Raw genomic sequence first — 288,358 nt, 5'->3', positions numbered from 1 at the left:
AAGAAAGCTGTCTCTGGTGTGGACCAATCAGTTTCAAAGACAATGCATATATTATCAGAGTATGTTTTTTGTTTGCATTCTGACCACAAGCATTGTGGTTAATGCAGACATACTACCTTGTAAAAGGTTTCCGTTTGATGTTTTAACATCTCAACACCTGTTTTGTTGCCATGAAACACCTATTCTCGTTATCAAAATAAATATAATTTCATCGTTGGCAAGCATGTTCTGCAACTGCCGACAGTTGTGTTTGTGAGTATTTAATATGTAATGCTCTTACTCTTTGGGTCTCTCGCTAAAGAAGGTCCCATCATGTAACATATTAAAGCATTAATATGAGTAGAAACATGGATAAATAATGAATAGAGCATGAAAAGGTGCATAATAGAGCATAAAATAAAAATGATTACTTTAGGCTAAGAAGATGTATGGCTTAAGGGGTCGCTGATTGACTGAAGTTCACTGAGTGCACTTGGGAGCACTCCACATGGCCGAAATTTGCGGTCGCGAGATATCTTAAACATATCGAAAATGTATCGTTAATAGAAACAATGTGGATCATATGGGAGACGGATCATTAATCTAAATATCGTTAATTGATGGCATTGTTAAACCGAGGGACCACTGTAATAATAATTATACTGCTTATCCCATATGATTAAATGCCTACAATCTTTTTTTACGAATTTTAATCTTTGTAACATTATATCACGGTCCATGGTGCCAAATGTGTTAAATAGTGAGGTGATGTCATCACTGTGCACCTTACTCTATTCAAGACTGGAAACAGAAAGACTTCACATTTCTCTCAATCGCCTGATGATGCTGGTTGTTGTAATCACCAGCGAAACGTCGTTAACTCAAATTGTAAATGTGTCGTAGGTTTGCTGTCATAACTAATTGGCACGGTTTGTTCACGTGACAAACCTTACTAATTGGCTGTGTCGGGTGAAGGTGGGTGGACAACACATTTACATGGATGTCGTATGACTGAAAGAGATTAAGTGGACAGGCAGGAATTGTTTTTTATAGATTGCCACATGTTGATACAATCGGGCACTGAAAAACAAGAATCGATATGCTGGCCACTTCGGCTGAGGAGGGAAGTCGGCCGCGCAGTTATTGTGTGCATTAGACAGCATGTGTTTAGAATATTTAAAATGTTTTGCTGCTTTAAATTTCAGTATGATAAGCCACTTCGTTGAGCTATTTTTTGTGGTCAGGTCGCTTCTGAAAAATAAGCTAATAGTTTGGGCTTTATCTGGTTAGATAATAATATGAGAATAGGGTTTCCCCTTTTTTCTCGCAACAAAACAGGTGTTAAGATGTTAAAACACCAAACTGAAACCTTTTGCAAAGAATCATGTCTGCATTAACCACAATACTTGTGGTCAGGATAGAAACAAAAAACATACTCTGATAGTATATGCATTGCCTTTGAAACTGGTGTGGACCAATCAGGCAAAGAAGTTTGAGACGTCTCCAAATGGAAAATGTGGTATAGGATGAGGATGTAAGAGCTGAGTGGACTTGTCGATGACCGGTACCAGTGGTGGCAAGATCGACCTCTGTGGAGGAGGCTCGTGGAGGACGCTACTGGGCAGTTGGAGGCAGTCGCCCTCCAACAACAACGCAGGGCTCACAACAACGAGCAGATCAACAGGCTGCAGCAAATTGGCACAGGTTGTGCATCTGCCAGTCAACCCATAACACCTGGGTCTGTCCCATGACCTACCAGCGAGCCATCGACATTTCACCTGACCTCAAAGTGCACCTGGCCTGGCACAAGCGCCACGGTTATGTTACCGTCACTTAGTGCTGAACGGCGGTTGTTGTTGTTGGCTGGATGGTGGGGAGTGGTGGTGCACACTGCACTATGAACCCAGCTACTCAAGTTGAGTTCAACTCACGGCCAAGATGAGTGACGAATATCTGAACAGTCTATTAACCTGTAACACCTTGGTCTGTCCCGTGACTTCCTATCGGCGAGCCCTCAACATTTCACGTGACCTCAAAGTGCATCTAACCTGGCACAAACACCGTGGTGACGTCCCCACCTTTCAGTAGCAAATGGAGGCTGGCAATGTTCTTATACAGATAGTCCCCGAGTTACGATGGTCCGACTTACGATATTTCGATCTTACGATGGCGATAGCGATACGACAAAATTGTAAAATATTTTACATTTCGCGCAGTTCAATTAGGTAGGCTAAGAATTGACTTTGTTTTTTTTACTTCACATTTTACTGTGAAATACAGTATTGTAATTAATAAATACATACAGTATATAGTTTATACAGTACGGTACTATAAATACCTCTGTTTTGCTAAATTATCACCATTCTTTAAAACTCCTGGGTAGGCTAGGCCATCTTCGACTCACGATATTTTCGACTTACGATGGGGTCGTCGTAACGCATCTCCATCGTAAGTAGAGGACTACCTGTATTATTATCATCAGCTCAGTGCGGTTCGTGATCGAGGACACCCAATAAGAGGACTGCTTCAGATACTACTCGCCATTCATTTTAGCATTAATTCATCGCGTGCAGGCAGCGAAGGACCCTTTGCGCCGCACATGTGACCTCTTGCGACAGTATTCGCATGAACTGCTCTTGGCTGCAATACACCGGTGTCTCGAGTGATTTGTTTGATCCACACATGACGTGGACAATGCCATTCCTTTGAGGGTCGCAGTCCACTTCGAACGTCGACCGCCAACCGATCTGAGAGCACAATTTTCTGCAGGAGTGCGCATCAAGACGGGGCGACGTTGTCCACAAAGTGGCACCACGGCCGTCTCCCTCGAACTGAGCTCTCGGTCGCTAGGATGACCGGTCGCAGATGCTAACGGTGACATTTCTGACGGAGTCAAACCATCGTGGCTGGAAATCAAACCCAGTTAGCGATGTTGCCGGTGCAGCATGGTGGCGTAAAGGTGGCGTGGGTATCTTACCTGATTAGCAGAAATGCTGTGCTCGAAGCACTGAGCAATCGTCTTTGACGTTTCCTTTATACACCCCGACCTGAAAAAACGAGTAACATCGTAGCGAGTTGGGACTGTTCGGTTCATCTTGCCCCCACTGTTATCTCGCTTCTCTCGTTTCTCACCACTCTGTCCCATTCCGTCTTCTCTGCTCCTTGTCTCTACCACCCCTCTCTGTGCTTCCCTCGCCCTGCGCCCTTCTTGCTCCCCTCCACTGGAACCAACTCCCCCTGCAGCACACAGAGCGCCCATCTTCACTATAACAACAACACCGACTTGTAGCTTATATTCCTCCATCAGAACAACCTCCTTTTCTTCTCCCCTAGCCCATCCTGCTATTGCTACTGCCTAATCTCCAGCTACCCCTATCCCAATCTCTATCCCGAACTCTTTCACTACCCCTATCACTTTAACTTACCCTGTCACTATAACTACCCCAACCCCTATCACTACCCCTATCCCAAACTCTTTAACTATCCCTATCACTTTAACTACCCCTGTCACTATAACTACCCCAACCCCTATCACTATAACTACCCCTATGACTACCCCTGTAACAAGCCCAACCCCTTTTTTAACCTCTGCGACCTCTTCTCCTGTCACCATAACTACACTACCACTTTGAATTATCGCCCTACTTTTTAAAATCTCAACCACTATCATTTTGTGTACAATGGTTTTAAATGTTGTAAAGTGCTTTGGAATAAGGCACTGCGATATGAATCTAGATAACACCATTGGAACCTTCTTTATGCTTAAATGCTTACCCCGAGCTCTCATACTCTGATGGTGCATTGTCTTTGAGTTGTGCGCCTTTTGGCGTCATCTGGTCCAAAACCATGTGAGACTAGGCTCTAAGAAAAGCTGTCTCGGGTGTGGACCAATCAATTTCAAGGACAGTGTTTTTTGTTTGCATTCCGACCGCAGGTACTGTGGTCAATGCAAACATGACTCTTTGTGAAAAGGTGTGAGCTTTGTTGCCAGATAAAAGGGTAAAAAAGCAATTATAGAATCTAGATAAGTTTAAAAAGATTAAATCTCACAGCCACCTGTTTGCATGTTGGCCTTCTTTCTCAACGTATTTAGCCATCCGTGCTAATCGGAGGTGCGGGGGAAGGATGAACATTGCGTTATGAACACTGCTGCCTAACACAAAGTATTCTACCACCCACCATTCTCTCATACCGCTGGAACTTACCGTCCTCCTACAGGAGCCCTACTTATATCTCAACATCATTCAGTTTGCCCAAGGAAAGCTCGGACCTTCAGATCCCAGTGGCCAGCCTCAGTGCATAAGACTGTCAACAGCCGCATGGCTCAAGCCAACGTCCTAGCCAGAAAACCTGCATCATCTGCATCTACTCTAAACATGAACCCAATGCGTGCATTACTATTATCTGTGTTGATTCCTGGCTTTTCTACTCTGCGAATCCCATTCATATTCTGCGAACCGCATTCATTTTAAACCACCATGCAAACTCGGGTCATCCTCGCAGCAGCAGTGGCTTTTGGCTCGCCATCGAACAAAGACGGTTACTGTATCGCGCACTTTCACATGTGCTTCTGCGGCCGTCTGGAACGCTCTTCCTTCAGATATTAGGAAAACACTGAAGCTTTGCACTCTTAAATGTAGATTGAAAACTCATTTATTTGGATCTGCTTTTTGTATTTAGTGTGTTGGTCTTCCGCCGCACCTCTGATTAGCACGGTTAGCTATGTACGATGTGGAGAAGTTCAACATACATACATACACGGTGTTAGTGAATTTATAATCAAGCACAACATTGAGTCAAAATACAACCTGGACGAATGCCTGTCCTGACATCGTACCGTTCTGATGCCTCGCCTATTTGTACTAATGCCTGAGTCATCACGTACATACGTGTGGAAACTTAGCAATACTCAATATATACTTTTGTTCAAAATATGTCCACTATATATAAAGCTACACCTATATAAACACATATGTATGCACGCATTCCTGGGGAGCAATACTTACCTCGTAAAAACACGATTTGTTAATGCGGACGATAGTTTTTGTTAAATATGATAACTTTGTTGTTGTTGCTTGGCAATGAATAAATAATGAAACGCGATGTGTGGGTCTTAAGCGATGTTCTCTAGTTGTGTATGTCACTCGGCATTGGACGCCGCTTGCTACAACGAATCGCCGCGTCTGCGTCTCTTCGACACGAGATGTGACAGCCGAGTCGTTGAGGGGTCGTCTTTTAAAAACACGAGAGAGGTGCGAAACCAAAGCTTAGCAACCTGCGGCCAAACCGATTCTCGTGGGGATAGGAGGAAGGCGTGTATAGTCGGCCCAAAATTATCCCTTGTTTTTCCCTTCCCTTGTTGGTGACGCAAGTTATCTCACCTTTGCTTGAAGAGAAAAGGGGGGGGGGATTAATGAAAGAAGGGGGAAAAATATGAAAAGGCAAGAAAGAAAAAAGAAAGAATAAAACAAATAGATGAAAAGAAGAAAGGGAAAAAGAAGTACGAAAACTAAAAGGAAAAATATAAAGGTGCAGCCCTGCAATTGTATTATTTAGCGAATGGAAAGTCCATAAGCCAAGCGTTTGCTATGTTGAGTAGGCCCTCTCTGAGTTTGTGGATTTGGTAGACTTCTAGGATGTGGTGTAAGGTTTGCTTCACCCCACAGGCACATGGGGGCGGGGGGGGGGCTTTGCTCTCATGCCCCTTCGGCGAAGTTTGGCGAGGCTTGGACCGTGACCAGTTCTGAAGCTGTTGAGGGTGGACCACTCCTTCCTGGGGAGGTTGAAACCAGGGGGCTGCTGTTGTGTGGGGGTAGTAATGAGGTACCTATACTCTTTGGTTCTTTCGGTAAAGTCACGTAGGTAGAAAATAAAATAAATCACGACGTTTCGGGCGCAACACAAGCGTCCATCATCACCTAATCACCTGGTCACCTGATGATGGACGCTTGTGTTGCGCCCGAAACGTCGTGATTTATTTTATTTTCTACCGACGTGACTTTACCGAAAAAACCAAAGAGTATGGATTCCTGCAGTCACGAAAGCTTCAAATCAAGAATGAGGTACCTATTTGCCAGCTCCCGTTCTTGTGTCCAGGTGAGATTTGTGTTGAAGTCGTGAGTGGCTCTCTCCAAGTCGGCTTTCTTGAGGGGAGGCGTCATCTTTGGTGAGTTGAAGAGGTCCTTTTGGAGCGGCAGTTGCGGGAAGTTTGCGGACTTTGTCAATCACTTTGGGTTATTGTGGGTGTGATGTTTTCCAGGACAGGGAGCCAGGGAAGCAGAGTGGATCGTAGTGCGCCAGTGACCATGCACATGGTGATGTTTAGCTGTGTGTCGACTATGTTTGTGTGTGTGTGTTTGACGACCTTGACCCGACAGGAGCACAGTATTCTGCTGCTGAGAATGAGAGTGCCAGTGCTCAGGTATGGAGGGTGGTGGTCGCGGTGCCCCCATTTTGAGCCAACTAGTTTGGAGAGGAAGTTGTTCCTGGTTTTGACCTTGGCTGCTGTTGTTCTCAGGTGCTCCCAGAAGGGGAGTAACCTGTCCAGCGTCACCCCGAGGTATGTGGGGGGTGAGGCGGTGCTGTAGCTTGTAGTTGTTCATCTGGATGTTAAGCTCTTCATTGGCCTTTTCGTTGTAGAGGTGAACTGCACTGGACACAGTTTTTGCCGAGCTTAGTTTGAATCGCCATGTGTTGCGGTATTGTTCGAGTTTGGCTGTATCCTCGTTTAGGGTCTGATCCAGGGTGTCGAAGTTGGGAGCTTGCGTTATCAAGCAGATGTCGTCAGGGTATATTCATTTTCTGGAGGTGGTTTCTGAGAGGTCAATTGTGTAGAGATTGCACAGGGTGGGGGTCAGCATTGAGCCTTGAGGGAGACCGTTGGATTTGTCTCTTCCATGTGCTTCGTTGTCTCTCCGAGGTTAACTCTGAAACGTCTCTTGCTCTGTAGTGTGGTGATGATTTTGGTTGCCCAGTCGGGGAGGGACCGTGACAGCTTTGGGAGGAGGCCAGTGTGCCAGACGGTGTCACAGACAGCCGTTAGGTCGAGGAAGACACCTGTTTTCAGGTTTTTTTGGAAGCCATTTTCGATGTAAGTGGTGAGGGCCAGAACAGCCCCTTGCGGAAACCAGCCTTTTCCACGCTGAGTAGAGCTTGCAGACAGATGATATCAGCAGAGCGTTGGGCAGCAAGGACTTCAATGAGACTGCGCTTGGCTGCCGACAGGCCTTCGACATTGAGTTGGAGGATTCGAAGGGCTGGTCCGACTGCAATGTGATCTTCGGGCTGTTCATTCTCGGCTTTGGGACTTTGACTCGGATTCTTTGAGGGTCTTCTCACGAAGCTTCTCTGAGAATTTATTCTGCGTATAGGATCATTCGTTTCCCCAGGTGGACCTGGGTAAAGACGGGTGGCGCGACATGAATGCTGATCTATTGCTCCCCGCCTGCAATCGCTTGCTCACGACACTGCTGGCAGAAGTTCCTCCACTAGACGGAGCTCTCTCGAGAGAGCAACCTCGAGTATGGAGTAATTTGTTATTATCCGACTCTTCCACGCTGGGTCACAACGTCCTTCGTTAGCGGCTGGGAGCTGACTCGCTCAATTGTTTTGTTCCGACTTCCTGCACCTTCTCTGCCCGTTGACGTTTAGCGAAGTCTCAAACATGGTACATTACTCGTTGCATATACCCGGTAACAAATACCCACAGTGGATATGATAAAAAAAAAATGTTTTTGTATCTCACCAGATCGCTTCAATGGGCAAGGGACTGCAATGTAGTCACGCACAGTTCACCTGTGTGCCCGTCTCTTCGCAACACCAACACCAAACAATGATATTTTAAGAAAGACTCTTGAGCATCGCAAGCTGTACAATTTCCCGGGGGATATCACGCCGTGATGTCTTGCCCAGCAATGATATGCTGAAGAAGAAAAAAAAAACAACTTTATTAACCTCTTACCTTGACTCTGTTTGCAATGCTGCCGTATTGGAATAGTTTTTTTGCTCAATCCGAGCAATACATGCTTTGATATTTGCATTGCCCTTGTGCTGTCCGCCTTTTGCCATTGTTCTATGGTCTGAAACCAGGTGAGACAGAATTATGAAGAAGGCTGTCTCTGGTGTAGGCCAATCAATTTCAAGTACAATGCACAACATTATACCACACGCATGATGTGTGGTGAATGCAAACATGATGATGCCTTGCAATAGTCGGTGTATATTTGGTGTTTTAACATCTTAACTCCTGTAAATTTTTACTCTAAACTTTTGTGACTGCAGGAATTCATATTCTTTGGTTATTCCGATAAAGTCACAGATAGAAAAATAAAGTGAATAAAAAGAAAAATAATAAAAAAAAACAAAAAACACTAATGTAGACTGTAGCCTGGTTCTTAAGTTTGGTGAGTGTACTGGCAGTCTATAATGTAGACTTATTCTTGGTACTTTCGGTAATAAAAATAAAATTAAAAATAAAACCACAACGTTTCGATCACAACACAAGCGATCGTCTACAGGAGGAAAGAGGGAGAAGGTTACCAAAGGCAACCATTTATAAAGTTTTCAAAAATGGGCGTGGCACAAGCGCAACGAAGTGGGCGGGGCATATATGCCCTGGGGTCAGGGAGCACCAATGTGAAACACGGAATATGCAGTGCCACAAAACGTCTCGGTGTCAGAACGAAGTGGGCGGGGCATATGTGCCCTGGGGTAAGATAACAAGAAAACGACACAAATCAAGTCATGACATGACCTGTGCTCCCTTGACAAGAAAACACAAATCAAGTCATGACCCAAAGTGGTTGATGATATCTTTCCAATGATTGCTGAGTTTATAACCATCCTCTCAGTTGAAATTGTCTGTGTCTGTATATATAGATGGCTTCATGAACAAATCTTTGTTGATAGCCAGTGGGCTTGCAAAGTACCATCGTCTTAGAGAAATCAATTTCGTGTGAGCCAGCCGCATTAAAATAATGATCAGCCACGGCAGAAGTATTGGTCCTACCGTGTTTTAAATCTGCCTTATGCTCACGAACACGGTCCGAGGCATGTCGCTTCGTTTCCCCAATGTAACTGCTAGTACAAAACTTTGCATGCTGCCAGTCTTTAACAAGAACTAAGAACATACGTAAATCTTACCCAGGCTTTATGTGCAGCACTTGCCTTCAGTTCACAATTGAGTTTAATGCCTTGCGTCTGACATATATAGCTCTACATAAGAATAAATATTAATTGAAATTGGTCAAGTGGTGCATTTCATCCTTAGATCTCACCAATGCGTGCCGTGTATGGGAAGTCGGAAATAAACGGAACCTGCAGGGGAAACGGCCATAACTGAGGGATAACGGCCAGATAACGATTCTGATTGTCTTAATAGATCACCCCAGGAACATTGCCTTGTATGTATATTGAACTTCTTTCGCACAGTACGTAGCCAACCGTGCTCATCGGAGGTGCGGGGGAAGGACAACAAACTAAACACAAAAAGCAGTTCTAGCCAAATTAGTTTTAAATCGAAATGACGTAAAAGTGCATTACTCCATTGGCTTCCTAATATCGGAACATAAGCGCATTTCAAACGGGCGCAGAAGCGCATCTGAACGCGAGTGATGCGATGACCGTCTTTGTGCGATGGCCAGCCAAAAGCCGCCGCTGCTTCGAGGATGTCCGGGGAACCGCTGACGCCATACGCTCCTCGTGGGTTTCTTACGTCACAGGAGTGGAAAGACGGCAACTTTCACGCGTGTTCTCCCCGTGATCGCGTGGATTTATCTCTGAGTCCTCTGGTTAGTTTTCTTCCCTCCACATTTAGAAACGTGCGCTTAGAATATATGGCTGATTTACATTTACACGTGATAAGCCACTTCATTGGCATCTCATTTGTGGCCAGGTCGCTTCAGAAAAACATATAAATAGCCCCAGTGGGCCTTACCTGGTAAAATAAAATAGCAGTTAAATAGTACTGGTAGGAACCACCTGGTTCCACCAGCCCACAGGGGATTATTGTGTCGTCCGTAGTGCATCCAAAAATGGGAGGAGTGGGGCTGGGTGGAGAGGGGAGGGTGGGGAGGGGCTGGGTGGGGAGGGTGGGGAGGGGCTGGGTGGGGAGGGGAGGGTGGGGAGCGGCTGGGTGGGGAGGGTGGGGCTGGGTGGGGGGTGAGGGGGGGTTCGGCTGGGTGGGGAGGGGCTGGTCACGCCGTGGTGCCCTTATAAAACTCAACGTTTAACCTACTCACGCCGGCTTGTACCCGCCCTCACAGTCGGCCATATTTGCGGAATACACCATGCCGCCGTTGACCCTGGCCATTGACCGAGCAACCCAACGTTCCTACCAGCTCCCTCTGCAGGAATGTGCTTAAAATAGTTTTCACGATATAAAAAAATTGGTAAAAAATACGTTTTTCAATGCACACTTTATTTGCACTCAAAAGGAGAAAATACACTCTTTTGACGCCAGAATTAATCAAATTTGACGTGCTGAATAGTGGGTGGTTTCCTTTCGATATTCTTTTTACATTTATGCAAGCCACCCACTTTTATTGAGCACATCATATTTGATTCATTTCTGAGGTGAAAATAATGCATTTTCTACTTTTGAGTGCAAATACAAGTGTTTGCATTGAAAAACTTGTTTTTGACAAATTTTTTTATATTTTAATTAATAAAATATTAAAATATTTCATTAACTCTTTTTTATTTTATCAGGTAAAGGCCCACTGAGCTGTTTTTCAGAAGTGACCTGGCTATCACAAATTATAGCTCAACGAAGTGGCTTATCAGGTGGACATTTAGAGGTTGTTATGGTCTGCCGGAGAGTTTTAAATGTTTACATTTGATGGAGTCGTGATGTGGGCATTGTGAACTATTTATCTTATCTGTTATGGTTTATTATTGATTTATTTTACTTGTGACTTGTTGCGTTTGTTGGAGAAGCGGCATTGTTTTTTGTTGATGTAACCCAATTTATGAGCTTCTTGGCTCACGGGGTACTTCAAAATAAATTATCCAACATGCATGTTTTTAAATCCTTTTAAAAAAGTTACGTCTTGAGGCGCGATTTGAATAAAACGAGGTGTGGGGGAGCAGAGAGAACTTCAGTGGATGGGAATAACCGTGACGTCGCCTCGGGACACGTAAATTGAGGCGTCTTGTTGCTGCATCTTGTCGCTTGCTGGGTGAGAATGGGAGGGGGGTAATGGAAGGGGGGGTGAGTAACGAGGGGGGTGGTGGTGGTGAGTACCGTCTTGTCGCTCCATCTTGTCGCTTGCTGGGTGGTCAACGGCAGAGGAGGGGGACGCGAGGGTGGAGGTGGCCACAGACGGACCGCGCACGGACGCTGTTGACACAGAGGGGGGGATACGGCAGCGAGACAGAGACGCCGAGACGCAAGGAGGAGACACGGAGAGGAAGGGAAGAGAGAAAAACGAGGACGCAAGAGAGACGCGGTAAAGAGATAGAGAGAGAGCGGGAGAAATCGAATGTCAGGGCGGCGCTTGCCAGCTGCCTTCGTGAGCAGCAGCTGCTGGTGCGGCAGCTACATTTAGGAGCGGTCACGCAGCCCCCTCGATCTCGTCTCGGACTCCTCGTTCGGGCGCCGCGGTGGCTAGGAGATGTTGACGACCTCGCCTGGTATGCAGGAGGTCGTGGGTTCAATCTCAACCCTGACACTCCCTGCTGCTGTGTATTTGGAGCCTGTGTCTCTCTTTCTCAGCATCATCACGGTGGCTAGGAGATGTTAACTACCTCGCCTGGTATGCAGGAGGTCATGGGTTCAATCCCAACCCTGACACTCCCTGCTGCTGTGTATTTGGAGCCTGTGTCTCTCTTTCTCAGCATCATCACGGTGGCTAGGAGATGTTAACTACCTCGCCTGGTGTGCAGGAGGTCGTGGGTTCAGTCCCAACCCTGACACTCCCTGCTGCAATATATTTGGAGCCTGTGTCTCTCTTATCATCACGGTGGCTATGAGATTTTGACGACCTCGCCTGGTATGGAGGAGGTCGTGGGTTCAATCTCAACCCTGACACTCCCTGCTGCTGTATATTTTGAGCCTGTGTCTCTCTTATCATCACGGTGGCTATGAGATTTTGACGACCTCGCCTGATATGGAGGAGGTCGTGGGTTCGATCCCAACCCTGACACTCCCTGCTCCTGTATATTTGGAGTCTGCGTCTCTCTTTCTCATCATCATCACGGTAGCTAGGAGATGTTCACTACCTCGCCTGGTATGGAGGAAGTTGTGGGTTCGAGCCCAACCCTTACGCCTGCCGCTGTATATTTGGAGTCTGCGTCTCTCTCCTCGTGGTCGCTTGTATTTTTCTCCGGGTCTTCCGGTTTTCCCCTCCAGATGTATAAACACGCGTTTAGAGTATTTGAATCTTATGGTGGGACCCCGGGGTCCCATAAGTCCCCCGGTTCTCACATAAACTGCGTTGTGACGTCATTTTATGTCTGTTGATGGCGAACGATACGACAATCTATTCCTCTTGACGAGCTCTACACGATGCGCTAATCAAAGTTTCAAAGTTTTGTTTCTTCTGCGCATTCGTCCTCGCTGCGCTTGGACGACATGACAACAGAATTATACATATCCTGGATTCCAGCCGTGAACGGCAGTAAATCGTGGATGAAGCGGCACAGCCATGCTGCATTTCCTTTTGCTCCTCCAGATGGCTTCGAACTTTGAATTGCCCTTCATCAAACAAGAGAGTGAAGAGGAGCCAAGCCCGGCGATGTGTCCCGGCACAACGGTGAAGCATGAAGACGTCGGTGAGTCGGCATGAAATCATCAGCTGCCATCACGTTACTCAGATAACTTAATTGCAGCACTGATTGACACCGCAGCATAGCATGCTTAAATCCCCAGCTTGCTTCGTCTGAAACATTCCGCATTGTCACCAGAACTCTGATCCCCAAGCCCCGCGTGCAAGCAGCGACGTTTTAGTTGATCGCAAAAGACAACGCACATTGTTGATTTGGTCTCGGGACATTCAACTCAGGATTCTTGGTTCTTCTATTTACGTGACTTTACCAAAAGAACCAAAAATATGAATTCCTGCAGTCACGAAAGTTTTAAGTCTAAATTCAACTCAGATTTTACCTGAGAGGCCGGTTCAGTTGCAGGAATTGAGCAGTGGCGATTAGCTCGGTATCTCCAAGCCATGGTGTTAGTCCCCTCGCGAACCCACCCAAATCCACCTGCTCACCTTTTGGCTCTGCCACTGTGTAGTGAGTCCAAGGACGAGGGGGAGCCGGTAGTTGAGGCGACACTTTTATTTAACAACACTAGTGTACAGGGTCTCTAACACAAAGGGGTAACGACCCCTTACACCCGCTACCTGGGGAGGTATGGCCTCCGGGCTATCATACCTCCTCACACTCACACTGGGGACTACTCTGCACTCAGCCCTCCGGCTAGGGGCCCTAGGGGAGGCTATCCTGACCCGACCCAGCCAAGGTCCTCGGGTCCCGGCCACTGGCCCACTCAGTCCCAGCCCTTACAAGGATGTCGGGTCTGGGGGTACCCAAGATCCGACCACTGTCCCACCTCAGTCCCGGCCCTTAGAAAGACAGCGGATCTGGGGGTCTCTGGGTCCTACTCTAAGCCCGGTCTTCAGTCTTCGGCTTGAGGAACACTGCCAAACCCGGGTCAGGGATCCGGCTTTGATGCACCTGCCAGGGTCCCCATGCCCCTGGCCACGCCTCCCTTCCAGAGAGTTCCAGAGAGACCTGGAATCTTCCCCCAGCCCTCCTCTTGGGGTCTGGGGAACCTTGATGGCCCACACATCACACCCTACTGGTGGATGTTTGCTAGTGCAGGTAAGTACCCCGTTTATCGCGTGACATCTGCAATGATCGTAGGTGACTTAACCTCCTGTCCAATGACTTATCAATGAGAATTCAGAAGTTGATTTTCCACCGAGTAAAGCCCGTAGAGCTAAGAAGCTCTTTTTTTTAAAGGGCGACTTAACTGGCAGAAAGCATCACAGCATTCCACAATTATAGATTACAAAAATAAATAGCAATTACGTTGTAAAATTACATTCACACTTTTTAAACTTTCGTGATTTTAAAAACAGAGTCAGTTTAAATGAGGACAGAGATGGCAGAATGGAGATACGCTGATTGTAATGGAGCAGATTTGAATTGAAACAGGTTTCCGACTTGTAAGTATTGTATGTTTAATCTTTTAAACAAAAATCATTTTGCAACTGTGCAACTTTACGTGGCCGAACACGTGGTGTGATTCAAATCTTACAATTGTGCCCATTCTTCTGTGCAGCATCTTGAGAAACTTGCATTGCATTTTAACTGTGTGGAGTGTCAATTGCACCATGCATGTGCAGGGACAGTCGTGAAGCAAGAAGATGACTGGAGGCTGGGCGATAAGAAATGGAGGATTGTGGTGAAAACTGAAGTGGAGGAGAACGGTAAGAGTCCTGTCTCATCGGTAGGAGGAGCGAAGCAATGAGAAGATTGTGCCAAAGACACCCACGTAGCCCCCGAAGCCTTTAAGATTAACACCGTTGATTACGTACGGTGCGAAATAAGTTTTACATACAGACGGTTAATGTTGTCTTTACGTATATATATGTTAAATTTTTTTCGCACCTTACGTATTCAACCGTGCTAATCGGAGTATCAGTACGGTTAAAAAAATATGACTATGAAGGATCAATTGATAGTGGGGGAGCGTTTGTCAGCCACGTGGGTGGCTGCCCACTTTACCGTGGTTCCTCCTCACGCCTCTAGAGTCGTTCTCTCCCTTGGACAGCGAGGAGCGAACTCCGTGCAGCGTGTTATAAAACTTAAATGATAATAAGAGTTTTAAGAAGAAACATCTCTGGCTGACCAGTTTTGAGTGCCTTGTGTTTTATGCATTCGATCTCCTGTTCCATCACAGACCACGATGCGCGTTTTTTTTCCTTGATTACAGCTCTCGATCTGAAGATCATTAAAGATGAAGGAGCCGGTGGGCCACCAGAGACGATGGGGGATTCCCGTGGATATTTTTACACTCCAGACCAGAACTTCATTGAGGTGGAGTTGTCGGAGGAGGACATTGGGGAGGAAGGTGAGTTGCCTTTGATCGCATCGCAGAGATTATGTCATGGTTTCCTTGCAGTCATATTCCAGATGTTCTTCGACTGGAATCTATGGAAAGAGGTGAATAAACGACCTCATGGAATTCACCCTTCGTACGGCTGATACTAACGTAGAGCAACGGCTATTTACATTAAGGTGGTTAACGAGCCAGATAATTGCATCAAGGGGGTAGCAGAACACTGGGATGATGCTTACTTCGCATTTGTGAATCGGGCATTGACCTGTTTGACATCCCATTGTTTTTCCAAATCGGTATGACGTACCACATCATGTCAGATAACGGGATCATGGGGTGTCTTTATTCAGTGGGCCGGGCTTATCGCCATGCCCAGTTATGCCCCAGACACAGCTCCACACAACACCGGTGGTGGTGGGTATCTGAATACACCGGTGTGTGTCCTAAACTCCCCGTGTCTTAATACACCAACCAGGGAAGTACCACCAACCTCAGTGAGCCTTACCAGGCATTGATCAAAGGTGTACACAACAGCAGCAACAACAACAGCAGCAACAACAACAATAGCAGCAACAACAACAATAGCAACAGCAGCAACTACAACAGGAGCAACAATAGCAACTGCAACAACAACAATAGCAACAACATCTTGCGATGGCGATGCTGCGACTTCTGCTGCTGTTGCCTGGCTGTTTGCGGCTGAGCCCGGTTCTCCCGGTACTCCAGATGAGCAAGCCGAGCGGTCTGGTCAAGCAATTCCTCTTCTCTGGAGAATGGGGGGCGGGGGGGTTATAACAGATACTTCTCTTGGCTTGGATCGACAAACCCAATTCTATCTCCCCCAAACTTTACTGATACTGCTGTGGGACTCACCAGCAGACTCGGCCCAGCAATGTGCTGAAGAAGGGGGGTGCTGGTCGACGACTCATCAGTTCAAACTACTCGAATTTCGCACCCCATTGTGCTACGATCTGCTGTGGAAATGCTGACCCCTACCCTGACCATGTGCATCACTTGTTGCAATTCCTCGCACGTGGTTGTGCTCCAGATCTGGGTCAATTCTTCTTCCGCCCTAGCATCCACACGATCGCGGAAGAACGCCCTCACTGCTGCACTGCTGCTGATGTTGGGTATCGAGCCAAAACCATGGACCAGGGCTCCTCAGCTTTGGATTAGTCAACGCACGCTCCATAGTCAACAAGACAAAGACGGCCACTGCATCGCGTGCATTCAGATGTGCTTCTGTGGCCGTCTGGAACGCTCTTCCTTCCGATATTAGGAAGTCACTGGAGCAATGCACTTTTAAATCATCATCTAGATTGAAAACTCATTTCTTTAGAACTGCTTTTTCGTGTTTAGTTTCTTGTCCTTACCCCGCACCTCCGATTAGCACGGTTGGCCACGTATGGGTGCGGAAGAAGTTAAACATACGTAAATATATACTATCAGTATTTTGGTTGACGTTACCGGCCAGTACTTGATCCAGTATTTTACTATTTCTGCTATATCTGTCTGTTCTTCTCGTGTCAATTAATGTGACTATGCATTTGCGTTTTTAAACTGTGCAGCAGATGAAGCGAACAAGTGGGAACCCCTGTGCGAGGAGTGTGGGGAAGGCAGACGCTTCAAAGCAAAACGCGCCAGCAGCAAGACCCCTCAAGCCTGCACGCGGTGCGGGAAGACACTCGAAGGCGCCGCACTTTGCACAACAGTGACTACCGATGGGAGGAAGCATATATGCAAGGAGTGCGGGAAGGGATTTGCGCATCGTTCCAACTTGGAGAAGCACACGAGGACGCACACCGGCGAGAAGCCGTACGCGTGCAGCGAGTGCGGGAAGGCTTTCGCGCAACGTTCTCAATTAACCCTGCACTCTGCGACGCACACCGGCGAAAAGCCACACGTGTGCAAGGAGTGCGGGAAGGGGTTCGCGCACCGTTCCAACCTGGAAAAACACACGAGGACGCACACCGGCGAGAAGCCGTACGTGTGCCATGAGTGCGGGAAGGCCTTCGCGCAACGTTCTCAGTTAAACCTGCACTCTGCGACGCACACTGGCGAGAAGCCGCACGTGTGCAAGGAGTGCGGCCAGGGGTTTGCGCATCGGTCCAACTTGGAGAAGCACACGAGGACGCACACCGGCGAGAAGCCGTACGTGTGTGACGAGTGCGGGAAGGGATTTACACGGCGAGAGCACTTAAAGGTGCATTGTATCACGCACACTGCCGAGTGGCCGCATGTGTGCAGCGAGTGTGGCAAGGGCTTCGCACAACGCTCCCAGTTAGTCTTGCACTCCGCAACGCACGCCGGCGAGAAGCCGCACGCATGCCAGGAGTGCGGGAGGGGGTTTTCACGAATCTCCTCGTTAAGGAAACATTCTCTGACGCACATTCCGGAGTGAGAGCCCCGAATCACGGTTTTGTCTCGATTCAAAGTTATGGTGAACGTTACTTTATATATAACGCCAAACCAGGGACATCCAGTTGCTATTGTCTCACCGTGTACTCTCAACTAAATGTATTCGATAAGCAGCAATGCACCTTCTCGAAATGTTTGAATGAAATTGGGATTACAATTTCATTCACGTATGAATGTGTTTTGTTCTTGTGGTAGTCTATGATGATTGAAATCTCGTGGCATATATAATGGAGAATAAGCTGTAATGCTGCAGGTTCAGCAGGAGTCTCCAACTTATCAAGAGCGAGCACCAATTACCAGGTCATAAGTATTACATAACATGGTTGACCAATCAGAGCCATCCCTTGACCGCACCCAGGCATCGATCAGTCTGCCATTGAATCCGTACCAGATGCAACATTCCTCTGGTACGGCCATGGAGAGCTCAAACAAACTGGTCAAAAATATGTTCAAGAATGTGGGAGCTCTGGCCGATGGCTGATGGTATCATGGTTCTTGATTAGGTCAATAAAGCAGAGATATTGCACACCGTCATGGATATCATCCTGAAAATTGGTGAGCTAGGCTATGTTCATATGGACTAGCGGAGCAACAACTGGTTACAGTTTACTCAGGGTACATAGGAGAGGCTAGTTGATGGTGTCTAAAGCATTCGTGAGGGGGGAAAAAAACACGAAGAATCCATGGCCTGATAGAGATATTGGTCTTTGACAATGCAGGTCAGTCTCTGTAATGGAATTTGTATCGATTGGATTAGAGGGTTGAGCTTATCGTGTGTGATTCCACATTAAATACTTCCGGAGTTATTTGAAATGGTATTGAGGGAGAGACGTTTGGAGAGGTGGGAGAAGATAACTAAATGAACGGGAAGTTCTATGTAGGATGATCTTTGCTGGGATGTTGGGTTCCAGTGTACATTTTTTTAAGCCTGCATCGCTATCAATACACTTGTGGAAGAGTCGTAGTTGAATTAGGCATTCTTGAACACACTGCTGAGCAGAAATCTGTAAGATATTTTTTTTCCATTTGGATTAAATTGTGAATGGTTTTAGCTTTTAGTTATTTTATATTTTACCCATGTATTTATAAGATGTGGCAAATGAATGGGAAACAAATCCAAGTCTGGTCTTCCAGTTTAGCCCAGGTGTTGAGCGTATCCTCTCTCAAACCTTTGCCGAGTTCGCCTGCGGGGATATTCCGGAGTTGAAGTGAATTCTTGGACATACCCAACGAAAACAACCAGTCAGAAAACACGACAGCATGTAATCTGGCGGAGACCCAGTGAGATATCTCACTTCAATTAGTTAAGATGCCCGAGAGCTGTGCATAGGAAAAGCTTGAGAGAAGATCTCCTCGACACGTGGCTTAACCCCAAGACCACAACTGGATTCTGAAAAATCTATGTATTAAATAAAACATTTAAAAAAATATCCATTTCTGTCCATTAAAAAAATATGTATGCATATAATGGTTTTAGTGTCCAGCCAATGGACCATCCAGAGCAACACCTCGTACCACCCAGAATATACTTTAACCAATGTAACAGCTCAAACACCAATCCCCTACATGCCTTACCTCATGATAAGACACGCCGTCCTATAGATCGCGCACGCAAACAAGAGGCCACATCACAGCACCATTGCAAATCGGTCCAGGCATGAGGGATGGAAACCAAAGAAGATGACATCACCCGACGTATCAGACATCCTACATTCCAAGGAAAAACAAATCAGATCCCATACATCGTGACTGGTCAGCTACACTTGTGGATTCTTGCTTTTCGATACCCAAGGCATTCGCTTGTCACAGAATTCCAGTCCCTTCTCTCGACTCACGCCAGCCACTTTTAATCAGATTCCTTGCACGTGTTTCCACTCCACCGTCCCTTCTCAAGACGAACTCGAGGTATTTAAACTGGTTTCTGTTAGGCCTTTGCCACCAATTTTCAATGGCAAAAGCATCTATTTTGGTTGGCCAATGTTAATTGCATACATTTCATTTACAATGTTCTGTTTCCATGAGTGCTATGGCAATGTGGTTGAGAAGCGTGGACACAGACGAAAAACAAAATATATCAACGTAATTCCAAACAATGGATGTTTGGAATTACGTTATGAGACCAGAGAGAGGAACACGGAAGATTGCGGAACAGATGCAAGGCATAGGCACCGTTATTGAGGTCTTTGTATGAAGGTGTAGTGAGCATTCTCTTAACCAACAGCCAGAGCAGGTAAGGGTCTCAGCCCTTTTTCCATCACACCCAGCTCTCTCCTTCATCCACAGCTCTCTCTCTCTCCACAGCTCTCTCTCTCTCCACAGCTCTCTCTCTCCACAGCTCTCTCCCCAACACCCGGAGACAGGTAAGGGTCCCAACCTTTTCTCCATCACACGCAGCTCCCTCCTTCATCCACAGCTTTCTCCGTATTACTCCTGCCGACGTTCCCTCATTTTATCTCAACGGCCCCCTCTCCCATTCCCTCCCTCTTCCGTAATCGCTGTCTTCCCATTCCCAGCTACCAATCCCCTTCATTCTTTTCCCTCCCATCGCCCCTCCACTCCTTCCCGTCCCTCCCTTACCCGCTCGTGATCCTTAAGTGGGTGCCGCGGTGGATAGGAGATGTTAACTACCTCGTCTGGTATAAGGGAGGTCGTGGGTTCGATCCAGACCCTGACACTGCCTACTGCTGTCTATTTTCCAGAGGTGTGGACTCGAGTCATGTGACTTGGACTCGAGTCAGACTCGAGTCATGAATTTGATGACTTGCGACTCGACTTGGACTTGCATAACAATGACTTTGTCCCACCTATGAGATGTGGACTCGAGTCATGTGACTTGGACTCGAGTCAGACTCGAGTCATGAATTTGATGACTTGCGACTCGACTTGGACTTGCATAACAATGACTTTGTCCCACCTCTGCTATTTTCAGTCTGCGTTTCATCATCATCACGGTGGCTAGGAAATGTTAACTACCTCGTCTGGTATACAGGAGGTCGTGGGTTCGATCCCGACCCTGACCCCTGTTGTATGTTTTGAGTTGGCATGTTATTTCCGTGATCACGTGGATTTTGTTTTAGGCCTCCGGTTTTTCCCCTCCAAATTTCAAATCGGCATCGCACGTTTCGAGTATTTGTCGGCTGATATAAATGCCCACACAATGATACTTTGGCCACTTCGTTGAGCTATAATTTGTGATAGGTGGCTCCTGAAAAAGAGCTTCATAGCTAAGGTGGGGGGGGGGGCTTCATAAAACTAAAAAAAATACTTTAGTTTCACAGTTTAAAATAAATGACGTCACGCGATTTTGGACGATTTATGACCCCCCCCCCCCATCGTCACGCGGCGTCACAAAAAGTCAGACCCCCCCCACCTCAAATATTACGTCACAAAGATCTGCCCCCCCCCCCCAGGTGCGTGACGTCATTTATGGACGGCCCCTAATTGCATATTTGGGGGGGGGGGCAGAGCTTTGTGACGTCATATTTGAGGGGGGGTCTGACTTTTTGTGACGAAGGGGGGGGGGGTCAAAAATCGTCCAAAATCGCGTGACGTCATTTATGGACGGCCCCTTAGATTCGCTAAAACCTAGACTTGGAACACACAACTTGCTGGGTGTTGTGGCTGCATCTTGTCTCTCTCGATGGGATTCAAAAGATTGGCAGCCGCCGTCACTTCCGCGTCTTGTCCCGCATCTCCTCCGTCTTGTTCCGCATCTCGTCGCTTTGCTGCGTGGTCGCCGCCGCTGCTGCTGCTGCGTTGGGAGCGACCCGCAGGTTGGTGGTGAAATTCACTCAAGACGAGAGGTGAATTCACACTCACACCACCATTCACTCTCTCTCTGTCTCTCTTGCACCCTGTTCTGTTGCCACGAGAGGCGAATTCACACTCACACCGCCATTCACTCTCTTGCACCGTGCTCACTGCTGTTACACAAGAGGTGAATCCACATTCACATTGCCTCTTAATTCTCTGCTAAATAGCTTGTTCTGAGATCGGAATCAGAATCCTGTATTTATAGTGGAGGAATCTGATGAGCGAAAAAGCTCTTTTTCCCACCACAGACGTCCAGTCGATAAAAGTTGGCCAGGTTCGGTACTATCCACGCTGGCTTTAATAGGAGCTCGCAAACAACGATTTTCCCCAAGGGGCCGTCCATAAATGACGTCACGCGATTTTGGACGATTTTTGGCTCCCCCTCCTCTCTCTAGTCACACGGCGTCACAAAAAGTCAGACCCCCCCCTCAAATATGACGTCACAAAGCTCTGCCCCCCCCCCCCCCCCAAAATATATAAAACATGCTTCAAATCGCTTTAAACTATTGTCATTGCAGTGCGTATTTAATGTGCCGCTGCACTCTGATGTTGTAGGAGAAAACATTTATTAAAAAGTATATTTAATAAAGTAGAACGTGTTGTCTATATTTATTTAAAGTTGCGCATTTTGATGTGACGTCACATTTCTCAAACCCCGCCCCCCCTCGTCACACATCGTCACAAATGTCTGACCCCCCCCCCCCCAGGTGCGTGACGTCATTTATGGACGGCCCCCAACAAGCTATTTAGGATCTTTGACCTTGGCGTTATGCGTTAGGCATCCACTTGGGTGTCTGCATAGTCCTTGTTTTTTTGTTTTTCTCCCCAGCACGATGGCTTCTCGGATTGAAATGACGTCCATCAAACAAGAGAATGAGGACAACGCGAGCCACGCGGCCTGTCCGGACGTGGCGGTGGTGGTGAAACGTGAGGATGCTGGTGAGACCGATCGGGAGTCGGTGACAGCGTCTCCTCCATAACTCTCTGACACCTGCTTTCCACGAACTAATTAAAACGTATTTATATTTCTTATTGTACCAAGTGCAAGTCCCCACTGAGCTGCTATGTCGCTTTTTTTTCATAAGCGACATTGGCCATCACGAATGATAGCTCAACGAAGTGAGGTTTTTCATCATCGTCGTCATCATGTGGACATTTGAAACTTATGGCGGTACCCCGGGGTACCAAATAATACAAAATGGCCGAGGCAATTAAATATTTTATTTCTGGGACATTATTTTTTTGCCAGGGGTTGTACTTAACTCTGCGACTGGAGTACCAATCCGAAATCAGTGCCACTCCGCGATATTGAAATGACATACAGCATAAAAAATATGTTATCGAAAAGTTCAACAGTGAATAGTGCATCGTGTTCAGCTTGTCGAGATGAGTCCATTGCCGCATCGCCTACCATCAACAGACTAAAAATGACTGCATCACGGACATTATGCGAGAGCCGGGGTACTATGGTACCCCGGGGTACCGCCATAAGGTTCAGTTATAGTAGCAGCCAAATAATCGGGAATGCGTGAATGTTGAATCTACATGTGGAGGGGAAAAACCGGAGAACCCCGGAGAAAAATCCACGCGACCAAGGGGAGTGAGAGAGAGAGAGACGCGAAAACTTCAAATATACAGCAGCAGACGTCAGGGTCGGCATCGAACCCACCACCTCCTGTATACCAGGCAAGGAAGTTAACGTCTCCTCGCCACCGTGGCACTCAATTACTGGGAACCAATGGTTGGCAGTCTAGAGGCAGCCCAGTTCAACAAAGACTTAAGGTTCTGGTCCTCAGGAGTTTATTCCGTGTTTAGCCCCCTCAGTTAATTGCCGAACACTTCATAGAGTGGATGGCTTGTTTTGGTTGTTTTTTTGTATTGCTATCCTGGATCTGTATTATTATTTTATAACATATCAGGTAAGCCCCCAATAAAGATCCAGGTTAGTAATAAAAGACAACCAAGCGATCAATATTATTCAACTCTGCCACCAAGAGAGCATTGGTCCATATCAATGTGGCAGTTCAAATCCACTGCTGTAAATAAATAACTGCTGATTAGTTCAGCATCTGAATATTTATTTATACTGGAGGAATCTGATGAGCTATAAAGCTCTTTTGTTTACAGATATCCAGTGGGGGGCACGGGGTAAGAATATTACAACAACAAACAGTGCAAAACCACGGCAAAGGTGCAAAGTTCAAGAAAGGTAAACAAATCACCCAAACTTCATACAAATACAACACTAAACCATCCCCATCCTACCAGGCAAAGCCCCACTGAAGTGAACACCCTAGACTACATTGTGTAGAAGTTTGGAGGCTGAACTCCTCGTGTGCCCTGTTCTTATAGCTGCGAGACAACCACATCGTGAACGATTGTGCTTCTTTTCTCTCTCTAAACTGCAGCTCAGGATTTGAGGATTGTTAAACCCGAGCGAGAGCGAGGCGGCGAGAAGCCAGAGCAGATGGGCGCCTCCCGTGGACTTGTGGACGACGCTCGTGACAGGAACGTTGTCGAGGTCGAGCTATCAGAGGAGGAGGAAGACATCGGTGAAAGTGAGTTCCCTTTGATCTCAACTTCTCCTTCTTCTGCAAGACGGTCAACCGTATTTATTTCAAATTTAAATGTAATATCACCTCCACTCAAGGGGGTATCAAAACATTTTACACTAAAAAATATTTGCAAAGACAATAAAATAATGGTCAAGTAAAAGCCATGATAAAATAGTGAGCCTTGCACTCCCTCCTAAAAAGCACTGAGGCTCGTAGCGTGCCGGATCACCGCCAGCAAGGCATTCCAGATTCTTGGGCCAACACTTGAGAAGGCCTGCCCCCCCCCCAGCATTGAGCGCAAGAGCCGAGACTGGGAGAGTAGTAGCAGGTCCTGCTCTGAAGAGTGTAGTGTATAAACCCCAGATGTATGACAGATCAGCCAGGCCTGCAGGTACATTGGTCCAAGACCATGCAGAGCTTTATAGACCAGAATGGCTAACTTATACTGAATGCAAATGCATTCAGTATAAGTTCGATCCCGCACTGATAATGTCGAGGCGTTATGATGTCACACCCCTATGTGATGTCATAATACCTCCTGTACACGTGACGCTATGACATGAAGACATCAGGTGACACGTGATCTCACGTGGCCTGCCAGTAATATCCAAGTTATATTATGCAGCCGATCGGATAAATAAAGTTGAAGAGCCCTGCCCTAGAGTATGGGACAAAGTATGTGGGTGATGTTGATTTAACAATGCTGAAACCATGCCACAAATGACTTTTTTTTAATATACATTGAGCCTACGTGTTTTTTTTCTCTTTCCATTTTGGAAAACTGCGGGCGATGAAGGACGTGCAAAGGGACTGCTTTGCGAAGAGTGCGACGAGGACTTTGGAGGACGATTCGGAGCACGGCTGGATAGAGAGAAAAGCACCGGCCAGCAGACACCGCCAGGCTGCATGCGGTGTGGCAGGAAGCCTAAAGGCTCTGCAGCGTCCGTGAATCGGAAGGAATGTACTGTAAAGAAGCTGTGCCTGAGGGTAAGGCTTAAGAAGATTTCTGTACCAGCGGATAAAATGGGAGGGCATAGAGTGCCGAAGGCGGCGGGCGAGAAGCCACACAAGTGCACTGAGTGCGCGAAGACGTTCTCCAAGCGGTCCAATTTAGAGATACACTGCAGGACGCACACGGGTGAGAGGCCGCACGTGTGCGAGGAGTGCGGCAAGGGGTTCACACAGCGCTCCAACCTGGACACTCACTCTCGGACGCACACGGGCGAGAAGCCGCACGCGTGCGGTGAGTGCGGGAAACGATTCACGCGTCACTCCAATTTGGAGATACACTGCAGGACGCACACCGGCGAGAGGCCGCACGTGTGCCCCGAGTGTGGGAAGGGGTTTACGGCTCACGGTGATTTAAATAAGCATTCTCGAACGCACACGGGCGAGAAGCCGTTCGTGTGCGAGGAGTGCGGGAAGAAGTTCTCGAAGCGTTACAACTTAGAGGCCCACTATCGACTGCACAGTGGGGAGAAGCCGCACATCTGCAAGGAGTGCGGGGAGAGGTTTTCGAAGCGCTCCACCTTGGAGAAACACTCGAGGACGCACACGGGCGAGAGGCCGTACATGTGCGAGGAGTGCGGCAAGAGGTTCACGCAGCGCTACAATTTAGAGATGCACTCCAGGACGCACACGGGCGAGAAGCCGCACCTGTGCAACGAGTGCGGCAAGGGGTTCTCGCAGCGCTCCACTTTAAAGAAACATTCTATAACGCACACGGGTGAGAGGCCGCACATGTGCCAAAGGTGCGGAAAGGGTTTTACGACGCGCACTTACTTGAATAAGCATTCTGGAACGCATGCAAGTGAGACGCTAACATCTTGAAAGGAGTGTCGCAAGGGAATAAAATCGCACAACGTTGCAATTTCAATGTTTCCTGACCGTGGACACCATAGTGGTATGAAGCTATATGGTCACTTGTATAAAAACAAAAACCCACGCGTTTAAATAGTTAAAAATAAATGCATGGATCAGAAGCGTAATAATTAAATACCTGAAATAGTTTTACGTCTAATCTACTATATCTCCGATGTTTGTCCTTAATTGATAGCTGCTTATGACCAAACCACCAGCTCTAATGAGTTGAATGTGCGGATGCATTATCTTTTAGACCACAAACTGCACAGTTGACCACACCAACTGATGGAATGGTCAAATTTTTAACTCCTATCTGTCATCTGTTATTTGAATGGTCCGATTTGTATATATGTATTTGAATTGATGCATTATTTTAAAATCTAAAAATCACACGATCATATATATATCTGCAAACGTAACTTAGCATTTGTGTACTCAAGACCTGTTTTGTGAATTGCAGAATTTCAAATAAAGATAATACAAAACCTCGTTTAAAAAAATCTATTTCCGTCACTGGGTGGGGGATGGTAGCCTTCATGCGGTGCACCTGTTAAGATGCTCATCGCATAACTAATACTATCACTTTGGCCTTTGTATCGTTTATGAAATTTCAAATACCGATCTATGAATGTCCGCACTTACGAATTAATTGATATTATGGATTTTTTTTTACTGTCCGATTTGCGAACATCGCTCGTATCTGCGAACCGAACCTCGGAACTATTTTGTTCGGTGGAGCGATATTTCACGAGATGTAATGAGTCCCAGCGTCCTGCTGGGAATGTGTTTGTGTGCGCGCCCTCGCGCGTGTGTAGTGAGTGTTATCGTAATGTGTGTTGCCCAAACAGCAGAGGTCGCAAACGAGTTTTGATTCCTTACCCGTACCCGGCCGCACCAGGGTACGGGTAGCCGGGTATCGGGTAGGGTACGGGTATCGGGTACCCGGTTGCGACCTCTGCCAAGCAGCTTCTGTTTGACCGGATAGATGGACTGATGTGCTACAGAAGGATTCGGAGCTGATTGGACTTGCTGATGACTGTTCGCAGCACTGTTAAGATCAGCCTCTGTGGAGGTTCGTGAAGGACGCTGCTGGGGAGTTGGAGGCAGTCGTCCTCCAGCAACAACAGAGGGCAAGAGGGAAGATTCTCACAAGCTCAGCGCGTTGTTGAGCACGGTGGGTGAATCTGTCGGCCATCTCAGTCAGCCCATGGCACTTAGGTCTGTTCCCGTGACCTGCCAGCGAGCCTTCGATAATTCACGTGGCCTCAAAGTGCACATCGCATGGCACAGGCGCCGTGGTGACGACATCGCCATAATGGCAAACGGTGGTTGCCATGTGGTATAGTGTATAATATACTGTTGTGTGTACTGCGGCGTGATAGCATAGTGTGCGGGGTTACTGTATTACATACTAGCGGGAAGTACCCGGCTTTGCCCGGGCGAAAAATATATTTCAAAACTTCTCTTAAAAACCTTATATATACAGACACAGATACTAAGGTATTGTGAAAGCCTGGTGAGCCGTTTGTCCATTTTTCCACCAAAAAAAATATAATAGGCTTGCACAAGTCCAAAAAGTTATAGAAAGTGGGGGGTAAATAGTTGATATAAAAGGTTTCCGAATATTGTTGACACCCCCCCTCCGTCAAAAAATAGCTTTACCCTCCGTGGGTATATATACCTATACATACCCTACCTACAATAGAGTAAGTAGTATCTATTGACTGCAGTTGTATCTACTGACTGTATAGTAGTATCTACTGAGCCAAAAGTAGCTACTGACTGTTTAGTAGTATTTACTGACTAGCAGTAACGACTGACTGTAGTAATATTTACTGGCCCTACAGTAGTATCTACCAACTATATAGTAGTAACGACTAACTGTATAGTAGCATCTGCTGACTCTATAGTAGTATCCACTGACTATAATAGTAACTACTAACTCTATAGTAGTATCTACCCACTCTATAGCAGTATCTACTGACTCTAGCAGCTACTCAACGTAGTAGTATCTACTGAGTGTATAGTAGTATTTACTGGCTGTAGCAGTATTTACTGACTGAGGTGGTATATACTGACTGTTTTAGTATCTACCAACTCGATAGCAGTATCTACTATCACTACAGCAGTGCATACCGACTGTGGTGGTACCTGCTTAAAATACAGCAGTGCATACCGACTGTGGTGGTGCCTGCTATGATTACAGCAGTGCATACCGACTGTGGTGGTGCCTGCTATGATTACAGCAGTGCATACTGACTGGTGGTACTTGCTATGATTACAGCAGTGCATACTGTTGTACAGGCTCTCGTTGATGTCATGGTCGAGATTCTGCTGGGATCCCAAATGCTTGTGCCGTTGCGTTATCGTAAGGGGACTGCATGCGTTGATTCGACAGCTGGGGTCCTTTTAACCCCATCTAATACTGCGACCTGGGGTCTGGCGCTTGTTGGCGCACAGATGCTCCGAGCAAGTCCAGTTCTTGCAGGTGCTTAACGGGGGCCCGGACGTGGTTGTTGTTCCTGCTGGTACGGTATTGGCTCATGCCACCACCGCGTTTTCGGACCACGACGAGGTTGAGCCACGGTGATTGGTGGGAGCGGCTCATCCCTGTCATGTTGCAGATGATCGATGGGCTGCCACACTGTGCGGGGAAAATGCGTCCTTGTCTTCCGAGCAACGGAACAAATGGCGTTCTCTTCTATGCAAATTTTTGGACGTATTTAGTAAGAATGAATTCGACCTAGGTCATACATCCCTGTTGTGAGGCCAGCCCTATTCGTGAAAATTCGCATTGGTTGAGCCCGGTGGAAAAGGAACGTGTGCAACGGGCGGTCAACGACATGCTGACCACTGATATTATTTCTCCGTCTAATAGTCCTTGAGGCGCGCCCGTCGTGCTTGTCAAAAAGAAGGACGGTAACCTCAGATTCTGCGTCGATTTCCACCCGTCGATTTCCGCAAGTTGAACAAAGTTTCGGTGGCCGACGCGTATCCGCTCCCGCGCATGGACGACTCGCTTAAACGCCTTGTCCAGGGCAAGGCTGCAGTAAAGGTTAAGAACCACTATATTATTAGACCTTCCATCTTTCATGAATGATTGTGCTTATTATTATTACAGGGCTGGACTTTAATCACTTAAAATTTGAGGGAGGAGCCATTGAGAGACCGGCGGTGACGGGGAGTTCCCGTGGGTGCCCGGCCACTACAGACCAAAACTTTGTCGAGGTGAAGTTGGATGAGGAGGACGTTGGTGAAGGAGAGGTCGCCGAGAGAGAGGAAAGAAAAAAACGCTTTCTCAGGAGGATTTATACACAGTTCTGGCGAATCGCCTGATGAGGCTAGTTGTTGTCGTAATTACCGGCGAAAACGTCGCGGTACTCAAATTTGTAAATGTTGCTGTGGGTTTTGCTCTCCAACACACAACCGGTTAGTGGTGAAGTAGTAACTAATTGGCACATTTTGTTTACGTGACAAACCTTATTACTTATTAATTGGCTGTGTCGAGTGGTGGCGGGTTTACCTAAACGTTTATATTTATGCAATCTAACCCCAAAAAAACTATTATAGTTTTCTTGTTTTATGTACGTATGTATGTTGAATTTCTTTCACACCGTACATAGTCAACCGTGATAATCGGAGGTGCGGAGGGGGACAACATATTAAGCACAAAAAGCATTTTTTAAAAATGAGTTTGCCAATCTAGATGATGATTTTAAAGTACATAGCTTCTAATGGCCTACTAATATCGGAAGGAAGAGCTGTTCCAGACGGCCGCAGAAGCACATCTGAAAGCGCGCAATGCTGTGACCATCTTTGTTCGATGGCCAGCCAAAAGCCACTGCGAGGATGACAGGAGTTTACGTGATGGTTTATGCTACTTATCACCCACATTATCTCGGTCACGCTACAATAAATGAGATGGACACCTGATGTCACCTCGGTGGCGAGATGGTATACAGGAGGTCGTGGGTTCGATCCTGACCCTGACGCCTCTTGTATATTTGGAGTTTGTGCTTCTCTTTCGCCGTGGTTACGTGGATTTTTCTCTGGGTCCTACGGTTTCCCCACCACATTTTGCAGCATGCGTTTAAAGTATTTGGTTGCTAAAAATTTCCATGTGATAAGCCACTTCTACTATCCTAATATGTTGTCATATTCTTTTCCTAAAGTAATATTTTTATATACTGATAATTGTTACGTCCAGTTTTACCTTTGTTAGGCTCGTTAAGTTTGTTACAGATCAATTTGTTAAATGGAGGATATATTAAAAAAAAATACAGTTTAAATATTAACTTAACGCTTTGATGACCGCAGGAATTCATTTTATTTGGGTCTCTCGGTAAAGTCACGTAGATAGGTTCAAAGAAAATAACAAAAACCTACGACGTTTCGATCGCAACACAAGCGGTCGTCATCAGGAAAAGGGGGTTAGCCTTTAAAGGCAAACTGTTTCTAAAGGTTTAAAATGGGCATAGCCCAAGTGTCAGCAGCATGGGCGGGGCAGCTAATGTTAATGTAAGAGATGGGCAGCGACGGAGCTGGTGGTGGGTTTCCACCAATTAAAAGACTGCCAGGTAAAAATTTGCATGTTAATGTAAGATCGGGGAGCGGCCTCCAAGGCGAGCAGCACTTGACCCTCCAGCCCGTGTGGGCTACACGGGGGACCTTTGTGTTGTGTATGTGTTCACAGCACTTGCCCCTACAGCCCGTGTGGGCTACACGGGGGACCTTTGTGAGTGTGTGCTCACAGCACTTGCCCCTACAGTCCGTGTGGGCTACTCAGGGGACCTTTGTCTGTCTGTGTGTGCTCACAGCACTTGCCCCGACAGTCCGTGTGATCTACACGGGGGACCTTTATCTGTGTGTGTGCTCACAGCACTTGGCCCTACAGCTCGTGTAATCTACACGAGGGACCTTTGTCGGTGTGTGCTCATAGCACTTGCCCCTACAGTCCGTGTGGGCTACACGGGGGACCTTTGTCTGTGTGTGTGTGCTCACAGCCCTTGCCCCTACAGCCCGTGTGATCTACACGGGGGACCTTTGTATGTGTGCGTGTGTTCACAGCACTTGCCCCTACAGCCCGTGTGATCTACACGGGGGACCTTTGTGTGTGTGTGGGCGTTCACAGCACTTGCCCCTATAACCCGTGTGGACTACACGGGGGACTTTTGTCATTGCACTGAGGCAGCAGGCAGCAAGGAGTGGAAAGGGAATTTGTATTAATTTGTAATCTCTGTGTGTGTGGCGTTTGAATGCGATCGCTGCATTGCTTGTGATGTTAATCCTCTAAATAATTTAACCATTTATTTTATATATATATTTTAAAGTGCTAAATAAAACCACGCAGGCACAACATCCCTCGTGTCCTGGCGGGCCCCGGGCCCAAGCGCAAGCTCAGGGCCTGCCTTGCCTGATTACGCTGCCGGAACAAATCTCTCGAATCCCGGCGGCTAAAGTGGGTCCGCGCCAGGGCCTGCCTTGCCTGATTTTGCTGCCGGAACAAATCCCTCGTATCCCGGTGGGCCCGCGCCAGGGCCTCCCTTGCCTGATTTCGCTGCCGGAACAAATCCCTCGTATCCCGGCGGGCACGGTGGGCCCGCGCCAGGGCCTGCCTTGCCTGATTTCGCTACCGGAGATCTCGCGCGCCTCGCCGGAGTCCGCCGGGTGAGACCGTGGTAGGTCCAATACGGTTACGTGGCCGATGTGATTTGCTTGTGGGTTGATAAAATCCACACGTGTTCGTCATTCTGCCGCTTAAGTTTAAATTGTACCCCGTCTCTCAATGCAATCGTAAGCGCGCGCATTGATTGAAATTGTTCTGATGCTCTGATCCACTGCTTCGTGAATGTTGACACGTATCGAACGTGCATGGTACACACAGCGCTGTACTGTATTATTATTATACATAGATATTACAATACGTAGCGTGGACACAATACATTATTGCTACGGTTTTACTATTTTTTAAACTATGTTCAGTTTACCAGGTGTAAGCCCCCCCCCACCTAGCTGCTATGTCGCTCTGTTTTAAAGGCGACCTGATCATCACAAATTATATTTCGACCAAAGTGGCTTCTCGTCTTCATCATCAATCTTGATTTGAAGCTTTCGTGACTGCAGGAAACCGTAGTCTTTGGTTCTTTCGGTAAAGTCACGTAGGTATAAAAGAAAGTAAATATACCTACGTGACTTTACCGAAAGAACCAAAGAGTATCTTCATCATCATCGCGTGGAAATGTATAGCAGCGGTCTAATAATCAATAGCAGGGACTGGTGGAATGGACAATTATTGCATACCGTGATCATAAACAGGACCCTGCGGGGTGGGCTGGTAGGAATAATACTAATACCGGTACAGGGATATCGACCGCACACACACACACACGCACACGCGCACACACGCGCATAAACGTACGCACGCACACACACCGCACGCACACACACCGCACGCACACACACCGCACGCACACACACCGCACGCACACACACCGCACGCACACACACCGCACGCACACACACCGCAGGCGCACGCACACGTAATGAAGTTGTGTTGCTACGCTTCCAGTTCGCCGTGAATAACGATCCGAAGCCCAATAGCGCCCATTCATCACGACGCTCGAGTGGGCCGGACACGCACACACGCACACACACGCACACAGTCACACATATACACACACGCACGCACACACAGACACGCACACACACGCACACACACGCGCATACACACGCACACACACGCACGCAAACACACACGCACACACGCGCAGGGGGAGCGGGCGGCCATCTTGTCGGACGGACAAACGGACGCGGACGGACGGACAAACGGTCGGACGATATAATCTATTGGTGGTCTGGTCCACTTCGTTCCTACCAGTATAATCTATTGGTGGTCTGGTCCACTTCGTTCCTACCAGTATAATCTATTGGTGGTCTGGTCCACTTCGTTCCTACCAGTATAATCTATTGGTGGTCTGGTCCACTTCGTTCCTACCAGTATAATCTATTGGTGGTCTGGTCCACTTCGTTCCTACCAGTATAATCTATTGGTGGTCTGGTCCACTTCGTTCCTACCAGTATAATATTAACTTGACCGGGCATGGTCAAATTAAAACTATAATACTACCGTATAAATTTGGTTTTATTATTATTACTACACACTGTTATTGAACTTGCCGTGTTATCTGTTTATATTCTTTGGAATATTTGAATGCTTTCATATCTTCGGATCTACACAGCCCTACAAAGCTGACATTTTCCACGCAGACTGACCGCCTGGCGTGACAATTCAAGATTTAATTTTAAAAAACCTCGGTCGAGGTCACACCCATCGCGGTCATATTCGTGTTTTTAACTAAATGTTAATATTCTTGGTTCTTTCGGTAAAGTCACGTAGAAGGGACATAATAAAATAATACAAATATATTGTTTTATATATTTGAAATAGATTTTTTTGACTTTACCGAAAGAACCAAGAATATGAATCCCTGCAGTCACGAAAGCTTAAAATCAAAATAAATGTTAATAATTAATAATGTTACATTTTACCTATCCCACCTCCCCCTTTTTGAAATCGTGAATAGTTGTGCCCTAGCCACGAGGGCAAACATCCGGTGCAATCACAGCGGCTGTTGCTGGGCCAGCCTTTGACCAATGAATGGGGCGCTTCTGTCTCTGCTCGTCATGGCGCCGGAGCGGCCGCTGTGCATCTCTCATCCTTCTGAGCTCTTCTTTGTCACGTCTCCTGTCCAACCTATATAGTCCTTTCCCAGTATTATGCACAGGCCACCGCTTCTGGTGTTGGCATTGTCAAATCTTGAGGAGTGCATTGTGATGTTGCAGGGGCATCTCGGGAGATGATCCATGCATGTGGTTTGCTTCTCCTAAAGCTGCCCCATGATTTCATGAGAGAGTTGCATCTGACGAAATCCACTCTCAGTCTGTTTCGGCTCCGCCATGTGAGCCATTTGGAATTGGAGCCAGATGCGAGCTCCTCGCTGGGAATGATTCCTTCCCGGCTCCATCCAGCAGTTTTGTCACTTGATTTTTCCCATTCTTTTTGCCAGAGGGAAGTTCTAGCAGATTCCAGTGATGTGGTCAGTGGTGCAGAAGATTACAATAAGCAATTTCTCGATGGCGGACGACGATGTGCTGGCTGATGGCCATGTAGTGGATGACGGACGTCCCACTCTCACGACTTGCCGGTCGTGGTCACCTGCTACCCTCGCCCTAATGTTAGGGGGCGCTATGCCAGATACTGTGTATAGCCAGGGAACAGGGGTGGCTCTCGGGCACCATGTTATGATTCTACACGTGTCATTTAGGACGGTGTCGACATGGTTACTGTGGGTTGAGCATCCCCAGTTAGAGCATGCATATTCAGCCACAGAGAAACAAAGTGCTTCCTGAGCGATATGTGACAGCATAAAATGAATCTGCGACACCTTCATAAAATTAAACATCGAAATTAAGCCACCCACTTTTTAGATTTGAAGCTTTCGTGACTGCAAGGATTCATACTCTTTGGTTTTTTCGGTAAAGTCACGTAGGTAAAACATAGAATAAATGAAAACAACTAAATTAAATCACGACGTTTCGATTGCAACACAAGCAATCATCATCAGGTGTGACAACCACAGCAAGAAAATGTATTTCTGAAGTGGGAGAGATGCCGGAGTTAGGAAGGTTATATAAGGCAGAGAGCGCGATAGAGGGGTGGAGACAGGTGGGCGGGGCTAGAATTTAAAGGCTGTGATTTCTAGAGGTGCACGGTGGGGGAAGAGGAGGGAGGGAGAGAACAAGGAGTAGGCGAGCGTTGCGTGACTTTACCGAAAAAAAACAAAGAGAATAAATCCTTGCAGTCACGAAAGCTTCAAATCTAGAATTAATGCCCTCTACGGGGAGGATTTTCACACGCAACGCTCACTCACTCCTTGTTCTCTCCCCCACTCTTCCCCCACCGCTCACCTCTAGGAATCACAGCCTTTAACTTCTAGCCCCGTCTACCTGTCTCCACCCCTCGATCGCCCTCTCTGCCTTATATAACCTTCCTAAATCCGGCATCTCTCCCACTTCAGTAATATATTTTCTTGCTGTGGTTGTCGCACCTGATGATGATTGCTTGTGTTGCAATCGAAACGTCGTGGTTTAATTTAGTTGTTTTCATTTATTTTATTTTTTACCTACGTGACTTTACCGAAAAAACCAAAGAGTACCACCCACTTTTATTCAGTTCATTACGTTTTGTTCATTTATGGGGTGATAATTTATTTTCCTACTTTTTAGTGCAAATTAAAGTGTGTACATTGAAAATCTAGTTTTTACCAAATTTATTTTACCAGGTAAGGCCCCACTGAGCTATGTTTTTTTTCAGAAGTGACCATCACAAATGATAGCTCAACGAAAGTGGCTTGTCGCCACGTGCAAATTTATAGCAGTAGCCAAATACTCTAAATGTGTGATGTTGATTCTGATGAACTTAATCAAATGTAGTTAATTAATTATTTGACAACGAGCATTTAAGTATTTGAAGGAGACTTAACTGCTGCTATTCGCTTATCTGCCACACCACACCCGACTTCCTTTGGGTGAGACAAAGGTGGCCAGGTGTGGTGTTAGCCAAACCACCACCACCTTGTACACCGTGGTGGCCATAACAGATGCTTGTGCACAGCACTTCTCCCACAATAGGCTATATAGGGTTAATTGTAGGATGTTTGATTTATATGTGTGTAGTCTTCACCACATAGGAGTTTTTATTTCCTCAGGCGGGTTTTCAAGGATTCCCTTCACTTCAGGCATCTAGAAGTATCTCGTTTTCCCTTTATATATCCCTCAAGCCTCTTTCCTAAAAGTTCCTTAAACTTCTGAAATGCCTCCAGCCAATCGCCTTCCACTTTCTCTAATGCATTCCCACCGTCCTTCTTGTCAATCTTCCTCCGTTTCACGCTCTTTCCATGTTATATTTCTCCTCCAATCCCCTTAAATTTCCCTGCCTCGAACCAATCCCCTTTCAGGCCCGTGAAGTACAAATCAGGGGGGCTTTTTTTTATTTTCATGACTCTCCGTGTCATGCACGCCGTGTCCATAAAGTCGGGTGGGTATTTTCGTTTGTGATCGAATCACTACACATGTGCATGTCTGATTGTTGTTGGTTTTATTTTTTCTCCTCAGATGGCTTCGTGGATTGATTTTGCATCCATCAAACAAGAATGTGAAGACAATACGAGTCTTGGGACCTGGCCGGATTTGGTGATGAAAAGCGCAGACATTGATGGCGGTGAGATCAGCAGCGCTTATTCTTGTCTCCGACACATACAGTAGACTCTCAATTATCTGCACTAATGACGGGGAGGACAGCCGTGGATAATCCAAAAATATCCATTTCCCACGGATCTCGATGCCAAAAACCACTAATCTAGGTATAAATTACGTTTTAGTTAAGAAAATGTAGTTTTTTTAATAAAAGAAACATTTTTGAGTGAAGAATGTATTGATAGTTTTATTACAACTGACGATTTTGATTGTTCGTCTTTCGATTTCGAACAAATACTAACATTGACCGATCGATGCGTGTACTTCGTGATAACATTTTCCTGCTCCCGTGCAGAAGACTCCACCCGCTAAGTGGACAGCAGAGCCACGCCAATAAAAATCAATAAAACTCCGCCCACTGTTGTAAATATATGCAACTACTGTACTGTAGAGGCGATCACATGGATTTCAGATTATCCAGAGCACATATTTTTTTAGGTTTAAGCATGTGACTTGTAAAAAACATTTCCAAGAATAACAAGAAATAACAATTTTTAGATTATTACTTTTGGCTAAAGGGAAAATCCACGAGTTATTAATTTATGTCAAAATCTCAGATGCGCGGTTAAGCCACAAATGGGATAAACCGCACACGCAGATAATCGAGAGTCTACTGCATAACAATTTCAATGTAACAGTCACAAACTAACGAACCGCATCAACGTTGAGTGTGAGAAACGTCCATATTCGGGCCGTTTAAATCTCTTATTCTTGTATGCATTACACCTCCCATCTATGGAATAGATCAACAAACCTCAACCCACTTATCAATAACACTGGCCTTCAAGGGAAAAGAGTATATAGTTTGTGATGTTTCAGGAAATTAGCATGGTTGGCTACGTACGGTGCGAAAGCAGTTGAACATAATAATGGTTGGTTACATACAATGCGAAAGAAGTTCAACACATCCCCATGGAGCAATGATCTTTCCTTACAGTACATATGAAAATCCACGCCTTATTAATTGCAACGCAACTTCCAAAGAATGTTAAGATTGAGGGAGGCAGTGAGAGGCCAGAGGAGATGGCGGATTCCCGTGCGTGTGTAGCCACTCCAGACCAGGACTACGTCAAGGTGGAATTGGAGAAGTACGTGGTGAGTTGTCCCGTTTTGGTCACGGAGAAGGCATTGTTGTTGTTGCTTTGGAGACGAGGAGACTGGGAGATCGATGATCTCTGTTCGGTTGATGGCATTCGTCGTGATGTCTCACTTTACAGAGTGGGCCTTGTAAAGGCTGCCATCTTCCACACAGTGGCGAGATATTAACTACCTTGCCAGGTATACAGGAGGTCGTGAGTTTTATCCTGATTTTGATGCCTGCTGTATATTTGTAGTTTGCATCTCTCTCCCTATAGTCACATGGATTTTTCTCCGGGTCCTCTGATTTTTCCCTCCACAGATCAACATGCATTTCGAATATTTGGTTACTGATATAAACTTTCACGTGATAATCCATTTCGTTAAGCGATCATTTATGGCCAGGTCATTCCTGAAAAAGAGCTTATATAGCTCAGTGGGCGTTACCTGGTAAAATAAAAATAGTTTATTTTAAAATACTATATACTCATGCAGAATAATAACACTGTGGTCTTAAAAATTAATCTACAGCTATCTTCTATATAAATAAAGACCTTTAAGACACAAACAACAGAAAAAAAATCTGAAAATCGGAGATTTTTTATTTTAAGGCCCCCAAAACTCGATTTTAAGTGCCCCATAAACATGTTTGTGCTTGTCATTCAGAAATCGTTCAAAATATAAGATTGCGGGGTTTTCATTTGATGGAGCGTTTTACAGCAAATACATTTAAAGCGAGAATCATTGTTCTATCTTTTATTGTTTTTGAGATATTTCAGATTTAAAGTGGTTTTGAACGAAAAAAATACACATTTTATGATGTTCAAATCTGAATAATTCAAAACTGATAAAATATAGGAGCTTCACCTCATAAAATATTAAGTTCATACATTTTTGTTCTTTCTAATAAAACAAGTAATATTTAAAAATACTTTTTTTTTTAAACACGCTTTAATGGAATGTACCGTACGAGTAATGGCAGAACTCCACGACTCCAGGAAGTGGCCCGAAGCTTGCCATAACGTAAGGGACTGTGGTGATTTACAGCCAACGTTAGTTGAGCGTGGACAATTAGACCCAAGCCGAAACATAACATGTAAAAAAAATTAACCCGTAAAAACAAAGTTTTTCACTATAAATCCTTTATATGCGTGGCGGCTAGAGTCCTCTCGTCCTCTGGCTTGAGATGGCTGCCACCTATGGGTCAGATGATTGCCTGCCACCATTAAGCAATTGGTAATTAAATATAAAAAAACATTCCTAAAAAGTGTAAAATTTTTGAAAAAAATTTTCACGAAAATTAATTGTCACGCACAACTAGTCTGTGTGCAAAATGTCAGCTTGATTGGATCACGGGAAGTGGGTAAAAAAACGACCGAAAGATTTGCACGGTCGTAAGCGCGCAAGCAAGCAAGTGAACTTAATATAAAGGATTTAACAAGTAAACCCGTAAAAACAAAGTTTTTCACTATAAATCCTTTATATGCATGGCGGCTAGAGTCTTCTCGTCCTCTGGCTTGAGATGGCTGCCACCTATGGGTCAGATGATTGTCTGCCAGTATTAAGCAATTGGTAATTAAATATTTAATTTGTTTTCCCTAAACAGTGTAAAATTTTGGGAATTTTTTTTCACGAATGTTAATTGTCTCGCACAACGAGTCTGTGTGGAAAATGTCAGCTCGATTGGATCACGGGAAGTGGGTTAAAAAACAACCGAAAGATTTGCACGGTCGTAAGCAAGCAAGCACGCAAGCACGCAAGCAAGCGAACTTAATATAAAGGATTTAAAAAGGATTGTTTAAATGTTCTTATTTTTAATTTGTAATGATAGAATATAGTATTGTCATCAGTATAACATACGTATACCAAGTTTACAGTCAATACGACATTGGGAAGTGGGTTAAAATTGAGTTACAAGATTTGAGGATACGACAACAGACTGAGTTTATAAAAAGCGTGAAAAAAAACGGATTATTTAAATTGAGCAGTTTCCGATGGGTACGTCTTTAAATATAAAAAGTTGAATCAAGTCAACATTTTCAGTTTTTTGTGGAAAAGTACAAATTTTTGGAGTAGTTGTTTGTGTCTGATTGTAGATGAAAATTGTAAAAAAAACACATCAGGTTAATTCTTATATTTGTTTAAAATTTTGCCTGGCGAAGACGGGCTTCATGAACTAGTATATATATCAACTAGCATAAGTACCCGGCGTTGCCCGGGTGAAAAATATATTTCTTAATAACCTTACATATATACACAGATGGGCTGCTACCCCTGCCCCCCCCCCCCCAGCCACGATCTCCTGGGCCGCTGTGCAGTAATATGTACGGCCTATAGTGTGGTGGGGTGTCCAGGCCTAGTACCGTGCAGAGCCTCCGGCCTCGCCTAAATTGCCCACTCGGCTGAGGCTGGGTACGGGTGCCGTTCCCCCCCCCCCCCCCCGCGCTACAATAATACTGTCTAATCGCTATAATTTTATTATCTACCGACCCTATAATAGTAATTGCACACATTGGGGTGGGAGGGGAGTGAAGAGGACGTGAAACTTTGATGAATTTACCTCAGAGTCGCGTGTTAATGCGTGCGCATATTTTTTACTGAAATTAAAAATGGCGTCCACCCCGCAGCGAATGCGTCGCTACCCGTTGCCAGGGGCAACCGCCGTGGAAAACCAAACGGACCAATCGTGTCTCGCAAATCCCTCACATTTCGTCCAATGAAACTGCGTATGGTCCGGCGACACACAGACAGACAGACATACACACAGACACACACACAGACAGACAGATTTGCGATTTTATATATATAGATGGTGACATTTTAGGCAGCCAATGGCCCTTCTTCAAAGCACAGGTGAAAAGCTATGCTGCGTTTTCTTCATTCCAGCTGAACTTCTGAAGAATGTGAAGATTGAGGGAGCCAGTGAGAGGCCAGAGGAGGTGGAAGATTCCCATGGATTCCTGCCCACTGCAGGCCGGAACTTCATCAAGGTGGAATTGGACGAGGAGGACCTTGGGAAAGGTGAGTTCCATTTTGGTCACACCTTGTGAAAGACCCAAGGCAGAAGATCCTTGGGTTTTGATCTTCCACAAAGCTCATGGTCCGCCATAAAATGCATCCGCTGCACAAACCATGGCAGATGCGGTTACCTGATACACAAATGGAGAATGTAAAACTCTCCAATAGTGGTGCGACTGTGGTCACTTAATAGACCGTACACAACGTATAACGACACAATTCCCCCAATCCACAAATACGAAGGAGACATCATCACAGCGATGATGATTCGCTATTCCGCTTCTGCGGTTGTCTGGGCTTGACAACCTGAATGTGATATTGTAGTTGCTCTGCATCTGCATCAGCCATACGAAAGAAGAAGAAGACAGAAAATAATATTTTTAGTTTTTAACAGTAATCATATCTCAGTCATGCTACAGTTGATCATCGATTACCCGGCGCGAGATTATCCAGCTTCCAACATTATCCGGCGGTCCTAGGCCGATCCGGGAAAACCACTCCAAAGGCTGTAACCCAGTCTGGCGATCGTCAAACACATGGTTGTTGAAATGAGAGCCTAGTACTACTACGTACATCACCCCATGCAGAGTCTTCGAGATTAGAGTGGTAAGTACAGTACAGTAAATACGGTAACTTTATACAGGAGGTAATATTTGTATGCTTATCTATGCCAATTTCACATAGTAAACATTTAAAACACAAAATAATAATAGCAACTTAATAACGCGCACGGTATTCGCTCACTCTTGAGGAGAGCGGATGACTCGGAGGCGCGAGGAACCACAGACAAGCGGAAACGCGTCCTCGCGCTGAGCCGGTGCCAACAATTCCCCAAGCTCTGTAGTCCCCTATGTAATTAAGGTGTAGTTGGGTAATTCACCCTTTCACGTTCCGATGATGTACGTGGAAGTGTACGTAATCGGATTGGATTCGGCAGAAAAACTAAGTTAAAATAACATTTTTGGTCTGGAGGCTCCCCCACAAGGCCAATGCGGGGAGGGCCGTGTGGCACAGTTTTGGTGCCCAGCTATTGTAAAATGGCGGCGGTCGTGTCGCTACGGTTCTCTGCGGTGACTAACAACGTCCTTTATAAAAACAACGGCACGACTACTACATACGCCTCTCAGATGTCAGTAGACGCTGTATGGGTTGCAGCGACACACTGCCGGGATGTTCATGGAATGGCGAAATTGTCGATGACACGTTGGACGGCTTGAACTTTACCACAGTTGTAGTTTGGTGATTGTTTGATCTACCATTTATGTTTTTGTTTGACATGTCCATAGCCGTCCACTATTCGGACGAGTGAGTGCCAGTGTCTTGATTTTTGGCTGCTAGAGTTTATATGTAAGGAACATAACTCGCCAAGAACAGAACTGGTAATCTTTTGCGTCATCATCAAACGAACAATGCCCACATCCTTTGGATATGCACATCCATCCATCCGTCCCTCTAGCCAGCCAGACAGCAAAAAAAAAAAATGCACATGGTATTTTTGTATCAATGTTAATGTGGCAGTTTATATTTAATGACTTAAAATAATACATTTTAGTTCAATGGGATTGAAAGCTGAAGATGCGGCGAGCAACACTTAAGTAAACACGTCAAGATTTCAAAAGTGTATTTGATATATCCATAAATGCCTATGCAACACTTGTTTTTTTAAACATCTAATAGACCAGTGGTTACTAACCTGAGGCGCACACACCCTCTTGGGGTGCGAGATGCCCTTTCTGGGTGCTGTGAGACATGGCCATATTTTTTTTCAGGCATATTGTCGAAACACAAATTAAGCACGGGCACGTAAGTAACAAGTACTTTGTTTCATCAAACCCTATGTGTTTATTAACATTATACTTTTTTACGATTGAGAACCAAAGGGGTGCAAGGCTGCAGTAAAGGTTAAGAAACACTGTATTATTAGACCTTCCATCTGTCATGAATTAAAGTGCTTATTATTATTACAGGCCTGGATTTTAATCGCTTCAAATTTGAGGGAAGAGCCAATGAGAGACCGGCGGTGACGGGGAGTTCCCGTGGGTGCCCGGCCACTGCAGACCAGAACTTTGTCGAGGTGGAGTTGGATGAGGAAGACGTTGGCGAAGGTGAGGTCGCGGAGAGAGAGAGGAAAGAGAAAAAACGCTTTCTCGTTTGGTTTAACGCGTTAAGTAGGCTTTCGCCACAAACAGGAGGAGGATTTCTCCACATTTCTGGCAAATCACCTGACGAGGCTGGTTGTTGTTGTAATTACCGGTGAAAACGTAGCGGTACTCAAATGTGTAAATATTGCTGTGGGTTTTGCTCTCCAAGACACAACCGGTTACTGGTCAAGTAGTAACTAATTGGCACCCGCCACCGCTCGATAGAGCGGTGGCGGGTTTAACGACACATTTATATTTATTCAATCTGACCCAAAAAAACACATTTTCCTGTTTTATGCACGTATATACAGTGAGGGAAAAAAGTATTTGATCCCCTGCTAATTTTGTACGTTTGCCCACTGACAAAGAAATGATCAGTCAATAATTTTAATGGTAGGTTTATTTGAACAGTGAGAGACAGAATAACAACAAAAAAAATCCAGAAAAACGCATGTCAAAAATGTTATAAATTGATTTGCATTTTATTGAGGGAAATAAGTATTTGACCCCTCTGCAAAACATGACTTAGTACTTGGTGGCAAAACCCTTGTTGGCAATCACAGAGGTCAGACGTTTCTTGTAGTTGGCCACCAGGGATTTTGTCCCACTCCTCTTTGCAGATCTTCTCCAAGTCATTAAGGTTTCGAGGCTGACGTTTGGCAACTCGAACCTTCAGCTCCCTCCACAGATTTTCTATGGAATTAAGGTCTGGAGACTAGCTAGGCCACTCCAGGACCTTAATGTGCTTCTTCTTGAGCCACTCCTTTGTTGCCTTGGTCGTGTGTTTTGGGTCATTGTCATGCTGGAATACCCATCCACGACCCATTTTCAATGCCCTGGCTGAGGGAAGGAGGTTCTCACCCAAGATTTGACGGTACATGGCCCCGTCCATTGTCCCTTTGATGCGGTCAAGTTGTCCTGTCCCTTTAGCAGAAAAACACCCCCAAAGCATAATGTTTCCACCTCCATGCTTGACGGTGGGGATGGTGTTCCTGGGGTCATAGGCAGAATTCCTCCTCCTCCAAACACGGCGAGTTGAGTTGATGCCAAAGAGCTCCATTTTGGTCTCGTCTGACCACAACACTTTCACCCAGTTGTCATCTGAATCATTCAGATGTTCATTGGCAAACTTCAGACGGGCATGTATATGTGCTTTCTTGAGCAGGGGGACCTTGCGGGAGCTGCAGGATTTCAGTCCTTCACGGCGTAGTGTGTTACCAAATGTTTTCTTGGTGACTATGGTCCCAGCTGCCTTGAGATCATTGACAAGATTCTCCCATGTAGTTCTGGACTGATTCCTCACCATTCTCATGATCATTGCAGCTCCACGAGGTGAGATATTGCATGGAGCCCCAGGCCTAGGGAGATTGATAGTTCTTTTGTGTTTCTTCCATTTGCGAATAATCGCACCAACTGTTGTCACCTTCTCACCAAGCTGCTTGGCGATGGTCTTGTAGCCCATTCCAGCCATGTGTAGGAATACAATCTTGTCCCTGACATCCTTGGAGAGCTCTTTGGTCTTGGCCATGGTGGAGAGTTTGGAATCTGATTGATTGATTGCTTCTGTGAACAGGTGTCTTTTATACAGGTAACAAGCTGAGATCACTTTAAGAGTGTGCTCCTAATCTCAGCTCGTTACCTGTATAAAGGACACCTGGGAGCCATAAATCTTTCTGATTGAGAGGGGGTCAAATACTTATTTCCCTCATTAAAATGCAAATCAATTTATAACATTTTTGACATGTTTTTCTGGATTTATTTGTTGTTGTTCTGTCTCTCACTGTTCAAATAAACCTACCATTAAAATTATAGACTGATCATTTCTTTGTCAGTGGGCAAACGTACAAAATCAGCAGGGGATCAAATACTTTTTTCCCTCACTGTATGTTGACCTTCTTTCGCACCGTACGTAGCCAACCGTGCTAATCAGAGGTGCGGGCGGGGGCAAGGACAACATAGTAAGCACACAAAGCATTTTAAAAAATTAGTTTGCCAATATAGATTATTTAAAAGTACATAGTTCTTAGTGGCCTACTAATATCGTAAGGAAGAACTGTTCCAGATGGCCGCAGATGCACATCTGAAAGCGCGCGATGCGGTGACCATCTTTGTTCAATTGCCAGCCAATAGCCGCTGCGAGGATGATAGGAGTTGGCATGATGGTTTATGCTCCTAATCACCCACATTATCTCGGTCATGCTACAATAAAGGAGATGGACACCTGATGTCATCTCGGTGGTGAGATGTTAACTACCTCGCCTGGTATACAGGAGGTCGTGGGTTCGATCCTGACCCTGACGCCTGTTGTATATTTGAAGTTTGTGCGTCTCTTTCACCGTGGTCACGTGGATTTTTCTCTGGGTCCTACGGTTTTCCCCCCCACATATTGCAGCATGCGTTTAAAATATTTGGTTGCTATAAATGTCCTTGTGATACGCCACTTCTAATTTCCTAATCTGTTGTCATATTCCTTTCCTAAAGTAATATTTTCGTGTACTGATCATTGTTACGCCCAGTTTTACTTTTTATAGGCTCGTTAAGTTTGTTCCATACTAATTTGTTGTTAAATGGAGGATATATTTGCAAAAAAAACTGTTGAAATATTTTTCTTAATTTGTTCTCGACGTATTTCGTGATACGTCCCAACGAGTCTACTTCATCATCTCATCACTCATATAACTAGCTTGTTAGCCCATCCTAGGACGGAAGCTGTAAAATAAAAGATTTATTGTGTGATTGTTAATTTTATGAGGAAATGTAGCACATAAAGACATTTTTATTAACTTATTAAATGAAATTAAGTACTTTAGAAGATTTCTCGGTATTCCATATTTAGCCGCTCGACCTTCTGCGTAAGTCTGCAAATCCAGGCACATTAATAATAATGAGGGGGGGGCGCACATGTGGAGTGACGTCACGCGCGGGACACACACACAGCCTTTTTTGGCTCGTTATATTAGCTGCTGCATTGATTTCTTTATTAGCCTTCCTTTTCCATAAAGAAAGGTCAAAATGAAAGCTAATTTGCGTAAACAAATTCGCGTTTTCCGCTACATCTTCTTCATGCGGAGTGACGTCACCCGTTTATGATGATTACACTGGTCAACAGGAAAAAAATTCTGGCCTGGACTTTTGCAGTTGTTTTAGACTAATTTCAGGGTGCTGATTCCAAATCTGATCTCAGATTTGCTCTATCACATCTCATTTTTATGCTATTGGCATACTCCATTTTCATAGATTTTTACCCGAAATTAACTCTGTCACTTATGATTGCAAGTTGTTGCGAGTCAGTGACTGGTTTAGTGTTAAAATATGGTGCTGTATTTTTAGGATAGTGTGTTTATAATATCATTTTATGTAGATATCCACATTTATTTAATATTTTTCTTCTGCAGGGCGTGATCTAACAATGGCTACAACATCCAAAAGAAGGAAATGCAGTAATTACCCAGATATCTTCTGCTACATCTGTGGCAGCTTCACTTTGCAGGATCAAAGGCGCAACATTAATACCTTTGTCAAGAAGGTTTTTCTTGCCTACTTTAAAATACGACTTGGAGACCAAGACAAAAATTGGGCTCCTCACAAAGTGTGTAAAACCTGTGTTGAAACTTTGCGATCATGGTCTAAAGGAAAGAATGCTAAGCTGAAGTTTGGTGTGCCAATGGTTTGGAGAGAACCTACAAACCATTTGGATAACTGCTACTTCTGCCTTGTCAATGTAAAAGGTTTCAATAAGAAAAACAAACAACACTTACAATACCCAGATATCCCATCTGCCAGACGACCAGTTGAGCACTGTGAGGAAATACCTGTGCCTGTATTTACTGAGCTACCAGAGATTGATGTTGAATCCCTCAGTTTACCTGCTTCTACAGATGATGATGCTCCGATCGAATATACGCCATCTGATGCACATTGTGATAAAAATGTCTCTGTTTAGTCAGCCTGAATTGAATGATCTTGTAAAAGATTTGTATTTGCCAAAGCAGTCTGCTGAATTGTTCGCTTCCAGGCTGCAAGAGAAAGGACTACTCAGACCTGGCACGAGTGTCTCCTTTTATCGTAACAGAGAAGCAGCACTGCGAAAGTACTTCCATTCAGATGGTCAACTTGTTTATTGTAATGATGTTGAAGGGCTTCTTCTCAATATGGGACTGCCCGCATATGATTCAAGTGAATAGAGACTTTTTATTGACAGTAGTAAAAGGAGTTTGAAATGTGTGTTACTTCACAACAGAAATATATATGGTTCAATCCCAATAGGACACTCTGTAAAAATGAATGAAGAGTATGCCAACATCAAGATTGTTCTGGATAGATTGGAATACCATGTTCATGGATGGCTAATTTGTGTTGATTTGAAAATGGAAAATTTTCTGCTGGGTCAGCAAAGAGGTCACACCAAATACCCTTGTTTCCTGTGCTACTGGGACAGTAGGGCTACATTAGAATACTGGGTTAAAAAGAACTGGCCACCAAGAATCCGTTTGACGCCTGGTGACAAGAACATCAAGAATGAGCCTCTGGTTGATAGGAATAAAATTGTATTTCCCCCACTGCACATAAAACTTGGGTTAATGAAGCAATTCGTCAAAGCTCTTGATCACACTGGAGACTGCTTCAGCTATATATATTCAACCTTTTCAAGTCTCAGTGCTGAGAAGAAAAAGGCAGGAATATTTGATGGCCCTCAAATAAGAACACTCATCAGGGATCCACACTTTGTTACAACAATGACTTCGGCAGAGGCTAGAGCTTTGAATGCATTATCTGATGTGGTGCGGAATTTCCTTGGGAACAGGAAAGCGGACAACTATCGAGAGATTGTGGAGGAGCTGCTCTTGAGTTTCCAAGCACTTGGATGTAAAATGAGCATCAAGGTTCACTACTTACATAGTCACTTGGCCCAGTTTCCAGAGAACATGGGTCACGTGAGCGAAGAGCAAGGTGAACGCTTTCATCAAGACATTAAAGTTATGGAAGAACGTTACCAAGGCTGATGGGACTCAAACATGATGGCAGATTACTGCTGGTCCTTGATGAGAGACATTCCACAAGCTGTACATCGGAGATTGTCAAAGAAGAGGTCGTTTATGCAGATGTAAAATCACTATTGTGAATGACCTTTTTGTACATATTTGTCTTATCTTCACAATTCAATTATTACATGGTAATGTGCATTCACTCACATTGATATGCAGTCACTCTCACAACTTTGTGCTACGGCTCATTAAATGTTTGTCTCATTATTATTGTATATTGTATCTTATCTTATTCTTGTATGGATGTCTGTTTAGCTATTCGTATATGAGCATAAATTTGCTGTTTTTATTGAAAATGCAATATTTGATATCTCAAAAACCTGATGTGATAGACAAAAACTGATACCAGATTTGGAATCAGCACCCCAAAATTACCTTAAAACCGTTGGAATACCTTATGTCAGAAAAAGTGTGTTGACCAGTGTTATTATTGACGGGGCGGGGGGGGGTCCATGTGGAGAACCCCACCTGTTAATGATTATTAATGAGGGGGGCTGGTCGACGTGGAGTGACGTCACGCACGTTACAGACAGACAATCTTGGCTCATATTAGTGATGTGCCAAGAATGTATGTGTGGTGCGACTGTGGTCACTTAGAACAGACCATACACAACGTATAATGACACAATGCCCCCAATCCACAAATACGAAGGAGACATCATCACAGCGATGATGATTCGCCACTCGGCTTCTGCGGTTGTCTGCGCTTGACAACCTGAATGTGACATTGTAGTTGTTGCTCTGCATCTACATCAGCCATACGAACGAAGAAGACAGAGCAAATTCTATGTTTAGTTTTTAACACTAATCATATCTCAGTCATGCTACAGTTCATCATCGATTACCCGGCGCGAGATTATCCAGCTTTCAACATTGTCCGGCGGTCCCGGGCTGATCCGGCCAAACCGCTCCAAAGGCTGTAACCCAGTCTGGCGATCGTCAAACACATGGTTGTCGAAACAAGAGCCTAGTAGCACTACGTACATCACCCCTTGCAGAGCCTTCGAGATTAGAGTGGTAAGTACGGTACAGTAAATACGGTAAATTTTCACAGTAGGTAATATTTGCATGCTTATTTATGCCAATTTCGCATAGTAAACATTTAAAACACAAAATAATATCAACTTAACGCGCACGGTATTCGCTGACTCTTGAGGAGAGTGGATGACTCGGAGGGAAGAGGAACCACAGACAAGCGTAAACGCATCCAAGCCTTGAGCCGGTGCCAACAATTTCGCAAGCTCTGTAGTCCCCTACGTAATTAAGGTGTGGTTGGGAAATTAACCCATTCCCGTTCCGATAGACGTACGTGTAAGTGTACGTAATCGGAATGGATTCGGCAGAAAAACTAAATTAAATTAACTTTTTTGGTCCGGAGGCTCCCCCATGAGGCCAATGCGGGGAAGGGCGTGTGGCACAGTTTTGGTGCCCAGCTATCAGAATGGCGGCGGTCGTGGCGCTATGGTTCTCTGCGGTGACCAATGACGTCCTTTATAAAAACAACAGCACAACTACTATTACACCTCTCAGATGTCAGTAGAGGCTGTATGAATTGCAGCGACCCACTGCTGGGATGTTCATGGAATGGCAAAATCGTCTGACACATTTGACAGCTTGAAATTTACCACAGTTGTAGTTGGGTGATTGTTTGATCTACCATTTATGGAGGATTGTCGTGAGCGAGAGAAGCCCGATACTGCCACACTCCTGGTTCCTCAATTATCTTTTTGTTTGCCATGTCCATAGCCGTCCACTATTCGGACGAGTGAGTGCCAGTGTCTTGATTTTTGGCTGCTAGAGCTTATATGTAAGGAACATAACTCGGCAAAAACAGAACTGGTAATCTTTTGTGTCATCATCAAATGAACAATGCCCACATCCTTTGGACATGCGCATCCATCCATCCGTTCCTCCTGCCAGACAGCAATATTTAACAAAAATATGTACATGATATTATATGTGTAGTGTTCTTCACGGAGGCACACACTTGACATGGAGGCAACACGTTTATTACACACGCCAACAGGGTAACTACATAACCGTGTCAGTCGGCAACATCCTGACTGACCCACGATGCCGAGCGGAGACGTAGTGTCGAGGGTTGATTCCAGAGAACAGCCTCGAATCTTCCCGGGACTGCCTCTTTATGCTCCTGAGCGTGGCCTCGCTCCGCCCTCGGCCATGCGTCCTTCGGGATCTTTCCCGAAGGATCCCGATCGAGCATCACGTGTCCCTCAAGCCCCCTTTGCTACCCTGCCCTGGTCACATGTCCTCTTGGGTTCACCCAGACTACCCCGTCCTCACTTGCCCGCTCTCAGGTCGTCACCAGGACTATGCCCCCTAGGGCCTGCCCACATGCCGTACTTACTCTGGCCCCCGAGAGAGGTTCCAGACGCACAGTAGCACTCTTGTGACAGTGGCTGGTGCTAATGTAGTGTTTTTATTTCACGCAGACACCTTTCTTTTTCTCCTGTTTCACTTTTATTCAACAGAACTCCTCGCGTTCAACACCACGTAACTCCGTCGCAACTCTCCCACTTACGCTGGTCGCCTGCCACGCTTCGCTCGCTCCGCTCTCTCACTCTGCTAGCCCATCGCTACACACTGGTAGCTTCCCACCGTACACTCTGCTAGCCTCCCTGCTGCTAGGCTGTTACCGTACACTCTGCTAGCTTCTCCACTGCTAGCCTCTCACTATATCTTCTGCTAGCTTCTCTACTGCTAGCTTCTCTACTGTTAAACTCTCGTTATATACTCTGCTTTCTTCTCTACTGCTAGCCTCTCGCTATATACTCTGCTAGCTTCTCTACTGCTAGCCTCTCGCTATGCACTCTGCTCGCTTCTCTCCTGCTAGTTTCTCGCTACATACTGTGCTAGCTTCTCTACTGCTAGCCTGTCTACCCTCGCTCCTCCATCCTCTCCCTTGCCTCCAGCGGTGGACCAGGCATCCCCGCTGGAGAGGACAAGGTGCGGAGAGCGGGGCCCTGGACTTGTCTTCACTCCATCCAACTCAACTCACAACTCCCCTGCGTGTCTCCGCACATTGCCTTATATCCCCTCACTCATTAACTCCTCATTAATTAAGCTGGCGACCTCCCGTCGCCTCACACCCGTGGCTTCCGCCACTATGCTTCAATCTCCAGACCCAGAGACGCCTACACCGTGTCTGTATTTGCAGCCAGACAATCACCATCATGCATCTTAATTGGTCACCTTCTCTGGTTGCTGTCTCTCTCCACACCTGTGTGCCCTGACGTGACTTCACTGTCCACAACTCACATGCGTGCACACCGCTTGCAAACCCCGCGCGCGTTACTCCACTACACTAATACCATAGTGACACCCTTAACTTCACTACATAGGTATCAATGTTAACGTGGCAGTTTAGATTTAATGACTTAAAATAATAACTTTTAGTTCAGTGGAATTGAAAGCTGAAGATGCGTAGAGCAAAACTTAAGTAAACATGTCAATAATTTAAAAGTGTATTTGATATACCCATAACCTGCCTATGCAACAGTGGTTACTAACCTGAGGCGCACGCACCCACTGGAGGTGCGAGATGACCTTTCTGGGGGCTGTGAGACATGGCCATATTTTTTTATAAGGCAAATCGTCAAAACACAAATTAAGCACGGCACGTTAGTAACGAGTACTTTGTTTCATCAAACCCTATGTGTTTATTAACATAAAAAAATTACGATTGAGAACCAAAGGGGTGCAAGGCTGCAGTACAGGTTAAGAATCACTGTATTATTTGACCTTCCATCTGTCATGAATTAAAGTGCTTATTATTATTACAGGCCTGGATTTTAATCGCTTCAAATTTGAGGGAAGAGCCAATGAGAGACCGGCAGTGACGGGGAATTCCCGTCGGTGCCCGGCCACTGCAGACCAGAACTTTGTCGAGGTGGAGTTGGATGAGGAGGACGTTGGCGAAGGTGAGGTCGCGGAGAGAGAGAGGAAAGAAAAAAAACGCTTTTTCGTTTGGTTTAACATGTTAGTTAGGCTTTCGCCACAAACAGAGGATTTCTCCACAGTTCTGACGAATCGCCTGACGAGGCTGGTTGTTGTAATTACCGGTGAAAACCTCGCGGTACTCAAATGTGTAAATGTTGCTGTCGGTTTTGCTCTACAACACAACCGATTAGTGCTAAAGTATAACTAATTGGCACATTTTGTTTACATGACAAACCTTATTAATTGGCTTTATCGAGTGGTGGCAGGTTTAACAACACCTTTATATTCATGCAATCTAACCCGAAAAAAACATTATAGTTTTCTCGTTTTATGTACATATATATGTTGAACTTCTTTCGGACCGTACGTAGCCAATCGGAGGTGCGGGGGGAAGGACAACATACTAAGCACAAAAAGCATTAAAAAAAATTAGTTTGCCAATCTAGATGATGATTTCAAAGTATATAGCTCCTAGTGGCTTATTAATATCGGAAGGAAGAGCTGTTCCAGACGGCCGCAGCAGTACATCTGAAAGGGCGCAATGCGGTGACCATCTTTGTTCGATGGCCAGCCAATAGCCGCTACGAGGATGACAGGAGTTTGTGTGATGGTTTATACTCATCACCCACATTAATTTGGTCATGCTACAATAAATGAGATGGACACCTGATGTCACCTCGGTGGCGAGATGTTAACTACCTCGCATGGTATACAGGAGGGTCGTGGGTTCGATCCTGACCCTGACGCCTGTTGTATATTTTAAGTTTGTGCGTCTCTTTCACCGTGGTCACATGGATTTTTCTTTGGGTCCTACGGTTTTCTTCTCCACATTTTGCAGCATGCGTTTAAAGTACTTGGGTTCCTAAATGTGCATGTGATAAGCCACTTCGACTATCCTAATATGTTGTCATATTATTTTCCTAAAGTAATATTTTTGTATACTGATAATTGTTACGCCCGGTTTTACCTTTTTTAGGCTCGTTAAGTTTGTTACGTATTCATTTATTGTTAAATGGATATAGTTGGAAAAAAAATACAGTTTAAATATTAACTTTAAACTTTTGTGACTAGAAGAATTCATATTCCTTGGGTCTTTCAGTAAAGTCAAGTAGATAGGTTCAAAGAAAATAACAAACTACGATGTTTCGATCGCATTACAAGCGGTCGTCATCAGGAAAAGGGGGTTAGCCTCTAAAGGCAAACTGGTTATCAAGGTTTAAAATGGGCGTAGCCCAAGTGTCAGCAGCATGGACGGGGCAGCTAATGTTAATGAGATGGGCAGCGACGGCGCTGGTGGTGGGTTTTCACCAATTAAAAGGCTGCCAGGTTAAAATTAGCATGTTAATGTAAGATCAGAGAGCGGCCTCCAAGGCGAGCGCGCTGAGGTGGCTATGTTAATGTGAGAGAAGAGCATGTTAATGTAAGATCGCAGAGCCGAAAATAAAAACTAACATCGGAAGGTGGCAGGATGGGAACATCACAGCCAGTTATGACTTAAACTGGTTGATAATGTCCTTCCAGTGATTGCTAAGTTTGTACCCATCTTCTCTGTGGAAATATTGTCTGTATATATGGATGGCTTCATGAACAAATCTTTGTTGATAGCCAGTGGGTTTCCAAAGTACCTTAGTCTTAGAGAAATACATTTAGTGTGAGCCCACCGCATTAAAACAATGATCAGCTACGGCTGAGGTGTTGGTCCTACCGTGTTTTAGATCTGTCTTATGTTCACGAACACGTCACGTCTCCTAATGCTAACGGATCTCGTTCATGGCAGGCTTAGCCCTGATCTCAGAGAGAATAAGATTCCTTATTCTTTCTGTATTGCGATCGAAACGTCGTAGTTTTTGTTATTTTCTTTGAACCTATCTACGTGACTTTACCGAAAGACCCAAAGAATAGTTAAAATATTGTGTTCTTAATTTATTTTCGACGTAACCCAGGGTCACCTTTGCAAAAAGGCGATGATATTTCGTGACGCGTCCCAACAGATCTACTTCATCGTCTCATTAATGAAATAAGACGCGAGGTAAAGATGAGCTATCGATAAGAGAGCTTCTACACACCACTTGACTGTTTCTCTCTCTCTCTCTCACCGGCCGCCTTTTCGCGTTCCGTTTTTGTTTTATGTGCGTGACAGGCGACGCAACCCCGGCGGACCTGCTGTGCACCGAGTGCGGGGACGACGACGGCGTCGGCAGACCGATCCGAACGAAGGTGAATGAAGCGAAGGGCGTCGTCGGCCAGACCCCGCGAGGCTGTGCGCAGTGCGGCAAGATTCTTGGCGGCCTCGAGTCTCACGCGAAGCCGCATGTGTGCGTCGAGTGCGGGAAGAGGTTCTCAAAGCGGTCGAATTTAGAGATACACTCGAGAAGACACACCGGCGAGAAACTGCACGTGTGCCCCGAGTGCGGCAAGAGCTTCACGCAGCATTCCCACCTGGTGATGCATTCGCGAACGCACACCGGCGAAAAGCCGCACGTGTGCAACGAGTGCGGGAAGGGCTTTTCGCAGCGCTCCACCTTGAACATGCATTGTAGAACTCACACTGGCGAGAAGCCGCACATTTGCGTAGAGTGTGGGAAGGGGTTCACGACTCGTACCGATTTGAAAAAGCATTCTAGGACGCACACCGGCGAGAAGCCAAACGTCTGCAAGGAGTGCGGTAAGTGCTTTGCGCAGCTCTCCATTTTAAAGACCCATTATAGAATACACACGGGCGAGAAGCCGTACGTGTGCAAGGAGTGCGGTAAGGGCTTCGCACAGCTCTTCAATTTGAAGATGCATTCCAGGACGCACACCGGCGAGAAGCCGTACATGTGCAAGGAGTGCGGGAACACTTTTTCGAAGCGTTCCCATATGGAGACGCACTCCAGAACTCACACTGGCGAGAAGCCGTACGTGTGCGTGGAGTGCGGGAAGAGGTTCACGCAGCGCTACAATTTGGAGATGCACTCCAGAACGCACACGGGCGAGAAGCCGCACGTGTGCAAGGAGTGCGGTAAGGGTTTCGCCACGCATACCGATTTGAATAAGCACTGTAGAATACACACTGGCGAGAAGCCGCACGTGTGCGGGGAGTGCGGTAAGGGATTCACAAGGCACACCGATTTAAATAAGCATCGTAGAATACACACGGGTGAGAAGCCGCACGTGTGCATGGAGTGTGGGATGGGATTTTCACGGCGTTTCCATTTGGAGAGACACTCACGGACACACACGGGCGAAAAGCCGTACGTGTGCAAGGAGTGCGGGAAGAGTTTCACGCAGCGCTACAATTTGGAGATGCACTCCAGAACGCACACCGGTGAGAAGCCGCACGTGTGCAAGGAGTGCGGCAAAGAGTTTTCAACGCACACCGATTTAAATAAGCATTCTAGAACCCACACTGGCATAAAGCCACACGTGTGTATCGAGTGTGGCAAGGGATTTACAACACTTACTTATTTAAACAAGCATGCTAGGACACACTGGTGATGAGTCGCTCATAATAGTTGTTTTTTTTTGGTAGATCGCTTAAATATAAATGTGTCGTTAAACCCGCCACCAGCCGACAGTCAATTAGTATGGTTTGTCACGTAAACAAAACGTGGCCAATTCGTTTCTAGTTCAGCACACTGGTGTGTTGCAAAGTAAACCCACATAACATTGATAATTCGAGTACCATGACGTTTCGCCAGTAATTACAACCAGCATCATCAGGGAAAGACATTTAACATTGCCCTTACATGAAGGATAAAAGCACCACATTTTCAGTTTGGGTCTTTTCAGTGCTTAGAATAAAAATGAGGCAAGGAGCCCTTCCGAATGTGTCTTAGTATCCAAATTGTGGCCAACAATCATTGTGGAAAGAAAGCCCATGCTATGTTTGAAGTTAGTCAGTATGTCTAAACCAGAAAATAGATTCTGACATTCGATCAGGACAGTTGGCTACGTATGGTGCAAAAGAATTTCAACATACATACAGAGATGTGTAATCTACCATAAACCGTTTATATGTACAGTCATATTTTACAGTTTCCTTACATTTGTATTTTAAGAGTGGTGCAACACTCACCGTTTCTCAGTCCTTTTTTTCCCCACGGACTCCGTACGTTTTCAAAGCGGCAAGCCATCTAGGGTTGGCTTTCCCACATGGTTTAAAACCGTTTCCTTTTGCAGGAACACTTGCTCAGAGCTCTCCTCCACACGCTTAAAACAACCTCGGGAAAATTTGAAAATCCAAATCGGCACCAAACTATTTATCTGTTAATCAAACCAAAACGAAGCCTTTCTGAAGAAGGAGACCGTTGCTCCCGATGTGGTGCTCGTGACCAAAATTCCAGCCTGGTAGGTGGCGGGGCCTGTCGAGCGTTTTGAAGTAGGATCCCGAGTGGGTGGGAATGTGTCCATGGCTCGATCCTTCCAACGGAAGAGATCCACTGCGGCCTCTCACATATCAGATTTGAGAGGGCTTGTGTTGTCGTACGTGATGGCAAGACAATCTTTGGAGCTTTTTAGAAGCGACAAGAGAGTGTAAAGTGTTAGCCGTTCAAAGGCGGCGACAGCTGCATGTGCACAAATGTCTCTGGAACCTGTCTAACACGTAGTAGTAGGAGGCTTTTGCAACCAATAGCCATAATAGAGTTTTTTTTGGGTTAGATTGCGTAAATATGAATGCGTCGTGAAACCCGCCAACACCACCTGACATGACCAATTCGTAAGATTTGTTACGTAAACAAAACATGGCAATTAGCTACAAGTTCAGTACTAACTGGTTTTGGGTTGCAGAGTAAACCCACAACATTTACAATTTGAGTACCTACCATGATGTTTCGCCGGTAATTACAACAACCAGCCTCATCAGGCAACAGCCAGGGTTGTTGAGAAATCCTTCTGGTTCGGTCTTAAATAGATGGAGGTATAAATGTGATGTCACCACTTGTGAGCCAATCAGGGTGGGTTAATGTATTTGAATATATTACAATGGATATCTATTATTGGTTTGCTTATTCACAGTTTATCAACATAATGTGTGTACATAATGCATGTTCTTCGCATGCCTGCCAGGCTGACCTTTTGCCCTTGCACATGAAGGGGGAAGCACTTTTATCCTCTGACCTTGGTTTGACCTTTCCTTTAGTTTTCTTCCTAAAACCACCAAGTTGAGTTCATCTGGATAGTATCGTGGATAATGGTTTTGGGTGCAATTTTCAGTGGCATTCTGGAAATCCTGGTACAGATTTTTTTGGCCTAAATATTCCAGTTTGCGAAGTAACAAGAAATACATTTTCCTAATCTTTCATTGGTCTGAGATAGGTTTCTGACTTGGCTTGGAAAGTTTTTGTTTTTTAGCTGCGTTGTTTCTTTTTGTGATTTGTGACGTTTATGGTTATGTCTGGGTTGCACCATCCTTTTAGCAATTCTAATGGGAAGTCACCATCGACGATTTAAGGATTCATGCTAAAATATGTATTTTTCTTATGATTAATGCAGCTTTAGCGCGAATAAGAGCATCTTCGGTAAAGTCTAGTTTATTCAGGGATTCTCTCGGTGTGCATTTTCATTCCCTTGAAAATGAGGATTTTCACTGCCATAATTTCATTCCTGAACCTCTTGGAGAGCATTCCAGCAGTCTGATCTTGTTTACGAGTTTCGTGAAGCCCAAGTCTCGGAGGCGAGTCACATACAGATAGCTTGAAGAGGAGAATTCCAGATTTCACACAATTTATCAATGTAGCTGGTGAGCTGTCATCAAATTTGCATTGATTCTTGACGGGCCTTTTGTTTAACTTTCTATTGAGCCTTCGATTCCATTTTCTCAATTTTAACAGGCATTTCAAAAACATAATTTGATCTCTTCTGGCAATTCGAGGTTGAAGCTGAGGGTGTTGTAGTTCTGTGGCCGTGCCTCTCCCATTTATTTTTTGTCGGCATCAAATAAAGATAACTCATTGGAGGTTACCTTCACTTTTTCCTTGTTCACAGAAGATGAACTCTTGAATGAATACACCCAATGCTTGCTTGGCACCCTTCTCTCATGAGGTTGATCTCTTACTTTGCTTTCAGTAGTTTGGAGAATGATTGCATTCTTTTTTTATGCCATGATTGTGTCAGGATGCACGATGAGTGGAATCATTGCCTGTACTACCCCCCCACCCCAAAAAAAGCCTAAATTGTTGGCCAGAGGTATGCTACGTTTGTTGTCTACTAAACTCGACAGTATTTATTACAGTCTTGATTTGAAGCTTTCGTGACTGCAGGAATCCATACTCTTTGGTTCTTTCGGTAAAGTCACGTAGATATAAAATAAAATAAATCACGACGTTTCGGGCGCAACATAAGCGTCCGTCATCATGCTTTCCCATCCAAGACAAATGGGTCAGTCAAGACGAAATGACACGAACCTGATTGGAAGAAGGGGAATTGCATCATCCTCAACCAGTTATCGATGGGTCTAAGTGAGATTGAGATCATGTCTCTATTCAAAGTTGGATCCAGCAGAGTTCAGTGGCTCCGAACTTTTGATCCCGAGAAGAGTCGGGAGCAACAAAAGCCTTCTCATGCGTTCAACGAGGTCAGGGTTGAGTTTTTTAAGAAGCAGTGTGATCAGTGAAACCTGGAAGATGGATTTCCTTGTCCCCATAGGTGAGCCCGGTTGTACTTCACTGATGAAGGGTTGACATGGCTCAAGGTCTACAAAGACTGAGGCCGCATGGAAGGCATTGCCCCAAGATCAGAAGTAGTCCATTTGCAAAATGGCGACTTGTACATTAATCCAGTACGTTAACTTCGAGTATCCCGCGGTTGACCCGATGAATGCAGGATGTCTGTTATTTGTGCATACGATTGAAGTGGATACTCAACAACCCATCCGCAAGTGAGGCTTCGAAGGGTGCAGTCCAGACCAGGCTTGACATGCATATTGGCGCTGCCAGACATCAGCGTCAAGCAGTATCGGCATTCATAAAGGCCTATCTCGAAGGGCTTTCTGCTCACTCTTGAAGGTTTTGAGGACCTCCACATACCGCTCCTTGGTGACTGTCACTGCTGCGCCAGATTCTTCGATGAAGATTGGTCCGATGATGCCTCTGGCCGAGATTGCAGCCCACACCGTGCACTTAGGAGAGTGCAAGGGCTTGGTGGCTACTTCATTGGGTCTGGAGGACCCCCAGAAGACATTTGTCTTGGAGTTCGCCTTTCCGTCAAGATGGAAGTGGGCTTCATCTGAGGTCCAAAGGAGGTTAAGGAAACTTGGTGTCTCCTCGATCTTCTCGAGCATCTTGACTGCCATAGCGCTCCTCTGCTTCTTGTCTGAGGCTGTAAGGGTCTGCAGCGTCTGTATTTTGTATGGGTAAGCCCTGATATCGTTCACCAGCACTCTCCTGCAAGTCTCACGGGACATACCGAGGGACTGACTTCGCTTACGCACAGAGCGTTTCGGACTCTGCTGGAGAGACTCTCTCACACTTTCGACCAGCTCGGCTGTTCGCTTCTTGGGACGTCCCGAGTGGCTTGGACGGTTCTCACTGGCAGCGTTGAGGTTCTCCACGGTCCCATACTTCTCGAAGTGGGCCACCCAGTTCTGAATTCTGCTTTTGGATGGAGCCTTTTCACATTCGAACTGACGCATGAAACTGTCCTGGGTTTTCTTGAACGAGCCTGTCTTGTAGTAAAATTTAACACAGTGTATTCTTTGTCCCAGCTCCCACTGGGGTCTTGGTGTACTCACGGTCGTTGATTCTGCCATGTCCTGTAAAATAAGGGCAATCGGTGAATAAATAAAGGAGATATCACATAAAGTGTACACGGGGCCCGTTTTTTTTGGGTCACCCTGTACTGTCTTAATGACGATGTTGACGAAGCAGATCGAGAACTACATGAGCCATTGTCAGTTCTCCTTCTCGCCAAGGACTTTGGCCAAACAATTGCCATTCCAAGTTTTGGCTATCGTTGACCAGGATCGGACTGCTTCACTTCGAATTTCACGTTGCACCTGGACGTGATGGCGGATATCTCTCAGAACGAGCACAATGTCTTCCTGTACGATGAGCGATGTCAGGGCCAGAACGTCGACACGCTGTGCTCACTGCGAATGGCTTTTCACATTGAGCAGCGCAATCGTCACATTGAGGAAGGCAGGACTCCTCCCGATACGCTCGTCGCCATTCGGGACAACTGTCATACAGAACAAGAACAACGGCACGATCAAGTTGGACTATTACCTCTCAATGGCATTCTAAGCACTTCATGATTGTCTGCATGATCCCGGGCCACAGCCACATGACTGTGGACCGTGTTGTTTCCTGGGTGAAGCAATGCTGATGGCCCAGAACTTGTACCATCCTGATGACATTATCTCATGCATGAACATGGTCAGGGGCGCCACGTGCGTTGATCATCGGGAAGCTCGCAGGTCTGTCTTCACCATTTGGAAGTCTTTTCTCGACAAGTTCATCGACAATGTGCTGGCTGGTTTCACCGACAATTACGTGTTGAAGTTGTATGATGGCAAGGTCCAGATGCAGCACTTGATCTCGACGCCTATCGAGGAAACTGTCGAGATCACTCTTTGCCAGAATTCATCCAGATATTTTGGGTAATGAATGTGGAGCTGTTTGGTAGTGACGTTGTACCTGTGGGTTTCAATCCAAGAGACATTCTCCTACCGCGTGCACCAGCAATCACATTGGATACAAGCAAGGTGAAATTCAGAAGTACGACACGATCCCAGCACTCTACTTGCCGTACTATCCATCGGCAGTTCAAGACGACAAAGATGATGTTCCAGTCCCAACTCAGGCACGTAAGAAAGCTGCTGCTGCTATTGCTCCAGGCACTCACTCACTTTCTTGGTCGGCCCCAAAAAATTGCGTGTCCCCCGGACTGAAATCAATGGTCAATATTGACCCTTAGCGAATCTCAGTAGGCTGAATAAACCTTCGAATTGCGTCAAACTCGGCGACAGGGTCAATTAAAAACTGATAAAACAGATTTGCCAATACAAGTTTCGATTTCAGACTTATGAGGACTGATGTGTTATTGTGCACCGGTATACCGCCAATACTTCAATTTGGTGGTATTATCCATACGGTAGTAGTAATTCTGCAAAGCCACCTGGCTACACATCCAGAAATAAAATTTGGAAGGTGTTCTAAATGTACACACAAGAAGCCACGTTTGCAACAAATGGAATTAGTCTTTAAAAAAAAAGAATAATTCACATTTACCATAACACACTGGCGAGTAGCTACAACACTGCAAGAAGATTACGCGCAAGAAGAGTATCTCTTGATTGTTTCCGTCTCATATAGCATAGATGGTGGCATATGGCAGGCGGGATAATGTAGGGGCAGCATGGGAGTGGGCCTGACATAAGTCGTCGTGGAAGCGTTTAAACTATGTTGAGCTGTGCTGCTTCAACAGTGCTGTCATCAGCATAGACCTAAGGTTTGGCGAAGGGCACGTCTGCTGTGTAAAAGTTGAGAAGGGCTCTTGCGAGCACCAATCCTGATTGGCAGCCAGCCCATTGTTGAATGTCCGCTTTCGGACGCTGGTCTTGTCACCGAGGTAGATGGAGAACCTGTGGTTGCTCGTTAAGGTGTAGATTACTCTTGAGAGTCTTGTGGCATAAGATGGTTTTTGAAAGTTTCAGTAGCATGGATAGACTTCACACTCTGAGACCCAACAGGAGATAGTCAAATCAAACTTTACTTATGTAGTGTATGACAACAGAGGCGCACACACTGTTATAGGACGCAACGTGTTTATTAACCCAATTCACTGTACATTGGGTTCTGTTGTTACGCGTGGCTTCCTTGATCTAGGCTGCTCGCTATGTGTGTTAGCTAGCGAACAGGTCTGTAGAACTTCACTAACTGACCACACTTCCCAGCTAAACTACACGCTAACGATGAGCGGTCCAAGCCCAGCTCCCCTTCCTCTTGAACCCCGAAAACCAGCCCCTGAATCCCCCTCGCGCTCCCCCTTTATCCCTTGGCCCCAGCCCCGCTCCTTGCTGTATCAAGGACGGCGCCCATTCTTCCGGCCACGTGTCCTTAGCTCCTCTAATCGGGGGAGCTTCCGGTCACGTGCCCTCAATTCCTCCAATCGAGGCATGACACCCAGAGACCTCTGTGTCTCTCCACATATAGCACAATTCGTGCAAAAAATGCTATACAAAGTTATTTACAGGACAAAATAAAAGCGAATGACACAACGTAAACAACGATAAGAATTATACGTAAAAATTGACGTAACATAAAATAAAAGTATAATAAAAAGCATAAACACTAAGAGCACCCTAATTAAAAGCCATTATAAAAAGGCATGATTTTAGATTTTTTTTAAAACATTAACTGATTCTGATGCCCTCAGATCCTCGGGCAAGGCCGTTCCAAGGCGAGGGCCATAGAAGCTAAAGACCGCTTCCTCATAAGTTTTGGTCCTGGCCTTTGGCACAACCCAGAGACCAGTGCCAGAGGACCTGAGGGATCTACTAGGTTCATACCTTAAAAACGTGTCAGACATTTAGTGACTTAAAAACCAATAAAATAATTTTGAAATCAATTCTAAAGCTGACTTTAAAACAGGTATAATGTATGGCTCTCCTTCTGGTCTTGGTCAGCACTCTTGCTGCAGCATTCTTAATGAGCTCAAATTTACTTATTGCTTTCTTAGGAAGACCAGACAGGAGAGAATTGCAGTCTTCGAGCCTGCTAGTGATAAAAACATGCACCAGTCAGTAATGACCTGAGCGAAAGGGCTGCACTTTAGCAATATTTCTGAGGTGATAAAAATCGATTTTGGTGACATTTCTACATTGGGCTTCGAAGTTCAAATCTGGATCTAAAACACACACCTACGTTTTTAACCTGGTATTTGGCGTTTTGTGGCAGCGAGCTTAAATTTGCGAGTAGTTTCTCTCTGGGTTTTTGTTGCAATAACCAGTGCCTCTGTTTTGTCTTTGTTCAGCTGCAGAAAATTATGTGACATCCACATGTTAATATCCTCAATACACATAATTAGGTTATCGAATTTTTCAAACATACAGAATGTCATAGTGGGCGTGTCATTTAGTCTTTCTCCATTTCTGTTCAGTCTTTCTACAGTTTATCTTAAGGTTAAAGATATCCTAATTTCTCTATTGAGGTTTGTTTTTGGCTATAATCGTATCTAGTTTGGCTGGTGCTGTAGCATCAATGATAGCATTAAATTTGGTATTGATGTTACTAACTAAATCATCATAGAAAGATAGAATAGGTGGGGGTGTATCATTAATACATTTAATGAAATTTTCAACTACTTCAGAAGACGTTTCTTAACGACATGCACAATATTACACCATGTCGTGGGCACCAATGCAGAGAAAAACAAGAGTAATGGTCTGAAAAAGCCACATCAATAATGGAGGATACTTCAATTATTAGACCCCAGGTAATAACTAGATTCAGAGTATGGCCATGATTGTGAGTCGGCCCACTAACATGTTGAATAAAATCCATGGATCTCAAAAGCTTCATGAACTCCTGGGCTTTGGAGTTGGCCACATTGTCTACTTGCAGATTGAAATCACCTACAATGATAATGTTATCATAGTTTGTACTCACAATCGACAGCAATTCTTAAAATGAATCTAAGAAAGTGGGGCATTTAGGAGGTCTATTTGGGGTTATAACAAGCACAGGGGAATGACATTTTAATAAAATAGCGTGATGTTCAAAAAAGCAGAATTCACCAATACGGTTCTCCCTGTAATGGAGAGTGTTAGCAAAAATTGCAGCTGTACCACCACCTTTTTTACCCTGCCTAATAGAATGTGAGAAACTATAGCATGTGGGGGAAGCTTTAATCAGCACAGTGGGCCCATCATTATTTAACTAGGTTTCTTTTAAAAGCATGCAATCTAGCTTACGTTCCGTAATGAGGTAATTTATGACGAATTATTTTTTGCTGAGTGAACATTCGTGATCCCTGCCACTGTTTGCCATGTGGCTCGATTTTTTTTTTAAGACCGGGGATTTGGTGGCATTCAGACAGTCACCTTGTTCTACCAGAGATGCACAGTTGAACATTTTTCAGAGTTCTTGGCAGGCCCTCACGATGACCGTAGTGGCTTGTGAAACATGCCCACCATACATCACCCTGCCAAGCAGCCTCTTACTTTGATCCAATTTGCTTTACCAGCAGACAAGGCAATCTGAGCTGGACTTGGACCTGCCCTTTCGTCCCTCTGCTGTCTGTTAAATCTGGCAACAGAGGGTGGGGTCAATCGTACCAGGACCCTCACCGGTTTCACCCATCTACTGGTGCCCCAACCAGTCGTCCCTCCTTTGCCGAGCACCATTGACAGAGTGAGGTCAATCATACCAGGACCCTCACCCAGGACATAGGTCAGACACTTCTATGACTATTCATAGACAGCACTGTTCCCACAGAACATCCTCAATACAGGGTGCTTAAAACATTTTTTAATGCTTCCGAGAATTTTTCTTTCCCTTGCAGTTGACTGAAATGGCAACGAGATTGACTTTGGAGCAAAAAAGAAAGGTTGCTGCATGGATGGACGTCTTTCAGTCACACAGTGGTTCGCAACAAATACAGCAAAGTAATATATCCCCAACAAGGGAAAGACTGAACAGAGGCAGGGAAGGAGCCCTCCGATCCCGTAGGAAATGCTCGTCCTGACTTGAATCCCTTTCAAACATATTTGGGCAGTGTCCAGCGGTCCAGAAATGCACGCCACAATAAAATATGCGACATCTTGGCAGTAGACGGGGCGGAAATAGGTTGGTCAATCTACAAGGAGCCGTGATATGGTTGTTCCGAGAGGTAACAACGCACTCATCGTTGACGTAACTGTCCGGTTCGAGCTGTTCTCTAGCTCTTTGACTGAAGCCGCATCTGAGAAAGGTACATATTATTGGTCTCTTCGAGAGCAGGTCATGGAGCTTGCCAAAACCAAGAGCATCCATTTTTATTGATTTCCAGTGGGGGCAAGAGGGAAGTGGCCTCTTGGGAATAATAAAGTTCACACCTCCATTGGATTAACTGGCTCGCGAATGACAACTGTGGAAAAGTTAATTTCTCGCAGAACTCTACTTTATTCCCTCTATATATATTGTGCTTTAAACAAATGTTAACACTTATGAGACCATCCTTTTTATGACAAAAGAACGGATTATAAACTGTAACATGTTAACAAATGTATGTCAACAACTTCAAAAAGTCAAAGAGTCTCCACTTCATCGCCATCATTGTTAACGCATGCCTGGAATCTTCTCCAGGTGGTCTCCAGAGCTCAGAGGCACATTTCTTGTGGTATTGTTGCAATCACATTTTCAATTTTCTGTCGGAGGTCTCGCACATCACGTGGCTTGGTAGCATAAACACGTTCCATTACCATACCCCACAGCCAGAAATCACAAGGCGTAAGATCTGGCGAATGTGCTGGCCAGTTCACAGGCCCTCCTCTGCCAATCCATCTCCACTCAAATTTTCAGTTAAGATGAGCGAGAACATTCGAAGCAAAGTGGAGTGCAGCACCATCCAACTGAAAGTATCCGGTAAGCCGTATTTGTAGTGGCAGGTTGACCTCTTTGTAGTGCCGTAGATGGGCCACACTTGCTGGCAGTGGTAGGCAGGGCCCATCTGCAAGGGTACCTCGTACCCCCAGGGGAGGGGCCGCTGTGCCAGCCCAAGAGGGGAGGGGCTGCCGGGGCCTCAGGATCCCATACAGCCAAGCCCCTTGGCGCCACCAACGGGGGGCTACGGGGGGATCTGCGATCCAACACAACCCCACCCCTCAATGGGCAAGGGGGATAAAAGGGCACCTCCCCAGCCGATCGGGACCAGTCGCAGCTGAAGACCCAAGACCAGCCAGCTTAGGACCCTGGACCCCCTCGTCCCGTTGTCCTTGTAAGGGCCAGTGCGCTGTGCGGGCCAGTGGTGGGACTCTGGGACTCCCGAGGTCCGAGGAAGCCAGAGTCGAGACCCGCACCTTGGCTGGGTCGGGTCAGGTAGCCTAGCCCTAGAGTAATCATAGCCGGAGGACCCAAGAGCATAGCCAGTGTCAGGCAGGCTAGAAGTAGGCTGTGTCCCTAGGCTGTATTAGTACTGTTGGAGTGGTGCATTGCAATAAAGAAGTTGCCTATGAAAAGTGTCTCCGGAACCCATTACATGTGTAATTCTCCATCAGGTGCAAGAAGTCACCACCGTTGATTGTGGTGTTATCAAAAAAGTATGGCCCTACCACTCCTGTCCCAGTGACTGCACACCAGACATTAACCTTGGGACTGTCTAGTTAATGCTCACGCACAACACGAGGATTCTCAGTACCCCAGAAGACACAGTTGTGTTTGTTCACGGGTCCACTTATGTGAAAGGTTGCCACCTCGCTGAATGCCACAAGCCTGTGAATGTCAGGTTCCAAATTCTTAATGTCTAAGAAAATTTTGCAAGCCTCAACACAAGCGACTTTATTTGCAGGGCTTAAGGCTTGCACAGTCTGCAAATGATATGGCCGCATTCCCAGGTCCCTTGTTAAAGATTCTTCACACCGTTGCCCGGGTAAGACCACATTCTGCGCTGAATCTTCTGTTTGAATTCCCTGGGCTACGCAAGAAAGCTTCTTGTGTAACAGCTGTGTTTGCAGGGGATCGGCCTGTTCGTGGTCGACCGCTGTTTCCTTTGTAATTATCAGTTGTAATGCAGCGATGTAGTAGCATTCTCTGAAGTTGCATTGCTGATTTTGTCCTCTGCAAAGTTCACAAAACCCGTACCTTGGACTGGTCTTTCACACCATCTTCGCAACTCACGCTGCCTGAAAGAGGTAAACACATTTAATGGGGACATATGACTGAATTTTCATTTCGAAACTCAATGCTATAGTAACAGTACAATGGGATATGGTACAAAATATGCCAGCACCGCTTTTGGTGAAAGCCAAGTGCGCCCTCTGTTTTTGTATTTTATGTGTTCGTTTTGCACACCATTACAATAATCTATTCAGTTAATTTGTGTCTGACAAACCAGGCGGTCCCCAGGTTATGGAATGGTTAGGTTCCCGAGAACGATCCATGACCCGAATTTTCCTTCTGTTGGAAACTGAACAATTTTCTCCCAAAATCAACAAAAATCCATAGGCGGAAATAGTTGTGCCTCCGCTGTTTTTCTCTCTTTAATGTATCGCGCTATCGTCCATTTTCTATTGCTACCTGTATCGTATTGCTGTACATATGCTATGATTCTTTCATTTAATCGAATATCTACCCTAACACTACCCATTATTAAACTAATGAAACATACTGTATCCAATTGTTTGTGAATATAACGATTTTGTATTAATTGTTAACAGAAAGCAGTCACTTCCGAATGTTTGTTTACCGTGCATTAGGTGAGGTCTAGACTTAACATACGCACGCGTCGACAAAGGTGAAGTCGGCTCGTCTACACACAGTACATACAGTAAATAACTCATGACATAAACTTAAAATGAAGAAAGTTCTGATCATAGAAAACAAACAATTACTTAATTCTGTCCTTGAAGTTGATTGGTCCACACCCGAAACAGTTGACCAATCAACTTCAAAGACAGTGCATACATTATCAGAGTTATGTTTTTTGTTTGCATTATGACTGCAGGTATTGTGGTCTATGCAAACATGACTCCTTGTAAAAAAGGTGTCAGTTTTGTTGCCAGATAGAAGGGTAAAAAAACAATTAGCATGTTTTACTGGCAAATGAGGTTCCAATGGTGTAAATGCTCACCCTGCACTATTTGCGCTTACGTAACTAAAGCAAACATATCCGCATATTGATTTTTTTTACATGATTCATGGGGAAGATTTCCATAAGTGTCGGGTCTTCTGCAACTCGGGGACTGCCTGTAGTTTTTTTTAGAAATAGATTAGAAATTGAAATAAAGCAGAATCGCGTTTAATTTTAACTCAGTGCGGTTTCACTTTGATGACTCGCACTTATAGTGAAAATTAGTGAACATCAACCTCTCCCCTTCTAATCAATAAATAGTAACTTGTTTAAAATTCACATCAATTCAGACGTTAATAAGTTATTGTAACTTAGCGACCTCCTGCTCACATTTTTTGCGAAAATTAGTGAACACCAACCCTATCCTGGTTTAAAAATGATAAAAAAAAATTATTCACATCAATACAGAATCCAGTAAGTCGATACTTAGAATAATTAAATCATCCCTACAACAATTGCACATTTGCACAAATATAAGTGGAGAACCAGTGTTTATATATTTTTGATTCACTCTCACATGGTTAAAATACACTTAAGGAATTTCTAAATAAACTCAATTCACAAAGCCCGGTCATCCAATTCACCATGGATCTTTTGCTCGGACACGGCTCAAACGGTAAAATAACACGGAGCGTTTACCGAAAGGAAATGCACACTGACGCCTATCTGAATGAGGATCCACATCATCACCCCGCGCAGAAATACTCTCTTCATTTCTACGAGAATTCACTATCACTAGCAAAGTAAATTTTAGACCCATTTCTTTTCTTCCCAAACGAGCAAAATGTTCACGTGCCGAGCGGAGACCGATCGATAATGCCGTCCAGAGGCAGCCCGCAACCGTTTTGTTTACCAGCTGTGCCATTTCGTTTACCAGCTGTGCTGTGCAGTGTGCCCCATGTGCTTTGTCTAGTGGAAAAAAACTACTTTTGTTTGCATTTCCTTCGCTGCTTATCGCTCCACCCCCCTCCCCCATCCACCATGAATTCCAAGAGGCCAGCAAGTCGACCGAGTAGCAGTGGTGCTCCAAAAGCGAAGAGGAAGGCCATTACACTCCATCTTCAAAACTCACGCTGCCTCCAGTCGCATGGTATGGAACAAATGGTTTTATTTTGGTGCCTTGAATTTCCACCCCTGTTAGCTCAAATTTGGGCATGGCAATTGTGTCTCCTGCCTGCACTCACATGGTCTGGAATTCTTCCTCCTCACCTTGAGTGGATACTATTGCGGGTTACTTCATCCGAGGAATCTGAAACATGGTGCAGCCTCCTCACCGGAACCAATGGTGGAATGCTTCGCGAGCATGGGTTCCTTTTACTGAAAGGTCACAGAGAGGTTAATCATCACTGCTGCCATCATCATTTGGAGGAGCAGTCTAATTCAAATAGACTACTTATATGCATAAGTCCATTGTAATCTGCACCACTTTCCTTCCTCAATGCAGAGTTATGGAAGGGATTGATTCTCTCAGAGGACCATCTCACACGACGTTTTGTAGATAATAGGAAAAGCAACTTCCGATGCCCCAAGGGCATCTTCATTCGTCATCTGGGTACCAACCAAGACAAGGCAGAGCTTACGTATCTTGAGACTTTCTGTGGGTCTATTCATAATGGGTGGACATCCGACCCAAGCGCCACTCATAGCACGTTGTTTAGCCAGGCCTCGTGCCAACTGGCTTGCTAAATGTGATGCTTTGTTTTGCATGTGTATTTACTTTCTTGATCATTAAGGTGTTTATCAGTCTTGAGAGTCTTGTGGTATAAGACGGTTTTTGAAAGTTTCAGTAGCAGTTTCTTTTCAGAGAGGGCTTAAAGCAGCTTTCTCACTCTATGTTGTGGTTTTCGGCAACAGTCGGGACCTTTGAGTTGGCTTGGAGGCAGGCCACAGTGTCATCGGCACTGATATTTGGTGTTTCAGGTAGTGAGAGTGGGCAGTGAGTCATTTTAGACCAGTGGATGGGTTCCAAGGTTATCCTTTTGGGAGTTTGAGAAGTCCAGGAGGATGATTTTTTTCCGAACCCAACAAAAGTCAGGAAATCAAGAGCTTAAAAAAATCTTGCATTCACTGCATGGAAGGCTGTCGCACGTTCTTGGCGATGGCAGCAATGAAGCTATTGACACATATCATGGGAGTTCATAGGTGTCAAGAAGGAAGCATCTGTCTAACATAACCAGTAATATCACGATCTCAGTTGTGACCTTGGGGAGATCGGGTGTTTACTTTGGTGGCCTCCAATATCTGTAACTCCCGACTATTGGAGATCAGGCTCTCGGAGAGTGTTAATATATTTAAATCCCAACAAAAAAACTCATTTTTTAAGGAAAAGCTTTCTTTGAATTTGTTTTGTTCACTCTGGCTCTTATTCTGCCACGTGGTTCCTTGTTTATTCTTTTCCCCTTTTCATGCAACAGAAGTTGTTGCATAAACCAATAATCATACAAAAAATAACTCAAAGTGAATACAACTAATGTTAAGACACTGAAGTTAGGTCTATGCATAACATTACAACAATGTTGCCTAATTCATACATGATCATACATGATCGTATGTTCATGAAGCTTAACACAAATGGATATACCTCATGGCAGCGTAGTCGTGAGATACATCAGGCTCTCCGATCTGACATTTACATGCAAATTCCATCTCTAGCCCCGCCCACTTACCCTTGGGTTGTACCCATCTCAAACCTCTATAACCTCTTGCTGCAGCAGCTCTCCCGCTATATTTCTCCTGCCTCAGCAGTTCTCCTGCTGTATTTTTTCACCTGAAGACGATTGCTTGTGTTGCGATCAAAACGTCGTGATTTTTTATTATTATTTTTCTATCTAAGTGACTTTAGCGAAAGACCCAAAGATTAAGAACATTACATATTTAATACAAACACAACTGTCGGCAGTTGCAGAACATGCTTGCCAACGATGACATTTAATTTATTTTGATAACGAGAATAGTTTTTCCCCTTTTATCTAGCAACAAAACAGGTGTTAAGTTCTTAAAACACCAAACTGAAACCTTTTACAAAGAATCATGTCTGCATTAATCACAATACTTGTGGTCAACATGCAAACAAAAAACACTGATAATATATGCATTGTCTTTGAAACTGATTAGTCCACACCAGAGATAGCTTTCTGTTGAGCCTCACCTCAAACGGTGTTAGACCAGAGGACGCCAAAAGGCGTACAGCACAAAGATAACGTTGAAGTGTTGTGTAAAACTAATTATTCCTGGCCCGAGACTAATTCGAGAATCTATTGAAATACAGATAACTTTAACTGCTTTGACAGCTACAGGCTTATTGCATACTGGAAGCGTGTTAAATAATACACCGTACAATCGTATGCCCTGTAAAGGCATCGCATACTAATTAATAAAACCCCCCCTCTGATCTTCACACCTGTTTGACTTACGGTAATGATGTCATCCTGCTCTATTTAAGACCAGAAGCAGGTGGATAGCTTCACTATTTTGGAAAATCGACGAATGATGCTGGATGTAATTACCAGCGAAAAGTTGTACTCTAATTGTAAATGTTGTGGATTTACTCTCCAACACACTGGTGGGCTGAAGTAGCAACTAATTGGCAGGTTTTTTTTTACGTGACAAACCTTACTGGGAGGCTGTGTCGGGTGGTGGTGGGGGGTTACGACACATTTATACTCACGCCACATTTATACTTACGCGATATAACCTAAAAAAATTAATTCTGAATAATATTGGTCATAAAAGCCTACGTGTCAAACTACGTTCATTCTATCACAGATTTCATTTCGATGAATTCAGAAGAGTCTGCAGACGAAAGAAGACGTCGATTAAACAGAGAAAGTAAGCAGAGATGGCGTAATCGACAAAGTCAAGAAACACTGGATCGTTTACGACGTGAAAACACTGAAAGAAAGTCCCAGCAACGAGCTCGGGAAACTGCTGAAATGTCACAAGCAAGACGAGCGACTGCTGCAGAAGCACGTCGTGAAGCTCGCAAAAGGCAGAGTCAAGCTATCCTTGAAGCCACACGTTTAGATGAATTGACAATCAACGTAGTCGATTAAACAGAGAAAGACAACAGAGATGGCGTAATCGACAAAGTCAAGAAACACTGGATCGTTTACGACATGAACATACTGAATGGCACACGTCTGGTGATTCGTGAAATGCACCGTAATTTTGTTGTGGCTGAAATAATTTCAGAATCCAATCGGTGGGAATGTTGTCTTTATTCCCAGCAATTGATCTGGCAACGTCTGATCTGAATTTACCAGTTATTTTGAAGCGAAGACGGCTTCCCATCATCCCTGCATTTGCTATCACTGAATAAAACTTTATCTCAACGAACCTGTTTTTTTCCTACAGACAACTTCATGTTGTTGCTTTGTCAAGATGCAAAAATCCAACCAAGGTCAAAGTGCTGATTCAACAAAATTCATCTCAAGGAAAACTTTTCCTAAGTCTTTTTCATTAAATGTATTTTTATGGACCCATCATATGACGGGCAATTACACTAGTTATTCACATAAAGCACAATGGTAATACCATGGTACGTAAGAAAAAACATTTAAATGATATAAAGTGATATATTTCTTGATAATGTGTGCATAACAAAATGAGCACGTCAGTGGCAATGATGGCTGTTCAATTCTCTTTGTGCATATGGCAATATATTCAGGAGCTATAATGCTAATGTTGAGGTCTGTTAGCCCATGATGAGAGGACTTCAGGAGAGAGTGTGCGTGTGGAGTTTTTGCTATTCCTCCGTTGAAGAGTCCAGACTACAGTGGTTTACTCATGTTCCATAGTTCGTGGAAAACTACTGTAGACTGCGGCGCTCCTTCGACGGACGAAGAGCATTATGGTCGCATCACAGGAGGCGCGCGCAATTCCTGGCGTATTTATTCAATTTGTACATTTGTGGAGACTGTTAACAAAAAAATATTACAGTGTTAAAACCATGCGTGTTTTGCACGAAAAAAATCAACTTGGTGCACGACATTGTAAACTAAAGGCTAGTCTCGTTTAACAGGTGTCGTTTCTATGAGAAATCGCTATCAGAAGCAAAGTTAATTTGAGACCCATTTTTTTTATTTCCAAAACGTGCAAAATGTTCACTTGGCGAGCGGAGACCGACCAAAAATGCCGTCCAGCGGCGGTCTGCAGCTATTTTGTTTACCAGCTGTGCCGTTTCATTTACTAGCTGTGCTGTGCAGTGTGCCCCATGTGCTTTGTCCAGTGAAAGAAAAAACTATGGTTTGCATTTACTTCGCTGCTTATCGCTCCACCCCCCTCCCCCATCCACCATGAATTCCAAGAGGCCAGCAAGTCGACAGAGTAGCAGTGGTGCTCCAAAAGCGAAGAGAAAGGCCATTACACTCGAGATGAAGAAATACATAATAAGGCGATACGAAGGTGGAGAAACGGTCCGCGACATCAGCAAATCTCTGGGCCTGGCCACATCAACTGTTTGTGGTATACACAAGGCCTCCGAGAACATTAAGGCCAGGGCGCAGAGGATGACGCCACTCGTTGCCGCGAAACTCACGAGGAAGCGCAGCCCACTGATGGAAAATATGGAGGAGTCGCTGGGCATGTGGATAAAGCACCAGAATGAGCACCGCATGCCGCTCAGCACGGCGCTCATCCAGGCGAAGGCGCTCCGGTTGTTCAACGATTTCAAGAAGAGAGCCGGCGAAAGCGCGGCGAGTGAAACATTCGGCGCCAGCACCGGGTGGTATGCGAAATTTAAGGGGCGTTACAACTTGCGCCACCTCAAGATGACTGGCGAGACAGCGGGCGCCGACGTCGAAGCAGCCGAGGCGTTCAAGGGTACCCTGAAGGAGATTATCGACGGGGGTGGCTACTCCCCCGAGCAGGTGTTCAACGTGAATGAGACCGGGCTGTTTTGGAAGAGGATGCCGGCAAGCACGTTCCTATCCAGGGAGGAAAAGACGGCGCCTGGCTTCAAGGCTTCTAGGGATCGGCTCGCCCTGCTCGTGGGCGCCAATGCGGCTGGCGACTGCAAGCTCAAGCCACTGCTGGTGTACCATTCCAAAACGCCAAGGGCTTTGAAGGGCTGCGTCAAGGCCGACCTTCCCATCATCTGGCGCTCCAACAAGAAGGGTTGGATCACCGCGAGCGTGTTTCTCGACTGGCTGAAGAATCACTTCTGCCCAGCTATCGAAAAATACTGCAGAAAGAAGAACCTGGATCACAAGGCACTGTTACTGCTGAATAATGCCCCCGGTCATCCACCCACGCTCTCTGAACTTTCGGAACATGTCAGGGTGGAATTCCTTCCAAAAAACACCACACCGTTGATACAGCCCATGGACCAAGGTGTCATTCGCACCTTTAACGCGTACTACATGCGTCGAACGATGGAGCAGATCGTCGCAAACACGGATAAAGACGTGCAAACAATACGAGAGTTTTGGCGCTCTTACAACATCATGGACGCCATTGACAACATCAATGAGGCGTGGAATCAAGTGGCACAGACAACATTGAATGCATGCTGGGGAAAACTGTGGAAGGAATGCAAGCGTGACCTAACCGGTCTTCAGGAGCCAGTTAATGATATCCATAGGATCGTCGAACTTGCCAGGGATGCTGGATTTCACGAAGTGGAGCAGGCTGATGTGGTGGAAGTGTTGGAGTCTCATGGTGAAGAACTAACAAATGAGGAATTTATTAAACTGAGGAAAGGATTAGTTTCAGTCGAGAAGGATGATGGCGCTGAAGCTACCAAGTCACCCACCCCAACGTTTACCCTGCGAAACTTGGCTGAAGCTAACAGAAGAATTGAAGAAGGACTCGCCATCTATGCCCGTAATGATCCGAACCAAGAACGCAGCAGTGAAGTGAATCGTGTGATACGCAAGGCGATGTCATGCTATACCGAGCTGTATCTTGAGAAACAGAGGCAAGCTTCAGAGTTGAAGATCAATAGGTTTTTCACCACTTCGACCTCCGTAAGATCAACTCTAACTGTAACCTCTCTAACACCATCCCCTAGTGGCGTGTCATTGTCCAAACGACAAGATTCGTCAGAAGAATATTCGGAAGAGGCTGACGATCCTGCCTCTCCTGCCACCCACTAACATCCTTCTCATCAACTCATGTCATCTCATAGCACTATTCTGCTGTACAAATTGCTAATTCTTTGTTCAGGGCCTTGGTTAAGGCGCTATGTAAATTAAAACCAGATAGGAACATCTACCCTTAACATAAAAAATTCCAGGTTCCTTGCGAGAGCTGTTGTTCTTAATGCATTGTGTTATGCTGATGTTGTACTACCTTGTTATGACGTTTAAGTGTATTTCTCGCGTAAAAAAACAGTTGTTCAAGAGTGTGGAACATTTTTGGAGGCCAGAACATACATCTCGGCTTTTAACGCGGGAGGAGTCGATGGGAAAATGACGGTCGTTTAAATCAAGAATTCTGTTACCAAACAATTTTCATGGAACGTATCTCCCGCTCGTCAATCGAGACATGGCTTGCGTTGAATTGTATTGAGTGTGGTGTTTATGCTGTTAAAAAAACACAATGGTATCCTTATAGATGAGCTGCTAAACAACCCACAGATAATATTAACCTCGTGGGAAAATTGAGAAAACGATAACAGTGTGATTTTTTTTTGGTTTCGTGTTATCATTGGGGACTGTTTTCAAGTTTCCATTCATGAATATGCCGTGATGATGTTGTAACGTGTAAACTTTGGTCGTTTAAATGTTTGTTGCAGAAAACTTATTTTGGTTTAAAAATAAGCACCACCTGGAATGGATATATCATACTGTGTTGTAATTATGTGTAGTCTTTATATCTAGAAAAGCTTGGTCCCTCAACTAATTAAATAGGGTTCTGCTTTAACCTGAGATATTGACGACGTGGCTTGCCCAGAAAGCTCCTGAATGCCTGTCACGTGTTTGCAACCCACCTTGAATTTTGATGAACTTCACTCATTGGTTCGTCAATTAATTTATTTCCAACTTGACTGTTTGTCAATTGATTCATTTGTTGACGTGCGTGCAAGTCTCAGCTTCTTCAGAATGCAGTCAGATTGTTTTCAGATGTGAAGTTTATCGCAATGCTCTTCCACAAGTTACATTGGCTCCCAGTCTCAGCCTTCGCTGATCTCAAGATTAGTATTATTATTGATTGAGGTTCTGTCAACATCATTAAAAAATATGTCACCTATTTGCTCATATCCAGGAGCAAACTGTTGAAAGCTGCTTAATCTATCGAAGGGCACGTCACAGACTTGAAAGCTCCATTCGGAACTGGCAGAGTGATGATAATGATTCACGTTGGAGAACAATCTGCAGAAGAGAGCATCATGGAACCATTGAGATCCCTTCACTTTTATCACACTAGGGGCAGCATTTTCCCAGATACCTTGCCAATAGACCAAAATATGTTGTATCACGTGATAGTCAAAAACCATCACGAGTTGAGAACAGAACATTTTTCAGGCTCAGGGCAAAAACTAATTTGGCATGATGCATTTTCACACAATCATCAGTCACCAGACGGAAACCATCGTCAACTCACTATACTTGAGAGCATGGCTCAATCACACGTAGCTGTAGGGATTCAAATCCAAAATGTAAGCAGCGCTCTGATGCTTTAAGCCACATGGCTATCTCAAACTACAATATTTTTATGACGGAGTTATTTTCTACATTAAGATTTTGATATACGGTTATTTGTTTTTTTGTCTCTCGTCTTGTTCGATTGACTCATCTTGTGTTTAAATATAATGCAATTTTTGTTATAAATTAGTCTTGCTGGATGATTCGACGTGCTCGCAGGTTCCTTGTTCAAGCAATGTGCTCCAGAACTCGCCATCATGATCAGGAACATCGCAAATGCCTCCTTCTCTTCGGGGTGTTTTCCGTCCAACCTCAAACCTGGCCTGGTTTCTCCCTTGTTAAAGAAACCAAGTCTAGATCCGGATGACCCATCTAGTTATCGTCCCATCACTAACCTCTCGAACCTCTCTAAACTCCTTGAACGACTAGCCCTCGCCCAGCTAAAACCACACATCACCTCCTCCGCAAACTACTGCTGCTTTCAGTCAGCTTACCGTCAAAACTATTCCACAGAAACAGCACTCACTAGAGTGCTCGATGACATTTTAACGATCATTGATTCCGGCTCAACAGTTGCACTTGTAAGTCTGGACATTTCGTCAGCCTTCGACATCATCAACCATTCGCTCCTTCCCTCCTGAAATCCGACTTCGGTATATGCGGCTCAGCACTCAAGTGGATAGTTTCGTACCTTTCTGACCGGCAATCTTCAGTCAGGGTGGACATGTCCACATCGCCTGAAACAATAGCATTATGCGGGGTTCCCCAGGGCTCTTCTCGGTCCCCTGCTCTTCACAGCCTACACTTCCCCGATCGGCCGGCTCATTGCAAGCTTCGGTGTTAAGCATCACTCATACGTGGATGACACGATTCTATTCACCGCCATCGATTCTAGCAATGCATCTGGATTCGAGAGGCTCTCGGAATGTACCACCGCCGTGCAACAATGGTTCACTGCACACAACCTAGCCCTTAATCCGAAAAAGTCAGTGGCCATCATGTTAGGTACCAAGCAACGTCTCAATTCAGCAGCACTCCCCACACACATACACATCTTCGGTCACAGCATCAAGTTCACCGACCACTTCAGCTACCTCGGTGTCATCCTAGATTCAACATTATCCTTCAACCGTCAAACCAACCATATCATCAGCTCATGTAACTTTCACCTGAAGGCTCTTAGACACATACGTCCTCTCATCTCTACTGAAATTGCCAACACATTGCATTGTTGCATAGTTGGGTCTCGCCTTGACTATTGTAACTCCGTCCTAGTCCGGACCTCCGCTGGCAACCTAAAGAAACTTTAAAGACTACAAAACAACCTGGCACGCGTCGTCATTGCCCACACTCATCCCCGTCTCGACTCACTAGCTTGTCTCCGTGCTCTCAACTGGCTACCCATCGCCAGTAGGGTCACATACAAGACCGCCTGCCTCTGCCACAATGCCTTCATATCCGCTTGCCCGCCGTACCTTTCTTCATTATTGACAACTTGCAGCTCAGCACACGGCAGATGCCTGCGCAGCGCGACTCACGACCTCCTCTTGATACCAAGATCCAGGATGGTCATGTCTATGCGCTGCTTCTCGGTGGCAGCCCCAACAGTCTGGAACGATATCCCTCTGCACATTCGCAGCATCACCTCAATCGCCTCCTTCAAGAGACAATTAAAAACTCACCTCTACAATCATGCTTTTGAGCGACTCTGAGCTTGGCTCCGCACCTCTGAGTTGCGGCCACTACGTCTGCAAATTTGCGCGCGTTACAAATTGAACTATTATTATTATATCTACACCTGTGAATGTGACATATCGGATGTTTTGAATTGAGCATTGAAAATAAAGACCGTTCCTGTGACGACGCAGAACAAAAAAACAGCTGATCACAACCACATTTCAGGGTTTTTTGTTTGTTTTATTTCATGACTGACCTCACGGGAGGGGAGTTCCAGGCATGCGTAGCAGTGGAAGATACGGAGGGGGACACATCATGGAGAGCCGGCTGGCCTCTCTTCTTGAGCCCGGACCTCGTTTTACTGGAGCCAGAACCAGTCCACTGGACCTGTATTCCAGACGTCCAGGTGGTACCAGTCCATCTCCTCCCAATTGGTGATGGGGCACTTGTCGAGAGAGTGGAGAGTTTCCCATACCTTGGCAGTGTGCTAATGACCAGCTCCGGTTTAACAGCAAAGGTCTCACTCCGAATCAGTCGTGCCGCATTATCTTTTCATCGGTTGCGTAATGCTGTGTGGCTACCTGGTCTATCACTCCACACGCAGCTTCAGGTCTTCTCAGCCACGGTCATTCCCTCCCTTCTCTACGCTTGCGAAACTTGGACCCCCCCCCCCCTAATGGAACATCTTCGCCGGTTAGAAACATTTAGGATGGCCTGCCTACGATCCATCTTGGGTTTAACCAGCCTGGATTGTGTGAGGAAATCACAAATCCTTGAAAGATGTGGACAAAGTCCCATCGGTGAGCTCCTCCGCCAGGCAAGGTTGTATTGGCTGAGTCATGTAGCCCGCATGCCCAGCCACCGCATGCCTAAACAGCTTTTGTTCGGCCGGATCGAGGGGGTTAAACGGGCACGGCACGGGTTAGAGAAGAGATGGAGTGATGTGGTACAGGAGGACGTGGAGCTGAGTGGACTTGCCGATGACTGGTACCAGCAGTGTCAAGATCGGCCTCTGTGGAGGCAGCTCGTGAAGGACGCTACTGGACAGTTGGAGGCAGTCGCCCTCCAACAACGGAGGGTGGAGGAGCGACGCTCACAACAACGAGCGGAGTGCCGGGTGGCTAAAGCACAGCAAGTTGCCACAGTAGGGGGCACAGGTGGTGCATCAGCCAGTCATCTCAGTCAGTCGACCTGTGCCATCTGGATCTGCCCTGTGACCTGCCAGCAGGCGTTCGACACTTCACGTGGCTTCAAGGTGCACATAGCCTGGCACAAGCGTTGTGGTGACGTCACCGCCACTTAGTGGTGAATGGCGGTTGTTGTTGTTCAGTCTATGTATGTGCGAGTCGATACGTGTGTGTAAGTCTGTGTGTGTGCGAGTCGATTTGTGTGTGTAACTACATGTGTGTGTCTAAAGTCGATGTCTGTGTGTGCGAGTCCATATGTGTGCGTGTAAGTCTATGTGTTTCTACGTGTGTGGGTCAATGTCTGTGTGTAAGTCCATGTGTGCGTCTGCCTTTTCACCCGGGCAACGCCGGGTACTTACCACTAGTGAGATCATTGATATCTCGATGATGATGCATTCAATGTGTCGTATATATTTGGTCTTGAAAAATTGAAAAATGTGTAATTCTCCGAAAGTATCCAAATTGATATAATTATGCCAATTATGCATTATGGTAATTGTGAATATATAATTGTATTGCGTTATGCAATTGTATGTAATTATGCTAATTATGGATTTTTATAATTGGGCTTGGCTTCGTTGTCTTATCATATTCTTAGGTTTTTTCGGTAAAGTCACGTAGGTAAAAACATTAAAAAGTAAAATAAAATAAAAAATAAAAATCACGACGTTTCGGAGGCAACACAAGCTTCCGTCTTCAGGTGGTACCGTCACAGCCACGACAGCTGTATCAAGTAAATGAGAGATTGCAGGAGTTACCACTGCGTTTATATAATGGTTGGAGAAGGTGGTGGGGCAAGGGCCGCATACTTATTATTAATATGGTAAGGTGAGGCTTGAGACTAAGAATAGACTACATAACAAAGGCTGAGCCTTTGTTATGGAGAGGTGCGGTTTGTGACTCAACCTGTAACAAGAAGACCACCACTAAACATGGTAAAACAGTAATGGTTGTCTGTCAAATAAGATTGGCAAATAAGTGTAGTTACATCTTTTTTGCATGGTTAATCACATCTTTCCAATGATTACTCAGTTTGTAACCGTCATCACGGTTGAAATTATGTCTGTGTTTGTATATTTGTATGGCTTCGTGTACAAACCTTTGATGGTAGCCAGGAGGTTTGCAGAGAACCTTGGTCTCGGAAAATACAATTTCATGAGAGCCCACCGAGTTGTAGCAATGATCGGCAACGGCCGAAGAATCAGTTCTGCCGTGTTTCAGATCTGACTTGTGCTCGCGGACACGATCAGAAACATGACGTTTCGTTTCTCCAATGTAGCAATCACCACAAATGCAACTCAATTTGTAGACTCCAGGATACTGTAAGTCAGGAACGACATCCTTCACAGATGGAATCAAATCAGATGGAATCTGTGAAGGATGTCGTTCCTGACTTACAGTATCCTGGAGTCTACAAATTGAGTTGCATTTGTGGTGATTGCTACATTGGAGAAACGAAACGTCATGTTTCTGATCGTGTCCGCGAGCACAAGTCAGATCTGAAACACGGCAGAACTGATTATTCGGCCGTTGCCGATCATTGCTACAACTCGGTGGGCTCTCATGAAATTGTATTTTCCGAGACCAAGGTTCTCTGCAAACCTCCTGGCTACCATCAAAGGTTTGTACACGAAGCCATACAAATATACAAACACAGACATAATTTCAACCGTGATGACGGTTACAAACTGAGTAATCATTGGAAAGATGTGATTAACCATGCAAAAAAGATTTAACTACACTTATTTGCCAATCTTATTTGACAGACAACCATTACTGTTTTACCATGTTTAGTGGTGGTCTTCTTGTTACAGGTTGAGTCACGAACCGCACCTCTCCATAACAAAGGCTCAGCCTTTGTTATGCAGTCTATTCTTAGTCTCAAGCCTCACCTTACCATATTAATAATAAGTATGCGGCCCTTGCCCCACCACCTTCTCCAACCATTATATAAACGCAGTGGTAACTCCTGCATCTCTCATTTACTTGATACAGCTGTCGTGGCTGTGACGGTACCACCTGAAGACGGAAGTTTGTGTTGCCTCCGAAACGTCGTGATTTTTATTTTACTTTTTAATGTTTTTACCTACGTGACTTTACCGAAAAAACCTAAGAATATGAATCATTGCAGTCACGAAAGCTTCAAATCTAGTTGTCTTATCAATCGGGATAATACAATGGTTCTCGCTTTAACTTTTACTGATTATGTTTTACTGTATTTGTCAAGTCTCAAAATTCAGATCTCTCCGCAGGATACAGTTCTTATAATTAAGATTATTAAGCATGCACTTAGGAAGGCACCAGTCAGACTCTGTGTTAAGCAACTTTAATCTAAGAAAAACATAACATTCAAATATGCAAACTCTTGTGCTAGGAATTGCAACACAGTACTCTTGGAGATGTCCTCCTCATTGATCCGTACATTTAACCCTCAAGTTACATTTGGTAACTGGGTAATAGAACAATCTGCTAATTCCTCAGAGTAAGGTGATCATACACGGCGACAGGAAAAAGCACTAATGAAACATGTGCCTAAGCAAAAGTAGACCTCAATGAATTCATTGGTAAGATTATGTGATTAACAAAATGTCTTGGAACAATGGGGTACGGCAGTGTTCCTGCTTGTCTAGCAAATGCTCATCAATTGGCTAAGGCTTCAATAAATTAGCAGGCAAGATTTTGTGATCAAAAGAAAATTTTCAACCCGACTGTCCCTGTGAGTGTGTAGATTCGTAACGTAGATGTTGAGAAAATGTTTAGTTTCATCAATCACATTGGTATAGTTATGAAATTAACAAAAAATGACAAATACTTCCAACGACCGTATCTACGTAACTCAATGGGCAGCAATAATTTTCAAGATCAGCTAATAGTTAACGCGCTACCTTAGGATGGCCACCCTTTTTGAAACGCAAAGATAACTTTGGAGTAATCTTATAAGTCCCGATATGTGCGTTATGTGTGTGTGTTGGTGTATTGTATCCTTGCTCAACTCTTTGCGTTAAGCAGACGCCGAGGTGGGGCGTTTCTTGTACCAAAAATTCCTTGGTTCCCTGCTGAGAAATGAGTCGTGTGTGTGGGCGTGTCATACTGCAGGCCTCTCTGCTGCTGGATGAGCTGAGTCGGCACGACGCTTGTCTTTGAAGATGCCCGATTGCGCTCGCAGCTCGTCCGCCGGTCGCCGGTGCCGACACTATTTCTAAGTTGCGCCGGTCACGCTCTCTCCCTTGCACCAGGCACGGTTGGTCCTTGTAGACTTGACCTTTGCAGGAGAGTGCTCAGCTTCCGAGTCTGCACGCTCGTGGGTAATCCTTAGCCGCTGGTCCTGTGCGATGCTCGCTTGGTCGATGCTTGGCGCTTTTCCGCCCTTTCTCCAGGTCGATTGCTCGTCGTTGCTCGTCACTCTTTCTCTCTCTTTTTCTCTTGCTGCAGCTGCTAGTGGGAGCTGGCACTCAATGTAGAATAAAACTTTTAGCGATGCTTCGTCTGTCAGCGCCGAACTCATACTCCGTGACACATCGCTACTCTGCAAGCCTCGCCATCCTTGGTCGATTGTGGGGCCCACCCCCGGAGCTTGTCGCAGCAAGACTCCGTTGCATGATCAGTCGTGAAATTCTCCCCTCTCTGCGCGTCTCTTGCGAGAGAAAAAAAAAACATGCCCTCTGTCTCGTTCTCCTCCCGTGGCCGCAGCTGCCTGGCTGCCCCCAGCTGTCTGGTTGCCCCCCCCCCCTCCCTTTGACCTTTGACTGGCTGCTTTCCATACTCGGTTTATGTTTTGGTCCCCCCCCCCCCTCTCTGCCTTCGTGGTGTTTGCTATCTCAAGGGGAGTCACCCTCCATACGTATTTTATTGCTACCATGTGTTGTGTCAAATTGTGGGAAGACAGATGTGGTTTGGAGGCTCTGGTCCTATGGAATAAATATTATCTTGGTCGTGTGCGATTGACCTATTTCGCCTTGTATCTTTTTTGAATTACCTTAGGTCTAATACTTCATAATTATTATTTGGTTTATGTTTAACCAAGATTGGTGATGTACCATGGTTGTTACCTCAGGTATTCTGAGGGTGTATTAAGCTTTGTTCTCCGTCCGTCTCGCAGGCATCTGTGCTTTATTCGAGTTATATTTTGATATCCTGAGGTTGGAGATATAGCTAAGTTTTGACTTAAGCTTTCGTGACTGCTGGAATTCATATTCTTTGGTTCTTTAGGTAAAGTCACGTAGATAGAAAGATAGAATAAGAAAAACATATATAAGGTGAATACGAGTAATTTAAGTAATAATAAAAGCCACTAATGTAGACTGCAGTCTGGTTCTTAATCTGAGAGTGTACTGGGTCTATAACGTCGATTTCTTCTGGTTGCAAAGTTTAGAACTTTTACCGTTGGAGGAGAGAAAAACCGCCAGTTGTAATGTCCGTTTGCCCTGTGGCTCTCGCTTTTGTGGAAAGCCGATTGGAGTGATGTAAAGGCTATGTCAGCAAGTTTTGATTTGAAACCAGGCTGTTCCTGCTGGAGAATTGTTTGTGAACTGTCCAAAACGTCCAAGGAGGTCGTGACTCATGGTCCCCTGCCCCGTGGAGATTTTCCAGATTGTCATTAACCTCCCTTTGCCCCGGGGTTTTATTATTTAATGGCCTCCAGATACTTGGTGTGGCTTGTGGGAGGTAGCGGGGTGAGAGTGTTTGTTTCAACTTTTTTTTCGATTGATATATTTAAAAATATTGGCAGATTTATTCTTAACATCAATTTTGGAAAAAGGCCTATATATACAACAAATGTTCTTCCATTGTAGTCGCATGGTTCTTAAGTAATGTCCGGTTAATGGTGACATTGTAGCGCTTCAATCATCTCTTTGAACAGGCAATTTCAATGTGGAATGAATAGTTGATCCACCGATAAGGCGTGCAGCGACTCCAGTTAATGCATAGACTATTACAGCTTTCTTTGCAAAGCAACGATTGATTTGATTTTTCAACAATTTCAGTAGGAATGTTTGCCCACTCCAGCTCCACCAGTGATGAAGACTCTTAAGCGTTCAAGAGAGTGTTCACTCTCAGGCTCTTCATGCAATTGCTTGTTAATGCTGTGACCATTCTAAACATTTCCTGTTGTCCTACATTCATTGCTCTACGTGCCGATTTTAATTGTTCTTCATCCATTTCCACATCTGGCACCTCTTCTTCTTCATCTTCCATTTCAACAGGTACAGCTTCTTCGAGAATGTTGAGTGCATGAACTTGATTTCATGCATTCTCCAGTTGTCTGTCACGTTCACGATGCACTTCCATATGGTCACTCATCTGTTTGAGCTGTTGTTCATTTCCCAGAAATGCTTCCTTTGCAGTATCAGATCCTTGCAATAGTTCTTGTTCACTTCTGTATGGTTTGTATTGAACCAGAAGGCTAGAATAGTAGTTTTCAGGATCTGTTACAACCACAAAGTATGTCACTCTAACAACTGCTGGAACATTTCTTTTCAGCATTTTTGTTCTATCAGTGAACGTGATCATCTATCTTCCTCTTGCAGAGTTTTCTACTTCTTCAGATGCATATTCATCGATATTTGAAGCAGCATGCTATTGATGAGTCCTCATCATTCTTCTTGCATGTATTTGTATGATGGTGGATCTGACACTTTTTCACAAGCTCATAGAGCTCAGAACTCTTGTTCGGCTTTTTTGCTGTGCACACTTGATCAATTCGATTGATTTCCTCAGGTGTATTGAATGAAGGATGATCTTTTATCCACACCAGGATGTGTAGATGTGGACTTCCACGATTTTGGAACTTGATTCGCCACCAGTAATCCTTCAATCGACCACCAAACACTTCATGATTGTCAAGAATTTCATAAGTGCGTTCAATCGAATCATGAAGTGTCGAGTGACTATGACAGGATACAGTTTGATCAATCGTTGTGTGGCATATATGTTGAGTTCATTTGGATCTTCATCGGGTCTTTCATCAGCTATTAAGAGTGCCTTGCGCATATCAAGCCAATTCAAATAATTGCAACTGAATGTCCCGAAGTATGTTGGTGGTCCTATTGAATGTATTTGTCCGATCAATTCATTCAGCACTGTTTCCCAATATGCAGCTGATCCTCCTTATTTCATGAGTATTATCAGAGACTTCGTATTCATCCTCCATATTTGGCTGATCACAATCTATCAAAGCCATAACTGATGTTTGTACATGTGTAATGCGAGCAAGGATTGAGGGGGGCGGAGTCTGGGTCATGTGAGGAGAGGGAGGAGTTAGGGTCACGTGGGGGAGAGGATTTAGGGAGAGAACCGGAAGGGATCAGGGAGTTAAGACGGAGTGAAAACGGGAGGAGGCCACGCTGGGCAGTACTGGGAGGGTGGCGCGATCGCCACGTGTTGGGAGACCTCGGCACCGTCGGCCATCGGTGTCCGGGCGCAGGGGGGCTAGCGGGCTGTGGGAAGGCTGGCCGTGAGCGAGGAGGAGCGGAGCAGCAGTGTGGCTGCAGAGCGGAGCAGCAGGGTGGCTGCAGAGCGGAGCAGCAGTGTGGCTGCAGGGCGGAGCAGCAGTGTGGCTGCAGAGCGGAGCAGCAGGGTGGCTGCAGGGCGGAGCAGCAGTGTGGCTGTGGAGTGCTCGACTGAGGAGACGCGGGCCTGAGCGAGGACGCCGTGGGAGCGAGATTTACACGAACCCAAATAAAGGACAATGGAGATCGACACTGTGGAAGAGTCCTTTATTACACATGCATCGTTTCAACTTGTGCTGCCATATGTATTTGCATTGCCTCTCGCAGATGTGGTGATGAATCTTCTTCTTCTCGCATTCTTGGATCGGCAATGTCATTTTTCGGATGAACATCTATGAAGTTGATGGTGAATTCAAAATGTCTTGATCCTGTTGATCGTCTGCAGATTCGTTCAAGTTCTTCAAATGTGTCACACTCAATAATGCATGCTCTGCCATTGCCTGCCGGTGCACCTTTCTGACCCCATGAATGTGAATCAGTGAAGTAGTATTTGTCATCATAATGCACAATTGCTAGTGATTTGTATCCTGTTATTAGTACGCCAGCCTGATGATTTGTGAACAAATCATGAAATGCATCGCCCAAAGTGATTTCTTGTGAATCGCCTTCATTGACTCAGTCTTGTAGACTTCCAACGAGTAGTGTTTCCTCATCATAGGCTATTGAGAATTAGTTGTTGAATGTAATGAAGTCGTTTCTTATGACATGGAAATGTTTGACTTGCAGATATCCATTTGCTGTCATTGGATATCCTAGATTCTCAAGTTTGGCCAATCGAATGGTTTCATACATTTCATCACCCGCAATCAAGTTCACGTTCAATGTGTTTGTGGTCCATATGCTTGGTGGCAGTATAGCAGCTCTTACAATATTTGCCAACACCATTGCCCCATGTAAACATCTTCATTTGCTTGATGCCATGCAGCGCGAACAATTCTAGATCTTTCATTGATTGGCATATAAGCATTTGCAGGTTCTTGCGGCTGATTTTGCTCCACTGGTTGTTGCGCAGGAATAGCAACTGAATGTAGATCAGCGATGTTTGCTTCTTCATTGATTGTTACATCCGGATAAAGTGGATTAATTCGAATTCGCCAGTTGAGTGCAATGTAAACTTGTTCACGATTTATAGAGAATTCACGTGTGATGTTGAGATTCTCAACATGTTTTGTGATGACAATCATTCCAGTATTATCCATTGCTCGTGGAAGTGTGTCACTAACTTCAAAGATGTCCATAGCAAAAAGCACTGCCTGTCCACGGAAGCCATATTGACCGAAGACTCCAGTGAATTTGATGATCTTCACAAATGGTATAACTCTTGATAATAGACATTGTTCTGGCTGTGTTAAGACTCGAATCACATCTGGAATTTCAGCAGGATCCAAGTGATTCCAGTGAGCTTTTGGTGGTGCAGCTTTTTTGTTACTGCTGATGTGTGTCTTGCAACGTGAACACATTTGCAATGTTTTCTTTGATGACAATTCGGTCATGATGCTCGATTGCATTTTCATTACGTCGTACTCTGTAAATCTGATTTGGATAGCAGCATTTGGTGCAGACTTCACAGATTTGACTGCAGAATGTATCGATTGCATTGTCAAATGTTGTCATGTCAGCATTGAGTGCTTCAAGACGTTGCGATTGATATTCACGATTTTGCTTTAATATGACATCACGTGCTTCAAGTGTTTCTGCAACTCTGAATTGTGACGTGTTCACGCACAGATTGCAATCGAGCATCATGATCATCTGGTGTTTCTTGATTTCTTGATTGTATGTGATGTTCATTCAAACGATCACGTCGTTCCTCAAGTCTGGCATGCTTGCCTCTTCATCTTCATTAGCACGCTTTTCTTGGTACTTTTGCCGAGCCTTTTGTAACCGTCGCTTTCGTTGCTTTGCATCTGAATTGTGACATGTGTTTACGCATAGATTGCAATCGAGCATCACGAGCTTCTGGTGTTTCTTGATTTCTTGATTGTTTGTGATATTCACGGTCTCGTTGCAATCGGACGTCACGTGCTTCTGGTGTTTTATCATTCAAACGATCACGTCGTTTCTGAAGTCTGGCGCGCCTTGCCTCTTCGTCCTCATTAGCACGCTTTTCTTTGTACTTTTGCCGAGCCTTTGCTAACCGTCGCTTTCGTTGCGTTGAAGTTTCATTTGGATTTCTCTTCACACGATCCCTTTTTTGTTTACCATTTGTCGTTACCGATGTTCCTGTTGGCACGAGTATAGGACAAATAACATTGGGTGAAAGAGTGGTTGGCAATTTTTGATAAGTCGGGGCTTGAACTCATGACCTGAGAGTTGAATTTTTTTACATAAAACCACATTTCCAAACCTCAACCAACTTATCAACGACAGACAACTCACTTTAAATGCTACAATTTAAAGCTCTATATGAAGTACCAAAAATCTTAGTTAAAAAAAAATACTAATTTCATACCAGATAATTGATCTTTTGACCTTTAGATCGAACTCAACCTATTTGTCCACCACATGTAAATGGATAAAACATCAATATGAATGTTAAAAGTTCACTTTAAATGGGGTTAGTGCAAAAATGATGTCACTGACCCTATCCATGCATTGTCCCATTGATGCACTACATCATAATAAACAACTTTTGTAAAGACACCAAAGCATTTAATGTTACGAGTTTCGAACTCTGGACTCCTACGTTGGTATTAATTTTTATTTTTCACAAAACCTGTTCGCAAAGCACTCGTCGAGTAAGGCTTCCATACAAAATATGAATTGCTTTAAACAAGCCAATGGATTAATTTATGCCGATTTTGATACAGGTATGCATTGTCTCCGGATCCGAGTACGTGTGCTAAATTTTGAATTGATTGGACAACAGGAATTAGACTAAATTTTGATTACAAGATTTGACCACGACAAACATAGGAGTCAAGTTAAATAAAACGGTTGAAAAACTACGACGCTTCGATCGCAACACAAACAGTCGTCATCAGGATGATGATGACCGCATCCTGATGATGACCGCTTGTGTTGCCATCGAAACGTCGTAGTTTTGAGTTATTTTTTTTACCTATCTACGTGACTTTACGGAAAGACCCAAAGAATACACGAAAATATTCCTTGAGGAAAGGAATAAGCACAAAAAGCATAAAAAATGAGTTTGCTAATCTAGAAAGGAATATGACAACAGATTAGGATCGTAGAAGTGGCTTATCACATGGACATTTATAGGAACCCAAACACTTAAAACACATGCCGCAAAATGTGGAGGGGAAAACCATAGGACCGAGAGAAAAATCCACGTGACCACGGTGAAAGACACGCACAAACTCCAAATATACAACAGGTGTCAGGGTCAGGATCGAACCCACGACCTCAGGTGTCCATCTCATTTATTGCAGCATGACCGAGATAATGTGGGTGATTAGGAGCATAAATCATCATGCGAACTCCTATCATCCTCGCAGCCGCAGCGGCTTTTTGCTAGATCATCGAACAAAGATGGTCACCGCATCGCACGCTTTCAGACGGAAGAGCTCTGCCAATATAAGTAAGCCACTAGGAGCTATGTACTTTTAAATAATAATTTAGTTTGGCAAACTAATTTTTTAAAATGCATTTTGTGCTTGGTATGTTGTCCTTCCCCCCCCCCCCGCACCTCAGATTAGCACGGTTGGCTATGTACGGTGCGAAAGAAATTCAACATAGAAATGTACGTGAAGCAAGAAAACTACAATAGTTTTTTTTTGGGTTAGATTGCATGAATATAAACGTTTCGATCGCAACACAAGCAATCGTCATCCCCTGATGACGATTTCTTGTGTTGCTGTAAAAACGTCATGATATTGTTATTATTTTTTCTATCTACGTGGCTTTACCGAAAGACCCAAAGAATATGAATTCCTGCAAACACAAAAGCTTTAAGTCAATTAGTTACTACTTTAGCACTAATCGGTTGTGTTGGAGAGCAAAAACCCAAAGCGTTTTTTTTCTTTCCTCTCTCTCCAAGACCTTACCTTCGCCAACGTCCTCCTCATCCAACACCACCTCGACAAAGTTTTGATCTGCAGTGGCCGGGCACCCACGGAAACTCCCCGTCACCGCCGGTCTCTCATTGGCTCCTCCCCCAAATTTGAAGTGATTAAAATCCAGGCCTGTAATAATAATAAGCACTTTCATTCATGACAAATGGAAGGTCTAATAATACAGTGGTTCTTAACCTTTACTGCAGCCTTGCACCCGTTTGGTTCCCAATCGTAATTCTTTTTATAATGTTAATAAACACAGAGGGTTTGATGAAACAAAATATTTGTTACTTACGTGCCCGTGCTTAATTTGTGTTTCAACGATTTGCCTTAAAAAAAATATGGCCATGTCTCACAGCCCCCAGAAAGGGCATCTCGCACCCCCAGAAGGTGCGTGCGCCTCAGGTTAGTAACCACTGGTCTATTAGATGCAAAAAAAAACAACCACTGGTCTATTAGATGTGTAATGACAGGGTGACCCCTGCCGGCCTGCAAGGGTAATTAGTTATAGCTGCATTGCATAATGCCTTATTATGAAGGGGTGTATCTGGGGTAAAGGTCAAGGGCGAAGTCAGTCGAGAAGCTCCGGGAACCATCCCGAAGGGTCTGGAAGGTTCTAGAAAGGGGGCGTGGCCAGAGGTGGAGCTTGGCCACCCCGGCAGATATAAGGAGCACCGAACCAGAGCTTCGGGGCTGTTAGTGTGGGGTCTGGGTCCTGGTTGCATCGCTACCATCGTCATCTCTTTGACCACGTGGCTGTTCTTTTGCAAGACCAGCTCCGTCGCCACCGCTACGCTTGTCAACCCACATGCTTAGCACAGGACGGAGATGGGCTGCGTGTTTGGACAGCCTAGGTGTAGCCACGTTACCAAGTGTATCGCCCTGTGTGCTCTTAATAAATAAGAAGCCTTCTACTAGACGTGTGCTGGAAGTCGCTCACTACAGATGTAAAAAAAACAGTTTTGCATAGGCAGGTTATGGATATATCAAATACACTTTTGAGTTCTTGACATGTTTACTTAAGTTTTATCTTCGCATCTTCAGCTTTTAAACTAAAAGTTATTATTTCAAGTCATTAAACCTAAACTGACACATTGTGGGTGTGTGTGCCTCAGGTTAGTAACCAATTGTCTATTAGATGTGTAGTCACGTTCAGGGTGTCACTATGGTGTTAGCACCAGCCACTGTCACAAGAGTGCTACTGTGCGTCTGGAACCTCTCTCGGGGGCCAGAGTAAGTACGGCATGCGAGCAGGCCCTAGGGGGCATAGTCCTGGTGACGACCTGAGAGAGGGCAAGTGAGGACGGGGTAGTCTGGGTAAACCCGAGAGGACATGTGACCAGGGCAGGGTAACAAAGGGGGCTTGAGGGACACGTGATGCTCGGTCGGGATCCTTCGGGAAAGATCCCGAAGGACGTGTGGCCGAGGGCGGAGCGAGGCCACGCTCAGGAGCATAAAGGGGCAGTCCCGGGAACATTTGCAGGAGCAAAAGAAAGGGGGAGTAGGGCAGAGGTGAGCTTGTGCAGTACAAACAAAAAAAATGTCAACAATTTTTTTTTACAAATAGATCCTCCATTTAACAATTAATTAACATGGAACAAACTTAACGAGCCCAAAAAAGGTAAAACTGGACGTAACATTTATCAGCACACGATAATATTACTTTAGGAAAGGAATGACAACAGATTAGGATAGTAGAAGTGGCTTATCACATGGACATTTATAGGAACCCAAATACTTTAAACGCATGCTGCAAAATGTGGAGGGGAAAACCGTAGGTCCCAGAGAAAAATCCACATGACCACGATGAAAGAGACTCACAAACTCCAAATATACCACATCCTCGCAGCGGTTTTTGGCTGGCCATCGAACAAAGATGGTCACCGCATCGCGTGCTTTCAGATGCGCTTCTGCGGCCGTCTGGAACAGCTCTTCCTTCCGATATTAGTAAGCTACTAGGAGCTATGTACTTTAAAATCATCATCTAGATTGGCAAACTCATTTAAAAAAATTATTTTTGTGCTTAGTATGTTGTCCTTTCCCCCCCCCCTCGCATCTCCGATTAGCACAGGTGGCTATGTATGGTGCGAAATGCATAAATATAAATGTGTCGTTAAACCCGCCACCACTCGATACAGCCAATTAATAAGGTTTGTCACGTAACGAAAATGTGCCAATTAGTTAATACTATAGCACTAATCGGTTGTGTGTTGGAGAGCAAAACCCACAGCGACATTTACACATTTGAGTACCGCGACGTTTTCGCCAGTAATTACAACAACAACAACCAGCCTCGTCAGGCGATTCGCCAGAACTGTGAAGAAATCCTCCTCCTGTTTGTGGCGAAAGCCTACTTAATGCATTAAACAAAACGAGAAAGCGTTTTTTTTCTTTCCTCTCTCTCTCCGCAACCTCACCTTCGCCAACGTCCTCCTCATCCAACTCCACCTCGACAAAGTTCTGGTCTGCAGTGGCCGGGCACCCACGGGAACTCCCCGTCAACGCCGGTCTCTCATTGGCTCCTCCCTCAAATTTTAAGCGATTAAAATCCAGGCCTGTAATAATAACAATAAGCACCATCATTCATGACAGATAGAAGGTCTAATAATACAGTGGTTCTTAACCTTTACTGCAGACTTGCACCCCTTTGGTTCTCAATCGTAAAAAAAATGTATAATGTTAATAAACGCATATGGTTTGATGAAACAAAGTATTTGTTACTTACGTGCCGTGCTTAATTTGTGTTTCGAAGATGTGCCTTATAAAAAAAAAATATGGCCATGTCTCACAGCACCCAGCAAGGGCATCTCGCACCCCCAGTTTGTGCGTGCGCCTCAGGTTAGTAACCACTGGTCTATTAGATGTGTAGTGACGTTAAGAGCGTCACTATGGTATTAGCGCCATCCACTGTCACAAGAGTGCTACTGTGCATCTGGAACCTTTCCCGGGGGCCAGAGTAAGTACGGCATGCGAGCAGGCCCTAGGGGGCATAGTCCTGGTGACTACCTGAGAGAGGGCAAGTGAGGACGGGGTAGTCTGGGTGAACCCGAGAGGGCACGTGACCGGGACAGGGTAGCAAACGGGGCTTGAGGGACACGTGATGCACGGTCGGGATCCTTCGGGAAAGATCCCGAAGGGGGCATAGCCGAGGGCGGAGCGAGGCCACGCTCAGGAGCATAATGGGGCAATCTTGATTTGAAGCTTTCATGACTGCAGAAATCCATACTCTTTCGGTAAAGTCACATATTTTATACCTACGTGACTTTACCGAAAGAACCAAAGAGCATAAAGGGGCAGTTCAAGACTGTTCCCTGCAATCAACCCTAGGCGCTACGTCTATCCGATCTTCGGTCTCCGCTCAGCATCGTAGGTCAGTCAGGATGTTACTGACAGGATGTTACCGACTGACACGGTTATGTAGTTACCCTGTTGGGGTCTAGTTAACGTGTGTACGTTTATATAATTAGCCCTGTTGGGGCTGTGTAATAAACGTGTTGCCTCCAAGTCAAGTGTGTGCCTCCGTGAAGAACACTACAGATGTAAAAAAAACAACCACTAGTCTATGAGATGTTAAAAAAACAAGTGTTTCATGGGCAGGTTATGGATATATCAAATACAATTTTGAATTCTTGATGTGTTTACTTAAGTTTTCCTCTACGCATCTTCAACTTTCACTTCCACTGAACTAAAAGTTATTATTTTAAGTCATTAAATCAAAACTGCCACATTAACATTGAAACATATAATACCATGTACATATTTATTTTTTATATTGCTGTTGGGCTGGCTGGAGGGACGGATGGAAGGATGTGCATGTCCAAAGGATGTGGGCATTGTTCGTTTGATGATGACGCAAAAGATTACTAGTTCCGTTTTTAGCGAGTTATGTTCCTTAAATATAAGCTCTAGCAGCCAAAAATCAAGACACTGGCCCTCACTCATCTGAATCGTGGACGGCTACGGACATGGCAAACAAAAATATAATTGAGGAACCAGGAGTGTGGCAGTATCAGGCTTCTCTCGCTCACGACAATCCTCCATAAATGGTAGATCAAACAATCATCCAACGACAACTGTGGTAAAGTTCAAGCCGTCAAACGTGTCATCGACGATTTCGCCATTCCATGAACATCCCCGGCAGTGTGTCGCTGCAATACATACAGCGTATACTGACATCTGAGAGGTGTAGTAGTAGTTGTGCTGTTGTTTTTATAAAGGACGTCGTTGGTCACCGCAGAGAACCGTAGCGACACGACCACCGCCATTCTACGATAGCTGGGCACCAAAACTGTGCCACACGCCCTTCCCCGCATTGGCCTCATGGGGGAGCCTCCGGACCAAAAAAGTTTATTTTATTTAGTTTTTCTGCCGAATCAATTCCAATTACGTATTTACGTACGTTATCGGAATGTGAAAGGGTTAATTGCCCAACCACACCTTAATTACGTACCTTCGTCTTGGAAAAATCTATTTCGTGTGTGCCCACAGTGTGTGCCCGCAGTGTGTGCCCGCAGTGTGTGCCCGCAGTGTGTGCCCGCAGTGTGTGCCCGCAGTGTGTGCCCGCAGTGTGTGCCCGCAGTGTGTGCCCGCAGTGTGTGCCCGCAGTGTGTGCCCGCAGTGTGTGCCCGCAGTGTGTGCCCGCAGTGTGTGCCCGCAGCGTTAAAACAATGATACAGGAAAGCCACCCACACGGATGCCTATCTAAAGCCTGACTCCCACCATCATCCAGCCCAGAAGAATTCCCTCATCAAAACACTACACCATAGGGCCCGTTGCATCTCCGACAAGGAACACCTAGCCAGTGAGCTGGAGCACGTACACCAAGCCCTCAGGATGAATGGATATTCTGACCGTAAAATCTGCAAAGCTGTCTCCCCAGCCATGGGGAGACAACCATCTGAGGACCCAATCAAAACCATCACCTTGCCATACATAGCAGTTATTACCAAAAAGATTTCCAAAATCTTAAACAAACACAAAATCCAGATTCGTCTCAACACAGTACATAAAATCCGTGATTTGATCCCATCTGTAAAGGATGTTATTCCTGACATGCAATATCCTGATGTCTACAAATTAAGTTGTGGCTGCGGCAGCAGTTACATTGGGGAAACGAAATGTCTCGGACCATTTTCGTGAACACAAGGCAGATCTGAAGCACGGTAGGACCAATACCTCTGCCATTGCGGATAATTATTTTAATGCTGTGGACACACACAAAATAGATTTTTCCAAGACGAAGGTACTCTGCAAACCCACTGGCTATCATCAGAGATTTGGTCATGAAGCCATCCAGATATTTTAGCAGACACAACTTCAACCGAGAAGATGGGTACAAATTGAGCAATCATTGGAAGAACGTGATTAACCAGGTAAAGTCTTAACCTGATGTGATGTTTTCATCCTTCCTGCAATTTTAGCTGACTGAGTTGCATTATGAGGTTGGATGTCTTTGTATTGACGGGCTGGAAGTCCTTCTCGCTCAGTCACCGATGCTGCAACATACTAGGCAAGTCCCCAATGCTGCGGCATACTAAGCTCGTGCATTGATATGCTAATCTCACACAATACATTAGCCACTTCCACAGCCTCAAGCAGACCATTTCTCGCCCTGCCCTCTTACCCTGAGGCTGCACCCATCTCAGGCCTATATAAGACCTTGTTTCAGTAGCTTTCTCTCTCTCACCTGAAGATGGTCGCTTGGTTGCGAGTATAGAATTTTCTGTCTTCTTCTTCTTTCGTATGGCTGATGCAGATGCAGAGCAACAACCAGAACGTCACATTCAGGTGGTCAAGCCAAACAACCGCAGAAGCAGAGTAGCGAATCATCATTGCTGTGATGATGTCTCGTTCATATTTGTGGATTGGGAGCATTGCGTCGTTATACGTTGTGTATGGTCTGTTCTAAGTGACCACAGTCGCACCACTACTGGAGAATTTTCCATTTGTGCATCAGGTAACCGCATCTGCCATGGTTTGTGCAGCGGATGCATTTTAGGGCAGACCATGAGCTTCGTGGAAGATCAAAACCCAAGGGTATTCTGCCTTGGGTCTTTCACAACAAGGTGTGACCAAAATTAAACTCACTTTTTCGACGGTCCTCCTCGTCAAATTCCACCTTGATGAAGTTCCGGCCTGCAGTGGGCAGGAATCCATGGGAATCTTCCACCTCCTGTGGCCTCTCACTGGCTCCCTCAATCTTCACATTCTTCAGAAGTTCAGCTAGAATGAAGAAAACGCAGCATGGGGTTTCCACCTGTGCTTTGAAGAAGGGCCATTGGTTGCCTAAAATGTCACCATTGATATATATACTAGTTCATAAAGCCTATCTTCGCCTGGCAAAAGTTTAAACAAATATAAGAATTAACCTGATGTGTTTTTTTACAATTTTTATCTACGATTAGACACAAACTACTCCAAAAATTAGCACTTTTCCACAAAAAAACTAAAATTGTTGACTTTATTCAACTTTTTTATATTTAAAGCCGTACCCATCGGAAACCGCTCAATTTAAAGAATCCGTTCTTTTTTTATTAGCCCCAGCCTGCCAAGGTGCCACCTCGGCCGGCTGGACAATCTAGGCGAGGCCGGGGGCTCTGCATGGGACTAGGCCTCACCACGCCACTGTCAGGTGAGTACTTTGTGCTATACAGTCGATAAATACTGCTATAGAGTCAGCATGTATTACTGTAGTGATACAGGTACCACCACAGTCGGTATGCACTGCTGTAATCATAGCAGGTACCACCACAGTCAATACACACTGCTGTTAGATTTTTAAGAGTAGTTTTGACATGTTTTTTTGGCCCGGGCAACGCCAGGTATATAAGCAAGTTGCATATATTTGCAACAGTGGGCAGAGTTTTATTGATTTTTATTGGCGTGGCTCTGCTGTCCACTTAGTGGGCAGAGTCTTCTGCACGGGAGCAGCAAATGTTATCACGAAGCACACGCATCGATCGGTCGATGTTAGTATTTGTTCTAAATCGAAAGAGTAACAATCGGATTCGTCAGTTGTAATAAAACTATCAATACATTCTTTACTCCAAATATTTTTCTGTTCATTAAAAAAACTAAATTTTATTAGCTGAAACGTAATTTATACCTAGATTAGTGGTTTTTGACATCAAGATCCGCGGGAAATTGATATTTTTGTATTATCCATGGCCGTCCTCCCCGTCATTAGCGCAGATAATTGAGAGTCTATTGTACATGTCGGAGACAAGAATAAGCACTGCTGATCTCACCGCCATAAATGTCTGCGCTTTTCTTCACCAAATCCGGCCAGGTCTCAAGACTCGTATCGTCTTCACATTCTTGTTTGATGGATGCAAAGTCAATCCAAGAAGCCATCTGAGGATTAAAAACAAAACCAACAACAATCAGACATGCACACGTGTAGTGATTCGATCACAGCCAAAAATACCCAGCCGACTTCATGGACACGGCGTGCATGATACGGACAGTCATGAAAATAAAAACAAGCCCCTCTGATTGGTACTTTACGGGCCTGAAAGGGGATTGGTTCGAGGCAGGAAAATTTAAGGGGATTGGAGGAGAAATATAACATGGAAAAAGCGTGAAACGGAGGAAGATTGACAGGAAGGACTGTTGGAATGCATTAGAGAAAGTGGAAGACGATTGGCTGGAGGCATTTCAGAAGTTTAAGGAACCTTTGGGAAAGAAGCTTGAGGGATATATAAAGGGAAAGCGAGATAGTTTGAGATGCCTAAAGTGAAGGGACTCCTTGAAAACCCACATGTGTCCCGTGCCTGAGGAAATAAAGACTCCTATTGGTTGGAGACTACACACGTATAAATCAAACATCCTACAAATAACCCTATATAGCCTATTGTGGGAGAAGTGCTGTGCGCAAGCATCTGTTATGGCCACCACGGTGTACAAGATGGTGGTGGTTTGGCTAACACCACACCTGGCCACCTTTGTCTCACCCAAAGAAAGTCGGGTGTGGTGTGGCAGATAAGTGAATAACAGCAGTTAAGTCTCCTTCAAATACTTAAATGCTCGTGGTCAAATCATTAATTAACTACATTTGATTTAGTTCATCAGAATCAACATCACGCGTTTAAAGTATTTGGCTACTGCTATAAATTTGCACGTGATGACAAGCCACTTTCGTTGAGCTATCATTTGTGATGGTCACTTCTGAAAGAAAACAGCTCAGTGGGGCCTTACTTGGTAAAATCGTCTTCTTGGTTCTTTCGGTAAAAGGGAAATAATAAAATAATAAAAATTTAACATAATAAAATACAATTCTCACGACGTTTCGGCCACAACGCAAGCAGCCGTACTCAGGTGAAGAACAGGGCTGTTGGAAAGACAGCGTCTGAATAAACACCACCAAGCTTGACAAAGTAATTTGCATATCAAAAGAGGAATTTAGCATAGTTATAGAAATGCAGATATGGGATTAGTCACTACTTGTGGAATGTGTGGGGGGGGGTCTCAAAGTCATATTATACTCGTGTATTATGTAGGATTAGCAGTAATAAAGGGAGGAAATAGAATTAGCAGTAATAAAGGGAAGGAATTTTAATAGTAAGGAGCTGCAGCAGCCAAACCACCACGTAAAAAACTAAAATAGAAACTACATCAATATCATCAATATACTCTCCAATAAGCTGAGCTACTAACAGTAAGTAATACATTACAATTCTATGTCGCAAAAAATATAATATGCCTCCAGCTAAACTTTTTTCTTACATCACATGAATCTACCCCGTACTATATAATGCCATAGACAAACCCAACATTAAATTATACACTGCATCACTATACATTGTAATATTACACTATGTATTATTCTACCCACCCTACTGTATACCACACTGCTGTATATTAATTATACAATTACGATACTATATATTACCTTATACATTATAGTATACATTATTATAGACGCTCAACCCACAGTAGCTGCCCTGCCCATCTCTAAACCTTTATAAACAGGCTGCAGATTCCCCCTCTTTTTAAATCCTTTATATTAAGTTCACTTGCTTACTTGCTTAGGACCGTGCAAATCTTTTGGTCGTTTTTTAACCCACTTCCCGTGATCCAATCGAGCTGACATTTTGCACACAGACTCGTTGTGCTTGACAATTCATTTTCGTGAAAAAATTTTTCCTAAATTTTACACTGTTTAGGGAATTTTTTTAAAATATTTAATTACCAATTGCTTGTGGCAGACAATCTGACCCATAAGTGGCAGCCATCTCAAGCCAGAGGACGAGAGGACTGTAGCCGCCCGTTTCATGATGACGCAAATGTTGACTAACCACATGGCATGAAATCCCTGCCCCCACGCTGTACAATGGAGACTATTTATAGAGCAGTTAAATTGAAGCCGCCAGGTTCTTGAAAGTGGTAAAACAGGTCAACGCTAGTGCCCTCGGGAATATACGGGGCATGTCAAGAGGTGATCTTTCATTTTTAAATCCTTTATATTAACTTCACTTGCTTGCTTACTCAAGAAAAACAGAAATGAATAATAAAATGAAACCGATGCCACGCATATAAAGGATTTATAGTGAAAAACTTTGTTTTTACGGATTAATTTTTTACACGCGTTTATTTAGCTCACTGTTGTTGTTGTCGTTTTTGTTGTTATCGTATCCTCAAATTTTGTAACTCAATTTTAACCCACTTCCCAATGTGGTATCGACTGCAAACTTGGTATACTTAAGTCATACTGATGACAATACTATATTCTATCATAAAAATATCAATTTTTAAACAAATATTTTGTATATGTTATGTTTCAGCTTGGGTCTAATTGTCCACGGTCCCTAACGTTATGGCAAGCTTCGGGGTCACTTACTGGAGTCGTGGCGTTCTTCCATGACTATTACATTTCATAGCAGCGTGTTTAAAAAAAAAAGTTGTTTTTAAATATTACTTATTCACCTGAAGACGGTTGCTTGTGTTGCGATCGAAACGTCGTGATCTATTATTTTTTCTACCTACGTTACTTTACCGAAAGAACCAAAAACTATGGATTCCTGCAGTCACGAAAGCTTCAAATCAAGATTGATGATGAAAATGAGAAGCCACTTTGGTCGAAATATTATTTGTGATGATCAGGGCCTTACACCTGGTAAACTGAACATAATACAAAAAAAATAGTAATACCGTAGCAATAATATGTATTGTGTCCACGCTACGTATTGTAATATCTATGTAAAATAATAATACAGTACAGCGCTGTGTGCCATGCACGTTCGAGACGCGTCAACCTTCACGAAGCAGTGGATTAGAGCATTACAACAATTTTAATCAACGCGCGCGCTTACGATTGCAATGAGAGACGAGGTACAATTTTTTTTACTTAAGTGGCAGAATGACGAACACGCGTGGATTTTATCAGCCCACAAACAAATCACATCGGTCACGTAATCGTATTGGACCTACCTCGGTCTCACCCGGACTCCGTCGCCCGGCGAGGCGCGCGAGATCTCCGGCAGCGAAATCAGGCAAGGCAGGCCCTGGCGCGGGCCCGGGGCGTGCCGGGACAACGAGGGCTTTTGTCCGGCAGCGAAATCAGGCAAGGCAGGCTCTGGGCTTGCGCTTGGGCCTGGAGCCCGCCACGACACGAGGAATGTTGTGCCTGCGTGTTTTATTTCGCACTTAAAAAAATATATAAAATAAATAAATAAACGGTTCAATTATGGAGAGGATTAACATCACACACAATGCAGCAATCACATTCAAGCGCCACACACACAGAGAGATTACAAATGAAAAAAAAGTTCCCTTTCCACTCGGTGCTTCCTGTTGGCTCAGTGCAATGACAAAGGCCCCCCGTGTAGACCACACGGGCTGTAGGGGCAAGTGCTGTGAGCAGACACACAGACAAAGGTCCCTCGAGTAGCCCACAGACTGGTGGGGCAAGTGCTGTGAGCACGCACACAAAGGTCCACGTGTAGCCTACAGAGGCTATAGGTGCAAGTGCTGTGGGAATACACAGACAAAGGTCCCCCGAGTAGCCCACACGGGCTATAGGGGCAAGTGATGTGGGAACACACAAAGGTCCCCCGAGTAGCCCACACGGGATGTAGGGACAAGTACTGTGGGAACACACAAAGGTCCCCCGTGTAGCCCACACGGGCCGTAGGGGCAAGTGCTGTGAGCACACACACACAAAGGTCCCCCGTGTGGCGCACACGGGCTGCATGTCTCTCAGATCAATGGCAGGGACGATGGCGTAAGTCCAGGAGGTGCCAGTGCTTGGAACTTGGGGTTGCTTCTGCGTGGTGGTTTGTTGGTCCCTCTGGCGACCGACTGCGTTTGGGGCCGTCCATAAATGACGTCACGCGAATTTGGACGATTTTTGACCCCCCCCTCGTCACACGGCATCACAAAAAGTCAGACCCCCCCCCTCGAATATGACGCCACAAAGCTCTGCCCCCCCCACCCCAAAACCATATTTTCATTTTGAAAATAAAACATGCTTCAAATCGCTTTGAACGATTGTCATTTTAGTGCGTATTTAATGTGGCGCTGCACTCTGATGTTGTAGGAGTGTTGTTATAACAATTAGTGTTGTTATAACAACACTCCTACAACAATTAGTGTTGTTGTAACAACACTCCTACAACATCAAAGTGCAGCTACATGACTTTACCGAAAAAAACAAAGAGTATGAATCCTTGCAGCCACGCACGAAACCTTCAAATCTAGAATCAGGGTGTAGGCCAGGGCCGTTATTATCCAATCGGCCACAGTAGGCACTGTGCCGAGGGCCTACTCACCCAGCCACCTACTCACTCACACAGCCACCCACTCATTCACTCACCCACTCATTCACTTGCCCACCAGGGCCGTATTATCCAATAGGCCACAGTAAGCAGTGTCAAGGGCCTTCTCACTCAGCCACCCACTCATGCACCCACCCAACAGGGCCGTGTTATCCAATACGCCACATTAGGCACTGTTTCTAGAGCCTACGAAAACTAAAAGGGCCTTCAACAAAATTTTACTGCGTTATTTTCATTTGTTTGTATGTTTGTTAAAACATTTAAGTAACAAAGATATATTCTTGAATCAATATATTTATGTCGCAAGGATAGGCACAGTACAGGGTGCTTAATTATTTTTATAACACTTCTGAGAATTTGCAGCAATACCACAAGAAATGTGCTTCCGGGCTCTGGAGACCACCTAGATAAAATTCCAGGCATGTGTTGACAAAATGGCGAACAAGTAGAGACTCTGACTTTTTGAAGCTATGTGTTGACAAAATGGCGAACAAGTGGAGACACGTAGAAAGTAAAATAAAATAAAAACAAAAATCACGACGTTTCGGAGGCAACACAAGTCTCCGTCATCAGGTGGGACCGTCACAGCCAGATTAGCTGTATCTCTGGCTGTGACGGTCCCACCTGATGACGGAGACTTGTGTTGCCTCCGAAACGTCGTGATTTTTGTTTTTATTTTATTTTACTTTCTACGTGACTTTACCGAAAAAACCTAAGAAGATGATTCCTTGCAGTCACGAAAGCTTCAAATCTAGAAACAAGTGGAGACTTTGACTTTTTGAAGCTATGTGTTGACAAAATGGCGAAGTGGAGACGCTTTGACTTTTTGAAGCTATTAATGTACATTTGTTAACATGTTACAGTGTATAATCCGTTCTTTTGCCATTAAAAATGATAGTATCATATAAATGTTAGCATTTTTTCAAGCACCCTGTATAAATAAAGAGGAACAGTCATGTAAATCGTTTTTGTTTTCATAAGGTTGTTGTTGTTTGACTTCCATCCTACTGGGAGATTTTTGCACACAGCGTTGGTGTACGGTGTTTTTTCTGCAATATTTTGCTGTCTTTTCTTGGATTTTCTGTTTGCACTTAGTCACATATTCACTTTAAGATGTTTTCTTGTTCATGTTTTTGTTTTTAAATCCTTATATTAAGTTCGCTTGCTTGCTTGCTTACGACCGTGTAAATCTTTCGGTCGTTTTTAACCTCCACAGCCCTTGGCTGAGTAACGCAGTTGGTAGCGCCCTCGCTTCCCATGCCAAAGGTCGCGGGATCGATCCCCGCGTCCTCCACAGGCGAATATATTTTTAAATCCTTTATTAAATCCTTTATATTAAGTTCACTTGCTTGCTTGCGCGCTTACGACCGTGCAAATCTTTCGGTCGTTTTTTAACCCACTTCCCGTGATCCAATCGAGCTGACATTTTGTTAAATCCTTTATATTAAGTTCGCTTGCTTGCTTACGACCGTGTAAATCTTTCGGTCGTTTTTTAACCCACTTCCCGTGATCCAATCGAGCTGACATTTTCCACACAGACTCGTTTTGCGATACAATTAATGTTCGTGACATTTCCCCCCCAAAATTTTACACTTTTTAGGCAAAAAAATTTAATTTTACATTTATTAAAATATAACTCATTCATGGCTTTGGCTGAAGGTCACGGTGTAGGAGCCCAGAGCATGACACCTCCACAGGCCCTGGTGGAGTAACGCAGTTGGTAGCGCCCTCGCTTCCCATGCCAAAGGTCGCGGGATCGATCCCCGCGTCCTCCACAGGCAAATATATTTTTAAATCCTTTATATTAAGTTCGCTTGCTTGCTTGCTTGCGCGCTTACGACCGTGCAAATCTTTCGGTCGTTTTTTAACCCACTTCCCGTGATCCAATCGAGCTGACATTTTGTTAAATCCTTTAAATTAAGTTCGCTTGCTTGCTTGCTTACGACCGTGTAAATCTTTCGGTCGTTTTTTAACCCACTTCCCGTGATCCAATCGAGCTGACATTTTGCACAGACTCGTTGTGCGTGACAATTAATGTTCGTGAAAATTTTTTTCCAAAATGTTACACTTTTTAGGACAAAAATATTATATTTAATTACCAATTGCTTAATGGTGGCATGCAATCATCTGACCCATAGGTGGCAGCCATCTCAAGCCAGAGGACGAGAGGACTCTAGCCGCCACGCATATAAAGGATTTATAGTGAAAAACTTTGTTTTTACGGGTTATACTTGTTTGTTTGTTGCGGTTGCACCCGATTCAAGAGCCGAATGGCTCACATGGCTATACCTAATAAATGAACTTGAAGGTGACATAAATTAACACCGGCGATGATTTTTTCCAAATTCTTTTTCAAATTAAATCTGCTAATCTGCGGCACACAGCGCGCTTCCGTCGAATTAGGGCAGACTAAATAGTGAACGTATCAGCAGTAACAACATCTGTCCAGCGGCTGGACCAAGTACGCTTGAAACAAGCGGAGTTACGGCAGCAACTGTATGTTATCACTGAAGGCCCATAAAACAGATGTGCCTAGAGCTTGACAAGAACCTTAATCTGGCCCTGTGCGGAGGCTCATCGACCTTTTCGTTGATACCCTGGTGAGGAGTTCCTGGAGTACATGAGCTATCTTGTTATTGATCTGCGAAGCCGACTCCGTGGATCAGATGTTCAGTCCAACTTCCCCTTCCAGACGAAGGTAGACCACCCTGCTTGTTTTTATTGGGTGCAATTGTGAACAATAGCCATATCAGACATTGGTACATCTGTAGTGTGTTATTACAGAGGCGCACACACTGTTGTTTGAGGCAACGCGTTTAATAAACAACCTCACTCATCATCTTCTTGGTTCTTTCGGTAAAGTCACGTAGAATGGAAATAAAAAAAGAATAAAAAATAAAACATAATAAAAGTTCTCACGACGTTTCGGCCACAACGCAAGCAGCCGTCCTCAGGTGGAGTCATTCAGAAACGTCGTGAGAACTATTTTATTATGTTTTATTTTTTATTATTTCCCTTCTACGTGACTTTACCGAAAGAACCAAGAAGATGAATCCCTGCAGTCACGAAAGCTTTAAATCGAAATTTAACCTCACTCATCACTGAGTTCTACAGTTAAGTGTGGCTATACTGTTCCTAGACTGTTCGCTATGTGTGTGTGTGTGTGAGTTAGCTGAACGAACGGGCCAGCCAGCACATACGCTGCCTGACCCACGATCCCCAGCTAAGACTCTACGGCGAACGAGGAGCAAAGACCCCTTGAGTTGATCTCCACAAACGAGCCCCGAATCCCCGAACGCGCTCTCCCCTTTGCTGCATCAAGGACGGGCGCCTCCGCTTCCGGTCACGTGTCCTTAACTCCTCCTGCAATCGAGGGCCACTTCCGGTCACGTGCCCTTAGCTCATCCAATCGGGGCACCGGACGCTCCAGCAATGGCTGACGTGACCCACAGAGACATCTGTGTCTCTACAGACTATTATTTGGTTCTTTCGGTTAAGTCACGTCTAAAGATAAAATAATAAATTAAATTAAATAATAGAATACGACGTTTCGATTGCAACACAAGCAATCATCATCAGGTATAATGAAATAGCGACATAATATCTAACCAGAAAACTATAGACAGACATATTAGCAGACAGATATCACAAGATACATACATAGCGAGAACAACACAGGTGACAGAGAGGGGTGATCGTCTCTGTGGGGTGGCCTTAAATAGACAGAGGGGGGGCGGAGGCAGAGAGAGGGAGGGGGGTTAGAAAAAATTAGCATATCAATGAGTGGTCCAAAAGAAAACGTGGTGCTGCGAGTACGATGGCACAGCAAGCAAGCCTGAAAATCAGGAGAAAGACACACTAAAATTAAATAACCTAGTAAAATATCGAAATGTAATGTAATACAACACAGAGGGTCGGTCAACACACAATTAACGCATAGCCTGGTTGATTACGTATTTCAAAGATTGCTAAGTTAGAATTTAAGTGTGAACATTCTAAAGAGGACACAGGCAGAGAAAACAAGTCGCCAGAGAGAGAGAAAAAAGATAAGCTTAAAACTTCCCCGTAGAAGTGGTTCAATCTTAATTTTAGAACTTTCGTGACTGCAGGAATTATTATTTGGTTCTTTCGGTTAAGTCACGTCTAAAGATAAAATAATAAATTAAATTAAATAATAGAATACGACGTTTCGATTGCAACACAAGCAATCATCATCAGGTATAATGAAATAGCGACATAATATCTAACCAGAAAACTATAGACAGACATATTAGCAGACAGATATCACAAGATACATACATAGCGAGAGCAACACAGGTGACAGAGAGGGGTGATCGTCTCTGTGGGGTGGCCTTAAATAGACAGAGGGGGGGCGGAGGCAGAGAGAGGGAGGGGGGTTAGAAAAAATTAGCATATCAATGAGTGGTCCAAAAGAAAACGTGGTGCTGCGAGTACGATGGCACAGCAAGCAAGCCTGAAAATCAGGAGAAAGACACACTAAAATTAAATAACCTAGTAAAATATCGAAATGTAATGTAATACAACACAGAGGGTCGGTCAACACACAATTAACGCATAGCCTGGTTGATTACGTATTTCAAAGATTGCTAAGTTAGAATTTAAGTGTGAACATTCTAAAGAGGACACGGGCAGAGAAAACAAGTCGCCAGAGAGAGAGAAAAAAGATAAGCTTAAAACTTCCCCGTAGAAGTGGTTCAATCTTAATTTTAGAACTTTCGTGACTGCAGGAATTATTATTTGGTTCTTTCGGTTAAGTCACGTCTAAAGATAAAATAATAAATTAAATTAAATAATAGAATACGACGTTTCGATTGCAACACAAGCAATCATCATCAGGTATAATGAAATAGCGACATAATATCTAACCAGAAAACTATAGACAGACATATTAGCAGACAGATATCACAAGATACATACATAGCGAGAGCAACACAGGTGACAGAGAGGGGTGATCGTCTCTGTGGGGTGGCCTTAAATAGACAGAGGGGGGGCGGAGGCAGAGAGAGGGAGGGGGGTTAGAAAAAATTAGCATATCAATGAGTGGTCCAAAAGAAAACGTGGTGCTGCGAGTACGATGGCACAGCAAGCAAGCCTGAAAATCAGGAGAAAGACACACTAAAATTAAATAACCTAGTAAAATATCGAAATGTAATGTAATACAACACAGAGGGTCGGTCAACACACAATTAACGCATAGCCTGGTTGATTACGTATTTCAAAGATTGCTAAGTTAGAATTTAAGTGTGAACATTCTAAAGAGGACACAGGCAGAGAAAACAAGTCGCCAGAGAGAGAGAGAAAAGATAAGCTTAAAACTTCCCCGTAGAAGTGGTTCAATCGTGACTTAACCGAAAGAACCAAATAATAATTCCTGCAGTCACGAAAGTTCTAAAATTAAGATTGAACCACTTCTACGGGGAAGTTTTAAGCTTATCTTTTTTCTCTCTCTCTGGCGACTTGTTTTCTCTGCCTGTGTCCTCTTTAGAATGTTCACACTTAAATTCTAACTTAGCAATCTTTGAAATACGTAATCAACCAGGCTATGCGTTAATTGTGTGTTGACCGACCATCTGTGTTGTATTACATTACATTTCGATATTTTACTAGGTTATTTAATTTTAGTGTGTCTTTCTCCTGATTTTCAGGCTTGCTTGCTGTGCCATCGTACTCGCAGCACCACGTTTTCTTTTGGACCACTCATTGATATGCTAATTTTTTCTAACCCCCCTCCCTCTCTCTGCCTCCGCCCCCCCTCTGTCTATTTAAGGCCACCCCACAGAGACGATCACCCCTCTCTGTCACATGTGTTGCTCTCGCTATGTATGTATCTTGTGATATCTGTCTGCTAATATGTCTGTCTATAGTTTTCTGGTTAGATATTATGTCGCTATTTCATTATACCTGATGATGATTGCTTGTGTTGTAATCGAAACGTCGTATTCTATTATTTAATTTAATTTATTATTTTATCTTTAGACGTGACTTAACCGAAAGAACCAAATAATAATTCCTGCAGTCACGAAAGTTCTAAAATTAAGATTGAACCACTTCTACGGGGAAGTTTTAAGCTTATCTTTTTTCTCTCTCTCTGGCGACTTGTTTTCTCTGCCTGTGTCCTCTTTAGAATGTTCACACTTAAATTCTAACTTAGCAATCTTTGAAATACGTAATCAACCAGGCTATGCGTTAATTGTGTGTTGACCGACCCTCTGTGTTGTATTACATTACATTTCGATATTTTACTAGGTTATTTAATTTTAGTGTGTCTTTCTCCTGATTTTCAGGCTTGCTTGCTGTGCCATCGTACTCGCAGCACCACGTTTTCTTTTGGACCACTCATTGATATGCTAATTTTTTCTAACCCCCCTCCCTCTCTCTGCCTCCGCCCCCCCTCTGTCTATTTAAGGCCACCCCACAGAGACGATCACCCCTCTCTGTCACCTGTGTTGCTCTCGCTATGTATCTTGTGATATCTGTCTGCTAATATGTCTGTCTATAGTTTTCTGGTTAGATATTATGTCGCTATTTCATTATACCTGATGATGATTGCTTGTGTTGCAATCGAAACGTCGTATTCTATTATTTAATTTAATTTATTATTTTATCTTTAGACGTGACTTAACCGAAAGAACCAAATAATAATTCCTGCAGTCACGAAAGTTCTAAAATTAAGATCTCTACAGACTCTTTGGTTCTTTCGATAAAGTCAGGTGGAAAGAAAATAAATTAAATAATAGAATACAACGTTTCGATTGCAACACAAGCAACCGTCATCCGGTAGAACTACATTTGAGAGAGAGAGAGAGAGAAAACACAGACACGGAGACACAGACACACAAGTAGAGAGAGACACAGAGAGAGAGACACAACATAAACACACGGAGAGTCACACACAGAGAGACAACACAGAGACACACAGACACACAAGTAGAGAGAGACAACACAGAGACACAGACAGCCACACAAGCAGAGAGAGACAACACAGAGACACACAACATAGACACAGACACACAGAGAGAGACACTGACAAGCATCGTCGTGGAAATCTTTTATTACATAAGTAACAATCAGGAAGGGACAACTTCCGTCATGTCCAGCATGCATGTTATTTGATCTCCACATTTAAAGTGCAATGCTCTCGGCTTTATCCGGGACCACCAGCTCTTATGAGTTGAATTTGTGGACGCGTTATCTTTTAGACCACAAACTTCAGAGTTGACCACACCAACTGATGGAATGGTCACATTTTAATTCCTATCTATCCGTTATTTGAATGGTCCGATTTGTATATATGTATTTGAATTGTTGCATTCTTTTAAAATATAAAAATCACACGATCATATATATCTGCAAACGTAACTTAGCATTTGTGTACTCAAGACCTGTTTTGTGAATTGCAGAATTTCAAATAAAGATAATACAAAACCTCGTTAAAAAAATATAGATTTCCGTCACTGGGTGGGGGATGGTAGCCTTCACGCGGTGCACATGTTAAGATGCTCATCGCATATCTAATACCAGAGGTGTGGACTCGAGTCATGTGACTTGGACTCGAGTCAGACTCGAGTCATGAATTTGATGACTTGCGACTCGACTTGGACTTGCATAACAATGACTTTGTCCCACCTATGAGATGTGGACTCGAGTCATGTGACTTGGACTCGAGTCAGACTCGAGTCATGAATTTGATGACTTGCGACTCGACTTGGACTTGCATAACAATGACTTTGTCCCACCTCTGTCTAATACTATCACTTTGGCCTTGTATATCGTTTATTAAATTTCAAATACCGACCTACGAACGTCCGCACTTACGAACAAACCGATAAGGATTTGTTTTAACTGTCCGATTTGCGAACATCGCTCGTACCTGCAAACCGAACCTCGGAACTATTTTGTTCGGTGGAGCGATATTTCACGAGATGTAATGAGTCCCAGAGTCTTGCTGGGAATGTGTTTGTGTGCGCGCCTTCGCGCGTGTGTAGTGAGTGCTATCGTAATGTGTTGCCCAAGTAGCTTCTGTTTGACCGGATAGATGGACTGATGTGGGGCTGATTGGACTTGCTGATGACTGTTCGCAGCACTGTTAAGATCAGCATCTGTGGAGGTTCGTGAAGGACGCTGCTGGGGAGTTGGAGGCAGTCGCACTCCAGCAACAACAGAGGACAAGAGGGAAGATGCTCACAAGCTCTGCTCGTTGTTGAGCACGGTGGGTGAATCTGTCGGCCATCTCAGTCAGCTCATGGCACTTAGGCCTGTTGCCGTGACCTGCCAGCAGGCCTTCGACACTTCACGTGGCCTCAAAGTGCACAGGCGCCGTGGTGACATCACCACCACTTAATGGCAAACGGCGGTACCGTTGTGTGTACAGCAGCGTGTAGAGCGTAGTGTGTGGGTTACTGTATTACATATATTGCGGTGCAGGCTGTGGGTGTGTGTAGGCCTTGATACTTGGTGGTATAGGCTGTGTGTGTGGGCCGTCGTGGCGAGTGGGGGTGTGTATGTAGTTAGTGTGTGCGAGGGGCTGGTAACCCCGCCACCTGACACTTCTAACAAGCACCATGGTGGAAACACCAAAGTAAGCTCGTGCTGGAGGCCCCAGGGGAAAGGTGTTCATGGCGCCTTCTGCCCAAATCCCATTTGGCGGAGCAAGACTGAACCTGGCCACGTGCAATGTTTGACCTCTTGCTGCGGAGGAGAGGCTACCATTCCTCTGTCGGGAGATGGACCGGTACCGCCTGGACCTCTGTGGAATATAGGTCCAGTAGACTGGTTCTGGCTCCAGTAAAACGAGGTCCAGGCTCAAGAAGAGAGGCCAGCCGGCTCTCCATGATGTGTCCCCCTCCGTATCTTCCACTGCTACGCATGCCTGGAACTCCCCTCCTCCCGTGAAGTCCGTAAAAAAAAAACCTGAAATGTGCTTGTGATCAGCTGTTTTTTTGTTCCGCATTTTCACAGTAACCGTCTTCATTTTCAACGCTCAATTCAAAACAACCTACATGTCACATTCACGGATGTAGAGATGCGTTCATCCAGCAAGACTGATTTTCTAACAAAAAATGCATTATATTTAAACACAAGATGAGTAATTCGCATAAGACAAGAGAAAAAAGAAACCAACAATAATAACCGTATATCAAAATCTTAATGTAGAAAATAACTCACTCATACAAATATTGTAGTTAGAGACAGCCACGTGGCTTAAAGGATAAGAGCGATGCTTACATTTTGGATTTGAATCCCTCCAGCTACTTATGATTGAGCCATGGTCTCAAGTGTAGTGATTTGATGATGGTTTTCGTCTGGTGACTGATGATTGTGTGAAAATGCATCAAGCCTGAAGCATTTTATTTTTTCAACTCGTGATGGTTTTTGACTGTCACGTGATACAACATATTGGTCTATTGGCAAGGTAGCTGGGAAAATGCTGCCCCTAGTGAAATAAAAGTGAAGGGATCTCAGTGGTTCCATGATGCTCTCTTCTGCAGATTGTTCTCCAACGTGAATCATCACCAATCTGCCAGTTCCGAATGGAGCTTTCAAGTCTGTGACGTGCCCTTGCACAGATTCAGAAGCTTCTCAACAGAGTTTGTGCCTGGATATGAGCAAATAGGTAACATATATCTTGTAATGATGTTTACAGAACCTCAATAATAATGCTCATCTTGAGATAAGCGAGGGCTGAGACTGGGAGCCAATGTAACTTGTGGAAGAGCATTGCGATAAACTTCACATCTGAAAACAATCTGACTGCATTCTGAAGAAGAAGCTGAGACTTGCATGCACGTCAACAAATGAATCAATTGACAGTCAAGTTGGAAATAAATTAAGTGACGAACCAATAAGTGAAGTTCATCAAAATTCAAGGTGGGTTGCAAACAAGTGACAGGCATACAGGAGCTTTCTGGGCAAGCCACGTCGCCAATATCTCACGTTTAAGCACAACCGTATTGAATCATATGAGGAACCAAGCTTTTCTAGATATAAAGACGAAACATAATTACAACACGGTATGATATATCCATTCCAGTGGTGCTATAGGGTGACCAGAGATTTTAATACAAAAACGTATTTTTAAACCAAAATAAGCTTTCTGCAACAAACATTGGAACCACCAAAGTTTACACATTACAACGTCATCACCACGGCGTATTCATGAATGGAAACTTGGAAACAGTTACTGTCCCCAATGATAACACGAAACCAATCAAAAAATCACCACACTTATCGTTTTCTCCATTTTCCCACGAGGTTAACATTGTGTGTGGGTTGTTTTTTGTTAAGCAGCCCATCTATGAGGATGCAATTGTGTGTTTTTTTAACAGCTAAAACACCACAGTCAATATAATTCAACGCAAGCCATGTCTCGATTGACGAGCGGGAGATACGTTCCAGGAAAATTGTTTGGTAACAGAAATCTCGGTTGAAACGACCGTCATTTTCTCATTGACTCTTCCCGCGTTAAAAGCAGAGATGTATGTTCTGGCCTCCAAAATACTCCACACTGTTGAACAACTATTTTTTTTAACGCGAGAAATACACTTAAACGTCATAACAGGGTAGTATAACATCAGCATAACACAATGCATTAAGAACCACAGCTCTTGCAAGGGACCTGGAATTTTTTTTTATTTTAAGGGTAGATGTTCCTATCTTGTTTTAATTTACATAGCGCCTTAACCAAGTTACTGAACAAAGAATTAGCAATTTGTACAGCAGAATAGTAATGCTATGAGATGGGATGGGTTGATGAGAAGGATGTTAGTGGGTGGCAGGAGATGCAGGATCGTCAGCCTCTTCCTCCGAAGATTCTTCTGACGAATCTTATCGTTTGGACAATGGCATGCCACTCGGGGATGGTGTTAGTGAGGTTACAGTTAGAGTTGATCTTACGGAGGTCGAAGTGGTGAAAAACCTATTAATCTTCGACTCTGAAGCTTGCCTCTGTTTCTCAAGATACAGCTGGGTGTAACATGACATCGCCTCGTGTATCACGCGATTCACTTTATTGCTTTCTTGTTTCGGATCGTTCCGGGCATAGATGACGAGTCCTTCAATACTTATGTTAGCTTCGGCCAACTTTCGTAGGATAAACGTTGGGGTGGGTGTTTGTGTAGCTTGAGCGCCATCATCCTTCTGGACTGAAACTAATCCTTTCCTCAGCTGAATAAATTCCTCATTTGTTTTTTCTTCACCATGAGACTCTAACACTTCCACCACATCAGCAGCCTACTCCACTTCGTGAAATCCAGCATCCCTGGCAAGTTCGACGATCCTATGGATATAATTAACTGGCTCCTGAAGACCGGTTAGATCACGCTTGCATTCCTTCCAGTTTTCCCCAGCATGCATTCAATGTTGTCTGTGCCACTTCATTCCATGCCTCATTGATGTTGTCAATGGCTTCCATGATGTAAGAGCGCCAGAACTCTCGTATTGTTTGCACATCCTTATGCGTGATTGTGAAGATCTGCTACATCGTTTGACGCATGTACCACAAACAGTTGACGTGGCCAGGTCCAGAGATTTGCTGATGCCGCGGACCGATTCTCCACTTTCGTATCGCCTTATGTATTTCTTCATCTCGAGTGTAATGGCCTTTCTCTTCGCTTTTCGAGCGCCAATGCTACTCTGTCGACTTGCTGTCCTCTTGGAATTCATGGTGGATGGGTTGGAGCGATAAGCAGCGAAGGAAATGCAAAGAAAAGTATTTTTTTTCACTGGACAAAGCACATGGGGCACACTGCACAGCACAGCTGGTAAACGAAACGGCACAGCTGGTAAACAAAACAGCTGCGGGCCGCCGATTGGACAGCATTATCGGTCGGTCTCCGCTCGTCAATCGAACATTTTGCTCGTTTTGGGAAGAAAAGAATGGGTCTAAAATTTACTTTGCTTGTGATAGCGAATTATCGTAGAATGAACACACGTTAAACGAGACAAGCCTTTAGTTTACAATGTAGTGCACCAAGTAGATTTTTTTCGTCCAAAACACGCATGGTGTTAACACCACAATATATATTTTTTAATGGTCTCCACAAACGTACAAAGTGAATAAATACGCCAGGAATTGCGCACGCCTCCTGTAATGTGACCATAATGCTATTCGTCCGTCGAAGGAGCGCCGCAGACTCCAGTGGTTTACCACGAACTATGGAACACGAGCAAACCACTGTAGTCCACTCTTCAACGGAGGAGGAATAGAAAAAACTGCACACGCACACACTCTCTCCTGAAGTTCTCTCATCATGGACTAACAGACCTCAAAATGGGCATTATAGTTCCTGAACATATTGCCATATGCATGCTGAGAATTGAACAGCCATCATTGCCACTGATGTGCTCATTTTGTTACGCACGCATTATCAAGAAATGTATCAATTGATATCATTTACATGTTTTTTCTTACGTACCATGGTATTACTATTGTGCATTATGTGAATAACTAGTGTAATTGCCCGTCATATGACGGATTCATAAAATTACATTTCATGAAAAAGACAAAAATTTAATTTCAAGGAAAAGTTTTCCTTGAGATAAATTTTGTTGAATCAGCACTGTGACATTGGTTGGATTTTTGCATCTTTACAAAGCAACAACATAAAGTTGTCCATGGGAAAAAAACAGGTTCGTTGAGTTAAAGTTTGTCCTTGTGACTTATTGAGAGTGATAGCAAATGCAGGGTTGATGGGAAGCCGTCTTCGCTTCAAAATAACTGGTAAATTCACATCAGACGTGCCAATACAATTGCTGGGAATGAACACAACATTCCCACGATTGGATTCTGAAATGATTTCAGCCACAACAAAACTACGGTGCATTTCACGAATCACCAGACGTGTGCCATTCGTTATGGTCACGTCGTAAACAATCCAGTGTTTCTTGACTTTGTCGATTACGCCATCTCTGCTATCTTTCTTTGTTTAATCGACTACATTGATTGTCAATTCATCTAAACTTTTGGCTTCATCAAGGATAGCTTGACTCTGCCTTTTGCGAGCTTCACGACGTGCTTCTGCAGCAGTCGCTCGTCTTGCTTGTGACATTTCAGCAGTTTGCAGAGCTCGTCGCTGGGACATTCTTTCAGTGTTTTCACGTCGTAAACGATCCAATGTCTCTTGACTTTGTCGATTACGCCATCTCTGCTTTCTTTCTCTGTTTAATCGACGTCTTCTTTCGTCTGCAGACTCTTCTGGATTCATCCAAATGAAATCTGTGATGGAATGAACGTAGTTTGACACGTAGGCTTTTGTGACCAATATTATTCAGAATGAAAGTTTTTAGGTTAGATCGCATAAGTATAAATGTGGCATAAGTATAAATGCGGCGTGATTATAAATGTGTCGTAACCCGCCGCCACCACCCGACACAGCCAACCAGTAAGGTTTGCCACGTAAAAAACCTGCCAATTAGTTGCTACTTCAGCCCACCAGTGTGTTCGGAGAGTAAATCCACAACATTGTGTTTTTTTAGCCTTACGCTAAGATTTTGTACCGTCTGTGCAACGTAGCATTTACCACATGAGCAATTAATTCGGTACACACCTTATCTTTAGTACAGGATACTTTTATTTGTACCGTGCCAAATCTCACTGACTTTTTGGGTTTTTCCAAAACTCTAGCTAGTTTGTCAGTTACTCCCGCAATGTATAGTATTTTCATTGTTTTAATATCATGATTGGTTTGAGAATTGCTTTTCGATCTGGGTTTGGCATTCAATGCTGTTAATTTGAGCATTATTGTAATCATTTAATTGTAGAGCTTCTTTAACATGTTTAATCTTGCTCCTCAGACTTTCACCATCTGACACGGTTTTAGCCTGATGTATGAGCGTCTTGATGAGAAAGGATTTCTGTGCGGGGTGATGATGTGAATCTGCATTCAGATAGGCGTCAGTGTGCATTTCCTTTCGGTAAAAGCTCCATGTTATTTTTTCGTGTGGGCCGTGTCCGAGCAAAAGATCCAGGAATGGGACGGTGTTATCCACTTCCATGGTGAATTGGATGGCCGGGCTTTGCGAATTGAGTTTATTTAGAAATTCCTTAAGTATATTTTTACAATGTGAGAGTGAAGTAAAACAATATATAAACACTGGTTCTCCACTTATATTTGTGCAAATGTGCAATTGTTGTAGGGATGATTTAATTATTCTAAGTATCGACTTACTGGATCCTGTATTGATGTGAAGACAATTTTTGTTACCATTTTCAAACCGGAAGGACAGGGTTGGTGTTCAATAATTTTCGCAAAAAATGTGAGAAGGCCGCTTTTACCAGTAGTTCGCTAAGTTACAACTTACTTAAGTCTTAATTGATTAGAATTTTAAACAAGTTACTATTTATTGATTGGCAGGGGAGAGGTTGGTGTTCACTAATTTTCACTACAAGTGCGAGTCAAAGTCATCAAAGTGAAACCGCACTGAGTTCAAATTAAACGGGATTTTTGCTTTATTTCAATTTCTATATTCTATCTCTAAAAAAACTACAGGCAGTCCCCAGGTTACGGAAGATCCGACGCTTATGGAAATCCGAATTTAGGGAAATGCTCCCCATGAATCACGTAAAAAAGAAATCAATATGCGGAAATGTTTGCTTTAGTTACGTAAGCGCAAATAGTGCAGGGTGGTGAGGTTGCAGATGAATACCGATAAGCGAGCCGTAAGGAAGCCCCTCCTTATGCCTCGCTTCACAAAAACGCCACCTTCACCGAGCTTTACACGTAGGCTTCCGCAACCAATATTCATAATAAAAGTTTTTGGGATAGATCTCGTTAATTATAAATGTGTCGCAACCCTCTACCGCCCGACATGGCAAATCAGTAAAAAATGTGTCACGTTGACAAAAGACAAATAGTTCACTACTTTAGCCCATCGGTGTGTTGGAGAGTGAATCCACAACGTTTTCAATTTTTGAGGACGATTGGGTTAAATGATGTTACCCTGCTACTCTATTTAAGTCCGGGAGCAGGTGTAGGTCTTCACTCTTCTGGCAAATTGCCCAATGATGCTGGATGTAATTACAAGCGAAACGTCATACTCAAAAACTGTAAATGTTGTGGATTCACTCTTCAACACACTGGTGGGCTAAAGTAGTGAACTATTTGTCTTTTGTCAACGTGACACATTTTTTACTGATTGGCCGTGTTGGGTGGTGGAGGGTTGTGACACATTTATAAATAACGCGATCTAACCCAACAAACTTTATTATGAGCTTCACTAGGATTAAGGTAAATGGATTGTTTGTACCATTACGTAATTATTTTCCTCTTGTAGAATTACGTAATTGTTTGTTTCTATGCTTAGAACTATCTTTTCCCCATTTTTATGTTGCAAATTTTCTTCATTTTAAGTTTATGTCATGAGTTATTTCCTGTAAAAACTGTGTGTATGTAGACGAGCCGACTCCATATTTGTCTTTGTGTGCGTGTGTGTATGTGAAGTCTAGACCTAGCCTAATGCACGGTAAATGAACATTCAAAAGTGACTGCTTTCTGTTAAAAATTAATGTAAAAATGTTTCGTTGCATTTACAAACAATTGGATACAGTATATGTTTCATTTGTTTAATGAGTAGTGTTAGGGTAGATATTCGATTAAATGAAAGAAGCATAGCATATGTACAGCAATATGATACAGGAGCAATAGAAAACGGGAGAAAATTGTTCAGTTTCTAACATATGGAAAATTCGGGTTATGGATCGTTCTCGGGAACCCAACCCGTCCATAACCTGGGGACTGCCTGTAATGTCACACAAATTAAATGAATAGATTATTTATTATTCTGCAATGGTGTGCAAAACGAACACAATAGAAAAACAGAGGGCGCACTTGGCTTTCACCAAAAGAAGCGCTGGCATATTTTTGAAGAAAATGTATTATTCTTGTACCATATCCCATGTGTTTACCTCTTTCTTTGTGACACAAATAATATTTTTAACTTGAAACCCATCTGTGTTAAGCTTCATGAACATACGATCATGTATAGATTATATAACGTTTTTGTTGTAATGTTTTGCATAGACCTAACTTCAGTGTATTAACATTATTTGTATTCACTTTTAGTTACTTTTTGTATGATTATTGGATTATCCAACAACTTCTGTTGCATGAAAAGGGGCAAAGATAATAACAAAGAACAACGTGGCAGAAGAAGAGCCAGTGAACAAAGCAAATTCAAAGAAAGGATTTAAATATATTAACACTCTCCGAGAGCCTGATCTCCAATAGCCGGAAGTTCCAGAAATTTGAGGCCACCAAAGTAAACACCCGATCGCCCCAAGGTCACAACTGAGATCGTGATTACCGGTCATGATAGACAGATGCTTCCTTCTTGACACCTTTAAAATCCTATGATATCTGTCTCAATAGCTCAATTGCTGCTATCGCCAAGAACATCGTGCAGTATATGTAAGATTTTTTAAAAGTTCTTGATTTCCTGACTTTTGTTGGGTTCGGAAATAAATCATCCTCCTGGACTTCTCAAACTCCCAAAGGGACAACCTTGGAACCCATCCACTGGTCTAAAATGACTCACTGCCCACTCCCACTACCTGAAACACCAAATATCAGTGCCGACGCCACTGTGGCCTGCCTCCAAGCCAACTCAAAGGTCCCGACTGCTGCCGAAAACCACAACGTAGAGTGAAAAAGCTGCTCAAGCCCTCTCTGAAAAGAAACTGCCGCGCTCAACACCTTTACAGTAGCCTCCTCAGAAGGAATCGGCTACTCTGACCAGGTACTTGCACTTGCCACCAACATTAAGAGGCTTCCAGAAGCAGCTGAAGACTGAAGCTGCCTTCACAAGACTGGATATCAGCACGTGGCCAATGTTTTGCGCCAAGGTCCGCTACTGAAACTTTCAGAAACCGTCTGATACCACAAGACTCTCAAGACTGATAAACACCTTAATGATCAAAAAAGTAAATACACATGCAAAACAAAGCATCAAATTTAGCAAGCCAGTTGGCACGAGGCCTGGCTAAACAACGAGCTATGAGTGGCGCTTGGGTCGGATGTCCACCCATTATGAATAGACCCACAAAAAGTCTCAAGATACGTAAGCTCTGCCTTGTCTTGGTTGGTACCCAGATGACGAATGAAGATGCCCTTGGGGCATCGGAAGTTGCTTTTCCTATTATCTGCAAAACGTCGTGTGAGATGGTCCTCTGAGAGAATCAATCCCTTCCATAACTCTGCATTGAGGAAGGAAAGTGGTGCAGATTACAATGGACTTATGCATATAAGTAGTCTATTTGAATTAAACTGCTCCTCCAAATGATTACAGCAGCAGTGATGATTAACCTCTCCGTGACCTTTCAGTAAAAGGAACCCATGCTCGCGAAGCATTCCACCATTGGTTCCGGTGAGGAGGCTGCACCGTGTTTCAGATTCCTCTGACGAAGTAACCCGCAATAGTATCCACTCAAGGTGAGGAGGAAGAATTCCAGACCATGTGAGTACAGGCAGGAGACACAATTGCCATGCCCAAATTTGAGCTAACAGGGGTGGAAATTCAAGGCACCAAAATAAAACCATTTGTTCCATACCATGCGACTGGAGGCAGCGTGAGTTTTGAAGATGGAGTGTAATGGCCTTCCTCTTCGCTTTTGGAGCACCACTGCTACTCGGTCGACTTGCTGGCCTCTTGGAATTCATGGTGGAGGGGTGGAGCGATAAGCAGTGAAGGAAATGCAAACAAAAGTTTTTCTTTTCACTGGACAAAGCACATGGGGCACACTGCACAGCAAAGCTGGCAAACGAAATGGCACAGCTGGTAAACAAAACAGCTGCGGGTCGCCGCTGCACGGCATTATCGGTCGGTCTCCGCTCGCCAATCGAACATTTTGCTCGTTTTGGGAAGAAAGAATGGGTCTAAAATTACCTTTGCTTGTGATAGTGAATTCTCGTACAAATGAACACCCATTACACGAGACAAGCCTTAAGTTTACAATTTAGTGCACCAAAGTTGAATTTTTTCGTGCAAAATATGCATGGTGTTAACACTGCAATATTTTTTTTGTTAACGGTCTCCACAAACGTACAAATTTAATAAATACGCCAGGAATTGCGCGTGCCTCCTCTGACGCGACAATAATGCTATTCGTCCGTCAAAGGAGCGCCGCAGACTCCAGTGCCACGAACTATGGAGCACAAGCAAACCACTGTAGTCTCCACTCTTCAACGGAGGAGGAATAGCAAAAACTACACACGCACACTCTCCAGAAGTCCTCTCATCATGGACTAACAGACCTCAACATTGGCATTATAGCTCCTGAACATAATGGCATTTGCACGAAGAGAATTGAACAGCCATCATTTCCACTGACGTGCTCATTTTATTATGCACGCATTATCAATAAATATACCACTGGATATCATTTGCATGTATTTTCTTACGTATCATGGTATTACCATTGTGCATTATGTGAATAACTAGTGTAATTGCCCGTCATATGTAGGTTCATGAAATTACATTTAATGAAAAACATTTAAATTGCATCTCAAGGAAAAGTTTTCCTTGAGATAAATTTTGTTGAATGGGAACTTTGACGTTGGTTGGATTTTTGCATCTTGACAAAGCAACAACATAAAGTTGTCCATGGGAAAAAAACAGGTTCGTTGAGATAAAGTTTGTTCTTGTGACTTATTGAGAGTTATAGCAAATGCAGGGATGATGGGAAGCCGTCTTCGCTTCAAAAGAACTGGTAAATTCACATCAGACAGTGCCAGATCAATTGCTGGGAATGAAAACAACATTCCCACGATTGGATTCTGAAATGATTTCAGCCACAACAAAACTACGGTGTATTTCACGAATCACCAGACGTGTGCCATTCGGTATGGTCACGTCGTAAACAATCCAGTGTTTCTTGACTTTGTCGATTACGCCATCTCTGCTATCTTTCTCTGTTTAATCGACTACATTGATTGTCAATTCATCTAAACTTTTGGCTTCATCAAGGATAGCTTGACTCTGCCTTTCGCTTGTCATGTGATATTTCAGCAGTTTCAGAGCTCGTTGCTGGGACATTCTTTCAGCCTTTTCACGTCGTAAACGATCCAATTTCTCTTGACTTTGTCGATCACGCCATCTCTGCTGTCTTTCTCTGTTTAATCGACGTCTTCTTTCGTCTGCAGACTCTTCTGGATTCATCCAAATGAAATCTGTGATGGAATGAACGTAGTTTGACACGTAGGCTTTTGTGACCATTATTATAAAAGTGGCGTAAGTATAAATGTGTCGTAACCCGCCGCCACCACCCGACACAGCCAACCAGTAAGGTTTGTTACGTAAACAAAACGTGCCAATTAGTATACTACTTCAGCCCACCAGTGTTTTGGAAAGTAAATCCACAACATTTACAATTAGAGTACGAGTTTTCGCTGGTAATTACATCCAGCATCATTCGTCGATTTGCCAGAAAAGTGAAGCTATCTACCTGCTTCTGGTCTTAAACAGAGCAGGATGACGTCATTACCGTGCGTCAAACAGGTGCGGAGAGCATATAACAAGTTTGTTAATCACCGTTAATTAGAATGCGATGCCTTTACAAGGCATACAATTGTAAGGTGTAGCTGTCAGAGCGGTTAAAGTTATTTGTATTTCTCTCAATTTCAATAGATTCCCGAATTAGTCTCGGGCCAGGAATAATTAGTTTTACACAACACTTCTACGTTATCAAAATAAATTAAATTTCATCGTTGGCAAGCACGTTCTGCAACTGCTGACTGTTGTGTTTCTGAGTATTTAATATTTAGTGTTCTTTTAGTCTGACGCAAAGGTTTCGTATCTTCTGTGCAACCTAGCATCTGTGCAACGTAGCATTTACCACATGAGCAATTAATCCGGTACACACCTATTTAGTACAAGATACTATTTTTATTGTGTACCGTGCCAAATCTCACAGATTTTTTGGGTTTTTCCAAGACTCTAGCTAGTTTGTCAGTTACTCCCGCAATGTATGGTATTTTCATTGTTTTAATATCATGATCGCTTTCAGTATTATTGCTGTTCGAACTGGGTTTGGTATTCAATGCTGTTAATTTGAGCATTATTGTAATAATTTAATTGTAGAGCTTTTTTAACATGTTTAATCTTGCTCCTCAGACTTTCACCATTTGACACTGTTTTAGCCTGACTTATAAGCGTCTTGATGAGAGAGGATTTCTGTATGGGGTGATGATGTGAATCTGCATTCAGACAGGTGTCAGTGTGCGTTTGCTTTCGGTAAACGCTCCGCGTTATTTTACCGTTTGGGCCGTGTCCGAGCAAAAGATCCAGGAAGGGGAGAGTGTTATCCACTTCCATGGTGAATTGGATGGCCGGGCTTTGTGAATTGAGTTTATTTAGAAATTCCTTAAGTGTATTTTTACCATGTGAGAGTGAATGAAAAATATATAAACACAGGTTCTCCACTTATATTTGTGCAAATGTGCAATTGTTGTAGGGATGATTTAATTATCCTAAGTATCGACTTACTGGATTCTGTATTGATATGATTACATCTTCTTTTTACCATTTTTAAATCGGAAGGACAGGGTCGGTGTTCACTAATTTTCGCAGAAAATGTGAGCAGGTCGCTTTTACCAGAAGTTCGCTAAGTTACAACTTACTTAAGTCTTAATTGACATGAATTTTAAACAAGTTACTATTTATTGATTGGAAGGGTAGCGGTTGGTGTTCACTAATTTTCACTATAATTGGGAAGAAAAGTCATCAAAGTGAAACCGCACTGAGTTAAAATTAAACGCGATTCTGCTTTTTTATTTCAATTTCTATTCTATTTAAATAAAAAACTACGGGCAGTCCCCAGGTTACGGAAGACCCGACACTTATGTAAATCCGAATTTATGGAAATCCGAATTTAGGGAAATGTTCCCCATGAATCATGTAAAAAAAAGTAAATATACGGAAATGTCTGCTTTAGTTACGTAAGCGCAAATAGTGCAACGCGGTAAGGTTGCGGATGAATACCGCGAAGCGCAAGGGACCCCACCTTTCGCCTCGCTTCACAAAAAACGCCGCTTTCACCGAGCTTCACTATTACGTAATTATTTTCCTGATGTAGAATTACGTAATTGTTTGTTTTCGATGCTTAGAAATATCTTTTCGCCATTTTTCTGTTGCTAGTTTTCTTAATTTTAAGTTTGTCATGAGTTATTTACTGCCCGTACTGTGTGTGTGTAGACGAGCCGACTCCATCTTTGCCTTTGTGTGCATGTGTTGAGGAGTAGAGTGATGACGTGATGTCACACTCGCCTCAGGGGTAGTGACGTCAGAGGAAGTGACGTGAGGGGAGCTTCGGGGAAGGTGACGTCATGTCCCCCCGGGGTATTTGAGGGGGGACCGGTGACGTAGACGGGGCCTTCGCTCGGAGCCGGGAAGGTGAGCGGTGGGGAAGTAGGAACCCAGGGTAAGGGGGAAATAGCACCAGGCTAGGGGGCTACTTCACCCGGCTGGCCGAGTTGGCTGAACCATCGGTCAGCACTGTGTGGTGAAGAGCCCGTTAGCCTGGGAGGCGTAGGGAATTCCCAGTACCTTTTCCCCTGGGGAGATTTAGCTTAGCTGGCAACTTGTGTTAGCCCTTTCCAAAGCTAGGCGAAAGCCCATAATAAACCGTTGGCGATAGCCCCTACAACGTCTGCCTTCGTGTCGTTCTTCACACCTCAACAACTGGTGTTGGAAGTGACTTCTGTGCTCGCGACCATGTCAAAGTCCGGTGCGAGACGGAAGACCGCGCCTGGTATACAGACGAACGAAGAGGACGACGCTGCCGCATGCCTGTCGGAGATCCCGGGGCCCCGGAAACTTGCCCGTTGGAGGTGGCCCGGCTGGAGCCGGAGGAGGCGGCAGCTGGGAGAGCTGCGGCGCCGCCATCCGACATGTGGCGCGACGTAGCTGCCCAGCTGGAGCTGCTCCAGCGGTCGGTGACGCAGCTCGCCGTCGCGCTATCTGAGGTGGGCGTGCGCACACACGCGGCGGGCGATGGGGTGCGCGACCGTCGAGACCTGTCATGGCGGCGCCCATGCGCCGCCGCTCCACACCGCCGCTCCGCACATCGCCACTGATGTCGCCGCGGGCTCGCTGCGAGCCGGGGTGGCGGAGGATGTTGCAGCCATGGACGCGGATCAGGGAGTGGTGTCCCTGTGGCCGGGGCCACAGGGACACACAGGCGTGGCGGCTGCGGTCGTGCTGACGCCGGCGGCCGCCGCTGTGGGCGAGTCCAGGCCAGGGGATGGGTCGGCTCACTTGCGGCTGCGCCGGCTGTCCCCTGTCGGCCCGTTCGTTGCGAAGGGGGGGAACTGGCTGTTTTTCCAGGCCCGATTTGATGCGGCCTATCAGTCAGTGCGCTGGCCGGAGAAGGAGGAGGCGCTGTGCGCGCTGCCCACATGCTTGGACGCTAGGGCTTTGCAAGCCTTTTTGAGCATCCCACCGGCGGACAAGTCGACGCTGCAATCGGCCTATCATCAGATGGCCGAGGTATTCGAGCCGCCATCCGCGGCGTGCCTTAAGTTTACTGCACGCCGGCGGGAGGAGGGGGAATCGCCTCTCGCGTTCTGCTGCTCCCTCCTTGCATTGGCTCGGGCCGCGTATCCCGTCGTGGAAGGGGGTGCGCTGGACTCCCTGGCCCTGGAGAGGCTACTGGTCCTCGCGGGGGAGTTGGGCATCGCGCTGTCCATCGCTGCAGAATGCAAAATAACTTCACTGGCCGTCGTGCAGAATATTCAAGCTACTCTTGCGCTGCGGCGGCCTCCGGCGATGGTGGCATGCGCGGGTGCTCCAACGCCGGCAGAGGTGGCGGCGCCCCGGGAGGAGGACTACGACCGCCGCGGGGACGGTAGGTCTGTCCGCCGGCCAGGAGGGTCGGGGCGAGCGGGTCCTCCCCGTTCGCAGGTCCGGGGGTGGGTCACCTGTTTTCGTTGTGGCCAGCTGGGCCACTTTGAGAGGGGGTACAACAACGGCCCCAGGGCCTTCGCCAAGGCAAGTCGCGACGCATCCATCGCACGGCCGCTCCCTTCACCTCAGGCATCTCGCAGGGTTAGGGTCCATCTTCACGGGCCCATCTCTGGGGGGTCTGACTTGGGGCCCACGCGAGTGCGGTCGTTGGTTGGGTGGCCCAGGCAGACTCGCCAGTGGCGGGCCCTCACGCATCGCGTGGTGGCTGCTGCTGCCGGGTCCTCGGCAGTGGTGTGGCGCGTGCAGGGGGTCGAGATAAGGATCCTGGTGGAGACGGGGGCTTCCGCCACCATGGTATCCGAGGCCGTTTTCCGGTCGCTGCCGCACAGTGTGGGGCCGTTGCGGCCGGTTCTCGGGGCATGCGTGGCTGCCAACGGGAGTAGCCTCAGTATTTTGGGCCATGTCGTCACGTCTGTGGCGATCGGGGAGATCGCGTTGCGGGGCCCCGTGTTGGTCTCTAAGGCTTTAGCCGTACGATGTTTATTGGGCACCGATTTTTTGGCCAGGATGCCCGTTCGGATCCTGGTCGACCAGGGGTGCGTCGAAATGCCGTCGGGGGGCGGCTGCATTTTCTGCAGTCCCCCTCTGTGGTAGCTCCTTTGGCCGCTAGTGTTTTGGCTCTGACCACAAAATGTGACGGTCCCACCCGGGTTGCAGATCCTGCTTCCCCTCAGGCTGCGCGGGCCGTTGACGTTGGAGTCCCCGGAGACAGGCATCCTCCTGTCTCCCTCCAATTATTTTTCGAGGTTCGACGGGTTGGTGGGCGCTTTCACAGCCTTGGTGGCGGGCCAGGAACTTTTTTTGCAAGTCCTAAATTCGGGGCCCACGCCGATCGCAGTCCCTCTTGGTGCTGTGTTGGAACACGCCACCCCAGGCCCTCCTCCTGATGTCCCTGGGCCGCTGGGAGGGGTGGTGGCGGGCGTGCTGCCCACGGGGAGGGCCGACGCATAATGGATTGATGCGTTGTGCACCGAGAACGCATCGTTGTCTTCCAAGGAGCGCCAGCGGCTCCGCGATCTCATCGTCAGGTTTGCCAATGTGTTCAGCCAGGGAAAATTCAATTTGGGTCGTACCACTCTCCTTGAACATCACATTGACATGGACGACTCGGCCCCTATTCGATTGATTTCACACCACTTTAGCCCAGCGGAAACGGATCATGTCCGCTCTGCAGTTGATGACATGTTGGCGGCGGACATTATCTCCCCTTCCACTAGCCCTTGGGGAGCCCCCATCGTGCTAGTCAAGAAACGGGACGGGAGCCTCCGCTTCTGCGTCGACTTTCATAAAATTAAACAAGATTTCAGTGGCCTATGCATATCCTTTGCCTCGCATGGATGATTCCCTCGACGCTCTCTCGGGTGCGCGGTTCTTTTCGACCCTCGATTTGCTTTCGGGCTTCTGGCAGTTGCCACTGGATGAGGCCTCCAGACCCAAGACCGCGTTCCACACATCCCAGGGGATGTTCCAATTCAATCGGCTTCCTATGGGTCTTCATTCGGCACCGGCCACCTTCCAGCGCCTCATGGAATTTGTCTTGGTGGGGCTGCAATGGGAGTCTTGTTTGATTTACTTGGACGACGTGATCGTAATTTGGACGTTCGTTTGACGAACACTTGCAGCGGTTGGAGGCAGTGTTCGCCAAAGTGCGCGCCGCAGGCTTGAAATTCAAACCACAGAAATGCTATCTGCTGCAACCATCGGTGAAGCATTTGGGCCACATTGTTAGCGCGTAAGGTGTGGCCACGGATCCGGAAAAGACTGCTTGTGTCTGGACGTGGCCGACTTCTACATCTGTCGCTGAGGTGCATAGCTTTGTGGGCTTCGCATCGTACTATCGCCGGTTCGTCCGCAATTTTGCGACCATTGCGAAGCCACTACACGCAATCTCTGCCAAAGGTCAGAAATTTCGCTGGGGGGAGGAGGAAGCTGCTTTTGTGGCGCTTGATATGGCCTTGGCGGACGCGCCGCCCTTGGGGTCCTCCTCGACACCGACGCCAGTGACACGGGCATTGGGGCTGTCCTAGCTCAGGTCGTCGACGGGGTGGAGCAGGTGGTGGCCTATGGTAGCCGCGTTTTGTCCCCCACCGAGCAGCGGTACTGTGTGACCAGGAGAGAGCTGCTGGCCATTGTTTTCTTTGTTCAATTGTACAGGCCATATCTGTATGGTCGCCGGTTCACCATCCAGACCGACCATGCAGCCCTGCAATATTCCCTTCGAATTGACCAGCCCTTGGGTCAGCTGTCCCGCTGGCTCGAGGTGATCCAGGAGTACCCCTTCGATGTCATCCACAGGAAGGGGACTCTGCATGGGAATGCGGATGGCCTTTCCAGGCAGCCCCCGGAGGGCGAGTGCGCCTGTGCCCTGGGTTCCAGCCACTGTAAGGCCCCAGTGGATACCGCGGCCCAGTTGGTCGCATCGGCCGAAGCGGCGCCCTCTCCGGGTGTGGCGTTGCCTGTGGATTTTGGCCTGGGACTCCCCCGGGAGGTATGGTCCCAGATGCAGATGGAGAATTCCTCTCTGCTAAGGCTGCGATGCCGTGTTGGATCTAAGGCCCGGAGCTCGGCTCCGTCGGCTGCCCCGGTGATCGCCGTGGTGGTGCCCATTGGCTTGCGAGGTAAGTTGACCCGAGCCATTCACGAGAAACTTATGCACCTCGGCTACCACAAGACCCTGTTGACCCTTAAACGGGACTACTATTGGCCGGGCGTGGAGGATGATGTGGGGCTGATTTTGAAGGGTTGCCACGACTGCGAGGAAGAAGGCCCCAGTTGGTCAGGATCGAGCCCCGCTGTAGTCCATCCAGGTTTCTCGTGTAAATGAGCTCGTGGCGCTTGATATTTTGGGGCCATTCCCTGCATCCCAACAGGGACACAAATACCTCTTGGTGGGGGTGGAATACCTCACACGTTGGCCTATGGCGTGGCCTCTGGTGGACCAATCGGCCTCGTCCATCACGGAGGCGTTTGTACAGGGGTATGTTCTCGATAAGGGGGTGCCAGAACAGCTCTTAACTGATCAAGGGCGGAATTTTTCTTCCCGTTTGCTTGGGGGGGGGGGGGGGGGGGGGCCGCTCACGGAGTAGTTGCAGCCGGGTCAGCTGAGATTTTTTTTTTACGGGGGGGTGATGTTGAGGAGTAGAGTGATGACGTGATGTCACACTCGCCTCAGGGGTAGTGACGTCAGAGGAAGTGACGTGAGGGGAGCTTCGGGGAAGGTGACATCATGTCCCCCCGGGGTATTTGAGGGGGGGCCGGTGACGTAGACGGGGTCTTCGCCGGGAGCCGGGAACGTGAGCGGTGGGGAAGTAGGAACCCAGGGTAAGGGGGAAATAGCACCAGGCTAGGGGGCTACTTCACCCGGCTGGCCGAGTTGGCTGAACCATCGGTCAGCGCTGTGGGAAGAGCCCGTTAGCCTGGGAGGCGTAGGGAATTCCCAGTACCTTTTCCCCTGGGGAGATTTAGCTTAGCTGGCAACTTGTGTTAGCCCTTTCCAAAGCTAGGCGAAAGCCCATAATAAACCGTTGGCGTTAGCCCCTACAACGTCTGCCTTCGTGTCGTTCTTCACACCTCAACACATGTAAGTGTGTATATGTGAAGTCTAGACCTAGCCTAATGCACGGTAAATTAACATTCAGAAGTGACTGCTTTCTGTTAACAATTAATGTAATAAGGTTTCGTTGCATGTACAGACAATTGGATACAGTATATGTTTCATTAGTTTAATGAGTAGTGTTAGGGTAGATATTCGATTAAAAGAATCATAGCATATTTACAATACGATACAGGTAGCAATAGAAAATGGACGATAGCGCGATACAGTAAAGAGAAAACAGTATCGGAGGCACAACTATTTCCGCCTATGGATTTTTATCTTGATTGTGAGAAAATTGTTCAGTTTCCAACATATGGAAAATTCGGGTTATGGATCGTTCTCGGGAACCTAACTCTTCCGTAACCTCGGGACTGCCTGTTTTGTCAGACACAAATTGATGGAATAGAGTATTATTCTCTGGGGTATGCAAAACAAACACATAAAATACTAAAACAGAGGGCGCACTTGGCTTTCACCAAAAGCGGTGCGGGCATATCCCATTGAACTGTTTATATAGCATTTAGTTTCGAAATGAAAATTCTGTCATATGTACCGATTAAATGTGTTTATCTCTTTCTTTGTGACACAAATAATGTTTTTAACTTGAAACCCATCTGTGTTAAGCTTCATGAACACGATCCTGTATGGATTAAGCAACGTTTTTGTTGTAATATTTTGCATCGACCTAACTTCAGTGTATTCACATCATTTGTATTCACTTTGAGTTAATTTTTGTTTGATTATTGGATCATGCAACAACTTATGTCGCGTGAAAAGGGGCAAAGATAATAAACAAGGAACCACGTGGCAGAATAAGAGGCAGTGAGCAAAGCAAATTCAAAGAAAGCTTTTCTTAAAAAAATTGTTTTTTTAGTTGAAATTTAAATATATTAACACTCTACGAGAGCCTGATCTCCAATAGTCAGGAGTTCAAGAAATTGGAGGCCACCAAAGTAAACACCCGATCACCCCAAGGTCACAACTGAGATCGTGATTACCGGTCATGATAGACAGATGCTTCCTTCTTGACACCTATAAACTCCTATGATATCTGTGTCAATAGCTTAATTGCTGCCATCGCCAAAAACGCCGTGCAACAGCCTTCCATGCAGTGAATGCCAGATTTCAAACTCCCAAAAGGACAACCTTGGAACCCATCCACTACCTGAAACACCAAATATCAGTGCCGATGCCACTGTGGCCTGCCTCCTCGCCAACTCAAAGGTCCTGACTGCTGCCGAAAACCACAAGGTAGAGTGAGAAAGCTGCTCAAGCCCCCTCTGAAAAGAAACTGCCGCAATCAACACCTTTACAGCAGCCTCCTGTGAGGGAATAGGCTACTCTGACCAGGTGCTTGAACTTGCCACCAACATTAAGAGGCTTCCAGAAGCAGCTGAAGACAAGCTGCCTTCATAAGACTGGATATCAGCACGTGGCCACTGTTTGTCACCAAGGTCCCCTACTGAAACTTTCAAAAACCGTCTGATACAACAAGACTCTCAAAAATGATCAACACGTGCTAGTGGCGCTTGGGTCGGATGTCCACCAATTATGAATAGACCTGCAGAAAGTCTCAAGATAAGTAAGCTCTGCCTTGTCTTGGTTGGTACCCAGACGACTAATGAAGATGCCATTTGGGCATCGGAAGTTGCCTTCCCTATTATGTACAAAACGTCATGTGAGATGGTCCTCTGAGAGAATCAATCCCTTTCCATAACTCTGCATTGAGGAAGCAAAGTGGTGCAGATTACGATGGACTTATGCATATAAGTAGTCTATTTGAATTAGACTGCTCCTCCAAATGATGATGGCAGCAGTGATGATGAACCTCTGTGACCGTTCAGTAAAAGGAACCCATGCTCGTGAAGCATTCCACCATTGGTTCAGGTGAGGAGGCTGCACCGTGTTGCAAATTCCTCGGACGAAGTAACCCGCAATAGTATCCACTAAAGGTGAGGAGGAAGAATTCCAGACCATGTGAGTACAGGCAGGAGACACAATTGCCATGCCCAAATTTGAGCTAACGGGTGGAAATTCAAGGCACCAAAAATAAAACCATTTGCTCCATACCATGCGACTGGAGGCAGCGTGAGTTTTGAAGATGGAGTGTAATGGCCTTCCTCTTCGCGTTTGGAGCACCACTGCTACTCGGTCGACTTGCTGGCCTCTTGGAATTCATGGTGGATGGGGGAGGGGGGGGTGGAGTGATAAGCAGCGAAGGAAATGCGAACAAAAGTTTTTTTTCACTGGACATAGCACATGGGGCACACTGCACAGCACAGCTGGTAAACGAAATGGCATAGCTGGTAAACAAAATAGCTGCGGGCTGCCGCTGCACGGCATTATCGGTCAGTCTCCGCTCGCCAATCGAACATTTTGCTCGTTTTAGCAAGAAAAATAATGGGTCTAAAATTAACTTTGCTTATGATAGCGAATTCTTGTAGAAATGAACACCCATTAAACGAAATGAGCCTTTAGTTTACCATGTCGTGCACCAAGTAGATTTTTTTCGTGCAAAACACGCATGGTGTTAACACCGCAATATTTTTTTTGTTAATGGCCTCCACAAATGTACAAATTGAATAAATACGCCAGGAATTTCACGCACCTCCGGTGACGTGACCATAATGCTATTTGTCCGTCGAAGGAGCGCCGCAGACTCCAGTGGTTTACTACGAACTATGGAGCACGAGCAAACCACTGTAGTCTCCACTCTTCAACGGAGGAGGAATAGCAATAACTACACACGCACTCTCTCCTGAAGTCCTCTCATCATGGACTAACAGACCTCAACATTGGCATTATAGTTCCTGAACATATTGCCATATGCACGAAGAGAATTGAACAGCCATCATTGCCACTGATGTGCTCATTTTGTTACTCACGCATTATTAATAAATATACCACTTGATATAATTTACATTGTTTTTCTTACGTACCGTGGTATTACAATTGTGCATTATGTGAATAACTAGTGTAATTGCCCGTCATATGACGGGATCAAAGAATTTACATTTAATGAAAAAGACTAAAATTTAATCTCAAGGAAAAGTTTTCCTTGAGATAAATTTTGTTGAATCAGCACTTTGACGTTGGTAGGATTTTTGCATCTTGACAAAGCAACAACATAAAGTTGTCTATGAGAAAAAAAACTGGTTCGTTGAGATAAAGTTTGTCCTTGTGACTTATTGAGAGTGATAGCAAATGCAGGGATGATGGGAAGCCGTCTTCGCTTCAAAATAACTGGTAAATTCACATCAGACGGTGCCAGATCAATTGCTGGGAATGAAGACAACATTCCCACGATTGGATTCCGAAATAATTTCAGCCACAACAAAATTACGGTGGGTTCAGGTTTGCCTCCCGTGCCGCGTCTATCATCTCACTTACAATAGGAGTACGTTGGCGTGCACCCATTGATCTCCCCGCCCTCTCCCTCCCCCCTTCCCCTCCCCCTCCTCTCTATATTTAAGGGACCGTCACAGAAACGACCATCTCTTTGTGCCGATTTGTGTCCTCTCTCTGTGTGCCGTTGTGATGTCTGTCTGCTTGTATGTCTGTCTATAGTTTTCTAGTTAGATTTTTGTTGCTCACACAGCCGATTTGTGTCCTCTCTCTGTGTGCCGTTGTGATGTCTGTCTGCTTGTATGTCTGTCTATAGTTTTCTAGTTAGATATTTGTTGCTCACACTTAAAATTCTAACTTAGCAAATTTTGAAACACGTAGTCAACCAGGCCATGCGTTAATTGTGTGTTAACCGACTCTGTGTTGTATTACATCACATTTCAATATTTTACTAGGTTATTTAATTTTCGTGTGCCTGTATACTCCTCTCTATGTGTGCCGTTGTGATGTCTGTCTGCTTGTATGTCGGTCTATAGTTTTCTAGTTAGATTTTTGTTGCTATTTCTTTTATGCCTGATGATGATTGCTTGTGTTGCAATCGAAACGTCGTAATGTGTTGTTTTATTTTGATTTATTATTTTATTTTTAGACGTGACTTAACCGAAAAGAACCAAAGAAAAATTACGGTGCATTTCACGAATCACCAGAAATGTGCCATTCAGTATATTCACGTCGTAAATGATCCAGTGTTTCTTGACTTTGTCGATTACGCCATCTATGTTGTCTTTCTCTGTTTATGTTCTTTGGGTCTTTCGGTAAAGTCACGTAAATAGAAATAAAAATATCACAACGTTTCGATCGCAACGCAAGCAATCATCAGGCATTAGAGGGGAGCTGCTGATGCAGGCTGCTTTTAAATGGTAGAAATGGGCGTAGCCCAAGAGGCAAAAGAAGTGGGTGGGGCTAGCAATGTTAAAGTGAGAAATTTGCATGTAAATATACTGTGTAAATGTGATTAGCATGTCAATGGAAGCTCGCCGTCACATCGAGGACCGAGAGCCTACATTGACATGCTAATCATATTTACACAGTGCATTTACATGCAAATGTATCACTTTAACATCACTAGCCCCGCCCACTTCATTTCTAACTCTTGTGCTACGCCCATTTCTACCCTTTAAAAGCAACCTGCATCAGCAGGTTCCCTCTTCTGCCTGATGACGATTGCTTGCATTGCGATCGAAACATCGTTCTTTTTCTATCTACGTGACTTTACTGAAAGACCCAAAAAATATGAATTCCTGCAGTCATGAAAGCTTTGTCAAGATTTTTCTCTGTTTAATCGACTACGTTGATTGTAAATTCTTCGAAACTGTTGCCTTTCGCGAGCTTCACGATGTGCTTCTGTATCAGTCGCTCGTCTTGCTTGTGACATTTCAGCAGTTTCCAGAGCTCGTTGCTGGGACATTCTTTCAGCCTTTTCACGTCGTAAACGATCCAGTGTCTCTTGACTTTGTCGATTACGCCATCACTGCTGTCTTTCTCTGTTTAATCGACGTCTTCTTTCGTCTGCAGACTCTTCTGGATTCATCCAAATGAAATCTCATTTCCAGAATGTGATGGAATGAATGTAGTTTGACACGTAGGCTTTTGTGACCAATATTATTCAGAATGAAGGTTTTTAGGTTAGATCATGTAAGTATAAATGTGGCGGAAGTATAAATGTGTCGTAACCCACCACCACCACCCAACAGCCAACCAGTAAGGTTTGTCACGTAAACAAAACGTGCCAATTAGTATACTACTTCAGCCCACCAGTGTGTTGGAGAGTAAATCCACAACATTTACAATTAGAGTACCACTTTTCGCTAGTAATTACATCTAGCATCATGCGTCGATTTGCCAGAATAAAGAAGATATCCACCTGCTTCCGGTCTTAAACAGAGCAGGATGACGTCATTACAGTAAGTCAAACAGGAGTAGATGGGAGGTTTTGTTGTAATTAAAAAACAATGGTTAATCACAGTTAATTAGTATGCGATGCCTTTACAAGGCATGCAATTGTCAGGTGTATTACTTAATAATACGCTTTCAGTCCGCAATAAGCCTGTAGCTGTCAGAGTGGTTAAAGTTATTTGTATTTCTCTCAATTTCAATAGATTCGCGAATTAGTCTCGGGCCAAAAATAATTCGTCTTACACAACACTTCAACGTTAAATTAAATTTCATCGCTGGTAAGCATGTTCTGCAACTGCCGACAGTTGTGTTTGTATTTAATATTTAGTGTTCTTTTAGCCTTACGCTTAGGTTTCGTACCGTCTGTGCAACGTAGCATTTACCACATGAGCAATTAATCCGGTACACACCTTCTCTTTAGTACAAGATACAATTTTTCTTATGTACCGTGCCAAATCTCACCGATTTTTTGGGTTTTTCAAAAACTCTAGCTAGTTTGTCAGTTACTCCCGCAATGTATGGTATTTTTTTTAATAACATGATCGCTTTCAGCATTATTGCTGTTCGATCTAGGTTTGGCATTCAATGCTGTTAATTTGAGCATTATTGTAACCATTTAATTGTAGAGCTTCTTTAACATGTTTAATCTTGCTCTTCAGACTTTCACCATCTGACACGGTTTTAGCCTGATGTATGTGCGTCTTGATGAGAAAGGGGTGATGATGTGAATCTGCATTCAGATAGGAGTCAGTATGCGTTTCCATTCGTTAAACGCCCCGTGTTATTTTACCGTTTGGGTCGTGTCTGAGCAAAATATCCAGGAATGGAAGTGTTATCCACTTCCATGGTGAGTTGGATGGCCAAGCTTTGAGAATTAAGTTTATTTAGAAATTCCTTAAGTGTCATTTTTACCATGTGTGAATGAATACAAAATATAAACACTGGTTCTCCACTTATATTTGTGAAAATGTACAATTGTTGTAGGGGTGATTTAATTATTCTAAGTATCGACTTACTGGATTCTGTATTGATGTAAATACAATTTTTCAAACCATTTTTAAACCCGAAGGACAGGGTCGTTGTTCACTAATTTTTGCAAAAAATGTGAGCAGGTCGCTTTTATTAGAAGGTCGCTATGTTACAAGAACTTACTAAAGTCTGAATTGATGTTAATTTTAAACAAGTTACTATTTATCGATTGGAAGGGGAGAGCTTGATGTTCACTAATTTTCACTATAAGTGCAAGCAAAAGTCATCAAAGTGAAACCGCACTGAGTTAAAATTAAACACGATTCTGCTTCTTTATTTCAATTTCTATTCTATCTTTTAGAAAAACTACAGACAGTCCCCGGATTATGGAAGACCCGACACTTATGGAAATCCGAATTTAGGGAAATTTTCCTCATAAATCACGTTAAAAAATCAATATGCGAAAATGTCTGCTTTAGTTACGTAAGCGCAAATAGTGCAGCGTGCTGAGATTGCAGATGAATACCGATTGCAGATGAATATCACTTCGTAAAAACGCCACCTTCACCGAGCTTCACGGATTCAAGTAAATGTATTTTTTTGTATCATTACGTAATTATTTTCCTCTTGTAGAATTAAGTAATTGTTTGTTTTCTATGCTTAGATATATCTTTTCCCATTTTTCTATTGCTAGTTTTCTTCATTTTAAGTTGAAGTCATGAGTTATTTACCGTCTGTACTGTGTGTGTGTAGACGAGCCGACTCCACGTTTATCTTTGTGTGCATGTATGTGTGTGTATGTGAAGTCAAGACGTAGCCGAATACACGGTAAAAAATCATTCAGAAGTGACTGCTTTCTGTTAACAATTAATGTAAAAATGTTTCGTTGTATTCACAAACAATTGGATACAATATGTTTAATTAGTTTAATGAGTAGTGTAAGGATATATATTCGATTAAATGAAAGAAGCATAGCATATGTACAGCAATACGATACAGGAGCAATAGAAAACGGACGATAGCGCGATACAGTAAAGAGAGAAAACAGTAGTGGAGGCACAACTATTTCCGCCTATGGATTTTTGTCCTGATTTTGGGGAGAAAATTGTTCAGTTTCCAACATATGGAAAATTCGGGTTATGGATCGTTCTCGGGAACCTAACCCGTCCATAACCTGGGGACTGTCTGTTTTGTCAGACACAAATTAACTGAATAGATTATTTATTATTCTGTAACGGTGTGCAAAACGAACACAAAATACAAAAACCGAGGGCGCACTTGGCTTTCATCAAAAGCTGTGCTGGCATATTTTGTACCATATCCCACTGAACTGTTAATATAGCATTGAGTTTCGAAATGAAAATTCAGTCATATGTACATATTAAATGTGTTTACCTATTTCTTTGTGACACAAATCATGTTTTTAACTTGAAACCCATCTGTGTTAAGCTTCATGAACATACGATAATGTATGCATTAAGCAACGTTTTGCATGGACCTAACATCAGTGTATTAACATTATTTGTATTCACTTTGAGTTACTTTTTGTATGATTATTGGATTATCCAACAACTTCTGTTGCATGAAAAGGGGCAAAGATAATAAACAAGGAACCACGTGGCAGAATAAGAGCCAGAGTGAGCAAAGCAAATTCAAAGAAAGATTTTCTTTAAAAAATTTGTTTTTTAGTTGGGATTTAAATATATTAACACTCTCCGAGAGCCTGATCTCCAATAGTCGGGAGTTCAAGAAATTGGAGGCCACCAAAGTAAACACCCGATCACCCCAAGGTCACAACCGAGATCGTGATTACCGGTCATGATAGACAGATGCTTCCTTCTTGACACCTTTAAAATCCTATGATATCTCTGTCAATAGCTTAATTGCTGCCATCGCCAAGAACGTCGTCTTCCATGCAGTGAATGCAAGATTTCAACCTCCCAAAAGGACAACCTTGGAACCCATTCACTGATCTAAAATGACTCACTGCCCACTCCCACTACCTGAAACACCAAATATCAGTGCCGACGCCAGTGTGGCCTGCCTCCAAGCCAACTCAAAGGTCCCGACTGCTGCTGAAAACGACAACAGAGTGAGAAAGCTGCTCAAGCCCTCTCTGAAAATAAACTGCCGTGCTCAACACCTTTACAGCAGCCTCCTGAGAGAGGGAATGGGCTATTCTGACCAGGTGCTTGCACTTGCCACCAACATTAAGAGAGGCTTCCAGAAGCAGCTTAAGACTGGAGCTGCCGTCATAAGACTTGACATCGGCACGTGGCCACTGTTTGGCGCCAAGGTCCGCGACTGAAACTTTCAAAAACCGTCTGATACCACAAGACTCTGAAGACTGATCAACATCTTCATGAGCAAAAAAGCAAAAACATGCAAAACAAAGCATCAAATGTATCAAGCCAGTTGGCACGAGGCCTGGCTAAACAACGTGCTATGAGTGGCGCTTGGGTCGGATGTCCACCCATTATGAATAGACCCACAGAAAGTCTCAAGGTAAGTAAGCTCTGCCTTGTCTTGGTTGGTACCCAGACAACTAATGAAGATGCCCTTGGGGCGTCGGAAGTTGCCTTCCCTATTATGTACAAAACGTCGTGTGAGATGGTCCTCTGAGAGAATCAATCCCTTTCCATAAATCTGCATTGAGGAAGAAAAGTGGTGCAGATTACAATGGACTTATGCATATAAGTAGTCTATTTGAATTAGACGGCTCCTTCAAATGATGATGGCAGCAGTGATGATGAACCTCCCTGTGACCTTTTAGTAAAGGAAGCCATGCTCGCGAAGCATTCCACCATTGGTTCCGGTGAGGAGGCTGCACCGTGTTTCAGATTCCTCTGACGAAGTAACCCGCAATAGTATCCACTCAAGGTGAGGAGGAAGAATTCCAGACCATGTGAGTACAGGCAGGAGACACAATTGCCATGCCCAAATTTTAGGCAACAGGAGTGGAAATTCAAGGCACCAAAAATAAAACCATTTGCTCCATACCATGCGACTGGAGGCAGCGCGAGTCTTGAAGATGGTGTGAAAGACCAGTCCAAGGTATGCGTTTTGTGAACTTTGCAGAGGACAAAATCAGCAATGCGGCTTCAGAGAGTGCTACTCCATCGCTGCATTACAACTGCAAAGTAATAAAACCCAACAAGGGAAAGACTGAACAGAGGCAGGGAAGAAGCCCTCCGATCCTGTAGGAAATGCTCGTCCCGACTTAAATCCCTTTCACACATACTTGGGCACCGTAAAGCGGTCCAGAAAGCCAAGAATGCACACCACGATAAAATATGCAACATCTTGGCAGTAGATGCGGCGGAAATGGGTTGGTTAATCTACAAACCGCCCTGATCTGGTTTTTGCGAGAGGTGACAATGACCGTCCGGTTCGGGATCTTCTCTCGCTCCTTGGCTGAAGCTGCATCTGCATATTATTATCCTCTTCGAGAGCAGGTCATGGAGCTTGCCAAAACCAAGAGCATCCATTTTTATGGATTTCCAATGGGGGCAAGACGAAAGTGGCCTCTTGGGAATAATAAAGTTCTCACCTCCATTGGATTGACTGGCTCGCGAATAACAACTGTGGCAAAGCTAATTTCTCGCAGAACTCTAATTTATTCCCTTGATATACAGGGTGCCTTAAAAAATGTTAACACTTATGAGACTATCCTTTTTTATGGAAAAAGAACGGATTATACACTGTAACATGTTAACAAATGTACGTTAATAGCTTCAAAAAGTCAGAGTCTCCACTTGATCGCCATCATTGTCAACGCATGCCTGGAATCTTCTCCAGGTGGTCTCCAGAGCCCGGAGGCACATTTCTTGTGGTATTGTTGCAATCACATTTTCAATTTTCTGTCGGAGGTCTCGCACATCACGTGGCTTTGTAGCATAAACACGTTCCATTACCATACCCCACAGCCAGAAATCACAAGGCGTAAGATCTGGCGAATGTGCTGGCCAGTTTACAGGCCCTCCTCTGCCAATCCATCTCCGCTCAAATTTTCTGTTAAGATGAGCACGAACATTCGAAGCCAAGTGGGGTGCAGCACCATCCAACTGAAAGTATCCAGTAAGCCGGATTTGTAGTGGCAGGTTGTCCTCTGCATAATTCTCCATCATGTGCAAGAAGTCACCACCGTTGATTGTGGTGTTTTCAAAAAAATAAGGCCCTACCACTCCTGTTCCAGTGACTGCACACCAGACATTAACCTTGGGACTGTCTAGTTCATGCTCACGCACAACACGAGGATTCTCAGTACCCCAGAAGACACAGTTGTGCTTGTTCACGTGTCCGCTTATGTGAAAGGTTGCCTCGTCGCTGAATGCCACAAACCTGTGAATGTCAGGTTCCAAATTCTTCATTTCTAAGAAAATTTTGCAAGCCTCAACACGAGCAACTTTATTTGCAGGGCTTAAGGCTTGCACATTCTGCAAATGATATGGCCGCATTCCCAGGTCCTTGTTCAAGATTCTCCACACAGTTGCCCGGGGAAGACCACATTCTACGCTGAATCTTCTGTTTGATTTCCCTGGGCTACGCAAGAAAGCTTCTTGTGTAACAGCTATGTTTGCAGGGGATCGGCCTGTTCTTGGTCGACCGCTGTTTCCTTTGTAATTATCATCGACGGAGCCGGTTTCGACAAACTTTTTGTAAACGCGATAAATGGTCAATCTCGAGGGTGGATTGCAGTTGAAATGCTCTCTGTATTTGTTGCGAACCACTGTGGGTGAATGAAAGACGTCCATCCATGCAGCAACCTTTCTTCTTTGCTCCAAAGTCAATCTCGTTGCCATTTCAGTCAACTGCAAGGGAAAGAAAAAAAATTCTCAGAAGTGTTCACATTTTTTTGAAGCACCCTGTATTGGGGATGTTCTGTGGCAACAGTGCTGTCTATGAATAGTCATAGACAGCGTCTGACCTATGTCCTGGGTGAGGGTCCTGATATGATTGACCTCACTCTGTCAATGGTGCTCGGCAACGGAGGGACGACTGGTTGGGGCACCTAGTAGATGGGTGAAACCGGTGAGGGTCCTGGTACGATTGACCCCACCCTCTGTTGCCAGATGTATCAGACAGCAGAGGGACGAAAGGGCAGGTCCAAGTCCAGCTCAGATTGCCTTGTCTGCTGGTAAAGCAAATTGGATCAAAGTAAGAGGCTGCTTGGCAGGGTGATGTACAGTGGGCATGTTTCACGAGCCACTACGGTAGTAGTGAGGGCCTGCCAAGAACTCTGAAAAATGGTCAACTGTGCATCTCTGGCAGAACAAGGTGACTGTCTGAATGCCAACAAATCCCTGGTCTTAAAAAAATCGAGCCACGTGGCAAACAGTGGCAGGGATCACCAATGTTCGTTCACTCAGCAAAAAATAATTCGTCATAAATGACCTCATTACGGAACGTAAGCTAGATTGCATGCTTCTAACAGAAACCTGGTTAAATAATGATGGGCCCACTGTGCTGATTAAAGCTTCCCCCCCATGCTATAGTTTCTCACATTCTATTAGGCAGGTTAAAAAAGGTGCTGGTACAGCTGACATTTTTGCTAACACTCTCCATTTACAGGGCGATCTGTTTTGGTGAATTCTTCTTCTTTGAACATCACGCTATTTTATAAAAAATGTCATTCCCCTGTGCTTGCTATAACCCCAAATAGACCTCCTAAACAATGCCCCGCTTTCTTAGATTCATTTTTAGAATTGCTGTCGATTGCGAGTACAAACTATGATAACATTATCATCGTAGGTGATTTCAATCTGCAAGTAGACAATGTGGCCAACTTCAAAGCCCAGGAGTTCATGAAGCTTTTGAGATCCATGGATTTTATTCAACATGTTAGTGGGCCGATTCACAATCATGGCCATACTCTGATTGTAGTTATTACTCGGGGTCTAATAATTGAAGTATCCTCCATTGCTGATGTGGCTCTTTCAGACCATTACTCTTATTTTTCTCTGCATTGGTGTCCACGACATGGTATAATATTGTGCATGTCGTTAAGAAACATTGTCTTCTGAAGTAGCTGAAAATTCCATTAAATGTATTAATGATACACCCCCACCTATTTTACCTTTCTCCTATGATGATTTAGTTAATAACCTCAATACCAAATTTAAGGCTATCATTGATGCCACATCACCAGCCAAACTAAATATGATTATAGCCAAAAACAAACCTCAATAGAAAAATTAGGATATCCTTAACCTTAAGAGAAACTGTAGAAAGACTGAACAGAAATGGAGAAAGACTAAATTACATGTCCACAATGACATTCTAAGGGAGCATCTCACTACATTTAATAATGCACTTAGAAATGCCGGATTGATTAATATTTATAAATTATTTGATGATAATCAGAAGAAATCGAGTGCTTTTCTCAACTATTAACAGCCTCATTAATTCAGTCCCTAAAAGCCACTCTGACCTTATTTTCACATCTAAATTTTAATAGAATTCAGCATACAAACACCAGTGGGAATAAACCAAATTATACATTACATGTGTGAATTCATTCCCCAGTGCCCCCTCCCTCTACATGAAACCACTATCAGCTCCTTTTCTCCAAGAAACTCAGAGATGCTCAGGAAATAAGTTATGCAGCTTAAGCATTCTACCTGCTCACTTGATTCTATTCCTACCTCCTTTTTTCAACGTTTTTAATTGTGGCAGAGCAAGTGCTAACTATTGTGAATCATTCCCTGCTTACAGGCATATTTTCAACATCACTTAAAACCGACATGGTGAAACCTCTCAAAAAAAGTAACCTGGATCCCCTGATGCGTGACAATTTCAGGCCCGTTTTTATTATTTTTATTCATTAAAATTCTTGAGAAACTGTTATTTAAACAGTTAAATGCTTACCTAAATGCCAACTGTATGTTTGAAAATTTCCAGTTTGGTGTTCGTGCCCTCCATAGCACTGAGACGGTTCTAGTTACAGTTGTTAATGATCTAAGAATGAACACTGATGATAAAACGCTTTCTGCCCCTGTATACTTAGACCTGAGTGCAGCGTTTGATATAGTTGACCACACCATTCTCATTGACAGACTGCACAAGTGGGTTGTGCCTCTCCGGTACAGAAAGTTAATTTGGTTTAGGACCTATCTGACTGGTCGAGATGATTTTGTTTCCGTTGGTGATCTTCCCTACTCAAAGATACCGCATGTGGTGTTTCACAAGGCTCTAATCTGGGCCGTTTTATTCAGTCTTTATATGCTGCCACTGGGCAATGTTTTCAGGAGGCATGGGATAAAAGTTCAAAGCTATGCTGATGATACACAACTGTACATTTCTGTATCACCTCATGACGTCAGCCCAATCGATAACCTTATTGTATATTGAGGATATTAACATGTGGATGTCGAGTAATTTTCTGCAACTGAACAAAGACAAAACAGAAGCACTGGTTATTGCAACAAAAACCCAGAGAAAACCTACTCACAAATTTAAGCTCGCTGGCACAAAACGCCAAACACCAGGTTAAAAACGTAGGTGTGTGTTTTAGATCCGGATTTGAACTTCGAAGCCCAAATGAAAAATGTCAGGCTTTTAATTAGGGTGAACTGAAGCATGTACACCAAGCCCTCAAGAAGAATAGATATTCAGACTACACAATCCGTAAAGCTATCACCCCAACCGTTGGGAAAGAACCATCTGAGGGCCCAATCAAAACCATCACCTTGCCATACACGTAGCAGGGGTCACCAAAAATATTTCCAAAATCATGAGCAAACACAAGATCCAGGTATGACTCAACACAGTATTTAAATTCGTGATTTGATCCCATCTGTGAGGGATGTGATCCCTGACATGCAATACCCCGGTGTCTACAAACTAAGCTGTGTCTGCAGCAGAAGTTACATTGGGGAAACTAAGCGACATGTCTCGAACTGGGTTCGTGGACATAAGGCAGATCTGAAACACGGTAGGACCAATACCTCAGCCATGGCTGATCATTGTTTTAACGCTGTGGGCACACACAACATTTATTTTGCCAAGACGAGGGTATTCTGCAAGGCGGCTTTGCCTTCCTTTTCCACCTCCATGTGGCGATGGCTCTTTCAGCGCTCTCTCCAAGCTTACATTTACAGCAAATTTCTTACAATGACATGCTAATCTCTCACAATACAATGGCCACCCCCACAGCTTAGTTTGTCCAGATTTCTCCGATCTTACATTCACATGCAAATTTCATCTCTAACCCCGCCCACTGATCCTTGGGCTACACCCATCTCAAACCTTTATAACTCCCTGCCTTAGCCACGCTGCCAGCATATATTCTCAACAGCTCTTCCCGCTATATTTTTCACCTGATGACGATTACTTGTGTTACGATCGAAACGTGAAATTATTATTTGTTCTATCTACGTGGCTTTACCGAAAGACCGAAATAATATGAATTCCTGCAGTCACGAAAGCTTTAAGTCAAGATTTAGGGTGCTCTTATTGTGTTTATTATGCTTATGATACTTTTACTTTGTTACATACTTTTTATATCATTCTTATTGTTGTTTACATTGTGTCATTCGCTTTTATTTTGTCCTGTAAAGAACTTTGTATAGCATTCTTTGCAAAAATTTTGCTCAAGAAGTAAAGTTTTATTTGACTCTCCTGGTGCGTCTCAGAGTGTGAAGTCTATCCATGCTACTGAAACTATTAAAAACAAGACTCTCAAGAGTGAGCAAGACCTTAACGAGCAACCACAGGTTCTCCATCTACCTCGGTGACAAGACCAGCGTCCGAAAGCGGACAATCAACAACGGGCTGGCTGCCATCGGGATTGCTGCTTGCAAGAGCCCTTCTCAACTTTTAAATAGCATTGTGATCGCTGGCGCATGCGGTAGGAGAATGTCTCTTGGATTGAAACCCACAGGTACAACGTCACTACCAAACAGCTCCACATTCATTACCCAAAAGATCTGGATGAATTCTGGCAAGAGTGATCGACAGTTTCCTCGATATGCGTAGAGATCAAGTGCTGCATCTGGACCTTGCCATCATACAACTTCAACACGTAATTGTCGGTAAAACCAGCCAGCAGATTGTCGATTAACTTGTCGAGAAAAGACTTCCAAATGGCGAAGACAGGCCTGCGATGATCAACGAACTTGGAATTGACGCCCCTGACCATGTTCATGCGTGAGAATGTTATCAGGATGGTACGAGTTCTGGGCCATCAGCGTTTGCTTGACCCAGGACACAATACGGTCCACAATCATGTGGCTGTGGCCCGGGATCATGTAGACAATCATGACGTGCTTGTAGAATGCCATTGAGAGGTAACAGTCCAACTTGATCGTGCCGTTATTCTTGTTCTGTGTGACATCGTTGTCCTGAATGGCGACGAACGTATCAGGGAGGAGTCCTGCCTTCCTCAATGTGACGATTACGCTGCTCAATGCGAAAAGCCATTCGCAGCGAGCACAGCGCGTCGACGTTCTGGCCCTGACATCGCTCATTGTACAGGAAGACATTGTGCTCCTTCTGAGAGATATCCGCCATCACGTCCAGGTGCAACGTGAGGTTCGAAGTTAAGCAGTCCATCCCCGGACGACGATAGCCAAGACTTGGGATGGCAATTGCTTGGCCCAAGTCCTCGGCGAGAAGGAGAACTGACAATAATTCATATGGTTCTCAATCGGCTTCGTCAACATCGTCATTAATGTAATCAGACAGTAGAGTCGATCGTCCCTGTGCTTGTCAAAAAACCCTTCGAGATAGGCCTTTGTGAATGCCGATACTGCTTGACGATGTCTGGCAGCGCCAATATGCATGTCGAGCCTGGTCTGGACTGCACCCTTCGAAGCCTCACTTGCGGATGGGTCGTTGAGAATCCACTTTAATCGTATGCACAAATCACAGACATCCTGCATTCATCGGGTCAACCGCAGGCGGGGATACTCGAAGTTAACGTACTGGATTAATGTACAAGACGCCATTTTGCTAATGGACTGCTTCTGATCTTGGGGCAATGCCTTCCATGCGGCCTCAGTCTTTGTAGACCTTGAGCCATATCAACCCTTCATCAGTGAAGTACTACCCGGCTCGCCTATGGGGACAAGGAAATCCATCTTCCAGGTTCCACTGATCACACTGCTTCTTCAAAAACTCAACCCTGACCTCGTTGAACGCATGAGAAGGCTTTTGTTGCTCCCGACTCTTCTCGGGATCAAAAGTTCGTAGCCACTGAACTCTGCTGGATCCAACTTTGAACAGAGACATGATCTCAATCTCACTTAGACCCATCGATAACAAGTTGAGGATGATGTCATTCCCCTTCTCCCAATCAGGTTCGTGTCGATTTGTCTTGACTGACCCATTTGTCTCGGATGTATTTGACCTTTTCTAGTCCGTATCGCTCTGATCCTGCCAAAGGCCTTGGCCTTGCTCTCCGCTTTCGTTAGTCGCGGCTGACAAACGCGATGAGCACGGAGTGCCACTGAGCCTCCAGTTGACGATGAAGGATACGTAGACGCAGTTGCCGTTGCAGACAATCGAACCACTGACTCTCCAGCTGACGATGAAGCACGTGCAGATGCTGTAGCCAGCGCCGACGCTCCACCAGATTAAAATTGCTGTGCCGTCGCTGTTACTGTTGCCGCTGACTGAGCTGCTGCTGTAGACCCATGAGGTAACAATGAGGCCCAAACGGACAATGTCGCTGTTGCCCTTGAGTGAGCTGCAGATTCTCCATCATGATTTACCTGAGATTCAGCAGCTGCTTCCCCATTCGAATGTGTGGTGACAACAAGAGTCAATCTTTTGATGCCACAATCCACCAAGAAATGATTCTGGAAATGAATCGAGAAACCGTCCCGACCAAGTCTAGGGCATGAGGAGTCTAATCTGTCTAGGGCACGTGTAAAAATAAGTAGCCAATCGTCATCAGGCTGGGTGCTGCTATACGGCAACAGACTGTGAAGCTTCGTGTTAAGTCGCTCATAAACATTCGTCTTTCTGACTGCTTCAACATCACGAGAACTGATTTTGATGTACCACCACCCCGTAAAATTTTCTGAGCTGGGTTTTACCGTACATGTTTCGTATAGTGAGGCTAAACCTCGCTGCCTCATCCTCGCTAGAGGCTGGGAACAACTCCACGTGGCCTGGGAACCGCAATGAGACGTACGGGAGACAAGACGGAGGCAAGATGGCGCCGCATCTGTTCTTCCGTGGCAGCAGCAGCGTCACCGCGAGCAGTGCGGTTGCGACGCTGTACTGGAAGAATTTCGCGGTCGACCGTGAATGGTCAAGCCATAGAGATGGGCGATCGGTAAACGGTACCCTAAATAAATTTGGCACAAAAACTGCAATAGCTCAAATTCACCAGATGGAACGGTTTGCTTTAAGTCGTCGGCTTCCCAAAGGGTTCCTTTCCTCAGAACTGAATGGTTCTCAAGTCCGTAAGTCGAAGGGTTCCTCAGCCGGAACACAACAATACACTCCATTTAAATGCACGTACGATCGGTGTTATAAAATGCAACAAAAAATGTAAGCATTGTTAAACTCATAAATAATAAGAAATATTGTACCATTTGCATGTAACACTAATAAATACTGTCGAGTTTAATAGACGACAAACGTAGCACACCTCTGGGCCAACCATTTAAGCTTTTTTTTTGGGGGGGTGGGGGGATAGCACAGGCAATTATGCCACTCATCGTGCATCCTGTCACAAAATCGTGGCGTTAAAAAAGAATGCAATAATTCTCTAAACTCCTGAAATCAAAGTAAGAGATCAGCCTCGCGAGAGAAGGGTGCCAGCAAGCATCGGTGTATTCATAATTAAAGAGTGCATCTTCTGTGAACAAGGAAAAAGTGAAGGCGACCTCCAATGATTTACCTGCATTGGATGCCAACCAAAAAAATGAGAGAGGCACGGTCACAGAACTACAACACCCTCAGTTTCAACCTCGAATGCCGGAAGAGATCAAATTATGTTTTTGAAATGCCTGTTAAAATTGAGAAACTGGAATCGAAGGCTCAATAGAAAGTTAAACAAAAGGCCCGTCAAGAATCGATGAAAATTTGATGACAGCTCACCAGCTACATTGATAAAATGTGTGAAATCTGGAATTCTCCTCTTCAAGCTATCTGTACGTGGCTCGCCTCCGAGACTTGTGCTTCACGAAACTCATAAACAAGATCAGACTGCTGGAATGCTCTCCAAGAGGTTCAGGAAAGAAATTATGGCAGTGAAAATCCTCATTTTCAAGGGAATGAAAAAGCACGACAAGAAAGAATCCCTGAATATACTAGACTTTACCGAAGATGCTCTTATTCGTGCTAAAGCTGCATTAATCATAAGAAAAATACATTTTAGCATGAATCCTTCAATAGTCTCTAGTGACTTCCCACGAGAATTGCTAAGAGGATGGTGCACATAAACATCACCATAAACTTCACAAATCACAAAGGGAAACTCAACGCAGCTAAAAAAAAAAACTTTACAAGCCAAGTCAAAAACCTATCTCAGACCAATAAAAGATTAGGAAAATTGATTTCTTGGAAAATTTCCCAGACTTAAGTCAGGATAGTAAGGATAAGTCACTTCACAAACTGGAAGGTCTCGGTAAAAAAATCTGTACCAGGATTTCCCGAATGCCAATGAAAATTGCACCCAAAACCATTATCCACGATACTATCCAGATGAACTCAACTTGGTGGTTTTAGGAAGACAACTACAGGAAAGGTCAAAACAAGGTCAGAGGCTCAAAGTGCTTCCCCCTTCAAGGGCAAAAGGTCAGCCTGGCAGGCATGCGAAAAACATGCATTATGTATCGATTTAAAGCTTTCGTGACTGCAGGGATTCATCTTCTTGGTTCTTTCGGTAAAGTCACGTAGAAGGGAAATAATAAAATAATAAAAATAAAACATAATAAAATAATTCTCACGACGTTTCGGCCACAACGCAAGCAGCCGTGCTCAGGTGAAGATCAGGTCTGTCGGGGAGACCAGGTCTGTCGGGGAGCCGTCCTCAGGTGAAGACCAGGTCTGTCGGGGAGACAGCGTCTCCCCGACAGACCTGGCCGCCTTCACTTGCGTTGTGGCCGAAACGTCATGAGAATTATTTTATTATATTTTATTTTTTATTATTTTATTATTTCCATTCTACGTGACTTTACCGAAAGAACCAAGAAGATGCATTATGTACATACATTATGTATGTTGATAAATTGTGAATAAGCAAACCAATAATATATATCCATCACAATGTATCTGATACATTAACCTGCCCTGATTGGCTCACAAGTGATGACATCACATTTATCCCTCCATCTATTTAAGACCGTACCAGAAGGATTTCTCCACAACTCTGGCTGTTGCCTGATGAGGCTGGTTGTAACATCAAGGTACTCAAATTGTAAATGTTGTGCGTTTACTCTGCAACCCACAACCAGTTAGTGCTGAACTTGTTAACGTGACAAACCTTCCTAATTGGTTGTCGGGTGGTGTTGGCGGATTTAACGACACATTTATATTTACGCAATCTGACCCAAAAAAACACTCTTATGGATAATATTGGTTGCGAAAGACTACTACGTGTTAGACAGGTTCCAGAAACATTTGTGGACATGGAGCCGTCACCGCCTTTGAACAGCAAACACTTTACACTCTCTCGTCGCTTCCAAAAAGCTCCAAAGATTGTCTTGCCATCACGTACGACAACACAAGCCCTCTCAAATCTGATATGTGAGAGGCCGCAGTGGATCTCTTCCGTCGGAAGGATCGAGCCATGGACACATTCCCACCCACTCGGGATCCTACTTTAAAACGCTCAACGGGCCCCGCCACCTACCAGGCTGGAATTTTTGTCACGAGCACCACATCGGGAGCAGCTGTCTCCTTCTTCAGAAAGGCTTCGTTTTGGTTTGATTCACGGATAAATCGTTGGGTGCCAATTTGGATTTTCTAATTTTCCAGAGGTTGTTTAAGGCATGTGGAGGAGAGCTCTGAGTAAGTGTTCCTGAAAAGGAAACTGTTTTCAACCATGTGGGAAAGCCAACCCTGGATTGCTTGCCACTTTGCAAACTTAAAGAGTCCGTGGGGCATACTGACTAACTTCAAACATAGCATGGGCTTTCTTTCCACAATGATTGTTGGCCACAATTTGGATACTAAGACACATTCGGAAGGGCTCCTTTCTTCATTTTTATTCTAAGCACTCAAAAGACCCAAACTGAAAATGTGCTTTTATCCATCGTGTAAGGGAAATGTTAAATGTCTTTCCCTGATGATGCTGGTTGTAATTACTGGCGAAACATCACGGTACTCGAATTATAAATGTTATGTGGGTTTACTTTGCAACACACCAGTGTGCTGAACTAGAAACGAATTGGCCACGTTTTGTTTACGTGACAAACCATACTAATTGACTGTCGGCTGGTGGCGGGTTTAACGACACATTTATATTTAAGCGATCTACCAAAAAAAACAACTCTATTATGAGCGACTCATCACCAGTGTGTCCTAGCATGCTTGTTTAAATAAGTAAGTGTTGTAAATCCCTTGCCACACTCGATGCACACGTGTGGCTTTATGCCAGTGTGGGTTCTAGAATGCTTATTTAAATCGGTGTGCGTTGAAAACTCCTTGCCGCACTCCTTGCACACATGCGGCTTCTCGCCAGTGTGCGTTCTGGAGTGCATCTCCAAATTGTAGCGCTGCGTGAAACTCTTCCCGCACTCCTTGCAAACGTACGGCTTCTCGCCCGTGTGCGTCCGTGAGTGTCTCTCCAAATGGAAACGCCGTGAAAATCCCATCCCACACTCCATGCACACGTGCGGCTTCTCGCCCGTGTGTATTCTACGATGCTTATTTAAATCGGTGTGCCTTGTGAATCCCTTACCGCACTCCCCGCACACGTGAGGCTTCTCGCCAGTGTGTATTCTACAGTGCTTATTCAAATCGGTATGCGTGGCGAAACCCTTACCGCACTCCTTGCACACGTGCGGCTTTTCGCCCGTGTGCGTTCTGGAGTGCATCTCCAAATTGTAGCGCTGCGTAAACCTCTTCCCGCACTCCACGCACACGTACGGCTTCTCGCCAGTGTGAGTTCTGGAGTGCGTCTCCATATGGGAACGCTTCGAAAAAGTGTTCCCGCACTCCTTGCACATGTAGGGCTTCTCGCCGGTGTGCGTCCTGGAATGCATCTTCAAATTGAAGAGCTGTGCGAAGCCCTTACCGCACTCCTTGCACACGTACGGCTTCTCGCCCGTGTGTATTCTATAATGGGTCTTTAAAATGGAGAGCTGCGCAAAGCACTTACCGCACTCCTTGCAGACGTTTGGCTTCTCGCCGGTGTGCGTCCTAGAATGCTTTTTCAAATCGGTACGAGTCGTGAACCCCTTCCCACACTCTACGCAAATGTGCGGCTTCTCGCCAGTGTGAGTTCTACAATGCATGTTCAAGGTGGAGCGCTGCGAAAAGCCCTTCCCGCACTCGTTGCACACGTGCGGCTTTTCGCCGGTGTGCGTTCGCGAATGCATCACCAGGTGGGAATGCTGCGTGAAGCTCTTGCCGCACTCGGGGCACACGTGCAGTTTCTCGCCGGTGTGTCTTCTCGAGTGTATCTCTAAATTCGACCGCTTTGAGAACCTCTTCCCGCACTCGACGCACACATGCGGCTTCGCGTGAGACTCTGGGCCCCCAAGAATCTTGCCGCACTGCGCACAGCCTCGCGGGGTCTGGCCGACGACGCCCTTCGCTTCATTCACCTTCGTTCGGATCGGTCTGCCGACGCCGTCGTCGTCCCCGCACTCGGTGCACAGCAGGTCCGCCGGGGTTGCTTCGCCTGTCGCGCACGTAAACAAAAACGGAACGCGAAAAGGTGGCCGGTGAGAGAGAGAGAGAAACAGTCAAGTGGTGTGTAGAAGCTCTCTTATCGATAGCTCATCTTTACCTCGCATCTTATTTCATTAATGAGACGATGAAGTAGACCTGTTTGGACACGTCACGAAATATCATCGCCTCTTTTTGCAAGGGTAACCCTGGGTTACATAGAGAAAAAATTTAGAGCACAATATTTAAACTATTCCTTGGGTCTTACGGTAAAGTCACGTAGAGGTTCAAAGAAAATAACAAAAACTACGATGTTTCGATCGCAATACAGAAAGAATAAGGAATCTTATTCTCTCTGAGATCAGGGAATAAGGAATGTTATTCTCTCTGAGATCAGGGCTAAGCCTGCTCTGAACAAGATCCGTTAGCATTAGCAGACGTGACGTGTTCGTGAATGTAAGGCAGATCTAAAACACGGTTGGACCAATACCTTGGCTGTGGATGATCATTGTGTTAATGCGGTGGGGGCTCACACGAAATAGATTTCTCGAAGACGAAGGTACTTTGCAAACCCACTGACTATCAACAAAGATTTGTTCATGAAGCCATCCATATATACAGACACAATTTCAACCTAGCAATCATTGGAAGGACGTTATCAACCACCTTTAGTCATAACTGGCTGTGATGTTCCCATCCTGCCACCTTCCGATGTTAGTTGTTATTTTCGACTCTCTGATTTAGCATTAACAGGTTAAATTTCTCACACCAACACAGCCTCTGCGCGCTGACCTTGACGTGGCGGCGGCTCTGCGATCTTACATTAACATGCTCTTCTCTCACATTTACATAGCCACCTCGGTGCGCTCCCCAATCTTACATTTACATGCAAATTTTTACCTGGCAGCCTTTTAATTGGTGGAAACCCACCATCAGCGCCGTCGCTGCCCATCTCATTAACATTAGCTGCCCCGCCCATGCTGCTAACACTTGGGCTACGCCCATTTTAATCATCACGTGGTCACCGCATCGCGCGCTTTCAGGTGTGATTCTGCGGCCGTCTGGAACAGCTCTTCCGATATTAGTAAGCCATTACAAGCTATGTACTTTTAAATCATCATCTAGATTGGCAAACAAATTTTTTTTAAATGCTTTTTGTGCTTAGTATGTTGTCCTTCCCCCCCCCCGCACCTCCGATTAGCACGGTTGGCTATGTACGGTGTGAAAGAAGTTCAACATACATACGTACATGAAACAAAAAAACTATAATCGTATTTTTGGGTTAGATTGTATAAATATAAACGTGTTGTTAAACCCACCACCACTCGACACAGCCAATTAATAAGATGTGCCAATTAGTTACTACTTAACCACTAACTGGTTGTGTTGGCGAACAAAACCCACAGCAACATTTACACATTTGAGTATCGCGACGTTTTCGCCGGTAATTACGACAACAAGAACCAGCCTCGTCAGGTGATTCACCAGAACTGTGGAGAAATCCTCCTCCTGTTTGTGGCGAAAGCCTACTTAATGCATTAAACAAAACGTGAAAGCGTTTTTTTTTCTTTCCTCTCTCTCTCCGCGACCTCACCTTCACCAACATCCTCCTCATCCAACTCCACCTCGACAAAGTTCTGGTCTGCAGTGGCCGGGCACCCACGGGAACTCCCCGTCAACGCGGGTCTCTCATTGGCTCCTCCCTCAAATTTGAAGTGATCAAAATCCAGGCCTGTAATGATAATAATAATAAGCACCATCATTCATGACAGATGGAAGGTCTAATAATAGTGGTTCTTAACCTTTACTGCAGCCTTGCACCCTTTTGGTTCTCAATCGTTAAAAAAATGTGTAATGTGAAAAAACACCAAGGGTTTGATGTTACTTAAGTGACCGTGCTTAATTTGTGTTTCGACGATTTGCCTTATAAAAAAATATGGCCATGTCTCACAGCCCTCAGAAAGGGCATCTTGCACCCCCAGAGGGTGCTTGCGCCTCAGGTTAGTAACCACTGGTCTATTAGATGTAAAAAAAAAAAACAACCATTGGTCTATTAGATGTGTAATGACACGGTGACCCCTGCCGGCCTGTAAGGGTAATTACGGTTAAAGCTGCATTACATAATGCCTTATTATTAAGGGACGTATCTGGGGTAAAGGTCAAGGGCAGAGTCAGTCGAGAAGCTCCGGCAACCATCCCGAAGGGTCTAGAAGGTTCTAGAAAGGGGGCATGGCCAGAAGTAGAGCTTGGCCACCCAGGCAGATATAAGGAGCTGTTAGTGTGGGGTCTGTGTCCTGGTTGCGTTACTGCCGTCGTCATCTGTTCGTCTTCGACCACGTGGCTGTCCTTCTGCAAGACCAGCTCCGTCGCCACCGCTACGCTTGCCAACCCACCAGCGTAATGCAGGACGGAGATGGGCTGCATGTTTGGACAGCCTAGGTGTAGCCACGTTGTGAAGTGTATCGCCCTGTGTGCTCTTAATAAATAAGCCTTCTACTAGACGTGTGTCGGAAGTCGTTCACTACAGATGTAAAAAACAAGTGTTGCATAGGCAGGTTATGGATATATAAAATACACTTTGGAATTAGTGACGTTTACTTAAATTTAGCTCTATGCATCTTCAGCTTTCAATTCCACTTAACTAAAAGTTATTATTTTAAGTCATTAAATCTAAACTGCCACATTAACATTGATACATATAATACCATGTGCATATTTTTTTTTTAATATTGCTGTCTGGCTGGCTAGAGGGACAGATGGATGGATGTGCATGTCCAAAGGATGTGGGCATTGTTCGTTTGATGACACAAAAGATTACCAGTTCCGTTTTTGGCGAGTTACGTTCCTTACATATAAGCTCCAGCAGCCAAAAATCAAGACACTAGCACTCACTCGTCCGAATCGTGGACGACAACGGACATGGCAAACAAAAACATAATTGAGGAACCAGGAGTGTGGAAGTATCGGACTTCTCTTGCTCACGACAATCCTCCATAAATGGTAGATCAAATAATCACTGTGGTAAAGTTCAAGCCGTCAAACGTGTCATCGACGATTTCACCATTCCATGAACATCTCGGCAGTGTGTCACTGCAATCTATACAGCGTCTTACTGACATCTGAGAGACGTAGTAGTAGTCGTGCTGTTGGTTTTCTAAAGGACGTCATTGCTCACCGCAGAGAACCGTAGCGACACGATCGCTGCCATTCTATGATAGCTGGGCACCAAAACTGTGCCACACGCCCATCCCCGCATTGGCCTTGTGGGGAGCCTCCGGACCTAAAATGTTAATTTAATTTAGCTTTTAAGCCGAATCCATTCCGATTACGTACACTTACACGTACGTCATCGGAACGGGAAAGGGTTAATTGCCCAACCACACCTTAATTACGCAGGGGACTACAGAGCTTGGGAAATTGTTGGCACCGGCTCTGCGTGAGGACGCGTTTCCGCTTGTCTGTGGTTCCTCGAGCCTTCGTGCGCGTTATAAGTTTTATATTATTGTGTTTGAATGTTTACTTTGTGAAATTGGCATAAATAATTATACAAATATCCTACTGTAAAAAGTTACAGTATTTACTGTACTGTACTTACCACTCTAATCTCTAAGACTCTGCATGGGGTGATGTACGTACTACTACTAGGCTCTTGTTTCAAAAACCATGTGTTTGACGATCGCCAGACTGGGTTACAGCCTTTGGAGCGGTTTTGCCGGATCGGCCCGGGACCGCCGGATAATGTTGGAAGCTGGATAATCTCGCGCCGGGTAATCGATGATGAACTGTAGCATGACTGAGATATGATTAGCGTTAAAAACTAAACAGATAATTTTCTGTCGTCTTCTTCTTTCGTATGGCTGATGCTTATGCAGAGCAACTACAATATCACATTCAGGTGGTCAAGCCCAGACAACCGCAGAAGCGGAGTAGCGAATCATCATCGCTGTGATGATGTCTCCTTCGTATTTGTGGATTGGGGGCATTGTGTCATTATACGTTGTGTACGGTCTGTATCCAAGTGACCACAGTCGCACCGCACAGACATTCTTGGCCCATCACTAATATAATGAGCCAAGATTGTCTGTCTGTAACGTGCGTGACGTCACTCCACGTCGACCAGCCCCCCCCCTCAATAATCATGAACAGGTGGGGTTCTCCACATGGACCACCCCGCCCCGTCAATAATAACACTGGTCAACACACTTTTTCTGGCATAAGGTATTCCAACGGTTTTAAGGTAATTTTGGGGTGCTGATTCCAAATCAGTTTTTGTCTATCACATCAGGTTTTTGAGATATCAAATATTGCATTTTCAATAAAAACAGCAAATTTATGCTCATATACGAATAGCTAAACAGACATCCATACAAGAATAAGATAAGATACAATATACAATAATAATGAAACGAACATTTAATGAGCCGTAGCACAAAGTTGTGAGAGTGACTGCATATCAATGTGAGTGAATGCATATTACCATGTAAGAATTGAATTGTGAAGATAAGAAAAATATGTACAAAAAGGTCATTCACAATAGTGATGTTACATCTGCATAAACGACCTCTTCTTTGACGATCTCCGATGTACAGCTTGTGGAATGTCTCTCATCAAGGACCAGCAGTAATCTGCCATCATGTTTGAGTCCCATCGGCCTTGGTAACGTTCTTCCATAACTTTAATGTCTTGATGAAAGCGTTCACCTTGCTCTTCGCTCACGTGACCCATGTTCTCTGGAAACTGGGCCAAGTGACTATATAAGTAGTGAACCTTGATGCTCATTCTACATCCAAGTGCTTGGAAACTCAAGAGCAGCTCCTCCACAATCTTGATAGTTGTCCGCTTTCCTGTTCCCAAGGAAATTCCGCACCACATCAGAGAATGCATTCCAAGCTCTAGCCTCTGCCGCAGTCATTGTTGTAACAAAGTGTGGATCCCTGATGAGTGTTCTTATTTGAGGGCCATCAAATATTCCTGCCTTTTTCATTTCGGCACGGAGACTTGAAAAGGTTGAACATATATAGCTGAAGCAGTTTCCAGTGTAATCAAGTGTTTTGACGAATTTCTTCATTAACCCAAGTTTTATGTGCAGTGGGGGAAGTAAAATTGTATTAATATCAACCAGAGGCTCATTCTTGATGTTCTTGTCACCAGGTGTCAAACTGAATCTTGGTGGCCAGTTCTTTTTAACCCAGTGTTCTAATGTAGCCCTACTGTCCCAGTAGCACAGGAAACAAGGGTATTTGGTGTGACCTCCTTGCTGACCCAGCAGAAAATTAACCATTTTCAAGTCAACACAAATTAGCCATCCATGAACATGGTATTCCAATCTATCCAGAACAATCTTGATGTTGGCATACTCTTCATTCATTTTTACAGAGTGTCCTATTGGGATTGAACCATATATATTTCTGTTGTGAAGTAACACACATTTCAAACTCCTTTTACTACTGTCAATAAAAAGTCTCCATTCACTTTAATCATATGCGGGTAGTCCCATATTGAGAAGAAGCCCGTCAACATCATTACAATAAACAAGTTGACCATCTGAATGGAAGTACTTTCGCAGTACTGCTTCTCTGTTACGCTAAAAGGAGACACTAGTGCCAGGTCTGAGTAGTCCTTTCTCTTGCAGCCTGGAAGCCAACAATTCAGCAGACTGCTTTGGCAAATGCAAATCTCTTACAAGATCATTCAATTCAGGCTGACTAAACAGAGACATTTTATCACAATCTGCATCAGATGGCATATATTCGATCTGAGCATCATCATCATCATCTGTAGAAGCAGGTAAACTGAGGGATTCAACATCAATCTCTGGTAGCTCAGTAAATACAGGCACAGGTATTTCCTCACAGTGCTCAACTGGTCTTCTGGCAGATGGGATATCTGGGTATTGTAAGTGTTGTTTGTTTTTCTTATTGAAACCTTTTACATTGACAAGGCAGAAGTAGCAGTTATCCAAATGGTTTGTAGGTTCTCTCCAAACCATTGGCACACCAAACTCCAGCTTAGCATTCTTTCCTTTAGACCATGATCGCAAAGTTTCAACACAGGTTTTACACACTTTGTGAGGAGCCCAATTTTTGTCTTGGTCTCCAAGTCGTACTTTAAAGTAGGCAAGATAAACCTTCTTGACAAAGGTATTGATGTTGCGCCTTTGATCCTGCAAAGTGAAGCTGCCACAGATGTAGCAGAAGATATCTGGGTCATTACTGCATTTCCTTCTTTCGGATGTTGTAGCCATTGTTAGATCACGCCCTGCAGAAGAAAAATATTAAATAAATGTGGATATCTACATAAAGTTATTTTATAAACACACTATCCTAAAAATACAGCACCATATTTTAACACTAAAGCAGTCACTGACTCGCAACAACTTGCAATCATAAGTGACAGAGTTAATTTCGGGTAAAATCAATGAAAATGGGGTATGCCTATAGCATAAAAATGAGATGGGATAGAGCAAATCTGAGATCAGATTTGGAATCAGCACCCTGAAATTAGTCTAAAACCACTGCAAAAGTCCAGGCCAGAAATTATTATTTTTGTTGACCAGTGTAATCATGAACGGGTGACGTCACTCTGCGTGAAGGTGGAACGGAAACGATAATTTGTTTACGCAAATTAGCTTTAATTTTGACCTTTCTTTATGGAAAGTAAAGCTAATAAAGAAATCAAAGCAGCAACCAATATGAGTCAAAAAAGGCTGTGTTTGTGTGTCCCGCGCGTGATGTCACTCCACATGCAGCCCCCTCATTATTTTCACGTGTGCCTGGATTTTTAGACTCACACAGAAGGTTGAGCGGCTAAATATTGTATACTGAGAAATCTTCTAAAGTACATAATTTCATTTAATAAGTTATAGAAAAATTCTTTACGTCCTACATTTCCTAATAAAATGTACAATCACACAATAAAATGTTCATTTACATCTTTAATATTACAGCTTCTGTCCTAGGACGGGCTAACAAGCGAGTTATATTAGTGATGAGAGATGAAGTAGACCCGTTGGTACGTGTCACGAAATATCATAGCCTCTTTTTGCAAAGGTGACCCTGGGTTACGTCGACAACAAATTAAGAACACGATATTTAAACTATATATTGGTTCTTTCGGTAAAGTCACGTAAATAGAAAAAATTGAAAATAAATAGAAAATAATTAAAGAAAAAAACCCACGACGTTTCGATCGAAACACAAGCGGTCTTCATCAGGTGGAGAGAAAAGAGGGGGTAAGCCTCCAAATGTAGCTGCTTATAAGGGTTTCAAAGTGAGTGGGCGGGGGAAAGAGCTGCGCAAGTGGCACGATAATGCAGGAGCAAAATAAAGGGGAAGTTGGGTGGAGGTGAGCTTGTGCAGCGCAAACAAAAAAAATGTAAACTATATATTTTTTTACAAATATATCCTCCAATTAACAATTAATTAACACGGAAAATTTTTTACGAGCCCAGAAAAGGTCAAACTGGACTTAACATTGATCAGTACACGATAATATTACTTTAGGAAAGGAATATGACAACAGATTAGGATAGTAGAAGTGGCTTATCACATGGACATTTATAGGAACCCAAATACTTTAAACGCATGCTGCAAAATGTGAAGGGGAAAACCGTAGGACCCAGACTAAAATCCACGTAACCACGATGAAAGAGACGCAGAAACTCCAAGTATACAACAGGCATCAGGGTCATCATGCGAACTCCTATCATCCTCGCAGCGGCTTTTGGCTGACCATCGAACAAAGATGGTCACCGCATCGCGCGCTTTCAGATGCGCTTCTGCAGCCGTCTGGAACAGCTCTTCATTCCGATATTAGTAGGCCATTAGAAGCTATGTACTTTTAAATCATCTAGATTGGCAAACTCATTTTTTAAAAACATTTTTGTGCTTAGTATGTTGTCCTTCCCCCCCCCCGCACCTCCGATTAGCACGGTTGGCTATGTACGGTGTGAAAGAAGTTCAACATACATATCTACATGAAACAAAAAAACTATAATCGTATTTTTGGGTTAGATTGTATAAATATAAACGTGTCATTAAACCCACCACCACTCGACACAGCCAATTAATAAGGTTTGTCACGTAAACAAAATGTGCCAATTAGTTACTACTTAACCACTAACTGGTTGTGTGTTGGTGAACAAAACACACAGCAACATTTACACATTTGAGTACCGCGACGTTTTCGCCGGTAATTACGACAACAACCAGCCTCGTCAGGCGATTCGCCAGAACTGTGGAGAAATCCTCCTCCTGTTTGTGGCGAAAGCCTACTTAACGCGTTAAACCAAACGAGAAAGCATTTTTTTTCTTTCCTCTCTCTCTCCGCGACCTCACCTTCGCCAACGTCCTCTTCATCCAACTCCACCTCGACAAAGTTCTGGTCTGCAGTGGCCGGGCACCCACGGGAACTCCCCGTCACCGCCGGTCTCTCATTGGCTCCTCCCTCAAATTTGAAGTGATTCAAATCCAGGCCTGTAATAATAATAATAAGCACTTTCATTCATGACAGATGGAAGGTCTAATAATACAGTGGTCCTTAACCTTTAGTGCAGCCTTTGGTTCTCAATCATAAAAAAAATGTATAATGTTCATAAACACATAGGGTTTGATGAAACAAAATATTTGTAACTTACGTGCCCGTGCTTAATTTGTGTTTCAAAAAATATAATACCATGTACATATTTTTGAAAATATTGCTTTCTGGCTGGAAGGACCGATGGATGAATGTGCATGTACAAAGGATGTGGGCATTGTTCGTTTGATGATGACACAAAAGATTACCAGTTCTGTTTTTGGCAAGTAATGTTCCTTACATATAAACTCTAGCAGCCAAAAATCTAGACACTAGCACTCACTCGTCTGAATCGTGGACGGCTATGGACATGGCAAACAAAAACATAATTGAGGAACCAGGAGTGTGGCAGTATCGGGCTTCTCTCGCTCACGACAATCCTCCATAAATGGTAGATCAAACAATCACCCAACTGCAACTGTGGTAAAGTTCAAGCCGTCAAACGTGTCATCGACGATTTTACCATTCCATGAACATCCTGGCAGTGTGTCGCTGCAATCCATACAGCGTCTACTGACATCTGAGAGGCATAGTCGTAGTTGTGCTGTTGTTTTTATAAAGCATGTCGTTGGTCAAAGCAGATAACCGTAGCGACACGACCACCGCCATTCTATGATAGCTGGGCACCAAAACTGTGCCACACGCCCCTCCCCGCATTGGCCTTGTGGGGAGCCTCTCGACCAAAAAAGTTAATTTATTTCGTTTCTCTGCCGAATCCATTCCGATTACGTTCACTTACACGTACGTCATCGGAACGGGAAAGGGTTAATTGCCCAACCACACCTTAATTACATAGGGGACTTCAGAACTTGGGAAATTGTTGGCACCGGCTCAGCGCGAGGACAAGTTTCCGCTTGTCTAGGGTTCCTCGCGCCTCCGAGTCATCCGTTCTCCTCAAAAGTGAGCAAATACCGTGCGCGTTATAAGTTGATATAATTATTTTGTGTTTTAAATGTTTACTATGTGAAATTGGCATAAATAAGCATACAAATATTACCTACTGTAAAAAGTTACCGTATTTACTGTACGGTACTTACCACTCTAATCTCAAAGACTCTGCATGGGGTGATGTATGTAGTACTACTAGGCTCTTGTTTCAACAACCATGTGTTTGACGATCGCCACACTGGGTTACAGCCTTTGGAGCGGGGGGACTACAGAACTTGGGAAATTGTTGGCACCGGCTCAGCGCGTGGACGCGTTTCCGCTTATCTGTGGTTCCTCGCGCCTCCGAGTCATCCGCTCTCAAGAGTGAGCGAATACCGTGCGCGTTATAAGTTGATATTATTTTGTGTTTTAAATGTTTACTATGTGAAATTGGCATAAATAAGCATGCAAATATTACCTACTGTAAAAAAGTTACCGTATTTACTGTACGGTACTTACCACTCTAATCTCAAAGACTCCTGCATGGGGTGATGTACGTACTACTACTAGGCTCTTGTTTCAAAAACCATGTGTTTGACGATCGCCACACTGGGTTACAGCCTTTGGAGCGGTTTTGCCGGATCGGCCCGGGACCGCCGGATGTTGGAAGCTGGATAATCTCGCGCCGGGTAATCGATGATGAACTGTAGCATGACTGAGATATGATTAGTGTTAAAAACTAAACATATAATTTTCTGTCTTCTTCTTTCGTATGGCTGATGCAGAGCAACAACTACAATGTCACATTCAGGTGGTCAAGTCCTGACAACCGCAGAAGGGGTGCATCAGGTAACCGCATCTGCCATGGTTTGTGCAGCAGATGCATTTTAGGGCGGGCTATGAGCTTCGTGGAAGATCAAAACCCAAGGATCTTCTGCCTTGGGTCTTTCACAACAAGGTGTGGCCAAAATGGAACTCACCTTTCCCAAGGTCCTCCTCGTCCAATTCCACCTTGATGAAGTTCCGGCCTGCAGTGGGCAGGAATCCATGGGAATCTTCCACCTCCTCTGGCCTCTCACTGGCTCCCTCAATCTTCACATTCTTCAGAAGTTCAGCTGGAATGAAGAAAACGCAGCATAGCTTTTCACCTGTGCTTTGAAGAAGGGCCATTGGCTGCCTAAAATGTCACCATTGATATATATACTAGTTCATAAAGCCCGTCTTTGCCAGGCAAAAGTTTGAATAAATATAAGAATCAACCCATGGGTTTTTACAATTTTTATCTACGATTAGACACAAACTACTCCATAAATTTGTACTTTTCCACACAAAAAACTAATATTGTTGACTTGATTCAACTTTTTATATTTAAAGACGTACCCATTAGAAACCGCTCAATTTTAAGAATCCGTTCTTTTTTTATGAGAAAGAACAAAAATGTATGAACTAAATACTCTATGAGGGGAAGCTCCTATCTTTTAGCATTTTCAAATTATTCCGATTTCGTTCAAAACCACTTTAATCTGAAATATCTCAAAAACAATAAAAGATAGAACAATGATTCTCGCTTTAAATGTATTTGCTGTAAAACGCTCCATCAAATGAAAAACCCCGCAATCTTATATTTTAAACGGTTTCTGAATGACAAGCACAAACATGTTTATGGGGCACTTAAAATCGAGTTTTGTGGGCCTTAAAATAAAAAATCTCGGATTTTCAAATTTGTTTCTGTTGTTTGTGTCCTAAAAGCAATCTATGTGCCAAATTTCAGCTTTCTCCCTTGTCAGGAAGTACTCTAGAGATTTGGAGAAATACATACAGATTAAGTTATTTATTGATATAGAAGATAGATGCAGATTTATTTTTAAGACCAGTGTTATTGTTCTGCATGAGTATAAAGTATTTTACGATAAACTGTTTTTATTTTACCAGGTAACGCCCACTGAGCTATATAAGCTATTTTTCAGAAGTGACCTGGCCATAAATGATAGCTTAACGAAATGGCTTATTATCACGTAAACATTTATAGCAATAACCAAATATTGTAAATGCTTGTTGATCTGTGAAGGGAAAAACCGGAGGACCCAAAGAAAGATCCACATGACTACAGGGGGAGAGAGAGAGAGAGACGCAAACTCCAAATATACAGCAGGCATCAAAATCAGGATAAAACTCACAACCTCCTGTATACCAGGCAAGGTAGTTAACATCTCGCCACTGTGTAGAAGATGGCAGCCTTTACAAGGCCCACTCTGTAAAGTGAGAAATCACGACGAATTCCATCAACCGAACAGAGATCATCAATCTCCCAGTCTCCTCGTCTCCAAAGCAACAACAATGCCTTCTCCGTGACCAAAACGGACAACTTACCACGAGCAGTGTACTTCTCCAATTCCAACTTGACGTAGTCCTGGTCTGGAGTGGCTACACACGCACGGGAATCCGCCATCTCCTCTGGCCTCTTACTGCCTCCGTCAATCTTAACATTCTTTGGAAGTTGAGCTGCAATTAATAAATAAATAAGACGTGGTTTTTCATATGTACTGTAAAGAAGGATCATTGCTCCATGTGTATGTGTTGAACTTATTTCGCATTGTACGTAGCCAACCGTATTTATGTTCAACTGCTTTCGCACCGGACGTAGCCAACTGTGCTAATCGAAGGTGCCAACCATGCTAATTTACTGAAACATCTTTTCTCTTGATGGCCAGTGTAATTGATAAGTGGAATGAGATTTATTGGTGTATTCCATAGTTGGGAGGTGTAATGCATACAAGAACAAGAGATTTAAACGGCCCAATATGGACATTTCTCACACTAAACGTTGATGCGGTTCCTTAGTTTGTGACTGGAGTCTTGGATTACCAATTACATTGAAATTGTTATACAGTAGACTCTAGATTATCTGCGTGTGCGGTTTATCCCATTTGGGGATTAACCGCGCACCTGAGATTTTGACAAAAAATAATAACTTGTGGATTTTCCCTTTAGCCCAAAGTAATAATCAAAAAATTGTTATTTCTTGTTATTCTTGGAAATGTTTTTACAAGTCTAATGCTTAAACCTAAAAAAATGTGCTCCGGTTAATCCAAAATCCATGTGATCGCCTCTACAGTACAGTAGTTGCCTATATTTACAACAGTGGCCGGAGTTTTATTTATTTTTATTAGCATGGCTCTGCTGTCCACTTAGCGGGTGGAGTCTTCTGCACGGGAGCAGGAAAATGTTATGACAAAGCACACGCATCGATCGGTCGATGTTAGTATTTGTTCTAATTCAAAAGACTAACAATCTAAATCGTCAGTTGTAATAAAACAATATCAATACATTCTTTACTCCAAATATTTTTCAGTTCTTTAAAAAAACTAAATTTTCTTCACCAAAACATAATTTATACGTAGATTATTGGTTTTTGGTAGCGAGATCCACGGGAAATTTATATTTCTGGATTATCCACGGCTGCCCTCCCCATCATTAGCACAGATAATTGAGAGTCTACTGTACGTGTCGGAGACAAGAATAGGCGCTACTGATCTCACCGCCATCAATATCTGCACTTTTCATCACCAAATCCGGCCAAGTCCCAAGACTCGTATTGTCTTCACATTCTTGTTTGATGGATGCAAAGTTAATCCAAGAAGCCATCTGAGGAGCAAAAATAAAACCAACAATCAGAGATGCACAAGTATAGTGATTCGATCACAACCGAAAATACCCACCCGACTTTATGGACACGGCGTGCATGACACGGACAGTCATGAAAAGAAAAACAAGCCCCGCTGATTGGTATTTCACGGGCCTGAAAGGGGATTGGTTCGAGGCAGGTAAATTTAAGGGGATTGGAGGAGAAATATAACATGGAAAGAGCGTGAAATGGAGGAGATTGACAGGGAGGACAGTTGGAATGCATTAGAGAAAGTGGAAGGCGATTGGCTGGAGGCATTTCAGAAGGTTAAGGAACCTTTGGGAAAGTGGCTTGAGGGATATTTTAAGGGAAAGCGAGATAGTTCGAGATGCCTGAATTGAAAGGAATCCTTGAAAACCCGCATGTGTCCCGTGCCTGAGGAAATTAAGACTCCTATTTGTTGGAGACTACACACGAATAAATCAAACATCCTACAAATAACCTAGATAGCCTTTCGGTAAAGTCACGTATTTAGAAAATTAATAGATCACGACGTTTCGATCGCAACACAAGCAATCGTCATCAGGTGAGGCAAACACAGCAAGAGAACTGCTGAAGCAGTCAGCCAGCAGATCGAAACGTCGTGATCTATTAATTTTCTATCTACGTGACTTTACCGAAAAAACCAAAGAGTATGGATTCCTGCAGTCACCTATATCGCCTATTGTGGGAGAAGTGCTGTGCGCAAGCTTCTGTTATGGTCACCACGGTGTACAAGGTGGTGGTGGTTTGGCTAACACCACACCTGGCCACCTTTGTCTCACCCAAAGGAAGTCGGGTGTGGTGTGGCAGATAAGCGAATAGCAGCAATTAAGTCTCCTTCAAATACTTAAATGCTCGTGGTCAAATCATTAATGAACTACATTTGATTTAGTTCATCAGAATCAACGTCACACATTTAGAGTATTTGGCTACTGCTATAAATTTGCACGTGACGACAAGCCACTTTCGTTGAGCTATCATTTGTGATGGTCACTTCTGAAAAAAAACATAGCTCAGTGGGGCCTTACCTGGTAAAATAAATTAGGTAAAAACTAGTTTTTCAATGCACACACTTTAATTTGCACTAAAAAGGAAAATAAATTATCACCCCAGAAATGAACAAAATGTGATGTACTGAATAAAAGTGGGTGGCTTAATTTCAAAGGTTTAATTTTCTTTACGTGTCGCAGATTCATTTTATGCTGTCACACAGCGCTAAGGAAGCACTTTGTTTCTCTGTGGCTGAATATGCATGCTCTAACTGGGGACGCTCAACCCACAGTAACCATGTCGACACCGCCCTAAATGACACGCTGTTCCCTGGATTTTCACACTATCTGGCATAACGCCCCCTAACATTAGGCCGAGGGTAGCAGGTGACCACGACCGGCAACTCGTGAGAGTGAGACGAGTGAGGAGCTCGCATCTGGCTCCAATTCCAAATGGCTCACATGGCGGAGCCGAAACAGACAGAGTGGATTTCGGCAGATGCAACTTTCTCATGAAATCATGGGGCAGCTTCAGGAGAAGCAAACCACATGCATGGATCATCTCCCGAGATGCCCCTGCAACATCACAATGCACTCCTCAAGATTTGACAATGCCAACACCAGAAGCGGTGGCCTGTGCATAATACTGGGAAAGGACTATATAGGTTGGACAGGAGACGTGACAAAGAAGAGCTCAGAAGAGGGATGCACAGCGGCCGCTCCGGCGCCATGACGAGCGGAGACAGAAGCGCCCCATTCATTGGTCAAAGGCTGGCCCAGCAACAGCCGCTGTGATTGCACTGGATGTTTGCCCTCGTGGCTGGGACACGACCATTCACGATTTCAAAAAGGGGGAGGGAGGGGTAAAATGTAAGATTATTAATTATTAACATTTAATTTTATTTAAAGCTTTCGTCACTGCAGGGATTCATATTATTGGTTCTTTCGGTAAAGTAAAAAAAAATTCAAATATATAAAACAATATATTTGTATTATTTTATTGTCCCTTCTACGTGACTTTACCGAAAGAACCAAGAATATTAACATTTAGTTAAAAACACGAATATGACCGCGATGGGTGTGACCTCGACCGAGGTTTTTTTAAATTAAATCTTGAATTGTCACGCCAGGCGGTCAGTCTGCGTGGAAAATGTCAGCTTTGTAGGGCTGCGTAGATCCGAAGATATGAAAGCGTTCAAATATTCCAAAGAATATAAACAGATAGCACAGCAAATTCAATAAAAGTGTGTAGTAATAATAAAAATGTATACAGTACTTTTATAGTTTTAACTAGACCAGGGGTCGGCAACCAAAATAACAAGAAGAGCCATTTCTTTCCAATTCGGTACAAAATTAAGTATTTCAAGAGCCGCAATGCATCTGAGTACATACTGTACATACGTACATATCGTCAAGAAGCAGCCCGTAAAGAGCCGCATGCGGCTCCGGAGCCGTAGGTTGCCGACCCCTGAACTAGACCATGGCCGGTCAAGTTAATATTATGATCACGGTATGCAATAATTGTGCATTCCACCAGTCCCTGCTATAGAGTATTAGACCGCTGCTATAAATTTCCACGCGATGATGATGAAGATACTCTTTAGTTCTTTCGGTAAAGTCACGTAGGTATATTTATTTTATTTCTACCTACGTGACTTTACCGAAAGAACCAAAGACTACGGATTCCTGCAGTCACGAAAGCTTCAAATCAAGATTGATGATGAAGACGAGAAGCCACTTTGGTCGAAATATCATTTGTGATGATCAGGTCGCCTTTAAAACAGAGCGACATAGCAGCTAGGTGGGGGGGGGGGCTTACACCTGGTAAACTGAACATAGTTTAAAAAATAGTAAAACCGTAGCAATAATGTGTATTGTGTCCACGCTACGTATTGTAATATCTATGTATAATAATAATACAGTACAGCGCTGTGTGTGCCATGCACGTTCGAGACGTGTCAACCTTCACGAAGCAGTGGATCAGAGCATCAGAACAATTTAAATCAACGCGCGCGCTTACGATTGCATTGAGAGACGGGGTACAATTTAAACTTAAGCGGCAGAATGACGAACACGCGTGGATTTTATCAGCCCACAAACAAATTACATCGGCCACGTAACCGTATTGGACCTACCACGGTCTCACCCGGCGGACCTCCGTCGCCCGGCGAGGCGCGCGAGATCTCCGGCAGCGAAATCAGGCAAGGCAGGCCCTGGCGCGGGCCCACCGTGCCCGCCGGGATACGAGGAATTTGTTCCGGCAGCGAAATCAGGCAAGGCAGGCCCTGCGCTTGGGCCCGTGGCCCGCCAGGACACGAGGGATGTGTGTCTGCGTGTTTTATTTCGCACTTTAAAAAATAAACATTAAAAATAAATAAAGTTAACGGTTAAATTATGAAGAGGATTAACATCACACGCAATGCAGCGATCACGTTCAAACGCCACACACACACAGAGATTACAAATGAATACAAATTCCCTGTCCACTCCGTGCAGCCTGCTGCCTCAGTGCAATAACAAAGGTCCCCCGTGTAGTCCACACGGGTTATAAAGACAAGTGCTGTGAGCACACAGACAAAGGTCCTCCGTGTAGCCCACACAGGCTGTAGGGGCAAGTGCTGTGAACAAACACAGACAAAGGTCCCCCGAGTAGCCCACACGGGCAGTAGGGGCAAGTGCTGTGAGCACACACACACACAGACAAAGGTCCCCCGTGTAGCCCACACGGGCTGCGTGTCTCTCGGATCAATGGCACGGACGATGGTGTAAGTCCAGGAGGTGCCAGTGCTTGGAACCTGGGGTGCTTCTGCGTAGTCTTTTGTTGGTCTCTCTGGTGACCGACTGCCTTTGTCATGATCAGATCAGGCCGTGTGTTGGGCACACTTGGGTCTCGAGGAGGGATGCTGTTTGGCGTTGACTTTTCTTCCCACCCCCCGTCCTTGCCAATGTGTTTCCGCTCCAAATGCTGCGGCCACAGTCGCCACCCGGGCATGGAAGGCTCCCCAGGCCGTACGAACCTTTTCGCTCGCTCCTCGGGATGGCAGTTGAGCGGCGTCATCGTCGAGATGGGAGTAGAACCCACTCCTCCATGTCCCGTTATTCGTGTCGAACATCAGGGCGTAGGCCAGGGCCATTATTATCCAATTGGCCACAGTCGGCACTGTGCCAAGGCCTACTCACTCACTCACCCACTCACTCACCCACCCACTCATTCACCCAGCCACATACTCACCCAGCCACCCACCCACTCATTCACCCACCAGGGCCGTGTTATCCAATACACCACAGTAGGCACTGTGCCAAGGGCCTACTCACTCACCCAGCCACATACCCACTGTGGCAAGGGCCTCCTCACTCACTCACCCAGCCACCCACTCACTCACGCAGCCACCCACCCACTCATTCACCCACCAGGGCCGTATTATCCAATACGTCACATTAGGCACTGTTTCTAGGGCCTACAAAAACTAAAAGAGCCTCCAACAAAATTTGACTGCGTTCTTTTCATTTGTTTGTATGTTAAAACATGTAAGTAACCAAGATATATTCTTGAATGAATATTTTGTATAGGCACAGTAAGGGTGCTTATTTTTTTTTTACTTCTGAGAATTTGCAACAATACCACAAGAAATGTGCCTCCGGGCTCTGGAGACCACCTGGAGAAAATTCCAGGCATGTGTTGACAAAATGGCGAACAAGTGGAGACTCTTTGACTTTTTGAAGCTATGTGTTGACAAAATGGCGAACAAGTGGAGACTCTTTGACTTTTTGAAGCTATGTGTTGACAAAATGGCGAACAAGTGGAGACTTTGACTTTTTGAAGCTATTAATGTACATTTGTTAACATGTTACAGTGTATAATCCGTTCTTTTTCCATTAAAAATGATAGTATCATATAAGTGTTAGCATTTTTTTCAAGCACCCTGTATATATAAAGAATAGTCATGTCAATCGTTTTTGTTTTCATAAGGTGAGATAAATTAACACCGGAGATTAACTATCCCAGATTGTTTTAATTGCAAAATTCGCAATGACATCTTCAAGTGGTGTTTTTCAAATTAAATCTGCTAATCTGCGGCACACAGCGCGCTTCCGTCGAATTAGTGCTCAGACTAAATAGTGAACTTATCAGCAGTAACAACATCTGTCCAGTAGCTGGACCAAGTACGCTTAAAACAAGCGGAGTGACGGCAGAGCTAGTGACATGGGGCAGCAGTACCAACTGTATAAAGTTATCACTGAATGCCCATAAAACAGATGTGCCTAGGGCCGACAAGAACCTTAATACAGGTAGGAACAACAGTTCCACACTACCCACCAGGGATTATTTGTCTGTCTGTCGTGCATAGCCACGCCCTCGATTTGTATTTCATAGAGCGCTTCGAGTGGGCTCAGCACCACGTGACGCGCCGCCCGACAGTCACGCATCGCATGAATGCGTTGTCCAACCAAGTTCCTACCTGCCCACTCCGAAGGAACGTGTTCTGGACCTGGGCGGAGGCTTATCGACCTTTTCGTTGATAACCTGGTGGGGAGTTCCTGGAGTACATGGGCTATCTTGTTTTTGATCTGCGAAGCCGACTCCGTGGATCAGATGTTCAGTTCAGCCTCCCCTTCCAGATGAAGGTAGACCACCCTGCTTTTTCTTATTGGGTGAAATAGCCATATCAGACATTGGTACATCTAAGCAGCATAATCATTTGTTCACTGCAGCTCAAAGACTCGGTCCCTACAAAGAGTGTGGTGAGGTTAGAAGATGCCCATGTGCTTGGCATTTGAAGACCTGAAGACCAGAATCGGTGATTTCGCTGACAATGTGTATCAGGGAGGCCTGAAGGTCTGTGGGGCAGTGATTGAAAGTGCATTTTGCACAGGACTCTTGACAGCAGCAGCTTGCAGGCTGGGGATGGTGAGGTGTGTGTTGGCAATGGCTTCATCAACACCAATTATTTTCAGCCCATTCTTCTGGATGTTGTCGAGAAGGTTGAGATGAGTTAGTGGGGCGTTCATCCAACACGGGAAGTTGTGTTTAACCGAGAGGCCAAGTGGCTTTTGAAAAAGAGCTACGTAACTCAGTCGGCTTTACCTGGTAACAATAAAAAATACTTTATAGTTATTTTGGACGGCTGATGTAGATGGCAGAGCAACAACTCCAATTTCACATTCAGATGGTCAATGCAGACTACTGCATCAGTAGCGGAGTAATGTATTATCGTCAGTGTGATGTCTCCTTTGTATCTGCGGATCGGGCATTGTGTCGTTCCATGTTGTATGGAGTTTATAGTTTTAAAAAGTTGAATAGAAGTTGCCGCCATGATGGGTGACCCTACCAGGAGCACGAGGCTCCCAACGGCTTCACTCTCGGGATCATTGGAATGCGCAAAATGTATCCATAAAATACTTTTTGTTGGGTTAGATTGCGTGAATATAAATGTGTCGTTAAATTCGCCACGACTACCCAACACTGCCAATCAGTAAGGGGTTTGTCACGTAAACAGAACGTGGCCAATTCGTTACTAGTTCAGCACTAACCGGTTGTGTGTTGGAGAGTAAACGCACATCTACAATTCGAGTTACTGTGACGTGTCGCCGGTAATTACAACAGCAACAAGCATCATCAGGTGACGACAGCCAGAGAGAGTTGTGGAGAAATCCTTCGGTCTTAAATAGAGCAGGGATGGTAAATGTGATGTCGTTACTTGTTAGCTAATCAGGTGCGAAGACCAGAGGTGGGGGAGGGGGGGTTAATTTATTCACAATGGATATTGTTTTGGTTATTCACAGTTAATAAACATAATAGGTGGCGATCCTCGGAGGGGTAGGCGGGGGGCGGGCAAGTGCACCAGCCGCCTTTCAGAATATTTATTTACAATTGAGGACGAATCTGATGAGCCATAAAGCTCTTTTTCACAGATGTCCAGTAGGGGCACGGGGTCAGAACGTTACAACAAACAATACAGAAACACGACAGGAGGGCAAAGTATAATAAAGGTATACAAATCGCTTAGAACATATATATACAAATAAAACTAAACAATTTTTACCAATAGCGAACATGGTGCGAGAGAGTGAATCGCAGTGCGAGTGTGGATTCACCTCACGTCTTGAGTGAGTTTCACCGCCACCTATGATGCTCAACGCAGAACAGCAGCAGGGGCAGCAGCATCAGCGACCGCGCAGAGTGACACGACGGGCAGCACGATGACGACGACAAGGCGGCGGAGGAGGTAGCGGTGGCTGCCAACACTTTCAGAGCCACTGAGACTCAGTGCGAAAACCCCCAGGTTCGAGAGACAAAGAAAACGAAACCACACATTTCTCTACCGCTTTATGCGGGACAAAAACATGTGGTGGTAGTAGTAGATGCGTTACAAAAATGGGGCGTGCAAAGCGAAACTGCACGAGCTGCCTAGCTTCTTGCTTTCCCTCTTCCACCCCACGCCGAATCTCGCTTTCGCTCCTTCTTTTTGATTGCCCCCTTACACTGGAATAAACTCCCTATCCACATCCAACTCTCCCCGTCGCTTTCCTCTTTTATGTCACCTTTTCCCTTCCTCTTCCGCCACCCCTACCAGCACCACCTAACCCCCTTAAACCCTCCCCAGCTGCAGCCTTCACCTCGCTTCCTCCACCCATTCCCACCCCTTATTTTGCTATTTTGTACCAAAGTTGGTAAGCATTGCCAAGCGCCTTGGTGAAAGGCGCTTTATAAATCCTAAAAACAATAGAATAGCCACTTGCTGAGTCACGCCCACAGTACAGAAAATTGTAACTGTGTGTGTGTTCGTATACATGTTGAACTTCTTTCGCACTGTACGTAGCCAAACGTGGCTCATCGGAGGTGCGGTTGGCACATCTCTGTGTGTTAGCATCATCTCTCACAAAGCCTTGAAAGATCTGGACACATTCCAGTCAGTGAGCCCCTCCGGTAGGCGAGGCTGTGTTGGCTGGGTCACGTAGCCCGCATGCCCAGTCACCGCATGTCCAAGCAGCTTCTGTTTGGCCAGATAAAGGGGGCTAAATGGGCACGACATGGGCTGGAGAAGAGATGGAGGTGGTGGGTGAGTGAGTGGGTGAGTGAGTGGGTGAGTGAGTGGTTGAGTGGCAAGGGCTGGAGAAGAGATGGAGCTGATGCGACAGGGGAGGAAGTGGAGCTGAGTGGACTTGCCGATGACAGGTAACAGCAGTGTCAAGATCGGCCGCTATGGAGGAGGCTCGTGAAGGACGGTCGATTCATTCACAACTTCCAACGAATGCGGCACTCTCACAGCACTACTTTCCGACACGGCGACAAGAACCTTAGCAGCCTAAACATCGCCCCCTGTATCCAGGAAAAGAGACCTCATGAGGTAAAACCGTGCATAGCCGAACCACGCGTTCTATATAGCCCGGGTTTGGGCAAGGTTTTTCCTGTACATCCATTTACGCGTAGAAATGCGACACTTTTTTCAGTTTATTTGTTTTATCCCTAATACAACTTCACACTACGGCTACTATATATACGACGGGCGAGCGTATTTAGCCAAAACGAAAAAAAACATCGCTCGAAGCCAAATGGGGGAGGAAAAAGGGGAAGTAAAAAAAAATTGCTTCGATTCAAGATTTCCACTCGGCAGCGTGCGTCCTAGAATGTCGCTTCAAGTGGCCGCTCTGTGAAAAGCCCTTGCCGCACTCGGCGCACACGTGCGGCTTCTCGCCCGTGTGCGTCCGCGCGTGCTTCTCCAAAGAAAAGCGGTGCTCGAAGCCCTTGCCACACTCCCCGCACACGTGCGGCCACTCGCCCGCGTGTGACGCTGAGTGCGCCTCCAGGTGGGAACGCCGGGCGAAGCCCCGACCGCACTCGGCGCACGCATGCGGCCTCTCACCCGTATGTGTCCTCGCGTGCACCTCTAGGTCGGAGCGGTGCGCGAAGCCCTTGCCGCACTCGCCGCACGCGTGCGGCCACTCACCGGTGTGCGATATGGAGTGCACCTCCAGGTGGGAGCGCCTCGCGAAGCGCTTGCCACACTCGGCGCACGCATGCGGCTTCTCGCCCGTGTGGGTCCTCCTGTGCCTCTCCAGGTCGGAGCGGTGCGCGAACGCCTTGCCGCACTCGACGCAGGCGTGCGGCCGCTCGCCAGTGTGCGTCTTAGCGTGTTTCTCCAGGTTGTAGCGCTGCGCGAAGCCCTTCCCGCACTCCCCGCAGACGTGCGGCCACTCGCCCGTATGCGACACGGCGTGCGCCTCCAGGCTGGAGCGGTGCGCGAATCCCCTGCCGCACTCCTTGCACGCATGTGGCTTCTCGCCCGTGTGCGTCCTGAAGTGAACCTTTAAGTCGTAGAAGCGAGTGAACCCCTTGCCGCACTCCTCGCACACGTGTGGCTTCTCGCCGGTGTGCGACACCGAGTGTGCCTCCAGGTGGTAGCGCTGCGCGAACGCCTTGCCGCACTCAGCGCACACGTGGGGACGCTCGCCCGTGTGCGTCCTCGTGTGCGTCTCCAGGCTGGAGCGCGTCGCGAACCCCTTGCCGCACTCCGTGCACACGTGCGGCCACTCGCCCGTGTGTATTCGGAAATGCGCGTTCAAAGTGGAGCGCGTTGCAAAGCCCTTCCCGCACTCCTTGCACGCGAGCTTCCTCTCATCGGCGGTGACCGCCACCGTGCACGGCACAGCGCCTTCCATCGGCTTCCCGCACCGCTTGCAGGTTCCCTGCGTCTTGCCGATGCTGCTGCTGCGTTGCACTTTGTCTGTCTTCATTATTTCGAAGCCTCTGCCCTTCCCGCACTCGTCGCACAGGAGTTCCGTTTCTCTCACTTCATCTGCTGAACGTTTAAAATATATTTTAAAAAATCAAATGCACACTTCGGTTAAACTGACGCAAAGTAAATATGGTGATGAGAAGCCAGAAACGGTTCCAGTGACATTTGAGGTTTGCATTAAATATATGTTTTGCTTGTAAGCATTTTCTTCATTGCAAAATGTGTCCAAACTCGTTCTCATCTATCTCCCACCTTGCACCCCACTGGAATCAACTTCCCCTGTATATGAGCAGCACTTCCCCATTAGACTCAGCACTGCACCATAGACTTAATACTGCCCATAGACTTAACACTGCCCGTAGACTCAACACCGCCAGTAGACTCAACACCGCCCAAGACTCAACACTTCCCATAGACTCAACACTACCCATAGACTTAACACTGCCCATAGACTCAATACTGCCCTAGACTCAACACCGCCCATAGACTCAACACCGCCCGTCAACTCAACACCACCCGTAGGCTCAACACCGCCCGTAGACTCAAGACTGCCCATAGACTCAACATTGCCCATAGACTCACACTGCCCATAGAGTCAACACTGCCTATAGATTCAACAATGCCCATAGACTCAACACTGGCCATCGACTCAACACTGCCCCCAGACTCAACACTACCCATACACCCACCACTGCCTATTGACTCAACACTACCCATGTAAATGAAGCAGTCCCCCTCCTTAACCTCCTTCCGTTCCTCTCTCAAAGCCTCACCTCTTCTCCATCGCCCATTGCCTTCCTCTTCCCTCCCCTTGCCCCTCCACTCCTTCCCGTCCCTCCCCGTAGCCCTTTTCATGACCCCCACGTGCCCTCTGTTACGGTCACTCATTCCTCGGCCCTTGCACTTCCTCTGCCATCTAAACCACTCGGTTTTTGTTACCACTTTTAAACTATGTAAAGCGCTTTCTAAGGATATGAAAAAAAACATACGAAAGTTTATGATAGAGTACAACTCAGTGTTAATATTATACTCGTGTATCATATCGTTACAAACAATGTTACCACTTTTAAACTATGTTATAGAGCGACTTGAGCTAAGCCGTTTTTATTAATATAAAATAACTTCTTCCTCTTTTATTTTAGCAGGTAACGCCTCAATGACATATATAGCTCTGTTTCAGAAGCGACCTATCACAAATTAAAGCTATAGGATGTGGATTATCATGTGGAAATGTATAGGAGCAGCCAAATACTCTGAATGCGTGACATTGATTTCAAATGTGGAGTGAAAAACCGGAGGACCCGGAGAAAAATCCACGCAACCAACGGAATTGAGACAGGCAGACTCCAAATATAGAGTCGGCGTCAGGGTTGGGATCGAACCCACGACCTCCTGTATACCAGGCGAGGTAGTTAACATCTCCTAGCCACTGTGGCATCCCCCAAATAAGATAAGACGTGACCAAAGGGTGACGGCTCACCCGCGTCCTCCTCTGACAACTCCACCTCGATGAAGTTCTGGACTGGCGTGGCCAGATACCCGCGGGATTCCACTGCCTCGTGCTCTGCCACCTCGCCAGCTCCTTCACCTTCAGTGATGTTCGTATCCGGAGCTACGATTTCGAAAAACGCACGCAAACGGTCTCGGACGGGTGGAAGGATCGGAGGGTCTAAAAGAAACACAACTACTATAACACCGTCTATCTGGTTGTTAGACGAATTGAGGATGGGTAGAGTCCAGCTTGCAGATTGCCACTCCACATCCGGATTGTGGGACTGGCTGCCTGCCTGCAGGAGTTGAGTCCATGGGGTTTGTACGTATTTTTCCAGGTAAAGCCCACTGAGCTGTGTAGCTCTTTTTCAGAAGTGACCTGGCTACCACAAATTAAAGCTCAACGAAGTGGGCTGATCATCATCACGTGGAAATGTATCGTAGCAGCCAAATACTCTAAACACGTGATGACTAGTACTAGGCATACCCCATACCCAATCAACGAGTGACAAGTAACTAAGCCTAGGCCATACCTAATCAACTAGTGGCTAGTATTAGCCCTACCCCATCCTTAATCATCTCGTAACGAGGTGTACCCCATCCCTAATTGACTAGTAACTAAGCCTATCCCATACCCCATCAATTATTGACTAGGACTAAGCCTTGTAGAGGCATCGAAGAAGTTTTATTTTTATTTTCTGTGCCAATGCCTGTCTAACTTACAAAAATCATTACCATTAAAAAATAACGTTTATTTGAACAGGCTAGCACAAATTATAGCTCAACGAAGTGGGCTTATCATCATCATCATCACGTGGAAATGTATAGCAGCAGCCAAATGCTGTAAATGCACATTTCTAAATGTGGAGGGAAGAACCGGAGGATGCGAAGAAAAATCCACGCGACCATGGGGAGAGAGAGGCAGAGACACGCGAACTCCGAATATACAGCAGGCATGAGGGTCGGGGATCGAACCCACGATCTCCTGTATATCAGGCAAGGTAGCTAATATCTCCTAAGCCACCGTGAACTGCTTTTGCATGATAAGTAGCCAACCTTTCTAATCGGAGGTGCGGGGCAAGGTGGGGGCCTTACCATTTTCCTCCACTTCGGTTTTTACCATTACGGCCAACTTGTCGCCGCTCCCCGGGCTCCCGCGAGGTCCTCGCTTGGCAACTGCGCCCGACACACGTTCGTATGTTCACAGACAAAAACTGCCGACATCTCTCTCGCGTGTGGCAAGTCTGTGCCCAAATCACACGTCCAAGGAGTTTAAGTCTGTGAGCCACGCGATAGCTTAGGGAGCTGCAGTCGCATTACCTGTCAACGCATATGGTTTATCTGTATTTTTGTACAGGGAAATTGAGTTTTCAGGTCGATACGGCGTAGAGCCGTTTAAATACGGGCACACTTTTTTTTTCTCTATTTATTTGTGTTTCTCCCTTGTGATGGGACTTTGTAGGATGAACGTTGAGATTCATAAGGGCACGGTGTGACCAATAAGGTCTGAATTGGTCTGTAATAATGTAGGGCACTGATAAGGGGTTGACAGGAATGCAGTCACACTGTGTGGAGTTGTCTTTGATTCTCCACTTGTGGAAGAGGCGTGGTGCAGCAGCGACCAGCCGCTGCTCTGAAGCGGTTGACGGAGCGCCGTGGTTTTCTCGGCAGATCACAGCTGTGTGGACATGTAGCGAACGAGTTGCGTCTTTGCGAATCTGCCCGAGATAAAAACCTAAACCCTAGTACGGTATTCCCTCCTTGTCCGCGACGACGAAGGAATAAGTTCCGAAGATTGCTTGTGAAGAGCACATTTCGCGCACAATGTTAGTGGCTAACGAAAACCCTGAATGTACGTAAATAAGCGATTCAACACCTGAACAGTATCACAACACAAAAACTAATACAATTGTTTATAATAAACATAAAGTAAATAAAAGAATGAACATTAAAGTATTCAATAATAGCACCTCCGATTAGCATAGTTGACTACGTACGGTGCGAAAGAAGTTCAACATATATAAATGAACTTACCTTACATTAGCTTTTTACTTTATTTCTCATCACTTTATCTCTCGTCACTTTATCTATAATCCCTTTATCTCTCATCACTTTATCTCTCACCACTTTATCTCTCATCACTTTATCTCTCATCACTTTATCTTGTACAAATGTAGAACTTCTTTTGCACCGCATGTAGCCAACTGTGCTCATCAGAGGTGCATCAAACCCAAGAATTGAATAGCTGACATTCATGTGTTTTGTTTAAAGAAGCAGAAACATTTAGTAAACTACTTTTGATTTCACCAAGTAAGGCCCACTGAGCCATGTAGCTCTTTTTCATAAGTAACCTGGCCATCACAAATGATAGATCAACGAAGTGGCTTATCATGTGGAAATGTATAGCAGTCAAATACTCTAAACGTGTGATGTTGATTCTTAATCTAGAGGGGGAACCCGGAGGACCCGGAGACAAATCCATACGACCACGAGGGGAGAGAGAGAGAACAAGCAAACTGGAAATATACAGCAGGCATCAGGGTCGGGATCAAACCCACGAACTCCTGTATACCAGGAGACGGAGTTAACATCTCTTACCCACTGTGGCGCGATGCATGGGTGGTCGCCCATCCAAGCACTTATACAGAGTCAACTCTACTTAGCTTCCATGATGTGGACAAGAATTGGGGTGACATTGACCCCAGAATCAGAATCTTGTATTTATATTGCAGAAGGAATCCGATGAGCGATAAAGCTCTTTTTCACAGATGTCCAGTAGGGTCAAAGGATCAGAACATTACAAATATACAGCAGGCGTCAGGGTAGGGATCGAGCCCACAACCTCCTGGATACCAGGCGAGATAGTTAACATCTCCGAACCACTGTGGCAGCCCCGACATCAGAATCAGAATATTTATTCACGCTGGATGAAACTGATGAGCAATTAAGCTCTTTATAATTGAAATTTTTAACAGATGTCCAATAGGGGCACAGAGGTCAGAATGTTACAACAACAAACACACAAACACAATACGCAAAAAAAACACGATTGGAGTGCAGAGTACTGCCAAGGTGACCAAATCTGTCCAAGGTAGACTTCCATCTCAAACCTCACCGGCATCGGCACCTTCACACTTCACCGTCGGGTCGGCGCCCAACGCTGGATTTGGATTCTCTTCATTTTCTTGTTTGATGAACGGCAATGCCGCAGTTGTGTCCATCTACCTGAGGAGTGCGCAAAGAAACACGCGCAAGTTGATTTCCCGCCGAGTAAAGCGCCCGACAGCTCAGAAACTCTTTGTGAAGGGAGGGGTGGGGGGTGACCCGGACTGGCGGATAACATCAAAGCATTCCACGATTACAGATTAATTGAAAAAAAAACACAGTAAGGTCTTCAAGAGTACACGGGCTCAGAGTACGCGGACCGCTCATACGTGACCGATCCCCGATTCATACTTACACTCGTGACTCGTACTTTCGCTACACACACGGGGTGGAAAAAGAGTCAAATCACCGCCCCGCCATCACGAGAACGTGTATTTGAGGGCGTGTTACTGTATCGCTCGTGCAAGAAACGAGTCTACCCAGCTAGCATCTTTCGTATTTATCATATGCAGATGATCCGACACTTGAGGCACCGACCAGATAGACGTGGAAGGCCCAAACGAATAGTGTGGGTTTTCTGGTAACGTCTGGCGGAAGACCTAGTGCAGAAAGATTTCAACTGCCACCTCCGGGAAAACTTCTCCTGCACTCCAGGGGAGGTCGTGGACATTAAGTCCAAGTGGATGATGTTCAGGACCTCGCTTGTGGATGCAGCTGCAAAAAGCTGTGGCCTGAAGGCAGTTGGTGCCTGTAGACACCAGTGGTGAGGGAAGCTGTCAAGTTGAAGAAGGAGGCTTTCCGAGTTGTACTCGGAAAAAGGTCTTCCGACTCGATTGAGAGGTACCGGCTTGCCAATAGGGCGGTAGCGGTAGCAGTCGCTGAAGCGAAAGCCTGGCCGTGGGGGGAGTTTGGTGAGGCAATGAATAGGGACTACCGGGCAGCCTCAAAGATTTTCTGGCAAACCATCCGACACCTTACACTACAATACACACTACACTTAACTACTACACTATACAACGATACACTACACTACGATACTGCATTGAAACCAATTTCTTTAGAACATGTTTTGTGTGTTTAGGGGGGGTGGCACGTGCCCCCCCAAATGATCCGATCGAAATCCCTAATTTCGATCGGATCATTCGGGTTTATTAGTAATAAATCGGCATTTTTGCGACCCCCACTGCCAATGTGTAGCATATGATAATGTGCCAGGGACTCTGAGATGATAGGACAACAGTCTGAGTCCATAATTGGCAATAAGTAACGGAAAAGCGGTTACAAGTGACTCAGAATTGTGCACAGTTGCGTATACAGGACAACGACTTCCCTGAAGGCATCATCAACACCTTCAGCGAGCACGATGTCGATCACACAACGCGGTTCGGATTCGACCATTGATCGATGGCTGCGCCATCGCCGCACACGCATCGAATAAAAAGCAAGGGACAACTCCTTACTTACTAACAACTCCTTACTTACTGACAAGTCCTTACTTACTAACAACTCCTTACTCACTAACTCCTTATTTACTAGCAAGTCCTTACTTACTAACAAATCCTTACTTACCAACAACTCCTTACTTACTAACAAGTCCTTACTAACAAATCCTTACTTACTAACAACTCCTTACTTACTAACAAGTCCTTACTTGCTAACAAATCCTTACTTGCTAACAAATCCTTACTTATTAACTCCTTACTTGCTAACAACTCCTTACTTACTAACAACTCCTCTATCATTTTTCATTGCTGGAGGGGTTGCCCCCCCCTACCTGAAAATCCTGGATCCGCCATTGACCTCGGGAGGCATCGTCAACCAACTCCGCTCCACCTGACGCCATCACGTGACTCATCCACCACGTCAGTGACGTCACAGCTGCTCTTCCAGGGACGCACAAAGGAGACGTAACGACTTTTGTGAACTCACCCCGTGGTGGTGGTGGTGTTGTTGTCTGTGTTTTTCTTCCCGTCTCTCCCCGTGTCTCAGTTTTTCTCTCCCCGTATCTCAGTCTGTCTCTCCTTCCCTGTGTCTCTCCCCGTGTCTCCGTCTCTCTCCACGTGTCTCTCTGCCCGTGTCTGTATTTACCCGTGTCTCTTGACTCTCTCCCCGTATATCTCTCAGCGTGTCTCTGTGTCTCTCCCCGTGTCTCTGTCTCTCTCCCCGTGTCTCTGTCTCTCCCCGTGTCTCTCTCCCCGTGTCTCTTTCCCCGTGTCTCTGTCTCTCCCCCCCGTGTCTCTCTCCCCGTGTCTGTGTCTCTCCCCGTGTCTCTGTCTATCCCCCCCGTGTCTCTCTCTCCCCGTGTCTCTCTCCCCGTGTCTGTCTCTCTCCCCGTGTCTCTCTCCCCGTGTCTCAGTCTGTCTTTCCCCCCGTGTCTCTCTCCCCGTGTCTGTGTCTCTCCCCGTGTCTCTGTCTCTCTCCCCGTGTCTGTGTCTCTCACCGTGTCTCTGTCTCTCTCCCCGTGTATGTCTTTCCCCGTGTCTGTCTTTCCCCGTGTCTCTTGTCTCTCCCCCCGTGTCTCTCTCCCCGTGTCTCTGTCTCTCTCCCCGTGTGTCTCTCCCCGTGTCTCCCACCACACAGACAATGTCTTGTCAGTGGCAGTCCTCATTCAGCGACTCCAGACGCGGGCGACAAGATGCGGGGCTATGCGCAGCCACATTGCACCACTCCTCTCAAGAGGTTGGGGGATTTGAGGGGGGTTGAGATATACTCTTAGTCCTTTCGGTAAAGTCACGTAGGTAAAAATGAAATTAAAATAAAAACAATAAAATCACGACGTTTCGGAGGCAACACAAGCTTCCGTCTTCAGGTGAAACTGTCACAGCAAAAAAAAAATCTGTATCAAGTGGAGAGAAGTCCTAAGAGGTACGACCTTATATACTGGTTAAGGGGGGAGGAGCCAGGAAGGGCCGCGGGAGAGGAGGAGTTGTGAGATGGTCAGTGCTGCTGCTGGAACTGAGCCTTTGTAATGTAGATGGCATATGTAGATAAGCCAGCTAGGATTAAGCCGCCTTTTGTTATGCTGCTGGGTCGGTAAATTAATTAAATACGACTAACAACTGAACGACTCCACCAATTTTAGATTTTTGACCACTTAGGGCCCACTGAGCCGCACCCCAGGTAGCCTTCAACAAAACTATCTTATATTTATACAGCGGCATACCCGTCGTTAACCCCTTATCAGTGCCCTACCTTATTATAGCTGCAGGGTTCGGTGGTATATGTTGTTTGTGTCGTTTATTGTGAAAATTCGATCACAGTTCCTATGATCACCGTTGCATTGCTTTTATGGCTTTATTTTGGTGATTTCGAAACGTTTTTTGGTTTGGACATGTTTGTTTGTTGTCGTACGGAGTTAGACTGATGGCCTTAATCTAAGTTGTCTTGTGGTTGTTGTTGTTGTTTGACTTGCATCCCACTGGGATTTTTGCACACAGCGTTGGTGTACAGTGCTTTTTTCTGGAATTTTGCTGTTTTTTTTCCAGGATTTTCAGTTTGCATTTAGTCACATAGTCACTTTAAGATGTTTTCTTGTTCATGTTTTTGTTTGTTGCGGTTGCACCCGATTCAAGCCGAATGGCTCACAGGGCTATACCTAATAAATTTACTTGAACTTGATTACAGACCAATTCAGACTTTATTGGTCACCCCCATGCCCTTATACATCTCAACGTTTATCCTGCAAGCCCCCATTACAAGGGAGAAACACAAACAAATAGACAATTACCACTAGTACAATCACCACTACACTCACCACTCCATACCTGCCAAGCCCTTATAAATCTCAACGTTTATCCTGCAAGTCCCCATCACAAGGGAGAAACACAAACAAATAGACAACATTATTGTGCCCGTATTGAGACGGCTGTACGCCGTATGAACCTGAAAATTAAATTTCCCTGGACAAGAATACGGGGTAAACCATCTGGGTTGACACGGTATATAGTTCGTGTATAGTAGTATAGTAGCAAACCTGTCAACCCCTTATCAGTGCCCTACTTTATTATTAGACCAATTCAGACCTTATTGGTCAGTCACCCCATGCCTTTATGAATCTCAACATTCATCTTACAAAGTCCCATCACAAGGGAGAAACACAAACAAATAGACACATCTAACTAATCGGCCTTGCCGGCATTCCTCCACTGATGTTCATCTTTGGTGGCAGCATAAGTAACCACGACTACCACTCCTCGTCTCAGGTTGATGGGAAGGAGAGCCCAAAGTAGCCTGGAGCTTACAGCTTCCAACACCTCACTGCCACTCCGTTGCTTGGTAGTTTCCTGCCCCGAGAAGAGGACTGTCCACTCCTCATAGTGGCAGGAGCCAGAGCCAGTCTACTGGACCTCGTGAGTACCCCAGAGATCCAGGCGGTACCGGTCCAGCTCCCAAGAGAGGAGTGGCAGCCTCTCCTCAGCAGTAAGTGTTCGAATATTCCACGTGGCTACTCGCAATGGCTTTGTACTGTTTCTGGAGGAGCCCCGAGGGTAAGGATTCAGTCTCCTGACTCCGCCAAATGGGGTTTGGCCAGGAGACGTCATGGACGCCTGTCCCCCCGGGACCTCTGGCACAAGCTTCGTTTGATATTTTTTCCGTGGTATCGATATAATTTATTTGAAGGTGGAGGGGTTACCAGCCCCTCACACCCATCCAGAGCCCCCACTTGGCCGCTGCGGTGGCTACAAACACCACGAGGGGAATTGTCAATCTAAATTGGCCCTCCCCCCACGTCCAGCACCACGAGGAGGTAAGGGGGTTGTTTTACACACTTACACACACGTGCGCACACGGGCACACACACACGGGCACGTGCGCACACAGGCACGTGCGCACACGGACACGTGCGCACACGGGCACGCACACACACACACAATACACAGATGTAATGACATCCCTGCTGGGGCGATACAAGGGGGAGCGGACCCAGAGCTTGGGGGCTCGCGTGTGGGGTCTTGGGTCCAGGCTGCGTCGCTGCTCGCCGACATCTCTCGCCGTCGTCCGGCCACGTGGAAGATCCCCTGCGTGGTTTCCATCTCCGTCATCGTCGTGCCGCCAGCCAGCGGCGTAGCCGAGCGAGGCCGATGGGACCACGCCGAGTGATGGGCTGTGTGTGGCCAGTAGAGCCGTTAATATTGAGTGTTGTACTCCGTATGAGGAAGAATAAGTGTTGGCCTGTTTTGTGCCCAGTGTGAGTAATAAAAGAAGTACCCTCTACACGACGTGTCGTGGAAGTCGCTCATTACATATGTAGTGGGTTCAAATGGGACGGAGACGATGTAATCGGAGGCACACTTATTTATTCAACTTCGTCAGTTACAGGCCATGTATATTACACTTGAAGGGGTAACGGCCCCTTCACCCGGACTTAACAGGGATATCCCCCTAGCGCTATCCCCAACTAATCTGGCCCCAGTTCCTCCACTAGGGTGCTAGGGGAGGCTAACTGATCCGGCCCTGGTTAAGCACGGATCACGTCACTTAACCATCAGACCGGCTCTTACAAGAGCGTCGGCTCTGAGGTTCTTAGCGCCGCGCCTCTGGCTTGCCCTGCTCGATTTTGACAAGTACGGCCAGCCAGGGGAGTTCCAGGGCCTATTCTGCAGGTCTTCAGTCTTCACTGGTCGAAGCTTACACACTGGACCCCGAGCCCTCCGGCTCCCCGCCTTTTATACCAATCGCCCCACGAGGGGTGGGGCTGTGGGGGATCCCAGCGCCACCCACAGCCCCCCAGGGTTAACCGATGCGGACGTTGATGTAGACACCCCTCTGTGTGTGGGTGCAGACCAGAGGTCGCAAACGGGTTTTGATTCCTTACCCGTACCCGGCCGCACCAGGGTCGCAAACGGGTACCCGTACCCGGCCGGGTACGGGTAGCCGGGTATCGGGTAGGGTACGGGTATCGGGTACCCGGTTGCGACCTCTGGTGCAGACACCCCTGTGTGTTTGTTTACCCTCCTGTAACACCCCTACACATAGACGGTATACATACACACATACACACTTACACGCACACACACGCACACACACACAGTCCACATATATAAAAAAGATAAAAGACAAAGATCCCCCGTATAGCCTTAACAGACTGTAGGGGCAAGTGCTGTTAGCGAGCACCTATAAAGGCCGGAACGGTACACGAGGGGGTGGGTGGCCAGCACCACGCCCGACCGTTTGTCTCCCAGTGGCGATGTTTACACACCACACCAGGTACTCATTTCAGGCTGAGTCGACCTATGGGGAGGCCCATAACCGGTTAAGATAATCGTCACTGGTGTTGGCCGTGAGCAGGAATCGAACCCGGTCGCTAGGTTCATAGCGCAGCGTAGCGCTAACCGCTACACTACAGCTCCCCCCTACACACATATATATATACACACATACACACGTACACGTACACATACACACGCGGTACACATACACGTACACACACATACACGTACACACACACATACACGTACACACATGCATACACATACACACGCGATACACATACACACATACATGTACACATACACGTACACACACACACGTACACACATAAATACACATACACACACGGTACACATACACACATACATATACACACACGCGGTACACATATACACACACACGTACACACATACACACGCGGTACACGTACACACACACACATGTACACGTACACACACTCTAACGTGTACAGAGAGAAAGACCGAGAGACACGGAAACAGCAGTCGTGGGGACACGGAGACAGAGAGAGATGGAGACAAAGACACAGACACAGAGAGAGACACAGACAGACACAGAAAGACAGAGAGAGAGACAAACAGACAGAGAGATACAGACAGACAGAGAGAGAGAGACACAGACAGAGAGACACAGACAGACAGAGAGAGACACAGACAGACAGACAGAGAGACACACAGACAGAGACACAGAGAGAGAGACACAGATAGACAGAAAACTCTCCGCATCCCCTCGTCGCCTGTGACCTCCCTTGTGCCGCATCTTGTTGCTCGCTGCGGGGTGAATGTGTTGAGTGGGGGGGGGTCACCACACAGCGGAGACAGAGAGACACGGAGAGACAGCGGCCGTGGGGACACGGAGACAAAGACACAGACAGAGAGACACGGAGACAAAGACAGAGGGACAGCGAGACACAGAGACCGTGGGGACACTGAGACAGAGAGACACAGAGACAGCGGCCGTGGGGACACGGAGACAAAGACACAGACAGAGAGACACGGAGACAAAGACAGAGGGACAGCGAGACACAGAGACCGTGGGGACACTGAGACAGAGAGACACAGAGACAGCGGCCGTGGGGACACGGAGACAAAGACACAGACAGAGAGACACGGAGACAAAGACAGAGGGACAGCGAGACACAGAGACCGTGGGGACACTGAGACAGAGAGACACAGAGACAGCGGCCGTGGGGACACGGAGACAAAGACAGAGACAGAGAGAGACCGAGAGAGACAGAACGACTGAGAGAGACAGAAAGAGAGAATCACGCTGAGACGCAGACAGAAACAGAGGCAGGTAGAAATAGACAGAGACAAATACAGAGACAGAGCCGAGATACACAGAGAGATACGAAGAGAGAGAGAGAGACACACAGCCACAGAGATACGGAGACACAGAGACAAATATACATTGAGAGACACAGACACAGGGAGATATACACAGATTCACACAGATAAAGATACAGAGATAGTCAGAGACGGACAGAGACTTGAGAGATTTAGATAGACGCGGAGGAAGACAGAGACCCAGAGACATCGAGACACGGAGACAAACATTTATAAATGGAGAGATAGGGGCACGGAGAGACAGCGATAAATATCCACAGACAGACAGACCCAGAGACAGATACACAGAGAGAGACATACACAGACAGACCCAGAGACAGATACACAGACAGAGACATACACAGACAGACACAGAGACAGATATACACAGACCCAGAGACAGATACACAGACAGAGACATACACAGACAGACCCAGAGACAGATACACAGAGAGATATACACAGACAGACAGAGACAGATACACAGATATAGATATACACAGACATACCCAGAGATAGATACACAGAGAGAGACATAGACAGACCCAGAGACAGATACACAGAGAGAGATATACACAGACAGACACAGAGACAGATACACAGAGAGATATACCCAGAGACAGATACACAGAGAGAGACATACACAGACAGACCCAGAGATAGATACACAGAGAGAGATATACACAGACATAGCAAGGGGCTTAGACGTAACTCGGATCAAAGAGACACAGAGATACAAAGGCCGAAACAAAGAGACAGGGGGAGATAGACAGAAGACGAAGCTACAGATACACAGACAAGACGTAAAGTGCTAAGAAAGACAGAGACACACAGAGACACAGAGGCAAAGATACAGGGGAGATAGACAGACGAAGCTGCAGAGACACACATAGACAAAGATTAACACAGAGAGAGACGTACAGTGCTAAAAAACACAGATACCGACATAGATACAGAGACAGACATCGAGACAAAGACACAGAAACAAGGATAGATACATTCCGTGATAGACAGAGACACACGTGGACATAGAGAGAGAGAGACAGAGAGACAAGAGACAGACACAGAGACAAAGATACAAAAACAGGGATAGAGAGACACGTGGCCATAGAGAGATACACGTGCAGATACAGAGACAGATAGAGACAAAGACAGAAACAAGGATAGATACATTCCGTGATAGACAGAGACACACTTGGACATAGAGAGAGAGACATAGAAACAAGAGACAGACACAGAGACAAAGATACAAAAACAGGGATAGAGAGACACGTGGCCATAGAAAGATACACGTGGAGATAGAGAGACAGACAGAGAGACAGACACAGAGACAAAGATACAAAAACAAAGATAGAGATACCCGTGGCCATAGAGAGACAGAGAGACATAGAGACAGACAGAGATACAAAGATACAGAAACAAGGATAGAGAGAGACACACGTGGCCATAGAGAGACAGGCAGAGAGACAGACAAGAGACAAAGATACAACAACAGGGATAGAGACACGTGGCCATAGACAGACAGAGAGACATAGAGACAGACAGAGAGACAAAGATACAGAGACAAAGATACAGAAACAAGGATAGAGAGAGAGACACACGTGGCCACAGAGAGACGGACAGAGAGGCAGCTAGCTACACTGAATATCGACAGAGATACGGCAAAGACAACAAGTGAGGTAACCAATGGACATCCAGGACTCTGTTGGCTATTGTCACCGTAGCCTGTTGTCGTCATTGACAGCTGTAATCGATACTTGTGCCGATCTTGTTTGTGTGTGCTGTTACGTTGGACTTTTTTCGCACCGTACGTAGGCAACCCGTGGCCAATCGGAGGTGCCGGGGGAAGGACAACAAACTAAACACCACAACAACAACAACAAGAAGCAGTTCTACGGATATTAGTTTTCAGCTTGGTATAGTGGTGTAGTGTATAGGAGTGTCGTGTACCGTTGTGTAGTGTGTATAGTAGTGTATAGCGTAGTGTAGACTAGTGTATAGTGTAGTGTGTAGCTTAGTGTAGAGTAGTGTATAGTAGTATAAAGTGTGATGTGTAGCTTAGTGTCGAGTAGTGTATAGTAGTGTAGTGTGTAGTTTAGTGTATAGTGTAGTGTGTAGCTTAGTGTAGAGTAGTGTAGCGTGTAGCTTAGTGTATTGTAGTGAATAGTGTAGTGTGTAGCTTAGTGTATAGTAGTGTATAGTGTAGTGTGTAGCTTAGTGTATATTAGTGTAGTGTATAGTAGTGTATAGTAGTGTAGCGTGTAGCTTAGTGTATAGTAGTGTAGTGTGTAGCTTAGTGTATATTAGTGTAGTGTATAGTAGTGTATAGTAGTGTAGCGTGTAGCTTAGTGTATTGTAGTGAATAGTGTAGTGTGTAGCGTAGTGTATAGTAGTGTATAGTAGTGTAAAGTGTGATGTGTAGCTTAGTGTCGAGTAGTGTATAGTAGTGTAGTGTGTAGCTTAGTGTATAGTAGTGTAGTGTGTAGCTTAGTGTATATTAGTGTATAGTGTAGTGTGTAGCTTAGTGTATATTAGTGTAGTGTATAGTAATGTAGCGTGTAGCTTAGTGTATTGTAGTGAATAGTGTAGTGTGTAGCTTAGTGTAGAGTAGTGTATAGTAATGTAGTGTGTAGCGTGTAGCTTAGTGTATCGTAGTGTATCGTGTAGTGTGTATTGTATATTGTGTAGTATGCAGTGTATAGCGTAGTGTGTATAGTGTAGTCTATAGTGTATTGTAGTGCAGTGTATGTACGTTGAACTTCTTTCTCACCGTACGTAGCCAACCGCGCTTATGGGAAGTTTGGGGGAAGGACAGCAAACTAAACACAACAGAAGAAGCAGTTATACAGAAATTAGTTTTCAATTAAGGATAGTGGCGCAGTGTATAGTCGTGTATCGTAGTGTATAGTATAGTGTATAGTCTAGATATTGTAGTGTATAGTGTAGTGTATGTACGTTCAACTTCTTTCGTACCGTACGTAGCCAACCATGCTAATCGGAGTATAAATATTCTGCGCTACGAACCCGGCGATCCGGATTCGATTCCCGCTCACGGCCAACACCGGTGACGACTATCTGGACCGGTCCTGGCCCTCCCCTAGTTCGACTCAGCCTAAAATGAGTACGTGGTGCGGTTTACGGAGTAAATATCGCCACTGGGGGAGACAAAGGTGGCCGGGCTTGGTACTGGGCACCCACCCCCTCGTGTGCTGTGCCGGCCTTCATAGGCACTTGCCCCAATAGTCTGTTAAGGCTCTATGGGGGATCTTTGTCTTTGAGGAGCAGTAGTGCAGCGCTGTGCTACGAACCCTGCGACCCGAGTTCGTTTCCGGCTCAGGGCCAACACCGGTGATGAATATCTGAACAGGCCATGGTCCACCCCTAGGTCAACTCAGCCTCAAATGAGTACCTGGTGTGGTGTGCGCATTAAACATCGTCACTCAGGGAGTCAAAGGTGGCCGGGCATCGTGCTGGCCACCCACCCCCTCGTGAGCCACAGTGCCGACCTTCATCGGCGCTGCTGCTCGCTACGGGACAGCCACTTGTCCTAACAGGGTGGGTCTTTTGTTGTCTTTGTACACAAATTTACGTGGATGTCGAAAACATCATTTTTTTATCTACAGATGGATTCACGAATCACGTTTCCGACCATCAAACAAGAGCGCGAAGAACATCCGAGTCCTGGTGAGTGCGCCGACTCGACGGCGAAACGTAAAGAGGCCGATGCGGGTGAGACCCCCTAAAACGTCGCCGATTATCACAATATCGCCACATCAGCGCCACGGCACCGAACGGCACGCTGGCTCAGGGAGATGTTGACTCTCTCGCTTGGTGTACAGGACGTCGTGGGTTCGATCCTCACCCTGACGCCTGCTGCTGTGTATTTGGAGTCTGCGTCTCTCTCTCTGTCTCCCCCGTGGTCGCGTGGATTTTTCTCCGTTTAGAATCGAAGTCATGCGTTTATCGTATTTGGCTGATATAAAATGTCCACGTAAGTTACTTCGCTGAGCTCTCTGCTACATCTTCTTAAATCGCAGCTGCAGATGGCAACGTTCCCGAGGTTGATGAAGCCGCTGGGCGACCGGGGAAGGAGGCGGGAGAAGCCCGCGGCTGCGTGACCGCGACGAAGAAGAAGCTGGTCAAGGTGGAGGTGTGGTCGGAAGACGTTCAGAAATTCATCGTCGTCAAGTTGCTGGAGGAGGACATTGGTCAAGGCGAGTTCCCGCCCCTTTGAGAGGCAAATTTACGTCTATATATTTAAAAAAAATTGGCTTGTTTTACCATGGATCATATATCCTATTGGGAGTCATGTAATGAGGTTAAGGTATTATATTATTTTGTACTCCATTCAGCAGCATTCTATTCAACTAACGTGTCCATAGAATACCGTTGCACCCATAGAATAACACTGCCCATGGATTAACATTGCAATAAGTTCACGGGCTAAATGCCAATGTTGAAGGTCGGTCTGCTAGCCACGGCAAGAGGGCTGCAGGAGAGAGAGAGTCGTGTGTAGTTTTTGCCGTTCTCCGTTGAAGGAACGCAGACTACAGTGGGTCTACTATTTGGTCCAGAGGCTAACGTCGTCCGTAGAATAACACTGGACCCATAGAACAACACTGCCCATAGGTTAACATTGCATGTAAACTGTTATATCCTTGCCCATGGCAGCAGTGCGGTTCGGGAGCTACAGGTGCCCACGTCCGAGGTCTGCTCCTTGCCACGATGAGAGGGCTTCAGTTTTTCGAAGGAGCGCAGGCCACAGGTGGTGTTCACCGTATGGGTCCGTAGCTTTTGGGTTGCATGGCCACAATCGCACTACTCTACCGCGGTCCATCTTTTCAACAAACAACAACGACAGAAAAGTGTCCTCGTGGAAATGAATGGCAGGGCAGCCACACGGGAAGGACACTCAGACCACCATGCGAGCTACGGTCGTTGACCAGAGGTCGTAAACGGGTTTTGATTCCTTACCCGTACTCGTACCTGGCCGCACCAGGGTCGCAAACGGGTACCCATACCCTACCCGATACCCGGCCGGGTACGGGTAGCCGGGTATCGGGTAGGGTACGGGTATCGGGTACCCGATTGCGACCTCTGGGATGAAGCCATGTTGCAGGCGCGGGTGGGTTGATTCTAGGAACTTGAATTGTGAGAAGAGACAAGACGTTGGGAAATGAGTGACAAACGGTTACTCACCAGTGACGCACGGCCTTCTCACTCATTGGTTGGGGTGAGTCACATGCGGCTACCCGTACCCGGCCGCACCAGGGTCGCACACGGCTACCCGTACCCGGCCGGGTACGAGTAGCCGGGTATCGGGTAGGGTACGGGTATCGGGTACCCGATTGCGACCTCTGTCGTTGACCTCGCAGCGGCGGCGGCGGCTTTTGGCTCGACCGTTGAACAGAGACGGTGATCACCTTCCGATATGAGGAAGCCACTGGGAGCTATGCACTTCCCTCGCACCTCCGATCAGCTCGGTTGGCTACGTCCCTTTATTGTGACTAATATTGGGTCGCGAGAGGCCCACCGCGCATTAAACTCCCCCATGCGTGAATGCCAACGGGGGCCGCGTTTTGAAACATTTTGCAGTTCTGGACCGAAGCACTGCTCCAGTTGATGGAGGCAGCAGCGAGAGGCCCGAGGAGACGGGGAACTCCCGTGGACGCGTGGACGCCCCAGACCAGAACTTTATCGAGGTGGAGTTGTCGGAGGACGACGTCGGTGAAGGTGAGAGGGGCCCCCCGCCACCTCTGATCGCGTCGCGGAGTAAACCCAGCGTTGTCTTGGGTTTTTTTTATTTACCGACCCAGTGTTCCAAGCTGTGCTGCTGTCATGCGCGAATAGAACTCATCTAATAAGTATGGTTTTTCCAATGTGTCGTAGAACTGTGAGTCAGCGGGTCCCGGTGTGAGTCTGTGGGTCTCTGTGTGAGTCTATGGGGCTCTGTGTGAGTCTTTGGGGCTCTGTGTGACTCTATGGGGTTGTGTGTGAGTCTATAGATCTCTGTGTGAGTCTCTATGTGAGACTTTGGGTCTTTGTGTGAGTCTACGGGTCTGTGGGTGATTCTATGGGTCTCTGTGTGAGTCTATGTGCCTTTGTGAGTCTATGGGCCTCTTTGTGAGTCTTTAAGCCTCTGTGAGTCTATGGGCCTCTGTGAATCTGTGAGCTTCTTTGTGAGTCTACGGGCCTCTGTGTGATGAGTCTATGGGTCTCTATGTTAGTCTATTAGTCTACGTGAGTCTATGGTTCTCTGTGTGCGTCTGCGGGTCTCTATGTGAGTCTATGGGTCTATGTGTGAGTCTGGGTCTCTGTGTGAGTCGATGGGTTTCTGTGTGAGTCTATGGGTTTCTCTCTGTGTGAGTCTATGGGTTTCTGTGTGAATCTGTGGGCTTCTTTATGAGTCTATGGGCCTCTGTGTGATCAGTCCCTGCCTGCTTGGCCTTCACCACATATATAACCTCTTGTTGTAACAGCTCTCTCACTGTGTTCTTCCTGGTTCAGCAGTTCCACTGTTGGATTATTTTTTCTGCCTGAGGACGACCACTTGTGTTGCAATCGAAACGTCGTGATATATTTTTTTTATGTTTTTACCTGCGTGACTTTACCGAAAGAACAAAAGAGTAGAGATCCAACTAATATTTTAGAACGTAAGACTACTGCAATCATTGCAAATTCATTAATCCCCAAGACTGAGCAATACCAAATTAAGCCAAGGGCCTCAAAACCACCTAGACTGTATGGGCTACCAAAGATTCATAAAATCGGCATCCCATTACGACTCATAGTAAGTACAATTGGCTCTGCCACGTATAAATGAGCAAAATATGTAACTAAACAAATAGAGCCCTACATCGGTAGGACATCTTCATTCATAAGAAATTCAGAACATCTTATGAATGTGATTAAAGATATTAAACTTAACCCTCATGACATTCTGGTGAGTTCTGATGTGATTTCTCTATTCACTAAGGTTCCAGTTAATGAGTCGCTTAAATTACTTGATACACTAGTAAGGAATACAGGTTTACCAAAAGATATTCCAAAACTAGCTGACCATTGTTTAAATAACACTTTTTATGGAGAGGTGATTTATTTAAACTAAAGGAAGGAGCAGCAATGGGCTCTCCTTTATCTCCTGGTATAGCAAATCTGTACATGGAAAACTTTGAAACAAGAGCACTTGCCTCAAGTACATTTTAAACAATCTTTTTGGTTTGGATATGTTGATGATACTTTGGTTGTCTGGTCCATGGTAAAGATACACTTAATGCATTTCTAAATCATCTCAATGCACAAAACCCGGCCATCCAGTTCACCATGGAAACAGAGGTGAATAACACACTCCCTTTATTAGATATTTTGCTTGGACATGGCCTAAATGGCAAAATAACACGCAGCGTTTACCAAAAGGGAACGCACACTGATGCCTATCTGAATGCAGATTCATATCATCATCCAGCTCAGAAATCCTCTCGTATCAAGACGCTCATACATCGGGCTAAAACAGTGTCAGATGGTGAAAGTCTAGGGAGAGAGATTAAACATGTTAAAGAAGCACTACGACAGAATGGCTACAATAATGCTCAAATTAACAGCACTGAATGCCAAATCACGATTGCAAAGCAACACTGCTGAAAGCGATCAGATTATTAAAACAATTAAAATACCATATATCTCAGGAGTAACTGACAAATTAGCCCATGTTTTGCAAAAGCAAAACATTAAAGTATGATTTGGTACAGTACACAAAATTAAAAAAACTAGTATCTTGTACTAAAGACGAATTACATAAATTATCAACAGAAGGTGTATACCGGATTAATTGCTCATGTGACAGATACTATATTGGACAGACGGGACGTAACATCAGCGTAAGACTAAAATAACACCAAAGAAATGATCTCAAACACAACTGTCGGCAGTGGCAGAACATGCTTGCCAACAAGGCCACTCAATTGATTTTGATAACGTTGAAGTGTTGTGTAAAACTAATTATTACTGGCCAAGACTAATTAGAGAATCCATTGAAATTGAGAAAAATACAAATAATTTTAATTGCTCTGACAGCTACAGGCTTAGTGCGACCTGTAAGCGTATTATTAAGTAATACATATTACAATTCCTTATAGGGGAAACACATTCTAATTGACTTATTACTAACGTAGTATATCATTACAATAACCCCCCCCCCCTTCGCAACCTCTGATTTCTGCACCTGATTGGGTATAGTAATTGGTTTCAGTTATTAAATAATACACATTACAACTAATGAGTTATCTACAACTGATTACTAATCATAACAATTCACTGATTATTAACCTATTATATAATTACAATACCCCCCCTCTCCGCCAGAGGTCGCAAACGGGTTTTGATTCCTTATCCTTACCCGTACCCGGCCACACCAGGGTCGCAAACGGGTACCCGTACCCGTACCCGGCCGGGTACGGGTACGGTACGGGTATCGGGTACCTGATTGCGACCTCTGGGATGAAGCCATGTTGCAGGCGCGGGTGGGTTGATTCTAGGAACTTGAATTGTGAGAAGAGACAAGATGAGTGACAAACAGTTACTCACCAGTAACTCACGGCCTACCCGTACCCGTACCTGGCCGCACCAGGGTCGCAAATGGATAGCCGGGTATCGGTTAGGGTACGGGTATTGGATACCCGGTTGCGACCTCTGCTCTCCGCCTCTGATCTCTGCACATGATTGGGTTAAATGATGATGTCACCCTGCTGCTCTATTTAAGACCGGGAGCAGTGGGAGGGTCTCCATTAGTCGTGGTGCGACTGTGGTCATCCATGACAGACGGTACACACTGCTCCCGCTGACGCGCTCGACTGAGCTTGACCACCATCTGAGCGTGAAATCGTAGTTGCTGCTCTGCCATCGACGTCGGCAGCCATACGAGAGAAGGGCAATGGGGTGCGTTTTGTGAGTGACAGCTCCGGATCCGAATGCCGTTCGAGTCGAAGAAGCCACCGAGAAGCCGGAGGAGGTGAAGGATTCCCGTGGGTACGCGAACACTCCGGACCAGAACTTCATCGAGGTGGAGTTGTCCGAGGAGGACACGGGCGAAGGTGAGAGAGAGTGAGCGTGTGTGTTCGACCCCCCCCCGCCCCTGTAGCGGTTAGCACTCGGAACCTGGCAACTCGAGTTCAATTCCCGCTCACGGCCAACACCGGTGACAATTATCCGAACTGGTCATGGGCCCTCCCCTAGGTCGACTCAGCCTCAACCGAGTACCCGGTGTGGTGTGTAGTAAACATCACCATTACAGAGTTAGACTGATGGCCTTAATCTAAGTTGCCTTGTGGTTGTTGTTGGTTGTTTGACTTGCATCCCACTGGTTTTGCACACAGCGTTGGTGTACGGTGTTTTTCTGTTTGCACTCAGTTACATATTCACTTGAAGATGTTTTTTGTTCATGTTTTTGTTTTTTGTTTGTTGCGGTTGCACCCGATTCAAGAGCGGAATGGCTCATAGGGCTATACCTAATAAATGAACTTGAACTTGAACTGGGGAGACAAAGGCGGCCGGGTGTGATGCTGGCCACCCACCCCCTCGTGTGCTGTGCCGGCCTTCATAGGTGCTGCTCGCTAACAGCACCCCTACAGTCTGTTCAGGCTATACAGGGGATCCAAAAGAGTTTTTTTGGGATTAGATCGAGTGATGGATATCCATTGTAATTTATGTGTATACATTAACCCCCCCCCCCCCCCCACTGGTTTTTGCACCTGATTGGTTCACAAGTGACAACATCACATTCATCTCTCTATACAAGAACGAAACAGGAGTAGGATTTCTCCACAAATCTGGCTCTCGCCTGATGATGCTGGTTGTTGTAAATACCGGAGAAATGTCACGGTATTCAAATCGTAAATGTCGAAGTGGGTTTACTCCAACACACAACCGGTTAGTGCTGTACTAGTAACAAATTGGCCACGTTTTGTTTACGTGACAAACCTTACTAATTGGATGTGCCGGGTGGTGGCGGGTTGAACGACACACATTTATATTTACGCGATCTAACCCAAAAAATAACCTCTTATGGATAATGTTGGTCGCGAAAGCCCTACTACATGTTAAACTATACGGAGGGTCTTTGTCTGTTCCCCCCTAACCTTTCTTTGATCGCATCGGACGTAGCAAATGCAACGTTTAAAATATTTATATATAAAAAATATATAACACAATAGCTTAGGTTGCTCAACTAAAACTAAACTAGTGATAGCTCAACGAAGTGGACTTATCATCATCATTGTGTGGGCATTTTATATCAGCAGCCAAGCACTCTAAACGCGTGTTTCTACAGACCCATAGAGATCCACAGAAATCCACATATACTCATCGAGACTCGTGCTAAAACGAAACTATTGTATTGACCAGGTAAGGCCGACTGAGCTATGTAGTTCCTTTTCAGGAGTGACCTGGTCATCACAAATGATAGCTCAACGCAGTGGCTTATCATCATGTGGAAGGTTATAGCAGCAACCAAATCTATATCTGGGTGTCTGTCTGTCTGTGTGTATCTTTCATCATGTTTCTATAAATATCTCGATCTCTTGGTATTACCGAATGTTTCTCTGTCTCTCTGTATCGAGTTGTCTGTGTTTATCTCGCTTTGTCTTTCTGTTACTGAGTCTGTATTATCTTTATACGTTGAATCGGAAATCGTTCTGTAAGTTTACCGTGACCAAAAGAAAAATATGCCAACGTTAAAACGTCACTGTTGTCTTTGGTGTGGCGACTCGTCATTTTATCTCTTGCCCCCCCTACCCCCTTTGCCACCAAGTCTAACCGAACTGTCGCAATTTGCGTTTCGTGAAAACCTGCAGCCGACGACGACGACGACGACGATGATTGCGGCGGCGACGTCGGCGGCGATGACGGCGGCGATGACGGCGGCGACGACGGCGGCGACAACGGCGGCGATGACGACGGCGACGACGCTGTGAAAGAATCGGAACCGCCGTGCGACGAGTGCGGGAAGGGTGGAGCCTTCGAAGTGATAAAGACGGACGAAGCGCAACGCAGCGGCAAGACGTGGGGAACCTGCAAGCGGTGCGGGAAGGTGGCGGAAGGCGCCCCGGCGTGCGCGGTGGCGGTCGCCGCCGACGAGAGGAAGCTCGCGTGCAAGGAGTGCGGCAAGGAGTTTACGACGCGTCGCGACTTAAACACGAACTCCATCTCGCATACGGGGGAGTACGCGCACGCGTGCGAGGAGTGCGAGAAGGGGCTCTCGAAGACTCCTGTGGAGGCGGCGGCGGTAGCGCCGCCGCCGACGAAGAAGAAGCGCTGCCGGGCGCGCGCCGGCGAGAGGCCGCACACGTGCGCCGAGTGCGGCAAGAGCTTCTCGCGGCTGTCCAACCTGGAGCTGCACTCGAGGACTCACGCGGCCAGGAAGTCGCACGAGTGCGCCGAGTGCGGCAAGACGTTCACGCGCCGCTTCAGCCTGCAGATACACGCGAGGACGCACACGGGCGAGAGGCCGCACGTGTGTGTCGAGTGCGGCAAGGGGTTCGCGGCAAGGGCCGACTTGAACAAGCACGGCAAGACGCACGCCGTTCGGAAGACGCATGCGTGCACGGAGTGCGGGAAGACATTCACGAAGCTCTCCAATTTGGAGGCCCACTCCAGGGTGCACAGTCGGGAGAACCTGCACACGTGCCTGGAGTGCGGAAAGAGCTTCTCGAAGCGCTCCACCCTGAACACGCACTCGAGGACGCACACGGGAGAGAGGCCGCACGTGTGCAAGGAGTGCGGCAAGGCGTTCTCGCAGCGCTCCAACCTGGACACTCACTCCCGTACGCACACAGGCGAGAAGCCGCACGTGTGCATGGAGTGCGGGAAACGGTTCACGCGCCACTCCAGCTTGGAGATACATTCCCGGACGCACACGGGTGAGAGGCCGCACGTGTGCCTGCAGTGCGGGAAGGGGTTTACGGCCCAGGCCGACTTGAACAAGCACTGCAAGACGCACACGGGCGAAAAGCCGCACGTGTGCGAGGAGTGCGGCAAGAGGTTTTCCAAGCGCTCCAATTTAGAGGCCCATTACAGAACCCACACGGGCGAGAAGCCGCACATCTGCAAGGAGTGCGGGGAGAGGTTTTCGAAGCGCTCCACCTTGGAGAAACACTTGAGGACACACACGGGCGAGAGGCCGTACATGTGCGAGGAGTGCGGCAAGAGGTTCACGCAGCGCTACAATTTAGAGATGCACTCCAGAACGCACACGGGCGAGAAGCCGCACGTGTGCGAGGAGTGCGGCAAGGGGTTCTCGCAGCGCTCCACCCTGGACAAGCACTCCATCACGCACACGGGCGAGAGGCCGTACATGTGCAAGGACTGCGGGAAGAGGTTCACCACGCGGACTTATTTAAACAAGCATTTTAGGACACACTCCCACGAGAAGGTGCACATCTGAAAGGGGGTTCGTGTGGGTAGGGGGGGGGAAGCTTTCGACTTGAGTTCCAGAATTACGCACTGGTGAGAGGACGACACGCGTGCATGGATATTTTTTAGGAAAGATAGACGCTGGGAAGTTGAAAACCTCGAACTGAAAAAGGTGTTATTTCGGATAAAAATTGTGCTTTTTAATTAATTTATTTCCTGACTACAGACAGAGCAGAGGTGTGAATGTATATATTCTATAGGTAGTAACAATCTATTAACAGTAACAATCTATTAACAGCAATGACCAGTGATTTTTTTTAAATGTGTGGGTTCTACGCATGTATCTGTAAGTGTTGAACTGATTTTTTTAATGTATCTGAATTTTCTGATTAATGTCCGCTGTTTACCGAGTCTCCCAGAGTCCGGCGATCTTGTTCGAGACTCCGGAAGCCAAGCAAAGCTCAGCCTGGATAGTACTCGGACTCCTCTGCTTATGAACATTCGACTTATGAACTTTAGGAGATGTGAACAAACATGTCCGTATGTCCAGTTGCAGTTGTTCGGACTCAGATTCGTAAGTTCAACTGCCGCGCAATAAATGGTGGTGGTGTCACCTACGCCTGCAGAATATGAAGAACCAGTCGCATCTACATCTACAGGAGATTGTGCAACTTTTAAAGCCATTCCACGTGTTTAGTGTACACGCCATACGACATATTTGGAATCGACGGGAGTAAAGTTTGACTTTCGAACAAATCGACTTACGAACAGACCTCTGGAACCTAACTCGTTCATAAGTAGAGGAGTCCCTGTACTTGGATGGGTAACCACCCTTCCCACAACGGGTTGCCATACAACATAGTTGTCATTGGGCTGTAGCGGGCTATACCGTCACGTGAACAGTAGGGGCAGTGCAGAAGAAAATATATACATTGTTGTACTGCACTTCTATGTTCGCCCCCCCCCCCACATATATCCTCCCTGCTATTACCGACGCACAGCCGGACTGGCGCGGTTGAACCGTGGCAGAATGAATGCAATCGCAACCCGTCCAGGCGACATAGACTGGACTCGATTGAATTAAATCCCATGTAGAACGGACAGATAATAATCGTCCACGCTTGACTGTATCTTTTTCTGTTGGCGAACCAGCTAAGGTTTATGGCACTTCTTCGATGATGCGCATGGGAAGGGAAAGTTTCGCAAAACACATGATCCTTATAGCGGTACCCTGGGGTACCAAATAATACAAAATGGCCGAGGCAATTAAATATTTTATTTCTGGGACACTTTTGTTCAGGGGTGTACTTAACTCCGCGACTGGGGTACCAATCCGAAATCAGTGCTACTCCGCGATGTTGAAATGCCAAACATCATAAGAAATCCGTTATTGAAAATTTTTACTTTGATTAGTGCATCGTGTACAGCTCATCGAGATGAGTCGATTGCCGCATCGCCGACCATCAACAGACTAAAAATTACTGCATCATGGACATTATGCGAGAGCCGGGGTACTATGGTACCCCGGGATACCGCCATAAGGTTCACATGTTGCGTTTTCGGTGATCCACCAACCCTCGCTGCCTCTACGGTGGTCACCGCCGCATGGTCCCGAGTCTCAGTTCTGTTCCGTACTTTTGCTCGTTTTATCGACCCGTAAAAAAACGGGTTGCCGTTCTTGCAGTCGTACCGCGTGGAACCACCGCGTCACTCCATTATGTTTAGACGCGCGATTCAACATTTTTTTAGTAATTTTCTGTAAAAAAAAAAGACGGGACAACGTGCCTCCCCTTTTGCTTATGAAGTCTGGGCTTGATCTCCAAACGTTCTTGGCAATGTCCGTTTGCCCATTTCAAAAGCTGGTGCTTTAAAACGTGAACGTCTTTATATTGTTATTGTTTATGATTGATATTCGTTCTCGGAAATCGCGGTCGCGAACGGTTTTTGAAGTTGGAAATCGAAATTTACGGGCAGACCCCACCTAGCTGCGTTGTTGTTCCTGGTGAGGTGAGAGCAGCGTTCATGGGGATGCGTTCCCGACGGCGCTGTGACCAACCTCGAGCGCTTCGTTGGCGTGTTGGTAACATCACCAGTAGTACAGACGGTCAAAGTTATTTCATATATAAAATAATACGTTTAATATACTGCCCTCATGCGTTCATTCTACTGTACTTTCTGCAAGGCTCCAAGGATCCCTTTGATTTTAGCTATGTCCTCAGTCTAAATCTCTGTGGGTTTGAGTCAGAGACTCCACCCTGGTTTCGTGAGTTCCTAAACAAATCGAATTGTAGGGGGGTTGTGGTCTGATCGGCTTAGGGCATGCTTTGCTCTCATTGGCTGAATGATAGGCGGCACGGGGGTTCATTAACCCCAGGCCAGCACTCCTCCTGCATGTTCTCGCATTCTGAAGCGCACTTTAGATTGCAGTACAGTAGACTCTTGATTATCCGCGCTAATGATGGGGAGGACGTTCCGCGGATAATTCAAAATCGTAGATAAAAAAATATCATTTTCCGCAGACCTTTATGCCAAAAACCACAACTATAGGTGTGAATTACCGAGCCATGCCAATCAACATCAATCTAACTCCACCCACTGTTGTAAAGATATGACAACTCCTGTACTGTAGAGCCAACTGCGTGGATTTCGGATTAACCGGAGCAAATTACAGTATTTGTTCGGTTTAAGCACGTGACTTGTAATAAACATTTCCAAGAATAACAATGTGGTAATGTTTTTTAGATTATTAATTTGGGCTATTCAATTTATGTCAAAATTTAAGGTGTGCAGTTAATCCGCAAATAGGATTAACCCGCGCATGCGGATAATCGAGAGTCCACTTTATTTTATTTCATTTTTTTACTAAAATGATCATCTCCAGGGCAAACATCTCTATCACTCATTGGCGTTCCCTGTGGGGTCGCTCTAAGAGAGGTCTGCCTGTATTCGATATGAAGAAATTACCCCAATTTCTATTTTGACTACTTTCCGGGTCGTTAAATCTAGTCCTGAGCATTTTTATTCGATGAAAACAATGGGCGGGGGTGGGGTGGGTACTGGGGGGAGTGTTGTCAATGATCCTCAGAATTCCAATGTATTTAGTTACAACTCGTTGTTGCTTTAGAGCCGGTAGCAAGTGTGAAGTTATTTAGAATCGAATGACTTGTGGTTGTCTAGAAGAGGTATATACAGTTTATCGTTGTCATACGTTGTATTTATCTATTATTTGATTGTTGAAGGTGGTCACCTTGAGTTACTTGGTTATTTAGCGTATCACATATTTTTTGTTCGATTTTCATGCATATTTTGTAAGTGCGTAATGTGAGACCGAGGGGCTGATAAATATTATCATGATCTGAATTGTCAACCCTTTGTATAATAAAATTTGGTTTGAGATCAGCGTTGTTTTAATATCATCTAATTTCCTTGATAACTCATTTCTTTATAACTGCTTGTTGGTGTTTGGTTTGTTGTCCTTCCCCCACACGTCCGATTAGCACACCTCCGCAAAATAAGTTCAACATACACTACACTATACACGACATAGTCATTATAGGCCTGTGTGTCTCCAGAGACAATTCTTTTGCGCCTTACGAGGTCAGCTGTAAGTTTTGCAGCGCCTAGAATGACTTAGTAGGCCAATCCTTGAGTGACAATCCTTGCCACAGCAATTGCAAGTGAATGCGGGTGGCAGCTCCAGAGGTGTTTGTTGCTTGTTCTTTACGTCACTCCCTCTTGGTCTGCCAAGCGGTGTGTCTTTTCTCCTCGCCTCTCCTGAGGCCTGTTTTTACAGCCTGCTGCCAGCTGAGTCGGTCGCTAGCAGTTTTCTCTCAGTAATTTGGGTTGATGTCGCAGCTCTTCATGTCCCGTTTACAGACATCTTTGAAGTGAGCAGTTGCCCGTGTGCCTGATGCCAGCTCGCCATACAAGACATCCTTGGGTATTCTGCCATCCTGCATCCGGCGCACGTGTCCAAGCTATCTCAGGCACCTATGACTAAGTAGAGAGTGCATGCTGGGAATGTCGGCCAAGTTGAGGACTGAGGTGTTGGCAATGCGATCTTGCCATCTGATACAGAGGATGCGCCTGAGAGGTGGAATGTGTTTAGTCAATGTTCTTTCCGGGCGTAAGTTGTCCAGGACTCAGACCCATAGAGGAGGGTGCTAAGGACGCAGGCCCGGTACACCTGCACTTGGTGTTGAGCGTTAGGGATTTGTTCTCCCACACTCTTTTGGTCAACCTGAACATCGCTGTAGACGCCTTCCCAATGCGCTTGTGACGAGGGACAATTTGCAGGTGATGGTGGAACCCAAGTAAGCGAAGTCCTGAACGACTTCCAGGGTGTATCTACCAATGTTTATGGAAGGGGTGTCTCTGACATCCTGGCCCATGGCATTGGTCTTTTTCAGACTGTCAGGTCAAAGTTGTTGCAGGCATTGGCAAGGTGGTCGATGAGTGTCTGCAGACCTTGTTCAGTGGGAGCTGCCAGTGCGGCATCATCATCATCGAATAGGAGTTCTCTGATGAGGACTTTGCGAACTTAGGTTGAAGAGTTTGCCATCAGATCTTGTATGGAGAAAGCTACCTCTTCTGCTGTCCCAAAGGCATGTGTGAGCATAAGTGAGAAAAAGATGCCAAACAGTGTTGGGGCAAGCACGCACCCCTGCTTTACACCACTGAGTATGGGAAATTCCTTTGAGGTGGTGCCGCTGTGCTGTATTGTTCCTTTCATGTTGTCATGGAAAGAAGAGATGACTGCCAGCAGCTTCGGTGGGCAGCCGATCACTTTGAGGAGTTTGAAGAGGCCTCCACCACTGATGAGGTTAAAGGCTTTTGTAAGATCAATGAATGCCAAGTACAGGGGCGTTATGTGTCTCGGGTGTGGACCAATCAACTTCAAGGACAGTGCACATTATCAGAGTTATATCTTTTGTTTGTATTATGACTGCAGGTATTGCGGTCTATGCAAACATGACTCCTTGTAAAAAGGTGTCAGTTTTGTTGCCAGATAGAAGGGTAAAAAAACAATTATCGCGTTCTGTGTTCTTGACATTTCTCCTGGAGCTGACGCAAAGAGAAGAGCATGTCAATTGTGGACCTGTCACTGGCAACGACACAAACTCCCCTCCCCCGAACTGATTGGCCGTGTCGGGTGGTGGCGGGTTTGACAACACATTCATATTCAGGCGATCTAACCTGAAAAAAAAATCATATGTAATATTTAATTCCGCTGCATCACGTCTCGAGACATTCGTCTTGTGTCGCATCTTGTCCCCCGTCTCGCCGTCTTGTCCAGCATCTCGCCGTCTTGTCCCGCATCTTGTCACCCTGCTGCGTGGTCGCTGCCGTTGCTGCGTTGGAGAGACCCGCAAAGGTTTGTTGGTGAAATTCACTCAAGACGCGAGGTGAATTCACACTCACACCGCCATTCACTCTCTCGGTGTCTCTCTCGTACCGTGTTTACTGCTGTTACGGAAGGTGAATTCACACTCACACCGCCACTCACTCTCTGTGTCTCTCTCGCACCGTGTTCGCTGATGTTACAAGAGGTGAATTCACACACTGCTATTCACTCTCTGTGTCTCTCTCGCACCCTGTTCACTTCTGTTATGGGAGGTGAATTCACACTCACACTGCTATTCACTCTCTCTGTCTCTCTCGCTCCCTGTTCACTGCTGTCACGAGAAGTGAATTCACACTCACACTGCTATTCACACTCACACTGCTATTCACTCTCACACTGCTATTCACTCTCACACTGCTATTCACTCTCAGTGTCTCTTTCGCACCCTGTTCACTGTTGTCACGAGATGCGAATTCACACTCACACCGCCATTCACTCTCTGTCTTCGCACCGTGTTCACTTCTGTTATGGGAGGTGAATTCACACTCACACTGCTATTCACTCTCTCTGTCTCTCTCGCACCCTGTTTACTGCTGTCACGAGAAGTGAATTCACACTCACACCGCCACTCACTCTCTGTGTCTCTCTCGCACCGTGTTCGCTGCTGTTACAAGAGGTGAATTCACACACTGCTATTCACTCTCTGTGACTCTCTCGCACCCTGTTCACTTCTGTTATGGGAGGTTAATTCACACTCACTGATATTCACTCTCTCTGTCTCTCTCGCACCCAGTTCACTGCTGTCACGAGAAGTGAATTCACACTCACACTGCTATTCACTCTCACACTGCTATTCACTCTCTGTGTCTCTTTCGCACCCTGTTCACTGTTGTCACGAGAGGCGAATTCACACTCACACTGCTATTCACTCTCTGTGACTCTCTCGCACCCTGTTCACTGTTGTCACGAGAGGTGAATTCACACTCACACTGCTATTCACTCTCTGTGTCTCTCTCGCACCCTGTTCACTTCTGTTATGGGAGGTGAATTCACACTCACACCGCCATTCACTCTCTCTGCCTCTCTCGCACCCTGTTCACTGCTGTCACGAGAGGTGAATTCACACTCACACCGCCATTCACTCTCTCGGTGTCTCTCTCGCACCGTGTTCACTGCTGTCACGGAAGGTGAATTCACACTCACACCGCCATTCACTCTCTCGGTGTCTTCGCACTGTGTTCATTGTTGTTACTGGAGGTGAATTAACCTCTTGTAACGTGTTCAAGCAAAACTAAATTTGACTTGACTGTAGGAGACTTGGTTAGCACGGTTTCGCTACGTACGGCGCAAAAGAAGTTCAACACACGTCCATTATAAGCACGCACTAACAAATAGAATTCTACGTCTAAATACAGGGCGTTTTAAAAAGATGGACCCAATTTCAAAGCAGTATATTTCACGATGGCAACATGTTACAATTACACGAAAAGTTACAAACGGTTATCAAGTTTTACTAAACATTTTATAAATGCTCTATGTGCCCTCTACCTGCTGTATGGACAACATCGAGACGATAATTGAATTCGTCCCAAACGCCTCTCAAAGTGTCTTCTCTTCCACTGAAGTCACCGCTGCCGTGATTCTGTTTTTGAGGTCATCCAGTATAGTCGCTAATGGTGGCACAAAAACACGAAGGTCTTTTGTGCCACAATGCTCTTTGACATTGGCGGATCAATGCCAAAACGCCGTTGAAACGTACGCTGCACCGCAATTACGGATTCAGTCTTGCTGAACTGCAGAACGCAAAACGCCCCTTGTGTTGCGGGGTCACCGTCTTGCGAATGACTGAGGCTAGGGGCTATTTGTGCGCTGGGAGAGGCATCTAGTTGTAATCATTTGAAACTCTACGCCCCGCCCTTTCAAGTGGTAAGAGTTTCATTCATGGGCGGTTCGTGGTTGCAGAGATATAGCGATTTCAAATCGGGTCCATCCTTTTGAAACACCCTGTATACTGTGTATGTGGTGTTTGTTTCCCCCTACTTCCAGATGACTTCTAAATTTCAATTGCCGCTCGTCAAACAAGAGTGCGACGACTCAAGCGCCGAGACGTGGTCGCGCGTGAAGGTGAAACGTGAAGAGGACGAAGCTGATGAAGCTGATGATGCTCATGCCGGTGAGATTCTGTCATTGTTATTCTTGGAAATGTTTGTTACAAGTCGCGTGTTATCACTGAGTACGTGCACCATCAATCGGTCGATCGTGACTATTCATTCTCAATTGATATTCTTTGCGTCTCAATTTATACCTATATTATTGTTTTTTGGCATAGAGATCCGTGGAAAATGGATATTTTTTTGGATTATCTGCGATTTTCAACTATCCGCGGCCACTCTCCCCGTCTTTAGCGCAAATAATCGAGAGTTCTACTGTAATCGAAAGTCCCACTGTAATCGAGATTCCTACTGTAATCTCCGCCCATCCCCTTTTGCTTCTAACCAATCCTCTCTGCTGCTCCCCTAATCACAGCCTTCAACGGACTAAACCCCCATTCCTCACCTCTTTCAAAATCTCCCCGCCTTCTATCCCTTTTCAAACCTTCCAACCAATCGCCATCTGGCAAGCTGCATCATCATCACAGCTATCCTGGTGCACTTACGTTATCCATCTCACCCCCTCCCCCAGTATGTACTTCCAAAGACGCTATCCAAGAATGGTCTACCATCCTTGCATACACATACTCAGACCGTCCCATCCACCATTAACGCGGGTGCATTCTCTACCTTAACAGCTCGGGATCAGGGGATTGTTAAGGCCGAGGGAGTGATTGAAAGGCCGGAGGAGAGACCACTGTGTCTGGGCTCTCCAGGCCACAGCTTCACTGACACGGAACCACCAGAGGAGGACGTCGGTCGAGGTGAGATCCCTTTCCCCAACGGAGAAAATGAAATGCTCTGTCGCTCTTATCACCGGTTATATATACAGGGTGCTTCAAAAAAATGTTAACACTTCTGAGAATTTGCAACAGTACCACAGTAAGTGTGCCTCCGGGCTCAGGAGACCACCTGGAGAAGATTCCAGGCACGTGTTAACAATGATGGCGAAAAAGTGGAGACTATTTGACTTTTTGAAGCTATTAACATTACATTTGTTGTTATGTTACAGTGTATTATCTGTTCTTTTTCCATTAAAAACGATAGTCCCATGTAAGTGTTAAAAAATGTTTTAAGCACCCTGTATATCGCAGTCATGATCTAACCTTGAACAAAAACGGTGGTTACCGCATCGCGCGGCACTTTCATATGCGCTTGTGCGGCCGCCTGGAACACCTCTTCCCTTCTGATATTAAGAAGCCACTGTGAGATATGCACTTTTAAATAATAATCATTTAGATTGACAAACTAATTTCTTTAGCACTGCTTTTTCTGTTTAGTTTGTTGTCCTTCCCCCGCACCTCCGTTTGGCACGGTTGGCTACGTACGTTGCGAAAGAAGTTCTACGTACACACGTGGCGTGGTCAACGTCACCACACTCTCGGCCGACTTTATCTCCCCAGTGCAGATGCTTTAAACTCTGCACCGGACACTCGTGTTGAGGCCGAGTCTACTTGCAACAGGCGTGCGTGCATACGTATAACACCTCGAGCCTACAAATCACCACCCCCCCCCCATTTTGCGTTGTGTTTGAAAAATGTCGCGGCAGGCGAAGGAACGGGGGCAGACGAGGCCGAGCGGGCGGGGCGGCCCCTGCGAGGCTGCGTGCGGCACGGAAAGAAGACGGGAGGCTCCGCGTCGCGCAGTCGTAGGAGGGCGCCGGCCGACGAGAAGCCGCGCTCGGCCGCATCGTATGGGGGGCAGAACGCCACCGCCGCCGCCGCCGCCGCCGCAACCCCCGCGGCGGTCAAGTCGGGAGGGCCGGCAGTGACGAGGCGTGCCGGCGAGAAGCCGCACGCGTGCGGGGAGTGCGGCAAGGGCTTCACGCGGCGCTGCAATCTAGAGACGCACTCGAGGTCGCACACCGGCGAGAAGCTGCACCCGTGCGCGGAGTGCGGGAAGGGGTTCACGGCGCGCGCCGAACTGACGAAGCATTCGCGGACGCACACGGGGGAGAGGCCGCACGCGTGCGACGAGTGCGGGAAGGGGTTTTCCAAGCGCTGCAATTTAGAGACTCACTCGAGGACGCACAGCGGGGAGAAGCCGCACGCGTGCGCCGAGTGCGGCAAGAGGTTCTCGAAGCGCTCCACCTTGGAGACCCACTTGAGGACGCACACGGGAGAGAGGCCGTACATGTGCGACGAGTGCGGGAGGAGGTTCACGCAGCGCTACAACTTGGAGATGCACTCGAGGACGCACACGGGAGAGAGGCCGCACGTGTGCAAGGAGTGCGGCAAGGGCTTCTCGCAGCAATCCACCCTGAATAAACATTGCGCGACGCACACGGGCGAAAGGCCGCACGCGTGCGCGGAGTGCGGGAAGAGGTTCACGCAGCGCTACACTTTGGAGATGCACGCCAGGACGCACACGGGTGAGAAGCCGCACCTGTGCAACGAGTGCGGGAAGGGGTTTTCCCAGCGATCCACTCTGAATAAACATTCCATAACGCACACTGGGTAAATGCCACGCGCAGTTCTAGGGTTGTGGGAAAGTGTTTTCGCAACGAACTAAACTATTTTTTATTTTGAGTTAGCCGTTGTATATGTAAGACTTTTTTCAGAAGCGATCTGGCCATCACAAATGATAGCTCGGCGAAGTGGCTTAGCATCACGTGGAAATTTTATAGCAGCCAAATAATCTAAATGCATGTATGTAAATGTGGGGTGGGAAAAATGCACACTATCACGGGGAGAGAGACACATGCAAATTCCAAATATAAAGCGGGGTTGGGGATCAAACCCACGACCTCCTGTACACCAGGCGAGGGAGTTAACATCTCCTAGCCACCGTGGCGTCCGATCAGATTTAAAGACGCATTCTCGAACACGCAACTGGTAACAAGCCAAGGGTATACAGAGTGCGGGGAACGACTTGACGATGCATGCGTAGTTAAATTATCATTCCAGAACACGCAACTCGTCAGACGCTACACATCTGATGAGAGCGTGTGGGATGGGAGTCCACAAAATATAAACTACTGCTTGAGACACCACAGCAGGTGCACATTGTGGGAAGGAGGTTTTAACATGTCGGTTTTCTTGACCAATATCCATAATACTAGTAACGAATTGGCACGTTCTGTTTACATGACACTAAACCTTACTAATTGGCTGCGTCGGGTGGTGGCTGGTTTAACGACTCATTTATATATTGACAAGATCTAACCTAAAAAAAAACTTGTAAAAGAGGTTTTCCCGGATCGTTCCTATAAGTAGTGGGTTACAGAGCACATGCTCAATGGGACATTTGAATGTCGGCATTTCCCTTTCCATTCAAAGCAATGTTGACTATAAGTTTATTTCTCGGTGGTATGAAACTGTAAAAATAAAAAAAGATACGTACATAAACATGATCTAAAAATAATGCCTATAAACATGGTGTGTGATTCATGTATTATAAGCGTATGTGTTTATATGCGTGTGTTATATATGTGGGGAGCGGTAGTGTAGCGGTTAGCACTATGAACGCGGCGACCCGAGTTCGATTCCCGCTCACGGTCAACACTGGTGACGATTATCTGAACCGGTCCTGGGCTCTCCCCTAGATCGACTCCGCCTTAAATGAATACCTGGTGCGGTGCGTAGTAAACATCGTCACTGGAGACAAAGGTGGCCGGGCGTGGTGGTGGCCACCCATGCCCTCGTGTGCCAAACCGGCCTTAATAGGTGCTCGCTAACAGCACTTGCCCCAACAGTCTGTTCAGGCTATACGGGGGATCCTAGTGGACATATTACACCAGCCCACAGGGGATTATTGTGTCCGTCCGTCGTGCATCCAAAAATGGGAGGGTTGGGGCTGGGTGGAGAGGGGAAGGGCTGGGTGGGGTGGGGCTGGGTGGGGCTATGCTATGTAAATAAAAATAACAATTTGCTAAACCTTGGTCACAATATCTGGACTTGTCTTCATATAAAGCAATGCATAGATTTCTGTTTATATGATTATGACATACAATGAAGCAATAAATGGTAAAAAAAGTAAAAAAGAGCAATGTAATACAATACACTATTAGACATTGTAAAAAATAAAATAAAAAGTCCATCCCATGTGTTCGTAAATTTTTCAATATTTTTAGGCAGGAAATTTGTTTTCAAATTTAGATTTTTTTTCTGGGTTGGGACCCCCAGACCCCATGGAAGATTTGGTCCCCCCAAATGTTGACTCCATGGCTACGGCTTTGATACCGTGACATCATAGGAATCATGGTATCATACTGCCAAAAATGTATCCCATGGCATCATAGTGGCAATGAGGTGCTCTGTGAAACAAATAGTTTACTTTAGAATACCGTGGAAATAAGTATGCCTAGTTGCCGCCCTGTTCTGGCTTCTCTCTTTCTATTTTTTCTATCAGAGGAAACAAGAAGATGATCGGTGTAGTCGGCACTTTGCTTCGTTCATCATTTCGTTTTTTTTTCAATGCTTTGCTTTATGTGCCCCCCCCCCTTTTTAAATTAAAGATTTCACGCTCTGCTCTCCTTCTTACCCCTTCCCTCTCTCTACCCCAACTCTCTACCCCCTCCCCCTACTCTATGTCTATGTTCCCCCTGTTTTCTATGTAATTGTAAAAATAATTTTACTACGACAAGCGCTGCATCTGCACCCAGCCCTTCTCGCAGTCCTACGGCCTCCGACGGGAGCTCGTATCTGCATGCAGAGCTCCCCGTCATCTGCCACCGAGCACACGGCCTCCTCCAGCGCCCACTGCTCCTCTCTCTCGTCCCAACAACCTCCGCGTCCCCGTTCCTCCTCCTCCTTCCGCAAGCGTCTTGTCCGGCATCGCGTTCCTCTTCGCCGTGGCCATTAAACGCCTCCTCCCCCCTCCCTCCCCATCTCCACTCCTCCCTCCCCGCTCCTCCCTTCCTCTCCCTCCCCCTCCACTCCTCCCTCTCTTCTCGTCGAGCCGTTCCGGAGGAGAAAGGGGAGGGGGGTGGTGGTTTTTTTTGTTTGGCGGCCGGCGGGAATTTCACCGAAGATTTGCCGAGGAAGGTGAATTCACACCCACGATTCACTCTCTCACTCACCTCTCTCTCTCACCTCTCACTCACCTCTCACTGCAATGTCCATTTCGCTCACCCCACCCTGCCTTTATCATCATCAGCAGCAGCGTCGTCGTCGTCATCTTTAACCCGGGAGTCCATCCCCTTTGTTGTGACGAATTCTGCCTCTCGCTAACAGCACTTGCCCCTACAGCCTGCTAAAGGCTACCTGGGGGTCCTTTGTCTTTGTCTCCTTTATCGGGGCTGCTGCTGCTACTCGCTAACAGCACTTGCCCTTACAGCCTGCTAGAGGCTACCTGGGGGTCATTTGTCTTTGTCTCCTTCATCGGGGCTGCTGCTGCGACTCGTTAACAGCACTTGCCCCTACAGCCTGTTAGAGGCTATCCGGGGGTCCTTTGTCTTTGTCTCCTTCATCGGGGCTGCTGCTGCTACTCGCTAACAGCACTTGCCCCTGCAGCCCTGCTAGAGGCTACACGGGGCACCTTTGTCTTTACAGGGGGATCTCCTTTGTATTTGTGTTGCGGGGAGCGGTGGTGCAGCGGTTAGCGCTACGTTGCACTCTTGCCCCTACAGCCCTGTTAGAGGCTACACGGGGGTCCATTGTCTTTGTCTCCTTCAGAGGCGCTGCTGCTGCTACTCGCTACTAACAGCACTTGCCCCTGCAGTCTGCTAGAGGCTACACGGGGGATCTTTGTCTTTGCCTCTTTCGTAGGCACTGCTGCTGTTTCTCGCAAACAGCACTTGCCCCTACATCCCGTTAGAGGCTACATGGGGAATATGTTCTTTGTCTCCTTTGTAGGTGGGGCTACTTGCAATTGCAAGCAACACTTGCCCCTACAGCCCTGTTAGAGGCTACACGGGGGACCTTTGTCTTCGTCTCCTTCATAGTCGCTGCTGCTACTCGCTATCAGCACTTGCCCCTACAGCCCTGTTAGAGGCTACACGGGGGACTTTTGTCTTTGTCTCTTTCATATTCACTGCTCTTACTACTCGCTATCAGCACTCACCCCTACAGCCCTGTTAGAGGCTACACGGAGGACCTTTGTCTCTGTCTCCTTCATAGGCGCTGTGATGTGAGGTTCTTTGGAGGTGCCGATGCATTTAAGCCCCCCTTATAAATGCGAATTACCCTCATCACAAGTACATACACAGTAAACCCTCGTTAATTCGACACAAATTGGGCTCTGGCCTTGCCGACTTATGCAATATTCCGAATTATGTACAATCGTACTCCCCAGTGCCTCCTGCTTCAAAAAAATAAATACATCCAAATTTGTTTTCCAAAATAAATATTTTTTCAAAAACAGTACCGCTTTTCCCCAAAAAAGTAACCGGCACCGCAGGCGAAGGAGGAGGATTTGGTAGGTTCCATGTGGTAGGTGACAGAGGTTGTTCACTTTATCACTAAATTATAACACCAAATGACACCAACTTAAACCTTACATTTTCCACTTAACAATGAATGTTTACTCAAGGATGACATTATTCGGACACTTTTACGCCACGTTACTCTCTGCCAGACGACATCGGCTGATGTGATACTTCACAGCCCACAGAGGTGTCTGTGGGAGAATATCCAGAGACTGATGGAGGCACTGCACTGGAGGCTTCACTGCTGGTAGAATGTAGCCTACACCTGGGTGGCCGTGGCATGCAGCATCGCTCCAATCGAACCACTCGGCACGGCAATTCGGCTCGTGGCGAATTACTGACGCGCCGTGCCGCGCGCCGATTTAGCCCCCAATTTACGAACGATCAAATACCAAAACGACGACTTTTTGCTGTACACATATTTTTTGTGCTCCCCCAAGATGGACCCGCGGACGGCATTGCCATTCATCAAACAGGAGAACGAAGACAGCACAGGCGCCGGGACGTGGCCGGACACGGCGGTGAAGCACGAAGACGACGATGCCGGTGAGATGGGTGAAGCCGCTTGCCGTGTCACCGACACCACCCGAATGCATTTGGTGGCTGTTGTAGGCGCAGCTTTCTTGTACCAAACAAGTATAACCCGTAAAAACAAAGTTTTTCACTATAAATCCTTTATATGCGTGGCGGCTAGAGTCCTCTCGTCCTCTGGCTTGAGATGGCTGCCACCTATGGGTCAGGTGATTGCATTGCACCATTAAGCAATTGGTAATTAAATATAATATTTTTGTCCTAAAAAGTGTAACATTTTGGAAAAAATTTTTTACGAACATTAATTGTCACGCACAACGAGTCTGTGTGGAAAATGTCAGCTCGATTGGATCACGGGAAGTGGGTTAAAAAACGACCAAAAGATTTGCACGGTCGTAAGCAAGCAAGCGAACTAAATATAAAGGATTTAAAAATAGGTTACGCCTTCACCTGGTGGAGCAATAAGTCAGACGTGTGTTTGACGTGTCTTAAATCAAATACTGTTTCTTTATTTCTTAGTTGCACAAAACGAACGATTTCTTAAGTTGTATCTCGCCTTTTACTTTATGACGTGATCACACGGTCAAAGACTGTGTCCACTCGATCCTGGCTGGTTCTTCTTATGGCTTCCCTTTTTTTTATTACACGCTTTTATTTAACTCACTCTGTCTGTTGTTGTTGTTGTCGTATCCTAAAATCTTGTAACTCAATTTTAACCCACTTCCCAATGTGGTATCGACTGCAAACTTGGTATACTTATGTCATACTGATGACAATACTATATTCTGTCATTAAAAATATAAAATTTTCAACGATATTTTTACACGCTTTCTGTTAACTCACTCTGTCTGTTGTTGTTGTCGTATCCTAAAATCTTGTAACTCAATTTTAACCCACTTCCCAATGTGGTATCGACTGCAAACTTGGTATACTTCTGTCATCCTTATGACAATACTATATTCTATCAATTGTCCATGCTCAACTGACGTTGGCACGGCCCCTTACGTTATGGAAAGCTTTGCGGCCACTTCCTGGAGTCGTGGAGTTCTGCCATTACGAGTAAGGTACATTTCATTAAAGCGTGTTTTTTTAAAAGTATTTTTTAAATATTACTTATATACCGCCAAACCGGAAGTGACGTCATGGGTTAAACCAACGGAGCATCTAACCGTGGGGTATTCTAAACAGTTGGAATATTCCAAGTCAAGTTTGCCCCCCAAACTTCAACAAATGTATGACAGATGTACATCAAATATATACACAGAAATAATATATTCGCTTTCTGTCTTATGGCTTTTACAGCTTCACCGGGATAGTTGTTGGGGGGGCTACAGAAGGACTTGGCTACCCACCGCCCCTCCCCCCCCAAATCGATTCGGTCTCTGAATTTTACACTCTCCTATCTATGTGTAGAGAGTATCGCTACCGACGACGATACTCGACCCTGACCGTGGGTGTGGACACCACCGCGTGTAGACACGGATAGTCAGGAAGTTAAAAAAAACACAACAAGCCCCCCCCACCCCTCCCCCCCCCTCTCTGATTGGTAAATTAACGGGGGCCTGAAAGGGGGATTGGCTATGTCGGGTGGTGGCAGGTTTAAGGACACATTTATATTTCCGCGATCAAATCCCACATAAAAAATATAAGCTTTATTACGAATTAATAACTGCAGGCCAGCACACGTCGACATTGCCACTTAGCTCCCGAACAACATCGCCATTGTACTCTCGAATAGCATACAATCTTCATCGGCTTTATCTGCGACGCATTTATATTTATGCGATCTAACTCCAAAAAAACGTATGGGCTCTACTGACCCCATCTCAGAGGTCGCAACCGGGTACCCGATACCCGTACCTGGCCGGGTACGGGTAGCCGTTTGCGACCCTGGTGCGGCCGGGTATGGGTACGGGTAAGGAATCAAAACCCGTTTGCGACCTCTGCCCCCATCTACCACCACTACCCTCTCCCCCCACCCCCTTCCACAACTCCCCGCACTACTAAAACCAGCCCCACCTCATGTGTTGGGGAAGGGGCAGGGCCTAGAGAGGAAAAGGGGGGGAGGGGCCTAAAAAGGAAAGGCGTGGAGCCCAAAGAGGAAGAGACACGCGGCCTAATCGGAAAGGGCTGGTGCCCTAAGGGGTAAGGTGGTGGGGTATGCAGAGGAAGGAGGTGAGACCTAATCGGTGACTTTTGGCATCACTGGCATAGTGCTTCAGGTGACATCACCGCAGCGGTGTGATTTTAAAATACTGGAATCGTGCTTTTGCTTTGTACTTTGCGCCTAAGCTTGTTTTTGTGCATTTTGTTTTTTGGAAATGTGCTGCAGATGAAGGACGTACAACGGGAGCGTTTTGCACGGACTGCAGGAAAGACTTTGGCGGACGATTAAGAATGAAAGCAGATAGAGTCAAACGACCCGGCCAGTCCCTGCGAGGCTGCCTGCAGTGCGGAAGGAAGCTCGAAGGCTTCGCGTTGCGCATTAACAAGAAGAAAGATAATCCCGCGGAAGATAATGTCTGCAAGGGTGCGCCACGAGCGAAGGATTCCGCAACCGTCGATCTGTCGAGAGGGCACGAGGAGACGGGCCCCGCCGGCGAGAAGCCCCATGAATGCAAGGAGTGCGGCAAGGGGTTTTCGCAGCGTTTTCACTTGGAGAGGCACTCCAGAATGCACACAGGCGAGAAGCCGTACGTGTGCATGGAGTGTGGGAAAGGATTCACGCAACGCTCCAACCTGGAGACGCACGCCCGAATGCACACGGGCGAGAAACCGCACGCATGCGAGGAGTGCGGGAAGGGGTTTTCGAAGCGCTCCACGTTGGAGAAGCACTCGAAAACGCACACGGGTGAGAAGCCGCACGCGTGCAAGGAGTGTGGTAGGAGGTTCGCGCAGCGTTTCCACCTGGAGAGGCATTCCGTGAAACACACGGGCGAGAGGCCGCACGTGTGCGTCGAGTGCGGGAAGTCGTTCACGCAGCGCTCCAACCTGGAGACGCATTTCAGAACGCACACCGGCCAGAAGCCGCACGTGTGCGAGGAGTGTGGGAAGGGCTTTTCGCATTCTTCCACGTTGAAGAAGCACTCGAGGACGCACACCGGCGAGAAGCCGCACGTGTGCCTCGAGTGCGGCAAGGGCTTCTCGCAGCGCTCCGCTTTAAACACGCACTCGAGGACGCACACCGGCGAAAAGCCGTACATGTGCGTCGAGTGCGGGAAGAGGTTCACGCAGAGGTGCAATTTGGAAATGCACTGCAGGACGCACACGGGCGAGAGGCCGCACATGTGCACGGAGTGCGGCAAGAGGTTTACAGCGCGCACCGATTTAACCAAGCACTGTAGAACGCACACGGGTGAGAAGCCGCACATATGCAAAGAGTGCGGGAAGGGCTTTTTAAAGCGCTCCACTTTGGAGACGCATTCGAGAACGCACACCGGCGAGAAGCCGTACATGTGTATGGAGTGCGGGAAGAGGTTCACGCAGCGCTACAACTTAGAGATGCATTCCAGGACGCACACGGGCGAGAAGCCATACCTGTGCAAAGAGTGCGGCAAGGGGTTTTCGCAGCGGTCCACTTTAGACACACATTCTAGGACGCACACCGGCGAGAAGCCGTACATGTGCGTGGAGTGCGGGAAGAGGTTCACGCAGCGCTACAATTTGGAGATGCACTCTCGGACGCACACGGGAGAGAAGCCGCACGTGTGCGAGGAGTGCGGCAAGGGCTTCTCGCAGCGCTCGACCTTAGAGACGCATTCGAGAACGCACACCGGCGAGAAGCCGTACATGTGCGTGGAGTGCGGGAAGAGGTTCACGCAGCGCTACAATTTGGAGATGCATTCCAGAACGCACACGGGCGAGAAGCCGCACGTGTGCAAGGAGTGCGGCAAGGGCTTCTCGCAGCGCTCCACTTTGGAGAAGCATTTTATAACGCACACCGGCGAGAGGCCGTACATGTGCGTGGACTGCGGGAAGAGGTTCACAACGCGTACTTATTTAAATAAACATTTGGTCATACACACCGGTGAAAATCCACCTATCTGAATGGTGGACTGTTTGGCAGCAGGTTCAACGCTGCGTAGCAATTTTAGATTCACATAGTAGAACACACTGGAGAGTTTGAAGCCACACACATGTTCGCAATTGTTCACGGTACCGTAGTGTGGAGACACTGTTGGATAGTCGCAGCTGCCCCTTGCCAAGGATTGTGGGAAGGGGTGTTTATTCGTAACAATATTTATAAAGAACCAACCTTCGAGCTCGCACTGAGTGGAAAACTTAAATTGAAGTGTTTCGCCCTTGGGAGGCTTTTAATAGTTTTATTTCCCCTTCAATATCACACATCAGTTCCTCGAAGATATAAAATTAACGGTGGCGGTGATCCTGTGTAACTAAAACCATATTAACAATAGTAGTTGTAGAATATTGATGGTTTGCCCCTCCCTGTATAAAACCATACCGGCCTCCTAGATCTGCGATGAGGTGTTTGGAGTGGATAGTGCCACACGGATGTGGGGTTGCAAACTGGGGTTGCAAAAGAGATGAGCTAAAATGTTTGGACACACTGTTATGGGAAAAGATGTCACACTCAATGCACAAGAGGGGGAATGTGACGCTCGTACTGACTGACTCCAACAGGCCTGCATCAATCACAATCGCCATGCTTATTGACGACGACTGAAAAGAGACCTAGCCCCCTCCTCCTTCCTATCGTGCATCAAATGTAAATTTCCAGGGAGACGCTTGTGCGATGAGAGCTGAGAGAATGGACACGGTTTGTAGATTCAGACGCTGCCCATCACAGAGGACGACCAACTGAACTGAACTTTTAAGTCTTGGAGAGACACAGACGCGAAGACACACGGATGGCGGAGAGGCTAGAGCTGTTTAAAACTTATTTTTTTATTTTTTTGCCATGTTAAGCCCCACTGAGCTATGCAGTTCTTTGTTCAGAAGCGACATGGCCAAAACATTATTGCTCAACGAAGCGGCTGATCACGTGGAAATTTGTAGGAGTAGCAGCCAAATAATCCAAACGCACGTTTCTAAACGTGGAGGGAAAAATCGGAGGACCCGGTGAAAAATCCACGCGACCACGGGGAGAGAGAGAGAGAGACATGCAAAATCAAAATATACAGCAGGTTGGGATCGAAGCAACGACATCCTGCAAACCAGGAGTTGGCCTCTCATTGGAGATGATGACGGGGCACAGCAATAGGTTACAGAAATTGGATGCTCACTCTTGCCAGTGGGTGGCAGCAAAAGCTAAGAGGGGCGCCACTGGCGACATGTTTTTTTTATCTCCCTCGCCTGATATGCAGGTTTAGTCCCAAAGCGGACTATATTTTGGGTTTGCGTGTCTCCCCGTGGTCGCGTAGATTTGTTTTTATCCGTGTCCTCCTGGTTTTCCCTCCACATTTAGAATCAACATCACACGTTTCGCTTGTTTTGGTTGCTATACATTTCTACATGATGACGATAAGCAACTTCGTTGAGCTATGATTTGTGATAGCCAGGTCGCTCCTGAAAAAGAGCTACATAGCTCAGTGGGCTTTCATAATCAACGATTTTTGGGTTTAGATCGCGTTATTTATAAATGTGTCGTAACCCTCCACCACCCGACACGGCCAATCTGTAAAAAAAGTGTCACGTTGACAAAAGACAAATAGTTCACTGCTTTAGCCCACCGGTGTGTTGAAGCGTGAAACCACAACATTTACAATTTGAGTACGACGTTTCGCTGGTAATTGCATCCAGCATCATCGGGCAATTCGCCAGAATGGTTACGACACATTTATAAATAACGCGATCTAAACCCAAAAATCGTTGATTATGAACAATATTGGTCGCGAAAGCCTACGTGTTAAACTCAGTGGGCTTTACCTGGAAAATGGAATAGTTTCGTTTGTGTTAGATCACATTGGAACTACTGCGTGTACTCGTGCGAGAGCAGCGCGACTTGAGAGACTGTAAACCCCATGGAGGAAGAGATGTGCGGTCACCGGGGCTTACCAACGGCCACCTATCGACGGCACTCATTCAACCTTCAGCAGTTGCTCTGGCCAACCACTACCGGTGCTCATCGCTTGCTGTGTGTTCCTCCGCGAGTGCCGACTATTGCTTTAGTTGCCTGCCCTGTGACTGTAAAGCGTCGTGTTTGATAGTTGCGAGCGTTACGGAGAACGGCAACTTTGTTTAAGTGCCAAAATCGGCCTCCGGTCTTTTTCGGACAGGGTGGTGGTGGTGGCATGTCAGAATTTTGAGACTCTCCCCCCACGACCCTATCTTTAAAGAGACACTGGAGCCAGTTATTTGCCCCTTGACAAAGATCATTCACCCACAGCATCTGCTCGACCAACCACTGCCAGCGCGCATCACTTGCTACTTATTGATGCCGGTTACCTTGCTGTACGTTCCTCCGCGTGTGCCGACCATGGCTCGCGCTGCCTCCATTAAGGCGCCGCTCTTTTACACCCCGTAGATGACACTATGAGATCTCTTTTACCAGTGGCAAAATATAGTAGTAGGTTTTTACCCTTTTAAACTGGTACAGTTTGGTACAGTTTAAAAGGGTAAAAACCTGTTACTACCCCGTAGATGGTTGCTCGCAGCGCACTGGACGGACGATTGAAACGCAAGATCAAGTTTGATGCTCGACAAAGTTATTTGGAAGTGATGATATTGGAATGGCAAGTCTTCAAATCGGCCACGCACCTATATGCCTGCCAAGGCCACGTGTGGGCACTGGATCAAGCAATATTATCTCAATCGCTTGTTGCGTCACAACTCTAGAGCTGTCCACTAGTAGCGATAGCCCCCTTACGTTTTAAACATATGTATATATATATACAGGATTGCTCCTATGGGTTAGTGATATTTTAAGGGAGAAAGGTACCACTCATGTAGATTCTGCGGATTTTTAGTTCTGCCAGCTCTCGGTGACTTATTTCTCTGCAAAGAGTTGGTGGTGGTGGTGGTATCACAAAAATATGTCCGGCAACAATGCCGAAGGTAGATCTGCTGTGAGTTGTTTTTTTTACTGAAGGCTATCTTGTTCGTGTGTCGTGTGACTATAAAGAGTAGTTGTTGGATAGTGGTGCGCGTCACGGAGAACGCCAACTTTGTTTAAGTGCAAAAATTGGCCTCTAGTCTCTGGGACAGGGTGGTGGTGGTGGCATAATTTTTAGACTCTCCTCTACCCTTTCCTACAGAGACACTGGAAGCCGTTATTTGCTCTTGACTAAATATCAATTAGTTATTAGTCGTATACGATATTAGTCCTGTATAGTTTCTTTTTAATATCTCTATAGAAAATGATTATTTCTTATAGTCGTTGCAGTATTTTTCATAGATAACATTAAAGTGCATTCCTATGTTTCTGTAGTATTGGTAGTGATACTCTAACCTACGTGTTGTGTAATAAATGTCATTTTTATTAAAGTTAGTGCTACTGTGTAGTTTACACGATTGGTTATCACCCTTCCGTGATGCTTCATTAAAATCGTAAAAGACAACATGGATTGTTGTGGCCACTTGGATGTTCGGTGACTGCTGAATCATCGGTGACACTGAATGCTGTGCGCCAAGGGTAATTATTGTGACAGTATGAATTTAAGATAATGCCTAGACACCCCTGTCCTCGTCCTCTTGCTGAGACCTTGTTATGGTGGTGAGGATTGTGTACTTCAAAGACCCTTAGAGCTATGCTGGAGGGGGGGAGGTCAGTTTCTTGCTCCTTGCAGCCTTACCAGACTGGTCTCAGGCGCGGGGCCTGACAAACGACAGCATACCGGCCCTCCAGGTTGAGGGTTGGACGGAGTGCTATAAACGCTACCCCGGAAAAAAAGGTTTGTTACGGAAGCCCCAATGAGAATGGGACAACACAACGGCCACGGTAGGCTCAGGCCTACCTACAGGCAGTATGACCACTCCTGATGAAAGTCTGTTGGAAGTCAGGAGAGTGAAGGAGATCCTACTGGGTCCTCAAGCCAAGATAAGATGATGTACGAGAGACAGCAAAGATAGCCCAAGTCCTCCGTGAAATGAATATATTCAATCGAGACATTCTGGGGAAATAGCTGGATATTGCCAAACAAAAATGTCCAAAGAAAAACGGCGAGCTTGTGGTGATGAACAACTGCATCAATGCATTGAGCGCTGCCTCTGAAAATGAAGAGGACATGGGATATAAACAACAAGTGGGATACAATCAAAACCACGTACCTTGAAACAGCAGAAAACCTCTGGTTTCAAACAGAAAGGGAACAAATGATGGACATCTGACACATGGTAAACAATAGAGGAAAGGAGACAATTAAAAGTTAAGCGGCTGAACAGCAAGTCACAGAGGCTCCAGAAACAGGTCCGGTTGGCCTACAAGGGTAAAATCAAGGAGGTAGAGACGAGGGCCAGGAAACACAAAAGGGCTTTTGTTTAGGATATGGCAAACAAAGCTGAGAGAGCCACAGCCATGGGTGATATGGGTTCAATGTACACTATAACTAAACGTCTGCAGCAAAAACACCAATTAGCCCTTGTCAAGAACCAAAATGGGAATTCCCCAGGAAGACCTAGAGTCTGTGTATAGTAGTGTATAGTGTATAGTAATGTATAGTGTAGTATTGTGTAGTAGTGTAGTTTATAGTAGAGTATAGTAGTGTATAGTAGTATCGTGAATAGTGTAGTGTATAGTGTAGTGTATAGTAGTATAGTGTATAGTAGTATAGTGAAAAGTGTAGTGTATAGTAGTATAGTGTAGAGTAGTGTATAGTGTAGAGTAGTGTATAGTAGTGTATAGTGTAGTAGTGTATAGTGTATAGTAGTGTAGTGTATAGTAGTGTATAGTGTAGTGTATAGTAGTGTAGTGTATAGTGTAGTAGTGTATGGTAGTGTATAGTGTAGTGTATAGTAGTGTATAGTAGTGTAGTGTATAGTAGTGTATAGTAGTGTAGTGTATAGTAGTGTAGTCTATAGTAGTGTATAGCAATGGAGAGCTATAGAGTCTGTCGCCACGGAAAGGGGAGGGGGTGTGGACCGCCATTGCTCAACGCGTTGCTGCCGTCGCGACCCTCTCCGGGACAAGCGGACGAAGCAACGGACAAATCATGGGTGGGGGCGGGGCCTGATTGGCTCAGAGCATGCGTTGCTCTCATTGGCTGAGCGGATGAAGGGGGGGGGGGTACCATTTCCTCGGCCATCGCTGATGCTGCATGTTGTTCTCACCCGTAATAAATAACTTGCATAGTCGTCAAACCATGTCTATTAGTTTGTGTTTCTCCAATGTGATGGGACTTTGCAGGATGAACGTTGAGATCTATAAGGGGCACGGGGCGACGAAAAAGGTCTGAATTGCTCTGTAATAAGGTAGGGGGCACTGATAAGGGGTTGACAGGTATGTAGTGGTGAGTGTAGTGTTGAGTGTACTCGTGGTAATGGTCTATTAGTTTGTATTTCTCCCTTGTGATGGGACTTTGCAGGATGAACGTTGAGATCTATAAGGGGCACGGGGCGACGAAAAAGGTCTGAATTGCTCTGTAATAAGGTAGGGGGCACTGATAAGGGGTTGACAGGTATGTAGTGGTGAGTGTAGTGGTGAGTGTACTCGTGGTAATGGTCTATTAGTTTGTATTTCTCCCTTGTGATGGGACTTTGCAGGATGAACGTTGAGATCTATAAGGGGCACGGGGCGACGAAAAAGGTCTGAATTGCTCTGTAATAAGGTAGGGCACTGATAAGCGGTTGACAGGTATGTAGTGGTGAGTGTAGTGTTGAGTGTACTCGTGGTAATGGTCTATTAGTTTGTATTTCTCCCTTGTGATGGGACTTTGTAGGCTGAAGGTTGGGATTTATAATGGGCACGGACCAATAAGGTCGACGAAACCACTGTTTCCAATTTGGGGGCTGGCTCATCATTCTTCCAGTTGACCAACATTATCTTTCTGGCTATGACGTTAATACTGTTAACGGTCCGGAGCTGAGAAATTCAACTTTTATGTATTTTTTGTAACGAATAAACTACCTTTTATCTTTGCAGGTAAGGCCCACTGAGCTATGTAGCTTTTTTTGGGAAGCGACATGGCGATCAACAAATAACAGCTCAACAAAGTGTGCTTGTCACGTGGAAATTTATAGCAGTCAAATACTCTTTAAACGCGTGACGTTGATTATAATTTGTGGAGGGGAAAACCGGGCGACCTGGGGAAAAATCCACGGGACCACAAGGAGAGAGAACATGCACACTCCAAATATACAGCAGGCGGTAAGGGTCGGGATCGAACCCACGTTCTCCTGTATACCAGGCGAGGTAGTCAACATCTCCGAGCCACCGCGAACACCCACTTAACCCCACCAATACCACTCTCTGCCAAGTGCGATGCAAGGGATTCCCACTCCACTAAGCATACAAGCTCTCACAAATCCTCATCAGCATCATCATCATCCATGGTCTATCCACAGCAGGGGGTGAATATATTCCAAAACACGTCACCATCTCTGCACGGTACAGCGATGCAAAACTCCATCTCAATTTCTGCACGCAAGCTTTCATGTCAATGGTAAATCTCCAACGGACATCACCGCGACTACGTGCACCTGCCGCTTTCACCGATTCAACGTCAAGTGAACAAAATCCGCCGACTCCTTCACGCTTTCTGCCGCCAAACTCCTGGTTCACGCTCCTGGGTGTGGCAGGCTCACAAGTGACACACATCACTTTTTAACCATCCCACCCTCTATTTAAGACCCAAACAGGAGGAGGATTTCTCCACAACTCCGTGGCTGTTGCCTGATGATGCTGCTCGTCGTTGTTGTTGTAACCACGTCACCAGGTTACCAGAATTCTAAACGTGATAGTGGGTTTTACTACCCAACACACAACCGGTCAGTGCTGTACTCGTAACGAATTGGCCACATTTTGTTTACGTGACAAATCCCATTACTGATTGGCTGTGGTGGCGGGTTTAACGGCAAATGTATATTTTCGCGATCTAACCCGACCAAAAAAAAACCTCTTGCGCACGAGCTCATCTTTTACACATCGACTCCTGGATTTGTCTTCTCCCTCGTCTCTCTGCCTACTACACAACTCTCCATTGCCCTCCGAAACAAATTAAAAACGCTTCCTGCTGAGCGATCGTTATTTTTCTGATCTCCCACTTCGTCAACTGTCGCTGTCTTTTCAAACACCTTAAACTCCTCTTTAAATCTCTTCATGGGCTTTTCCCCACCATATCTTGCCGCTCTCACCTCTCTGTGTGTGCCTCCTTATCCCTGTGCTCAATCTCGTCTTCGATCTTTCTCGCTCCTTGCGCCCCTCCACCGGAATAAACTTCCCCCTGTACATTGAGCAGCATTGCACCATAGACTCAACACTGAACCATAGACTCAACACTGCACCATAGACTCAAAACTGCCCATAGACTCACACTGCCCATAGACTCAACACTGCACCATAGACTCAACACTGCCCGAAAGTCTTAACACTGCCCGTAGACTCAACACTGCCTATAGACTCAACACTGGCTGTAGACTCGACACTGCCCATAGACTCAACACTGCCCGTAGACTCAACACTGCCTATAGACTCAACACTGCCCCTTTATATGAAGTAGTCCCCCTCCTTTACCTCCTTCCATTCCTCTCTCAAAGCATCACCACTTCTTCACCATCATCGCCCATTCCCTTCCTCTTCCATCCCCTCTCCCCCGTAGCCCCTTTCATGACGTCCACGTGCCCTCTGTTACGGTCACTAATCCGAGGCCCTTGCACTGCCCCTGCCATCGAAATCACTCAATTTTTGTTACTACTTTTAAAACTATGTTATAGAGAGAGAGAGAGCGCCTTGAGCCAAGCGCCTTGAGTCAAGGCGCTCGATAAACATCAAATATGATGTCATCTCGGACGTGTTATCTCTTTGGTTACCACTCCATCCTTAGTTTTGACCGCTGGGTCCGTCATCCTCTCTCGCAATGCGTGTTCTGGCCCGAAGCCCACTTTAAAAAATATATACTTAAAAAAATAATTTTGAGTCAATAAAATTCGATCGCCATTTTCTCCTCCGATCCCAATGTGTCCCCACGTCCGTGCACTTGGTGAAGAGAAAAAAAATTAACCCGTAAAAACAAAGTTTCTCACTCTAAATCCTTTATATGCGTGGCGGCTAGAGTCCTCTCGTCCTCTGGCTTGAGATGGCTGCCACCTATGGGTCAGATGATTGTCTGCCAGCATTAAGCAATTGGTAATTAAATATTTTAAAAAAATTCCCTAAACAGTGTAAAATTTTGGAAAAAAATTTTCACGAAAATTAATTGTCACGCACAACGAGTCTGTGTGGAAAATGTCAGCTCGATTGGATCACGGGAAGTGGGTTAAAAAACGACCGAAAGATTTGCACGGTCGTAAGCAAGCAAGCAAGCACGCAAGCAAGCAAGCAAGCGAACTTAATATAAAGGATTTAAAAAGGCCACAACACGTGTGAAACTCCCCCCCCCCCAAAAAAAAACCCCGCTAGCACGTTACAAAAGAACCTTCGCACGCTCGTCAACATTAAAGCGTCATCAAATGTGTTCCTCTACATGAAGTGGGATTTTTTGTTAGTCTAACAGGTTATATATAGATATGTTTAAACAAAACCACCCAGTGCTTTTTTGTCTCCTGCTCTGATGTGGCAGCGGTTGACGCTCTTAATTTTAATCGGGGAACAAAAGGAATCCCGTGAACGAGTTGTCGCGATAGCCGGGTTGAGCAAACATTCCATTGTAAGCATCGACCACCTGAAGCCAGACATGGTCACCCGCCTTAAGGCTGAGCACCGACCCCCCACTAATGGCATTGGCATATGTGTTCTCTATGTTGTCACTGCAAAAGGAAACGACTCTGTTGCCATTCTTGATGAGCGCCACGCACAGAACGTGTTTATAGACGTGGGCGTGCATCACGAAGTAGTAGAGGCCCGGGTGAACGCAGGTGAACTTCCCGCTCAGGGGATCGTAGTGGCTCTGATCGTTGCTGATGATGACGTCGAACTTAATGGGCGACCCCGCGGGGGGATTGGAGGAGGAGATCTTGGCCGTGAAGGCCGACTTGGCCACCGCGGGGCTCCCGCCCTCGTCGCCCTTTGATCCGCGTGGTCCCGGAGGGCCGATGGGGCCCGCTCTGCCGCTGGGACCGAATTTACCCGGGACACCTGAAAACAAATGATTATTTACATTTATATGTAAGGCACCTTCCACTCATGTCTCAAAGCACAGGGAGACTCGTGTTCTGACGTGGAGAGGGAGAGAGTGGCAAGACCAGGGTGGAGAGAGAGAGCGAGAGAGAGAGAGCGAGCGAGAGAGTGAGCGAGCGAGAGAGTGAGCGAGAGGTGGGGGTTTACATAAAGCAGAGTAAAAAAAAATTACGAAATGATGAACGAAGCAAAGTGCCGAATACACCGAGCATCTTCTTGTTTCCACTGATCGTAAAAAAAAAAAGAGAGAGGCAAGGCCAGGGTGGAGAGAGAGAGGCAAGGCCAGGGTCGAGAGAGAGAGTGGCAAGGCTAGGGTATGGAAAGAGAGTGGCAAGGCCAGGGTGACCTCGGTGCGTCACATCGCTACACTTCAGAATCTACTTTAATCAGAGCGGATGCCGAGCAACTACAATTTCACGTTCAGGTGGTCAAGCCGAGACAACCGTATCAGGTGTAGTGGAGTGTATCGCTGTGACGTCTCCATTAGTTTATGGATCTATGCGCTTCTATGGGTCTCTATGAGTATATGGATCTCTATGGGTCTCTGTGAGTCTATGGATCTCTATGCGTCTCTATAAGCCTGGGTCTACAAAAGTACATGGGTCCGAGTCTCCACGGATCTCTGTGAGTCTCTGTGGGTGCCTACGAGTCTCTGCGAGTCTTTATGAGTCTTTGAGTCTCTGCGCGTCTCTATGAGTCTGGATCTCTATGGGTATCTATGAGTCAACAGTTGATGTAGACGCAGAGCAACGACTACAATTTCACATTCAGGTGGTCAAGCCTAGTCGACTGCGTTAGCGGAGGAGTGTATCATCATTATCATCATCGCTGTGATGATGTCTCCTTCGTATTTGTGGATCGGGGCATTGCGTGGTTACATGTTGTGTACGGTCTCTGTTCTGGATGACCACAGTCGCACACCACTACTACTGTAGAGGTTTCCATTTTCCATTTGTGCATCAGGTAAGCGTACTTCACGTGGCCTTAACGTGCACATAGCCGGACCCAAGAGCTGTGATGACGTCACCGCCACTTAGTGGCGAATGGCGGTTGTTGTTGTTGCAGTGGATGTCATTCGGGTGGACCACGAGCTTCGTGGAAGATCAAACCCCAGAGATCTTCTGCGTTGGATTTGCATTGGATCAGTGACGGTCTGTGATCCACCCACCTCGTTCGCCAGCTTCTCCTTTGCTTCCATGAACTCCGGGCTCGCCTTTGGATCCAGTTACCCCTGAGACAACAGGGACGCGTTCATATTATGCATCGTTAAGCGTTTTGCAAAGAAAACAATAGACGTATCAATTTAGTGCGGGTTTTAACGGACATATTTTTGGGCAATCCTTAGATGACTTTCGTTGTTTTTTTAAATCTTGTGCATAGCAAATTTCGTGAATAATAATATTGGCCTATGCAAATTATCTTTTATCGTATTGCTTTATCTCTCATCACTTTCTCACATCACATTCTCTTTCATCACTTTACCTGTGATCACTTTATCTCTCATCGCTTTATCTCTCGTCTCTTTATCTCATAAATTGTATCTCAACACTTTATCTCATCACTCTATCTCTCATCACTTTATCTCATTACTTTCTCACATCACATTCTCCCTCATTATATTCTTAGGTTTTTTCGGTAAAGTCACGTAGGTAAAAAAAATTAAATTAATAAAAGTAAAATAAAACAAAATAAAAAATTCACGACGTTTCGGAAGCAACACAAGCCTCCGTCTTCAGGTGGAACCGTCACAGCCACGACAGCTGTATCAAGTAAATGAGAGATCACAAGAAATACCACCCCGTATATATAATGGTTGAGGGGGGAAGGGCCAGGAACGACACACTTTTTATTAATATGGTAAGGTGAGGCTTAAGACTAAGAATAGACTGCATAACAAAGGACTGAGCCTTTGTTATGGAGAGGTGCGGTTTGTAACTAACACCTAGCATACATAACAAAAGTGTGAAAAAAGAAAGCAAGTAAAAACTAAAACTGGTAAAACAACAAACTGGCTGTCTATCAATAACCTGTAATAGTTGTCTGTCAAATAAGATGGTCCAAATAAGTGTAGTTACATCTTTTTTGCATGGTTAATCACATCTTTCCAATGATTACTCAGTTTGTAACCCTCATCACGGTTGAAATTATGTCTGTGTTTGTATATTTGTATGGCTTCGTGTACAAACCTTTGATGGTAGCCAGGATGTTTGCAGAGCACCTTGGTCTCGGAAAAGACAATTTCATGAGAGCCCACAGAGTTGTAGCAATGATCGGCAACAGCCGAAAAATCAGTTCTGCCGTGTTTCAGATCTGACTTGTGCTCGCCTCACCTTACCATATTAATAAAAAGTGTGCCGTTCCTGGCCCTTCCCCCCTCAACCATTATATATACGGGGTGGTATTTCTTGTGATCTCTCATTTAGTTGATACAGCTGTCGTGGCTGTGACGGTTCCACCTGAAAACGGGGGCTTGTGTTGCTTCCGAAACGTCGTGAATTTTTTATTTTGTTTCATTTTACTTTTATTAATTTAATTTTTTTTACCTACGTGACTTTACCGGAAAAACCTAAGAATATGAATCCTTGCAGTCACGAAAGCTTCAAATCTAGAATTAATCTCCCTCATTACTTTATCTCTCATCGTTTTATCTCTCATCACTTTCTCTGTCATGACTTTATCTGTCATCACTTTATCTCTCATCGCTTTATCTTTCATCACTTTATCTCATCAATTTATCTCATCACTTTCTCTCATCACTTTACGTCATCACTTTCTGGCAATACATTCTCTTTCATCACTTTATCTGTCATCACGTTATTTCTCATCACTTTATTGCTCATCGCTTTATCTCTCATCGCTTTATCTAATCATCCCTTTCTTTCTCTCTCTCGATGCTGTAGTCGTGTAGAGTTCCAAATGCAATTAGCAAATAGCTAAAATATCGTGGATAGCCAAGTTCGTGAATAACGAGGGAATGCTCTCTATAGAAGTGCATTATTCAAAGGCACTTTACAACAACGATTATACAAATGCCCTAGAGGAGCGGCTCTGGGGTGTGAGGGGTTCTGGGTTGGGGGCTTTGGTGGGGAGGGCCGAAGAACGGGGTCACCTTTCTCTCCATCCCGGCCGTCCCTGCCCGGAGCCCCGTGGTGCCCTGGGATCCCCGGCACCCCGGCGAGGCACGACCCCGGCAGCTCCGGGGTGCGCGACCCGCCGGGTTCTGCCAACGCGACGACAAGAAGCGACGCCAGCAGCGGGAACAGGCGGAGCAACATCGCCAACATTGTTCCTCCCACTCGTTCTGAACCGACACGAACAGCGGGCACAGGTGGAACAACATAGCCAACATCGCCCCTCCCACTCGTTCTGAACTGACACGAACAGTGGGCACAGGTGGAACAACATCACCAACATCGCTCCTCCCACTCGTTCTGAACTGACACGAACAGTGGGCACAGGTGGAACAACATCACCAACATCGCTCCTCCCACTCGTTCTGAACTGACACGAACAGTGGACACCAGCGGAGGAACATCGCCAACATCGCTTCTACTTCTGCTGAACCGACACTGTGCCACACGCCCCTCCCTGTGTGGCCTCGAGGGGAGCCTCGGTTCGTCGTTAGGTCAGAAGACGTACCGATAAAGACATTTTTTGACCTACTCCCTAAAAATTCACGTTGGAAAGCATTACATAATGCATGCATATGTATGATTTTTTTTGTTTGTATGGTCACAGGTGACCAGGCTAACCCAATCTCAGTATATTTGTCAATCTATTGACAAATGTAACAGAACTGTGGTCGATATGAAGATTCGGTTGACCAACAACCTCCATTCAGGTCGACATATAGTGTCCGATTTTAGCGAAAATCATAAAACTGTCCTAACATTTTATGCTTTTATTTTCTGATACTTTTGCCATGAATGCAACATCACTATCAGTAAAAAAAACCCCCAGATATATACACCGTTCACCTTTCAAGATGAAAATGTAGAGGTTGGACAAAATCTCTGGGGGCCGCCGAGGTCTTGGAAGTATATGCAGAACTTAGAACGTTTTTTCTTGAGTGGTTCCCCTTTAAATTGTGATAGCTCTTACGAAGGACCTTTAGAATTATATACTCTCCCCCAAGCACCAGATGTCGTGTCGATGGGAACACAACTTGTGTTGGTAGCAACACGAATGTTTGGTGGTGTGCAGGTGCTAAGCAACGAACATATACAAATCAAGGTCACACGTAGGCCTCGGCAAGGTAAGGTAAAAGTTAAAAGGTAAAAACAACGAGTCAACCTTTACCCTACCTTTTACTTTACCACAATACAATCACTCTACCCTTACCTTTTACCCTTTAGCAGGTAAGGTAAAAGGTAAAAAGCAACGAGCTTACCTTTACCCTACCTTTTACCCTTACCCCATACAAATTACCCGATTACAGGGTAATTACCAGGGAAGGTTGATAACGGTAAATGCTAGGTAGAGCGCTTTAATCATATAGAATACTCTCGATGATTCAAATTTTACACGCTTTCATTTAACTCACTCTCTCGTTGTTGTCGTTATTGTTGTTGTTATATCCTCAAATTTTGAAACTCAATTTTTACCCACTTCCTAATGTGGTATCGACTGCAAACTTCGTATACTTAGGTCATACAGATGACAATACTATATTCTATCATAAAAAAAAAATCTATATTTTTAAACAATCTTTTTTATATGTTATGTTTTGGCTTGGGTCTAATTGTCCAAGCTCAACTGACGTTGGCTGTAAATCACCACGGTCCCTTACGTTGTGGCAAGCTTCGGGGCCACTTCCTGAAGTCGTGGAGTTCTGTCATTACTCGTACATTTCATAAAAGCGTGTTTTTAAATCAAGTTTGTTTTAATATTACTTATTAAATGTAGGCCACGGACTGTGCCACGGAGCTTTTAGCGGTAAACAAGGCACCGTATTTACCGGGTAATACTTTGCGCTATCTTTACCCTTCCGGGTAATTCTTCTGAGCTACCTTTACCCTACCCTTTACCTTACCCCTTGGCATGTCGACATCTTTACCCTTTACCTTTACCCTTTTACCCGGTTAAAAGGGTAAATTACCTTACCTTGCCGAGGCCTAGTCACATGCTCCAGTAGATAATTACATGTGCTCGCTTGGTCATTTTACGTTGGAGACGTCTGTGTCCGACTTAAAGTGCTCTTGTTGTAAACAACAAATCGGTTTGCTCGATGCATCCTCTTTCTTTTGCAGTCCCTCGGGATATCCACCGATAGATTCTGCAATTCTATGAGCCACGCCCTTATTCAAATACCCTCGGAGATCATGGCCTGCCATTCCATTCAGCGTCCACGCCAGCGGTGGAGAAACACTCAGGAAGGGGCAAGGTCGAGCACGTGGTAACTAGGCATGAATTCACACTCGGCAGTCCCGTTATTCACCAAGCATCCTGCTCGCTGCGCCAAGATACACTCGCCAGGGCAACCACCGCCTACCAGACTTTACAGGGAAGAATATCCTGTATATTGGGAGCACTTGCTTAACTTTTGAAATGTCTTTGAACTTGAAAATAGCAGAGCGTGCCCCACCCGGGGTTTTTTTTCTCTTCCCCAAAATATATTTTTTTAAATTCCACTTTAGATTTGAACACGATGAGGAATCCCCCTTTTCGAGCCAACGGCGTTATAAATAGAAGTTGTGGGGGTTTAAGGTCTTCAAGAGCTGAACAAACGCACCGGCTAAAATTGAATCGCGCAGACATTCACCTCGGAACGAACGTCGATCGCATCAAATAAATGAATCGTAAGTACGTTGGGAGTACAGTGTACGTTTGGCGTACATGTTTGATGTGCTAAATATGTGAACGGTTCCATTTCTGGGCTTGGCATAGAGCTATAGAGAGTATACTTATTGTACTGTATCTGCTTGCCCATCGATGCAGTTATTTCATAAAGATGAATACGCTCTGTATGTCGTGTTTAATGAGTCTATATATCATTTTTGTAATCTACGACTGATTAAATGCGTACTGTTGTCTTGGCTATCGCATACCCGTCAACCCAGACGGTTTACCCCATATTCTTATACAAGGAAATCGAGTTTTCAGGTCCATACGGCGTACAGCTGTTTCAATATGGGCAACACTTTTTTTGACGATTTGTCTGTTTTTCCCTTGTTATGGGACTTTGTATGACGAACGTTGAGATTTCTAAGGGCACTGAGTGACCAATAAGGTCTGAATTGGTCTGCAATAAGGTAAGGGCACTGATCATAAGGGGTTGTTGACGGTGCCGGATGAAGCTAGTGCGGGGCCTGTAACATATGTTAAAAAGGGGCCCTAAATGATTAAAACACATAAATATTCACACAAATGGTTTACTTGCATAGTAAAGTAATTGTAACTGTAAAGCCAGATAATACGACAAATCGCTAACCTTAAACACACAGTCGTTCATACAAGTTGAAGGCAGTATAGTGCTATCGTAATAGAGCAAGTGCAGAATCACTGAACCGGAATTGATAGCTTGAAAGCATTTAGCGCGGGGTCTTTGAAAGTTCGGGGCCCGTAGCATTTGCTACTTTTGCTAATAGGATAATCCGGCACTGGTTGTTGACAGGTATGCTCTTGGGAGCGGTGGCCCAGGAATAACATCACTGTGTTTTGGCCCAGGTCTCGTTTAATTCCAGGCACAACGTACAGAACGACATCTGTGGAACATTGTGTCTTGTCATGGGGTCCCTTCTAGGGCGACCCAGAGTGTATCGTTCCGGCCTCTGTGTTTGTCAGTGTTACTTTGGGTGCTTGCAAACGGGACTTTCCTGTTTATGCAGTCGACGACTGGACGAAACGGGCGATACGAAAACAAGAACAGGTTTTATTACCCATTCACATAATATGCTGTATAACGATGATGAAAAAAATACGCTTTATTACCCATTCCAGCAATAACACAGTTGTGTTAAGATGATCAAACACCAAATAGACACAGCAACTATTGTAAGGCATCATAAAGTCTCTGTTAGTCACAACATCATGCTTGTGGTAGGACATGCAAAGACGTTCGTTGATAATTATAATACGCAGTCTTTGAAATTCATTGGTCTACACCAGAGGCAGCCTTCTTCATGGCCTTGTCTCTGTGTAGTTGGCTAAATTCAGGCGCACACTGGACTTATCTAAACACAATGGGTAACTCTTAACATTAACATGATAACGACATAGGGTGGTAACCACCATTCCTAACTTAGCTAACACACGGCAAGGGTGGCACAGTCGGGTTTTTTACAATCGGGTTTAATTGTCTTTTTATATTAAACCCGATCATCTGAGATTGGGAGAAATCCGGTTTAACCGCACTTCGCCAACTTATTCAACGATGGGCTTCATCCATTCCAAGCCAAGGAACTCACTGGCGCCCACGATTGTGGAGAAGCTCGTGTTCATCAAGACCAACCTGCCCGCATTCTACGACTACCCCGTGCCCGATGGCCCCGAGTACAATAGCAGCACCGACGAGGAAGCAGCCTAAGCCTATCAGAGTTTCGTATTAATTAAACCAGGTTTTAATTCCCCGATATCGGGTTTAATTGTATTAAAGCAAAAAACCCGATGCCTGCCGCTGGAAAAATCAGGGTTTTTCCACCCATGACACACGCGGATACTGCTACATTCCTGGACCGGACACCGAGGATCGTAGATGGTGGCTTCATCCCAGAGTTGTCCCAGCAGAACAGCCCAGCGCTCCGTCCACACACCGCTTATAACCACTCCGGCGTGGCCGGCTCCGCCCCAGGCCACGCCCCCCTTCGGGAAGGCCCGAGCCCCCAAACCACGTGACCCCCCTGGCCCCCCTTTATCCGGTCACGTGTCCTGTTGGGTTCACGCAGAGTGTCACGGCCTGACACGACCTCCGTGACACCCGCCTACAGTCCCCATACCGAGCCAGCACAGTAGTAGTGTCGTTCTACTACACTACATCTGGACCGCCAGCGTTAGTAGACCAGAGAATAACGCAAAGAGGCGAACAGTACAAGGACAATGCAAACAAACATGCTTTGTGTAATAATGTAATGACAGTTGAGTCAACCTAGAGTGCGAGTGAATCAGTGGCCACGAGAATTTTCGAGAATAGGGGCGTGGCCAGGTGAAGTAATGGGACAGTGGAGGGTGGGGAGGGGCTGGGTGGGGAGGGTGGGGGGAGGCTGGTTGGGGAGGGTGGGGCTGGGTGGGGGATGGGAGGGGTGGGGCTGGGTGGGGAGGGGCTGGTCACCCCGTGGTGCCCTTATAAAACTCAACGTTTAACCTACTCACACCGGCTTGTGCCCGCCCTCACAGTCGGGAATATTTGCGGAATACACCACGCCGCCGTTGACCCTGGCCATTGACCGAGCAACCCAACGTTACTACCAGCTCCCTCCGCAGGACAATGTGTTAGTGTCTCATGTTGTTCACATGGATTTGGGAATTAACCTGAAATACTACTTTGAAGGGGTTGGGTACGATGTCTCGGAGGTACGTGTTTTTATAGATGAAGGAGCATATTTGTAGTATATTAATGTAGATGGACATGATATTGATTTTATTAAACATAGGGGCAGATGCAGCCAAGTAGTTAGATGAGGTGGCCATTCTTTAAAATTTATTTTGGATGATGTGTAATTTACAGATTGTTCCTTGCTGATTTCAGTACCGTGTGGTAACACGCGTGTTTGAATACTTTGTGATTGATTCTCCACTTCCGTTGTGTCATTTAGAACAGCAAGAAGCCACAGTCGGCAACCTTTTGCATGGAGTGTGCACTAGCGTTGCGGTGGCCATGGACATATCTAACATCTCTCGTCAAGTTATCGAGGAGCCATGGTAAGCATATCAACTACCTCGCCTGGTATACAGGAGGTCGTGGGTTCGATCCCGACCCTGACGCCTGCTGCTGTATATTTGGAGTTTACGCGTATCTAAACGTGGAGGGGTTTATCCTCTCCACATTTAGAACTAGGGCGCAGTTATCAGAGGAGTAAATCGTTGTTAAGCGAAAACCTCGTTCAACCGCGTTAAACGGACATTGTTTTCCCATTGCGTTTCAGCCTCAAAATGTTCCACTCATGAGCAACTTATTTTTTTTACGTGAGAAATACAAATTATAATTTTAAAACAAAGTAACAAAACATCAGATGTAACACTTACCTACCTACCCCTGCAACATCAGCTACTTTCCCAGCCACTGTCCCTACGTTCTTTCCATCACCTCCCTAACAGTCGTTCCACTCCACCCGTACCTCCCCTTTTTCCCCTTTGTGTACCGCCGTCGGTTTGTGTTGTAAAGCGCCCGAGAAAGGTATCTAGATAAATTCGAAATAGAATGAAAAACCACAGCGCGTTGCAGTGTTCCTGTCCTCAGCGCCTCCAAATAAACACATTCTTGCAGAGGGAGCTGGTAGGAACGTTGAGTTGCTCGGTCAATGGCCAGGGTCAACGGCGGCGTGGTGTATTCCGCAAATATGCCCGACTGTGAGGGCGGGCACAAGCCGGGTTAGCATTAATAAAGGGAAGGAATGTTATTAATGCTAACCCTACTGCTAACCCTACTCCCTCCCTTTGATGCTGCTAATCCTGCATAATGCACGGGCATAATATGAATTTGAAACCCCCCGCCCACCTCCTACGCATTCCACAAGTAGTGACTAATCCCATATCTTCATTTCCCATAAATATGCTAAATTACTCTTGATAGGCAAATTATTTTGTCAAGGCGCTCTTCCCCCTCCAACCCAGCTTAAATATACGGTCCAAGCCTGGTGGTGTTTCATTCAGACGCTGTCTTTCCGACAGACCTGTTCTTCACCTGAGGACGGCTGCTTGTGTTGTGGCCGAAACGTCGTGAGAATTATTTTTATTTTTTTATTTTTATTATTTTATTATTTCCCTTCTACGTGACTTTACCGAAAGAACCAAGAAGATGAATCCCTGCAGTCACGAAAGCTTTAAATCGACATTTATAACGCTGCAGATTTTGCAGACAACTCAGAGGCGCGGAGCCAAGCCCAGGGCTGCTCGAAAGCCTCGGCAAACAGATTAGAGGAGGCATTTATATGTTTATGAAAGTGCGAGTGCATTTGATGTTGCGGATGTGCAAAGGGATTGGAGAATTCCACACCGAGGGGGCGACAGCACATAACCGATCTGAGGCTTTAACAGTATAGTGTAGTGTATAGTGTAGTATAGTGTCGTGTACAGTAGTATAGTGTATACTAATGTAGTGTATAGTGTAGTGTACAGTAGCGTATTGTATAGTATAGTGCAGTGTATAGCAGTCATGTATAGTAGTGTATAATAGGCTGTAACAATTCGAGACCTTTGGTGTCCAAAGCAGATTTTGAGTGACGCTGCTGCGTAGGGTTCTACCATCCATGAGCCTTCAGTGCAAGGCGAGAGTAGTGACGCAAAGTATGGTGGTGAAGGCGCGATGATAATGGCGTTATAGCTCTCCCATGACAAGGTCCACAGAGATCGTTGCGCCAAGCAGATGGAAGTAGAATTGCTATGACAACTCTTATTGGAATGATTATTTATACCGCTGATGTTATTTATTGTTGGCGTTGTTGTCTCACGTTAGGACGTATATGGAAAATGGTGCTGTTGAAGAGGCTGCAGCCCCATTCGTCCCTATTGGCGGGAGGACGCTGTGCTGTTTCCGCAAGAGGTGCTACTCGTTTCATGGATGCTTCGGAATTTTGAGTTACCGCATTGCAGGCAGCAACAAGCGCCTTCATTTGGTGTTCAGCAACCCTTTCTTCTTTTACTCTATACAGCTCGCCATGAAGATAGAGGAATACGGTGTTCACCAAGAACGGCTAGCGGCTACTTTACACGACATGTACAAGTCGGCATCGGAAGGCAGAAAGAGTAAATTTTGCAAGATCTTTGCTGGCTACAACGATGCAATCGTTGTCGACCATGACCTGAGATTACGGGTCACAGCAAGCATAGAAAACAAATACCGTTGCGTCGTTAAAGTCGCATTTTCTTCTCTAGAATAATGTTGGAAACGTGGATTTCAGCTTAAAATAATTGGCAGAAATGGCACTTTACAATACCTCTCCCGGCCTGTAAAAATATATCTGTTCTTTGTTTTCCTTACTTTATTTGTCCCCTACGAATACTTTATGCGATACTTCAGCCTCAACCTCACGTATCGGCGCATCGGTTATATCCTGCCTATGCACACTGTACGTACACTCCATATAGTGGTGGAAATGCACTTAAAAAAAAACTGTTGTATAAAGGTTTCCCTTGGTTTGTGCGGGTTCAGTTTGTGAGATTACGTGCAGAATATACGGTTAACCTATTTGTACCCAAAAATGCAATTCTGATAAGGAGGCAACTGCCTGCCGATGAGTGACTTTGAGTGGAGTGCTAGATGGGGGCGCCTCGGTGGCAAGATGTTAACCTCGCCTGGTATACAGAAGGTTGTAAGGTTCGTTCCCGACCCTGACGCCTGTATATTTGGAGTTTGCGTGTTCTCCCCATGGTCGCGTGGATTTTTCTCCGGGTCATCCGGTTTTTCCTTCCTGTCTATGGGTTTTATGCTTTTAGTTTTTTTTATCAAGCACATAAATTATATATATATACACACACACACGTACATAAAGGCAGCGAATGATAAATGAGTCACAAAGACAAGAACACAAAGTTTGACACGCTGGTGTATACTGAATTTGGGGTTTATTTTAAAATTGGGAATTTTTGTTAACAGTTCATGCCTACAACAACAACAAAAAACACCCAGAATGCACCCGATCTCGGCAGATCTCGGAAGCTAAGTAGGGTCGACCCTGTAAAGTGCTCGGATGGGCGACCACCGCGCATAAAGGATGTTACAACAATAGGCAGGTTGTGGGCCTAACTTTGTGGGTATCAGAGGGCAACTGCAGCAAAATTGCTGTACCGTACCATGCTCATCTCTACGTTACCCAACGTGCGTTAACCGGTGTTAATTAACCACCCCCCTTCGCAACCCACACGGCTAGTAGAGGCCCTCATCCAGCAATGATTTGATAAAAGTGCTACAACGATGATAAAAAAGGATAGGATTTACCCTTTCCGGCAATAACACAAGAGGGTGTTGATGTGTTCAAATGCCAAATAGACACCTACTATTGCAAGACATGAAGTCTGCATGAACCACACTTCATGCTTGTGGTAAAGCATGCAAAACAAACACGCTCTGCTGATAATGTATGCATTGCCCTTGGAAATTATTGGCCTACACAAGAGACAGCCTCTTTATGGCCTTGCCTCTGCAACAGTGTTAGATCAGAGAACAACGCCGAAAATAGCAAAGCATTGATAGCTCGGATCGAGTAGTGTTTGAATATCTTAACATCTGTATTATTTGCTGCAAAGGGTAAAGCCTATTATTTTTTCATAATCTGGATACCGGTAAAAAGGGGTCCCACAGATAAAAGTGCTACACATCTACACGTTACAACAGCTTCTAAGCGCAATATTGATACGTTCGTACGGACTACAGGAACACAATAACATTGCATGTTGGGGTAGAGAGCACCATTCACAAGAACGACACAGGAAAACTAGTAGGCCAGTAGCAGCATCTTCGGCATTGCATTCATGCTGCCCTGCTGCACTTATTTTTTCTACGTTTTATTTTCCTTAAATTAATACAGTTCACAGTTTGGAGATGGGGTCTTTTTTGTCCTCCTGCCTCCATCGTCTTTAGGCCCCAACCCCCTGCTTGAGACACGGTCCGAGATGCGACGATGTGTGATTGGCGGCTGGGAATGTGGCAACAGGGATGAGGGGAGATGGAGGAAGTGGGAGGGAACCGTGGGGACAAGAGGGCACGTCGGAGGGGTGGTCGAAAGGAGAGAGTTGTGGATGAAGGAGGGTGCTTATGTTATCTAGGATTTTATCTAGCGCTTATCAACGCGCTTTACAATAATTATAAATGGTACCTTAGTAAAAGATGGGGTTTGAGTGTTGTGTTGGGGATGGGAAGGGATGGCAAGGGAGGGTGATGATAGGGAAAGGGAGGGGCGAGGTTAGGAAGGGGAAGAGGGATATGCTATTGAAAAAAGATTAGTCTTCAGGGAAGAACAAACAATGGTTTGCGAAGTTGTCTGTTTGATGTGGAGTGGGAGTTTATTCCAGTGGAGGGCAGCCAGGAGGGAAAAGCAGCGGAGACGTGACTGAGCACAGGGGACCGTGGGGACAAGAGGGCACGTCTGAGGAGGGACGAGAGGAGAGGGCTGTGGGTGAAGGAGGGAGCTGTGTGTGGAGAGAGTTATGGATGAAGGAGGGAGCTTATCTTATCTAGGATTTTATATAATGCTTTTGTGAAAGCGATTCACAAGAATAATAAATGGTACATCAGTATTGGCTGATGGGTAAAAGTGATGCGGTTTGAGTATTGGGGAGGGGAATGGATGGCAGGGGAGGGTGATGATACGGAAAGGGAGGGGTGGCAAGGTTAGGAAGGGGAAGTATGGTTAAGAGGTTTTAAGGACGAGGAAAGGAAGTAGTAGAGGGATATGCTCGTGAAAAAAGATGAGTATTCAGGGAGGAACGAAAAATGTTTTCGTGAAATTGCCCTGCTTGATGTGGAGTGGGAGTTTATTCCAATGGAATGGAGTCAGGAGGGAAAAGGAGCGGAGACGTGACTGAGCACAGGGAGGGAGGAGGCGTCGTGAGGGACAATAGAGATTGTGAACGCAGGGGCTCAGGTGGAACATAGTAAGAAATAAGAGAAGCAAGATAAGGTGGGGTAGAACCATGGAGCGATTTGTAAACAAGGGTGAAGAATTTGAATAAATAGCTGTAGTAGACGGGAAGCCAATGGAGTTGGACAAGGAGAGCAGAGGAATGGGTGTGATGTGGGAGATTAAAAATAATCCAGGCCGAAATATTTTGAGTTTTCTGGAGGGGAGCAAAGGAGCTGTGTGAAAAGAGCTGTGGATGAAGGAGGGAGCTGTATGTGGAGAGAGCTGTGGATGAAGGAGGGAGCTGTGTGTGGAGAGAGTTGTGGATGAAAAGAGAGCACTGTGTGGAGAGAGCTGTGGATGGAGGGAGCTGTGTGTGACAGAGGTGGAATAAACAAACTGGAATCATGACCTGTCTCCGCGTGTTGGTGAGGAGAGTGCTATACGTTGATGTGTTGCGTAACATAGTAGGCCTAAACGGCCTAAGTATTTAAACGTATTGTTTTGTTACTTTAAACTTGGTGCGAATGTAATGGGGACGTTACATCAATAAAAATGTTTTGCTCAGCTTGACCTTCGAAAGTCACCCAGAGCCTCAATGTCTCGGTTCCGGCTACATCTACACATGGCGACGGCTTGACTGACCACCCAGACACACCCATGGGAACACGACACTACGCACGCATGTTTGAAGAAACGGATGTCAAGCAAGAAGAAGAAGAAAATTCAAGCTATGCCAGTAAGACTCTTGTCTTACATTTGCTACACTGTTTATACACGGCGATCCATTATCTATAAAGGCCCTCTTTCTCTCTTCTCAAGAGGTGATTGAATCGCGGCAAACCTTACCAATGTGTTCTAGAGTGAGCCATTAAAGCAGAAGGGAACAAAAATCCTTTCCCACACTCCTTGCACACGTGCGGCCTCTCACCCGTGTGCGTCTTCGTGTGCGTCCTCAAACCGTAGACGTCCGCAAAGCCTTTGCCGCACTCTTTGCAAATGTGTGGCTTCTCGCCGGTGTGCGTTCTGGAGTGCGCCTTCAAAATAGAGCGATACAGAAAGCCCTTGCCGCACTCCGCGCAAATGTGCGGCCTGTCGCCCGTGTGCGTCTTGGAATGCTCCTTCAAGCCGGACGCGCGCGCGAACCGCTTCCCGCACTGCTCGCATGCGTGCGGCCTCTCGGCGGCGTGCGTCTTCGAGTGCTCCTTCAAGCCGGACGCGCGCGAAAACCCCTTGCCGCACTCCTTGCACGAGTGTGGCCGCTCGCCGCTGGCGTGCGTCCTCGAGTGCGCGACCAGGCCGACGGCGTGGGCGAACCCCCTGCCGCACTCCCCGCACGCATGCGGCTTCGCGGCGGCGCTGTGCGTTTTCGAGTGCTCCCTCAAGCCAGAGGGGTACAGGAACCCCCTCCCGCACTCGCCGCACATGTGCGGCCACTCCTTGCCGTGCGCCACGGAGTGTTCCTTCAAGCCAGACAGATGCGTGAACGTCTTCCCGCATTCTTTGCACGCGTAGGGCTTTTCGCCGGTGTGCGTTCTGGAGTGTTCCTTCAAAGCGGAGGGGTACAGAAAGCCCTTCCCGCACTCCTTGCAGACGTACGGCCACTCGTTTTTGTGCGTTCTGGAGTGCGCCTCGAGGGCAGAGGGGTTCAAGAACCCCTTTCCACATTCCTTGCACGTGTGCGGCCTCTCGCCCGTGTGCGTCCTGATGTGCTCTTTCAAGCTGAATGGGCGCGTGAAGCCCTTGCCGCACTCCCCGCAGAGGTGTGGCCTCTCGCCGTTGTGCGTTCTCGAGTGCAGCTTCAAAGCGGACGGGTAGGAAAAGCCCTTGCCGCACTCCTTGCACACGTGTGGCCACTCGCCTGTGTGTGTTCGGAAGTGCTCCTTCAAACTGCACGGATACGCAAACCCCTTGCCGCACTCGTGGCAAACGTAGGGCTGTTCTTCAGGATGCACCGGCCGATCCACTTCCAAGCTATTGTCCTGCATGGAGCCATTCATAAACCCCTCGTACACGTACGACTCCTCTGCAGATTGCGTCCCAAACTGTTCCTTGTAGTGGGGATCGTCGTCGACGAGGCTCTTGCCACATTGCTTGCATGACTGCGGTCTCTCGTCGGTGTTTTCTATCAAAGGGAACTTCATGATGGAAAGTCTATCAAAGTCATTTCTGCACTCCTCACACAGGTGTCCTGGTCCAAGTTCATCATCTGCCACACACACACAAAGTGCAAAGCAATTGCCTCTCTGGTTAAACGATCTAAAATGTTCAGCACTTCTTTAATAATAATTAGCTGTCAATGGAAGCACGCTATATCTGGATATAAGTACAACAGTTTAAAAATGGCACAGCAAGACTTATTTTGAATGTTGCTATGCGTAACTGTGGCAAAAGCTTGCTACCTTTGAATATGTATTTTGCTAATTTCTTCATATAATCTTCGTGTGGCTGTTCCGCTTTTTGCAAGTACACATTATTTCTAAATGTTTCTTTAGTTAGGCCTTGATTTGCGAGGGCTTGTAATTGAAATTGATTTAATATTGTCCACAATCTGATTAATGGCGTGTGGTCGAAGACGGAGAAACCTTTCCTTAAACCCCCGCTCGCACCTCCTGTGGATGGCTGGCCTCTATTCTGCTGACTATTCCGTTCCCACGATCTGCGTGAATAATGTATACGCGTGCGACAAAAGACTAAACGGGTCTGTACTTGTTCAAGTCGAATCGTAATTGAACGCCAAAATCGCCAGGCAGGCAGGCAGGCAGACAGGTGGGTGACTCACCGAAGACGCTGTCTGCTTCCCACACCTCCATTTCGGTGAAGACCTGGGTCGGAGTGGCCTGGCTTTCACGGCAGTCCAACGTCTCTTCACCGTCGTCTCCATTAACATGAAAGTCGCTGACTCGAGCTGGAGTAAAACAAAACGCGAGCAGCCCGGACTTTTACCCGGACGAAAGATACACCATTTATCGACGACCGACGAGATCATTGCGAGTACACGGCCACGTGTACTAGCATCTTTATGGCTGTTATCGATCCCAACTGTGGGCTTGGTGTGTACAAATAAAAATACGTAACAGGGCAAAGGCAATTGCCCATGCATGCCACTGCTGTTGATAGAAAAGGCCTCCACTAGGGGGAGCTCTAGGGAAGCGCTCAAGAGAGCAGTTGGGCCCAGTCCTTCCACGATGGCCGGACGCTTTGAAAGAGGTGGGAGTAACCCACACTTTACCCCACAGTGGCAGGATGTTAACTACCTCGCCTGGTATACAGGAGGTCGTGGGTTTGACCCCGACTATGACGCCTGCTTTATATTTGGAGTTTGCATGTCTCTCTCCCCGTGGTTGCATGGACTTCTCTCCGGGTCCTCCAGTTTTTCCTTCCATATTTAGAATCAATATCAACGCATTTAGAGTATTCGGCTGCTGCTATACTTTTCCACAAGATAAGCTACTTCGTTGAGCTATCAGTTGTGGCCAAGTCGCTTCTGAAAAAGAGCTATATATCAGTGGGCCTTACCTGGTAAAGTAAAAAAAAACATTTAGTTTAGCTTAGAATAACTGCTGTACCAAATTATATTGCTGGGTGGACAGAAGCAGGGCCGATGTGATTTAAGAAACTTGCCCCATTTAAAACTGCCGAACTGGTGACTTCTGGATTTGCAAGTCCAGTGTATTAATCACTACACCGTGGCAGCATCCCTTCTACGTAAAAATAAATATCTAAATAATATTTCATATGCAGGTGGATCAACTTATTTACGCACCTCAAAAGTAACATTATGGAGAAATGAGAGACATTTTATTCCAAAGCGTCTTACATGTCTCAATACGCCAATCTCGATGTACGTAAATAACATCTGCAAGATATGAACCCATAGACTCTCACAACATTTGATCACCTGTTGATAAAAAAAAAAGGAAAACATGCTACCCTACCTGTTTTCGAACCAGACGACCGAGCCGTGCCGAGTCAGGCCCCGTACAGCTCAGAAAGACGCCAGGTTTTAGTTTTTTTCCCACTACAGAGCCGTGAGCCGTGCCACTCACATTACCCTCGCTTGTACCCTGTTCCTGATTCAGATGTCTTTATGAGGGCCAATCGTATATATCACTTGCCTGGTTCTGGCACTGGAAATAGCCAGTGGGTAAAAAAACCCCACCGTGCCGTTTATCGGCTACGTACGGTGCGAAAGAAGTTCAAAGACTCCCAGTACAGCTTGCAACGGACTGTTGCGGCATGCGCTGCTAGCGATCAGCACCTACGAAGGCCAGTGTAGCACACAAAGGGGTGGTGGGTGGCCAACACCATGCCCGGCCGCCATTGTCTCCCCAGTGGCGATATTTACTACACACCACACCAAGTACTCATTTTAGGCTGAGTCGACATAGGGGAGGCCCATGACCGGTTGAGATAATCGTCACCGGTGTTGGCCGTGAGCGGGAATCTAACTCGGGTCGCCGGATTCGTAGCGCGCCGCGCTAACCGCTACGCTACCGCTCCCCACTGCGTACTGTGCAAAAGAAGTTCAACGTACATACAGTACATATGTACGCATGTTAAGGCGCCCGTGCTGGCTCGGCTCAGATGTGCCGGTGGAAACAGGCTCTAAGATGATCGTTGGAGACCAGTGGGGTGTCTACAAATGGATCATCCCCGTAATAACGTCGGAAAACACAAGCGGAAATAGTCTTACTGGCATTTTCCACGTCGTCCTTCACGACTACTTTCAGCACCTCATAGCTCGGCTCTTGTTCCTCATCTTCCTGCTTCACGTCCATCTCTTCAGACATACACGCACGCACAACGCGATCGTCAGAGAAACGCGACCGCAAATAATCGCCGCCGATGTTGGCCGTGAGCAGGAATCGAACTCCGGGTGCCGGGTTTCGTAGCGCGTTGCGCCGACCGCCACACTACCCATCCCGACACTACTGCGCCACACGGGTTAATGTCGTGGATCGGCGGCACAGTCGTCCTGCGAACACTCGGGAGACCTATGGGTTTTTATCGCCACCATTGCCAGTTGACGCTGGTGCAGGGGAGGGGGGGGGGACTCCCCCGTTGGCATCTGTCCCTGCGTGGCATGGGAAGAGCACAGGGCCGGCCTAAATGTGGATGCGGAGTCTAACCGGTAGGTTTTTGCGACGTAGCCATTTGCCTTTTTGCCAAATTTGAGTCAAGTGCGTGCGGCGACTAATCAAATTTTCAAATTTGTCAAATTTTGGACCATGACACCAACCCCCACACAGCCGACCATCGTTCGAATAAAATCAACACGTCCTCAACGTCCGCTGCGGAGCGGAATGGTGCGTCATATTTTTAAGAGTGTTTTTTTGGCAGCTGCTATTAATTTCCACGTTATGAGCCGCTTTGTTGAGCCATCATTTGTGACGGCCGTGCGTGTCGCTTTTGAGAAAGCGGTATATTCTAAAATAGGTTTTTATCCTTTTTTCTGGCAACAAAACTGAAACCTTTTTTTACAAAAACTGAAACCTTTTTACGAGGAATCATGTTTGCATTAACCACAAAACTTGTGGTCAGAATGCAAAAAAACCATACTCTGATAATATATGCATTGTCCTTGAGACTGATTGGTCCACACCACAGCCAGCTTTCAGAAAGCTTGCATTCTGACCACAAGTATTGTGGTTAATGCAGACATGATTCCTCGTAAAAAGGTTTCAGTTTTGTTTCCAGAAAAAAGGGGAAAAACCTTCTTGTATTATGGTACTGGCAAAGGAGGTCCCATGAGGTATATTATAGCTCAGTGGGACCTTATCTGGTAAAATTAAAATAGCTTAGTTTAGATATTAACCCCTTTCCCATAATGATGATATATACGTACGTCATCGTTTTTTCTTTAGATTCCGTTCCAATTATGTAAATAAAGTACCTTTATATCGGTACCTAGCCTCCCGCAGGCCATGCGGGAGGTTGCGTGGCACAGTTTTGGCACCAGCTATCATAGCGTGGGGGCGGTCGTGTTGCTACAGTTCTCTGCAGTGACCAACGACGTTTCTATAAAACCAAAGGCGTTGCTGCTTCTGCTGCTGCTGCTGCTACTACGCCTCTCTAAATAAAATTAACGCTGAGCCGCTAAACGCGTTCCGAGTTTCGGGACACCACCCTGCAACTTGCAAACATCTCGGAATGGGGAAAGTGTTAACTAGGCCAGCCCCTGGGTTAGAACTGTTAACCTCTACAACAAGAGGCAAACGCCATGCTTGGCAGAGGAAAGCGGAGAAGATGTAAAGAGAGGGATCTCACCAGCATCAAACTCTTCGCTCTTCACCGCCCAGTCAAAGCACAGGCCAGGGCCCGGCATTTCCTCTTCCTCCCGCTTGATGCGAGGATGCGTGAAGTTGGACGACATCTGGAGGAGATGTGGACATTTAAAAAAAATATTTATTAAAAAGTTATCCCGTCCAGGAAAGTTTCCATGGTATTAGGCAACTTTGGTTCATGATCTAAAACTGTAGCGGACTCTCGATTATCCACGCGTGCGGTTTACCCGATTTGCGGATGAACCGCGCACCTGAGATCTTGACAAAAATTCATAAACTTGTGGATTTTCCCTTAAGCTCAAAACAGCTAAACATTGTTATCCTTGGAAATGTTTCTTTAAAGTCACATGGTGCTTAAACAGAACAAATATGTTTCTCTGGTTAATCCGAAATCCAAGTGATTTTCTCTACAGTACAGTAGTTGCCATATCTTTACAACAGTGGGTGGAGTTTGATTGATGTTGATTGGTGTGACTCTGCTATCCACTTAGTGGGCCGAGTCTTCTGCTGGGCGGGAGCAGGAAAGTGTTATCACTAAGCACACACATCGATGGTCGGTCGTATTTGTTCTTAATTTATACATATATTCCTGGCTATTGGCATAGAGATCTGCGCATTATCCACAATTTGGAATTATCCATGGTCGTCCTCCCCGTCATTAGCACGGATAATCGAGAGTCTACTGTAATCCGTTCGAGAGAAAATCAAATCACAGGATCCCAAAGGTTCTGAACACCAAACATCCAGCAACAAGCAGTCCTCTTGAAGGTGTAACAGATCACCAGCCAGATAACTCAGCAGTAGAATTGACCGACCCATGTGGAATCATGCAGACCCATGCAGTCCCATGCAGTCCCAAAGGAACCAATGGTGACATATGTGAACCCATGCGGCCCCAAGTCTCTATGCTTTCTGTGTTAAGTTTATTGTCCTTTCCCCGGACCTCCGATCAGCACGGTTGGCTACTTACGGTGCGGTGCGAAAGATGTTCAAGATACATACGTACATGTGGCCCGATGGCGACATATGAGGATCCATAGAGACCCATGGAAACCCATAGGAGACCCACGTGACCCATTGGGGACTCAAAAGCCCCATGTGGACTGGTGTGGACCCACAGACCTGTAACCTACAGCCCCATCGAAACCAATGTGAAAACCACGTGGACCCATAGAGCAGCATGTAGACCAATACAGATTCTACGTTGACCCAGAGACCAGTAAGCATTCAAACCTATTCAGAACAACGCAGATGCGTGTATACCTATGGTGGCCCATGCAGACCCATTACATACAAACCCATAACATGCAAACCCATAACATGCAAACCCATCCAGACCAATATAGAAGCATGAGGACCCGTGGGGAATCCATAGAGACTCATAGATGGGAACCTATGCAGGCCGGTGTAGACTCACAGACCCGTTGCTTACAAACCCATCCAGACCACTGTAGACGGGTGTAGACATATGGGATCCCCATGAAGACCCGTGGTGGACCCACAGAACCCAGTAACCTACAAACCCACCCAGAACAACGCAGAACTACGGGGACTCGTAAGAGACCCGTATGGACCCACAAGGACCCTTGGCAACCCATAGAGACCCGTGTGGTACCCGTGGAGATCCTATGCGAACCCACTGAGAGACCCAACGTGGGCCAATGCAGACCGGGGGTGTGAGCCCACACTGACACCCGTAGCGTACAAACCCATCCAGAACAATGCGGATGCATGGGAGGTGGGGGGGGTCCCAATGTGGGGGAGGGTCCCAATGCAGGGGGGGGGGGGGGTTCCAATGTGGGGGGGGGGTTCCAATGTGGGGGGGTTCCATTGCAGGGGGGGGGGGGGTCCAAATATTGGGGGGGGGGGGGGGTCCCAATGTGGGGGGAGGGCTCCGTTGGGGGTTCCAATAGGGGACCCCCCCCATTTGGGTTCCCCAATGGGGACCCACGGGTATGGGGGGGTACCCCCCCCCCTTACCCCATCTCCGACTTACAGCGCAGAGGGAAGACCCCCCCCCCCCCCAACGCCGCCTATGACTCCCCGCCGGCTGCAGGAGAAGCGGCTGGAGACGGAGGCGACGCGAGACGGGAGGCCCCGAAGATGAATCGAAGAGCGCGTAGCGGCGGATAGATGCAGCGCAAGGCAGGTCACGTCAACCACAAAGATAAAGACAAAGACCCCCCGTGTAGCCTCGACAGACTGTAGGGGCAAGTGCTGTTAGCGAGCAGCACCTATGAAAGGCCAGAACGGTACACGAGGGGGTGGGTGGTAAGCGCCACGCCCGACCGCCTTTGTCTCCCCGAGTGACGATGTTGACTACGCATCGCACCGGGTACTCATTTAAGGCTGAGTCGACCTAGGGGAGGCCCAGGACCGGTTCAGATAATCGTCACTGGTGGTGTTGGCCGTGAGCGGGAATCGAACTCGGGTCGCCGGGTTCATAGCGCAGCGTAGCACTAACCACTACACCCACCGCTCCCCACCACGCACACGGACACAGACAAAGGGCCCCCGTGTAGCCTCTAAGCGGATGCAAGGGCAAGTGCTGCTAGCGAGTTGCAGCAGCAGCGCCTATGAAGGAGACACAGACAAAGGTCCCTCAGGTAGCCTCTAACACCCTATTGGGGCAAGTGCTGTTAGCGAGTTGCACCAGCGCCTATGAAGGAGACAGACAAATGTCCTCCAGGTAGCCTCCAACACCCTATTGGGGCAAGTGCTGTTAGCGAGTTGCAGCAGCAGCGCCTTTGAAGGAGACAGACAAAGGTCCCCCAGGTAGCATCTAACACCCTATTGGGGCAAGTGCTGTTAGTAGCAATGCCTATGAAGGCTATCGGCACTGTGGCACACGAGGGTGTGGGGTGGCCAGAACCAACCAGGCCCGGCCGCCTTTGTCTCCCCAGGTACTGATTTGAGGCCGAGTTATTGTACGCACGCCACGCCATTAACGAACGTGCAGGTATTATTATTAACTTGCTAATACTACCCGGCTTCGCCCGGGACTTGGATTCTTGTCTTGGATTAATACACAGCAAGCACACTGCGTGACGTCAGCAGGTACACTGTGTGATGCTGCCGCATGCGGGTGACATCACAGATGTGACGTCACTGCTCACTTGCCGTGCAAAATACAAAAGTCAATTTTTTTTCATTTTTACATTGTGTACAATCTGGAAGCTACCCACATGGCAAATTTTAAGTTTGTTGCATATTGGGAAGTACGCTAAATATTTAGAACAGACACATATTCACACATTTCCCTTATATATAGACTAGCTTGACTACCTGGCTTCGCCCGGCACTTATATTCACGACGCCCGACCGCCTTTGTCTCTCCCGTAGCGATGTTCACACACCACACCAGTTACTCGTTTGAGGCTGAGTCGACCTAGGGGAGGCCCAGGACCGGTTCAAATTATCGTCACCGGCGGTGGCCGTGAGCGGGAATCAAACTCGGGTGGCCGGGTTTGTAGCGCAGCCCACTAACTGCTACACTCCCGCTCCCTTAGACTCACACAGAGATCCATAGACTCACACAGAGACCCATAGCCTCCATTAGACTCGCATAGAGATCCATAGATTCGCATATAGGCTCGCAGAGACCCATACACACCCAACAACAACAACCGCCATTCGCCACTAAGTGGTGGTGACGTCACCACGGCGCTTGTGCCAGGCTGGCAGGAGGTCATAGGGCAGACCCAGCAGGTGCCACAGGTCAGAGGTCGCAAACGGGTTTTGATTCCTTACCCGTACCCGTACCCGGCCGCACCAGGGTCGCAAACGGGTACCCGTACCCGGCCGGGTACGGGTAGGGTATGGGTACCTGATTGCGACCTCTGGGATGAAGCCATGTTGCAGGCGCGGGTGGGTTGATTCTAGGAACTTGAATTGTGAGAAGAGACAAGACGTTTGGAAATGAGTGACAAACAGTTACTCACCAGTGACTCACGGCCTAACCCGTACCCGTACCCGGCCGCACCAGGGTCACAAACGGCTACCCGTACCCGGCCGGGTACGGGTAGCCGGGTATCGGGTAGGGTACGGGTATCGGGTACCCGGTTGCGACCTCTGCCACAGGTCGACTGAGATGACTGGCCGATGCACCACCTGTGCCCCCTACTTCAGTGCCGGCCCGAGCCTCTTGGGGGCCCTAAGCAGAATTTGATTTGGGGGCCCCCCTCCCACCATCATTTATTCATTCATTCATTAATTCATTTATATCACTTGTTTAAGTTATTTAATTGTAAAAAAAAAAAAAAAAAAAAAAAAAAAAACGATTCGGGGGCCCCCTGGTGGCCAGGGGGCCCCAAGCAGCCGCTTAGTTCGCTTATGCCTCGGGCCGGCCCTGCCCTACTTACAAACCCACCCAGAACAACGCAGAACCACGGGGACTCGTGTGGACCCACGAGGACCCTTGTTGAAACGTGTTTCAACCGAGTAGCAGCCCCCCCCACCCTCCGGCCTGACCCAACATGGTTGAGAAATAAATATATGAATAATGAATGTAAATATTTTCAGAAATAATGAACCTAATGGCGGGACCCCGGGGTCCCGTATGAACGGAAGTAAAAATCGTAATTTTTTTTATTTTTGGCGACTCCATCTCACCACATGGACGAACGCCGCGACCCACCTGGCGCGGATCATTCACCAAGCACCCGTCGTTGCCAAAATTGCCGTAGTCATCAACAAAACTTTGAAACTTTGATTAGCGAATCGTGTAGAGCTCGTCGAGAGGAATAGATTGCCGTGTCGTTCGCCTTCAACAGACATAAAATGACGTCGCAACATAGTTTATGCGAGAGCCGGGGGCTTATGGGACCCCGGGGTCCTGCCATAAGGTTCCATTTTCCATTTTGTGAAGTATCCAAATTAGCTCGTAACTGCAAGCAATTAAAAAAATAATACAACGTACGCTCTGCATGCATGATGCAATCTCTCCATGCTCGCTAATTACACTTGGAAATGACATTATTTAGAAAGGTATTTTATATAGTTCTAGATTACCATATGGTTTTAAATGTTACATCTTTTGCCAGATTAACTCGTGATTTATTCACCAATGATTCCCATGTATGATTTAATTTCACACATTTGTAGAGGAGTAAAATGGGGAAGTGACGTCATGCGCGCTGGGCGGCTCGATGACGTCATGTCTCAGAGTATTTAAGGGAGACCTCGTGACGATGGCGGGGTCACTGTGGGAACGCGTAGAGTAAGAATGGTGAAGAGGGAACCAGGGGCAGAGAGAGAGGGGTCGAGTGGAGAGTGTGAGGAGAAGCCGTTGGTAGCCGATGGAGGTGCTTCTCTCTCCGGTGGGTGGAGTTGGCAGAGTCCCCGATCCGACACGAGAGAGAGAGAGAGACCGGAGCTAGCCGGGCTGGGACCAGGACTCAGTGTAGGACCCCTAGCCCCTGGGAGTTGTATACTCTTGTGTTATTGTACTATCTTTAATAAACTGACGGCCAAAGCCCTTAACCTCCAAGCCGTCTCCGAGTTGTATACTCTTGTGTTATTGTACTATCTTTAATAAACTTAAGGCGAAAGCCCTTAACCTCCAAGCCGTCTCCGAGTCGTCGTCGAAAAGTTCTCTACACATTTATAAATGACCTCACGTATCCCTCCTGGGATATCGTCACGTACCCACCAAGGTTGAGTTGCCTGACCAGTGTGGAGTTGGAGACCAGAATACCCTCACTCGAGTCTCGAGTCAGGGGTCGTCCATAAATGACGTCACGCGATTTTGGACGATTTTTGACTCCCCCCCCCCCTCGTCACACGGCGTCACAAAAAGTCAGACCCCCCCTCAAATATGACGTCACAAAGCTCTGCCCCCCCCCTCCCAAAACCATATTTACATTTTGAAAATAAAACGTGCTTCAAATCGCTTTAAACTATTGTCATTGTAGTGCGTATTTAATGTGGCGCTGCACTCTGATGTTGTAGGAGTGTTGTTATAACAATTAGTGTTGTTATAACAAGTCTATGTTTATTAAAAGTTGCGCATTTTTTTACGTGACGTCACATTTCCCAAACAACCCCCCCCCTCGTCACACATCGTCACAAATGTCTGACCCCCCTAGGTGCGTGACGTCATTTATGGACGGCCCCTGACCCTCTATAGGGGGCACCCTCTTCCTCTAACGAAAGGAATTCTTCCAGCAGTGACATCAGCCAATGAATCACTGTGCTGCACCCTAACCCCGATTGGTCAGCAACAAGCCGCAAGGGTATTTATTGGAACCTGCGAAAAGAGACGACAGGAATTTCGAAGTCGAGCAGTGTGAGGAAAGAAAGTGTTCGTGACCTGCAGGTGTGGTGGCTAAACACAGTACGGACGAGAACACAAGCAGGCGATCTGATAGACCGAGTCAGCAATTGTCAATACACGATTAACATATACGGCTCTTTATCAATTCACTACTTAGATGAACGCCTCGCCTGACCACACCCAGTGCGGGTTGGTGAAGGGGGTTGCCAGGATCGGTTCAGTCATCAATGGCACTGATGTCAGTCGTGACCTTCAATCAACCGCAGGTTTTTTGAATTCATTCTTGGGCCAAACGCTTCAAGCTTAGTACAAACAATCCATTAATAAAGTTCACAATAAGAGAAGTAGCTTCCACTTCGTGACAGGTTTCAGTTCTCTAACGCCCCCCCTGGCAATTGTTGTAATTGCCCCCTGGGCTCGTGGCTGTGGAGAGAAGCCATTTTGTATGTGGCTCGCCTGACCCTCATAAACCGGTTCTGTGAGCAAACAGGGACAAATTCTAACTTAAACGATAAACTGTTCGCTTCATAGAAACCGAAGTAAAGTTGTCTTCATGACTATTACTTAACAAACCAAAGAGCCAAATTCGACTAAACAACATCCCCTCCCAAATGCCCACGATGCCCCCCCCCAACACCCCTCAAACATACAGACAATGCCTTTTTAGAATGTCCAGGTATTAATACGTTTTTTTTTTCGAACGATCACTTTGCACCTTTAACCACATTCACAGAAACAAGCATCTCAACATCACCAGAAACGTCACTGTTGGGGGTGAAACCCTCAAGGCCTTTTCAGGGAGGCAAATACACATTTCCACATTTTCAATGTTATTGCAAAACGCCCAATTATAGCCAACAGGAAAAAGCACACTCCCCCAACACTGCAGGAATGGACCATTACATTGTAAAAAAAATTGCCGCTCTAGAGCATCTATGTGCCAAACTAAGGGGCAAGGAGGAAGATTACCTCATGGGACCTACTTTACCATTTTGTGCCTTTTGGTGTCCTCTGGTTTAACACCGTTTTGAGACGAGGGTCAAAAGAAAGCTGTCTCTGGTGTGGACCAATCAGTTTCAAAGACAATGCATATATTATCAGAGGATGCTTTTTGTTTGCATTCTGACCACAAGTATTGTGGTTAATGCAGACATAATTCCATGTTAAAGGTTTCAGTTTGGTGTTTTAACATTTTAACACTTTTGTCACCTGAGGACGGCTGCTTGCGTTGTGGCCGAAACGTCGTGAGAATTATTTTATTATGTTTAATAATTTGTATTATTTAATTACTTCCCTTCTACGTGACTTTACCGAAAGAACCAAGAAGATGAATCCCTGCAGTCACGAAAGCTTTAAATCGAAAATTTATTATGTTTTATTTTTATTATTTTATTATTTCCCTTCTACGTGACTTTACCGAAAGAACCAAGAAGATGAATCCCTGCAGTCACGAAAGCTTTAAATCGAGACCTGGCCATCACCAACAATAGCTCAACGAAGTGGCTTATCATGTGGAAATGTATTGCAGCCAGATACTTTAAACGCATGCTTCTAAATGTGGAGAGAAAAATCGGAGGACCCGGAGAAAAATTCCACGTGACCACGGGGAGAAAATGCAAACTCCAAATATACAGCAGCAGGCGTCAGGGTCGGGATCGAACCCACGACCTCCTGTATACCTCGTGAGGTAGTTAACATCTCCTAGCCACCGTGGCACCCTACATTTACGCGTGGTATTCAAGTCTGTGGCAATATATGCCAAGGGCAAACAAACGAGGAAGCTATTGATGAACGTCATCTCAAGCGTGCTCCGCCCTTGACTGCCACCATTCCATCATGAATCTTCACAACCAGCCATGGTATGTTTTGGTGACTTGTCCTGCCCCAGGCAAAGCACGTGTTTTTCATAGCAATGTCTACGCCATCACGCCAATTGAAAAATAAACCACCGACACCACCAGCATCAAAATAGGGGAGCTGCACATCACCAAACGTGTACAAAGCCCCGAATTCAACATGGCCAAAGCCAGGGCTCCCAAGTGGACCAATCACAGCACTATACGTTGGTGACCTTAACACCCTAAATTTGAAGCTTTCGTGACTGCAAGGATTCATACTGTTAGGTTTTTCAGGTAAAGTCACGTAGGTAAAAAAAAATTAATTAAAAGTTAATAAAAGTATTAATGGAAATAAAATAAAATAATAAATCATAAATGTGATTTATGAATCATAAATGTGATTTATTATTTTATTTTATTTCCATTCTTACTTTTATTACCTTTTAATTATTATTTTTTACCTACGTGACTTTACCGGAAAAACCTTAACACCCACCATAAAATGTGGGGCTGTGCACTAGTTCAGGCCGACGGTGAAGACCTCACTGACTGGATGTCCGCTGAATATCTGCACGTAATTTTCGATCCCAAGCAGCAAACCAACTTTACACTCTGCTCGCTGGCAACGCAACTACAACCAAAGTGGGAGGCACACTTCACGCACCACAGGCCCATCATCACTCGCATCGGCATCAACATCCCCCGTGATTCTGTCAAAGCGATTACCAAAGTGTACCCTGGCCAGAGCCGACTGGGATCACTATAACGAGGCTGGGATCGTGCGCACGCACCCCATCCCGATAGATCGCGACAGGTGGCAATGGCTTGAGGAGTCCTTCATTCAGCAGTCGATAGAACCTGGGTGTTCATGGTGCAGTGTGTAGTGTGTTCATGGTGCAGTGTGTAGGGTGTTCATGGTGCAGTGTGTAGGGTGTTCATGGTGCAGGGTGTAGGGTGTTCATGGTGCAGTGTGTAGGGTGTTCATGGTGCAGTGTGTAGGGTGTTCATGGTGCAGCGTGTAGGGTGTTCATGGTGCAGCGTGTAGGGTGTTCATGGTGCAGTGTGTAGGGTGTTCATGGTGCAGTGTGTAGGGTGTTCATGGTGCAGTGTGTAGGGTGTTCATGGTGCAGTGTGTAGTGTGTTCATGGTGCAGTGTGTAGGGTGTTCATGGTGCAGTGTATAGGGTGTTCATGGTGCAGTGTGTAGGGTGTTCATGGTGCAGGGTGTAGGGTGTTCATGGTGCAGTGTGTAGGGTGTTCATGGTGCAGGGTGTTCATGGTGCAGTGTGTAGGGTGTTCATGGTGCAGTGTGTAGGGTGTTCATGGTGCTGGTTGACTTTGTTTTCATGTGAAGTGCTCCATGAACACAAATCTCATCTAAAAAGGTGTTGCGATTACGCATCTTCGGCAAACTCTAGCAAGCAGTCTTGCCAAAAGATACAACTCAACTTTGTTTGAATTCCTGCGCTTAATTTTGCAGGTATAAGTTTAATGCCAAGTTTTTCTGAGTGGTTATTAAAGTCTTGGCTCAGACCACGGACTCATTTCACTGGAGAAACCCAGTATCATTATGTGCGACTGCTTTAATTCTAATATTATAATACATGTAAAACAATCTTAGTCAGTATTAGTGAAACCTCTATTCCTATCTAAGACCTTGTTGCCAGTATCAACGTTATAAAAAGAAAATATTATGTTTTAACCTTGCAGGAAATTAAACAGATGTTAAGATGTTCAAACAAAAAATAGACACACACCTATTGCCAGGCATCATCAAGTCTGCATTAACCACACACACTTGTGGCAAAACATGAAGACATACAAACATGCTCTTATAATATACGCATTGTCTTTGAAACTGATTGGGCTACACCAGAGACATCCTTCTTGATGGCCATGTCTCACCACCAATGTTAGCCGAGAGAACGCCCAAAGATAAACAGTACAAAGGGAATGCACTTATCAAAGTATTAATAGCTCGGGTTGAGCAATTATATCTATCGGATAGATATGGTAAACATATCCATGCCACCCACTCAATCAACTACCCACTCTCCCAACTACCCACCTACTCACCCACCCACTCACCTACTCACCCACCCCTTACCCACTCACTCACCTACCCACTCACTCACCCACTCGCTCACCTACTCATGCACCCACTCATCTACTCGCCGACCCACTCATCTACTCGCCCACCCACTCACCCACTCACCTACTCATCCACCCACTCATTCACCTATCCATCCACCTACTCATTCACAGATCCATCCACTCACCCACCCAACCACTCATCTACTCACTCAACTACTAACCTACCCACTCACCTATCCACTCAACCCACCAACCAATCACCCACCCACTCACTCACCTATCCATTGACTCACCCACTCACCCACAAACCCACTCACCCACTAACCTACTCACCCACCCACTCACCTACTCACCCACCCACTCACTCACCTATCCAATCACCCACCCAACAACCCCACTCACTCACCCCTTTACCCACTCACCCACCCACTCACTCACCTACTCATCCACCCACTCGCCTACTTACCCACCCACTCACCTACCTCTTGACCCACCCATTCACTCACCTATCCACTCACCCACCCACTCACTCACCTACCCCCTCACTCACTTACCCACTCACTCACTCGCCTACTCACCCACTCACTCACCTACCCAATCACCCACCTACTCGCCTACTCACCCGCCTACTTACCTACGCATCCTACCACTCACCTGTCCACTCACCCACCCACTCGCGCACTCACCCACCCACTCACTCACCTACTCACCCACCCACTCACCTACTAACCCACCCACTCACCTACTTACACACCCACTCACCCACCTACTCACTCACCTACCCAATCGCCCACCTACTCGCCCACACAACCACCTACTTACCTACGCACCCACCCACCCACTCACCTACTCACCCACCCACTTACCTATCTACCCACCCACTCACCTACTCACCCACTCACCCACCTACTCACCCACTCACTTAACTACTCACTCACCCATTCACTCACCTATCCCTTCAGCCACCCACTCACTCACCTACTGACTCACTCACCTACCCACTCACCCACCCACTCACCTACTCACCCACCCAATTACTGATCCACTCACCCACCGACTCACCTACTCAACCGCCCACTCACTCACCAATCCACCCACCCACTCACCTACTCACACACCCACTCACCTACTCATCCACCCACTCATTCACCTATCCATCCACTGACCCACCCACCCACTCACTTACTCAACCACCCACCCACTAACCCACCAACTCACTCACCTACTCACCCACTCACTTAACTACTCACCCACCCATTCACTCAACTATTTCCTTCACCCACACAATCACTCACCCACCCACTCATTCACCTATCCATCCACTCACCCACCCAACCACTCACCAACCCACTCATATACTGACTCAACTACTAACCTACCCACTCACCTATCCACTCAACCAATCACTCACTCACCTATCCATTGACCCACCCATTCACTCACCTACTCACCCACCCACTCACCTACTAACCCACCCACTCACCTACTTACACACCCACTCACCCACCTACTCACTCACCTACTCACCCACTCACTCACCTACCCAATCGCCCACCTACTCGCCCACACAACCACCTACTTACCTACGCACCCACCCACACACTCACCTATCCACTCACCTATTCACCCACTCCACTTATGCACCCAGATTAGATTTTTTCACCCCCTCAGGGAGCCTCACTGACTCTGCCATACCTCCACTCAACGCATGTTTGTTCAGGGTGCGACCGATTGTTCACAAATGTGCACCTCGGAATGTGGCTTTTTTTCGGTTCCCGTCATCAACACGTCTCTATATAAAAGCATCGACGAGCTAATGTGGTCCTACAGTTGCTTAGACACTTGGCTAAGACCCCACAGACTCGCAAAGCGCTGCAACGCGTCCTCTCGTAGCTTAGATCCGACGTCATTGTTGTAAGTAAGTAGCGAGGCACGGGTGGTGAATCTGGAGTCTTGCGAGTCAAGTCAACTCACAACACTTGGGGTCTGTCGCGTGACCTCCTGTCGGCGAGCCTTCTCAAAGTGTGGACCTAGCCTGGCACAAGCGCCGTGGTGACATCGCTGATTCTTGTTGGCGAACAGCTTCTGCTGTTGTTGTTTTCTTCGAAGACCCTTGCCTCCTATAATAAAGACACCACGTAGGTGTACAACACGAACGCTGAACATAGATGTTGGTGACCACCAAATTATTTTGAACCTCACAAGGTAAGAGCGACCATGAACCCCCGTGCTTGTATAGCCATTGCCACTTGCGCGTTTAATTGTCATAGAGTCACGTTAACTATTAGGGAGTGTAATAAGTTACCCTTGGAGGACCGGTGGTATAGTAATTGATGTTGTTGATTGAAAGTAGGCCAGCAAATGTCATTGAGAAATGAGTAACTGGAAATCCATATGACGTGCCTTTAACCATATGGAATTTATCCAACATTGGTTCAAGCAAGCTTGACTATCCTGATGAGAAACTAAATGTCGAAACCGATCCATAGTTTGCTTGTGTTGAACCAATGCTGCTGGAATTACGCGCTCCCAAAAGACCGTTTGGCGCGTCGGATGTGTACTTGTATTTATTATGTAAAGGGACAAAAATATTGTGTACTGTATTGTCTGCCTGTTTGCTTTGCTGATGTAACCTCCGATCAGCACGGTTGACGATGTATGGGGCGAAATAAGTTCAACATACGTACATAACAAGTACCGTGTGTGGTTAATGCAGACATGATTCCTTACGAAAGGTTTCTGTTTGGTGTTTGAACATTTTAACGCTTTGCTTTGAAGCTTTCGTGACTGCAGGAATCCATACTCTTTGTTTCGGTAAAGTCACGTAGGTATATTTTATATTTTATACCTACGTGACTTTACCGAAAGAACCCAAGCGTATTTTAACGCCTGTTTTATTGCCAGAAAGGGGAAAACCTGAACAAAAATGGCGAGTACAATTATAACAATCATATATTCATTGCGCAGAATGAAAAGCCCTGGTAGAATAATTAGACAAAATGTTTAATAACAATCATTCTAAAAATTTACAAAATTTATGCTTTTCCATTCTCCCATGGAGAAGCAAAATGCTCCTTCATGGAATCAATAAAAGGTGACCTTAGTAAATGTAAATAATCAAATAGCTAATAACGAAAACTAATTAAAATTAGTTGTTGTTATAACAGATCTATTGAATCAATATATATTCAACGTTGCGTATTTTGACGTGATGTCACATTTCTCAAACCCCCCCTCGTCACACATCGTCACAAATGGCTGACCCCCCTCCCCCCCTCGGTGCGTGGCGTCATTTATGGACGGCCCCAGATCGTAGGATCTGGAGATGGCGATGCCTTTTTTGGAGAATTTCATCCAGAAGTGGCTTGATCGTGACTCATGATATATTTGGTCTTGTTGGGCAGTCGTAGTTACCGTCACTCAGTCAATGTTGACTCAAATAAAACTAACAACTTTGTTGACAAGGTATTGTCGTCAGCAAAGAGGAACAGAGCAGCTAAGTTTCGATTTAAAACTTTCGTGACTGCAGGGATTCATCTTCTTGGTTCTTTCGGTAAAGTCGCCACGTAGAAGGGAAGTAATAAAATAATAAAAAATAATAAAATAATTCTCACGACGTTTCGGCCACAACACAAGCAGCCGTCCTCAGGTGAAGACCAGGTCTGTCGAGGCGACAGCGTCTAAATGAAACACCACCACGCGTGGGGCGTCTATTTAAGCTGGGTTGGCGCACTTCCCCCCCCCTTCCAACCCCTTCTACGTGGCGACTTTACCGAAAGAACCAACAAGAGCAACTTAGCTTAAAAAGCTATTGCCCCAAAGTGCACATAGCCTGGCACAAGCGTGGTGACGTCACCAACACTTAGTGGTGAATGGTCGTTGTTGTTGTTATTGCCCTTAAGTCACCTTGCTTGCTGTGCCAGACTTACACAGCAAAGACAAACGCTGGACAAGATTAACCCACAGGCTAACGAGGCCTTAGGCTGTGTTGTAGGCCCTCCTGTAAGTCTCTCCGTCCCATCGTTTGTACGTATGTTGAATTTCTATTGCATCGTACCTATCCAGTGCTGTTAGCGAGCACCTATGAAGGCCGGCACGGCACACGAGGGGGTGGGTGGCCAGCACCACACCCGGCCATGTCTCCCTAGTGGCGATGTTTACACATCGCACCAGGTACTTATTTAAGGCTGAGTCGACCTAGGGGATGCCCAAGACCGGTTCAGATAATCGTCACCGGTGTTGTTTCCCGTGAGTGGGAATCGAACTCTGGTCGCTGGGTTCATAGCGCGGCGCGCTAACCACTCCCCTTCCCACACACACACACGTGTACACACACACACGTGTACACACACACACGTGTACACACACACACGTGTACACACACACACGTGTACACACACACACACGTGTATACACATTCGCAGATCACATGTGTACACACCCCAACAGGCTACAATGTTTTATCATTGAGATTTTTGTTCCGTTTCTTTTTTGTGTGCCCAGATCGATTAAATACTATAATGAATTTTTGTCGAGCAAACGAGCAAGATAATCATCATGCTGAGATTAAGCAGGACGTGATCCAAACAGCAAGTTACAGAAGCCAACTGTTCTTCTACCTTGGCACTTACGGCACTATTTCCAAGGAACAAGCGTGTGTCATCCAGGACCGAATTATCAAGTCAATATGTCGTTTTTCGCCGTCCGCGTTGTTGTGAGTATACGACCAGAATTAACATTTCGCTGCTGCTCTAGGCGAACGTTTGGGGCGCCGCGGTGGTGAGATGTTATCTCGTTCGCCTGGACAGCCGGAGGGTCATGGATTCTACCCCGACCGTGACTGACTGACGCCTGCTGTATATTTGGAGTTTGTCTCTCCCCCACCACACCCCCTGGTGGTCACGTGGATATTTCTCTGGGACCTCCAGTTTTCCCCTCCATAGAATCGACGTGCGTTTAGATTATTTGGCCACTTTATATTTCCACGCGATGGTAAGCCACTTCGTTGAGCGATCATTTGTGGCCAGGTTGCTTCAGAAAAAGAGCCATATAAGTAAACTAGTGGGAAGTAACCGGCGTTGCCCGGTTTTTAAAAATATTTCAAAACTACTCTTAAAAATCTAACAGCAGTGCGTACTGACTGTGGTGGTACCTGCTATGATTACAGCAGTGCATACTGTGGTGGTACCTGCTTTAGATTGGAAGCTTTCGTGACTGCAAGGATTCATACTCTTAGTTTTTTCGGTAAAGTCACGTAGGTCACTTGATACAGCACATCTGGCTGTGACGGTTCCACCTGATAACGGAGACTTGTGTTGCCTCTGAAACGTCGTGATTTTTATTATTTTATTAATTTTAATTTCATTTATTTACCTACGTGACTTTACCGAAAAAGACTAAGAGTAAGGTACCTGCTTTCACTGCAGTGTATACTGTGGTGGTACCTGCTATGATTACAGCAGTGCATACTGACTGTGGTGGTACCTGCTATGATTACATCAGTGCATACCGACTGTGCTGGTACCTGCTATCACTAGAGTAGTACATGCTGACTCTATAGCAGTATTTATCGACTGTATAGCACAAAGTACTCACCTGACAGAGTGGCATGGTGAGGCCCAGTCCCATAGAGAGCCTCCGGCCTCGCCTAGATCTGTCCAGCCGGCCGAGGTGACACCTTGGCAGGCTGGGGCTGGGCTGCTACCCCCCCCCCCCCCAGCCACGATCTCCCCGGCCGCTCTGCAGTAATATCTACGGCCTATAGTGGTAGCATCTAGCGACTGTATAGTAGTAATAACTGAATGCATCGGGGTGGGAGGGACATCACACAGTGAAGAATTAACGTCAGCGTTTAGTGTATTTTTATAGCATTTAGAACGCGAAAGAAAATGTCCCCCTCACTCCCATCAAAGGCGTGCGAATTGGAATCGTCGTGCACGCGTCCTAAATAAATCAATAAAAGGGTAGCGCACTAAAATCGCACTAAATCGATAATTAAACTCATTTAAAGTTGATGGATGTGAAAAAGGAATATCGCTTGCTCATCGCGGGGTTTTACGGCGTGGTACCTGGCTATTTCTTTTTCACATAAGCCCCACCGTTAGAGAGCCGAGCGCGCGATCACACACAAACCCACACGCAATTTTTGACTTTTATATAAAATAAATAAAAAGTTGAGTTTTTTTTATTTGAAGTTAGGTCATGGGTTCGTTCCCGACCTTCACACTTGCTGTATATTTGGAGTCTGTGTGTCTCTCTCTCTCTCTCTCCATGGTAGTCACGTTGATTTTTCTCTGGGTCCTCCGGTTTTTCCCCTCCACATTCAAAATCAACGTGCATTTAAACTATTAGGCCGCAATTAATGTCCACACGGTAAGCCACGTTCTTTAACTATCATCTGTGAAAGCTAGGTGGTTTCTTGAAAAGAGCTATACAGCTCAGTAGGCTGTACCTGGTAAAATAAAACGTTTGTAGAAGTAGCAGCCAAATGAGGCAACACGCCCGATAGGATGTTCCCCGGGGTGATAAAAATGTTCGTTCAACAGCCACTCGAGCTAATGTCACTCCTCCATCTCCACGGTGACGGATGACCTCTCAAGCGCCCGTTCCCCTCCTTTGGCAGCCACTCCATCGTTAGTCTCGACCATCGACCAGCATCTCTTCCACGTTCAAACTTTGACCAAACGACTTAACACATTTGCCTTATCGATTTGTAATGTTGTGGTGTCGACATCGCCAGGCAGAGAAAATGTATGTGTTCATGTCTGCGTGCACACGTGTGTGTACGTGTGTGTAGTGGTTAGCGCGCTGCACTACGAACCTGGCAACCCTGGTTCGATTCCCGCTCATGGTCAACACGAGTAAAGATGATCAGAGCTGGTCCTGGGCCTCACCTAGGTGAACTAAGCCTCAACTCAGTACCTGGTGTAATTTGTAAGCATCACCACTAGGGAGACAAAGGCAGCTGGGCGTGGTGCTAGCCACCCACCCCCTCGCGTTTTGTTCCGGACTTCGTAGGTGCTTGCTAACAGCATTTGCCTTAACAGTGTGTTAAGGCAATAACGGGGGATCTTTGTCTTTGTACACGTTTTCCATACCTGGGCAGTGTGCATATGACCAGCTACAGTTTGACAAAAGAGGGCTCACTACGAATCAGTCGGGTGGCATTATATTTGTATTGGCTGCGTAATGCCGCATGGAAACTACCTGATCTGTTGCACCATATGAAGCTTCGTGTCTTCTAGGCCACATACACTGAGGGGAAAAAGTATTTGATCCCCTGCTGATTTTTTACGTTTTCCCACTGACGAAGAAATGATCAGTCAATAATTTTAATGGTAGGTTTATTTGAACAGTGAGAGACAGAATAACAACAACAAAATCCAGAAAAACGCATGTCAAAAATGTAATAAATTGATTTGCATTTTAATGAGGGAAATAAGTATTTGACCCCTCTGCAAAACATGACTTAGTACTTGGTGGCAAAACCCTTATTGGCAATCAGAGAGGTCAGACGTTTCTTGTAGTTGGCCACCAGGCTTGCACACATCTCAGGAGGGATTTTGTCCCACTCTTCTTTGCAGATCTTCTCCAAGTCATTAAGATTTCGAGGCTGACGTTTGGCAACCCGAACCTGCAGCTCCCTCCATAGATTTTCCATGGGATTAAGGTCTGGAGACTGACTAGGTCACTCCAGGACCTTAATGTGCTTCTTCTTGAACCACTCCTTTGTTGCCTTGGCCGTGTGTTTTGGGTCATTGTCATGCTGGAATACCCATCCACGACCCATTTTCAATGCCCTGGCTGAGGGAAGGAGGTTCTCACCCAAGATTTGACGGTACATGGCCCCGTCCATCGTCCCTTTGATGCGGTGAAGTTGTCCTGTCCCCTTAGCAGAAAAACACCCCCAAAGCATAATGTTTCCACCTCCATGTTTGACGGTGGGGATGGTGTTCTTGGGGTCATAGGCAGCATTCCTCCTCCTCCAAACACGGCGAGTTGAGTTGATGCCAAAGAGCTCCATTTTGGTCTCATCTAACAACAACACTTTCACCCAGTTGTCCTCTGAATCATTCAGTTGTTCATTGGCAAACTTCAGACGGGCATGTATATGTGCTTTCTTGAGCAGGGGGACCTTGCGGGCGCTGCAGGATTTCAGTCCTTTACGGCGTAGTGTGTTACCAACTGTTTTCTTGGTGACTATGATCCCAGCTGCCTTGAGATCATTGACAAGATCCTCCAGTGTAGTTCTGGGCTGATTCCTCACCGTTCTCATGATCATTGCAACTCCACGAGGTGAGATCTTGCATGGAGCCCAGGCCGAGGGAGATTGACAGTTCTTTTGTGTTTCTTCCATTTGCGAATAATCGCACCAACTGTTGTCACCTTCTCACCAAGCTGCTTGGCGATGGTCTTGTAGCCCATTCCAGTCTACAATCTTGTCCCTGACATCCTTGGAGAGCTCTTTGGTCTTGGCCATGGTGGAGAGTTTGGAATATGATTGATTTCTTCTGTGAACAGGTGTCTTTTATACAAGTAACAAGCTGAGATTAGGAGCACTCCATTTAAGAGTGTGCTCCTAATCTCAGCTCGTTACCTGTATAAAAGACACCTGGGAGCCAGAAATCTTTCTGACTGAGAGGAGGTCAAATACTTATTTCCCTAATTAAAATGCAAATGAATGTATAACATTTTTGACATGCGTTTTTCTGGATTTTGTTGTTGTTATTCTGTCTCTCACTGTTCAAATAAACCTACCATTAAAATTATAGACTGATCATTTCTTTGTCAGTGGGCAAACGTACAAAATCAAAAGGGGATCAAATACTTTTTTCCCTCACTGTACATGCCCTCCCTTCTCTATGTTTGCGAAACGTGGACCGCTCTAATGGAACATCTGTGCCGTTAGAAACATTCAGGCAAGTCTACCAACGATCCATCCTGGGTTCAACCACGCTGGATTGGCTGGGTCATGTAGCCCGCATGCCCAGCTACCGCATGCCAAAGCAACTTTTGTTTAGCCAAATAGAGGGGGCTAAACGGGCACGACACGGGCTAGAGAAGAGATGGACTGATGCGCCACTGGAGGATGTGGAGCTGAGTTAACTTGCCGAAGACTGGTACCAGCGGTGTCAAAATAAGCTTCTGTGGAACAGGAAGTTCGTGAAGGAAGCTGCTGGGCAGTTGGAGGCAGTCGCCATCCAACAACAACGGAAGGCAGAGAAGTGACGCGCACATAGAGCAGAGCGCCAGGCGGCTGGTGCATCTTCCAATCATCTCAGTCAACCCATGGCACCTAGGTCTGGCCTGTGACCTCCTGTCAGCGAGACTTTGACAATTCCCGTGGCCCCAAAGCGCACCTGGCCTGGCACATGCACCATGGTGATGTCACCACCATTCATGTTTATGTATGCGTGTACGCGTTGTGTGCTCTCAAACCAGGTGTTGTGTGTCTTGATTGGAGTCGTGCATACGGCACAAGGATTTTGCAATCTCTCCACGCAATATGAAGTGAATGGCCTCTGCTGTGATCAGTGTCCTCCTGGTAAGAAATCAAAATGATTGTGGAAACAAAACCGATCATGAATATTGCACTTCTTTCGCTCTGTACATAGCCAACAGTGATAAATGGAGGTGGGGGAATCATCAATGCTACATGACCATTAACTGTGGTACACACCAATGCTTGAGTGGCCAATTTCCAAATTGCATTTCTCTCCCTCTCACGTAAAATGTTCTCCCCTTCGTGCTCGGTGCCAAAACCCTCATATTTCTCGGAGTTAAAACTTCGACTGCATTGTCAGTAAGCATTTTTCGTGAAACCCTAGTATGTTTAAACACTTCCTGGCCACGGCCTAATGAATGGCAGCCCATCTAACACTACCGTCGGCCCTTTATACTTCAAATCTTCTGGACATGCCCTCCTTCCCCAATGTCTCTTTCTGCATGTTGAACACCTCCAACATCAACGCATTAACCTCAACACGCTCTAATGTTCATTTTTATTCATTTATTATTGTATTGCGTCTTATGATGCGATTGCATTTAGGTGCTGTGGACATTGACGTTTTTGTTGACTAATGCTAGTTTTCTGTAGGCTCAGATTAACATGGGTACCCTACTTTGAAATTGGTGTGAAAAATCTTGTATGCCTATTTCAGCAGCTTTTTCTTACTGTAGTTGTCCCACCTGATGACGATTGCTTGTGTTGCGATCGAAACGTCGTGATCTATTATTTTTTCTACCTACGTGACTTTACCAAAAGAAGCAAAGAGTAATCTTGGTATGCGTGTTGAACAGTTTTCACACCATAGGTAGCGAATCGTTGCTACCCGTCGAGTGGCCTTGCACAGTGTACCAAGTTGTAAAAATAAACAGGAGCTAACAGACGTCATTTTACATGAGTGTCGGTGTTCGTGATTGGGTGACAGGACACTTTCGATCCGCCTGGTGCACCGCGGACTCGCCGACTGGCTGCCAGCCGTGCCCTGAGGGCACCTTCAACTCGGAGTACAACGTCTACCCCAGATGCGAGTACTGCACTCGCTGCATTCCAGGTGATTTTACAATAGTTAATCCGGGTTTAACACACGCCATGTTATTACGTTTACAATAGTCTATCAAATGGTTATAAGTAATGTTAACTTTGTTGGGTTACCAGAGTTGATGCTAAACTAGAAGGCAATGTTGGGAACGTCATACGCTTTTTTTAATGTAATTTGTAATGATGTTAACAACCACTCAAGCCACACCACCACAACCATAACCATAAAGCACTCAACCAGAATCGTACAACACAAAAATTGTGCCATAAACTACACACGCACATGCAACCGTTCTATCACAACTACAAAGACAACACCAGCAACCACAAACAATACAAACGCACACAATTGTTCAAACAACTACAAACGCGCACAACAGCCACAAACAATACAAACACGTTGAACTCTCCTGCCACGTGTAGCACTTCCAAACTACAGAGCATACATGTCCGGTCCAGTGGCTGAGCATTACTTTAGAACAAGTTTGTAAAATTTTGACTTAAAGCTTTTGTGACTGCAGGAATTCATATTCTTGGGTCATTCGGTAAAGTCACGTAGATAGGTTGAAAGAAAATAATATTTTCTTTAAACCTCTCTGAACCTATCCACGTGACTTTACCGAAAGACCCAGGAAAATTAGTTTTTAAGTGAACTCGGAGGTTGCCATGCACATAACGATGGACGTGAAGACTTCCCCAGGGGTAGAGTCCCTTCTTTTATTCTCCTGCTCCAACTCGAAACCTGCCCTATAGGAGAAAGCGACGCCCGGCACTCAGCCCACTCGCGTCTCGCTGCCACTGCTTGCTCTCTGAAACTGGCTTCACTATCGCCCCTGGTGGTCACAGTCATGGGTGGAGTTTGGACAATCAACATTTAAAATAAATAAATGCATTATATGAACCTCATGGCGGGACCCCGGGGTCCCATAAGCCCCCGGCTCTCACATAAACTGAGTTGCGACGCCATTTTATGTATGTTGAAGGCGAACGATACAGCATTCTATTCCTCTCGATGAGCCCTACGTGATGCGCTAATCAAAGTTTTGTTTGGGACTACTGCTAACTCTCATAATAACTAAGCATAATGGCCATCTCCGTGAACTAGATAGACTCTTTAACATTAGCCATCGATTGCAATCAGATACAGTACCATACATCGTTCAACAACCATATTAAAGCGACATGTACTGTACTTATGATTCGATAATTAAGAATATAAACACCACGTACATTATATTCTTCCAAATAAACTTTTCAGAACTCGTTAATGGGTCTGGTCACAGCGTCTCAAAAGCATTTAATACAGTTGTAGTGTGCCTCATAAAGACGATGTATTTACTTTAACAAATTAGCAGTATTAAAGGTGCATTATTTATATTATTTATATCAAGAATCACGTTAATTACAGCATTTTTATTCTATTCTGTACGGTAGACCAGAGCTATAATCACAAACGAGTCTTGCGAAGACTCTAAGGTCTGTCGCTACGTTCCTCTCAATCCTGAAGTGTGCATTAAATCAGCAATGTGTTTAAAGACTTTGTAACATTACGGACGCCATCTTGTCAGCGTGTTCATACATCTGTTAATTTTCTTAGCAACTCCCTCGATAACAGATTGTAATCTTGTCCCACTGATCTTTACACCATAGCTATAGTTACTAGACTTGATGTATATACCCTTGCATTGACTCAAATACACAGCACGTGTACAGAGGAGTACTCCACTCTCGGCCCTTAGCCCACGTGCTACAGCACACGGGCGGCCGCCATCGCTCCCTCTCTGACACTGATGGCGTCACACCAGCACAGGGGCGGGGCTACGGATTGTGCGAGCGTGCAGGGGGTAGGGGCGGAGCCACAGCATTGAATTTCCTATTCGAGTCAAATCCTTTAGACTATTAACCAGCCATCGTACCGAGGCATGACATTTATTGCACCCTGATGTGACTTTTCTTATGAGGTGGGGGGGCGGGGGCTTATTTCAGACCCCTACTTAACACTCTGTGCCACATGTGCAGCCGTGTCAGAGTGATGGTTGACTCACAATTTTTAGAATTTGCGTAATTCCTTTGGTATTCGTGCCCCAGATGACAATTTGGCCTGTTTGGCTGTGTCCTGTTGGTGGAACAAGCATACCTCTAATTGACATTTTACCAGGTCAAACTAGCCCAATAAATTAATTATTCATCTTAAACTTACACGCTATGTTTGAAGAAAAAAACCTTTAAAAGATGTCTGTGTCGTTTGTAGGGTTTCACCAGGTGACGATAGAGAACTGCACACCTACTCGGAACACAAGGTACGTGTAAGATCATAAATTATAATTTTGTGAGAACATATATGTGCATGCATGTGTGTGAGCGCGCGTTTTTGTTGCGTGTGTGTAGCTATAATATGCCGTGCCGCCCTTGATAGGTGCTCGCTAATAGAAGATGTACATGCCATCTTATCAGCCTACGCAGTTTATAGAAGCATCGAAGCCGTTCGGTACTCAGGCACCCTGGGTTGTATGTGTGTCTTTAACTCGCCGCAGGTGTGGCTGTGAGAAGGACAAGAACATCACGAAATTTGCAAAGGATGGAACCTTGTTCTGGTGTTGCCCAAAATGCCCAACGGGCATGGAGACTCTGAACGAATGTGAGAAATCAATCTTCATCACCGTCCTCATCGGTTCACCATAACAGCATGCTCATGTCACGAATGTGGTACAAGCACAATACTTGAATCCCCCCGCTATACGTAAGGGATGCGTTCCTGGGAAATGCTACTTAACTCGAAATTATTTCAGAAAGCAAACTATAATTTCCCATGTTACAATCAGGGGTCGCATTCCTGGCCGACATGTCTGGGGGAAAATGCATGATTAAATATCATGAAATGTACAAAAATCCATATTATTATAAGTTAACATATTTTAACTAATGAAAAATACTAATGATACATTTTATTTTATACCTACGTGAGTTTACTGAAAGAACCAAAGAGTATAAATACAAATAATTAGACAAAACTTACCAGAGATGCTTTAATATCTTGCTGATCAAGGCCTCTTGGGTGAGCAGTGGTGTGTAGTTATGCAGACAAAGGGGCCTCGTCGCCATAATTTTTCTTGAGGTCTTCAAACGTTTATGCATTTTCCTGGATATTCAACTTACGAATAAGCACGCTATGCTGACTGTGATCTTCAATCCCAGACACTTAAAAGTCTTTCCATATTTTCTACAATTCCACATCTGCTCCGAGTTATACTGGTAGACCTCGTAGACCTGGCCACAAATGATATCCCATAAAAGTGGCTTATGTGGAAATTTATAACAGCCAAATTCTCTAAACGCACATTGATTCTAAATGTGGAAGAAAAAAATGGAGGACCTGGAGAAAAATCCACTCAACCATGGGGAGAACATGGAAACTCCAAACATACAGCGGGTATCAGGGTCGGGATCGAACTCACGACCTCCTGTGTACCGGGCAAGGTAGTGATCATTGAGCTTTCGTTCATGATAGCCAGGTCACTTCTGAAAAACAGCGATATAGTAGCTCAGTGAGCCTTACCTGGTAAACTAAAAAAATACAAAATGTAGAGACGATGGTCTGAGTTAACACCGTCTCACTTCTCTACCCACCCTCCAGGTTCCTATACGGATTTCATCACCACGTGCACTGACTGTCCTCCAGGCACGTTTAGTGACCGTCCCGGGTCCCGCTGCCAAAATTGCACACGGTGGGTCCAGTGCAGAACACTTTGCAACGTCTCTCGTTCCCCCGTGCTAACCGCACGCCGTGGTAAAAAGGTGAAAGGTGGACTAACGGAGTCACCCGTAAAAAGACTTTGGTTGGGGGTCTGCACCACCTCTGCTACTCTCCGTGGTCACAGATTGCGGCGAAGAATTCAAAGTCGCCCTCGAGATGTCACCGCCACTTCGTGGTGACGGTGAAATTATCTTTAACACATCTTCTGAAACTGTTGGCCGTGCGCGTGTGTCCGTGTCTTTGTGAAGCTGTGAACGAGAGCATTCTCCGTGCACGAACGCCAGCGACGCCGTCTGCAGCGGTAGGCCTCGACAAGGTAAGGTAAAAGTTAAAAGGTAAAAACAACGAGCCTACCTTTACCCTACCTTTTACCTTGCCACAATACAATCACTCTACCCTACCCTTTACCCTTCAGCAGGTAAGGTAAAAGGTAAAAAGCAACGAGCTTACCTTGACCCTACCCTTTACCTTTACCCCATACAAATTACCCGATTACAGGGTAATTACTAGGGAACTACACATCAACCAGGTTTATAACGGTAAATGCTAGGTAGAGCACTTTATTAATATAGAATACTCTCGATGATTCCAATTTTACACGCTTTCTATTAACTCACTGTCTGTTGTTGTCATTGTTGTTGTTGTTGTTGTCGTCGTTGTATCCTGAAATCTTGCAACTCAATTTTTACCCACTTCCTAATGTGGTATCGACTGCAAACTTTGTATACTTATATTCTTAGGTGTTTTCGGGTAATACTTCACGCTACCTTTACCCTACCAGGTAATTCTTCCGAGCTACCTTTACCCTACCTTTACCTTACCCCTTGGCATGTCGACACCTTTACCCTTTACTTTTACCCTTTTACCCGGTAAAAAGGGTAAATTACCTTACCTTGCCGAGGCCTATGCAGCGGTATGATTTTATGTGCACACGGCAGTGGCTTAATGACAAAAAGGGATGATGAACATGTTCTTAATCAATGTGTGTGTTGTTAACCAGGCCCAGATGTATCTGCAGCGACAGCTGCAGTAGCAGCGTGCATCCTCCTCGGGATTACTGTGCTGATGGTGCTGATGGTGCCGTCGTGCTTCCGTTCAACAAATGGATGCCCCTCCGAGCAGCTCCAGTTCCATGGAGAAGTATTCCACCCAAGGCTCCTTAGCAACCCAGCAACGCCCAGGCGAACTTCAGTCAATGCTGAATCTGAATGATTGAGATAACATTGAATAAATCGTCATGTGAGTGTGTGTACAGTGGAAATGAATCTGAGACAAACGGATATCAGCCCTTTTGTCAGACCCATCCTCAATACATGAGACCTGTTAAGAGGCGTGAACACTGAGATACATCTGGCTTCCTGTAAGGTTATCATCATCAGCTAACACAATACGCATTAGCATTGTTGTGGAGAATATTAGTAACAAATAGATCAGCACACAAAATAGTATCCTTTACAATTTTTTCCCTGCAGATAAATTCGCGAGCATTTGTGTTCTATGTCCCATCAGCTGCACGACCTTCTGGGTGTGCATAACTTCAGCAGCATTGGTTCAATACGAGACAACTCTGGACCGGGTTTTTGACTTTCAACTTGGAGAGACTCATTGGGTCAAGTTCACCTTTAACACACAACACACACGCGCGCATAACCCAAGACATCAGCGATCGTGACCTTCCTTACATTTAGCTCTGCCCATTATATTTATACTCAAGAACTTTGCAAGAGATTCTCCCAGATGCATTCCAAATTGTTCACATTCTTGGTGCAACTTTGTCCGCAGCCTTCCACGGGTTCTTTGTGGTGCCTGTAACGTCCCCAGTCAAAAGATCTCTTCGGTTTTTTTTTTATGGAAATGTCCATGAAATCGAACGTTATTTTCTCATCTTGTCTGTCCATAATCTTTTCCTTCTGGGGAAAAATATGTTTCTGTTGCTTTTGGTTCGCTTTGTGGGGTCTCCTTTTACATCCATAAAGAAGAACGGGACGATACGTAACACTGCAGTATTTTGATTCTACTTGTCATTAATAACCTTATTTTTCAATATAGATCCCATTTTCTGATAAAACAGTATGTTTGTATGTATTTCACTGACCTACACAAAGCGTTTATTCAGGAACAAATTCGTCAACTCTTAGATACGTCACAGCACTAACGTGCACTGTACCAAAGACCAAACACCCAGAGACTCACACAGACATCCATTTACTCACACAGAGACCCATAGACTCCCATAGACTCGCAAGAGAGACCCATGGATTCGCATTTGCTCGCATAGAGATCTATATACTCACAAAGACTCTAGACCCTGACTGACATAGACTCATTTACTCACATGGAGACCCATAGACTCACACAGCGACTCACGCAGAAACACATAAACTCAGACAGAGAACAATAGACTCACACAGACATACTTACATGGAGCCCCAAACTTGCATCGAGACCCATATACTCACACAGACACAGAATCACACAGAGACCCATAGACTCGCACATAGGCCCAACGACTTACACAGATACCCTTGGACTCACGGAGACCCAGAGACTCACACAGTGACTTATACTCACATGGAGACCCCTAGACTTGCACAGAGAATCAAACTCAGTATAAACTGTGAGCATTTTTCTATGTTAAAGCCACAAACATCTGGAATTCCATCTCTTCAAAAATCCCCACGGTTACTCTCCCATCGAAATCACTATTTTATGCAAAGCTGTCAATTCTTTATCACGCCATTTGCATTTGACACCACATATCCATGTCTTTTCACATTAACATGATCATCAATCTACATCTGTTTAATGTTATGAGATCTCTTTTACCAGTGGCAAAATATAGTAGTAGGTTTTTACCCTTTTAAACTGGTACAAAACTGACACCTTTATTCAAGGCATTGCAAACATGATGCCTTGAATAAAGGTGTCAGTTTTGTACCAGTTTAAAAGGGTAAAACCCTACTACTACTACTGTTTATTGTTTTTTCATCGTCTCATTTATAATGTTGTGCTGTAATCGATTTAGAATCAATCTTCCTGAACCGGTTCGTGCTGAAGGGAATTTACGTTTTAACTTTTATATATGTCCCTGTACGTTATCCCTCCAGGCGTCTTTCTGTTTGTGCCTCTCCATGTGTGTATGTCTCTTGATGAGGTGTTACTCTGGTTGTGTCCCTCTGTGCTGCTCCAAGCATCTTTCACTGCGTTTTCCTCTTTGTATGTATCTCTGCTACCTTGTACCTCGTATCTGTTCATTCTGTCTACGTTGGTATGTTCAGCCCAGAAGTTGAATACGAAATTTAGCAGTCTTTGGAAATACGTGGTCAACCAGGTTAGTGTCTGACTGTGTTGTTGGCCGACTGGTTTTGCATCACATGTTTCTAAGGTTTGTTGAGTTCTCGTATCCCATCTTGTTGTTGTTGTTGGCCTCCGTGCAGTTTACCGTTCTCTGTGTGGGCTGTGTGATTGGTGTCCCCCTGTGTGTTCCCTTGCTGTGTTTTGCCCCATTTCCACCTGATGATGATCGCTTGTGTTGCGTTCGAAACGTCGTGATTTATTTTAATTTATTTAGTTACATTTTATTTCTACATACGTGACTTTACCGAAAAAAACAATGAGTACATTGATTTTAACTTGCAATATATGTGATTCTTCACGTGATAGTTGTTTTTGTCTCGATAACTTTTTTGATGTACTTCAATCGAGCCTGTAAAACATGATTGTAGTTCTGAATTTAAACCCTCTTAGGCAAAGGCAAGATTATGATGCTATTTAACGTGATGGGGGAATTCAGTACGCCAGAACCATTGTGTAATTAAATCTGGTTGCAATAATAAAACTATATATCACTAGCAGGAAGTACCCAGCTTCATCCAGCGGTAAAAACTTGTATATTTCAAAGCTTGTACTCTCTTAAAAAACATAACGGATACACAAATACTAAACAAGTATTTCCTTCGCCGATTCTGCAGCAGTGACTGTGCAGTCTCTGGCTTGTCTTGCCACACGCTACTTTGGAGTTTCCTCAGCCCGTGTTGCGAAGGTGCTTTCCTTGTTTGCTGTTGAGACAGCCGCTACTCATCTACTGTTTGTTTTGTGCGCCGCAGTGCGGCCACTCTCTTCGTGTTTGTTGTCTTCTTTTTGGATTTTTTTGTAAACAAAATGAATACGTCATTAATGTGAAATAAACTCCCATCGATAAGCAAGCGTATTTGGCTTGCTAGGGGCAACCCTAAGTCAGCGTTTTGTGTAAGTGCAGATGTGTACTTTAGCACGAGGCTCGAATGTATCATTACGACGATCAGAAAACATTGTACAAGTTTGATATTACTAGCTAAGATATACGACATAGACATTACTGTAGAAAAAAAATCACTTATTTTATGATACGTTTTGGCTGGTATTACAATCCAATGAATACTTTGGTTGGAATTTTAAGGTGAATTATCATACAAATCAACGCATTGTATCTATGTCCAACGCATTGAGCATGTATTACTCCGTGTAACCAATAAAGGCTATTATTGGCTGATATTTGTCTAACTATTGGGATTTTGGCATGGTGTAGTCGTTAACGATTTGAGATTGCAAATCGGAGGTTGCTGGTTCGATTTTCATCTCCTGGTTCGGCACTTGATTTATGGAATAGTTTCTTACATATGTGTGTGTATATATGTAGGCGATGACTGTTCGTCACCCATGTAAGAATACGTTTTATCCTTTCTGGTAATTAAACGGTGTTAAGATGTTCAAACACCAAACAGAAACATTTTGCAAGGAATAAAGTTACTGCATTGACCACACAGCACTTGTGCTGAACATGCAAACAAAAACATGCTCTGATAATAATATATTATCAGAGCATGGTCACGACACGTATGTGTAGTTAATGCAGACATGATTCCTTGCAAAGAGTTTATGTTGGGTGTTGGAACATTTGTTTGAACGTCTTAACACCTGTTTAATTGCCAGAAAGGGGAAAACCAATACTTATTTTCGTCACCCAGTTTGATGAACTGTGATCGACCGTCTAGGTATGACTTAATCCACTCCAGTGTCGTACCCGACACACCGAACCTTGACCTTAGCCGCCCGATGAGTGTCTCATGGTCGATGGTGTAGAAGGAGGCTGAGAGATCGAGTCCAACCAATCTTGCGGAGCACCGGTCATCCGTGATCTTGTATAGGTCATCCGTGACCTTGTAGAGGTCATCGGTGATCTTCAATAGCGCCGTCTCACTGCTGTGGAACTTCCGGAACGCAGACTGCAACGGGTTAAATCTGCCCGACGCAATGGCGTGGGCAGGTAACCGCTTAAATCTAGATTGAAATCTCATTTCTTTAAAACTCATTTTAGTTTTTAGTTTGTTGTCCTTCTCCCGCACCTACGGTTGTCTATGTACGGCGCAACATAAATACAGACATACAGACACAGGCGCTCTGTGACCTTTGAAATCTTAACGCCCTCATCCCCCACAACCCCTCGCTCTCCCCATTCTCCTCGCTCCCCCCCCCCCGCCTCTGTCTACCCAGCAAGGTAGTGGTGGTACATGGTTTGTGGTCGTGTTGGTACACGGGTGGTGGTGGTAGTACACGGGCGGTGGTGGTGGTAGTGCATGGGTGGTGGTGGTACACGAGTGGTGGTGATGGCAGTTGTAGTACACGGGTTGTGGTAGTTGTAGTACACAGGTGGTGGTGGTAGTACACGGGTGGTGGTGGTACACGAGCGGTGGTGGTGGTAGTGCACGGGTGATGGTGGTACACAGGTGGTGGTGGTACACGAGTGGTGGTGGTACACGGGTGGTGGTGGTGGTACACGAGCGGTGGTGGTGGTGGTGGTAGTGGTGGTGGTGGTACACGAACAGTGGTAGTAGTGCACGGGTAGTGGTGGTGGTGGTGGTAGGACACGGGAACACCACCACAGTGTTCCAAGTCGCCTGGCCAGCGTGCAAGTGGAGACCAGAATTCCCTCTCCCCTCTTCCTCCAGTTGACGCTCTTCTGCCAACGGTGGCGTGAGCCAAGCAATTGCAGGGCTGCACCTTAACGCCAGGTGGTCAGCAACAACCGGCAAGGTTTTTGGAAACTGCGATAAGAGACGATAGGAATTCTAAATTCGAGCAGTGTGACAAAATAAGTTTCAATCTTGATTTCAAGCTTTCGTGACTGCAGGAATCCATAATCTTTGGTTATTTCGATACCTACGTGACTTTTCCGAAAGAACAAAGAGTACAAAATAAGGTTTGTGACCTGCAGGCGTGGTGGCTGAACACAGTACGGACGGGAACGAAGCAGGCGATCTGATAGATCGAGTCATCAATTGTCAATAAACGATTAATATACTGCTACATTCCCAATTCACCGCAGAGATTAACGCCTTGCCTGACCATGCCCAGTGCGGTTTGGTGAAGGGGGTTACCAGGACCCGCTCAGTTATCGCTCTCGCCACAGATGTCAGCCGTGACCTTAAATAGAACTCAGGTCGCTGAATTCATGACCACTCCACTGGGCCGACCCAGTTCAAAATAAGAGAAGTCGCTGTTGACTTAGTGACTGGGTTTTCAGTTCGCTAATGCCTCCCTGGGCTCGTATCGTAATCGCCTCCACAATACACCTGCCGGTCTCGTGGCTGTAGAGAGAAGCGATTTTTTTTGGTTCATGGTTAGCGTGGCCCTCCTTAAACCGGTTCTGTGTGCAAAATAGGGGCTCGTTTATGGGCGGCATTCAAGTATGACAGTAGCCACCTTAAGATGTTTCTTGTTCATGTTTTTGTTTGCTGCGATTGCACCCGAATCAAGAGCCGCATAGCTCACAGGGTATGCCTAATAAATACATAAAATGAACTGATGTTGCGACACGAGCCAAGGAGCCGGCTGTGAGTAAACGTTATCTCAAGCAAGCTTCATCCTTGGCTTAGCACGTGGACATTTATAGCAGCCAAATACTCGAAACCCACGTTTCTAAATTTGGAGAGAGAAAAAACGGAGGACCCGGAGAAAAATTCCACGCGAGCACGGGGAGAGAAAGAAACATGCAAAGTCCATATATACTGCAGCAGACGTCGTCAGGGTCTGGATCAAACCCACGATCCTCCTGTATACCAGACGAGGTAGTAAAGAATATCCTAGCCACCGTGGCGCCCCATACCGGACCCGCTGTAGGTCACACGGGAAGAGCAGTCAGAGAGAGTCACCCTATGTAACTGTAAGTAACCTTACCGATGATATTTAGCGGCACCCTCGTGACCACCACATATAATTTTCTAGAAAGTCAAGTGAAAAAAATGCCTCCTTCCTCAGTATCTCTACAAATAAAATACGCACTCGGTCTGCATTGGCCCACAATGGGTCTCAATGGGTTCGCATAGGTTCCCATGGGGGCCACATGCGTCTCTATGAGTCTCTGTGGATCGCCGAGGGTCCTCGTGAATAAATAATGAAAGAAAAATAATTAAAGAAAAAAGAACGAAGAAAGAAGTAAAAAATATAAAGGCTCAGCCCTGCAATTGCTTGCTCACAACAATGCTGGCGGAAGATCCTCCACTCGACAGAGGTCTCTATGTAGAGAGCCATCCTGAGTAGGGAGTAATTTGTTATTGTCCTACTCTTCAACTAAGGGTCACAACTTCTACATACTATTAACATTCCTTCCCTTTATTAATGCTACCCCTATCCCCTCCCTTTGATGCTGCTAATTCTGCATAATGTACGGGCAAAATATGACTTTGAAACCCCCCGCCCACCTCCTACGCATTTCACAAGTAGTACTAATCCCATATCTGCATTTCCCATAAATATGCTAAATTCCTCTTGATATGCAAATTCTTTTGTCAAGGCGCTCTTCCCCCTCCAACCCAGCTTAAATATACGCTCCAAGCCTGGTGGTGTTTCATTCAGACGCTGTCTTCCCGATAGACCTGTTCTTCACCTGAGGACGGCTGCTTGCGTTGTGGCCGAAACGTCGTGAGAATTGTTTTATTATGTTTTATTTTTATTATTTTATTATTTCCCTTCTACGTGACTTTACGCGAAAGAACCAAGAAGAGGGTCACAACGTCCTTAATTCGGCTGGCTAACTGTGGTGTACCCCATTAATACAGCTGCGTGAAACTATAATTCATCTGACTTGGTGAATTCAGCTGACTTGGTGAATTCAGCTGACTTGGTGAATTCAGCTGACTTGGTGAATTCATCTGACTTGTTCAGCTCAGCTGAATTGCTAAGTTCAGCTGAATTGCTCAGTTCAGCTGACGTGCTAAATTCAGCTGACGTGCTAAATAAAGCTCACATGCTTAGTCAGCTCAGCTGATTCCTTAGCTCAGCTGATCCCTTAGCTCAGCTGACTTGCTAAATTTAGCTCACCTGCTCAGCTGACTGGGTAAATCATTTTATTCTGACTTCCTGCACCTACTCTGCCCGATGACGTTTGGCGAAGTCTCAAACATGGCACACGACTCATTGTACACACTAGGTAACTAATACCAGCAGTGGATATAGCCTGATAAAATACTTTTGTGTTGGTATCCCGACAGATCGCTTCTATCGGCAAGGGACTTCAATGTAGCCACGCACAGTTCACCTGTGTGCCCGTCTCTTCGCAACACCGACACCAAACAAATACTATTTTAAGGAAGACCGTTTGAGCATCGCAAGCTGCACAATTTCCCGAGGGGGATTTCACAGCCGTGATGTCTCGTCCCGCAATGATGTGCGGGGGAGGAAAACAACAACAACAACAACAACAACGTTATTAACCCCTTACCTCGACTGTGTTTGCAATGCTGTCGTGGTGCAATGGGTTTTTTGTTGTTATTTTGCTCAACCCGATCTATAGTTGTGCAGTGACCCACATTCCAGATCACTCGGCCGAAGCCAACCAACAGACTTCCAGGAAATAGACCGAGGCCACCATCGCGATTTGTCGGGAGGCAAGGTTCAAAGGGATTGGAGGAGAGAATATGAACGTAAAAAGTCGGGCAACAGGTGGAGGGTTGAGACGACAGTCGAGAACCATTGGTGCAGGAGGCTGATGATTGGACGGAGAGAGTGGGGTGAGCGAAGGTTCGAGAAGGGGAGCTAATGGGGGTATAAAGGGGGACAACACAAGGGGAGGGAACGTTTTGGCGTTGAGACAAGGCCATGATGAAGGATGCTGTGTTGTCGGACCATCAAGTTTCAAGGACAATGCATACAGCATCATAGCATTGTTTGTTTGCATTGCCCTTGTACTGTTCGCCTTTACACGTTCCTTGCTCGATTGCTACCGGTGAGATGAGGCCATAAAGGAGGCCGTCTCTGCTCTGATGTAGGCCAATCAGTTTCAAGTGCTATGCGTCCATTATACCACAAGCATGATGCGTGGTTAATGCGGACCTGATGATGCCTTGTAATAGGAGGTGGCCATTTGGTGTTTGAACATCTTAACACAACTCCTGTGTTATTATTATTCCCGGTAAGAGTTACTGCGATTCTTTGTAACACGCTGCAGTTTGCATCCCAGAGGTCGCCAGTTCTATTCAATACCCAAGGGGCCGTCCATAAATGACGTCACGCACCTAGGTGGGGGGGGGGGGTGTCAGACATTTGTCACGATGTGTGACGAGGGGGGGGGGGGTGTTTGAGAAATGTGACGTCACATCAAAATGCGCAACTTTAAATAAATACAGAATTGTTATAACAACACTAATTGTTATAACAACACTCCTACAACATCAAAGTGCAGCGCCATTATTAAATACGCACTACAATGGCAATAGTTTAAAGCGATTTGAAGCATGTTTTATTTTCAAAATGGAAATGATTTGGGGGGGGGGCAGAGCTTTGTGTCGTCATATTTGAAGGGGGGTCTGACTTTTTGTGACGCCATGTGACGAGGGGGGGGGGGGTCAAAAATCGTCCTAAATCGCGTGACGTCATTTATGGACGGTCCCCAATGCCTTCTCAGCTATATAATCCATTGGTATTTATTTCTCAATTACAACAACAGATACTAGTGCAGCACTCTACATGCTGCCAGAGTCTATAACAAGAACGAAGAAATATGAAAATCTCACCCAAGCTGTATTTGCAGCACTTCCATTGGCGTTCAGTTCACGATTGATTCCAATGCCTTGCTTCCAACATATACAGCTCTACATGATAATAATAATATAATTATCATTGACATTTGTAAAGTGGTGCATTTCATCCATAGATCCCAATCCCCAATGCGTGCTGCGTATAGAAAACCAGGAGATAAACAGAACCTGCAGGGTAAACGGCCAGCAACAGGGGGCTAAAGGACAGTTTTTAGAGGCGAGCTTCCAAGACAGGTTAAGATATAGATAACAACTCTAATTGTCTTATTGGCAAAGGAAAACTATTGTTACACAGTCTGGGCGCTTTGCAGTGCTGCAGCTCACCCCAAGAACAGAGCCTTGCATGTATGTTTGTTGAACTTCTTTCGCACCATACGCAGCCAACCGTGTTAATCGAAGATGCGGGGGGAGGACAACAAACTAAACAACAACAAGAAGCAGTTTTAAATACATTATTTTGTTAATCTATATTTAAAAGTGCATTGCTCCAGTGGCTTCCTAATATCAGGAAACAATAGCGTTCTGGACGGCTGCAGAAGTGCATCTGAAAGCACGCAATGCGGTGACTGACGTATTTGTGCGGTGGCTGAGACAAAGCTGTGAGGATGATGACCGGAGTTTGCGTGATGATGGTTTATCCTCCTTGACGAGATCAGCAAGGACGTATTGTGGTTCATATGTGGCGAGCACTTTGTGTGCATAATGAGCGCGACCTTCATAATATGTTCGTTCTGCAACCTTGACCTCGGATTCCTTAGAAGAGGGCGACCTGATGATCTCGAGGTCCCTGAATATCTCAGGGACCACGTTGGGGAGTAAACACGGACCGGCTCCTGCAGATATCGCGAGGCGAACCCACTGAGTGCCTTGTAGGCCACTGGGCGCCACGGTGGCGAGATGTTAACTCCCTCGCTTGGTATGCAGGAGGTCGTGGGTTCGATCACCGACACGGACGCCATGCATATCAGGCGAGGGAGTTAACATCACGCCACTGTGGTGCCCAAGCATCGCTGACGTCATACGTTCCTAGTCGGTCGCTTAAGTCACAGAAAAAGTGGAGGACACGCAGCCCACTCTATTCAGCGACAAATCACGACGAATGCCATCACTGTGGCGATCTAACACCGATCATCGATCTCCCCGTCTCCAGAGCAACAATACAAGCTACCCTAATGGGCCTCCCAAGGGCCAATTATGCGCCAGATAGGCCCTGGGACAAGGATCCTCCCCAACTGATCACTGAGCAAGGAGTATCTCGCGATCGTAATGAACACCCACGTAACATTGATGTCCTGGCGCTCCAAGAAACCCACGTCTTGGTTGTCTCCTACATGCCGGCCGCTACCACATCCACGGATACAACCTCACAACGAGCCACTGCCACCCGAAATATATCTTGGCCATATATGTGAAGAGGACCATCGCAGAGTTCTACGACTTCCCACCCCATTGAAAAAGAAGCCACGTACACTACCAGCATCAAGATAGGAGGAACTTCACTTCTGTACGATTCCAAATGATTAGAATCATACAGAAACGACAACACAGATTAGTGTAAAAATCTTAATTTTATTGTTTTTTTACTTTTCGTAACAGCTATTTTCATTGGAGTATGACAGGCGAGGCTCTGCCTCCCCTGACCGCACGTCCCTGTTATCCACTCACGCACTCACTGACCTATGCACCCACCAACTCACCTACTCACCCACCCACTCACCTATCCACTCACCCACTCACACACCTATCCCCTCACCCACTCACCCACCTACTCACTCACCTATAGACACACTCACCTACTCACCCACCCACCCATTCACCTATGCACTCAACCACCCCACTCACTCACCTACTTTCCCACCCCACCTATGCATCCAGTTTAGTCATGTACCCCCCTCACGAGGCCTCACTGACTCTGCCTGACCTTCACTCAATGTCGCTTTGCTTCCGATAACCATCATCAATCGCATTCTTGGTCATGGTGCGACAGAATGTACAAAATACGTGCCTATCGAGTTTGCACCAGATCCAGTTCATCTTGGAATGTGGCTTTTTTCCGGTTTCCGTCATCAACACGTCTCTATATAAAAGCATCCACGAGCTAATGTGGTCCTACAGTTGCTTAGACACTTGGCTAAGACCCCACACACTCGCAAGATTCGTAAAGCGCTGCAACGCGTCCTCTCGTAGCTTAGCCCCGACGTCATTGTTGTAAGTCAGTAGTTAGCCACGCGTTGTGAATCTGCCAATATTCTGAGTCAATGCAACTCACAACACCTGGTGTCTGTCGCGTGACCTCCTGTCGGCGAGCTTTCGACGCTTCACGTGGCCTCAAAGTGCACCTAGTCTGGCACAAGCACCGCGGTGACGTCGCCGCTTCTTTGTGATTCATTTCTGACTCTGCATGCGAGTGGTGAAGTCAAGAATGTTTTGCACACCTGCTAAGGTAAGATAGACCATTGACTGCCGTGCTTTTATAGTACTGAACTACTTGACCAAACACGTATCTTTACTGATAATTGGTTTTTTACCCTTCTATCTGGCAACAAAACTGACACCTTTTTACAAGGAGTCATGTTTGCATAGACCGCAATACCTGCAGTCATGATACAAACAAAAGACATAACTCTGATAATGTGCACTGTCCTTGAAGTTGATTGGTCCACACCCGAGCCAGCTTTCCTTAGAGCCTAGTCTCACATGGTGTTGAACCAGATGACGCCAAAAGGCGTCTCGGATGTGGACCAATCAACTTCAAGGACAGTGCACATTATCAGAGTTATGTCTTTTGTTTGTATTATGACTGCAGGTATTGCGGTCTATGCAAACATGACTCCTTGTAAAAAGGTGTCAGTTTTGTTGCCAGATAGAAGGGTAAAAACCAATTATCATATTTTTACTGGCAAATGAGGTTCCCATAACGTATCTTTACTGTTTCTTATTTGCCATGGTAAGACCCCACTGAGCTATATAGCTCGTCTGCAGAAGCGACCTGGCTATCACAAACTATAGTTCAATTGATGTGGCTTATCGCGTGGACACTCACAGCAGACAACTGCTCTAAACGCGTGATGTTGATTCATTGTGTGCAGCCGAAGACCGACTGACAAATCGGTGTGACCGCGGGGACAGAGAGATTCAAACTCCAAATATAATGATGGCGTCAGAGTTTGTACCGATACCACAACCTCCTATAAATCAGGTGAGGGAGTGAACATCTCGCCACCGCGGTGAGGTGTGAACTATTATTTGACAGGTGGTGGACTGGTGGTATAGTAATTGATGCTGTTGATTGAAGGTAGGCCAGCAAATGTCACTGGGACACGACTAAAAAATAACGTGGAATCCACGTAGCTTGTCTTTACACCATATGGCATTGGTGCAAGCAAGACTCACTATGCTGATGGGACACTAAATACAGGGGCGGCCAGTCCACACAGGGGAACTAGAGCGCCAAGTTCAGTGGTGTAAAGGCAAGCTACGTGGATTTCACGTTATTTTTTAATGTGATGTACCATACGAGTAATGGCAGAACTTTACGACTCCAGGAAGTGGCCCCGAGGCTTGCCACAACGTAAGGGACCGTGGTGATTTACAGCCAACGTCAGTTGAGCGTGGACAATTTGACCCAAGCCGAAACATAACATATAAAAAAGATTGTTTAAAAATATATTTATTTTTATTTGTAATGATAGAATATAGTATTGTCACCAGTATGACATACGTATACCAAGTTTGCAGTCGATACGACATTGGGAAGTGGGTTAAAATTGAGTTACAAGGATTTGAGGATACGACACCAGACAGAGTTGAGAATATGACAACAGACAGAGTGAGTTTATCAAAAGCGTGTAAAAGAAAGTTTAAAAATATATGTTTTTATTTTTTTTATGAGAGAATATAGTCTTGTCATCAGGATGACAAAAGTATACCAAGTTTGCAGTCGATAGCACATTGGGAAGTGGGTAAAAATTGAGTTACAATATTTTTTGAGGATACGACAACAGACAGTGAGTTAAATAAAAGTGTGTAATAACGAATGTTGGCGTAGAGCCCTGATATAAACATTGCAGGGCCTGACTATGTTTTTGCACGTGGTAATAAAAAAAAAGTATGATACCAAGGCTCTTTAGATGCGAGGAGAAAACTGAATCCTGCAGCGTCTGTGACCGCCACACCCGATCCTCCCAGAAAAAATGTTTTTGCCTGAAAATGTACAAGAACGAAGTGGTCGATCTGACAGACTGAGTAATCAATTGTCAATGCACGACTAATATACGGATACACTCTCAATCCACTGCTGCGATTAATGCCATGCCTGACCACACGCAATGCGGGTTGGTGAAGTGGGTTACCAGGACCCTTCCAGTTAACACTCGCCACTGATATTAGCCTTAACCTTCATTAAATTGAAGTTGCTAAATTCATAAGCACTCACTGGGCCGACCGCTTGAAGCTTAGTACAAACAAGCCATTAATAATCAAGTTGACAATAAGAGAAGTAGCTATCGACTTTGTAATGGGTTTCACTTTGCGAATGCCCCCCTGGCACGTATTGTAATCCCAAGGCCACGCAACATACGTTTCATAGGAATGGGGGCCATCCATTTAGTACGTACGCATGGAGGAGGGAGGGGGGGTTAACCAAAATGCGTACTCTTGCGTATGGGGGGCCTACTGACAATGTACGTACGCAGGAAAGGAGGGGGGGGGGGGTAAAGCCTCGATAATAATGTGTCTACATTGGCCTTCAAATTAGTTGGATAGTCTGGCGGTGGACAATCCGTTTGCTTAAACACGTTAATATTATTAATCCTTGATCGTTTCTGCGTGGATTAAATATCTGCCGTTTTATAGGATTCGGGGGGGGGGTGCGCGTCAAGCGTACGTATGCAGGTGGCGTACAGGGAGGGGGGGGAGGGGTAAAGTTTTGACAGATTTTTGCGTACGTGCTAAATGGATGGCTCCACGGCAGGTGCAAAACTGTAACTCGACTGTATTTTCTGATGAGCGCAATATGCTCATGCCCAGGGAAAGCCAATAGTTGTGTATGGGCGGGCTAACAGCCAAAAAATTGGCTCGTTTCAATCCACAAATCGATCGTCCGTGTCATCGAGCAGCGATCGAGCATTGAATTTATTCGTTTTGCAGACCAGGGCTCCACCTGTTCAATCAATCAAGGTGCATTGGTCGGATACACAGTACAGCTGATGTTATCGCGGGTGCAGCAAAATGCTTGAGTTGTCAGCGCCACAACATTGCAATTGAATGTCTAATAATTAAACAACAACAATTAGGAATTGTGATTTAAAGCTTTCGTGACTGCAGGGATTCATATTCTTGGTTTTTTCGGTAAAGTCACGTAGTAGGGAAGTAAAAAAAACTATTATTTTATTATTTCCCTTCTACGTGACTTTACCGAAAGAACCAAGAATAACAATTAGGAAGGCAAATTGATCTGCTTAGTCCGGGCTTTACGAGCTCTTTAACTCCTGAATGATGGCCTCCCCACGGCGTGCAGGTCGTGAGTGTTGATGCTCACTCGTAAACGTGGACGACATTGATGCGTGAGCAATGAGTACGGTACAACATTGGGATATTGCTGCAATGGGGCCTTTGCCAACCACCACGTAGCACAGCAAACACACCAATCAAGATTCCAGTGTAATAACATTGATATGTTTGTTTTTTAGATTTATCGCACACTGAGAAAAGGAAACTCGAGGAACTACCGCTACCGTCCAGATGATGGTGCTGGCGTTGCGTAGTGCTGTGAGTATTCGACCATCCGAATATAGCCGAAGGTCGAGACGAAGGGATAGCCAAAAGGAGACAACCACATTCACGTCGTCGTCTTCATGATCGCCATCTTCGTCTGTGATCAATCCACAACTTTCAGGGTCACACGATAAAACAATGATCCGTGTGATACCCCAACATGAGCTGATTTCATCGCTCCATCTCCACGTTGTGGACGTTCTCTCGAGCGTGTTTGTTCTTTCCTTCCGCTGTTCTCTCCCACTCAAAGTAAAATCTCGACCATCGGTCAGCCACCCCCTGCCACATTCACACCGAAGTAACGAATGTTAAAAAAATATATATGTAGCATCTGCCTTGGTCTATTTATAACTTTGTTAGCGACGTCGACATCGGCAGGTGGGGGGAATGAAAGAGCTTCTCAGCTCATCGGATTTCCTCCGGGATATATAAAGATGCTGATGCTGTGTGTGTTCATGTCTGTGTGCCACGCGTGCTCTCACACCAGGTGCTGCTGAGCATCTCGTTGGGGGCCGTGCAAGCATCGGATGGATTCTGCAATCCCTCCACGCAATATCCAATGGATGGGCACTGCTGTGATAAGTGTCCTCCCGGTGAGCGGCCCAAAATGATTACAGAGACAAAACAAAACATTGACGTTACACCACCATTCACTGTGGTGTACATCTCTCTCTCAGACTTGAAACACTTAAAATATTGATTTATTTTGTCATTATTTTATTTAAACCCTCACATGTTCCAGAAACTTCCCGGTCACGGCCTCACGAATGACAGCCCATCTAACAACTCTCCCATCGGCCCTGTACACCTCAGTGCTTCTGACACTCCCCCTCTTCATCGGTGTCTCTTCCTCCCAATTAGTGTTGCTGTATTCTTCTTCTAGACGATTTAAATAACAATGGAGTGTGCGGAAGAACGCTCTGCCGCAAGACGTAAAACCGATCAATAGAACGTGTCAATGGTTCCTCCAGATTCATCTTTGCTCCAGGATTCCCTCTTCCCTCTTGCTCCTGTCGACTAGCTCACTTTTGTCTTTCAAAATATTTTAGCTGGGGGGGAGGGAAAGTTGGTTTGTGAAGAACAATAATCTTCTGCAGACGAACTGCGGCTCAATAAAAAAGCGCGCAAGACACTTTAATCTGGGGTCCTCTATTTTGGAGATTTTCTTTCTCCCATTCGTTTAAATTTTCCTTCATCGGGAAGATATTCGTGCCCTCAGACGACATTTATTTTGCTTCTCAAAGTGTTACGCACAACAACACTGTCATACGGCTATATTACCGACCAGATAGGCATTGCATAACATCAACGGGGAACCGTTTCAGAGCATAATCTGTTTCATCCTGGGCTTTGCTACGGTGTTTCTCACTCGCACATCTCTCATGGGTCAATGTATTGCCATGACCCCCTGCCCCCTAATATTGTCTACTACTAAATCTTGACTTAAAGTCTGCTACTATTGAGCTTGGCCGACAATTTTTTTTCATGCCCTCCACCCTAGCTGGGCATTCGCATTCCTTGCCTCTAGGGCAGCGGGGCCAATCTCGATGTTTGCAGCCAGAGGTGACGGGCCAGATGTGACGCACCCAGGTGTACGTTTACAGTCGCCAGCTAATCTCGCTCCTTAAACGCATCGACTTGACGCATTGCGGTAGGGCAAACAGCGATAATCGTCTGTCGGGAGTCACAGGGTTCATGTTTCTGGGTCCGGAACTTTCGCGGTGGTGTTCTTGCGTCCTTAGTCCGAGTCTAATCGGTGGACTCCAAAGAAAAGGCCAGGGGCATTGCCTGTTCAAACAAACGTAATGAAAATAGAGCCTGCATGCGGTGTGAGGGGACTAGTGGCCACGGTAGGTAATGACTGGGAAGTCAGTGTACAGTACGAGTGCACTAGTGGACACGGGAGGTAATGACAGGTGTATTGCTTGTGAGCGCGAAGGGACTGGTGGCCACGGGAGGTAATAACAGGTGTATCGATTGTGAGTGCGAAGGGACTGGTGGCTACGGGAATGTTCGAGAAGGTAGCGTGGTCAGGTGACGGAAGAGGACGGTGGACTCTGCCGGTAGAGGGAGCATCCAGAGTCAGCGAGAATGATCTAGAATGTGGGCGTGGCCTCGTTTTGATATATAAGGGGGAGATGCGTGGGAGACTCGGGGCTGTTGCAGTGGGATCTCCGCCTGATGTCAAGTGAACGTGTCTTCAATAAAGTGCCATCTCAAGAGAAGTGTGTCAAGTCGTCATTACACAAATACAACTTCGACACATCAACATAGACGCACCCAGATGTTAATTGATAATTGTTTTTTTGCCCTTTTATCTGGCAACAAAACTGACACCTTTTTTACAAGGAGTCGTGTTTGCATTGACCACAATACCTGCAGTCATAATGCAAACAAAAACACAACTCTGATAATGTATGCACTGTCCTTGAAGTTGATTGGTCCACACCCGAGACAGCTTTCCTTAGAGCCTAGTCTCACATGGTGTTGGACCAGATGACGCCAAAAGGCGCACAACTCAAAAACAATGCACCATCAGAGTATGAGAGCTCGGGGTAAGCGTTTACACCATTGGAACCTCATTTGCCAGTAAAAAATATGATAATTGGTTTTTTACCCTTTTATCTGGCAACAAAACTGACACCTTTTTTCGTGTTGCGGCCCTAATGCAGTTGCTTTTAATTCCTCTACAGATAATTGTGTTGCGATTGCATTTTGACGCTTTGGACATTGAAGCGGTCGTAGAATTAAGCTACTTCTCTGCAGGCTCCGGTGAAAAAGGGTATCCCTACCTTGAAACTCGTGCGAACAATCATCGAGAGTGACCAACCACGTTGTACCGAGCTGTTACGATAACTGGCAAAGGCGATCACAAACTTAATTTGACGAGTGTCCGTGTCTTTTGATTGGGTGACAGGATCCTTTAGATCCGCTTGGTGCACCGTGGACACGCCGACTCGCTGCCAGCCCTGCCCTGGGGGATCCTACAGCTCTGAGTACAACACCAAACCCATGTGCTCGTACTGCACGCGCTGCATTCAAGGTGAATTTCACTGTCCATTTACGTTGGAGAGAATTTCGTAAATGAGGTCCCACACGAATTGATATTAATTCAATACAATCTTCAAATTTTAGTATTTTTGGTTCAATAAAAATGTTATTAACCCGTCATATGACGGGCAATTACACTAGTTTAATATATTAAACACTACAACAATAACTTATTTCAGTTGCCCATTGTTTAGTGTGAGATTACTTAAATTAGCATCATGAGGATTACTTAACGATTAAGGTTCATTAAAGACACTTCGTTGTTACATTGTAATGGAATCTATTTATCAAATTTGAACGGCTAAAGTTAATTGATGTTTTGATTCGTTATCATTATTGTGATAAGATGAAATTCATTTCTAGGCAGTATGCTCAGTCGACGACTTTCGGCCCAGTTAAAGTTGTTTTTTTTATTATTTCAATGTTAATTATTTCCTTAATCATTGCCAATAGCTATAAATGGTCCCGAAAGCCTACGTGATAAACTAACTATAATGGATGTTACACAGACCATAACGTTATCAAATTCAATTATGTGCCCTTTCCTGACACAGTGTTCTGCAAACGCTAACACCTTGT

General features: G+C 45.7%; 8 protein-coding genes across 19 annotated transcripts; 3 read left to right on the top strand and 5 right to left on the bottom strand.

The window, feature by feature from the left end:
* The first annotated feature begins 11,267 nt into the window (after window positions 1-11,267).
* LOC144949880 (uncharacterized) lies at window positions 11,268-26,170 on the top strand. Its single transcript, XM_078879872.1, has 6 exons — window positions 11,268-11,426; window positions 12,651-12,750; window positions 14,328-14,411; window positions 14,918-15,055; window positions 16,612-17,433; window positions 24,881-26,170. Exons 2-6 carry the CDS (start codon window positions 12,651-12,653, stop codon window positions 25,657-25,659), a joined length of 1,923 nt encoding a protein of 640 aa, XP_078735998.1. The 5' UTR covers window positions 11,268-11,426; the 3' UTR covers window positions 25,660-26,170.
* Window positions 26,171-86,766: 60,596 nt separating this feature from the next.
* On the bottom strand, window positions 86,767-99,765 carry LOC144949868 (uncharacterized). The gene is made up of 7 exons (XM_078879858.1): window positions 99,397-99,765; window positions 96,216-96,321; window positions 95,056-95,190; window positions 94,655-94,714; window positions 91,386-91,523; window positions 88,960-89,097; window positions 86,767-87,175 (listed from the first exon to the last, which is right to left on the bottom strand). Exons 2-7 carry the CDS (start codon window positions 96,319-96,321, stop codon window positions 86,796-86,798), a joined length of 957 nt encoding a protein of 318 aa, XP_078735984.1. The 5' UTR covers window positions 99,397-99,765; the 3' UTR covers window positions 86,767-86,795.
* A 34,748-nt stretch (window positions 99,766-134,513) lies between these two features.
* LOC144949834 (uncharacterized) lies at window positions 134,514-170,040 on the bottom strand. Of its 4 annotated transcripts, none has more exons than XM_078879789.1 (8): window positions 166,485-166,679; window positions 162,351-162,456; window positions 161,182-161,313; window positions 159,792-159,926; window positions 157,707-157,844; window positions 150,965-151,102; window positions 149,307-149,383; window positions 134,514-138,392 (listed from the first exon to the last, which is right to left on the bottom strand). In XM_078879789.1, exons 1-8 carry the CDS (start codon window positions 166,599-166,601, stop codon window positions 137,316-137,318), a joined length of 1,920 nt encoding a protein of 639 aa, XP_078735915.1. In that variant the 5' UTR covers window positions 166,602-166,679; the 3' UTR covers window positions 134,514-137,315. The 4 variants fall into 4 exon arrangements, with proteins under 4 accessions (XP_078735915.1, XP_078735913.1, XP_078735912.1 ...); XM_078879786.1 differs by lacking the exons at window positions 134,514-138,392; window positions 166,485-166,679 and adding exons at window positions 165,603-165,815; window positions 169,564-170,040 and having other exon boundaries at window positions 147,847-149,383; XM_078879785.1 differs by lacking the exon at window positions 134,514-138,392 and having other exon boundaries at window positions 147,847-149,383.
* A 919-nt stretch (window positions 170,041-170,959) lies between these two features.
* On the bottom strand, window positions 170,960-179,403 carry LOC144949858 (uncharacterized). Of its 2 annotated transcripts, none has more exons than XM_078879843.1 (5): window positions 178,731-179,403; window positions 176,812-176,921; window positions 174,792-174,872; window positions 173,686-173,817; window positions 170,960-172,268 (listed from the first exon to the last, which is right to left on the bottom strand). In XM_078879843.1, the coding sequence occupies exons 2-5, from the start codon at window positions 176,915-176,917 to the stop codon at window positions 171,064-171,066; spliced, it is 1,524 nt and encodes a 507-aa protein (XP_078735969.1). In that variant the 5' UTR covers window positions 176,918-176,921; window positions 178,731-179,403; the 3' UTR covers window positions 170,960-171,063. The 2 variants fall into 2 exon arrangements, with proteins under 2 accessions (XP_078735969.1, XP_078735970.1); XM_078879844.1 differs by having other exon boundaries at window positions 170,960-172,265.
* A 4,424-nt stretch (window positions 179,404-183,827) lies between these two features.
* On the top strand, window positions 183,828-196,812 carry LOC144949831 (uncharacterized). Of its 4 annotated transcripts, none has more exons than XM_078879781.1 (7): window positions 183,828-186,033; window positions 186,170-186,270; window positions 187,978-188,038; window positions 188,392-188,568; window positions 189,950-190,087; window positions 193,309-193,443; window positions 195,202-196,812. In XM_078879781.1, exons 3-7 carry the CDS (start codon window positions 187,978-187,980, stop codon window positions 196,788-196,790), a joined length of 2,100 nt encoding a protein of 699 aa, XP_078735907.1. In that variant the 5' UTR covers window positions 183,828-186,033; window positions 186,170-186,270; the 3' UTR covers window positions 196,791-196,812. The 4 variants fall into 4 exon arrangements, with proteins under 4 accessions (XP_078735907.1, XP_078735905.1, XP_078735908.1 ...); XM_078879779.1 differs by having other exon boundaries at window positions 187,978-188,083; XM_078879782.1 differs by lacking the exon at window positions 186,170-186,270.
* A 5,281-nt stretch (window positions 196,813-202,093) lies between these two features.
* Window positions 202,094-218,597, top strand: LOC144949846 (uncharacterized). 2 transcript variants are annotated; one of them, XM_078879814.1, is made up of 5 exons: window positions 202,094-202,164; window positions 204,150-204,276; window positions 204,892-205,017; window positions 205,803-206,624; window positions 213,835-218,597. In XM_078879814.1, the coding sequence occupies exons 2-5, from the start codon at window positions 204,150-204,152 to the stop codon at window positions 215,196-215,198; spliced, it is 2,439 nt and encodes an 812-aa protein (XP_078735940.1). In that variant the 5' UTR covers window positions 202,094-202,164; the 3' UTR covers window positions 215,199-218,597. The 2 variants fall into 2 exon arrangements, with proteins under 2 accessions (XP_078735940.1, XP_078735939.1); XM_078879813.1 differs by lacking the exons at window positions 202,094-202,164; window positions 204,150-204,276; window positions 204,892-205,017; window positions 205,803-206,624 and adding exons at window positions 209,173-209,238; window positions 211,061-211,166 and having other exon boundaries at window positions 213,484-218,597.
* Window positions 218,598-223,517: 4,920 nt separating this feature from the next.
* On the bottom strand, window positions 223,518-227,654 carry LOC144949957 (complement C1q tumor necrosis factor-related protein 5-like). Its single transcript, XM_078879946.1, has 3 exons — window positions 227,489-227,654; window positions 225,548-225,610; window positions 223,518-224,337 (listed from the first exon to the last, which is right to left on the bottom strand). The coding sequence occupies exons 1-3, from the start codon at window positions 227,652-227,654 to the stop codon at window positions 223,841-223,843; spliced, it is 726 nt and encodes a 241-aa protein (XP_078736072.1). The 3' UTR covers window positions 223,518-223,840.
* Window positions 227,655-236,141: 8,487 nt separating this feature from the next.
* Window positions 236,142-246,471, bottom strand: LOC144949852 (uncharacterized). Of its 4 annotated transcripts, none has more exons than XM_078879824.1 (5): window positions 246,375-246,471; window positions 244,362-244,467; window positions 242,788-242,874; window positions 240,874-240,999; window positions 236,142-240,300 (listed from the first exon to the last, which is right to left on the bottom strand). In XM_078879824.1, exons 2-5 carry the CDS (start codon window positions 244,465-244,467, stop codon window positions 238,937-238,939), a joined length of 1,683 nt encoding a protein of 560 aa, XP_078735950.1. In that variant the 5' UTR covers window positions 246,375-246,471; the 3' UTR covers window positions 236,142-238,936. The 4 variants fall into 4 exon arrangements, with proteins under 4 accessions (XP_078735950.1, XP_078735948.1, XP_078735949.1 ...); XM_078879822.1 differs by lacking the exon at window positions 246,375-246,471 and adding an exon at window positions 245,796-246,104; XM_078879823.1 differs by lacking the exon at window positions 246,375-246,471 and adding an exon at window positions 245,811-246,104.
* Between the last annotated feature and the right edge of the window lie 41,887 nt (window positions 246,472-288,358).

This window comes from Lampetra fluviatilis, chromosome 55 (genome assembly GCF_964198595.1).
Source record: "Lampetra fluviatilis chromosome 55, kcLamFluv1.1, whole genome shotgun sequence".
NCBI lineage: Eukaryota > Metazoa > Chordata > Hyperoartia > Petromyzontiformes > Petromyzontidae > Lampetra > Lampetra fluviatilis.
This window is presented reverse-complemented; position numbering and strand designations above follow the sequence as displayed.

Coding starts and splice junctions, on each gene's coding strand:
- LOC144949880 (XM_078879872.1), top strand. CDS start 12,651: ATGGCTTCGAACTTTGAATTGCCCTTCATCAAACAAGAGAGTGAAGAG. Junction 12,751..14,327: donor GGTGAAGCATGAAGACGTCG/GTGAGTCGGCAT, acceptor ATGCATGTGCAG/GGACAGTCGTGAAGCAAGAA. Junction 15,056..16,611: donor GGAGGACATTGGGGAGGAAG/GTGAGTTGCCTT, acceptor TAAACTGTGCAG/CAGATGAAGCGAACAAGTGG.
- LOC144949868 (XM_078879858.1), bottom strand. CDS start 96,321: ATGGCTTCTTGGATTGACTTTGCATCCATCAAACAAGAATGTGAAGAC. Junction 95,191..96,215: donor AAGCGCAGACATTTATGGCG/GTGAGATCAGCA, acceptor TCTTCATTCTAG/CTGAACTTCTGAAGAATGTG. Junction 89,098..91,385: donor TGAGGAGGACGTTGGCGAAG/GTGAGGTTGCGG, acceptor TTATTATTACAG/GCCTGGATTTTAATCACTTC.
- LOC144949834 (XM_078879785.1), bottom strand. CDS start 166,601: ATGGCCCTGGCCTACGCCCTGATGTTCGACACGAATAACGGGACATGG. Junction 159,927..161,181: donor GGAGAAGTACACTGCTCGTG/GTAAGTTGTCCG, acceptor TCTTCATTCCAG/CTGAACTTCTGAAGAATGTG. Junction 151,103..157,706: donor TGAAGAGGACGTTGGCGAAG/GTGAGGTCGCGG, acceptor TTATCATTACAG/GCCTGGATTTTGATCACTTC.
- LOC144949858 (XM_078879843.1), bottom strand. CDS start 176,917: ATGGACACAACTGCGGCATTGCCGTTCATCAAACAAGAAAATGAAGAG. Junction 174,873..176,811: donor GTGTGAAGGTGCCGATGCCG/GTGAGGTTTGAG, acceptor TGTCGGGCGCAG/TTGCCAAGCGAGGACCTCGC. Junction 172,269..173,685: donor GTTGTCAGAGGAGGACGCGG/GTGAGCCGTCAC, acceptor TTAAACGTTCAG/CAGATGAAGTGAGAGAAACG.
- LOC144949831 (XM_078879780.1), top strand. CDS start 187,978: ATGGATTCACGAATCACGTTTCCGACCATCAAACAAGAGCGCGAAGAA. Junction 188,569..189,949: donor GGAGGAGGACATTGGTCAAG/GCGAGTTCCCGC, acceptor AACATTTTGCAG/TTCTGGACCGAAGCACTGCT. Junction 190,088..193,308: donor GGAGGACGACGTCGGTGAAG/GTGAGAGGGGCC, acceptor TGTGAGTGACAG/CTCCGGATCCGAATGCCGTT.
- LOC144949846 (XM_078879814.1), top strand. CDS start 204,150: ATGACTTCTAAATTTCAATTGCCGCTCGTCAAACAAGAGTGCGACGAC. Junction 204,277..204,891: donor AGCTGATGATGCTCATGCCG/GTGAGATTCTGT, acceptor CTACCTTAACAG/CTCGGGATCAGGGGATTGTT. Junction 206,625..213,834: donor GCACGCCAGGACGCACACGG/GTGAGAAGCCGC, acceptor GAATGCACACAG/GCGAGAAGCCGTACGTGTGC.
- LOC144949957 (XM_078879946.1), bottom strand. CDS start 227,654: ATGTTGCTCCGCCTGTTCCCGCTGCTGGCGTCGCTTCTTGTCGTCGCG. Junction 225,611..227,488: donor CGGCCGGGATGGAGAGAAAG/GTGACCCCGTTC, acceptor CTGTTGTCTCAG/GGGTAACTGGATCCAAAGGC. Junction 224,338..225,547: donor AGGAGAAGCTGGCGAACGAG/GTGGGTGGATCA, acceptor ATTTGTTTTCAG/GTGTCCCGGGTAAATTCGGT.
- LOC144949852 (XM_078879822.1), bottom strand. CDS start 245,846: ATGTCTACACCCGTCTACAGTGGTCTGGATGGGTTTGTAAGCAACGGG. Junction 241,000..242,787: donor GGACGACGTGGAAAATGCCA/GTAAGACTATTT, acceptor GTTTTACTCCAG/CTCGAGTCAGCGACTTTCAT. Junction 240,301..240,873: donor GGAAGCAGACAGCGTCTTCG/GTGAGTCACCCA, acceptor TGTGTGTGGCAG/ATGATGAACTTGGACCAGGA.